Source organism: Acinonyx jubatus, chromosome X (assembly GCF_027475565.1).
Source record: "Acinonyx jubatus isolate Ajub_Pintada_27869175 chromosome X, VMU_Ajub_asm_v1.0, whole genome shotgun sequence".
NCBI classification, from domain to species: domain Eukaryota; kingdom Metazoa; phylum Chordata; class Mammalia; order Carnivora; family Felidae; genus Acinonyx; species Acinonyx jubatus.
In genome coordinates this window covers 109465842-109678470 of record NC_069389.1, presented here as the reverse complement: position 1 = coordinate 109678470, position 212629 = coordinate 109465842, and the positions used below count along the sequence as shown (strand labels likewise).

Below are 212629 nucleotides of genomic sequence, written 5' to 3'. Positions count from 1 at the left end.
TGAAAACAAGTTGCTGTGACCATTCTAATATTTAAGTCTGTACACAAGGAGATGGAAAACACTTCAATGTGGAATTGCTGGATGGTAGGGTAGATACTTCCTTTCATAGGGAATTGCCAGATGTTTTCCCAAACTTGTTTTACTTGCCGTCGACATTGCCCATATCCATATTTGGTGCCCCCTTTTTTAAGATTTTTTTTTAACATTTGTTTGTTTTTGAGAGAGCACGAGTGGGGAAGGGGCAGAGACAAAGGGAGACAAAGAATCCAAAGCAGGCTCCAGGCTCCAGAGCTGTCAGCACAGAGCTGGACACAGGGCTCAATCCCACGAACCGTGTGATCGTGACCTGAGTGGAAGTCGGACGCTGAACTGACTGAGCCACCCAGGCGCCCCTGTATTTGGTGCTTTTAAATGTAGCCATCCTGGTGGGTGCATTTCATCTTGCTTAAATTTGTATATCCCTGATGAAGGAGTACCGTTTGTATTTAAAAATCTATAATTAACAGTGAAATGCACACAGATCTTGTGTTCAGTCTTGAAAAAGACTGTTTACCCATTCATCAAGATGCAGTATTTTCCAGTCCAGGAAGTTTTTGCGTGTCCTTTACCAGTCAGTATCTCCTCTCCCATGCCCAGAGAAACCGCATTAATCTGGTTTCGATTGTACGATATATTTGCATATTTAGGACTGCATATAAGTTAAATCCTAACGCAGTGTACTTTTTGTGTCTAGTTGCTTTCAGCATGTTTTTGAGATTCCTCCATGTAGTTTGTATGAATTCCTTTTTGGTGCAGAGAACCCCATTGTATATGTAGTTTACCTGTTCTGTTGATGGACATCTGGAGTTCTAGCTTTGGACTGTTAGGAATAACGTTGCTGTGAGTAATGTGTAAGCCTTCAGCATATAGTTTCGTTTCTTTTGGATAAATTTTGGAGAGGGATTGATGAGTAATACAGTGGACTATATATGTTTAATTTTTAAACTGCTGAATAGTGTTCCCAGAGTACCATTTGATGCCCTCCTAGCAATTTATGAGCGTTCTCGTTGCTTTTCCAGCATTTGCCGCTGTTGGTCTATTTCCTCTTACCCATTTTAGTGGGTGGGCGAGGTGGTATAACATTGAGATTTTAATTTGCATTTCCCTGATGACTAATGCGGAGCGCTTTTTTAAAAAAATGAACTTTATTTTGGGATCTTTTTAAATTTACAGAAAAGTTGCAAAGATAGGGTTGAGCTCCTATATATCCGGCAGTCAGGCTGCCCTAATTTCAATATCTTACATCGTTTTGGTGCATTTGTGAAAACGAAGAGATGAACGTTGGTGCATATGTTTTACAGTCTGGTAGTTTTAACTTTGTTAGGTGTATAATTCATTTTGAGTTGGGTTTCTTTTTCCTTTGGGGAGGCAAGAGTTGAAATTGTTAAAAAATAGGAATACCATTTAATCTTGTATTATTTTTTTTAATATTTATTTTTGAGAGCGAGAGAGAGAGAGAGTGCGAGGGGGAGGGGCAGAATGAGAGGGAGACACAGAATCTGAAGCAGGCTCCAGGCTCTGAGCTGTCAGCACAGAGCCCCACGCGGGGCTCGAACTCACAAACCACAAGATTGTGACCTGAGCCGAAGTCCGATGCTTAACTGACTGAGCCACCCAGGCTCCCCAGGCATACTATTTATTCTAATGTGTGTTGAAAAGACTACTTTTCCATTGGATTACTGCCTCTGTCTTTGTAGGAACAGTGTATACACTGGCCCCATTACTATGTGTTTTTTAGTAACGTGTCTGATCTTAATTTTTGTCACTATGTATCATAAGCTGACTAAAGATAAATTCTTTTTTGTGTGTGTGTAGGACGTTTTTCTTCCTTGAAGTTATTGTTGCTGGGTTTTTGTTTTTGTTTTTTACTTCAAATCGTCTTATGTTAGAGGTTTTCTGTTATTTTTATTTTGCAAGAGCGAGCAAGGGAGGGGCAGAGAGAGGGAGAGAGAATCCCAAGCAGGCTCCACGCTCAGCCCAATGTGGGGCACAGTCTCAGGACGCTGAGATCATGACCTGAGCTGAAATCAAGAGTTGGAAGCTCAACTGACCGAGCCACCCAGGTGCCCCTGTTCGAGGCTTTCTTAAACAAATGGAGGTTTTTGGTTTTGTGCTCCTGACTATAAGGGGTAGGGGATGAAGTTGTAAGCTCCGGGGGCTTTTCAGCGCTGAACTGAGCTTCACTGTGGGGCTGTTCGTTGGGGAACCCCTGAGGCCAGCGCCTTTAGGGCTTTGCTCTTGGGCTAGTCAGATACCTCAAGGAAATCTTGGCCAAGTTCCTACCTTGAGAGCGTAGGGGGTATTTACTGGTTTAATACATAAGGTTGGGGTTTCGCCGTACGGGTGTGTGGTGATTGGCCCCGTGCTTGCACACGAGGTCTGCCCCCCACGGCAGCGGCTTCAGTGCCGCCTTGATGTAACCCATCTCCGGGTGGCTTGGAAGCGCTGTTCTTTGTCTTTCCATGGTGATGGGGAGGAGAATGATCTTTCCAGAGTAATGTTGGGGGAGAAGAAAGGCACAGTTAGAAATTTCTTCTCTGGCCTCTCTGTGGTGCCTGCCTCTGTTCTATTTTAGGCCACGCTCTCCTGACCTCCATCCCTGCTGGAGACTTCCCTTTTCCAGTCTCTAGGTGTTTCTCACTTTTATCTAGACTATCTAGAATTGGACTTGGAACTCCAGCATTACCGTTTGTGTGGCCTCAGGCAATTTATTGAACCTCTCTGTACTTGTTCTCTCACCTGTAAAGTGGAGCTCATAGTATCCGTCTCCTAGCGTGAGGATTAAATGAGTTAATAGTGCCGGGCACATAGAAAATGCCGCCTAAGTGGTAGACTTCATCATCATCTGTCAATTTTCTGTTGTGTGTCCTCATCCGGGCTGGATTTGGGGGAGGGAGCCCAGCACCTTATGGCAGAATCTTGTCAAGGACTGGAAGTCCCTATTATAAGCCAAGGTTCTTCCTTTTTTTTTCTGAGTCCTAGTCGTCTGTTTGTTTGGGGGACACTATGGTGATTAATCCATACAGGGCCCTTCTCATTTTATTTTCACATTTTATTCCCATTCCTACTCCCATTCACCATCTGCCCCTCCCCAGTGGGAAGCATCTAATGCATTTAATGGATATCGATGTTTTATATGCATGTATTTTTAATTGACTTAAACGCTACAGTATTTAAATATCCCTTCGTAACTTCTCATCACCGTGTTTTGGACATGTACCCAGCATCCATCGTGTCCGCTGCTTCTAAGTATAGTATTTAATGGTGTGCATCCCCCATAGTTTGTCTATCCACTTGCCAGTTTGGTGTGCAAGCTATTCCTTCCTGGGTTGTAGTGTATACCTGGCTGCCTAGAGCAGGCTGAGATTTGACCCTAGTTATGGAAGCTCTTTGATTCCCAGACTGACTTGAGCTGAGAGTTACCGGACTTGGGCTTGTAATTGCTTCTACGGAAGCTTTCATGTGAACTCCAAAGACTCCACCCAACGCTACGGTCTTTCTGGTCATCTTACTGGTATAAGGGTTAAGCAGCAAGCATTTGGGCACTCGGAGCACGTGGTTCGGTTGGCACTTCTTATTAGTTATCGTGATGCTCCTGCCTGCATGGGTTACTAGCATCCCATTTCCCTTGTGGCAGAAACTGCAATAAAGCCCAAAGGCATGAACAGACCAGTCCCCCAAATCCTGTTTTTGCCGGGTCCATTTCCAGTTGCCACTCCAGGGTCTGTCGCTAGGTTAATGCAGTATATGTTTAGCTCCAATCAGAAGCCACACAGTAGTTTGAACAGGGAAGGTTTATAGAAAGTTTAACATGGAGAGGAAAATAAGGGATTACTAAGAAAACCGCTCTTAAGAAAAGAATACTGGTATAATAGAACATGCAACAACATACAGTATACGTGATAACCGCTACTCCTAAGGCTGAGACGGAGTGAGTCCTGCAGGAACCTCTCCTCCCCCCCCCCCCCCCACTCCTGCCAAGAGCAGTGATCAAGGAAGAGCCCTGCCAGCACCCCAGGGCCAATCTCTACACCATGTTGGAGAGGCATGGCTGTGGCCTATGGAATGGGGGTCCCTCCCCCTGCCCCCAACCTACAGAACTTACTAGAACGGCTTTCCAGGGTACTGGAGAAGGTGGTTCTCCGGTCTCACCAGAGGTACCTGGCTCTAAAACTGCCTGGGAGGCTTTCTGGGGAAGCCACTGCGACTTGAATACTGCAGGACCCGGACCCGGACAGGCTCTGAGCACAGTTAAGGGCCTGAGGCTGGAGAAACCCACCCTCACTGCAGGAGCCAGACCTGAGGAGTTGCCCAAGCTGGAGAAGCACATCCTTCCTGTAAGAGCCTTCCAAGGAAGCATACCTGAACCGGGAAGCAAAAACCCTTTTTCTTCCTACAAGTGTCTCTTTAATGGCCTTTACCGACAAAACCTAATGTATTGTGATACATTAAGAAATACATCTTTTGGGGGTGCCTGGGTGGCTCGGTTGGTTGTGTCAGGACTTGGTTCATGATCTCGCGGTTCATGAGTTTGATCCCTGCTTCGGACCCTCTCCCTCTTTCTTTGCCCCTTCCCCACTTGCACCTTCTCTCTTTCAAAAGAAATAAATTTTGAAACAAACAAAAAAGGCCTCTTTTGGTCTTTCAACTCTGCAGTGATAAAGGTAGAGGTTCATCTTTTGTTCTATTTGGATTTTGTCCCCAGTTCCTGAAATAGCTCCATAGTGATAAAGGAGAAGAGAATGCCTTTTGTTTATTCCTAAAAAGCCCCTTTCAACCACACCCAAGTTTGTTAAGTTTACTTTTTTTTCTTTTTAAAGTTTATTTAGAGAGAGAGATTGAGCAGGGGAGGGGCACAGAAGGAGAATCCCAAGCAGGTTCCGCACCATCAGCATGGAGCCCGACACAGGGCTTGAACCCATGAACCATGAGATCATGACCTGAGCTAAAACCCAGCCAGGCCTTTAACCAAACTGAGCCACTTAGGCATTCCGTTAAATTTGCTTTTGGAAAGTCCCTAAGAGGGGTGGGGCTGGTTGTCTGAGGAACTGACCACGTGATTGTGGAGGTTTGGAACTTTCGGCTCCACCCCCTTGACCTTGGGAAGAGGATGAGCCAATGATTTTATCAGTCCTACCTACTTAAGGGAACCATCAATTCGGAGAGCTCCTGGCTGGTGAACCCACGCAGTTGCTAGGGAGGGGGCATGCCCTGCCAGAGGGCATGGATGTTTTTCAGTCCCTTCTTCGTCCCTGGCCCTAAGCGTCTCTCCAGTTTGGCTGTTCCTGAGTCGTATCCTTTATAACACATGAGTAGATAGTAAAGCTCTTCCTGAGTTCTGTGAGCCTGCTCTAGCAACTTCTCAATCTATAGACACACTTGTGATTGCCATCTAAAGTAGGGCAGCCTTGTGGGACTGAACCCTTCACTTGTAGAATCTGATGCTAACTCCAGATGAATTGTAGGCCACCCAGCTATTATCAGACAATGGGTCAATGTGGGGGAAAAACCCACATTTGGTGGCCAGAGTTATTGAGAGTAGTAAGTAACAGGAAACAAGTTTTTCTTGTACATAATGTTTCGCCAGCTGACAAAAGGAAAATATTTAAAGGGTTCAGATTCATTTTCACAGAGCAGGCAAAAAGTGAATTTGGAGCTGAGAGGCAATAAATCAATAATTGGTATGAAGGGTAATGCTCGCCTCATAAAATGAATTCAAAAATGCTTCCTCTGTTTTCTGAAAGAGCGTGTTTCGGATTGGTATTGTCTTTTTCTTAAATGTCTGATAGAAGTCACGAATGAAATCTTCTGGGCATGGAGTTCTCTCTGTGGGAAGAGTGTTTTTTTATTGCAAATTTATTTAAAAAATTTTTTATACTTTTTTTTTGATCTTTATTTGTTTTTGAGAGACAGCGTGTGAGCAGGGGAGGAGCAGAGAGAGAGGGAGACACAGAATGGGAAGCAGGCTCCCGGCTCCGAGCTATTAGCACAGAGCCCGATGCGGGGCTCGAACCCACAGACTGTGAGATCATGACCTGAGTTGAAGTCGGACGCTTAACTGACTAAGCCACCCAGGCGCCCCAAATTTTAAATTATTTTTAAAAATTACGTTTATTTGAGTGTAGTTGACCCACAGTGTTACATTAGTTTCAGGTGCATAACTTACTGGTTGGACAAGTTTATATATTATGCTATGTTTACCACAGGTGTAGGTATTGCTGTTACAGTATCATTGACTATATTCCTTATGCTGTGCCGTTTATTCCCATGAGTCATTCGTTCCATAACTGGAAGCCTGTACCTCCCACTCCCCTTCACCCATTTTGCCCAGCTTCTCACCCCCTCCCCTCGGGCAGCCATCAGTTCTCTGTATTTATAGGTCTGATTGTGCTTTTTGTTTATTAATTTTTGTTGTTTTAGATTTAATTTCTTGAGTAGATACAGGTCTTTTCAGGTTTTCTACTTCTTTTTGTGTCTCTGGTAGGCAGAATTCCAAAGTGGCTCCCCAGATTTCTCTCCCTAATCCTCGGGGCTGTGGATAGGATATGTCATAGTCATGATAGTATTATGTAGAAGATAAAAGGGAGGGGCACCTGGCTGGCTCAGTTGGAAGAGTATGCGACTCTCCATCTTGGGGTTATGAGTTCAAGTCCCACGTTAGGGATAGAGATTACTAAAAACAAAAACAAAAACAAAAAAAAAAAACAAATTAGAAAAAAGGTAAAGGGTTTTGCAGATATAATTAAGGTTACTAATCACTTGACTTTGAGTTAATCAGAAGGGAGAGTATCTGGGTAAGCCCATTGTAATTATGGGAGCTCTTTAAGAACAAGGATGGTCTCGGGTAGCAAAAGAGGAAGTCAGAGATTGTTTTCAAAATTCTTGTTTACATTTCTTTATTTTTGATGGGGCACAAGCAGGGGAGGGGTAGAGAGAAGGAGACACAGAATCGGAAGCAGGCTCCAGACTCTGAGCTGTCAGCACAGAGCCTGACATGGGCTCAAACTCCCAAACCGTGAGATCATGACTTGAGCCGAAGTCAGATCCTTAACCGACTGAGCCACCCAGGTTGCCCCAAGAGGAAGTCAGAGATTAGAGCATGAGAAAGATTTCTTGTGTTCTTGCTTGCTCACAAATGGAAAGAGGGCTGCGTGTCAAGGAATAAAGGTAGCCTCTAGAAACTGAGAGCAGCTCCAGGCTGTCAGCCAACAAAGGGAAGGAACTAAATTCTGCCATCAGCCTAAGTGAGCTTGAAAGCAGATTCTTCCCCCAGAAGCTCCAGAGAACATCCCAGCCCACACCTTGATTTTAGTCTTATGTGTTACCTTCCCCGCTCCCCCCCTCGCCCCGGGAGGGCCTGATTGGGCTTCTGACCCACTACTTATCCTAGGTGTTCATTTGACTCCCTCCTTCCCCTCCCTCAAGTCTGTGTTCACATCTCACCCATGCCCTCCATGAGGCCTACCTTGACTGTTCTATTTAATACTCCATCTGTCCATCCCGTCTCACCCCACTCCCAGCATGCCTGAACTCTTACCCTGCTCTCATCCCTCCCCCCAGTAATGCTTATTCCTTTCATACATACCATATAATTTACCTGTTTACTATATCCATTGTTTCTTTTCTGTCTTCCCCTGTTAGAATATAATCTCCATGAGATCAGAGAACTTCACCTGTTTGGTTTATTGATGTCTCCCCCAAAGCCTAAAAAAGTGCCTGGCACAGTAGGAGGTCAACAAATGTGTGTCGGATGAATGAATATACTTTACTCCTCAGACCAATTCTTCCAGAAATGTATCTGCCTACCACACTTTATTTCACATATATCCGCGAATGTACTGCTTCACGGCCACCCCAAAGAAAGACCCCAAAGTTTGTGAATAATTACATTCAGCTCCAAAGTGCAGAATCTCTGGGAACCGGTCTCATATTCTCTAATATATGTATTAAACGTGTTAAATTTATCTCCAAACATTCTTCCTTTTTAAAGATTTTATGTTTTATTTATTATTTTTAAGTTTTATTTATTTATTTTGAGAGAGGGAGAGAGAGAGTGAGCCTGAGTGGGGGAGGGGCAGAGAGCAGAGAGAGAGAATCCCAAGCAGACTCCGTGCTGTCAGCACAGAGCCCGATGCGGGGCTCGAACTCACAAACCATAAGATCATGGCCTGAACCAAAGTCAAGAGTTGGATGCTTAACTGACTGAGCCACCCTGGTGCCCCTTAAAGATTTTATTTTTAAATAATCTGTACATCCAACGTGGGGCTCAAACTCACAACCCCAAGATCCAGAGTCGCATGCTCCACCGACTGAGCCAGTCAGGCACCCCTATCTCCAAATATTCTATGTAAAGTACTGGGAGGAAACAAGAATGTTACAGAGCAGGGGGCAAAATTCGAATGTAATCTACAACACTTGCTTTGGTAACTGGTCACAGACCATATTGGTATGTATAATGTTCTTTCTAAAAGATCCATTTTGGGGCACCTGGGTGGCTCAGTCTGTCGAGCATCCAACTTCGGCTCAGGTCATGATCTCGCCGTTCATGAGTTCGAGCCCCTCATGGGGCCTTGTGCTGACAGCTCAGAGCCTGTGGCCTGCTTTGGACTCTGTGTCTCCCTCTGTCTCTGCCCCTCCCCTGCTCACTCTGTCTCTGTCTCTGTCTCTGTCTCTCTCTCTCTCTCTCTCTCTCAAAAATAAGTAAACATTAAACATTTTTTTTAAAAGATCCACTTTATATTCCCTTTTACCTCTGTTAAGGGTGCTATTTACTTGGTGGTATGACCTAAACCTTTATTTCTGAGGGGTAAGCCCCCTTTGTGGTTCTAGCTGTATGTTGTACTAATCTTCCTTTAACTTTTTAAAAACATTAATAACATTGAAATATAGCACACAGAAGAGTAAACTAAGCAACTTCCACTTGTGATGACGATGGAGTAATTGGTCCGAAACCTACTTTCCCACCGTAAACAATTGTACAACTGGACAAACGATAATGACACAACCAGGAAGATCCCTTTCCTTGCTCATTTGGCTTGTTGGCAGATTTTATTTCCTTGTGGGTTATAGAACTGACGTCCATGTTACTTGCAGGCTGTAAACTGAGGCAAGTTTCCAGCTTCTAGAGGCTACCCATTTTGTTTTTTGGTTTATATCCCCCTTCATCTTCAGAGTCAGTAAAGGGAGGTTGAGTCCTCATCGTCTTGCGTCCCTCTGACCTTTTCGGCCCCCCACTTCTACTTTTAAGGACTCATGTGGTTAGATTGGGCCTATGTGGATGATCTAGAATTCTCTCCCAATTTTATGTAAACTGATTAGGAACTTTAATTCCATCTGCAGCCTTAGCTTTTTTCCATGTAACATAACATATTCACAGGGGCTGAGGATCAAGGCATGGGCATCTTTGTGGGGAGCCATTGTTCTGCCTACCACATTGAGTATGTTCTCTAACTGTAATAGAGCCAAATTAGCAATCAGTAACAGAGGGGCGCCTGGGTGGCTTCGTCAGTTGAGCGTCTGACTCTTGGTTTCGACTCAGGTCATGATCTCACGGTTTGTGGGTTCAAGCCCCGCATCCGACTCCACACTGGCAGTGCGGAGTCTGCTTGGGGTTCTCGACTCTCTTCCTCTCTCTCTGCCCCTCCCCTACTTGCATGTGTTCTTTCTCTCTCTGTCTCAAAATAAATAAACTTAAAAAAAATCAACAGAAATGCAGCAGGGAAATCAATGAACATTTGGAAATAAAACTTTAGCCCTGTTATACAATCCGTGGATCAAAGAGACAGTCTCAAAGGAAATTTTTAAAATACATAGAATTAAATGAAAATGAAAATCCAACATATCAAAATATGTGGGACTCATGTAAAGCGGTGCTGGAGGGGAAATGTTTTTTATATAGTAGCCTCATTGAGATACAATTTATCCTTTACAGTTCCGTGGTTTCGAGTATATTCAGGGTTGTGCAACCATCACCACTAATTTATTTTCATCACCCCAAAAAGAAACCCTGTAGCTGTTTGCAGTTACTTCCCATTCCTTCTGTTCCTCCCTGCCCCTAGAAATAAATCATCTGCTTTCTGTTTCTATGGGTCTGCGTATCCTTGCATGTAAATGAAATCTTAACGATATGTGGCTTTTTGTGACTGGGTTCTTTCACTTAACATGTTTTCAAAGTTCATCCCTGTTGTAGCATGTGTTAGTGCTTCGTTCCTTTTGATTTTAGAGAAAGAGAGAGTGAGTGGGGGAGAGGGGCACAAAGTGCGGGAGAGAGAGGGTCTCAAGCACTCAGTGTGGAGCCGGACGTGGGACTCCATCCCATAACCCCGGGATCATGACCTGAGCCAAAATCAAGAGTCGGACCCTCAGCCAACTGAGCCACCCAGACGCCCCAGTGCTTCGTTCCTTTTATGAATCAAGTAATAATTATATTGTTTGGATATAACACATTTCGTTTATCCATTCAACAACTGGTGGACGTTTGAGTAGTTTGCGCCTTTTTTGGTTATCATGAATAATGCGGCTGTGAATATTCCTGCGCCGCTTTTTGTGTGAACATGTTTTTGGTTCTCCTGGGTATAGACACCCAGATCATGTAGTATCTGATCATATAGTAACTAGTTTTTTTACCATTTTGAGTTAATACAAAATTATTTTCCACAGTGGCTACAACCACTCTACAATCCCACGACAGGGAACTTTTTAACACCAAATGCTGTTTACGTTAGAAAAGAGGAAAGTTCCCAAATCCATAACCTCAGTTTCCTTCTTTAAGCAACCAGAAAACAGAAAGCAAAATGAAACCAAAGAAGAAGGAAGGAGCTAATAAAAATCTGAACAGAAATCACTGACACTGAAAAAGGGAAAACAGTAGAGAAATAAGTGATGTTAGGCGTGATTCTTCTAAAAAATCAATCACCTCGATAAACCTCTAACAAGTTTGATCACAAGAGAAGACACAACTACCAATATCGGGAGCCAAACAGGGAAATCACTACGGAATCTCCAGACCCTGAAAGGATACAAAAGGGAGTGTCAGGAGCAACCGGCCGCTCCTACGTTTGAGAACTTAGAAGGTACGTGCTAATTGCTCCAACCCACAGGGTACCTGTGATGGTTCATTTTATGTGTCAACTGGACGGGGCTAAGGGATGCCCAGGTAAAGACACACTTGTGGGGGTGTCTGTGAGGCCCGCTGGAGCTGCTTGGCTCGTGCACGCAGAGGGCTGATAGTGCGCGTGAGTTCACATTCACCCTTGCACACCCCTCTTCCTCCCCACCTGCATCAGGCAAGGCAGAGTTGACACTCAGAGCTCCCCTATTGGATCATGCCGAAGCGACAACCTTCCGCAAGATGCTGCCAGAAATTACCCACGGGTTTAGCTTCTTCCCCTTTCTTGTTCTGCTTCCTCCATTCTCGTATCAGGTTCTCCTGGGAGCACTTCTTTAAATTAATTGCATGTATGGGAATTCTCATCTCAGCATCTGCTGCTGGGAAACCCACCCTGGGACAAAGCGGGTCACGTATTCCCCCAGTTTTCAGGTTGAGGGACATCTACTGAGGTAACACTCCAGGCTTCTGTGCCCCTCACTTACTCCCCACGGGAGGAGGACCGACATGCTGAATTGTGAGTTGAGGACTAGAAATTTGGTGTATGTTGATAGATCAGATGTTCCGCGAACCCGTAGAAAGTGGTGCCAGCTGAAGCCTTCTTTGTGGGCAGGTAAGGCAAGTCCGTACTTGGCACACGGGTCAGTCTCTGTCGGAAGGAACCACTGACCTTTCCAACGGGATGGGGTCAAATATAATCATCTTGGGACCAAGCAACTCGTTGCTATCCTCAAGGGATGGTGCCATTTTGGGGACTTAGTGTTGGTCTCTGTTGCTGGAAGGTCACATATTTGGCCGCGGCCATGTGTAGATCAGCCCTGTAAGAGGAAGACGGTGCTGTTGGGCCCGTGCGTAGCCTCTGTCTCTACCAAGCGGCCAGGTCATCATGTCTCCCTGGCCATTTAGTGCTTCTTCTGCTCTCTGGTGGGTGTTAACGTGAAAAGACAAAACCCGTCACATTGTGCCCATTCCCCTAAGTCCACCCGTATGCCTCTTCCTCAGACCTCCCTGACCCCAATCTTCCCATCTTTCCCTTTGAAGCCCCCGACCAACCAAGCTAACCATTTCCTGTGGCCATGAACCAATACGTGTTGTAATCCGAGGACGCTTCTTCCGCACAAGGTGGATGACCAAGTATACCCCATACCAAGGATACCACCGAAAGCTCTGCTCGTGTCTTTCATAGAAATCCTCGAGTGTGGCCATGGGGAGGGGGGTGGGATGCACATCTTCAGCCTGTGCCCAAACTGAGCCTACCCAACCATGAGCCAAGTTTGAGCTCTTTCCTTTTTACGTCAGACGGTCCATATGCCTATCTATAGGTGTGAGTCGAGGGAGAGGTACCAGCACAACAGTGGCAGGTGACATAGGTGTCTGGACCACCTGTTCCTGCAGCTTGCTTGTGTCCCCTGGGCCTGCTTGAGCCTCATCCTGCTACATGTATCACTTTATCTTCCAATGGATTACTGTTGGGTCTGTCCAAACTGGGTAGATCTCACAGAACCCAGCTCGTGATGGGCAGTTCTGGGAACATGATGTCACTTGATGTCCCAAGGTCAGTGCTCAGATCTCTACCAGGGCCCTTGGCATGTCAGGAGCTCCTTTTCAAATGATACATAGTTCTTTGCTTCTGGATGGCCTGGCCTTGCTCCAGAACCCTGAGGATCTGCATTGCCCTGCTCCTTTTTGGGCTTGCCAGTATTTATCTATTTATTTATTTATTTTTAAGTGTTTTAAATGTTTTATTTATTTTTGAGACAGAGAGAGACCAAGCATGAGCAGGGGAGGGGCAGAGAGAGAGAATCCGAAGCAGGCTCCAGGCTCCGAGCTGTCCGCCCAGAGCCCGACACGGGGCTTGAACTCACGAACCGCGAGATCATGACCTGAGCTGAAGTGGGACGCTTAACCGACTCAGCCACCCAGGTGCCCCTGTCAGCATTTTTTTAAGCCACAGATACCTTTTGGGGCACCGGGCTGGCTCAGTCGGAAGAGCATGCAACTCTTGAGTTCAAGCCCCACGTTGGGTGTAGAGATTACTGAAAAAAATAAATACATAAACATAACCCCCACCCCCCCAGATACCTCAAGTATTATGGAACTTCTGGATCATATGACCAAAGTGGCAGGTTTGCATTTAGTACACCTTGAACTTGCTACAGAGCCCTTTCTTGCTCTGGGCCTTGTTCCAAACAAGTTGCCTTCTACGCCGCTCACTAAATGGACCGGTGCAGTGTTCCCAAGCATTGGAACGTGCTGCTTCCAGACACGAAGAGGTCCACTTTTATATTCTTTCTTAGAGGTAGGAGATTCAAAGTTCAAAATCACTTTGGAGCAAATGCCTCAGCCTTCCACAGACCCTAGATCTCTAAAAACTTCACTCATGTGGCTTATCCCTGCCTGAATCTTTGTGGGGTTTATCTCTGACTCTCTAGAGTGCATATGTCCTAGAGCATCCAGGGTACTTTTGCTTTTTTACTCATCAGATCGGATTAACATGATAACATCAATCTGAGGGATCATTATGGTGTTCTATGAAATATCCAGATGGCTTAAGTACCTTTGTGCTTTATTATGAGAGAGAACAGGAGAAATTACATAGCCCTGGGGTAAGATTGTGAATATATATTGGTGTCTGTTCCATGCAATTGGAAACTGTTTTTGATTTTTCTTCCTGGTGGGTATGAAAGAGTATATTTTCCCAAATCTGTAGCCACCTGCCACTTGCCAGAGGCTGTGTTAATCTGCTCTAGTAAAGATACCACATCCAGCTCAGTAAATGTAATTGGGAGTATTATTATTATTATTATTATTATTATTATTATTATTATTTTGAGAGAGAGGGAGAGAGAGAATCCTAAGCAGGCTCCACACTCAGCCCAGCACTGAGCCCTACACGGGGCTTGATCTCACAACCCTGAGGTCATGACCTGAGCCGAAATCAAGAGTTGGACACTCAACCACCTGAGCCCGCCAGGCGCTCCATTACTGGGACTGTTACTGGGCAGATGCCAGACTGATAAAATGGGGATGTGATGGGGACCGTGACTCTTGCATCATTGTATGTTTTGAGGGTGACACTAATTTTTGCCATTCCTGCCACCCGTGCCCAGGGATGTGATACTGGTTTTTATTTACTCTCTTGGTCATTGGGGGACTTTTTGTGAGGGGAAAGGTTTCGGGGGCTTCCACAGGACCTTTCCTATTATGATAGCTCTTACTCTGTAGATCAATGAGCTGATATATAAGGATTCTGGTAACTGCTCATATTCATCCATTATTCATCTGGGAGCCACGTAAATGACTACTGGACCTACTGTGAGACCTGAGCCAATACTCCTTATTCTCCTTATTATTACCTGACCACTGTAAACCCTCTCTCTACCCACTTTGGGCTCAGTATCAGTGTCTCCTTCACTTCCTGGTTCCAGGAGACCTCAAAAGTTCTGTGTATATTCCCCTTTCCCTGGCTATCTGAGTAAACGGTCACAGATGCTTTTGGAGAAGGACGGGGAAATCGCTACCGATGTATTTGTCATGTCGTACCGTGCTTCGTCATGGGAACCTGGCCTCTCCTTTACTTTATGGGTTCTGGGGTCTGCAAACTGGCTTAGTTCCGGAATGGGGGTGTGACTTCCCATTGGGGCAGTTGACTTCTGTTTTAGTCTGTTTGGGCGTCTGGAACAAAACACGAGAGACCGGGTGGCTTATAAACTAAACATTTATTTCTCATGGTTCTGGAGGCTGGGAAATCCAAGATCAAGGTGATGGCAGATTCATTGTCTGTTGTGAATCTGCTTCCTGGTTCACAGGCAGCCATCTTTTCACTCTAACTTCATATGACAGAAGGGGCGAAGGAGCTCTCTGGGCTTCTTTTATAAGGCCCCCCCCCTCCAAATACCCTCACATTGGGGATTAGGTTTCAACATACGGATTTTGAGGGGGACACAAACATTCAACTATAGCCACCTCAGATATCTGCTTATCTAATTTTTATTAAATAAATACATTTATATATATTTATACATGTATAAAGCAATACCCTTGTTGGCTGTTCTTATATCTTGCCCCTAGGACACAATGTTTTATGAGTCATCTCATTAGATACCTGTGGGTCAGGCCTACAGTCCTGGCTCACATCCCTCCCTCCCTCCCTTCCTTCCTTCCTTCTTCCCTGACTCCCTCCCTTCCTTCCTTCCTCCCTCCCTCCCTCCATTCCTTCCTTCCTTCTTCCCTGCCTCCCTCCCTTCCTTCCTTCCTGCCTCCCTTCTTCCCTCCCTCCCTCCCTCCCTCCCTTCTTTCTTTCCTTCCTCCTTCCCTTCCTTCCTCTTTCTGTTCCAGTAGCAGGTGGATCCGAAATCTTGTTTGCTTTTGCTTATGGGGGAGTCTGGGATTTATAACAAAGAATTCCTCAAGGGTTTTGAGACTCCCTACTGTTTTTTCTCATCATTGACAGGAAAACTTAGAGAAATTTGTGCCACTAGGAGGGATCAACGATTTTCAAAATGTAGATGGTTTGCTGGCAGCCTTAGAAGCCAAAGAACAATGGAAAACTGGTTGATGCATTGGCTTGGTTCTCCTTCTTTGCTTTACAAGGGCATAAGGCCTCACTAGACAAGTCTCAGTATTGCTTATCTGAGGTGGAATATTTAAGGCGTCTGTTGTCAGCCGTAAGCCACAGAGTGTGACAGTCTAGGAGGCCACCCATTTTGTAGCTCAAACAGCCTCCTAAAAGAAAAAAAACTCAGACAGTTTTGAGACCAGCACAATACCGTAGACAGTGGATTCCAGGCTTGGCAGAGTGTGTAAAACCTCGGATGAAACAATTGCATGATAATCCACCAGACCTTCTCGTGTGGTGCCTAGAATCTGAAGAGACTTCTGGGCAACTGAAGCTGCCAGCTCTCTCCCAGCTTTGAGGCGTCCAAATTTTGAAAACTCTGACCTGATTTATATGATGTTCTTGTTCCAAATGCAGATGTAATAGTATTTACCAATGGGTAAGGTGCTGTGGCTAAAAGCGGCCCGCTTAAGGCCTCCTCTGCTGCGATGACTTAACATACGGCCCCGGAAACTCATGTTTGGTCTGGAATTAAACCTGCGCAAGGCCGACAAGCTAATACCAGTTAGTTACACTACAGCTGCCATTTTTAGTTCTGGACTTAGAATCGACCTATAAAATCTACTAATACCAGATCTGTCTTTGGTGTCGGTCGTGCAACAGCGCGACTGAAAAAAACAATAGAGCATTTTACTTTGTTGAGCGAAAGCATATCTCACGGAAAACAATATCTCGTGGATAACTTCCTACAGTAAGAAACTTGTGTTGACTAAAAAAAAATGGGCAAAATAAATCATGTACTTCACCAAGGGAAAGGGGCAAACGGATTGAGAAAGAAGCTAAATTTGACTGGGCTATGGGAATTACCTGACAACACTTCTTTTAAAAATAATTTTGTTAAGGGGCGCCTGGGTGGCTCGGTCGGTTGATCGTCCGACGTCGGCTCAGGTCATGATCTCACGGCTCGTGAGTTCGAGCCCCACATCGGGCTCTGTGCTGACAGCTCGGGGCCTGGAGCCTGCTTCGGATTCTGTGTCTCCCTCTCTGTCTGCCCCTAACCCACTCGCATTCTGTCTCTGTCTCTCTCAAAAATAAATACATATTAAAAAGAAAAAGTAAAATAATTTTGTTAAATTTAATGTTTATTTATTTTGAGAGAGAGAGAGAGAGAGGGAGAGAGAGAGTGCAAGCAGGGGAGGGGCACAGAGAGCGGGAGACACAGAATCCGAAGCAGGCTCCAGGCTCCCAGCTGTCAGCACAGAGCCTGACGTGGGGCTCAAACTCAAGAGCTGTGAGATCATGACCTGAATCGAAACCAAGAGTCAGACACTTAACCGACTGAGCCACCCAGGCAGCCCTATCAGCAGAATTCTTTCCAGGCCACTCCCAAGCTAAGCCCAGAAAGATCTCCCTAACCAGATTTTACCAGGAGCCTGGTGGCAGTTGGATTTCATGGAACTAATGCTTGCAGAAGGTAAGAGATTTTGTCTCATTATGGTATGTATGGCCTTTAGGTGGCCTGAATTTTTTCCCACTTGAAAAGCTGATGTTGCAGACAGTGGGAAAGGCTCTTTTAATGCACGTAACTCCCACTTTGGGGATCCTGCAGCGTATTGAGTGGGACAGAGGACGTCATTTTATTTCCCTTGTTGTCCAGGAATTATGTTTGCTGACGTTTGCAGGTTCCTGTAAGCCTCAGTCCTCTGGATATGCACATCAAATGCATCAAACTCCTTGGCCAAGCTTCAGCAATCTACCAGGTTAAAATGACCTAGAGCCTTATTAAAAATTAAAGTGGCCCCTGGAAGCAAGCAGGGGCTCTCCCTTTGAACTTAGTTTTTTGGCGGGTCTGTGCATGGTCTTTTTCTTTTTTTTTTTATTTAATTTAATTTTTAAGTTTATTTATTTGTTTTGAGAGAGTGGGGGACAGAGACAGAGAGGGAATCCCAAGCAGGCTCCGCACTGTCAGCGCAGAGCCCGACGTGGAGCTCGCACTTCGAACTATGGGATTGTGACCTGAGCCGAAATCAAGAGTCAGACGCCGAAGCCACCCAGGCACCCCTAAGGTTTTATTTTTAAGTAATCTGTACACCCAGCGTGGGGCCTGAACCCTCGACCCCGAGCTCAAGAGTTGCATGCTCCTCTGACTGAGCCAGCCAGGCACCCCTGAAAGGGACACTTTCAAATGCTGCTGATCACCCATATAACATTTACTGGGGCGCCTGGGTGGCTTAGTTGGTTAAGCGTCTGACTTCGGCTCAGGTCATGATCTCACGGTCTGTGGGTTCGAGCCCCGCATCAGGTTCTGTGCTCACAGCTCAGAGCCTGGAGCCTGCTTCGGATTCTGTGTCTCTGTCTCTCTCTCTCTCTCTCTCAAAAAATAAATAAACGTTAAAAAAAATTTTTTTAAAAATCACATTTACTAAGAAGACGAGCGTTGTTACACTGCCTTTTCCTTCTGCGCTCTTGGTATGGACATGATCTGGGTTTATAAATCCAGCAATCTGATTATTGGCACAGTACAAACGGGGCCGTGTTTCTTAGTAATTCTTGATCATAGCAAAGTAGACGTGGCTGGTATGCGTCTACATACATACTCAAGCTCTAAATCTAACACAGGAATGTTTCGTTAACTGGTTTGATTGGAAGGTCGATGCAGAAAAGGCAAACATTGAATTAACAGACCAACAGAAAGCTGGCATCTACAGATACAAACTGCAGAAGTCAGATCTGATATCTGTAGATAATGCCCGAGGGTGCAATTGCCGGGTTGTATGGCAATAACCTGTTTAGTTCATTGAAAAACGGCAAACTACTTTCTGGAGCGGTTATAACACTTTTACCTTCCCGCCGGCAACGTATGAGTTAGGGTCTAGTTTCTCTGCATCCTCGGCAGCATTTGGTGTTGTCAATGTTTTTTATTCTAGCTCTTCTGATATGTGTGCAGTGATCTCTGACTGTGGTTTTAATTTTCATTGCCCAATGATACTGATCATCTTTCCATGCGTTTATTTATCATCTATGTATTCTATTTCATGGAGTATCTGTGTGTGTCTTTTGCCCATTTTCTAGTGGATTCTTTTTAACTGTTGAGTGTTGGGAGAGATTGGTTTTTTTTATTTTTAAATATCTATATATTTTTGAGGCAGACAGCGAGCAGGGGAGGGGCAGAGAGAGAGGGAGAGAGAGAGAATCGCGAGCAGGCTCTGGGCTGCCAGTGCAGAGACAGCACGGAGCCTGCCGTGGGGCTCGCACCCATGAACTGTGAGATCATGACGTGAGCCGAAATTTAAAACCTATATACCAAAAGGTCAATATTCTGACTATCTAAAGAGCCCTCGTAACAACAATGAACCGTATTGGGTCTCATTTGTCGCATGCTGTAGAAGGATAATTAAAAGACTTCGGGCACCGGGTGGCTCAGTCGGTTGAGCATCCGTCCTCAGCTCTGATCACGATCTCGCGGTTCGTGAGTTCGAGCCCCACGTCGGGGTCTGTGCTCAGCACAGACCCGGCTTTGGATCTTCTGTTCCCCTCCTTCTGTCCCTCCCCGACTTACGCTCTCTCAAAAATAAATACATATCGTAAAAAAAGTAGACTAAGGCAATGTCTGCTTCTACCCATAAAAGATTATGTGGTATGGACTTTTTCCCCTAACATAAACAACTAGTAAACTGGACAAAGTATACGAATGAGCTCTTTCCAAATACTGAGACAACAAGCAGTGCAGAACGTTGGTCCCCAAGAGAAGGGAAACAAAGGATGAAGACCCCGAGGGTCACTCAGATTGTTTTGCCTCAAAATGAATTCAGTACTACGACCCCAAAGAAGGGCAGATTGATTGGATGCTGCTTTGGGGAAAAAAAAATCTCGAAAAGACATTTTTAGGGACACGTGGAGAAATCTTAATATGGACTGAAAATTAGAAGGCATTCGTGAACTACTGTTAATTTTCTTAGTTGTGATAATAGATCTTTGGTTACATTGAAAATGCCCTTAATTTTAGGAGAGGCGTGCTGAAGTGATATGATGCCTTCGGTGTATTTGCACATAGTTTATTTTTAAAAATATAGCCACTGCACCTATGGAGGCAAGTGAAATATGGCAGAATGTTGCTAATTATTAAATTTGGATGCTGGGTACAAAGGAGGTCGTCATACTATTCTTTCAATTTTTCAGTATGTTATAAATTTTTCCTAGCAAATGGTGTGTGTGTGTGTGTGTGTGTGTGTATCGTTTTAATTTCCCCTTCTTTCTTCCTGGTGGCTGAAATGCAGACATGGTTGGAGTTCAAGCAGCCTATTTTTTTTTTTTTAACTCACAATTGCCTTTAAAAAAATAATAGCTTTGGGGCACCTGGGCGGCTCAGTTGGTTAAGCGTCCGATTTTTGGTTTCGGCTCAGGTCATGATCTCACGGTTTGTGAGACTGAGTCCTGAGTTGCTGTGAGCACAGAGGCTGCTTGGGATTCTTTCTCTCTCCCTCTCTCTCTCTGCCCCTCCCCTGCTCGCTCGTGTGTGTTCTCTCTTTCAAAATAAATAAGTAGACTTAAAAAAATAAAAAATAATGCTTTGGGGCCGCCTGGGTGGCTCAGTCGGTTGAGCATCTCACTCTTGATTTTGGCTCAGGTCATGATCTCACCGTTCATGAGTTCGAGCCCCACATCAGGCTCCACGCTGACAGCTTGGGATTCTCATTCTCTCTCTCTCTCTCTCTCTCTCTCTCTCTCTCTCTCTGCCCCTCCCCTGCTCGTGCTCTTTCTCTCTCTCAAAATGAATAAATAAACATTAAAGAATTTTAAAAAATAACAGCTTTATTGAGACATAATTCAGAAAGTATATAACTCACTTATTCTAAGCATACAGTTTAATGGCTTCCAGCATATTCAGAGTTGTGCAACCATCACCAAATCAAGTTTACAACATTAACATTTTCTTCACCTCTTCCCCAAAGAAACCCTCATATCCCTTAGCAGTCACTCCCAATTTCCCCTCCGCCCCCCACCCCAGTCCCGGGCAACTGCTGTCCTACTTTCTGTCCATTCGGACTTGCCTCTACTGACCATTCCGTATAAGTGGAATCACACAATGTGTGACCTTTTGTGTCTGACTCCTGGCAGTTAGTACAGTGTTCTCAGAGAGGAGTTGCTGGGTTATATTGTGACTGTGTCAACATTGTGAGGCACTGCAAAACTGTTTACCACAGCAGCTCAGCTATTTGACATTCCCACCGACAATGTATGAGGGTTCTAATTTCTCCACATCCTTACCAACACGAGTTATTGTCTGTCGATTCAGGTTTTTAAATTTTATTGTTCAGTTTTTTGAGTTTATTTATTCATTTCAAGAAAAAGAGAGAGAGCACAAGCAAGGGAGGGGCAGAGAGAGGGGGAGAGAGAGAACCCCAAGCAGGCTCCACACTGTCAGCACGGAGCCCGACGTGGGGCTTGATCTCATGAACCACGGGGTCATGACCTGAGCTGAAATCAAGAGTTGGACACTCAACCAACTGAGCCACTCAGGCACGCCTATCATTTCAGGTTTTTTGTTTGTTTTTTTTAATTAAAAAAAAAATTTTTTTTTAAACTTCACGTGTTTGGGGTTCCTTTTAAAACATTGTTTACGGTTATTCATTTATCATTGAGAGAGAGGGAGCATGAGTGGGGGAGGGGCAGAGAGAGAGAGACAGAGAGAATCAGAAGCAGGCTCCGTGCACTGCCAGCGTGGAGCCGGACGCGGGGCTGGATCCCATGAACCTCGAGATCGTGACCTGAGCTGAAATCAAGAGTCCGCAGCTTAACTGAACCACTCAGGTGCCCCCCAAATTTTTCTTTTTAGTAATCTTTATACCCAGCGTGGGTCTCGAACTTATGACCTCGAGATCAAGAGTCACATGCTCTTCTGACTGAGCCAGCCAGGTGCCCCACGATCTGTCTTTTTGATTATGGCTATCCTAATGGGTATGAAGTTCAATGTCATTGGGGGGTTTTAAAAATTAATTAATTAATTTATTTATGTATTTGTTTTTGAGAGAGAGAGGTCATGAGTGAGCGAGGGACAGAGAGAGAGGGAGTGAGAGAGAATCCTACCCAGGCACCAAGCTGTCAGCGAGGAGCCTGAAGCTGGGCTTGAGCTCACCCGAGGTGGGGCTGGAACTCAGGAACCGTGAGATCATGACCCGAGCCGAAACCAAGAGTCCGATGCTGAACCGACTGAGCCACCCAGGTGCCCCTCACTGCAGTTTTGATTTGCATTTCGCTGAATGCTAATGATTTTGAGCATCTTTTCTTTTTTTTTTTTAATTTTTTTTTTACATTTATTTATTTTTGAGACAGAGAGGGACAGAGCATGTATGGGGGAGGGTCAGAGAGAGAGGGAGACACAGAATCTGAAACAGGCTCCAGGCTCTGAGCTGTCAGCACAGAGCCTGATGCGGGGCTCGAACTCAAGGACCGTGAGATCATGACCTGAGCCGAAGTCGGTCGCCCAACCGACTGAGCCACCCAGGCGCCCCTTGAGCATCTTTTCTTGAGCTTATTAGCTGTTCGTGTATCTCTTTTGGAGAAACGTTTATTCAGATAATTTGCCTATTTTTAGTTATTTGTCTTTTTATTATTGAGTTATAAGTGTTCTTTATATATTCTGCATACAAGTCCCTAATGAGATATATGACTGCAAACGTTTTCTCTCATTCTGGAGTTGTCTTTTCACTTTCTTGATGGTGTCCTTTGAAGCGCGACATTTTCAATTTTGATGAAGACCAACTTATCTTTTCTTTTGTTGCTTGTGGCCTTGGTCTGATATCTAAGAAATCATTGCCCAGTCCACGTTCACATAAACAGTCGTTTTGAACGATGAGGTGGGAAGTTAAGGACGGTGAGGTAGTGAGAGAGCAGAGTCTTGGGTCTCTCGTGACTATGAAGCTGCATGCTGGCCTTGGGCTGCCCAATTCTGGATTTATTTCACCCGAGACTGAGATAAAGTATCTTATTTTTAAAAATCAAGAACTTCTGTTTCCTAAAATACACCACATCTTACACCACGAAGAAAGACAAGAGTACAGGAAGATATACACGGGGGCGCCTGGGTGGCTCAGTCGGTTGAGCGTCCGACTTCAGCTCAGGTCATGATCTCACGGTTCGTGGGTTCGAACCCCATGTCAGGCTCTGCGCTGATAGAACGGGGCCTCCTTGGGATTCCGTCTCCCTCTCTCTCTCTCTGCCCCTTCCCCACTATCTCTCTTTCTCTCTCAAAATAAATAAATAAACTTCAAAAAAAGAAGATGGGCCGCCTGGGCGGCTCAGTCAGTTAAGCATCCAATTCGGCTCAGGTCATGATCTCCCGGTTTGTGAGTATGAGCCCCACATCGGGGTCTCTGCTGTCAGCACGGAGCCTGCTTCCGATTCTCTGTCCCCCTCTCTGTCTGCCCCTCCCCCACTCATTCTCCCTCTCTCTCCCTCTCTCTCTCAAAAATAAATAAATAAACTTAAAAAAGAAGAAGCTATGTACAAACACATATAACTAGCATTGGTTTAGTATCCATTATGTATAACAAACTTTTACAAGACAGTAATAACAGACAACCCAGTAGAAAAGTGGATAATGGCAATGAGCAAGTATTTGACAGAAGAGGAAATATTATCAATCAACATATGATAAGATGCTTTCACCTTATTAGTAATCATAGAAAAGTAAATTTCACAGCCACGAACATAAAAAAATGTCGGAAATATCAAGTATTAGCTGTGATGTGGAGCAATGGGAAATCAGACCCTGATTATTGAAATGGTATAATCATTTTGGAAAACAGTGCTTTGAAGATTCCTACAAGGTTAGGGGCTAGTTGTAGTGGGAGAAACCAAACAAGCAGCTGGAAAGACGGTAGGTTGTGGTTAGAGACAGGTGATGTTTGAATTCACGATTTAGGAAGGGGAGAAATCTGTGATGACAAAGTACAAGCGGTTGGCTAACACGGAAGAGTGTTCATTGAAGATGAAGAGGCGTGTCAGTCTGGGTCCAATCAGGACAGAGAAACCACAGCAAGATTTGAACAGGACTGTGAACAGTAATAGGGGATTGGAGTAATGAGGGATTGGCTAGTAAGAAGTAAAGGGAACTCTAAAAAAATACGCAGCTGAAATCCAGGCCTTGTTATAGAAGCTGCCATGGGGCTGAGTCGATGGAACTTGCTGGACATCTGCCCTCTAGAACTTGCTGAAAATGTGCCCTTTATGGTGCTTGTTTCCTATTCATGGGGGAGGTGTCTCACCAAAGGCACCTTGCTTTAGAAACCGCCCCCCCCAATTGGCTGCCAGGAGAACCTGCTCCCCACTGTGCACTGGAGGGAGCCAGTGTCATAGAAGGGGAGCACTCGGATGCAGAGGGGGAGCACTCGGAAAGCTGGAAACCCGGCAAGAGCCTGTGGAGCGAGCACACAGGAAACAGGAAGTAAAACCCCTTCTTCTGCAATGTCTCTCTATCACCGGCTACCGCTACCGATAAAACTTCCTCTCGTGCCAGCTGGCAAAGTAAAAATGATGTAAAGGCCCAGGTCCGTTTTCACAGAAGGGCTGGAGGTAACCCATCAATCGCAAGTAGGGAAAGTCAAGGAACCGGGTGGTCGTGACCCAGGTGTTGGCGGAAATTGGGGTAGAGTGGAAGGTTATAAACCCACTTGTGTCTCCAAGTGTGACCTTGGTGTACCTGTGTCAGAATCAAGTGGGTGTTTAGTAATTTAGATTCCGGTGCCTTAGAACAGATCTTCTGAAGCAGGGTACTGGGGACTACGGCTCCCAACTCTGTTTTTGAAGTGCCCAGGTAGATCCAAAAATTTAAACATCAATTATGAACGTTTCAAACATGTAAAAGTAAACAGTATAACTAGTACCCAGCAGATGTTAACACTGACCTTACTTCCTGCAGATCTTTTTTTTATTAAAAAAAATTTTTTTTTAACGTTTATTCATTTTTGAGAGAGCACAAGTGGGGGAGAGGCAGAGAGAGAGAGAGAGGGAGACACAGAATCCGAAGCAGGCTCCGGGCTCTGAGATGTCAGCACAGAGCCCAATGCGGGGCTCGAACTCACGGACCGTGAGATCATGACCCAAGCCGATACCAAGGGTCAGACACTTAACCGACTGAGCCACCCAGGCACCCCGTCACTTAAAACTTTTGACTGACTGTACGTATTTTGTTTCTAAGTATAATTACATCAGATCAAACATTTGGAGGTCAAATCCTTCTTTTAAAACTATTATTAGACAAAACAACATGAATGAATCTGAAAATGATACTGCTGAGTGAAAGAAGCCAGGTAAAAGGAAGTACCACAGGGGTGCCTGGGTGGGTCAGCCGGTTGAGCGTCCAACTTCCGATTTCAGCCCAGGTCATGATCTAGTGGTTGTGGGATCAAGCCCCACATCAGGCTCTGTGTGCTGACAGCGTGGAGCCTGCTTGGGATTCTCTCTCTCCCTCTCTCTCTGCCCCTCCCTCACTCACACACTCTCTCTCACAAAATAAATAAATAAATATACTTAACAACAAAAAAAGGAAGTACCATACTGTATGCTTCCATTTATATGTGATTCCAGAAAATGCAAACTAATGTACAGGGACTGAAAGCAGATGGGAAGGGAAGGGGGGGGAAGAGGGGATTGAAAGGGCACAAGGACACATCTGGGGGTGATGGAAAGTTTTATCTGGATTGTGTGAGTGTGTATGTGTGTGGTTCTATCACAGGTATATACATATGTCAAAATTCATTATATCGTACATACATCTTAAATATGTGCGATTTATTACGTGTCAATTATATCTCAAAAGTAAAAATCATTGGCCAGGAAAAAAAACATGTTTGTCTTAAGACATATGTGCGCATTCATTCATTCATTCATTCATTCATTTTGGAACATCTACTGTGCCCCTGGTGCTGCTGAGAACGGTGTTAAACCAGACGGACAAGACCTCTCTCTGCTCTAGGGAGGTTGCGTTCTGGTGGGGGAGACGTATCAAAAAGTAATAATAGTAAAGCGTGGTTAAGTGTTAGGACAGGGCAAGAAGGGGAAGTTTTGAAGCTCATCTAAGCTGGTTATTTGGTGGTAGATGTCTAAAGCTGTGCTGAGAAGGATTCGGAAGCTTAGGAAGATCCTCTGTGTGAGGAGGGGTGGTGACTGATGGGGAGTACCGTGCATTGGCTAGTTTAAGGCTGTGCTAGATGGGGGGTGGGGGCGAGGGGAAGGTGGGTGATGGGCATGGAGGAGGGCACCCGTTGGGATGAGCACTGGGTGTTGTCTGGAAACCAATGTGATGATAAATTATGTTTAATATAAAAAAAAAAAAAAGACTATGCTCTTCACACTGGCCTTATCGTAAGTTTCCCAATTCTATGACTATTTCAACTGGGTGGTGACAATGTTTGAGGGTAACAAGGTCTGTTATAGACCAGTTTTTTTTTTCTCTTCTCAGAGCAGGATTTTTAACGCAAAGTGTTTCTTGTTGGGGGAAGCGTGCACTTTCCAGACTGTAGTATAGACAGAGGACAAGGGCTCTTTTGTTCTCCAAAGTTCTGTTTTCAAGTGTTTTGGACCCACTTATGGGACTGTGTCTGAGCCTTTGCTAAGGGTACTGCAGCTGGATTGTGTAGTGGAACCAGGTCCAGAAAAGGAATTGCTAAAGAATGCAAGTAAACAGGATGTCAGATGTTATCCTTAGCCTATTTCCCTAAACATAGCTTTTTTGGCTGCAAAGTAAAATGCCATTCTTCTAGCTTCTGCGTATACACCGTGATGGCTGACAGCAGGCACAATCTTCATTCACTTGGCACGTTTTCTCAGCCTACCTTCCCCACGAGGCTCAGATCTGTCTGACCTAAGAGCCAGTTGGCATCTTCCTCCTGACAGAGGCCAGATTTTCACTGGGGCTAGACTATTTATTGACAGTGTTCTCCCAGACTGGCCCTTGGGTGTCTCATCTCCAAGGTCCTTTCTGTTTTCCGAGAGCACTTGCTTCCTACTCTCTCCTTCACTTCCTTCCCTTACAGCTTCTTGCACTGTGGGGTTTTTTTTGGGGGGGGGGAGGGGCGGTGTTTGCGTGTGTTTCTTCTTTTTAATCCTAGTGAATTTGTTTTGCAGGTTTTGAAGAAGAAGCCCAGCGTTCTCCAGGATTTTTATGCATTCGATTTCTACATCTTTTACGTGTGATCTCTGTGGCTTTAAGATCCCATAAGTTGAGTGGGCTCCCCCGTTATCTAAGAAAAGTTGTTTAAATGCTTTGCTCTGCAAGCACCAGCAGAGAACTCATAAAAACGGAAGACAGTAGCAGATGCAATCGCGGATGTGGCTTTAGTCTTTGCAGCTGCCCCAGAGAGCTGTTCAGAGCAGACAGTCCTCAGCAATGAATCCAGAAGAGCGAATCGTGACATGGCTTATATCCTTGGGGGTTTTAGATTCCCCCAAAAAGACCATCTGTGATCCGGAGGAGTTCTTGAAGTCTTCGCTGAAAAATGGGGTAGTGCTGTGCAAACTGATCAACAGACTTAGGCCTGGCTCTCTAGAAAAGGTAAGAGAAAGGCTCTTTGGCATTGCTTACCGCCAGAGAGCGGTAATAATGTAACTCTGGAGGTGTTCTATTGCCAGGGACTCTCCTACTTTTCATCGCTAAGAGTTTGGCATTCTGTCTTGTTGTTTTTCTACTTTGAAAAACTCTGAAAGTGAAATATTCTCCTTTAACGATTGGCCCCCAAATATAATACAACTGATACACCTTTGGTGCCAGGGGACAAGGAAGAAATACTGCTATCATTTGCTCTGTCATAGAGATCCATGTGGTACCTCCCTGTGTATCAAAGGTATCTGTTGAACTTGGGGTCTATGTGAGTCTGTGTAATCATGGCATGATTTAGAGCAGATACTAATGGTGTTTATTGACAGTCTGACTAAAATCCATGGCGATTTTCTTCTCAAAGAAAGAAAATATCCATTGGAACAGAGGCTATTTAGCAACCAGGAGAAATAACCCAAAATGTCAGGAAAGCTTTGGTAAAACAATAGAAACCAAATATAGGTTTTGAATGCAACGTGCGTTCAAAGCGAAACTAACTTTACTCTCTTCTAGACTCCAAAAGTGTTAATGTTGGGAACCCATGATCACGAGGATGGCTAATTTCTAAAGTAGGCACTTTACGTGAGTTTAGAGGTCAAGTCCTCCTGTCACTTTCTTTAGGTTGGCAGGGAACATGACCGTGAGCGTAACGTGACTTCTTTTGCCTCCTTGAACCAGTTTGCATTTTTAGTGAGCCAACTGATTGACTCAGAAGTTTTCTGAAACTTGAAAACCACTGCTGACATGGTGGTGAAACACACAGAACTATGACCAAATGTTGCAAACGGCCAAGGGGAAAGTATAATTTTAGATTAAATGCAAGAACCAAGCTCAAAAAACAGCCTGGATCTAATTCGCTATCGCCACACTTTGGCAGAAGGCGAAGAAAAAGTTTGCACGCAGAGATAGATGGTTTGGGACTAGAGGTTTAGTGACATTTGAAACGGGACCGACCGTTTAGACTTTTACATCACTTCCTCCGGTGGTTATTTCTCTTCCTGGATTGACAGCGGTGTTGCCCCTGCCTTAAAAGGCCTACCTCTCGGATTATCAGCAAATGAGGAATGTGGCATGCTTGGCATGGGATGACAGCATCCAAGTGACATTTGACTGTGTTTCTCTAGTTCTGTTTGGAGCCGCAAACCGAAGCCGACTGCCTCAACAACATCAGTGACTTCCTGAACGGATGTGCAACCCTTCAGGTGGAGGTAAGCCCGCCCAGGCCCTGCTAAGGAAGATGCTGTTGTACTAAAAGCGCTTGGTTGATTTTGACTCTTGAACAGAGGTAGCGCTTTAGGGAAACCGTGGTTAAGATTGGTGGTCTGCAGTGGTGGCTCGTCAGTCTGTCTTTTCCAGAAACCAGTTCTGAAGCAAAAGAAAACAAAATCTACAACTCACAATGTGATATATATATATATATATATATATATATATATATATATATATATATATATATATATATATTTTAAATAGGGTGTTTTTTTTTCAAGTTTATTTATTTATTCTGAGAGAGAGGAGGGGAGGGGCAGAGAGAGGGACAGGGAATCCCAAGCAGGCTCTGTGCTGACAGCGCGGGGCTCGAACTCACGAGCCGAGCGCGAGATCATGCCTGGAGCCGAAATCAAGAGTAGGACGCTCAGCCGACTGAGCCACCCTGGCACCCCGGAATATGAATATCTTTTACTACAGCATCCAAGCCTTGACCATAATCCCCCTGAGCTGGGAAGAGAGGAAAGTATATTGTCACTTTTTCCCATTAACACTTTAAGGGCATTTAAAAAAAATGTTTATTTATTTTGAGAGAGGGAGAAAGAGTGTGAGTGGGGGAGGGACAGAGAGAAAGGGAGAGAGAGAATCCCAAAGCAGGCTTCCTGCTCAGCACAGAGCCCAGCTCGGGGCTTGATCCCATGAACCGTGAGATCATGACCTGAGACGAAATCAAAAGTCGGACCCTTAAACTGACCGAGCCCCCCGGGCGCCCCTCCCATTAACCCTTTAGAACAGAAGCCTTGGAAAGCTGAGAAAACGTGGGCCTGTGGTAGAAATTGTATATGAACTTACATCGCATTATGTTATGTTATATGGATCCTTACAGTACATATGGGGGCGTTGCTGGAAAGGAGGTGATACTTTGCCTGAGTGTTGAATTACTTAACTTTGCTGTTCCTCAACGTGTGTGTGTGTGTGTGTGTGTGTGCGTGCGCGTGTGTGTATCACTTCTTTATGTGCAGAAGCAAAAACCAGGGAAACAACGTCAGTATCTAGCAATAGGGGAGTAGTCAAATAAATAAAGTATAGTACATTCAAATGATGCTGAAGTCTTATACATTCCTTTAAAAAAGATTGTAGTTTTGAAAATGGAAGTACAGTTGCCATATCATATTGTATTTGTTTCAGGCGTACAGCATGGTGATTTGCCAATTCTGTGTATTACATACACAGCGCTCATCATTATAAGTATAGCTACTGTTCGACACCATACAACGTTACTATCTCATTATTGACTATATTCCCCATGCTGTACTTTCCATCCTCGTGACTTACTTATTTTATAACTGGAAGTTTGTGCCTCTGGACTGCCTTCACCTATTTTACCCAGCCCCCCAGTTCCCTTCCTTCTGGCAACCACTGGTTTGTTCTCTGTATTTGTCGGTTTCTGCTTTGTTTTGTTTCTTAGATTCCACGTTATCACTGAAATAACATGATAATGGTCTTTCTTTGTCTTGACTTATTTCACTTAGCATAATGCCCTCTGGGTCCATCCGTGTTGTCACAAATGGCGAGATTTCGTTCTTTTTTTTTTTTTTAATAAAATGTTTATTTTTTTATTTTGAGAGAGAGAGAGAGAGAGCACGAGCAGGGGAGGGGCAGAGAGAGAGGGAGAGACTCCCAAGCAGCCGATGTGGGGCTTGAACTCACGAACCCTGAGATCATTACCTGAGCCAAAAATCAAGAGTCGAGCATTTAACTGACTGAGCCACTGAGCCACCCAGGCACCCCCATTCTTTTTTTAATGGTTTATATACACATCTGTGTCCATTCTTCTATCAGTGGACACTTGGGTGGCTTCCATATCTTAACTATTGTAAATAATGCTGCAATAAACATATGGGTGCATATCTTTTTGAATTTGTGCTTTTCCCCCCTTTGGGTATGTGCCTCGGTATTTTGATCTGTACAACCGACACAAGAATTACTACTTCATGGGGCTGTTTTAAGGATTAAATGAGATACTACATAATAATTTAGCACTAAGAGCTCCAACCTGAAAAAGATCTGTGAGATAATGTATGTACAGTCCTCAGCAGAGAACCAGGGACATAAGAAGTATAGACATGTATTAGCAGTGTTATTTGTGGAGAATTATTAGTAGTGGGTTGATCATGCCCTCCGATGCTGGATTGCTTGGGTCCAAATCTCAGTTCTCTTCTTACTAGTAGCTTTGTGGCTTTGGGCATGTTACTTGACTACGCCTTAGTCTCCCCACCTGTAAAATGGGAAGGATAGCAGCACACATCTCATAGGATCAGTGTAAGATGCCAATGAATTCATGTCCCCAGAAGAGTGCCTCGTACATAGTAACTATCCTCCAAGTGTTAGCTATCATTATTAGTAGTAATGCAAGTCGCTTTGCCCCAGATAAAACTTGGTTTGCTTCAGGATTTTTTCCTAAAGCTAGCCACAGCATCAGGCTACGCTTGTCTCAGAATATCGTGTTCCAGGTGTCCCTGTTGCCCAATTTTAGCTGCGTGTGTATGCACGGGCACGTGTGTGTGTATGCTTTTTGAGGTAAGTGGAGCCTGGGACGACTGTATGTATCTTATAGAATAATGTCTTCTACGGAACAGATCATGGTATTTTCTTTTTTATTTGACAAATAAAAACATGGTGATTTTTCTGATAAATAAAGCTTACTCCTGTAAGTAGCAATGCTTAAAATATTTTCACCCACTTCGGATACAAATCTTTCTTTTTTTTTTAAATGCTTATTTATTTTATTTTGAGAGACAGATCGGGGGTGGGGGGGGCAGACAGAGAGAGAAAGAATCCGAAGCAGGCTCCAGGCTCCGAGCGGTCGGCACAGAGCCCGACGCGGGGCTCGAACCCACGAACCGGGAGACCATGACCTGAGCTGAAGTCGGACGCTTAACCGACCGAGCCCCCCAGGCGCCCCAAGTTCGTGCCTTAAACCATATCGCTTTTCATTCCCCCACCTCCCCATCCCGTGGTAACTACCATCTTACTCCCAGTTTTTCGAGTTTGACTTTTTTAGATTCCACATGTAAGTGAGGTCACACACTACTTGTCTTTCTGTGACTTCTCTAACTTAGCGTAATGTGCCCAGGGGCCATCCGTGTTGTCACAGGTGGCAAGATACGCTCCTTTGTCGTGGCTGAATAATACTTGATTGTGTATACATACCACATCTTTTTTATCCGTCCATCCATCCATGGACATTTAAGTTGTTTCCATCTCTCGTCGCTTCAGCTACAGTATCTCTCAGGCCTACCTTACCTAGCAACAGTGCCTAGTATAGGACATACTTAATAGATTTTGATTAATGCCATAAAGCTGTTAACGTACAAAACGCAAGGAGAGTAGGGCTTGACCGTTGCCCAGAACACATTATTATTTATCGAAAGAGAGAGTGCCAGTTTGAAACGGTCAGCTGGGAAATGCAGAAAAATGAAGCCAGAGATACAGCAGAATGACAGCTCGAGTGCTGGCTGTGGGGCATGGTGGCCCCATTAAAGAGTTGCTGCCTTCTGAATCTCTAGGGGTCCAGCGGGCCTCTCCAAAGGACCTCCGTCTTTGTGTGCTCATATGGTGGTAGTGTCTGAGGGTGTCTAGAAGATCGCACAGCTAGTAAGTGGTCAGGGAGGTTTGCTGAGACATCTAAAATACAAAGCACTCGCTGAAGCACCTCCTAACTTTGATAGTATCTGTTTTTTCAAGTTTTGTTTATTTAAGGACTCTCCATCCCCAACGTGGGGCTTAAACTCATGACCCTGAGATCCAGGCTTGCAGGGTCTTCCAACTGAGCCAGCCAGGCACCCCGATGGTATCTTTTGAAACACACAAGTTTTTTAAGTTTGATGAAGTCAGGGGCGCCTGGATGGGCTCAGTCAGTTAAGTGTCTGACTCTTGATTTTTGCTCAGGTCATGACGTCATGGTTTTTGAGTTCAGGCCTGCACAGAACCTGCTTGGGATTCTCTCTCCCTCTCTCTCTGGCCCTCCCTCCCCGCCCCTCAAAATAAATAAATAAACATTAAAGAAAAGATTCTCTAAAAAATTCGATGAAGTCAAATTGATCTATTTTGTTGTTGTTGCTTGCATTTTGGGTGTCGTATCTAAAAAATCATTGCCTGATGCAAGGTCGTAAAGATTTACCCTTATGTTTTCTTCTAAGAGTGTTATAGTTTAAGCTCTTACCTTTAGGTCTTCGATTCGTTTTGAGTTACTTTTTGTATATGGTGTGAGGTAGGGGTCCAACCGTATTCTCTGAAACACTATTTGTTGAAAAGACCATTCCTTCCCCCACTCGATTAATGTAGCTGTGTAGTAAGTTTTCAAATCAGAAAGCATGAGCCTTCCAAATTTGTTCTCCATTTTCCAAATCATTTTGGCTATTCTGGATCCCTTGTGTGCCCATATGGATTTTAGGATCAGCCTGTCCATTTGTGAAAAACAAAATAAAACATAACAAAAAAAACCCAAAAAAAACCCAACAACCCAGCTGGCATTTTGATAGGGATTGTGTACAATCTGTAGATGGCTTTGGGAGTATTGCCACATTAACAATATTAAGTCTTGCGATCCATGGACACAGGATGTCTTTCCACTTATTTGGGCCTTTTAACATGTCACTCAACATTGTTCTGTAGTTTCTAGTGTGCACGTGTTGTACCTCCGTGGTCCAATCTATTCCAAAGTATTCGATTCCTTTCGATGCTGTTGTAAATGGAATTGTTTTCTTAATTTCATAGTTGGATTGCTCACTGCAAGCGTGTAGAAATGCAATTGGCTTTTGCATATCGATCTTGTATCCTTCAACTTTGTGTAACTTATTTATTAGTTTGAATAGTTTTTTGGATTCCTTGTGGTTTTCCTGTACAAGATTATGTCATCTGTGCACACAGATAGTTTTACTTCCTCCTTTACCAATCTGGATGCCTTTTACTTCATTTTCTTGCCTAATTTGCCTGGTTAGAACCTTCAGAACAATGTTGAATAGAAGTGATTAAAGTGGACAGCCTGGTGTTGTTCTTAATCTTAGGGGGAAGCTTTCAGTCTTTCATCATTAAGTAGGATGTTAGCTGTGGGTTTTTCATCGATGCCCTGTATCAGGTTGAAGGAGTTCCCCTTCTATTCTTAGTTTTTTGAGTTTTTTTGAATTTTGTTTTTTGTTTTGTCTTTTGTTTTGTCATGAGACGGTGCCGGATTTTGTCAAATGCTTTTTCTGTATCTGTTAAGGTGACCGTTGGTTTATTATATTGATATGGTGTATTACTCTGATTGATTTTCATATGTTAGTTCCATCTTGCACTGCTGGGATAAATCCCAGTGGGTCATGTTGTAGTATGTGCACATAGAGATAGATTTGTGTACATCTGTGATTATTCTTGAAACGTCTTTCTTCATAGAAATGGAATTACTGTGTCAAATTTGGTAGCTGTTCTCAAATCCCTATAAAAACGCCCTGTGAAGTTATACCCCCACCAGTAGAGTAGGAAGTGCCTTCTTCCTCATGTCCCTGGCAGCACTGGGTATTATTTAGCTTCAATGTTTACTCAAATGTTGGGTGAAAATGGTATTTGATTTACTGCTGTAATTTGAATTTCATGATTCCTGGTGAGTTTGGGCATCTTCTGACCCTTTTATGGTCCATTTGTATTTCCTTTCCTGTGAACCAACTAGATCTTTTTTTTTTTTTTAAATTTTTTTTTTCAACGTTTATTTATTTTTGGGACAGAGAGAGACAGAGCATGAACGGGGGAGGGGCAGAGAGAGAGGGAGACACAGAATCGGAAACAGGCTCCAGGCTCTGAGCCATCAGCCCAGAGCCTGACGCGGGGCTCGAATTCCCGGACCGCGAGATCGTGACCTGGCTGAAGTCGGACGCTTAACCGACTGCGCCACCCAGGCGCCCCTAGATCTTTTTTATAGAAATGGAGAAGGCAGGGAGGACACTCAGGCCTCAAGAGAAAATGTTCTAGAGCGCATGGAAAAACCCTGATGTCTAGGTAGAGTGCCACTAATGCGACCAGGAAGTCCTTTGACAACACTATTCTAGCGATGGTAGTTTTATTTTCATTCTGCCTTTGAACTTGGGAGGTGTAGGGACAGATACAGTTGTTCCGATCATTTGAGAGTGGCCTGAGTGATTGATACCTCTCTGGGCTGTTCTGGCTACGGCCTCTGTGATTTCCTCCTGGCCTCATCCCCCCGCCCCCCGTACTCCTGCTTTGTCCCCTGCCCACCTTACTACCAACCCATCACCAGGTTTACCCTGCTATCTCCTATTTTGCTCCTGGGCCAACTCTACTTTTAGTTATTTTTTATTTTTTTAAGTAGGCTCCACACCCAACGTGGGGCTGGAGCTCACGACCCTGCGATCAAGAGTTGCACGCTCCACTGAGTGAGCCAGCCAGGCGCCCCCAAGCCTACTTCTATAAAGAGATGTTTTGTTCATGAGGGATTTCATTGAATGTACATGTGGCTCACTTAGTGCGTCTTTCTCTCTCTCTTTCTCTCTCCCTCCCTTCTTTCTTCTCTCTCTCCTTCTCTTTCCAGTACCAGCTGGTATCAGTATGGTTTTTCTTTGCCCCCACCCCCTCACTGCCTCCTGTCTCCCTGAGTCACTCCATCTGCCTTGTCCCTGGAACAGCCTGGGTGCCGTCCCCAAAGTGGGGCCTGTGGGATGGACGATTTGCCATTTCCCAGGGGCTGCTCTGCAGGGAGGCAGTTCTGGAAGGAAGGCAGGTCCACTGATGACCAAGAGTCAAGGCTGGCTCTCCCCTAAGAGCGCTCCAGCTCTAGGAGAGCAAAACCATCTTGGAGGAGTGAGGCATGAGGTCACGCGACTAACCAATAGCTGTAATGGGTATCAGACCCTCCCTCAAGCCCCAGTCTGCCACCGCTGTGAAGTCAGAGTCCCCTCCCCTAGGCCTCGGTTGACTCATCTGTGAAAGAGGAGACTAGAGTAGGGACTGGTAACGTCTAACTGTTGGACACTCTGTTTTTAACTGGCCCAATTCCAGGAGTTTCTGCCCGGCAAAGCTTTGTATATTTAGCTGCTCAGTTTGTGCCAGTGGGAAGACTAAGGAGGATTTTGGTAAGTTTTTCTTTTTTGGTCTGTTGAGCAAATCTGACACTCCTAATGGAATTTCCATGAGTTACAGGAACTGACAGGGCTCTCGCCAGCCTCATCTTTTACCGACTGCATTGTCTTTCTGTAAAAAGACTTCGAGGAAGGCGGTAAATACCCCCCCCACCCCCCCACGAACGTGGTGAGGCTCTCCCGGAGGGACCATTCGACTTGGGTCCTGTTATCAGAGAGCCCGGGAAGGGCATCCAGGAGAGTTGGGGAAGGGACGGATGCCGAGGGCCGCCGGAGAGCGCTTCCTTTCTGGCGGTCTCAGCGGCTCCGCACGGCGCTGGGGGGTGGGGGTGGGGGGTTCCTGGTCGGGTCCGGTGGTGCAGGAGGAAGCAAGGCCACCGGGAAGGGCGCGTCCGGGAGGCCGGGACTCCCGCCCGAGGCCCCGGCGGTGGCCCGCGGCAGGCCGGGCGCCAGCGGGCCCCGGGCTCGGCCGGAGCAGGCGGCGGCCACACTGCGCATGCTGCTGCCGCTTCGCCGTGGCTTCTGCCGCTGCCACGGCTACCCGGGCGGCGGCGGCGGCGGCGGCGGCTGCTGCTGCTGCTCTGCCCTGCCGCTGTCACTTCCAGTTCCTACTTCGGCGATCCAGGTCCGGGTCACCGCTTCCCCGCCGCCGGCCCGGTCCCTCCAGGCCGCTCTCCCTGCCCGGCTCCGGCTCCGGCTCCGGGCCGGAGGGGCCAGCGCGCGGCGGCCGAGCGGGGTCCCCGGGAAGCCGCTCCCGCCCGCCCCGCCGCCCCGCGCGCCCCGGCCCGGCTCGCCGCCAGCGCACCCGGCGGGAGCGTCTCCCGCACCCCGCTCGGCGCCGCGCTCCTCCGCCCGCCGAGCCACACGGCCCTGGAAGCAAGAACTTGAGGGCGAGAATCTGGCTTCCCTTTAGATCTTAAAAAAAAAAAAAAAAAAAAAAAAAAAGGCATAAAGAAAATCCTTCGGCTGGAGAGGTGGCGGGCGCGGCACGGAGTTTGGAGACGGGCGCCCCCTCCTCGCCCGCGTTCGGGAGCAAAGTTGCAGCCGCCCCTCCCCGCCCGGGCGAGCCGAGCCCCAGCTCTCCAGTTTCGCCCGGGTGGCGGCCGCGCTCAGCGCAGGGTCCCAGCTCCGGCCGGGGCGCGCGGTTCCCGCAGCCTTGGCACGGGCTCGCCCGCCCGCTTGCCGGCCCCGTGACTCGCGAGGGCGAGCCGCTTCCAGGAGGCGGCGGCGGCGGCGGCGCGGCCGGAGCGAGCGAGCGAGCAGCGGGAGGAGCAGCGGGCAGCGGCCGAGCCAGGTGACCTGCCTGGGGGCTAGGGGTCAGGGGAAGGGGAGAGCGCGAGGGCCGGGGTGGTGCCGCAGGACCGGGGTTGCAGAGGAGCCGCCCTTCCTCCCCCTGCCGTGGCTCGCAGCCCCAGCCGCGGGGTCGGTGCTGGGCCAGGGCCTGGCGGTGCCCTGGGATCCCAGGGGCCGGGAGCGGGGGGCGGGGGGCCGAGGGCGCGGAGCGAGGACGCGCCAAACTTAGGGGCGAGTTGTCCGGCCCTGGCCGCCGGGTTTGCGGCGGACGGGAGTCCTTCTTTCCCCGCCCCCCCCCCCCCCCCAACCAGGGCGGGAGTCAACAGCACTATTTTCGATACTAATTTGATGCCTCCCCCCTCCCCACCCCCTCAGTCCCGGGCATCCGCACGTTTGGGGATATCTTTGGCGTCGAGTACACAGGTCTGTCGCAGGAAGGGTTTGTGGCTGTACTCTACAAGGTGTGCCAACGTGCCCGTAGTGAATTTCGAGTTTTCATTTTCCAGTCATTTAGGAACCCAACAGGTATTTGAGCTATTTCGTTTCTTAGCTCTCGAGTGGAGAGCCCTCAAGTTTATCTCTGTCTCTTCAAAAACCTTGTTTTCATTTCTTGGTTTGTTATTGTTTGGGGCTATAGGGGTGACTCACATGATTTGTTTTTCTTTTCCTAACGTGTAGCGGGAATAAAAATAGAATACGGGAATATATTTGTCTATGCGGCTACTTAGCTTTTTGTGAATAAAAAGCTTTATATAACCTAAAAACCATCACCGAAACGGGTAGATCTCGGTTGAGGTTCTGCAAAGTATTAACAGTTTAAACTGCAAGATCCTAAGGTGCAAACTGCCTTTCTAACTTCTATTTGCCTGGAAAGCCCACAATTTGTCCTTGAACTTCCTATCTTAATTTTGACATTGACCACGGTAAGGGGAGCTGGGATGACATCATTTGCTCCAGCCAGGTCCTGGTGTTCTGTGACTGAGGGCACCTCTCTCCAAAACGTAAGGCCAGGGCCTGCCCTTGTACTTCAGCTGAGGCATTTCCAAGGATTTCTCTGAAGCAAAGTATTATGCTACATGCCAGGCGGTACCGCAGTTCACTCTTACATAAGCCGGCTCCAGGCTCTGGGTGTGTGCTTGGAGCAGTTCATATCAGAGAGTTCTCAGTCTCCGGGGGTGGTGGTGGTTGGTGATTGGAGTTTGGAACAAAGTGAAATTTGCAGCTTGGATTCTCAGCTTGGGTTTCTTTGCTGCTTAATTTTTCAGAATGTCTTGTACTTAACCTTATCTGAAACTCGCCGTGCCCTTGTAGAAGCGTGTAGGAGAGGTGGCATTACTTTTCATTTGCCGGAGAAACGGAAAAGTTAGTTCACCGAAGTCATACAGACAGCTTACCCGTGGTAGCGTTAAAGCTCCAATATAGATCTTCTGCTCTCTACCCAGGATTTTGTTTGGTTTGTTTTTACTAATAGAGGACATTTTAAAGCTAAAAAAAATTTTTTTTAAAGTTTATTTATTTTGAGAGGCAGAGAGAGCAGAAGAGGAGCAGCGAGAGAGAGAGAGAGAGAGAGGGAGAGAGAGAGAATCTCAGGCAGGCTCCGGGCTGTCAGCGCAGAGCCTGATGCGGGGCTCGAACCCACGAACCGTGAGATCATGACCTGAGCCGAAACCAAGAGTCAGATGCTTAACCGACTGAGCCACCCAGGCACCCCTAAAACACTCTTATACAAAAGTGTTTCATTTGGCACATTTCATGGATGGTACGTCTTCTGAGCTACTCATTTTTTCGATTCTTTCTGCCAACTCACATCTTGGCCTTGTCTTTGCTCGCACAGGGCTGGTGCTGTGCTTAAGGGTGAGGACAGGAGTAAAGCTTTCCAAAGGAGGGTCTGTGGTTGTTGTATGTATCTGCTGTCTTTGTCCTCCCCATGCATCTTTGGGGACAGCAGGTGCTGAATAGAGTCAGCAAACCAGGGCCCGGAAATGTCCGATATTGGTTTGACATCATCAGTCCAAGTATAATATTACTTCAGTCTTTACAAAGAAACTCATTCAGGAGGAGAAATTGGAGAGTGCAAATGTGGTTCCTTTACACGGCCTGCTCATCACCGTGCTTAGGAACTTAAGATGCAAAGGAGGAAAAGGAGTGGAGTGCCTACCGCTTCTCAAGCACCTACTGTGTTCTAGGTACTGTGCTAGGTACTTTAGGCATATTACCTTGTTTAATCCTCCCGACAGTCCTGGCAGGGAGGTGGTGTTGTGCCCATTACACAGTGGAGGAAACTGAGGTTTGGGGATGATCCGGGCAAATGCGCCAATCAGAACGGCGCTGCTGATGGGCCTTACTCCAGGGCTCATTCCCTTTGCCATGTGCCAGGCTGTCCCCACAAAGGAGCTATTGATAAATATAGGAACACCAAGCTGCTTGGCTTTCAGATATGGCCGGACATCAGAGCCACCTGGGTGCTTCTACAAAATACAGACATTGTGGTCCCCCCAACCCCCCCGCTGAGCTTAATTGGCCTGCGGTGAGGCCCAGGCCTAGGTATTTCTTCTTTTTTTTTTTTTAACGTTTAAATAAATTTGGTATTGAAATATTACATGAGTTCAGGAAACCACACAAATCCTAACTATACCGTTTGACGAATCTTTACGAATTGAACACATCCGTATAATCAGCACACCAATTAAGAAACACAACATTGGGGCGCCTGGGTGGCTCAGTGGGTTAGGCATCCGACTTCAGCTCACATCGTGATCTCACAGTCCATGGGTTCGAGCCCCACCTCGGGGCTCTGTGCTGGCAGCTCGGAGCCTGGAGCCTGCTTCGGATTCAGTGTCCCCCTCTCTCTCTGCCCCTCCCCCCACTCACCTTCTGACTCTCTCTCTCTCTCGAAAATAAATAAACATAAAAAAAATTAAAAAAAAAAAGAAACACAACATTATCAGCACCCAGAAACCACCTTCAGTGCCCCTTCCCAGTCACCACCCCTCACCAGCGGGCCCCACGGCCCTGACTTCTAAGACAATAGATACATTTTTTTTTTCTGCTTTGGCACATTATATGAGTGGAATTATACAGCGTGCACTCGTTTATATAAGGTTTCTTTCACTCAGGGTAACATTTGTACAAGTCACCCACGTTACGGATACTAGTGGCTCGTTCTTTTCATTGCTGGTACTGTCCCATCATGTGGACGTCCCATGGTTGGTTTATCCGTTCACCTGTTGATGGACATCTGGGTGGCTTCCAGGTTTTGGTTGCTGTGACAGTGCTGGCCTCGGGCATGTCTTCTGGTACGCGTTTCTGTGGGGTTTGTACCTACGGATGGCACAGCTGGGTCATCGGGTAGGTATATGTACAGCTTGAGTAGGTACCGCCCGACAGTTTCCCAAAGGCACCGTGTCTTGTAATTATTTTGTTTCGAGAGGTCCCCCCAGTCGTTCCAATGTGCAGCCAGATTTGAGAACCATTTCCGTGGTGTGTCTAGAGTTCAGCAGTCTAGCAACCTCCAGGGTCCATCACCCAGCTGAGAACCGTAAAGAAAGACATGCCAAGCTTCTTCCGCAGCTTGAGAGCTTCTGGAAAATCTTCTCTGCTGGATTGGGGAACTATCATTCCCGTTCTCGTAATCCTTTGTGCCAAGCTATCTTTTTTTTAACTCAAAAAAAATGTTTACTTATTTGACAGAGAGAGGAGCACGAATGGGTGAGGGGAAGAGAGAGAGGGAGAGGGAGACAGAGAATCGCAAGCAGGCTCTGCCCTGACAGCTCAGAACCCGACCTGGGGCTCGAACTCACCCACTGTGAGATCACAGCCTGAGCTGAAACCAAGAGTCAGATGCTTAACAGACTGAGCCACCCAGGCGCCCTTGGGCCAAGCTGTCTTAATGCTGATGGGCCATTCTCACTATGGGGAACTGTGGACACGTTGATCTCTCTCCTAGTCTTGGTTCTGCTCGAAGGCAGGAACCTGGGTTTGATCATTCTTATAATCCCAGCCCTCCGTTTAACAGGTACGCATAGCAGGTACTCAGGAACTGTTTATGAAGTGAGTGATCAATAGAATGACTGAACTGTGAGGGAAAGTCTGGGCTGCAAAGAGATACCGCATCGTTGCCTTAAGGCTTACGCACTCTATTCCTGGGAGACTGCTTCAGGATCTCACTCGGAGCCTGATGACTTTTACTTATCTAACTGAGCTCGTTGGCATTATGGGTCATCTGGTTGCTCATCCCTAAACGGATTGGAAATAGAAAATTAGATTAGATGAGATAAGGTTTGTGGAAGCACTTTGTAAACTGGGGAACAGCATCTGGATAGAAGGTCGTGATAAAGGGGGGGGGGGGCTGCTGGGGACTAGACGTACCGGCAGGGGTAGAGAGAGTTCATGTCCATGTACCACATGGAGGCAATGAAGTCAACAGCGCATCAGGGAAGGAGCCAGGAAAACTCTAAAAAGAGCAGACCCCCAAATACATAACCACCCGGGGCCTTTTGGCGTGGGGTCAGGCAACCCCCCCCCAGTAGACGATTATTTGTAAATGATAACATCGCGTTATCAAAAGAAAAAAAAGTTTGCTTAAGTCTTTAGCTGTGTTAAGCAAAGTCTATTAAGAAGTGAGTCATGCTTTAGAGAGAAGATCTTCTTTTGAAATCTTAACATTAAAAACAACTCGGATATAGGGGCGCCCGGGTGGCTCAGTCGGTTAAGCTTCCGAATCTCGATTTCAGCTCAGGTTATGATCTCACAGTTCTTGGTATCAAACCCCGCGTTGGGCTCTGTGCTGACATCATGGAAACTTCTTGGGATTCTTTCTCTCCCTCTCTCTCTCTCTCTCTCTGCCCCTTCCCTGCTCATGCTGTCTCTCTCTCTCTCTCTCTCTCTCTCTCTCAAAATAAATAAACTTAAAAAAAAAGTAAAAACAAACAAACAAAAAACCCAACTGGGACACAGGCAGGGGTAGACTGTGGCCTCTGTAAAATGATAGCTTCTCCCAGGTTTCTGAGCTTTTACACCAGTTACTTTGAGAATTTAAACAGGGAGGAAGCTTAAAACAGGAAAACAAAATCCAGCCATCTTGTTCCTTCGTTCCATGATTTATTGGACAGAGACCGCGTGATTTTGGGAAAAAAACCCTTTTTAAAGGTTTTTGTTTAAATTTATTTTGAGAGAGAGGGAGAGAGAGAGGGAGAGAGAGAGAGTACCAAGCAGGCTCTGCACTGTCAGCACAGAGCATGATGTGGGGCTCCAACCCACAAACTACAAGATTCTGACCGGAGCCCAAACCAAAAGTCAGATGCTTAACTGACTGAACCAGCCAGACGCCCCTGGAAAAGAACATTTTTTAAAAGTAAAGTTGATGGTAAAATCTCCACATATTTTCTAATACCTAACAGCCCTCTTCTGAAGGCAAAACAAAGTTGAGCATTTTCTGGAAACTTTGGATGAATAGTGGCAGCCCTCCTTGTCTTTACCAGCAGACATCAGTCCTTTGACCGTATTAATATCGTTCATTCACTAATTGAAATGCTTCTTCTTTTCACTTGTACTTGAAATTCTCTGTGCCTCACATCACAGAAAACAATTTGAATTTAGATGAGAGTGTGTTGAAGTGTGTTTAAAATTATTCCTATGTCCTATTTAATTTGTTTACGTATTTTATTCGGAAGGCTACATGAAGGCGGTTGAAATTTCTGTGATATCGTGGCTCAGTGATGTCCCCGGAGCAGAGGTTGGAAACGTTAACTGTCATTTCTGTCAATTTATGTGCAATCTTAAGAGTTTTATGAACTGGTTATGAAAGTTCACGTTAAGGTCTCTGGCTGGTTGTCTTACTGTTGTTCTCGATGCTTAGTGTGGCCAAGTTTTAACTGCTGAAGACAATTCGTATATGGTTTCCTTTGTAAGAACTCAGGACTAGAAATGTGTGTGGGGCTCTCATTCCAAGGAGGACCTGGAGAAGACAAAACCACCGAATTCTTCAGAGACTACGAATTATTCAGTTGTTGACCACAGGAACTTCCTCAGCCGCCATTTTGTGTGTGAGGAATAGAAACCGTTTGGATGGATTCCTCTTGGAATCGAAAAATCAGGAACGCTTTTCACTCTTCTCTAGTCTAGGCATGAGCTAGAAGAATGTGAAAAAGGAATATTTTCAGTTTCTCGCGTTGATTACCTGGAGGAGATAGTTTAACTTTTGTGTCTTTTAAGACCAACATATTCATTTCTTAATTACAGTAGCTTGAAACTTAAAAATACACTCCAGGGGCGCTGGGGTGGCTCAGTTGGTTAAGCGTCTGACTTCAGCTCAGGTCCTGATCTCACAGTCTGTGAGTTCGAGCCCCGCGTCGGGCTCCGTGCCGACAGCTCGGAGCCTGGAGCCTGCTTCGGATTCTGTGTCTCCCTCTCTCTCTCTGCCCCTCCCCTGCTTCTGCTCTGTCTCTCTCTGTCTCAAAAATAAAATAAAATATAATAATTTTAAAAAAAGGTTTAAAAAAATAAAAATACACTCCAGAGCAAGATGCTTGTTTTGTTTTTGTTTTTTGCTTGTTGTTTTTAAACAATTCGACAAATGGCTTTCTATGTTTAGTGACGACTGACAAAAAACATTTTCCCTTGCCCCTGGGAAATAAGTAATAAAGCTGATGAATTAGCATAGTTGAGGGGGGAAATCAAAACCAATTGCCTCTATACAAAAACCACGGTAGGCAGTACTTAAAAAGGAAGCATGTCATTTCTGAATTGGGTTGAATATATATATTTAAAAAAAAATTTTTTTTAAATGTTTATTTTTGAGAGACAGAGACATGGCATGAGTGGGAGGGGGCAGAGAGAGAGGGAGACAGTATCCAAAGCAGGCTCCAGGCTCTGAGCTGTCAGCACAGAGCCCGATGCGGGGCTTGAACTCCAGCTGTGAGATCATGACCTGAGCCGAAGTCCGATGCTCAGCCGACTGAGCCACCCAGGCGCCCCTGGGTTGAATATATATTGAAAATACCAAAAGGAATGTGTTTTGTTAGAAAATTTGATCAATTGGATCTTTCTGATGGGAGATATACAAGTTATCTTGTTTTAAATCTCACTCAAATTAAAAAAAAATTTTTTTATTTTAGAAAGAGAGAGAGAGCACAAGTAGGGGAGGGGCAGAGGGAGAGAGCGAGAGCGAGAGCGAGAGCGAGAGAGAGAGAGAGAGAGAGAGAGAGAGAATCTCAAGCAGGCTTCACGCTGAGACCCTGTGGAGGGGAAGGGCTTGATCCCACACCCTGGAATCATGAGTTGAGCCAAAATCAAGAGTCGGACACTCAACCGACTGAGCCGCCCAGGCGCCCCTCTAATTTGGTTTTAACGTTGATTCTAATCCAGGCCGTTTCGGGGGGCAACAGAGCACAATATAGCTCTTTACTAAAACCACACAATGTAGGCCAGCTATCCCCTACTCCAGCCCCCTCCTAATCTGGTCATATGCTATCCCGGAGCGGGAGCCCCCAGGGATCAGTGTGAGGGGTGATGACTTTGAAGTTCCTACGTAAAAGATGCACAAGGTCTGGCCTTTGAATTGCAAATGAAGGGTGAGGGCGCTTGCTAGTTTTCCAGGGCCTCTGCTTACCCACTTTTTAGAGGGGATAGATGTCCACCCGGTTCAGAAGCTGCTCCATATCTGCATTTCATCTGGAAGAAAGATTTAGGGCGCCAGACATCTGTCTGCTTAGCTCCGGGCTCAGGCAGACCCCGGCGGACTGGACCCCACCGCACAGAGGGGTGTGTGGGTTCAGAGAGCTGGCTCATCCGAGAGAACATAGAGCCACCCATCATTTCTATTTGCCTTCTGGCAGAAGATCTACCTTCCTAATTAAGTTCTGCTTAGACAAATAGAGTCAAATCCCAGCTTTATACTTTCTTGGGAACTTGAATATTATTACAGAGATCAGCCGTATCAGTTGAGGGATTGAAAAGGGCAACAGGGAAAACGAAGGATTAAATTAAGGGAAAGGTGGAAACAGCACTTTGCAAAGCAGTGAGTGACACGGTTATTAAGGGCTTGTCTCACCCTGGACAATAGCAGACACGTTTCTCTACCCTTGGAAGTGAGGACATCATTTTACAAGGCATGTTTAAGGCGTTAAGCTCTTAGCATCTTTTATGAAGAGCCCAGCCTGGGAAGCAGGCCTGAACATTTCATCTTGTAATTCGTCTATTTTTAAAAAATGTTTATTTATTTTTGAGAGAGAGAGAGAGAGACAGAGCGTGAGCAGGAAAGGGGCAGAGAGAGAGGGAGCCACAGAATCCGAAGCAGGCTCCAGGGTCTGAGCTGTCAGCACAGAGCCCGACGCGGGGCTCGAACTCACAGACCGGGAGATCATGACCTGAGCCCAAGGCGGACGTTTAACTGACTGAGCCACACAGGTGCCCCTTCGTCTATTGTTCATGGCTAGGTCTCCAGCAAACAGGATATTTACCAATAATTTGTGAGAAGCGTCTGCCAGCCAGTATTTTACCAACAAAAGAAATGTAACCACTTCTTTGGGGGCACAAATGTTGTGATAGCATTCCTTGAAGACATGCTGATGTTTGGGAATGTGTTATGGATTGGGGAAAATCTTGATTTGGGATCGAAAAATGACTTTTCAGGAAAGACAACAGGATGGAAAACCATGCTTTCGTGGTTGGTGAGCCCATGCATGGGTGGCTTCTTTATTTGCTACATTTTACATACTATCCTTTTTGTTTTCATCCTACAACAAATGTCTCTCTTAGTGCCTGGCGTCTCCCAGGGGCTCAGTAAGTATTTGTCCAATGGAGAATGACCGGATGCGTGTTTTTAAAGTTTGTTTTAGATAGCTTGTGTATCTAAGAGTCTGTATGTAAAATTTCAGGAGTTGACTTTTATTCAGAGAAATGACTCTTTGGTGAGTGTAAGTAAGGGTAAGGAGAAAGCTGAGTCTCTTCTAATACAGTACCTACTCAACTTCTTTCTGCCAAGCTGGACCACCTGTTTCGTGGTTTTCAAAAATTAAAAAGAAACAAAGAAAAGACAGTTGTTAATGGTAGGCGAGTTAGGTCCCATCATGTCGAAGGGAAGACCTTTTCTGCTTTTCCAGTCCTCCGCTCACCTCTTATTTCTTACGTTACCCAAACTCTCTTGATTTCGTTGGGTTTTCAAGGCGTGACGCTTGCACGCATTAGGACTCGGTAACTTTGATTCTCGAATGTGATCCCAGGCGGTACCTTCGCTTCCTTCAACGTTCTTCCCTTCTCTGAATCACCGTCTTCAAGGAGAAGAATCTGTTTTACCAAGCGATGGAAAATAAATAAGCCCCGATTTATCAAGTTCTGCCAGAAAAAAAAAAAAAAAGACCTTTTCTCTGTCTTTCCTTCGGGGGAAGGCATACCAAAAGGGCAGGCGTTTCTGGTGGAAGAAATACCTGTTTAGCTTTTAGGTGGAAAAGCAAAGACTAATGATGAGCAAGTACTCGTTCACTGTCTCTAGGGTGGGTGCTATGCCTGGCATTGTGGGAACTCGCCGCTTGTCCAGCGTAGTGATTCCAGGGTCTAGAACATAATACAGAGTTCAGAAGAAGCAGCCCATTGTAGCCTGAGGTGCTGCGTTTGGGGCAGACCCTGTGGAGGGGAGTGATGTTGTTCAGGCCCCAAAGGACAAGGGGGATTCAAATGGTTGAGGAGGGGCGCCTGGGTGGCTCAGTCAGTTCAGCGTCCGCCTTTGACTCAGGTCTTGAAATAGCGGGTCACTTGCTGTCTCTCTCTCTCTCTCTCTCTCAAAATGAATAAACTAAAAAGAAAACCAAACCAAATGGGTGAGGGAAGTTTTCCATCAGGAGACGTGCACCTGTCAGAGAGAGACACGGTGAAGAACGTGAAGAATTCTGGGGCAAACGAGGAGACCACGGTGAGAAATGATGGGCTTGAGATGAAATGGCACTTGCAGGCGGGGTTCCGTCAGGCTGAGAGACCTGGGTGTTCGTGGAAAGCACCATTGCATCATGTGTCTGCTATGAGAGCTCGCAAACACCCACCTTGCCGTGCGTGGATTGTATCCCACGTGGACATCTTGCTTGGGATCGGGTGGAGGAAAATGAACTGATTGACGTCTGTTAGGGCATTGATGGGGCATCTCTGAAAAGGAGCTACTTTTGAAAATGTGACTCGCATGTGGCCGTGAGCGGGGGGTGCCAAAAGTCTTTGCCAAGGATGTTGTGGAGGGTGATCTCTCAACGAAGACGGTAACCTCTTTGGCACAACATCCTTCCTACCCTGATGAGCTGGTGGAAGGGGGTCTTCGGGCGTGTGGATCGGAGGCTTTCAATCTGTCACCCCTTCTTGCTTCTCCTGAGTTCCTTCGGCAGAGCCCGTTTTAGAGCGAGGTGTGAAACAGGTGAGTGTGGCTTATGGTGTTTGTCATTTAAGCCATTGACAATGAAGCAGTTCAAACGATAGAGCCAACCGCCGGCAAAGCGGTAAAACCCCTCAGCTCTTTGGTGCTTCCCTGCTGTGTGATTCGTAGGTCCTGGTGCTTTGTGGGGAGACCAAAAGGCACCGGTACTGGGACAGGCCAGCCATTGCCGACTCTGCCCAGACTGGGCACAGAAACTCAGTGAAATCCACAAGCATGGAATTTGAAGTACGTAGGTCACCTCACAGTCGCAGGGCTTAATTTTGCAGACAGATACGGGTGTATGTTATTTTAGCCGATAGGTGTTTCCTGGTGAGTCACGTGGGAGTTAAGTTTTTCTTCCTTAATCATCTTTTTATTTTTTTTTATTTTTTTTCAATATATGAAATTTATTGTCAAATTGGTTTCCATACAACACCCAGTGCTCATCCCAAAAGGTGCCCTCCTCAATACAATCATCTGTCTTTAAAAAAAAAAAAAAATTTGTTAACGTTTATACATTTTTGAGCCGCAGAGAGAGACAGTGTGCAAGCAAGGGTGGTGTAGAGAGAGAGGGAGACACAGAATCCGAAGTAGGCTCCTGGCTCCGAGCTGTCAGCACAGAGCCCGACACGGGGCTCGAACCCACGAACCGTGAGATCGTGACCTGAGCTGAAGTCGGACGCTTAACCGACTGAGTCCCCCTTGGTGCCCCCTGACTTTTTATATTTAATCGTATGCTTTCTTTTTTTTTAACTTTACCGTAATTTCGGCAATGCTGTTTCTTCAGTTAGGATTAATCATCGATTGGCAAGAGCTTCTCAACCCTTGTGAATTCATCAAATACGTATTAAGCACCTGCTGAGTGACAGGCACTCTTCTAGACCCCGAGGATACAGAAGTGAAAACGTTTTTTTAAGCCCTGGCTTCATGGGGCTCACATTCGAGGCATCGTTTGTGTTTAAGTGTCTCTGCCAGCACTCCCTGTCGATCGGCCGATGAATGATCCCTTATCGAGCGTCTCACATGCGTTGGATACCGGGCTGCGTCTGTGGGGCAGTTTGGACTCCCAAGAGCCCGCCTTCTAGTTGGAAACGCAGACCTGTTCTTAACGCCCACCGAATAAACAGAGAATGTTACAGCGGTAGCTGGTTGAGGGCTGAACTGTACAGCGTCTGTACGGACCGGAAGGCTGTGGCAGTTCAGAAGACGGAAGCCCGAGGGTAAGCGGACGTGGGACTTTGGGGGAAGGCAGCGGATGAGCAGGCCAGGGCGTGTAAAGCCACCGCACCGTGGTTCCTTTCTCCGCGGTGCTCCTCCCTGCCTAATCTCCATGTGGGGTGCATCTGACGCCAGTGTCTCCGGTGCCTGGGACTCGTGGTGAAGCCGTTGATTCTGCTGGGCTGCAGGGCTCCCACCCTGAACCCGAGCGGACTCCTAGGCCAGCTGGGGCTGCAGAAGCCCTGTCTTCACATGTGCGTCTCCTCCTCAACTGCCTGGCCCGCCGAACAGCCAGGACTGGTCGACCGTTAGACTTTCTGAGGCTAGTCTCACCTTCCTGTTGTATCCCTCGATTCTCTCGTTACGGGCAGCGCGGAAACAGGTATAGTGCTCGGGGTGTCTAGAGTCATCGTTCATCCTTGACGTGCGAGGACAAGGAGAAAGTATGAAGGATGTGGACACTCGTCTGGGACCGCACGTCCAGGCATTCTTCACCGTAAAGGGGGCTCTTTTCCGAAGGTTGATTTGCAAGTTATTGTTAGGAACCCGGAAGACATTTTTTTCCCCCCTAGAAACCAGGTTCTACGCAGGGATTATTTTTTCTGGCTGGCCCGCAACAGCCTGTTTAATAAGTGCGGCCGAACTATAGAATTCACCCTGTGTCTCTGGGAAAATGTGTTCCGCATTCCAATTTGGAACGCTAGGAAATAAGTCCCCTTCTCCGGAGGGGTGGGGGTGAGGAGCTTGGGGAGGACACCCCCAGGTCTGGCACCCAGATGCTTCTAGCAGCTGAGGAATCACCCGTCCGCCCCGCCCCTCAGAAGCGGCAGCCAGTGCAGCTCCTGCAAAGGCTCTGGTGACGGGTGTGCAGGAGGGGTGGCGGGGCGGGCCGTGATGGCGTCTGGCTGAACAGCAGCTGGTTCTGGGTGCCCTGCTTCCTGTCCTTGGCTTGGCAAGCCCTGTTAACAAGAGAGATTTCATCTTTCCCTTCCGCTGATGCCTACTCTCTTCTTGGGGCAATTATCCAAAGCCCTTTATTGTCTCTTTCCCTTCTTAATCCTGTGACCATCCTGGCCAAGATGCCTAGATCATTCCTCAGTCATCCCCCTCCTTCCCCAACACTTAGTCGTCGATTGATGATAACTCCCTGTTGGGGAGCAAAAGGGTCTTTTCCCCTGGAGGAGTGCTAACAAGGAAGATTGGAGGCCATGAGGTGTTGGCGATTCTGAAGCGGCCATCAGGATTTGGTGATGTTGTGACGAGACGTGAGCAACGAGGGGGTCGCACTCAGGTCTTCGCTCCTGTCACAGGAGCTCTATGCAGCGGAACTTCCTGGCTCTGAACTCTCTAAGGTCCAGGCAATCGAGAAGCCCATATTAGTTCCGGAGAACGACGCCACACAAATCCACAGAGACGCAAGGACGTAGATGGTCAAAGCTAGAGCCAGAATTTATAAGTAGGGCGTCTTTTGTTTTGTATTTTTTAACAGTTTTAGTTTTATTTATTTTGAGAGAGAGACAGAGAGTGAGCCGGAGAGGGGCAGAGAGAGAGGGAGACACAGAATCCGAAGCAGGCAGCACAGAGGCTGACACGGGATTCGAGCCTATCAACCGTGAGATCATGACCCAAGCCCAAATCAAGAGTTGGACGCTGAACCGACTGAGCCACCCAGGTGCCCCAAATCGGTCATTTCTTTTTTTAATGACAGTTTGAACAAGTCCACTTGTAAACAGGTAGTAGTGACATTAGCCTGTAATCTCCCAGAACCCCTCTGCTTAGATGCTGTACTACCCAACAAATTTCTATTTCTGATTTGGCTTATCACGCGGATTTCTCTCTCTCGGGAGAGAGTGATACGCTGGCCATAAAATGGCAGTATCCAATCTTCTTAATGGTTTATTTCTTTTAGCAGAACTATGCAAGTTGGCCTTTTGGGGTTATGCATTGGCCTTGGGCGAACTTGGTTCGCGTGAGTCCATTCTCCAGAGTCATGAGAATTGAAGAGCAGATTCTGGACCTTGGGGACACGGCCGAGGTGCTGCCTCTGAGAGTCCCCTATTGAGATCATGGGCCGGCGAGCCTTTCGCTGTGCTGGTTTGGTGAAAGACGTCGCTCACGTCCCTCGTGGGAAACAGAGCCGCAGAAAAGTGGCATTGTTGCTGACTTCGTGAGTGCTTTCAGGAGGAGCCGTGCGGAAGCATCCCGGGCTCACAGAGCCAGGAGCAGTGCCACCCCGTGAGATATGACTAAGCAGCTCGGATTTGCTTTGCTCTGTTGCACCACGTAATGACATTTCCTCCAAAGTTCAGGGGTCAACAGAGGCAGCGCGCTCAGCTGTGAGAACTGGAGGCTGTGATTCAAGATGGGCTAAGTGCATTTCAGATTTTACGCAGTAGGAACAAGGGAGAGATGGGATGTTCTTAAAACATTTGGAGTCTTTTTTTTTTTTAACGGGCCCGAAACAGAAGCTGTGTCCATGTGGTTCCACTGAATCACTTGCTTTTTAATTGATTAGGTTTTAACAGTTGAGTGACGGAGCCTATTGGGATCACTCCAGACCCTAAATGAACTTCATTTTTTTTTTAAGTTTATTTCTTTATTTTGAGAGAGAGAGCACGTGAGCATGAGTGGGGGGGGGGGGTGCAGAGAGGGAGAGAGAGAGAATCCCAAGCAGGTTCTGCACTGACGGTTGTGGGGCTCAAACCCCCAAACCGTGAGATCGTGACCTGAGCCGAAACCAAGAGTCAGACGCTCCACCGACTGAGCCGCCCAGGCGCCCCCTAAATTAACTTTAAATGGAAGTTGATTGAAGGGTACTGAAGCCTCATGACATTGGAGACGTTACCCTGTTCCGACACCCTGTTCTATGGTGTGGCTTCTTCTCTTAACGAAGACGTGGCCGGAGCTGTCACTGGTTATGTCAGGTGGTTAGAGCGAGGTGCCAAGGAGTAGTTTAGGTTTGCCCTGTAACCCCGGGCGGAACCCCCGCCCAAGCAACACCTCACAAATATGGACAGCGGCTCGTAAGGTGGAACCAGATGAACACATAGCGAGTGGCTCAGTGCAGCCCTTCCCTGCTTCCGGCAAACATGAGCCGGTGCCTACCGGGTCGGGGCTTGAAAGGAGAAGGCCAGCACGGGAATGTGGCACAGCCCCTGCGGAGACAGTCTGGTCCTGTGGGACATTTTCTCCTTGCCACGATTAGTTGAATTAGTCATCGTGGCAGTTGTAACGAACTTGTGTTGACAGCAGGCAGGGATTTCTTTTTGGGTACAAACCCACAGATTTCTTCCTCTTCTTTCTAGGGCCTCGTGACAGTGGGAAGTATGCAGACAGGGCTCAGGTGTCCCCCAGAGCTCTCTCTCGTGTATCTGCATTGGTTCCATCACTCTGTTGCTCGGTGACGCAACCGCTCTGAGTCTCAGTCTGCTCATCTGTAAAATGGGGGAAATAAACGTGCCCACATTACGGGCTTGCTGGGAGAATCGTGTGCAGTGAATGGAGACATATAAATATCTCCAGGCACGGTGTTGGCGTGTCGCAAGGGCTCAGTAAATCAGTACAGTGTACCTGTAAGATTAGTGAGGGAATAGAGCGGGGGGGGGGGGGGGGGGGGCTTGGAGATTTTCTTCTCATGTGCTTCCTTGCGCTGGTCAATTTAGGGAAAACGTCATCGAACGGCGTGCAGATTGAAAGTGAAAAGTGTCCCCAAAGGGTCTACTTGTAAAACCATGAAAATATTACATGTCTGCGTGGTTTATACTGCCAGATGCCCAACAGTCCAGAATGAACACCTGGTGTTTAGTGGACGGAAAAGAAATTGTGCGGTCATTGTGGATATCCGAAATGGAAAAATGCGAGGAAACATTTAAAAATTAAATGCCTTGTCTGATTTCAGCCGCTGATGTCGTGTTGGGCCTTATGTAAATTGACCTTATGTACATTGACCCGAAGCCTTACTGATAACATCAGCAGCCCATTAACACACAGCTTGCATGTTAGATGTATTATATACTGCATTCTTACAATGAAGTAAGCTAGAGAATGTTGTTACCAAGTCATAAAGAAGAGGGGCGTGTGGGTGGCTCAGCGGTGGAGCCTCCGACTTCGCCTCAGGTCATGATCTCACGATTCATGAATTCAAGCCCCGCATCCGGCTAGGTGCTTGCTGCGCAGAGCCCACTTCAGATCCTCGGTCTCCTTCCCTCTCTGCCCCTCCCCCGCCTGCTCTCTCTCGGTCTCTTTCAAAAATAAAGAAACATTAAAAAAAAAAGAACTCATAAGGAAGAGCAGATACTTTTACAGTACTGTACCGTATCGAAAAAAGCCCACGTGTAAGTGGACCCGCACAGTTCAAACCTGTGTTGTTCAAGGGTCAACGGCACTTAAAAAAACATCTTTCATGAGGTTTAATCTCGGTCTCGCCTGTTGCTTACCCAGAGTAGAGTAAACTCTACTCGTTGTTGTCCTTGAACCTCGCCTCCCCCCCCTCCCCGTTGCAGGAGGCGGGACCTTGAAAGCATCTGTAGTAGTTCCAGAAGCTGCCCTTTCTTGTCTGCATCACAGTCGTGGTAGATGGAGGGAAGGAATCCTGCCGTTCATCCGACCTTCACAGACCCAACTGCGACTAACCAGCCAACTTCTGGACCCAAATGGTATAAGAGCAAGTTCAGCTAATCCGGGACTCGGGCTCACGCGGAGTAGCAGACGGGGAGTAGTAACATCACGGCTTCCCGTCGGAAAAGCACCAACGCTGTAAATGTGCAAATGTGCGTTTCCTTTAACAAGCCCCGGGGCTCTGCGGACAGAAAAGGGGAATTGGCTCTCCATTTTGTGTGTGTAAATGGTTGGGATCGCTCCCAGGCAAACGGCCCCGTACTGCAGTCCAGTTCTCCTCGTTCTCCCCTCCCCTCCCCACGTCGTCCGGCCTCGCTTTTTCCCAAGTTGCGCGCTAATGTCTTTACGTTTTCCACACCATCAGCTCTAAACTTGGTCTCATGCCTGTCATTTCCATTAAGGTCTACAAGACCGCTAACAGCTGAAAGCGTTAGGCTCCCTCCCAGTGTTTCCATTTTAGTAAGGGACCCATCTCGGTGCGCGGAAGAAAAGTCTGGGGCGGAATTTTTAATAGCATGCAGTTTGAGGTTTGGAAGGGTGTGGTGCGGTGGAGGGTGTTCCTGGCTATATTTAATCTTCCAACTGCTCTGAAATCATAACTCTTAGGCTCCGCTGTCTCTGCTACTCCCTAGAGGCCTCTTCCAGCTCCTTCCTGTGTAGTTGCTGCTGCTACAGAATAGGCTTGCAGGGAGAAAAACAGTGTCCGTGGGTAAACTCTAGCATATGGGGGTTTTCTAAAAAGGAAACCCTGTATAGTCCCGGCAGCTTCCCACAAGCACAGGCGGTGACTCTTGTGGATGCGTGTTTCATTTTCTGATCGGGTTATTTGTCTTAATCTCAGTCAAGTGCCCTTGTACGGTATGGGCCCCTGATGTGGGCCAGTATCTGCCCCACGTAGGCAGTCAATTCACCTGGACCAGGGAGCAACAGAAAAGGAAAGGGGGGACGTTTTTCTCACAGCCGTTGCTCTCATGTCTCATCCTACTAATATTTACTCGTGGTTTTTATTTTAGGCTGCTCATCCCCACCACACCTCCCCAGCACCCGCATCCACACGCGCACACGTATTCACGCTCCCGTTAGGAATTAGAGGCTAAAAACAAATGACCTTTTGGCTTGGTTACCATCATGGCACCCGTGCCCTTAAGACTTCCCCACCGATGTGCTCTAAGGGAGATTCAGTGAATCTGGAATCCTCTGGGATACTAGATACGCTCTCCAGGGTCTGTTGTATCTTGTTCACCCAGGCTTTGGCAGACTAAAACAGAGTGCCTACCCCTTTATTCCTGGACAACTTTGAATTTCATATTGTGGGATTCAGAGACATATTTGGATCGTACTGTCATTTGACTCTTTAGTAATATTGGGATTACCCCTTTACTAAAAGTAGAATGAGTGTGTCATTTTTTTTTTTTTTTTTTTTTAGAGAGAGAGCATGAGCAGGGGAGGGGCAGAGAGAGAGGGAGAGAGAGAAACTCAAGCAGGATCCACAGCCACCACGGAGCCTGACCTCACGAACCGTGAGATCACGACCTGAGCCGAAATCAAGAGTCAGACACTCAACCAACTGAGCCACCCAGGCGCCCCTAGTGCGTCATTTTTAGATGTGATTGGGCTTTTCAGGCATATTAAGTTTGAATGCAAAACATCCATTGATTAAATGAACAGTATCATCGTCAATCCCAGAATACACAGATTTTATAGGTTCACATTTGCATATATTATCTATATTGACGCCCCCCCCCCCCGAAAAAAATGGATACTATGTACCTTCATTCTAGAGACAGAGTTTAGGTCTTGGAGAATAGGTACACAAAGAAGGTAAAATTTTGCCTTGACATGGCTTTCAGAAAACACGCAGATTAGGAATGAAACATATGGCTCCATCTAATGGGACGGCCCACATGAAAAGGTACATTTTATTCCTGTCACTGTATCTGGGAAAAGAAGATTCAGACTTCTAGCCCTCCTGGAATGAAATGATTTTATTTATTTTATTTTTAATTTTTTTAATGTTTATTTTTTGAGAGAATGAGAGAGAGAGAGACAGGGTGCAAGCAGGGGAGGGGCAGAGAGAGGGGGAGACACAGAACCTGAAGCGGGCTCCAGGCTCTGAGCTGTCAGCACAGAGCCGGATGCAGGGCTCGAACTCATGAGCTGTGAGATCGTGACCTGAGCCGAAGTCGGAGGCTTAACCGACTGAGTCACCCAGGCGCCCCAAAGAATGAAATGCTTTTAGAAGGTGAACTTGCGTCCAGAACCTGGGCATCTGGTTACCTATAGATATGTATATCTATATTGTGGGCTGGCTGGCAGATGAATAGATTGTGCCTGTGTTTGAGAATATTGCTAGCTTCAAATATTCATATATGAGACTAGAAGAATTCTATGTGCATTTTAATACATTGAAGACATTTACAAATCAATAATTAATTTGTATTTAAGACAACAACCGATAGGAGTCTTCACCAGGGACAGTGGCATACCAGAACGAAGGCGAAGTGAAATATCATATCTATTTCATGTTTTGTTGCTGACACTTGTGGAGTACTAGGAAGGCCGGAGGTCACGTCTGGAAAAGTCACCTGAGGCCAGGAAGAGCCGGCACAGGTTCAAATCCACGGCGATGAGCTGAGAAGGGCGAGGTCAAACGGCAGAAACCAGGAACCAAGGCTGGGAGCAAAAGACCCACCTGGAAAAGTTTGAGTGACCACGGAGCTGGGATCCCAGGCCGTTGGGACCCCAGGCCGTTGGGACCCAGTGGGTGGCAACAGGGAGGACAGCAGAGGAAGAGACAGCATGCCCCAGTGGCCCTCCTGAGCCCAGCGATTGAACTGTGCAGGTGGCAACGTGTCAGAAGGGCTCCAGCACCTTCTTCGTGGGCTGGAAGGGCGTTGTGTAGGTGGCAGGCACGAACTGTAACAGGTGCCTACGGGGCTCTGGTAACGGGGCCGAGCATTGACACGCTCAGGGCCAGAGCGCGCGTCTGCTGATGGGCTCAGCTTCTCGGCTCGGCTCTCATTTCCCAGCACTGCTTTGCTCTGACTCACCGAGGGCCCTGCCACATGTCATTAGGCGGCTCAGCTGCCGCTTTCACTTCTCACAAGGCTCTACGGAGGTTTGGCTCTTGGCTTTTACATCGTTTTCTCCTGAGAGCTGGAGGGAGTGGCCTTTTCGATAGGTTGGTTTGCTGAGTTGAACCCTTAACGGCGTCTGACAGTTTCAATTTCCTTTCTCATAGGTGTTTGATCCTGATGACCTTTATGCAGGGGTCAATTTCTCCAAGGTTCTGAGCACGCTATTAGCTGTCAACAAAGCAACAGAAGGTGAGCTGGGTTTGCGAGTCGTGCGTGACACGTTTGGATCCACGGGCGTCTCATTCCCCTAGGAGCCAACTTTGGCCACGATTGTTCGATCGGTGCACATCTCTCCCCTCCCTGCAAGTCAACCCCAGTGGGTGTCAAATGCTTTTTTTTTTTTTTAAATGTTTACTTATTTATTTTGAGGTGGGGTGGATAGAGAGTGAGCAGGGTAGGGGCAGAGAGAGAGGGAGAGAGAGAGAAAGAGAGAGAATCCCAAGCAGGCTCTGCACTGCCAGCACTGAGCCCCATGCAGGGCTTGAACCCATGAACCGTGAGATCATGACCTGAGCTGAAACCAAGAGTCGGACGCTTAACCGACTGCACCGCCCAGGCGCCCCTTTTAATTGTTCAGAGTTTAGGATTTAAACACATCTATCACAGATGTTATTGTAATGGCCTTCATATAATGATAAGAACCAAGGAACTATTTCGTCCAAAGCTACAGAATACGCAACTGAGAACAACAAGACAGAAAATGAAAAGGAAAAGATGAGTTCCCCTTTTCATAAAGTTTACAGAAGATAGCAGTTACTTCCCTATTAGAGCCATGTTTTTCTCATAGATTTTTGTATGTGTCTGTCCACGTAAAAGAAGTTGTCAGTGGGGCGCCTGGGTGGCTCAGTCGGTTGAGCGCCCGACTTCAGCTCAGGTCATGATCTCACAGTTCATGGGTTCGAGCCCTGCATTGGGCTCTGTGCTGATAGCTCAGAGCCTGGAGCCTGTTTCGGATTCTGTGTCTTCCTCTGTCTCTCTGCCTCTCCCCTGCTCACACTCTGTCAATCTCTCTCTCAAAAAATAAATCAAATAAACATTAAAAAAAAAAAAGAAATCCACATACTTAAAAAAAGAACTTGTCAGTAACCTTGCAATGGAAACGAAACCTCAGGGTCATAGTGAGTGAAAAGAATATTTTTTATTTAAATGTTTAATACCCACCACATTGGAGGCATTAACTATAAATCCTAGCAAATGTGAAGAAAACGCCCCATAGCCTTGGAGTATAACCTTACTCCTGTGAGACAACATCTTTCGTACAGCTGGGTGGGAATAAGCATAGTTGAGATGCACTGAGCCCTCACCATGGGTCTAAGCAATTCTAAGAATCATCGGTGGTCTCCTCTTTGAAATGACCCTGGGGGTAGGTATTATTATTAGGTCCGTATTACAGATAAGGGAAGTCCAGCCCACAGTTGCCCAACCGGGAAGTAAGTGGCAGAGCTGGGGTTCAAACCCACATCGGACTGACCGCCCCCCAAACATAGGTCTTGGTGCTCAGACTGTTGGAGAGTCCACAGGCTGTGTGCCCAGCACCGCCAGGTGCTACAAAGGAAGTGTAAGATATGGTCCCTGCCCCTGAGAAAATTACCATCTATTTAGGGAGACTCAACTTACCCACGTGAAACAATTAGCGCACGAGAGCAGACGATATAGTCGAGTGCCAAATAGAATGGAGCATCTAGGAAGCTATCAAGTAATTATAGTTTTAGTCAAAAGAGCTGTACATAATAGCAATAAATGTAAAAATACTTCTCTAGAGTTGTTCTTTTGCTATTTGGGAAAAAAAAAAAGGAGGCTTTTGAGCTATTGCAAAGGCGTATAGCAGAAGTACAGCTAATTCGAGTAACTATATTTAAGACATACGACAACTAGCCAGTGCTAGGCAGGGAGGATCGTATCATTCTAGCATTATGCCATCCAAATTATACGTTCCTTTGCCAAACTCTGCTAGCAAGTTTTATAGTCTCTTCCCTTGCCGCGGATATTTATAAAATACAAGGAGGTGAAAGTTAAAACCCACAGCATCAAGGAAATTACTTGGATACTGAGCTTGTCGCCTAGGGAATGTTTGGGCTTTAGACTTTTGCAGTTTATGTCTTTTAAAAATAAACGGAGAGGAAAAAAGCCCTCATTTGAATTTGTCGAGAAGCCAGCATACGGAAATCACCCAGCTCAGCGCTGGTCTGATCGAATTTCACAAGGTTTCAAGGAAGAGAAGATTCTCGAGTGTAATTTTTGAAGATCGCATCTTTCCCAGACACACTCTGTCTCTGATTCTCCTTCGCCTCGCCCACCGCCCCCCCCACCGCCGCCCCCCCAGTTTCTGTGAGAATTTACATTACATACGCTACACACGTTACTGCATATGAGGAAGACAAGAACCACCCAGTTAAGGGCCAAAACACAAAGAGAGAAGTTTGAAATATTTCAAAGTAATAAGAGCCACAAACAGCTGTTTGGTACCCAATATAGTTCTGCCTTGGATAACAGGGCGTACTGTCTCAACCGGTTCAAGAGGGGAGAGTCGTAGGGAAATGGGTTAAGAGAAAATGTGGCTCTGTCGCTGTTTTTCATTCTACTGGACAGCGATGGCCAGTAAGGCTATGAAGAAGTTGGCCACCAAAATGGGAGGCGGGGGGAGGAAATTCACTTGGCACGTTCCGAATGGTAACCGTGAGGATTACGGCCAGGGCGCCCGTGCTAATGTCCCGTGAAAGATTGTGTTATGTTCTAGACGTGCTTCTGACATGAGTGGCTCCCTTTATCTTGCCTTTTCCTCTTTTCACAGATCAGCTATCAGAAAGACCATGTGGACGTTCCTCTTCTCTTAGTGCTAATAGTTCTCAGACAAGCCCACAGGGAGCAGTTGTTAGCACAGCTCCAGGGCTGCAGAGGCAGTCAAAGGCAGTGGTAAGTAGAGAAGCCAATTCCCCTTGCCTGTTTCACAGTCTGTCAAATGAAATCGATATCCTGGTTTCATCTCCCCGTGTGGCGAGATAGCCGTCCTGTGCGTTTGGGGCGTCGCCGGTGAAACTACTTTAAACATCAAAGGCATGTGGGGCAGAGGGTCAGAAAATCGGGGCTGAAGTCCCAGAGTTCTTTCCCTTCCTGGGACCGAGTGACTCGTTTAGCGGGGAATGCGGTGCAAATGGAAGTCGTTAGAACGGCTTCCTGATGGCAGCTTGCTGGCATTTCCTCTACGTCTGGCTTATTAGGAGAACTAGATAGTGCCTGGCACATAACAGACAATCAATATGCATTACTTGCCATCATCATCGTTACTGTCATTTGCTTTTTCTCTGTGCCTTCCTATTGAGCCTGTGATGATGAACTCCCCTCGTGGGGTAGCCCAGTTAGCTCTGCATTTGGTCTTAATAGGAACTTTTATTTGGGAGGAACCGCCTCATCCTCGGCTGGCTCTTTGGAGACCTTTATTCCTTGTCAAAAGCCACCCACTTGCTTTAAGCCATCAGGAGCTGTAACTTCCAAAGACTTTAATTACTTCCAAAGCGCTTAACCTTTTGAGATCACGGCTCCCGGCTCCCGTTGGGGAGCTGATGAACACTACGGTTCCGCGCCCCCTTGGACCCTCTCAAATTGTGTGCAAACCTCCTGTGCAGGAACTTATGGGTGGTTTAGGTAAAGATCCCTGTGCGCATCAGCTTCTCAAAGGGGCCCGTGACAGGTTAACAACTCCACCTTAGGTATCTACGGGATATTTGATGTTTGCATATGACTAAATCAGCCAATTTAAGATATTCTTAGCCATTGAGAGGTGGGAGGCAGATTTTATGTGTAGATTAGTACTTAATCTTGGCCCTATAATTATGTAAGACCGTGTCTGGGTGTTGGGGAGAGGCAGGGTGGAATAGTTTATCACTCTGTTTCCTGGCGCATTTAGCAAGTATCTTTAGGCAATTGGTGAGGGGCGAGGGGAATGAAAGCTATGGCCCCCTTCAAAATACACATTCTCGTAAACACAAAAGGTCGCATGCACTTCTGCGCCGTTTATTACCCTCCCCCACCCCAGCCCCACTCCTAAGTTAAAGACTCAAGACGGCTGTGGACCTGGGGTTCCGTCCTTGCACACCCCACGTTATTTGCCTCAATTTATGTCATTTGTGCCCCTGCCCCATGTAGATGGGTGCTTAATCTGGTGTGGCTTTTATTTCCCTAGGAGATGATGGAAAATGGAGGCCACCAGTTGATAGTAAAGGCAAGATTCAACTTTAAGCAGACTAATGAAGATGAACTGTCAGTTTGTAAAGGGGACATCATTTATGTCACCAGAGTTGAAGAAGGAGGCTGGTGGGAAGGCACATTAAATGGCAGAACAGGCTGGTTCCCTAGTAATTATGTCCGAGAAATTAAGTCCAGTGGTAAGTGGATCTCTCAAAAGCCTTTTGGAATGTGACTCATGTACTCTCTTGTATTCCTACTGACAATCTTTTTTTTTTTTTAATTTTTTTTTTTTTTTACCGTTTATTCAGTTTTGAGAGAGAGAGAGAGAGAGAGACAGAACGTGAGCGGGGTAGGGGCAGAGAGAGAGGGAGACACAGAATCCAAAGCAGGCTCCGGGCTCGGAGCTGTCAGCACAGAGCCTGATGTGGGGCTCGAACTCACAAACCATGAGATCATGACTGGAGCCGAAGTAGGATGCTTAACCGACTGAGCCATCCAGGCGCCCCTCTATTGACAATCTTGTAGTTTTAATTGGTCAACAGAAAATGTTTGTATTTGCATTTATAAGCCGACAATTAGGGTAGGAGGGAACTGGGAAAAATCGGTGATTAGATATTTTGAAACGAAGTTGCATTTCGATTACATCAAGACAGCAAAAACCTAAAAAAGCTAAAGAATTCAAAGCTCAGACAGCTGTTCCACCTTAACTATGTCCCCTTCCTGCCACTGTAAGAATCACCATGGTAGAAAAGAATAATAAGAGAGGCCATGTGCTAACTTCCTTTTTTTAGCCCTAAGCTCTTTAAGCAGACCTAAGTCTAAATGCCTCAGACATGTGTTCGAGAAATAACAATCATAGGGCTGCAGGAAGCCGTCTGGCTGCTTTGATTCTGAATAAAATTGCCCTTAACTCTTACGTACTGCTAACTGCTTATCCTCTTTTGTAATAATATCGGGAGAATGAAATCTAAGAATTCTTCAGTAGTCTTTCTAGAACTTTCTTAGGTCACTTCCTTGCCTTTTGTTATTTAAGCAAGGAGGCCCTGCCTATATCACCAAAAAAACCCTGATATATAAAAATATGTCACAATACAGATAAAGTAGTGTTCGCTTATTCACATTGTTATATCTCTTCACTTCCCCAAAATATTTACCCAAGGGCTCCTTTGAGTGGTTAGCTGCTCAGTGCGCTTTTTCTTTTGTAGACGTCTTCATTGCTTTTTTAATGACTCAAAATTAATACTATCGGCTAATATAATCATAGGCTCATCGTAAAAAAACTAAAAAATTACAAAGATGTATAATATAGGCGATACAAATTCCTCTCTCCTTTGCATCCTCCCCCAGATAACCCCTCTTAGGAGCTTTTCCCGAACGCATTTAAGAGAAAGTTTGGTTTGCACGCTTTCCTGTGTCGTGTGTTGGTTTAAGGCAGGGGGCACCTCCCTTAATGGAATAAATGTTTACTAAAAGATTTATAGTTATATATGTATGTGTAGACTTCTTAGCATTTTTTAGAAGATTTTATTTTTGAGTAACGTCTACACCCAACATTGGGCACGAACTTACAACCCCAAGGTCAAGACTTGCATGCTCTACCGACAGAGCCAACCAGGTGCCCCTTAGCTTTTTTTTTTATTACTGGGAATTGAGATGTTTCTGTTGATCCCTGAAATATTTTCACAGGCCTTCTTGGAATTTCCTTGGTTTTGATGGTTCTCACAGCTGATTTTTACCCCTCGCTACATCTTTCAGTTGCTTTGGTCTGGTTGTTACGGTCTCTGTCTTTCCAGATTCACTCTAGCTTTGTTCATTGATTCAGTGTCTTCATCCCCCAGATTGAAAGCCACAGGTCTTGCCGCCTTGCCTGGGGATTCCCCAAGGCATTGTCCAAGCATTGTTGCGAGGACACCGGAAGTGGACAGACAGCATGCCTTCATCATCATGTCCCTCGCTGAGATGCCTTGTAGCACAGTCTGGCTGCTGCATTGTGGACTGCTCTGGGCTGTTTGTTCTGGGCTTTGGACCCTTCCCTTAAGGTTTCTTCTATACTCTCTTTGGTTTGGAGCTCAGTTAAGGACTCACGTGGCAATCTCTGGCTCTGATTTGAGCACCTAGGTAACCCTTTGAAGCGTCTTACCCAGCCATCAAGGATAGGTCTAGACAGCTGGGGCCAGGAAGCCTGCTACTTAAATTAAACCGAATTTAAACTCAGCAGCCAGACTGATTCTTTCAAAATGGAACTTGGGTAATGGCTCCCCATCTCAAAAAGAGTAAAAGCCAAGGTCATCTCACTAGCCTACAAGGTCCTTCAGGATTCAGCTTCCCGTTGCCCCTCTGACCTCCTCTCTGACCTTTCTCCCCCTCACTCATTCCACTTCAGCCACACTGGCTCCTGGTTTCCTGTGCCAAATGGGCACCTACCTCACTTACTGATCCTCTGCCTAGGACGCTCCCTGGATGTCTACATGCCTGGTTCCCTCACCTCCTTCAGGTCTCTGCTTACTTGTCCGCTTTGCAGTAGGGCCTTCCCTGGTCACCCAAGAAAATTGAACCCTATCCCCATTGCCCCTCTCCCCCTTCCCTGCTCTGTTTTTTGTTAACCATTTCTCTCCACCTAACATAGTGTACGTGTGCTTATTTACTTCACTTACCATCTGTATATTCCCATGAGAATGTAAGCACCATGAGGGCAGAGATGTTCTGTTTTGTTTAGGCTCTCTAAGTATCTGTAAAATGAATGGATACCGTGGGGCAGGTCATTATATTCTGTTCAGCTTGTTCACTGAGCATCAGTTAGATACTTGGTAGTAGTGGTGGTGGGGCTATATTAGTCTGTCCTCGGGGACCCTGCCTCTAATGACCTTACAGTCTAGTGGTCAAGATAGGTGTGTACATAGACAACTGTAACAGGGTAGCACGGGATAAGTAACGCAGACAAAGCTCTAAGTCTAGACAAGATGCTATTGGTGCAGGCAAAAAAAAAAAAAAAAGATTCTATGAACAATAACCTCGGCGGGAGGGGGAAGCACTTGAATCGGGCCTTGAAGGATGAAAAGACGCTTCTGACAGGTAGAAGGTTAGAGGGCATTAGTAAGTTAAAGCATGGAGGTAGGAAGGTGTGGAGTGGGTGGTAGGGTGATTTGGGTTGAGGGTAAGGCACGTAAAGAGGAGTGGGGCTTCGGCTGGAGCTATATAAAGAAGGGTGTCAACACAAAGCAGGGGATAGTAGGGGACAGTATGTGGTTTCGAAAGCTGTTTCTAGTGGTCACGTGGGGGCTGGATGGCAGAGAAGTGGTAGGGGTAACCAACGAGGATGTGGGGAAGCCAGTAGAGACTCTTGCTGAGATCTTGGCAATCCAGAGAGCCGTGCGGGCTGCTTTTGTGATAGTGGAGCGGAAAAAGTGGGCGGATGCAGTAGATACTGTTAAAAAACAATCAGGAAAATTTGCTGATGATTTGTGATGAGCAGAAGGGAGGAGGTGAAGATAATTCCAAGTCTAGAGGTCCAGCTTGAGGGTGAGCTCCTTAAGGGCATGTGGCGTCATGCACCCAGCCAGCCAGCAAAGGTTTCTTTGCCATGACTGGGATATCAGGCTCTGTCCCGGCACTGGTGAGGCAGAGAAACCTAAGACATGAGTTTTGTCCTCATGTTTATAGTCTAGTGACGGGGAGATCTCACTGAAGATGATGAGTTGCTTTGGACATGTTGAGTGGAGGCACCAGAGAGTCATCGTTTTGAAGATTTCCAGCAGGTAGCTGTCATTATTGATTTGGAGTCCGGGGCAGAGCTAACAGCCGGAGATGAAACTGACAACTGACGCCGTAAAGTCGTAGATGATAAAGCATAAAAATACATAGCAGATTGTCAGCGGACAGAGAGTGTGCTGTGGCTGGAGAGGTTGGAAGTGGCTTCGTGGAGGAGGTAGGGCTTGAGACATGTAGGCTGTGGATGGGTCCAGATGAGAGGGGAGGACAATCCAAGCCATAGTGATTGGTCAGGGAGGACCAAAGCCACAGAGGATCCGTGGTAGGACTGAGCAGAGGGAGCTTGGGGTGATGGAGGAGATCAGCTCGGTGTAATGAAAATGTCTTGTTGGGAAGGAGGTGATGAGTCTTTGTTGACCCGAATTCTTGCCCATACCACCTCTCGCTGCCTCCACAGGGTGGCAAGTTGTCCGGAACCTATTTAGGATGCTGCCGAGGGACACGTTAAGTTCAGTGTTGTGCTATTTTATGTTTGGTGTAGAAAATATACCTGTCAACATTTTCTTTCTTTAAAAAAAATTTTTTTTTAATGTTTACTTATTGAGAGACAGAGAGACAGAGCATGAGCATGGGAGGGGCAGATTCTGAGGGGAGACACAGAATCTGAGGCAGGCTCCGGGCTCCGAGCTGTCAACACAGAGCCTGACGAGGGGCTCGAACTCACGAACCGCGAGATCATGACCTGAGCCGAAGTCGGATGCTTACCCGACTGAGCCACCCAGGCGCCCCGCAATGTTTTATTTCTTTTCATGAAGTTCATACTGATGTGTATGCTTAGGGAAGATTTGTGTGGAAGGAGTTTTAAAAAAAATGACTCCTAGATTAAGGGCGTCTTTCGTTGAAACGAAACCATCCATTTAGAGTTTTAAACCCCACGGCCACACAAACTCTTGGGTCGTTTGGGAGGTTGAATCAGGCATGGAAGTCAAGAACTCCTGTGATCTCCATTTACTCTTGGGTCAAGCGGGTAACGCTGAGGTCACTTGAATAGTCAGGGATTCTGACCTTCATTCGTGGTAGCCTGGGGTACTTTTCATTCGGGCCGGTATTCCACGTGCCTTTGTATTGTCTTCAAAATGGAACAAAGCAACCCTGGCCCTGTGCAAACCCCCACCCTGCAGATTTCAGTGCCATGGGAGTACTGTGCCCACTTTTCTTCCCTTGAGCCTGCTATGGACAGGAGCACTTTGTGCTCTGGTAAAGTCGCCCTTGGGGAGTGGCATGTTAAGTTTGAGATTCCAGTGTAACTTTTGTCTAGAAGATGATTATGGTCAAGGCCCTGGGGACAGCTTCTTCCCTCCCATCAGGAGGAGACTGGTTTCAGAGGACCTGTGAAGCCACCAGTCTACTACCGTAGGAAGTGAGGAAGTAGAATATTTGAGTATCTCGTGCATGCACACGCACGCACGAGACTCCTTTCAACATGAGCTTGAGGCTAAAGGTAGGGTAGGATTTGGTGACCGTGATAATAAAAGCCTCTCACCAAGAATGATGGGACCTGGACGGTGGTGACATTATGGAGCCATTGTTCCCAGTCCTGCTTGCGTACCTCTCGTTTTCTTGTTGCACAAGAAAAATAAACCCTTTTGAACAAAAACATTTTCTCAAAGATTTTATTTCATGAAAAATATATGTATGAATCAATTAGGCGTTATATAAGCGTCAGAGGATATATTAAGGGCCTTTGCTCCTTTGTTTGAGTCAGATACATTATAAATAAGAAAATTAGCCATTGGTAACAATTTTCAGTCCTTTATTTAAAAATCAGTGGTGACCTGTAAATTAACGTGTTATTTATGCATGAAAAAAAAATTCCTGCCAATACATCAGTAACACCATAAATTGTATCTTTTTTTCCGTTTTTGTCTTAGAGAAAAGCTAAGGACTTTGCATTAAAATTTTCCTGGCAAAATGTCCATGCCAAGGAAGTATTGAAGCACGTATGATCAGAACAGATATTTTAAGCAAATTCTGTTTTCTACAACTGGTTCCGTTAAAGGGTCATTAAATCTAAGACTTTTTATTAGCAGGTAAATATAGTTATCAGATGAGGAGATTAGGTAGCTGGCTAATTAAATTTGTATTAAGGCAGCTTAAGAAATGACTCTTCCTGCTGATTGTAAACCAAAACTAAGATTGAGCTTTATATTTAGACTTCCTGTTGTAATCCCCTGGGTATGTCACATAGATGTTTCATATCCAGAGAAACCCATTGTCACTAGATTTCTTTTTGTCCCATCACCACCAACAGGCAATAGGAATCTGTACAGCAGCAGGGGAGGGGAAAGAACCAAACGTTAATTGGAAAAGGCTCTTTATATCAGGATTAGGAGGGTTTCTTATGGCTTTATCTGTGGGATAGTGCTGTTGTTGGAGTTATCTTATGCCAGGTAACCCATTTGAATTCTTCATGACGTTGGTTGATGTCAGCGATTGAGTTGAATTGAATTGAATTGAATTGAGCTGAACTGAATTGAATAAGAGGTGGTGACAGAGACCACCTTGCCTTGTTCCTGATCTCAGGGGGACCACGCTCAGCCTTACATCTTGTGCCATGTATGTCTACGCCAGCTGCAGGTGTTTGGTAGATACTCTTTATTGAGTTGAAGGAGTTCCACTTTATTCCTATTTCAGGGGGGACAGGAGGTGGGAGTTTCTTCCCCTTGAGGGATTGTTGAGTTTTCTCAGGTGCTTTTTCTGCACTGATGGGTATTATCATGCGATTTTTCTTTGTAGACTGTTAATATTGTGGGTTGCATTGATTGATTTTGGAATGTTTAACCAACCTGGCGTCCATCGGGCTGGATTCCATGGTCTACAATGCTTTAAAAATGTTGCGGAATTTTATTTGCTAATATTTTGTTAAGGTTTTTTGCATCTATATTCATGAGGGCTATTGGTCTGCAGTTGTCATTTTTTTATACTATCTTTGTCTGGCTTTGGTGTCTGTGTGATAGTGACTTCATAAAATGAGTTGGAAGGTTATCCCTCCTCTTATTTTCTCTAAGAGATTGTGAAGAGTTGGTATTGCCTCTTCCTTAAACGTGTGATAGCGTGCTCCAGTGAAACCATATAGGCCTGGAGATTTCTTTTTCTGGAGTTTCAAGTTTAGAAATTCAATTTCCCTAATAGTTCTAAGTCTGTTCAAATGGTCTAGTTCATACTGGGTGAGTTGTGGTAGTTTTTGTTTTCCGAAGAGTTGGTTCGTTTCACATCTAATTATCAAGTTAATATGTGTAGAGTTGCTCAAAGTATTGCTTTATCATCTTTTTTTTTGTTTAAAGAGAGTGCGAGTAGGGGAGAGGGGCAGAGAGAGAGAGAGAGAGAGAAGGAGAATCTTAAGCAGGCTCCACGAGCAGCCTAGAGCCCGCCGGGGCTCGATCCCATGACTCAGGGATCATGCCCTGAGCTGAAATCAAGAGTCAGATCATAAACCGACTGAACCACCCAGGTGCCCCTGTCATCTTTATGATAGGTAGTGACAGCCCCTGTTTCACTCCTGATATTGGTAATTCGTGTCTTCTTTTGGCCTCTGTCAATCCTGCTAGAGGTTTGACAATGGTATTGATCTTATTAAAGCACCAGCTGTTTTTTTGCATCCTGTTCAGCCACCCAGGAACCTCCATGCAGCCAGTCCTTTCTTTTCGGTTCATGTTTCTCTGTCCTACTCTGCATAGGTAACATTTTGTTTCCATTGCAATCACCCATTCCTGTGGCCTTTCCTTCCTGCTTCTCCATCTTGGCAGGCTCTCCATTACTGTTTACCCTCTCGTTCAGCCTGGCTTTTGAAAGCTGACCCTATCTTGCCGGTACCTCTAGAAAGTTTCGTTTTTATCAAGACTGGCTTACGTTACAGTCGCACAAAACGATTGTGCGTTCTTTTAGAAAAAAATGTTTTTAGGTTTGTTTGTTTGTTTGTTTGTTTGTTTATTTATTTATTTATTTATTTTGAGAGCGAGCGAGCAGGGGAGGGGCAGAGACAGAGGGAGAGAGAGGGGATCCAGGTAGGTTCCGCACCATTAGCACGGAGACCAGTGTGGAGCTCGAACTGATGAACTGGGAGATCATGACCTGAGCTGAAACCAAGAGTCAGGTGCTGAACCGACTGAGCCACCCAGGTGCTCTCGGCTATGAGTTCTAAGTAGAACCATTATCACTACGTTATAGGAAACTGGCCTCCTAAACACTGAAAGAATTTGGTAACTGTCAATTTCAAATAAGTCTAAGAGTCCAACAGTGGTGCCTGGGAAGCACAGCCGGCTTGGTACAATACTTGATTTCAAGTCCTGGCTCTGCCACTTACAATCTTGTGAAGCCACCAGGTAGATCCAGGAGGATCTTGAAATGGCATGAAGCTTCCAGCAACTGGCTGTACCCCACTTGTCATCACTCGGACGTGACACAGTTGGCCCAGAGGGCTGCCTTTTTGCCTTGTTTTCACCCTACCCAGCAAGGCCCAGCTGGACAATTGATTGGCACAGGAACAGTTCTGCCTTGAGCATTGCCATGTCTACAACTGTGCTTCTGGAATCTTCCCTGCCCAGAAAGTTCTCTACTGTTTTCTCTCCTGGTTTGAATTCTCACCACCCTCCAGGACTAGATCGAGTGCCTCCTGCCCAGCAAGGTCTTCTCTGAGCATCCCAGCTCAAACTGATGGCCTCTCTGAACGCCAGTAGGAATCACTGCAAATGCCATTGACCAAGCCCTTCTCGGTAGATTTACCTCTGGACATCATATTGGTTAGGAGCACAGGCTCTTGTCAAGGCACACCTGAGCTTCAGTCTTGGCCCTGCCATGTCCTAGATACATGCCCTTAGGTAACTAACTTCACCTCCCTGGACCTGAGTGACCTTCTCTGCAAAATGCAATCATCTCTGCCTGCTAGGGTCGTGAGGCTCAAATAAAATGTCTGAAAAGCTATTAAGTGCCAAATAAATAAAAGGATTATTTTAATATAATAATATTTTAAATATAATAATAATTAAAAGTCAAGGTTAAATGAGAAAATATTCATGCGATAATGTGATAGAATTACAGAGGAGCGCCTGGCTGGCTCAGTCAGTAGGGCATGTGACTCTTGACCTTGGGGTCATGAGTTGGAGCCCCACACTGGGGTTCGAGCTTACATAAAAACATAAGATTAAAGGGGTACCTGGGTGGGTCGGTCGGTTAAGCGTCCGACTCTTGAATTCAGCTCAGGTCATGATCTCACAGTTGGTGGGATCAAGCCCCACATCGGGCTCTGCGCTGATGGCACGGAGCCTGCTTGGGGCTCTCTCTTTCTCTCTCTCTGTCAAAATAAATAGAAAACACTTAAAAATAAGTAAGTAAATAAAAAATTTTTAAAAAGGTTGTTAGGAGAATTACAAAACCATAAGTAAAGTAAGAAAGATCCCTCTGTGTGTATGTGTGTGTGTGTGTGTGTGTGTGTGTGTGTGTTCACAAATACATATATAAAAAGAATGAGAAGACATGCTTTATAATGTTACTCTGATGATGGTTAACTCTGACTAATCATTGGTTTTTATGTTTTCTCTATAATTTGCATTTTTTAGGGTTGGGATGTAATAGATTTAAAACTAGAAAATATTTTTTAAAAAGAAAAATCAAGTGTGATGATATCTTATGAATTGGTTACTTATATGTACTCGACTATACTTCAGAAAGAGTTTAAAGCAGCATATAATATAGCAAGATAAAAATGGAATGTAAAACAAAATGAAGCAAAGGAGAAAATGAGGGGAGGAACGATAGTGTTAGTGACACTGTTAAACATTTATGATCGCCATCTTGTATTTTCCTGAGGTGTGTTTTTTTTTTTTAAAGAAAGAATGCGTTAGGATGTCTCTTAGTCATGAGTTTAATAGGTAAGATTAACTTGGTAAAAGAAAGGCAGCATTTTGTAGCACGATGTCATGATACTCAAACGATACATAAAAGAAAGAAGAATTTTCTGCTCGTTTTCAGTGTGTTAGAGATTCTGATTATTTTATTTTTGGCACAGTAGAGAGCCCCAAGAAATGATGGCTGCTATTACCTATGTTATAATATATATCTATACTATACTTGTATAGTAACTTACAAGTTACAAATATGTGTATTTGGTTAGCATTAATTTGGCTTATCTGTTTTGAATGAGGTGAGTGGAGAGGCAGACTGGAGTAAAGAAACGAGCCCAAATGGAGTGAAGTTCTTGGTCTGGCCCTGCCGTTCATTAGCTAGGCCTTAACTTCTCGGAAATTGAAGGGGTCTGGACAAGAACCCTAGCTTGGACCATCTAGAGTTTAGTAAAATTAGAGTGTCACTTGTCGGGGAATGTACATTTCCACTGATCCTTCCATTTGACAACATTTATAGTATGTGAGTCGACTTCAGTTATAAAATGTTCATCTTAGATCTGTGTGATCTTAACATAATTTAAATGTCTATTCCACAGAGAGACCCCTCTCCCCCAAGGCTGGCAAAGGATTCGAAACTACTCCACTTACCAAGAACTATTATACTGTGGTGAGTGTTCAGATCAGAACTAACAAAATTTCTTGACTCTCTGTATGGAACCTTTTCACTTGCTGAGCCACTGATGCGTTGAGGTGACGCTCATAGGAGACTGGGTAAAGTATCGCAAGGGTCTAATGTCAGCTGTGCTACCGTGGAGCTCTTCTGCTGGTAGGCCTCTTACAGATGTCTAGAAGTTTTACATCCACTGTACTGAAAAATTCCAAGGTAGCCCAAAGAGAAATTGGTTCATAAGTAGGCGTGATGGGGAAACCCAGCAGTTAGATATAGCCTTACCAGATATTAAGAAGGTGAGTTCCCACGTTCCTCTAATGCTATTAGTTTTAAGTGATCGCATACTGTGATTTTATTTTCGAATCAATCAATCCATTATGGTGTCCTCCAAAATATTATGAACCTTGTATTTGAGGAGAGCCCGGAGGGAAGACTGCCCTCTGGCACAGCGGGAGGCATGGAATGACTCTGGCTTGAACACAGACATGTCAAAATATATTAGCTATAAATAGGACAGATACAGTACTCAAAATAAGTTCCCATTTGAGAAAAAAAAAATTGTATTATTCTCCTTAATCTTCCCTCTGCTTTCCTTCACGTCTCCTTTCCAGACTCGGCCCAATCACTAATGAAAAGGACTAATCATTGTAAGCTCTAAGTTTTCTTGTCTGAAATAGTGTCACTTTTGAGAGAGAGAGAGAGAGAGAGGGAGAGAGAGAGAGAGAGAGAGAGACAATCTCGAGCAGGCTCTGTGCCATCAGCACAGCTCTCACGAACCGTGGGATCGTGACCTGAACCGAGATCAAGAGTCGGACGCTTAACCGATTGAGCCACCCAGGCGCTCCTTAGTGTCACTTTTCACCCGATATTGGATGTGCATTTGGACTGCATACTCCTTTCATTTTGCACATGGATAATCTTGTTCAACATCTCTATACGTAGCGTTCCAAAAGTCAGAATTGCACCCTTCCACGAGTTTGCTCCATAATGATGACATGAGTGGTCGTGGGTATGAAAACTCAAGAAGAAGCTTCATAGGGGACATGGGCAATAATCATAGGGGACAATCTTGTCACTATTTTTCTTCTTACATTTCTTTTTTTTTATTTAAAAAAACTTTTTTTTAATGTTTACTGATTTTTGAGAGGGAGAGTCAGAGCATGAGCGGCAGAAGGGCAGAGAGAGGGGGAGACACAGAATCCAAAGCAGGCTCCAGGCTCCGAGCCATCAGCACAGAGCCTGATGCAGGGCCCGAGCTCACGAACCGTGAGATCATGAACTGAGCCGAGGTTGGACACTCGACCAACTGAGCCAGCCAGGCGCCCCTCTTCTTACATTTCTGAGGTTAAAATGTATTACCCAACAGAGCTAGGCTCCCTTCTTCCTTCCTCCATGACCATTTCTTCCAGTTTCTAGATGACCCCCCCCGTGATTTAATTTTTGTTTTAATTTTTAAAATGTTTGTTTATTTTTGAGAGAGAGAGAGACACAGCACGAGCAGGGGAGGGGCAGACAGAGACACAGAATCCGAAGCAGGCTCCAGGCTCCGGGCTGTCAGCACAGAGTCCGACATGGGGCTCGAACCCATGAACCATGAGATTATGACCCGAGCCCTAGTCTGGCGCTTAACCGACTGAGCCACCTAGGCTCCCCCTCCCCACCGTGATTTAATTTTTAAAGAAAGTATGCAGTCAAATGGTGGATGAAAACGTTGCAGTAGCTTCTTCTCTCTTTGCATCTGGAGTATGCCATCACACGGCTTTGGAGCTGTCTCTGCCTCTGCTGATTCTATTTATTTTTTTAAGTTTGTATTTAAAATCCCGTTACGTAACATACAGTGTTATATTAGTTTCAGGTGTGCACTATAGTGGTTCTACACTTTCATAAAATACGCCGTGCTCATCACAACAAGTGCCCTCCTATCACCTATTTAACTGTGCACGTCCATCACCTATTTAACTGTTCCCCCCCACCTCCCCTCTGGTAACCGTCAGTTTGTTCTCTATGGTTGAGAGTCTGTTTCTTGGTTTTCCTCTCTTTTATTTTGTTCCCCTTTGCTCGTTTGTTTTGTTTCTTGATGAATACAATTGTATGCCATTTGTCTCTCTCTGACTGACTTGTTTCTCTCAGCATTATGCTCTCTAGCTCCATCCGTGTCATTGCAAATGGCTCGATTTCATTCTTTTCATTCTTTTTTATGGCCGAATAATATTCCAATGGTGTGTGTGTGTGTGTGTGTGTGTGTGTGTGTGTGTTTAACTCAAAGAGTTAAAAATAGAACTACTTTACAATCCAGCAGTTGTACTACTGGGTATTTACCCAGAGAATACAAGAACTAATCCGAAGGGATACACGTACCCTTATGTTTAATTGCAGCATTATTTACAATAGTTGAGATATGAGAGTCATGTGCATAGCTTCTCGTACCTTACTACTCTAAACAATTCTGCAGTGAACATCTTCTACGTAGGACTTTGGCAAGGCATATAAAGAGCTGTAGCTGGATTCCTGGAAGTTCAGTTATCCAAAGGCCTGAGGGCCAGGAGAGCCAATGGTGTAAATTCTAGTCTGAGGGAGGAAAAGACTGATATTTTTAGCTCAAGAAGTCAGGCAGAGGGAGCAAATTCTCCTTTCTTCTCCCTTTTTGTTCTTTCCAGGCCCTCAAAAGATTGGATGATGCCCAGCCACGCTGGGGTGAGCAGTCTGCTTTCCTCAACCTACCAAAGCCATCTGCAGACACCCTCCCAGACATACCCAAATAATGTCTAAGCTCGGTACCTTGTGACCTAGTCAAGTTGACATGTAAAATGAACCAATCGCATCCGATAAATTTGGGCAGGATAGAGACTCCTTGAATTTGCAAGTCTGTAGATTTGTCTCCCCCTTTTCAAGTTTCCAGGGGACCGGGTGCTGATTTCTGCCCCACCTGGGCCTTGATGCAAGTTCTCCAGTGTGACCAAAGTGGCTTTGGGTACCCAGCCCAGACCTGCATGTGCCATGAGCCACGTTCAGTGTGTCTAACTGAGGCTTGCCCACTCCTGGCCTGGTGCTTGGAATAGGTGCTCAGGATCCTTTAGGGCCGTGGCAGCCCAGAGGAGGCTTTTGCTGCCCCTGACCGTGGTTCCTTCCGCGTTCTCAAAATTCACTGCCGTTTGTTAAACTTCTCTCACTACTGAGAAACAGCATGCCATTTTTCTATCCATTGTTTTTCTAATAATCTTATGCTGCTTGTTGGCTTTCTCTGCCCTTCATAACTTGCTGTGACGTGCCAGGAGGCATTTAAAAATAAAGAACAACAACAACAAAGGAAAATGGTAACGATGTGAGGCGCTGGTGTTAATTAGCTTGACTGTGGCGATCTCTGCACACTGCGTACCTATATCAAAAGCCCAAGTTATAGGGGCCCCTGGCTGGCTCAGTCGGAGCAGCGTGTGACTCTTGATCTCGGGGTTGTGGGTTCGAGCCCCCTGTCGGGTGTAGAGATCACTGAAAAATAAAATCTTTCAAAAATATATCAAGTTATACACCTCAAGCATAGACACTTTTTATTTGTCAATCATACCTCAGTAAAACTGAGAAAACAAAGAACAGGAAAAGGGATCTATGTGGCTTAGCGATCAGGCTGAATCTGTGCACAGCGCTTAGCTCTTCGCGCCCATGGTCTGTCTCACTGGGAACGTAGGACAGACGTGATAGGAAGCCACGTGGCAGAGAATGATGCAGTTATAAAGTGTCCTAAGATGGGCTTCTCAAAACGTGGTTGGGGGATCCTGCCTCAGAAGGCCCCGGGGAGCTTGTTAAAAGTGCACACGTCCGGGCCCCATACCGGACTTGCTGTATATCAGAATCTCTGGCCATAGATCTCAGGAAACAGTACTTTTTTTTCATGTTTATTTATTTTTGAGAGAGAGACAGACAGAGACAGAGCATGAGTGGGGGAGGGGCAGAGGGAGAGGGAGACCCAGAATCCGAAGCAGGCTCCGAGCTGTCGGCACAGAGCCCGACGCCGGGCTCGAACCCACGAACCGTGAGATCATGACCTGAGCCGAAGTCGGGTGCCCAACCCATTGAGCCACCCAGGCGCCCCAGGCAACGGCTGATTCTGCTGCTCACTAAACTGAAGTTGGAGAACCAGTAAAGGGAAAGGTTCAGTGGAAGACGGGATTCAAGCGTGTCGAGACTTAGCTAAGCAGAGAAGAGCTGGAAGGGAATTCAGGCAGGGGGGCTACATGGGCGCATCCCCCTGGGCAAGAGTGGGCGCGCCCGCGATCCCTCCCTGCTGGTCATAGAGTGGACTGCACTGTCTTCTTTGCCCGTCAAAATGCCCCCCGGGAAGGTGGAGTGCTGTATTCACACGCAGTGATCCGAATATTCGATTCTGGGCGCGAGCATCTATCCGTCTGCAGAGGGAGAGATGATCTCTCCCTACCTCCAAACAGGAAGGTACAATCAGTAGCGGCCAGCACAATTTATTTTTCTCCTAACTTTCTTCTACTTCATTGTAACTTGTGGCAGACGCCTAGAGGGTATGCCTTGGAGAACCCGTACGCAGTGGGAAAGGTGGGGAGTGTGTAACATGTGACCTCACATAAAAATCCCAGGAAGCCTCCTGCAATTTCTGCTTTTACCACCCACCTTCTGCTTACCCCATTTTCCCTCTTACTCATCTCTCTACCCACCTGCTCCCACCCGGAGTTTTCTCTACCTTTTTAGCGCTTATCCGCCCCCCCCCTCTTTTTTAAGACTTTATTTTACAGAGCGGTTTGGGGTTCACAGCAAAATCGAGCGGAAGGAACAGAGATTTCTCACGTACCCCTCCCACCCGCACACACGCACAGCCTCACCTGCTACCAGCGTCTCCCACCAGAATCGGTGACAACTTGTGACAAGCGAAGGATCTACACTGACACGTCACGATCTCCCAAAGTCCATCGTTTACATTGGGGTTCCTTCTTGGTGTTGTACGTTCTGTGGGTCTGGACGAATGTATAATGGCCTGTATCCATCATTATAGTGTCACACAGAGTATTTTCACTGCCCTCAAAATCCTCTGTGCACCTTCCCCTTTTAAATCCACCAGCCTGAACTACTCCCTACATCTGCCCATTTATTCCTTCTCCACATTCCCTGTACTTTTTTTTTTTTTTTTACCTACCCATTTCCTGTCTTACTCATCCATATACGGTTGACCCTTGAACAGCTCGGGAGTTAGGGGCGCTGACCCCCTGCACGGTCGAAGATCCATGTAGAACTCTTGACTCCCCAAGAGCTTAACCAGAAGCCTTACCACTAACATGAACAGTTGATTAACACATATTTTGTATGTCATATGTATTACATCCTGTCTTCTTACAGTGAAGTTAGCTAGAGAAAAGAAAATGCTATTTAAAATATCATAAGGAACAAGGGGGTTCCCGGGTGGCTCAGTCGGTTAAGCGTCCGACTTCAGCTCAGGTCACGATCTCACGGTGCGGGAGTCCGAGCCCCGCGTCGGGCTCTGGGCCGACAGCTTGGAGCCTGGAGCCTGCTTGGGATTCTGTGTCTCCCTCTCTCTCTCTGCCCTTCCCCTGCTCACACTCCGTCTCTCCCTCTCCCTAAAAAATAAATAAACTTAAAAAAAATGTAAATATCATAAGGAACAGAAAAGACATTTACAGTAAGCGGACCCGCAGTTCAAAGCTGTGTCGTTCAAGGGTCGGCTGTTTATGCATTTTAGCCTCTTAAAATAATTTCTTCATATTCTATGACTCTTTCCCTTTGGAAAAAAAAAAAAAAAAGAAGAGTTATAAAAACGAACTCACTCTAAAGCCTTTCCAGGAAATGTGGGAAATATATTTTACTGGAAAATCAATAGCCCAGGATAGAGGCATAAAAGGCTGCCACCTGTTTTTCTATGGCTTCTTACCATCTGTCTCGCTCTGAATTTAGTCAAAGGTTAATTGAGCAAAAGAATACTCCGTTGCCCTTGTGAAGACAGAGTCAGGGAGGCAAAGGCAATGTCTGGATGCAGTCTATTTTAGTAAGTTTGAATGGATTTCATCTCGATCAAACTGTGCTGCTGTTTGGCTTGCCAAACCCCTTGCTTTCTGACTCACCACTGAGGCCTTCTGTTTGGGAACACATAGCCTCCTCTGTCTGCTTCCCTTTTTATCCCTTTACAGTACATGCCCTGTGGCCTGAAAAATAAAGAACCAGTCTCAGAAGTTCATCAGTTGGTCTTTTGAGATTGAGGAAAGCAATAAAAGCTCAAATGAATTTGAGAAAGAATCCTAAGTGTCCACCCTGATGAGCATTTCTGCTCGTCAGACCGCAGCCAGGGCAGCGCTATTTAACATGTTACCGTTCAATTGGGTTGTTGTTGTTGTTGTTGTTGTTGTTGTTGTTGTTTGCATTATTAAGTGAAGGAATCGTGGATCATCTCTGTCAGTTTAGTTTTGTAAAGTTGGCATTCAGCCACCCTCAAAACTTTCAACAATAGGAGTTAAAATATGTTTTCTCTTTAGCTCTGAAGGAGGAAATGTTTAGCTATGAAATTTGTTTCAGTTTTGCTCACTGAAAGGCGGCGGGAGATATCCGCCTGCTTCCCTCACCTTTGCCTTCTGCGTGTCCCAGGCTGGTGGGTCCAGCGAGAGTGGGACTTCTAGAAAGTGCGCCGCCTCACCTGGCAAATAAAGCCACTGGAGCAGGACAGTTGTCACCTTTCTTGCAAAATCCTACTGATTTCTTGTGAAGGAGCCCCAGATGATAGCGTTTTGAAGGGCGTTGAAACAATAACGCTGTTTCAGTGGTGAGAGGGAGGTCGGTTTCAAACAATGCTGTGTAATTGTGTCAAGAATCACATCTTATGGGGCGCCTGTGGAGCACCGTCAATTGAGCATCCGACTCTTGACTGGGGCTCAGGTCATGATCCCAGGGTCATGGGATTGAGCCCCACATTGGGCTCCGCTCCGAGCGTAGAGCCTGCTTAAGATTCTCTCTCTCTCTCTCTCTCTCTCTCTCTCTCTCTCTCTCTCTCTCACTCTTCCCGTCTCCCCCAGGCACATGAGTGCACGCTGTCTCTAAAATAAGATCAAAAAAGTAAAAAAAGCAAATGAAAACCTCATTTTACGAGGTAGATAACGCCTGCAGTTTCTAATTTAAAAAGTTCCTTCGGGCAATGGGTGAGCGGATTCGGTTTGATTTTTTTTTTTCTTTTGTTTTTCTTATTTTCAACAGACGTGATGATTTGGGTAGTGTCACAGCTCTAGGCAACAGTGCTTGAAAGGAGGGTGAGGATGTGAGATGGCTCGTATCCAGACCCGGTCTTTTTAGAAAAATGTGAACAAAAGGAGATGATTAGATGATTTCATCCCTTCCTGAACATTAGCAGGAAGGCACGCTACCAGCCTTTTCCCACCCTTGATACAAATGCTGTAGACGAATAAATCTTGTTAGTGAAGCAGTCTGCGTATGTTTTCCCTCTTACTTACTAAAAGACGGTGCTGCTGAATTCTGGTGTAGTTCTCCCCATTTCTAAGAATACAAAATGAATATGAGTGCAGCGCATTTATGTAAGCGATTAGCTGAGGTACCACAGGCGACCCCAGCCCAGCTGGGCAGGCAGTTTCACTGATGGACAAACTAGAGTTTGGAAGGACCATCCTGGGTAAGGACGTGGGGTCAGGGAGAAAAAAACGTATAAAGAGTTTCTATTAACAGATGAGAAATATGTGCTTTGAGTCTTTAAAATCGCTTTTTTGGCCATATAATTTCTACACCACAAGACTCACCGTCTTAAACTTGCACGGGGGCGCCTGGGTGGCTCAGTGGGGGAAGCGTCCGACGCTTGATTTTGGCTCGGGTCGTGATCTCACGGTTTGTGAGTTCAAGTCCCGCATGGGGTCTGTGCTGACAATATTTGTTGCTTTGTGTCTAGCTTCTTTCACTTAGAATAATATTTTCATGGTTCATCCATGTTGTAGAATATATCAGTGCTTCTTTCCTTTTTGCGGCTAATATTCCATTGTATAGACACACGAGGTTTTGTGTAGACATTCACCAGTTTATGGACCTTCGGATTATTGCCACTTTTTGGGTGCTATTAATGATGCTGTGTGAAAATTCATGTGCAAATTTTTGTGTGGACATAGGTTTTCATTTCTCCAGTGATTGAACTGCTGCGTCATATGGTAACTCTAGGGCTATTCAAATCCTCAGCCAACTTTTTTTTTTAATGTTTGTTTATTTTTTTAGGAGATAGAGAGACCGAGTGCAAGCGGGGTAAGGGCAGAGAGAGAGGGAGACACAGAATCTGAAGCAGGTTCCAGAATCTGAGCTGTCAGCACAGAACCCAACGCGGGGCTCGAACTCACGAACCGTGAGATCATGACCCGAGTCGAAGTCGGAAGCTTAACCGACTAAGCCACCCAGGCGCCCCCTTAGCCAACTTTTAATTAATTATTTTTACTGTTGAGTTGTAAGAGTTCTTTATATATTCTGGATACTGGATCCTTATCAGATATACGACTTGTAAATATTTCTCCCATTCTGTGGGTTGTCTTCTCACGTCCTCGATAATGCCCTTTGACACACATAAGTTTTTAATTTTTATGAATTCCAATTTATGTATTTTTTTTTCTCTTGTTGCTTGTGCTTTTGGTGTCAAATCTGAAGTCGTGAAGATTTTCTCCTCTGTTTTCTTCTAAGAGTTTGGTAGTTTTAACTCTTGAGTCCATTTTGACTTAATTTTTGTATTATGTTATAAAGTTGGAGTGCAGATTCTTTGGCATGTAGACACCCAGTGGTCCCAGCACCATTTGCTGAAAAGATTCTTCTTTCCCTATTGAAAGGTCTCGTACACTTGTCAAAAATCAGTTGACCAGGGGTTCATTTCTGGACTACTCCGTTGATATATGTACCTATCTTGTTACTGTAGTTTTGGAGTGTGTTTTGGAATTGGGAAATGTACCCTGTACTTTGTTCTTTTCTGAGATTATAAGAATTTGTGAAGGATTGATATGAATTCTTTCAACTTTTGGTAGAACCGACCAGTAAGGCCATCTCATCCTGGGCTTTAAATTATGGGAATTGTTTCGAATGCTTTATTCAATGGCTTTACTTGTTATAGATGTATTCAGATTTTCTATTTCTTTTTTTTTTTCTTGAGGCGGGGGAGGGGCAGAGGAAGAAGGAGACAGAATCTTTAAAAAACATTTTTTTTTAACGCTTATTTATTTTTGAGACAGAGAGAGACAGAGCATGAATGGGGGAGGGGCAGAGAGAGAGGGAGGCACAGAATCAGAAGCAGGCTCCAGGCTCTGAGCCATCAGCCCAGAGCCTGACGCGGGGCTCGAACTCGCGGACCGCGAGATCGTGACCTGAGCTGAAGTCGGACGCTTAACCGACTGAGCCACCCAGGCACCCCAGAAGGAGACAGAATCTTAAGCGTGCCTCATGCCTAGCACGGAGCTCCATGTGGGGCTTAATCTCATGACTGTGAGATCATGGCCTGAGCCTAAATCGAGAGTCGGGCGCTGAACCGACCGAGCCACCCAGGCGCTCCTGGATTTTCTATTTCTTTTGTGAGTCGGTTTTGGTAGTTTGTATCTTTGTAGATTTTTTTTTTTTTTTTTTTTACTTTTTTGGGTGGTCGACCTAGAGTTTGCAATATATATTTAGAAGGAATCCGGGTCCATTGTCACAGAGCACTATACCGCTTCACAGGTAGCACAAGCACCTTATAATAACAAGAGTATACCTAATTCTTCCTTCCCACCCCTGGCATCATTACTGTCATTCATTTCATTTATACATAAACATACGTAGGCATCATATATATGCTTGTAGATAAGCATATATAATTGAATACATTGTTCCTGTTACTATTTTGAACAAACTGTTATCTGTTAGATCAATTAAGAATACAAAAAAAGTAGATGGGGCTCGGTCGGGTGGCTCGGTCGGTTAAGCGACCCACTCTTGGTTTCAGCTCAGGTCATGATCTCGTGGTTTGTGGGTTCGAGTCCCACAGAGGGCTGTGTGATGGCTGCACAGAGCCTGCTTGGGCTTCTCTCTCTCCCTCTCTCCCGTCCCCTCCTCCCCCTCAAAATAAATAAATAAATAAACATTAAAAAAAAGAATACAAAAAATTCGAGTTTTTATTTTATTTCATTTTTTTTTTTATTTTAGAGAGAGAGAGAGAGCGTGCAAGCGAGAGAGATGGGGAGAAGGGCAGAGGGAGAGAGAATCCCAGGCAAGTTCCACACTCAGCGCCTGACTGACGCGGGGCTTGATCCCATGACCCTGGGATCGTGACCTGAGCTGAAATAGTCAGATGCTTCACTTACTACTTCTCTCGTACTTTCTTTCTTTATGTAGATCTGGGTCTCTGACCTATATAGCATTTTCCTTCTTCCTGAAGAACCTTTTGGGAAACATTTCTTGCAAGGCAGGTCTACCGGCAACAAATTCCCTCAATTTTTATACGCCTGAGTTCTGAAGGAAAATTTCACAAGGTACAGAATGCCAAGTTGGGGAGATTTTTTTTTTCTCAACACTTTAAACATTTCTCTCCACTCCTCTCTTACTTGCATAGTTTTTGAGGATAAGTTGAATATAATTCTTATCTTAGTTCCTCTCTAGGTAAGCTGTTCCCAACCCTCCCCACCCTTCCCCCTGGCTTCTTTCAGGACTTTTTCTTTATCATTGTTTTTTTCTGCAGTTTAAATATGATCTGCCTGCTTGGTGTTTACGGAGCTTCCTGGATCTGTTGTTTGGTGTTTGACATGAATGTGGAAAAATTCTCAGTCATTGTTGTTTCAAGTATTTCTTCTGTCCCTTTCTCTTTGTCTTCTCCTGGTAGCCTCATTAAATATATGTCATCTTTGGTATCTTGTTCCATTTTCTTTAGTCTTTTTTTCTTTCCTGTTTGCTTTTCAGTTTTGAAATCTTGTATTGACATATCCACAAGTTCAGAGACTCTTTTTTTAATTAAAAATTTTTTTTTTTTTAATTTTTGAGAGACAGAGAGAGACAGACCATGAGCAGGGAGGAGCAGAGAGAGAGGGAGACACAGAATCGGAAGCAGGCTCCAGGCTCCGAGCTGTCAGCACAGAGCCCGACACGGGGCTTGAACCGTGAGATCATGACCTGAGCCTAAGTCAGAAGCTTAACCGACTGAGCCCCTCAGAGATTGTTTTTTTAGTGGGCCAGTGTACTAAGGAGCCCACCAAAGGCATTCTTCATTTCTATTAGAGTGTTTTGGACCTCTACCGTTTCATTTTTATTCTAAGTATTTCTCTCATTCTGCTTACAGTTCCCATCTGTTCTTGTATGTTGTCTACTTTCAGTAGAGCATGTTACATAGTTATATTAAAATCCTAGTCTCATTAATTCCAACATTCCTGCCATATCTGACCATGGTTCTAATGTTTTCTCTGTGTCTTCAAACTGCGTTTTTTGCCTTGTAGTACGCCTTGTTGCTTTTTGTTGAGAGCCAAACATGATGTACTAGTTGAAAGGAACTGCAGTAAATAGGTCTTTAGTAATATGGTGGCATGGCATGGGGGGGCAGGGGCAGTATTCTGGAGCCCAGTGATTAAGTCTCAGTCTTTTGGTGAGTTTATGTCTCTGGATTACGAACTTCACCAGTGCTTCTCAAGCAGCTTTCCTCCCTTAGGTGGGACAGGAAGGCTAGAGGGACTGGGATAGGGTATTTCCTTTCCCCTAGGTGGGTTAGGCTCTGACGAAAAACCCGATAGATCAAGCTCTGGTCAAATAGTTTCTCTCTTGAGGGCAGACCTTGTTAGGATGAACAGAATGCTGTGGCGTATTTCAAGATGGCTCCCCTTCCTTTCCCCCTTCTGAAGTGGGACGGAGATTTTCCTCCTACTTCACTGAGACAACCTGGTGGCTAGCGGAGGTAAAACAAAAGATGGGCGGGCTGTCCCGTGACTGGGCCCCCTGGGGTTTTCAACTCTCAGACTGGGCCACGCTGAGCCCCCCAGCAATTCGGTCACAGTTCGGATTCTCCTGCCCTGCTGCTGAGTTCCGCAGAGGCCTCTGCTCATGGGTTTCTGCTCCAGCAAGTTTGATTTTCAGTGTCTGCTTGTCTGTCTCTCCAGTTCTGGGGGTAGCATTGTCCCCTGTGACCTCAATTCCCTGAGAAGAAGAGTTAGTTGTTGTTTTTTTTTTTTTTCCCAGTTAGTTCAGCTAGTCTGCTGATTGTTAGGCTGGAGTAATGACTTTCAAGCTCCTTAAATGCTGGCCCAGAAACCAGAAGTCCTGTTGCTTATTTTTCGATAGAGACATTTATAGCTACATATCGTCTGCCTTAAGGGCATCCCGTGAGTGTTTTTACGTTGTGTTTTCTTTTTTTGTTCATCTCAGGGCAGTTGCTGACTTCCTTTGGGGTGCCTAAACTTTCTATGGGGGGGAGGAAAGCATCGCCAGCCCGGCACTGGATTAATTTCAGGGAGCAGTGGAACCTCCAGGCCCCAGGATTTGTTTCCACTAACACCTTTCGACAGTGGTTTCTGAGGAAGACAGGAACTGAAAGGAGACAGAAGTGGCTGAGGAGAAGGCTGTGTGACCTCAGTCCTCGCTTCAGAAGCCACCCTGTGGGCGGCTTCCCTCTAAAGCAGGGATTCTGACCTAGGGCCAGTATTGTCCCTCGGTGACACTGAACAATGCCGGGACACGTGTGTCATCACCAGGCTGGAGCAGGGGTTGGCTAGTGGCGTCTAGCATCTCTCGGGTAGAGGCCAGGGATGCTGCTAGGCATGCTGTAATGCACAGGGCGCCCCCTCAGAGCGGACAGTTATCTGGTCTGAAATGTCAATAGCGCTGCCGTGGAGAAACCTTTTCTTGCCCCCTTACGTTGGTGGGACTGTCTCCTGCTCACTTAGCACCTACCTGTCCAGTGTCTCAGTGCCTCTTCACAATGGTCCCTGAGGTAGGTGAAATGTCACAATCTGAGGTGAGGCGGGTGAAGCCTTAAAACTGTAGCCAGGCTGTCAGTCGGGAGCAGAGCCCGGACGACCACCCTCCAGTCCGGTTGTGTCCCCCCAAACGCCCACAGTCGCCCGGGCCTCCGCTCGCCTTGCTCACTCCACCTTTCGAAGGCAGATCGTCATGGACTGTCCTGTGAGTACACGTCCCAGCTAAGAACGCCTCACGCTGTCTGGCCCTGCGAACGGAGTGGAAGCTCCCGGCAGGCCGCGCGGCATTCGGCCCAGAGTAGGCGTTCGGTACATGTTTGTTGAATGAATTAGGAGGTAGGAGAGAAAAGGTACGAAAATGTTAGCTTGCGTGTCTCGAGGAGCTTGAAGGGAAGGTTGGAGCTGCCCCCGGAAGAGGCTGGGGGACGGACCGGGCCCCTAGCACTGGTGGGGCAAGAGAGACTGTGGACCGTACGTGGGTTGTTTTGCCCAGAGGATTTTAATTTGGTTTTAATTCATAACACCGGTAGGCTTTGTTTCCCTTGCCAAATTCCTCACACTCCTGCTTCCTCTTCCCTTTGAATCGTTCATCCCAGCACCTTTTACCTTTTTTGAAAGACTAGGTTTAACTCTACTTAAAAATTCACCGTGGCCTCAGATTTTTGTCCCCTAAAGGTCTTACCAAAAACATAAAGACATTTGACGGCATTTGACGTCCATTTTCATTAAATTATCCTGACATTGAATCTGCGCATTCTAAGGTGGCTGGTCTCCACGTTCTCCTCCATAAAATGGGAATAATGATCCTTTGTTAGCTAACTGAGCCCTTTCCCGAGGATCAATGATTTAAGCACACAAAAGCATTCTCTCTCTCTCTCTCTCTTTTTTTATTAAATATATTTTACTGTCAAATTGGTACCCAAACAAAAGCATTCTCAACAGTACTGTGTAAATGGCCAGGCCCCTCCGGTTATGGGTGACTTTGAAAAATTGTATTCATATGACTTATGCAATATAACCATAATCATTAAAGTAGTTTGCTAGAATGAAACAAAGGGCATTCAGATTTTGTGCTTCTCACTTACAGTGCTAGCCTCATAATTTGGTTAAAAGCTCTTTCTTACCTGGGACTGTCCTGACAAATACAAGACCCTGACCTTTGTTTCTCCATAGGTGTTACAGAACATTTTGGACACGGAAAAGGATTATGCTAAAGAACTTCAGTCTCTACTTGTCACTTACTTAAGACCCCTGCAGGCCAATAACAAGTAAGATTTACGTTTTAAACCCGTTGCTAAATAAAGCAAGATAATGTCAGCATCGAGTCATTACTCTTATGTCACTGAATAATTGATTTTGCCCTTTAGAAGAATTTCCACAGATCACAGGTTGCCAAGAAACACGGTCAAGGCAACGGAAATTACGCAAGACGTTGCTGCTGGAGAGCTTGGCTTTCTGTCTCTTTGGGCTGTGGAAGGAATGAGCGGATCCGCATTTCTGTCTGTCACAATTTTTATCTTGTACATCCTAAAAGCGACACATGCGGTTTTACCTCGCCCCAAGAGGGCCTGCTGGTGTTTCTATGCAGCAAACATGTAAACTGGAAAGTTTCGTGCTCCCCGTAACCTTTTCTGGCTAGGGCAGAAACTCTTTCCCGCGGTCTGAGAGCGGAAAGAGTGTGGCATTTTGTGAATGCTCATAAGGGCACTTCAAGCCTGTATTTCAGCCAGGCAAAAAGAGAATGATAGAGATGTTAAAATGTTTTTGTTTTTGTTTTTGTTTTAAACAAAACATTCAAACCTTATTCTGGTCTTCGAAGTGACTGTCTGAGGCTGGAATTGAAAACTTAGTCTTCGTGAAAGAAAAATATCGACCGCTCATTTTGGGTGTGTGTGTGTGTGTGTGTGTGTGCTTCTAGAATAGCATATTAAACAGTGGCTAACTGCATTTGTTTGTGTTTATATCTTACTTGATTACCCTTTTCCTTGGGAAGAGTTTACTTTTGCTGGACAGCTGCCTAAAGTATTGGGCTTCAGTCAGGGAAATATGTTTCATATATTTCACGATTTTTCTCCCTTTTTTCCACATCATGTTTGCTAAGGCGTAAAGCCTGGCTGAATTTCCCAATTGGGAATTTTCCACGGCACTATGGGAATATTACTCCAGCGTGAAAGGATTTTATAGTCCTATGTTTTGTAAGAGCTTAAACGCGATCAACAACAAAGTGTCCTTTGTTATTATTATGTAAAGCACGAAGTGAATTCTGTGAATCATGCTTCTTTGAGCTGAATGGAAGGAACCCCAGTGAATCACTGGGTCCAGCGCCCGGGAAGAAATCACCATCCCCATTGAACACATAAGAAAACTCAAGTCCAGAAGGGCTTACTGCCGTACCCATCACACAGCCAGGAAGTGGCCACGCTCGACCCACTGTGCCTCCTGCCACCAGTGACATGTGCCTTCCGTTTCGCGGAGGTGACAGGCAGAGGCAGGACACGGAGGCGGTGACCCTGGGAGGGGAGATGGTGAGATTTCAAATGAAGGAGTGACTGATTAGCAAGCTGGAAACAGTAAGAGGAAAGGGAAGCTGGCTGGCTGAAGGTTTTGCTTTTGACTCCCCATCATAGGGGTTTTCCAGTGTGTGGTTCAGGAGGGCGATGGGGCAGAGAAGCTGGCAGCTTTTTATGCCCGAGGGGTTTCGGGTAACGTTTGTTTGGGTGTTCCTTTTCTTTGTCAGCAAAAATGACTCTCTGGGAAACACGCCCCTGGTATTAATACATGAAGAAGAAAGGCCTTTTAAGTCTTCAGAGAAGCCTCCTCCCCGAAACGGTCTAAGAGTATGGACTCTGGAGCTAGAACGTTTTGATTGGCATCCTGGCTTCACCCTTCACTGGCTTTGTGACTCCGGGCGATTTGCTGGACCTCTCTGTGCCTGGGTTTCCTGACCTGTAAAACGGAAGCAACAGGGGCGCCTGGGCGGCTCAGTCCGTGAAGCGTCCGGCTTCGGCTCAGGTCATGATCTCACAGTCCGTGAGTTCGAGCCCCACCTCGGGCTCTGGGCTGACAGCTCCGAGCCTGGAGCCTGCTTCCGATTCTGGGTCTCCCTCTCTCTCTGCCCCTCCCCTGCTCATGCTCTGTCTCTCTCTGTCTCAGAAATAAACTTAAAAAAACAATTAAAAAATTAATTAAAAACGGAGGCAACAGTCCCTACCTCATAAAGTTGTGGGCAGGTTACGATGCGTTATGTGTGAAACGCCCGCCTCCGTGTTAAGTGCCGGGTGAGTGTGGTTGGCGCTTCTTGTTACCACGTACTGTCTGGTAGGGGGGGAATGGACAGAAGTCACAGCGCGGAAGCTCTGGATAAAACTGTTCCGTTTGCCTTTATCTGCTCCGTTCCACTCCACAGACAAATCAGTACTAGTTTCTTATCCTGGACCTCCTCTCCTAAACATTTCCTTTCGTTGATTTATGAGCATTGCAAATTGGGAGAAACTGGGTTTTGTGATTTTTCCCCTGTGCATTCTGCGAGCATATATACTATCCTTTGATTGCTCTCCCAGTGGCGCTAGAAGACTCAAAATGCTTTACGTTTATCCCCCGTTATGATGCATTTTGCCTATTAAGATATTTAGATAGTGTGCAGTTGTAATTCGTTCACTCGTTGCACTGTAAAATGCCTAAATGGCTTTTATAAACCCTCGTTTGCTTGACGATCATTATTCTTACTGCAGGATAAGAAAATCAAGGAAAGACCCTTTCACTTTTATTTTTTTTAAGTTGATTTACTTATTTTGAGAGAGACAGAGACAGCATCGGGGGGCGGGGCACAGAACGAGAGGGAGAGAGAGAATCCCAAGCAGGCTCCATGCTGCCAGTGCAGAGCCCGATGCTGGGCTTGAACTCACGAAACCGCGGGATCACGACCTGGGCCGAAACCAAGAGTCGAACGCTTAACCAACTGAGCCACCCAGGCACCCCAAGTAAAGATGCTTTTACAAGTTGTTTAAGAACACGGACTTGGTGTAAATTAAAAAGCCAAAGTTAAAATCTAGGGGTTGCTTTCCTTGTCCCCTTTGCCAGTTATTAGCAAATCATCAGCTCACTAGACCAGAGATAGATAACTAGAATCATCCTTAAATTCTAGCCACTGAAACTATGTATGTTTTTTTTTTTTTTTCCAGTCTGAGTACTGTGGAGTTTACATCTTTATTGGGGAACTTTGAAGAAGTATGCTCATTTCAACAGACGCTCTGCCAAGCCTTGGAAGAATGTTCAAAGTAAGTGTCACATATTGCCATCAAGATAGCCAGCAACATCGCTTCCTTGGCGTGTTTTGTTTTCCTTTTAACTGTTGTCTTAGATTAAGGGCATTTTATGTTTACTCATTTGTTACAACTCTGATAAACGGTCCCGGTACAGAGAAAATACACTACGTGGTGGCATTCACAGGGCCAAACCATTAGTTGTATATATCAGGGCTCTACGTGCAGTAAATTGTTCCTGACTTTACTGAAAAATTGTATTGCTTTTACTGCTCCTGGGCAGTGTAAGAGCCAAATAAGGTCTCGATTGACCGCGGATGATGCCTTTGACATTGATTAGATATTTTCTTTTGTACATTGCAAATGGAAAATTAGTCAGGTGACTCATTTGGTTGCACAAGCTGCTGCTTCTCTTTAAATCACACCCAGGATCTTATCTGTTATATTAACAGTTGAAACTTGAAGAAGTGGGGAAAGGAAAGTATATCTTTGTGTGAACCACAATACATATTTGATGGCTAGCTCGATAGTTGAAGTGTTCAACAATGGAATGGGCTGTAATGATCATCAGGCAGTATATTTCTGTAGCAAGATTCATTTTCCAAGCAGTGTATCTTGGAGAAGTTGGCAACTTTCATCGTCTATAGCGAAACTGGAGGGATTGCCTGTTTCTTGAGCTTTCTGGGACACGGGTGGTCATCCAGGAAGGAAGATGGTAAGAGCCCACACCAAAGAGACCTGTGGAGCCATCCTCAATGCGCATAGGGATCCCACTTGTTGATGAGGGAAGAGAAGTCACCAGGTGAGAAGAGCAGATCACAAACTAGATTTGTAATCTTCGTTTTCCATTTTATAGAGAAAGAGGTAGGAGGAAGTCCAAGGAAAATGCCAAAATTATTATAATAGCTTTCCCTGAATGGTGGGGTTCTGGGTAATATTTTTTCTTTCTTGCACGTTTCTGATTTTTCTACAAATAAAAACAGGTGGCTTGTAACTTAAAAAAAATTAATTAAAAAAATCTTGAGGCCATCCTGCCTAGGGACCAGCAGGTCACTAAGACTACATAATACTCTTTTGTGATATGTCATTTTTGGAGTTGATTAGTTGTGTCTGTACTTGAACTTCATATAAATTAGCCGACAGTATTTTTGTGTGTGCCTGGCCAAAAATTTGAATATTATAATTCGAATAAATACCTTTTTTGAGAAAGAGAGAGAGGCACAAGTGAGGGAGAAGCAGAGAAGGAGAGAATCCCAGGAGAGGCAGAGATAGAGAGGCAGGCTCACCCGAAGCAGAGCTTGAGCTCACCCGATGTGGTCCTCGAACTCACGAACCATGAGATCACGACCTGAGCCAAGTCAGATGCTTAACGACTGAGCCAGCCAGGCGCCCTTGAATACATATCTTAAAAAAAAACCCCAAAACACCCTACTTCGTAATTCCAGGTAAGTACCTGACCTTATGTATCGGTGCTGTGTTTGGTGGTCAAGAACTTCCATTTCATGGAGGAAGTGATTATAATGGAGTTTCTCTTTTAATTTTGGCAAAAGAATTCCAAAGGTTTGCACGTTGCCAGGTTTGATTGGAGCCATCTTCCTTTATTGCGTTTATTATTTTACATTCTGTGTTTCATCTGTTTTTACTTACAGGTTTCCAGAAAACCAACACAAAGTAGGAGGCTGTCTACTGAGCCTCATGCCTCATTTTAAATCTATGTATCTGGCTTACTGCGCAAACCACCCTTCAGCTGTCAATGTACTCACACAGCACAGGTAAATTGTTACCATTTCCCCAACTAGGCTGCTTTACAGCAAGATCCTTTCCTAGGACTGCTTCGTTTGGACGTCCAAGGTCGCCAGCTGAACTTGTGATGACTGAGCAGCTGCTATGTGCAAGGTCCTGTACTGGCTGGTGGGGATACAGCAGTAAGCAAGGAAGAGGAAGTCCCTCCCCTCAGAGCATAGACTCTTGAGAGCAATGCAGACGTGAAATCAAACACCATAAACATGTTGTAGGACAAAAGGGTAATGAAAAGGATGGGGTGAGACTGTGAAACATGGTATCAGCTTAGTGTGGGGGCAAGGGAGGCTCAGGGAAGGCCTTCCTGAAGCGAAACTCTATTTGGATCCTCTGGTGTAGTCTTCCGGTGCCCCCATGAATGGTTTTTCTGAGTTGCTGACAAATAGCTCAAGTGCCAGGGGTCATCTCGTTTTCACTTTCTCTGTCTGGTGGGGGACGTCTCAAGCAGTGCTGTGACTGGAAGGCAGATATTTACTAACATGGAGGGCGGAAAGACACGAGCGGTGTGAACTACCTGGCAGGTACTTTATGCAGTGGGTTGTGATGACAATTGTACAGGATTAGAAATTGTTTCAGATTCGTGGGGAATAACAGTACAGTGTCTCCTTTCAGAGTCCTTGCAAGGGACCTTGATAAATGCTTCTCTCTCCTACCCCTCCTGACCCTCGGGCTCCCTGTCCCTGACACATTTACTGATGCATTCATCTGGGCCAGCACGCTGTATAGTGGGTTTCTTTTTTGTAAGTTTATTTATTTATTTTGGGGGAGAGAGAGAGAGAGAGAGAGCGCGCACGAGCGAGGAGGGGAGGGGCAGAAAGAGAGGGAGAGGAAGAATCCCAAGCAGGCTCCGCACTATCAGCACAGAACCCAGCATGGGGCTCGATCCCATGAACCATGAGATCATGACCTGAGCCGAGATCAAGAGTCAGGTGCTTGACCAAGTGAGCCCCTCAGGTGCCCCTGTACGATAGGTTTAAAGATGCCGCTCGAACTTTGAAATCATGTGCTAGAAATCTGACGTGGTGGGGACAGTAGCAAGTACAACACACAGGGTCTCTCAGGACTTAACCTGGAGACTAGATTCAGAATGGATAGGAGTTGTAGAGACTGCTCATGGCCAAAAGGAATATTCTTCTCTCAATCTGGCTCAGACTTGAACTCCCAGAGCCGGACTGGAACACTAGTCAACACCAACCCTCGGAGGTGGCGGAATTTTGGGTTTTGTCCTGCTCTGTTAGGAGCGTTATTGACTTCATAGAGCCGTTAAGTAAGGGCATTTTTAAGGTAGAATTCAGTGGGTCCTACTCGAAGGTCAGTTTTTATTTCCCTGACCAACATCGTGAATTCTTGTAGAATAGCAAACCCGGAAGTTGGAGTTTAAAGAAAGTGGAGCCGTGAATCTGAGTTATTTAGGCAAGTGGCTCAACTCCTTAGAGCTAATATTAGCTAATAATAGCACTGATAGTGTGCCAGGCACATGATGTAAGAGCCTATGAGGGAATTACTATTATTACCGTCTCTGCTTTACAGATAAGACGTTGGAAGGTCAAGGAATCTGCCCGAGAACCCATAGCCGTTAAGCGGTTGAGCCAGAATTAGAACCCGGGTCTGCCAGACTTCTAAACAGATATGTTTGTTAAGATATATATTTTACCTACAAAGAATAACTTAAATGCAAATTTAAGGAATTGCAATAAAGTGAATACCCATGGTACACACCACCCAGCTTAAGAAATAAAACATTACCACTTCCTTTTTTTATACACCAGGCTTACTGGGTTCGAATTCACATACAGTTAAATTATTCTTAGCATATTCAGAGTTGTGCAACCATCCCCACAATCAATTGGAGACCATTTTTATCACTCCCGAAACAAACCCATCCTAATTGCCAGGCACTCGCTGGCACTCTGGACATTTCATTTAAGTGGAATCACACAGCACAGGGCCGTTTGGGTCTGGCTTTTTTCCCTTCTCGTAATGTTTTCCAGGTTCATCCGTGTTGTAGCACTTATTAGCACCTTGGTCTTTATTAATTTTTATTTTTTTTTAAGTTTATTTATTTTTGAGAGAGAGAGAGAGAGAGAGAGCATGCAAGTGGGGGGTGCAGAGAGAGAGAGAGGGAGAGAATCCCAAGTCGCCTCCACCCTGTTGGAGCCCAATGACACGGGGCTCGATCTCAGGATCCGTGAGATCATGACCTGAGCCAAAATCAAGAGTCAGGCACTCAACCGAGTGAGCCACCCAGGTGCCCCTAAGTACCTTGTTTTTTAAATCACCAAAAAAAAAAAAAAGATTCCATTGTTTAGATACACAATATACAGCATACAATATACAATATACTATATGCAATATACAGCATAATATTCTTCCATTCAAGGTGGTGGACATATGGATTGTGAATAATGCCTCTATGAACATTAGCTACAAGTCTTTGTGTGGACATGTTTTCATTTCTCTGGGGTGGACACCCAGGCGTGAAATCGCTAGGTCATATGAAAACTTATGTTTCACCTTTAGAGGAGCTGACAGACTGGTTTCCAAGTTGGCTGCACCAATTTATATTCATTCCCGCCATTTTTTATCATCAGCGTTTGTGATTGTAGCCATCCTGACGGGTGTGAAGTAATATCTCATTGTGATTTGCTTTGCATTTCCCTGATGAAGGATGCTGTTAAATATCTTTCATGGGCTTTTTGGCCATTTGTATAGCTTCTTTGGGGGAAATGTCTATTCAGATCTTTGCCTATTTTATTTGTTTTTAATGTTTACTTATTTTTGAGGAGAGAGAGAGAGCGCGCAAGTGAGTGGGGGAGGGGCAGAGAGAGAGGGAGACAGAGGATCTGAAGTGGGTTCTGCGCTGACAGCAGAGAGCCCAATGCGGGTCTCAAACTCATGAACGCTGAGATCATGACCTGAGATGAAGTCGGATGCTTAACCGATTGAGCCACCCAGGTACCTCCATCCTTTGCCTATTTTGGGGGCGCCTAGGTGGCTCAGTCGGTTAAGCTTCCGACTTCGGCTCAGGTCGTGATCTCACAGTTCGTGAGTTCAAGCCCCGCATTGGGCTCTGCGCTGACAGCTCGGAGCCTGGAGCCTCCTTTTCTCCCTCTCTCTCTGCGCCTCCCCTGCTTGCACTCTGTCTCTCTCTCTTAAAAATAAATAAACATTAAAAAAATTTTTTTTAAATCCTTTGTCCATTTTTCAGTTGGGTTATTCCTCTTTTCATTGTTGACTTGCAATACTTTATATATTCTTCTTTATATCCTCTTATTAGATACATGATTTGCAGAAATTCTCTCCCACTTTGTGGATTTTCTATTCACTTTCTTGACGGGGTCCTTTTTTGTTTGTTTTTTGATGGTGTCTTTTGAATCACAAAAGTTTTAATTTCGAATTTGTCTTCTGTTGCTTGCACTTTTGGTGTTCTATCTAAAAAAACTATTGCCTAATCCAAGTCATGAGGATTTATGCCTGATTACGAATTTTATAGTGTTATCTCTTACCTTTAGCTCTTCAATCTATTTTTAAAAGATGTTTATTTATTTATTTTGAGAAAGAGAGAAGCGGGGGAGGGGCCGAGAGAGAAAGAGAGACAGAGAATCCCAAGCAGGCTCCACAGCTGTCAGCGCAGAGCCCGATGTGGGGATTGAACTCATGAACCTTGAAGTCATGACCTCAGCTGAAACCAAGAGTCAGATGCTTAACCGACTGAGCCACCTATGTGCCCCTGTTTAATCTATTTTTGAGTTAATTTTTCATATGGTATGAGGTAGGGGTCCAACTTCATTCTTTTGTGTGTGTATGTCTAATGTCCCAGCACCTTTTGTTGATTTCTATTCTTATAAATTTGTTATACTGTGTCTTATGTCTCAGAATTGGGTCTATCTTGGTGAATGTTCCATGTGAGGTTGAGAAGAATTTATATTTTGCTGTGATTAGATAAAGTATTCTATAAATGTCAACTAGATCACTAGATTGATGGTGCTGTTCAATTCAACTATATCCTTACTAATTTTCTATCTGCTGGATCTGTTTATTGGTAGAGAGATGTTGAGGTTTCTAACCATAATAATGGATTTATCTATTTCTCCTGTCCGTTCTATCAATGTTTGCCTTGTGTATTTTGATGTTCCCTTCTTAGGTGTATTCATGTTAAGGATGATTTTGTCTTATTGGGGATTGGCCCTTTTATCTCTATGTAATGCTTCCTCTTTATCCCTGACAATTTTCCTTATTCTGATATCAGCTTTTTCTGAAATTAATATAGCTAATCCAGCATTTTTAAAAAAATTTTTAACGTTTATTTATTATTGAGAAACAGAGAGAGACAGAGCATGAGCAAGGGAGGGACAGAGAGGAGGAGACACAGAATCAGAAGCAGGCTCCAGGCTCCGAGTTGTCAGCACAGAGCCCGACGTGGGGCTCGAACTCAGAAACCCAGAGATCATGACCTGAGCCGAAGTCGGATGCTCAACTGACTGAGCCACCCAGGTGCCCTGAAGCCAGCTATTTTTTTGATTACCGTTAATATGATATATCTCTTGCATCCTTTTCCTTGTATTCTGTCTGTGTCTTGTAGACAATATGCAGTTGAGTCTTGTTGTTTAACCCACCCTGACAGTCTCTGTCTTTTAATTGGTGTATTTAGACCATTTACATTTAAAGTGCTTATTGATATAGTCAGATTCATGTTTACCATGTTTATAACTTTTCTATTCATTGCACTTGTTCTTTGTTTCTTTACTATCCGCCCCCCCTCCCCGCTTTTACTGACTTCTCTGATTTTAGTTAAATGTTTTATATGATTTCAGTTTATCTTCTCTCCTAGCATATTATACTTCTAAAAAAACTTTAGTGCTTTAGAGTTTATAATATCCATTTATAACTAATCTAACAGCACTTTCACATAACACTTTACCATTTCATAGGTAGTGTAGGTACTTTATAAAAGAGTATTCTCAATTCTCCCTCATCTCTTATAACATTGTGCTCATTCATTTTATTTTTCCGTAAGGTAAAACCACCTAATATATTGTCACTATTACTACTTTTAAAAGTTATCTATTAGATCCACGAAGAATCAGAAGAAGAAAAGGTTTTCTTTTACCTGCATTTATTATTCTCTAACACTCTTCCTTTTTTAAAATTTATTTATTTTGAGAGATAAAGAGAGTGTTCCCACAAGCCAGGGGGGAGCAGAGACAGAGCGGGGAGAATCCCAAGTAGGCTCCACATTGTCGGCACAGAGCCCGATGTGGGACCCGATCCCACAATCTGTGAGATCATGACCTGAGCCAAAATCAAGAGTTGGACGCTTAACCAACTGAGCCACCCAGGCACCCCAACACTCTTCCTTTGGTATGTAGATCCAAGTTTCCTTCTCTCCGAAGAACTTGTTTTAATAATTTTTGCAAAGGTGGTCTATTGGCGATAACTGCCCTCAGTTTTTGTGTGCCTGGGGAAGTTTTATTTCTCCTCTACTTAATTTTTTTCTCTTTTATTTTTATGGTGACCAAAAAAAAAAAAAAAAAAAAAAAAAACCATGTAGCATGAGATCTGTCCTCTTAACAAACTTTTAAGTGTAAAGGTAAAGAACAGCATACGAGAGGATTTTCCCCTGATCTTTACCGTGAGAACTTGCTTGGGCTCTTGGATGCAAAACCCACAAAAATATTTGGATCCTGAGACTGAGTTGCTGGGGTTTTTTTTTTAACTGTCCAGGTCGTCCACACTTAGACTCTTTAAAAAAATTTTTTTTTAATATTTATTTTTGAGATGCAGAGCGAGACAGAGCACGGGCAGGGGAGAGGCAGAGAGAGTGCTGGGGTTGGGGGAGGACACAGAATCCAAAGCAGGCTCCAGGCCCCAACAGACTCTTAAAATTAGCATTTGAATGTTTCTGCCAGTTACTGGAGCCAGTGGTTTGTCCTTCAGGGAAACATATCTCTGTTTTAAGTCTCTATATTTACCTGTCTTTCCAGATTTGGGGGTGGTGGTTTCCCTGTGATCCCAATTCCTAGTAGATCTAAGAAAAGTCATTGATTTCTCAATTAGTTTTTTACTTGGGAGAATAGTAATGATGCCTTCTGAACTCTACATGTCAGAGCTGAAACCAGAAGTCCTCCAGTGATTTGGTTTTTTGTTTTTGTTTTTTTTTTTTTGAATTCTGTCTTTGGTAGTTGCTCTGATGCTTTCCATATATATCTTATCAGAATCTCCTTTATAAGTCACACTAAGTTAATTCTAGTGAGATATACGAATGTGACTCCTGGTATAATTCTGTTTCCTCTTCCCTTTTTGGGCTACAATTGTTATACATATTACATCTGTAAGTTACAAGCCCAATAGTATATTGCTACAAATATTATTTTATGTGTAATAATGAAAATGAGAGAAGAAAAGAGGGCAAGGATGTATTTATAGCATCAGTTACATTAACATTCTCGTTGACTATGTGTTTATTTCTTCCTGTGGATTTGAGTTACTGTGCTCTGGTTGTAAAATACATTACATTTCTATATGTTGCAGGCTTTATGCAATTGTTTTTACATTAGTTAAGAGAAGAAGGAGACATATGTATTTTTACTGTCTTTTATGATAGGTCGGTTTACATCTCTCTTCTTCTTACAGGTAAATTTGAGTTTACATCTGGATTTACTTGATTTTCTCACGTAACTTTAGTATTTCTTGTAAGGTGGGTCTTCCAGCAAAGAGTTCTTTCAGTTTTTGTTTATTGGGGGATATTTTCATTCCACCTAAATTTTGTTTTAAGTTTATTTATTTATTTTGAGAGAGAGAGAGAGAGAGAATCCTGAGCAGGCACTGTGCTGTCAGCATGGAGTCTGACTCAGGGCTCTATGTGGGGCTCGAACCCACAAACTGAGAGATCATGACCTGAGCTGAAATCAAGAGCCAGATGCTTAAACAACTGAGCCACCCAGGTGGCCCTTTTCCACCTAAATTTTTGAAAGATAGTTTGGATGGATATGGAATTCTTGGTGGGCAGTTTTGTTTCTTTACTTTGAGTATATCATTTCGCTGCCTCCTTGCCCTTATTAATTCTGGTGAGAAATTAGCAGTTAATCTTATTCAGGTTCCCTAGCGCACCATGAATTGTTTTTCTCTTTCTCTTTTTAAGATTTTCTCTTTGCTTTTGTCTCTCAGCATTTTTACGATAATTTATATATGGATCTCTTTGCATTTTTTCTACTTGGAATTCATTGAATTTCTTGGATGTGTAGATTAATATTTTCCTCAAGTTTGGGAAAGTTTTCAGTCATTATTTCTTCAAATATTTTTCTGCTTCATTCTCTCTTTTGGGACCCTCATGATGCACGTGTTGTTGTGCTTAAAGATGTCCCACATTTCTCTGAGACTTGTTCATTTTTCTTTTTTTCTTTTAAATGTTTATTTATTTTTGAGAAAGAGAGCAGGGGAGGGGCAGAGAGAGAGGGAGACAGAATCCGAAGCAGGTTCCAGGTTCTGAGCTGTCACCACAGAGCCAGATGTGGGGCTTGAACTCATGAACTACGAAATCGTGACCTGAGCCAAAGTCAGAGGCTTAACTGACTGAGCCATCCAGGTGCCCTTCATCTTAATTTTTTAGAAAAAAATGTGTATTTATTTTTGAGAGAGAGGGAGAGAGAGAGGGAGAGAACGCGCACGCACACACACACGTACACACACATGCACAAGCGGGGGAGGGGCAGAGAGAGAGACGGAGGCACAGAATGTGAAGCAGGCTCCAGGCTCTGAGCCGTCGGCACAGAGCCCAGTGTGGGGCTCAAACTCGCAAACTGAGAGATCGTGACCTGAGCTGAAGTCGGATGCTTCACCGACTGAACCACCCAGGCGCCCCACAATGATTGTACTTTATAGCCTGAATTTCCATTTGGTTCTTTTTTTTTTTTATAATTTCTATCTCTTTACTGATACTCTCTGTTTGATGAGACATTGTCATTATAGCTTCTCGTAATTCTTTAAGCATGGTTTCCTTTTGTTCTTAGAACACATTTATTATGGCTACTTTGAAGTCTTTGTTAAATCTGACATTTTGTCACTCTCACAATTTCTGTTGTCTCTTTTTATCTCCTGTGTATGGGTCACACACTCCTTTTTCTTTGTGTGTTACATTAAAAAAAAATTTTTTTTGTTAACGTTTATTCATTTTTTGAGAGACAGAGCACGAGTAGGGGAGGGGCAGAGAGAGATGGAGACAGGATCCGAAGCAGGCTCCAGGCTCCGAGCTGTCACCACAGAGCCCGGCGCGGGGCTTGAACCCACGAACCACGAGATCGTGACCTGAGCTGAAGTCAGACACTGAACTAACTGAGTCCCCCAGGTGCCCCAGTGTCGTACATATTTTTTTTTTTTTTTAAAACTAGGCACTTTATGTAATTTTAGATTTAGCAACTCTGGATACGGATTCTTTTCTCCCCTCTTGGAGGGGGATGTTTTTGTTGTTGTTGTTGTTTGCCTATTTGTTTGTATAGTGACTTGACTGGACTGTCTTAGTGAGGTCTGTTTTGCCCACAGCGTGCATCCGCTGAGGTCACGCCTCAGAGGGCACAGCCTTGGTCATGCGCACACAGTCACCCCGAAATGACAGTGGTTTTAGCGGGGTTCTCTTTGACCGTCTCTCCCTGATTTTCCTGTTAAGCTGTTTACCCCTGGGGGCATAAATTGATCTGTCATCTGAGCCAATTAAGTTCGCGCAGGGGTTGTTTTTGAGACCAGTCTTTGAAGTTTGTTCTGACCGTTCTTAGCTGTCTCTTTCCTTGGTTCTGTCTAGTGACCTCAGTGGCCTATGGTTTACATTCTTGCTCTTAATTAAGAAAAGCTGCCAGCGCCCTCTCATTTGCTCACCACCAAAATCTTCATTGTTTTTGCAAGAGCCTTTAGGCTTGGATTTCTCCTCTCTCTCTCCTTTTCTTTTCTTTTCTTTTCTTTCTTTCTTTCTTTCTTTCTTTCTTTCTTTCTTTCTTTCTTTTCTTTTCTTTTCTTTTCTTTCTTTCTTTCTTTCTTCTTTTTAAAGTAGGCTCTGTGTCCAATGTGGGGCTCAAACTCATGCCAGAGATCAAGAGTCTCTGGGTGTCTTCTTTCTTTCTTTCTTCTTTCTTTCTTTCTTTCTTCTTCTTTCTCCTTCCTTCCTTCCTTCCTTCCTTCCTTCCTTCCTTCTTTCTTTCTTTCTTTCTTTCTTCTTTTTAAAGTAGGCTCTGTGTCCAATGTGGGGCTCAAACTCATGCCAGAGATCAAGAGTCTCTGGGTGTCTTTCTTTCTTTCTTTCTTTCTTTCTTTCTTTCTTTCTTCTTTCTTTCTTTCTTTCTTTCTTTCTTTCTTTCTTCTTTTTAAAGTAGGCTCTGTGTCCAATGTGGGGCTCAAACTCATGCCAGAGATCAAGAGTCTCTGGGTGTCTGTCTTTCTTCTTTCTTCTTCTTCTTCTTCCTTCCTTTCTTTCTTTCTTTCTTCTTTCTTTCTTTCTTTCTTTCTTTCTTTCTTTCTTCTTTTTAAGTAGCTCTGTGTCCATGTGGGCTCAACTATGCGAGATCAGAGTCTCTGGTGTCTTTCTTTCTTTCTTTCTTTCTTTCTTTCTTTCTTTCTTTCTTTCTTCTTTCTTCCTTCCTTCTTCCTTCTTCTTTCTTTCTTTCTTTCTTTCTTTCTTTCTTTCTTTCTTTCTTTCTTTCTTTCTTTCTTTCTTCTTTTTAAAGTAGGCTCTGTGTCCAATGTGGGGCTCATACTCATGACCCAGAGATCAAGAGTCTTATGCTCTACCGACGGAGCCAGCCCCGTGCCCCTCCCCACGCTCTTTTTCAACTAAAACCAGTTCCTTTGGGGAGAGCTCCAGAGCCCTCTGTTCTTGTAGGCTGCCCTCCTCCCCTGGCAGAATCTTTGTGCCAGTGGTCTGGGCAGGGCACTAGCCTCTGCCCTTCTCTGCTTGCCTCACCCCGCACAGAACTTGTGCCCAACAGTGAGTGGGGGTGAGGGTGCGGGGCCCCGGTATTTTCAGCCTGCCACTCCTGGGGTAGAGCCCCCTCCCTATGTCTGTGGGGGTGCTGAGCACAGAAGGAAGCCTCCGGCCTCTCAGCCACCCTTGCCAGGAATTAGCTTTTTCAGTTCAACGTTGAAGCACATGAGATATGCTAGCGAGATATGGTGTCCTTGGATTGGAAGCGAAGGGGAGAGGGACACCTGTCTTCTTGGCCACTAGGGTCTCTGTCAGGCTGAGCTGGGAAGGAAGGAGAGGCGAGGGGAGCAGGTCCTGGCTCAGAGGCCATGAACTCTCCCCGTTCTGTGTGAGTATAAGAATGTTTTCTCGAATACATATTTTTTCACTTATCGTTATGCCATTAGGACAGTTTCTAGAGGCCTTAAATGGTTGCTTTTATGGTTTCCACCAGCTTGCAGGTTTGTGGGTTAAATGAAGTAACGTATACCAAAGTCTCTGGCTTCGGGCCCCCCCTGGCTGGCCCAGTCCGTCGAGCGTCCGACTCTTGATTTCGGCTCAGGTCATGATCTCTCGCCCCCGCCACTCGCTTTCTCTGCCTCCCACCTCTCTCTGTCTCAAAATAAACAAATTTAAAGCAAAACCAAGGTAGTCGTCACCACCCCTTATTTCGACTTTATTCATCTGCTGCGAGCTGCTAGTTCCTTTTTAGAAAAAAGGTGTGTAATATTTCCAGCACACAAAAACCAGACATAAAATAAATCCCATCCAGGTAGCCACCATTCAGCTTATAAAACAAAATATAGCTGCAGCTGGAGTTCTGTGTGTGTGCTCCCTCGTATTTCCTGCTTCTCCCTCCCTCACCGGAGGGGACCGCAGTCCTGGATTTGTTTCTGTCATTTCCAGGAACGCTCTCATACTTTACCACCCATCTTCAATAAAGAAAAAAAAATGGTTCAGAGACATTTTTCTTGTGGCGGATACATAAACATCCTGTGTGTAAAAGGGCAAATTTCTTTTTTTTTTTTTTTAAATTTTATATGTTTGTTTATTTTTGAGAGAGAGAGGGAGAGTGTGAGCAAGGGAGGGGCAGAGAAAGGGGGGCAGAGGATCCAAAGCAGGCTCTGCGCTGACAGAAGAGAGCCCGACGTTGGGCTTGAACTCATGAACTGTGAGATCATGACCTGAGCCCAAACCAAGAATTGGACGCTTAACCAGCTGAGCCACCCAGGTGCCCAAAGGGCAATTTTTTTAATACCAATAAAAAGAGATCCCTCTGGGGCGCCTGGGTGGCTCAGTTGGTTAAGCGTCTGACTTCGGCTCAGGTCATGATCTCCCATTTCGTGAGTTCGAGCCCCGTGTCAGGCTCTGTGCTGACAGCTTGGAGCCTGGAGCCTGGTTCGGATTCTGTATCTTCCTCTCTCTCTGCCCCCTACCTGCTTGCTTTCTCTCTCTCTCTCTCTGTCTCTCTTTCTCAAATATAAACTAAACATGGAAAAAAGAGATCCCCCTCATGTTCGCTTACCATTTTTATGAGCACATATTCTTTTCCTTTTAACCTGAGAGTAGCAATTCCAGAAACAGCCTCAAGTAACAGAGCTTCTGTAGTGTTCAGAGAAGTTTCTGTTGTAACTGTGTGTTAAAATGTTACTGACTGCATTTCCCCATATTCGGAATTTAGTTTTATGAATAACCGTAGAAACTCCTTCAAACATGATGATTTAAAGTTTGTCACGTAGTTAATTTAGAGGTTCTCAACTTTGGGGGGGGGGATTATATCCGGTTTGCTTCCTTTGGGTTGGTGATGTTTTTTGAGAATTTTATACTATCCCTTGAAATGATGGAGGACTCGTTGGAGTCCCATAGAATGGAATTTTTATCGAACCTTTGATTTGCATGTAAGGAGTGAAAATTAAATTGAAATACTCGGGGGGTTTCCCCAGACGTGGTTCTAACATAATCTCAGCTGTTTTGCAGGCATTTTGTGGCGATTTATGCTGACACAGTAAAGGCGAGGCGTAGTTGAATGAAACTTCCAGAAATTTCAGTCTAAAATCCCGTTTTAGACGAAGCTGTCAGCTGAAATAAGGACTCTGGTGGGTTTCTGTTCTTTGCCTGCCGAATCTGTGGATGGTCAGACGCTGGAAAATCACTGGAGCCTGGGCAGGCCAGTCAGTCGAACTTCTCCCTTTCAGCCTGCAGGTGGCAGTATCATACCAGAAATGCGCCTGACAATGGGCCATGAGGTCTAAGGCTTTAAAATTCATGGCGTGTTAGCACCTGGTGAAAAATGCAGTAATGTATTATCTGAATTTGGATATAGAGGCAGACCCCCACCTTGATGTGTCCCCATATTTACATATATTTGAATGGCTGCCCCAGTCTTTTGTTATCCCCTGGTTGAGGTCTTTTGGGATTTCCCCTCTCTCTCCCCTTCAGGCTTATTACTGAAGCTCTTCCTTCTTCCTGGGATTAACCTCTCCCTTACAAAAATACCCACTTCTCTCCCGCGCTCTGGTGTGGCTCCCATCCTTTTGACGAGAGAGAGGGGCCCGGATTTAAAGAGAGAGCAAGGAGATGGGAGAATGAGCGCTAAGACAGGTCTGAACCCTACCTACTTCTGTCTCCATTGCAGCGACAAACACCGCTGGGCCCTTTCCCTCTTGTGAGTTTTCACCCTCTGTTCACCATGTTGTCAGCAACAGAAGACTTTGAGAAAAACCCAAAGAACTGTGTTGTGTATTTGCTTCGGGACAAGGAGCGTTGGGAACATTCTGAAAGTGGCTTCTGTTCCGTTTGTGTCTTTGAGGAACCGGGGAAGGAGTCAAGTGAGACTGGTCAGAAAAAAAAAAGTGGTGGGAACAAAAAAAGAAGCAGACAGCCTGGTCTGTGGGACGAGGTGCATGAAAAAGGAATAATAGGGATCCACCCAGCCCAGTTGAGTGGCATCCCTGGGATCTTCCACTGGCCAGACTCCCCACCCCCACCCCGGGGCCTCCAACAGAGTGATTTCCATGAAAGGGGAGTGGGAAGGAGGGGGCTGTGGAGGGGAGATCTCTGATCCTTTTCCAGCTGCTCTAGGTAGACCTCTCATCATTCAAAGTAGAAATCTCTGGGGCGCCTGGGTGGCTCAGTCGGTGAAGCATCCGACTTCAGCTCAGGTCATGTTCTCACGGTTCATGGGTTCCAGCCCCGCGTCGGGCTCTGTGCTGACAGCTGAGATCCTGGAGGCTGCTTCCATTCTGTGTCTCCCTCTCTATCTCTGCCCCTCCCCTGCTCACACTCTGTCTCTGTCTCAAAAATAAATAAATGTTAAAAAAAAACAAACAAAGTAGAAATCTCTGCAAAAGTTCCACAGAAACACTCTTATATGATGTGGTTAAGCTCTGTATAGGTACTATAAGGTAAGATAGTTTTCTGGAGCTTTCCAGCCCAACCCAGAACGTCCCAGAGCCCCATCCACCATGCATTCTGTGACGTACACTATATGTTGAGTCTAAAACAGCATCCATACCTTGACAACTGCTTGTGTTTTATAATATCACGTGTACAGAACATGTTAAGCTTGAAAAACAAGTCAGCCCGTTGACATTTCCAATAGGCTGCATAAAGTTAAAAACTGCATTTTCAAGACAGCTTGTTCTTTGGTATCACAACATATATTTGAGTGTTTCATTTTTGTATAACGATATTAATTTGTGCATTAAATTTATCGGGCTAAGTAAAATGTGTCTTTTAGGACCTATTAATTGTAATGGGCAGTGGCTTTATTAAGTCCATTTTGTTCTTCCGTTGCACTCGTCAAGTGTTCATTTCTTCCTGATAGCCGATGATCTCATGTTAAATGGAAAAAAAATTTTAATTCTCTTATAATATTAAGCAAGCCTAGAAGTTGGAATGCTGCACGGAAAGTAATAAGAAAGTACACGCTAACATTTGCTTTTAATTGTTGTAACCCCTGTATCAATTAGAGTTAGAATATTGAGGATGCGGGCAATTCTGTAGTCACAGAAAGACTTGTTTACCCAATTGAAAAGAAATTAGGAAAGTGATTTTCTCTAAATTACATTTCTTCTCAGATGCGTTCTCCAAATTCAAGTTATTTTCCTAATTATATTTTTTATGTGATGAATTTTTAAACCTCCTTGTGCTCTTGGTTGGAAACTTAACATCAATTGAGTTTCCATTAAGCTGGAAATCACAGCTTAATGGTAGTTTTTAAAGATGTGATTTTAGCAAAAGGTATTTGCCTTGGCATAGTAATAATAGTAATAAAGATGCATTTTCAGGCTGAAGTTTACAAAATACTTTTCTGTACAGAGGCAGCTACTTACTCAGGAGTACTCTCTCTTCCTGAATCTCAGGTTTCTCATCTGTAAAATGAGGATAACATCTGTTTTGAAGTGTTGGCATCCATATTAAATAAGAATGAATGTGTGCAAAGATCTTAGCATGAAACAGTAGCCTTCTAAACCCCAATACCGAATCTTCAGAATTTTAGTAGGGAGTAGGTTTTTTTTTGTTTGTTTTTATCTTTTTTTTTAAGTTTATTTCTTTATTTTGAGAGAGAGCGTGAGCGGGAGTTGGGAGGGGCGGAGGGAGAGAGGGCGAGAGAGAATCCCAAGCCCGTTCCTCACTGCCAGCGCAGAGCCCGACTGCGGGGCTCAAACTCACGAACTGTGCGATCATGACCTGAGCTGACACTGAAAGTTGGACGCTGAACTGACTGAGCCACCCAGGCCCCCTTGGTTTTTTGTTGAAAGTGTTTATTTATTTTTGAGAGAGAGAGAGAGAGAGAGAGAGAGAGAGAGAGAGCGAGCCCGGGCTAGCGGGGGAGGGGCAGAGAGAGAGGGGGGACAGAGGATCCAAAGGGGGCTCTGTGCTGACAGCAGCGAGCCTGATGCGGGGCTCCAACTCATAAACCGAACCGTTACTCACGAACCAAACCATGAGATCATGACCTGAGCCTAAGTCGGGCACTTAACCGCCTGAGCCATCCAGGCGCCCCTAGGAAGTGGGTTTTATCTCTGTTGTACGGATGAGTCAGCTGAGGCTAGGTAAGCGATCCAGGGTGACCAGACCTGTTTTATGACTGCAGGTCAGGGTACTTCTCTCCTCTCAGGGGCTTCGGGGGCCAGACTGCAACAACCGATGACAGTACTCGGTGTGGATTGTCCGGTGTGACCTCTCCCATGCGATCCAGCTTCCGTTAAGGCAGTGACTCCCAGCCCGTTTTCCCTGCACGGCATGTTCCTGGGACATCAGCTGAAACGCCATCCTTTTCTCTCTCACTCACAAAAGCCCCAGGAGGGAGCGTGTCTATTAATAGCGGTGACCTGCCATGCACCCCCTCCCCAAGTTTCCTTGAACACAAGGAAGTAGGTCATTTTGTAGGAGAAGGTTCCTGATCGAGGGTGATGAGAAAGATTGGTGGGACCAGTAGCAGAGGTTCTTGAGTGAGAAAGGAAGGGGCTTAGAGCCGTGGTCTGCAGGACGGCTTGGAAGCAAAAAGGCCCGGAAGCCAGGAGACCAGTTGGGCTCTTGGAGTGAACCAGATGGGATGAAAGAAAGGTCCGAAGCAAGGCAGTGGCAGCAGGAATGCAAAGGAATAAACGCGAGACTGATTGGATACGCCCGGGCAAGCAAAGAGGTCAAAGGGGCCAAGTAATAAGCAGAAGTTCCAGAATAGGCTGGCAGGTAGGCAGTGGGTGTCCTTCTTTAATTTTATTTTGCATAAATGAATATTAAAATGATCTTTCAGCCCCAGGCCTCAATATCACGCCGGGGGAAAGGAGACAACCCAGACGGTGCAAAACGGCAGAAGAAGCTTCCTGGGCACAGTTCACAATATATGAATAGCCTTTTGCTTTTAACCGAGTTGTTGCCTTATGGGAATTGTCTGTGTCGCCTGCTGCACTGGTTTCACATCCTAGGCTCCGTGACTTTGTGGTTAGTCACACAAACACGCAGCTATCCGAATTTTCAACTTGATTCTGAACATTATGAGTGGGTGCCCGGTGATAGGGAGCATGTGGTGAGTCGCTACCCTGCGCCTTTGACCAGCCAATAACTTGAATGTTTGCGGCAACTGAGAAAATACTTTTTAAAACCATATGTTGGGGCGCCTGGGTGGCTCAGTCGGTTGAATGTCCAACTTCGGCTCCGGTCATGATCTCACGGTCCGTGAGTTCGAGCCCCGCGTCGGGCCCTGTGCTCACAGCTCGGAGCCTGGAGCCTGCTTCGGACTCTGTGTCTCCCTCTGTCCGCCCCTCCGCCGCTTGCACTGACGTGAATGGGGCAGCATTTGGATTAGCGCGACTAACTTCTATTTGGTTCTATGTTGTACGAAATATAGGAAAATGATGCTTGGTTGATAATTCTTTGCATAGAACATGAAGCAATAGCAAAGCCATGTTCGTTCTTTTTCTAGCGATGATCTGGAACAATTTATGGAAAGTCAAGGTGCGTCCAGCCCAGGTATCCTCATTTTAACAACCAGCCTCAGCAAACCGTTCATGCGACTGGAAAAGTATGTTACTCTCTTGCAAGAGCTGGAACGCCATATGGAGGTAAGGGAAGGCCACGCATGGGCCTGTGCTCTGGAAGAAGCAGCCAGTCTCCTTCCAGACTAAGCTTGCCGAGGAATTCAGAAAAGGCCTGGGTTTCAAATTTTACCTGATTCAATCTTCCCGCTTCCCTGGGCTTCTAGTTTTCCTCATTATGCAGCAAAATAAGGGGGGGGAAGCATTCCTTTATTTCCCCCTTCTGGAGATCTTTTTTTAAAGTTTTACTTAGTTTATTTAATCTTCCCACTTTTACTGGGGTCTGATTGACAAATAAAAATTGTGTATATTTAGGTTGTACATTGTGAGTTTTAAAGTGTTACAATATGATGGTTTAATATATGTATACATTGTAAAATGATTCCCAGAGCAAGTGAATTCACACCTCCATCACCTCACAGAGAGGATGAGAACACTTAGGATAGACTCTCAGTAAATTTCAAGTATACAACACAGTGGTATAAACTGTGACCAGCACGCTGCACATTAGATCCCCAGAATTTATTCATCTTATAACCAAAGGTCCCACCTCCTTCACTACTCAGTATTCATGATCGTTCCCCTTCTCGGTCCAGCTGCTTCTCTCAAGCCCATGCTAACCGGTTGACTTAGGTTTTCTTCATCTGTAGACGGCAGTTCAATCAAAATCGACCAAGATCTTCCGTTGTTCCGGTATATGAACCAACCTGACTGTGGGAGACAAACAGAGCAAAACGTCAGAAAATAGAAATACCGCTTTCACTATAGACAGGGGTCGATATCTCTACAGCCCTGTGATCACTCAGCTTTCTGACCCTGGATGACACTGGAAGATTCTGGTATTTCCTTAAAGATTCATAGACGGGTCCAATATTAGTTTATCTGTCTACGCATCACAGATCTACACCAAAGTTACCTCACATTTTTGTTTATAAACTTCTAGTTGGCTTGCCCCAGCCGTGGCATAGCTATAATCTTCTCTGAATATTAAGGTTTGCACCGAGGCCTGATAACTGAATATTATTTCATTGAGAGGCCCAATCCTTTTCTTAAAAACCAATCAACAGGGATAGCTTCTAGAATTGTCCTTGTGCCATCGAGCATGGGCGCCGGAGGTGGTGTGGGTGGGAGAGGAGGGCCCTCTGGGGGAGGTTGCTCTTCCTGTGTCTGGGGAAAGGTTTTGAGGTTTTCAAGGGCTTGATTATCTTTAAAGAAAAAGGTTGCACACTGCCCGTCTCGTCAGCATTTGTAAGGATTGAAAGCATGTACTCTGAGCAAAACCACATTCTCAGGTTATTTGACCTGCCGGAAAGCTGGAGGCAGTGGGGAGCCCGTGAGTGAGTAAAGCCTGTCGGGGTGAAATTTCAGTTAGGGCTTGGGAAGGTGTTGACCTCTGGATGCCTTTCCAAAAGCTCAACCAGTTTGCCGAACCGTTTGAGGTTTGCCCCTCCTTGCTTATCACAAAAATCCAGAAAGCAGCAGCATCAGTTTCTGTTACTGCTCAGGGCTTAGGTACTAATATGCACTCCGTTTGAGGAGAAGACTCCCCAGATGCCCCCGCTGCCGGGATCCTCTCTCTTGACCTTCCTTGAAGTGGAACCCGTGTTCCCTCCTGTCTCCCTTTTCTGTTGCTTCCAGTTCTTGGCTTGGGGCAGACCCCTGGTCTGTTCAGGTGCGTTTTGTGACCCAAGGCTGGCTGAACAGCGGATTTTCTCCTTCCATTTATTCCAGCTGAATTCCAAAGGTTAGGTGTACATATACCCCCAAGGTGGGGTACGCAGCTGCACCCCATGTGCCCCCCACGTTAGGTATACAGCTTCCCCAAGCATCACCCCTTTCCCTTCGTGGACAGTTACGGAGATGTGGATCCCTCCAAGCAGTTTTTGAAGCTGTCCACTCTTCGGGGTTGTAAGTACCGTGGAATTGTGGACCATACGTAAGAACCTCGCTTGCAAAAGAACACACGGTATGAAGCTTGGAATTGTTTTCCCCGTCTGCCACGTTGAACCCGCCAAAACAAAATGGAGGCATTTTAGCAAATGAGATTGGATTGATTTTTCTCCGACCACTCCTCTGTTTCCGCAACTCCCTGCCTCTGGTCACTTATTAACAACATGGCCTGACGATGCCCCCCGCCAACTAATGGTTATTTCTTATCTCAAGTATACCAGCAAAAGGGGAAACGAGAGCTCTTGCCCCAATAACCGCACCTAGTATGTTGTTGCCAAACCCATGATGTGTTACCGGCTGTCTTAATTTCTTGCTCGCCTGATAATCGGAGGTGCTGAGATTCCAAAGGCTCAAGTGCTGTTGTATTATGTAATCTTTAAACTTGTGTTACCACCGCCACAACGGGGATCCAGAACGGTTCCATCATCCCCTCGGATTTCCTCTCTCTTTGCAGCCGCAACCCTCCTCCCACCCCTAACCCCTGGTGACCGCTGATCTGTTCTCCTTTAACATTGTTTTACAATGTATTCCTTTACTAGGATACGCATCCAGACCATCAGGATATTCTGAAAGCAATCGTAGCATTCAAAACTCTCATGGTAGGTGATGCTCTCAAATTATAATTCTCCGTTGTGTATGCGTTGTTCCTAAAAGAGTGATTTGTGTGTAACGTCTCTTTCCCAATGCAAAGGTCTTTAGAGTGGAAACAATAAGCTTTAGCGACAGTATCGCAGTGATTGTTTCATTTAATTTTGTCTTCCAAAAATCATGCTTACCTATGAAAGGTTGCCAGGCTGAGGGTATAAAGCACTCACATTTGAAGTCTCTGCCACATTAAGCATTGTTGTGTAGGTGGGGGGTTTCCTTTTGTCTCTTTGTCTTTACCCCCGTGTCGTTCACCTTGTGTCTGCGCAACTTGTCACTCACTGATTGCCATCGATGCTGGATTCATCTATTTATGCCAAAGGGTGTGAGTTTGACTTTTTGCATATGAAAAAGAAATCCTTCATCAAATCTAAAAGGAAAAAAACGTACCAAAATGCAATTGTTTTGTAATCTTGTATCTTGAGCATGATTGTTAATGTCTTCTTGAACCCACTGATGTAAAAGCACTTGGTGGCCTTTTAGGAGAAAACAAAGCATCACTTTGGGTGATTGATTTAGTTTAGCTTCATTCTAGACATTTCTTTTTTTTTTAATGTCTATGTATTTATTTTGAGAGAGAGAGCAAGCAAGCAGGGGAGGTGCAGAGAGAGGGAGAGAGAGAGAGAGAGAGAGAGAGAGAGGAGAGAGAGAGAGAGAGAGAGAGAGAGAGAGAGAGAGAGAGAGAATATCAAGCAGGCTGTCAGTGTGGGCTCGAACCCATGAACGGTGAGATCATGACCTGAGCTGAAACCAAGAGGCAGACGCTTACCCTAGTGAGCCACCCAGGTGCCCCCATTCTAGACATTAATGTAGCATTCCAAGGGATTGGGATCCATGGTTAGTTGTCGGTTCTTGCTATAAGGTTGTGATGCAACATTCGCCATCACCTCATTTTTATTGCTGTTGAAAGATCAGTACCTGATGCGTCCACAGGTAAACAGCAAGTTGAAGTCCAGAGTAAGGTATTACATTAAATACCTTTTGTTGTCATAGGTCACAAACAGTTTAATCTTGGCAGTTTTACATGGCATTTATTACTATTTGGGTCCCTTTTATTTTATCCTACGTAAATTGAATATAAAATTCCTTTTGAAAACAATATTTCTTTCTGACCATAGTACATGTTGTGAAGCTTGCTTTGATGGTTCTAGTATATTTATTCCCACTTTAGATGCTTCAGAAACATGTGTCCAGTGAACTGATTTCTTCAAGTTTCCATTTAGCCGAAAGGGGCAGCAGAGATTTTATAGAAAACACGGCCCCCAAGGAACTGTGACATTTATTTGGAAACAGTAACATAACTAACCATATGCTTATTTTCATATTCAATTTGGAGTAAATGCTGTTACATTTTTTAACAAATGTGTAAATACTGTTAAAAATTATTCTAAGATGACTTCACACTTTCTGAAACAGTGATGTATATCTATCTATATGTAGATAGATAGATAGATATAGTATTCATACCCCACATTTTGTTTCCTGGTTTGTATTTTCACTTTGTATTCATAAAATTCAGTTGTATCTCTTTCTTGCAATTCTTTTAGGAACAGAATTAATGTAGTATTTTTTTCTCCATACCAACCTACTCCCAGTCCCTAAACAAAGTATAGGGCAGTGCCTCTGTTTCGTTGTAAGGTCTATTTGATTCACTGCGGCGGGAGAAATTTAGTTTTCCCATTTTCTAGAGCCCCTGGAGTCATTTTGTGTTTGTTTGCTTTACTAAGCTGTCGCTTGGTTGGAAACTGAGCATGTGTTAGGAAAATAAAACGGCTTGGTGACGAGCTGGAAAGGAGCTAGAGCAGGGACCCCAGCCAGCCACTCATCTCCTCATACACCTGTGGTGATGGAGAAGCAAGCCCGTTCTGCCATTTTGTCTTGCCGTTTTGGCACAGCGAAAGGTGGCTCTTCCTCGCAAAACCTCTGGGGGCCCCAGGCTAGAGCTTCAGGGCCGTGGGTCTCTCTGTCCGTGAGGAACGGATCTGGTGATGGGATTCGTGGTAAGGAATCAGGACACTGTGGAAATCTGAGAGCCCAAAGCTTCCTCTAACTCTGCTCTTGTTTTGGGTCTGTTTCGCAAGAATTCCTCTTCCAGTATGTTCTGCTTTGGTTCCATAGGGGCAGTGCCAAGATCTAAGGAAGAGAAAACAGCTGGAGTTGCAGATACTTTCTGAACCTATTCAGGCGTGGGAAGGAGAGAGTATTAAAACCTTGGGGAATGTTCTGTTTATGTCACAAGTAATGGTGCAGTATGGAACATGTGAGGTAAGAGGTTTCACAGCTCAACGCCATTGCTGCCATCTTTCTTGTTGTTCTTCTTTGATTCGTTCGTCCGTCCAGGCCAGGTTGCTCGAACGTGCCAGGAAACCGAGTGCCTCTTCTTTGCCCCACACTCTGCTAGGTGCTGTGGGAGAGAGGAGGAGAGACCACGCGATGAGCCGTGCCTTAAAAACAGATGAAAACACAGGCTGCGGCCAGAAAACGAACCCAGCCAGTCAGTGTAGATGGTGCGCCTCAACAGTGGGTTGCACAGAAGCTCAGAGAAGGGAGAGAGCAAGGAGGCTGTGGAGAGGGGACTCGAGGAGGAGGGCCACGAAGGGAAAAGGCGAGCATGTCGTAAGGTAGAGGTCATTCTTATCTCAGGAGAGAACAGGAGCGTGGGCTTTTGCTGCAGGAAGGCGAGGAAGCCGGTCTCTCGGGAGCAGAGGAAGTGTGTTGGGAGAGGGAAAGCCGTGGAGCGAGACAGAGTCAGGTTATGAGAACGCTGGGCGTCAGGCAAGAGTCGTTCAGATCCACCCAGCAGGCAACAAGGAACTGTTAGAGGCTCGAGTAGTAGAGAAACGGAAGCAAAGGGGTGTTTATGATACTTAACCTGACTGCCACGTACGTCAGGTAAACAGAAGGACTGGCTGGGTTGGCAAGTGAGCAGTACCCCCCCCGCTTCCCCACGAAGCTGGTGGGGGCAGGAAATGAAACTTCAGGGCCAAATCTGAGCCCCATTTAGGAGGGGGCAGTCCAGCGAGGGGGGGAAGGTTGGTTATGTCACCTGGCCTGATTTATCGGCTGTTAGAATTGCCTTCCCCGTCCCCAGACATCTTCCTATACTCCCTGGCAGGTCTCTGTCAGAGATTCATTACTTTGGGTTAATAAGCAATCTCATTTAAGACGCAGATACCCTGGGGAAGGTTGGTGGGTGCTGCAGAAGGTTCAAAGGTCAAGCAGTATGGAGACCAAGAAGAAGCCATTGGATTTTGCTAGAAGGCAGTTATTGATGGCTCGGAGACAGCGGTGGGGCTGCAGTTAGGGAGGAATCAATGAGGAGAAAAATGAAGGCAGCAAGCCATTTGGCCATAAAATACCGAGAAACAGGGTAATGACATACCTCGGGAGATCCTGGGGGTTTGGTTCCAGAGCGGTCTCTCGGTGTGTATAAAAGTTATCTCTACGCTACGCAGTGGTTTATTAAGTGTGCAGTGCCATGTAGTCTACCAAACGGGCCTACCTTAATCAAAAATCCTTTATTGCTACAAAATGCTAAGCATCGTCTGAGCTTTCCGTGGGTCATAATCACTGATCTCAGATCCCCATAACAAATACAGTAATAATGAAAAAGCTTGAAATATGGCAACAGTTACCCTAACGCGACAGACATGAAGCGAGCAAATGCTGCCGGAAGCATGGCACTTGCACACCTGCTCCACGCAGGGATGCCACAGGCCTTCAGTCTGTTAAAGAACACGACTACCTGTGACGCGCAATGAAGTGAACCGCAAGAAAACAAGGCAGGCCTGTATTATATCGAAGGCGCCACAGGGGCCCGGGAAGGCCTGTTAGGACAGGAGATGTGCGTATGTTAAAGGCAAAAGAGGAAAAGCTCATTAAGCAGGCGACGCTGCTGGAAAGAGGAAGAAGAGATTAAGTGTCTGTAGAAGGGCATGGAGATAATTGGAGCTAACATGGCTGGACATGTAAGCCGAATGTAATTTAAAAAAATTTTTTTAAATGTTTATTTATTTTTGAAAGAGAGAGAGACAGACAGAGACAGGGAGACAGACACGGGGAGACACAGAATCCGAAGGAGGCTCCAGGCTCTGAGCTGTCAGCACAGAGTCCGACGCGGGGCTCGAACTCACGAACCGTGAGATCGTGACCTGAGCCACCCAGGCACCCCTGGATGTAATTTTTTTCGCATCTACTACCTGTGCATCCGTTTGTAGAGTTTAGAGAAGCCCTCACGTGTAAAATCTCCCTTGGTGCCAAGGCATTAACTGTGTGACTGCTCAGGCATACATACGTGGGAAACAGGCACGTCATTTGTATTTAACCGTTATGTATAGGAAAAAGAGGGATAAACTGTGGCTTTATATTCACTTATATTCACTTCGATGTCGAATTCAACGTCTTGTGCTTTTAAGTTGGGTATCTTTTTTAAAAGGTCACCGTTCATGTTCCGTTGCCTTCGTGACTCCAGAAATTCTTAACGAACAAAATGGCCACTTTCTGTCCTCCACTTAATATTTTCCATTTCACTTTAGGAAAAAGAGGAGCGGTACCTCATGTTGTTTTCAAGTGTCTTGATAATGTTATCCGCAAGTCCTCGGATGAGTGGCTTTATCTATCAGGTCAGTAGATTTCATATAAAACCAACAGCAGGACCCAGAATGCAAACAGGTTTGCATCCCGTTGCAATATCTGTTCTATGGCACTAAAAGCTCCAGCCAGAAAATGCAGAATGTTCTGACCCTTTGTTGTAATTATACAGCTTATAAGAGCAGATGTTCCTTAGATGGAAAACCTTTGTATTGCTGTAATGAGTTTATCTTGAACGTCCATCGTGCTGGCTGTGAGCTAGCTTACGAATGTTCCGACAGAAGTCCTTCCACTCATTGGGAAATTAAACTTCCTTCAGTCCGCTCCCCAAATATGGAGTGCTATAAGTTACTGTTGCCTATTATAGCTGGCCTAGCAATGACTAATGTTCATGAAACTGGAAAAAAAAATTTTTTTTGAATCTTTACTCTGTTGACTGATTCTTCGGAAAATGTGTTAGAAAACAAGTAAGCCTGTTTGTAAATCCTGACCGTATGGTTTAGGATGTGTTAGCAAAACACAAGCCACATTGCCCCCTTGCTTTCTTGTCTGATCACATTTGAAAGCAGGGAAGCATGCAGGCCAGAGAAATATGTCAAGCCCTGAATCAGCAGTGATTTCCGAGAGGGTCAGAAAATCTAATAAACATAAGCCGGGGCACATCTAACCGCAGAACTGATGGGAGTGTTCTTTTTCTGATAGGGAAAAATACCAGTCGCGGGAATCGTGGTGACCAGATTAGATGAAATCGAAGGAAATGACTACACATTTGAAATCACAGGTAGGCACTCTTGTCTTTTTCAAGTAGCTACTTTCCTTTTTGGAATGAAGTGGGGTTCGAGTAAGTAAAAGCTATTATTTTCTGCTCTAAGTCCGTGAGCAAGTTTTACCTGGCCACAGCAAGGTGTCTTCCATTTTCTGGGATAATTAGGGTCTGGCGACAGAACCAAGTCTCCTGGCCACTCAAAAGCCTCAGCGTGGCCATTGGTTTCAATCTTTTCTTGCGTCGGAGCTACTTGTTAGAACTAACAGAATGGACTGATGTAGAGGCACAAATTGAGCAGGCCTGGTAAGGCCTGACCTTTTGGCCTATGGTCCCTTTTGCCAGGCCCGTGTGATTTCCATATGACGGTTGCACTCTGCACCGAGAGGGGGCAGCAGCTCACGCTGAGATGGTGGCCCCGGGCCTTACCCCCTTCGTTCCCCAGTAGGGAGCCCGAGATCGAATGTTGGCCTTGCTTCAGCAGGGGTTTCAACAGGGGTTATCTCATCGGTGTGGACACTCATGGAAACAGACACCCCAGCCTTAGTTGCTCGACGTGTGTTTATGAATGAGGTGAACTCAAGGCCCTCCGTGTCTTTTGTCTCCAAATGCTCCCAATGGGGCAATGCAGGTAACCTAGTAGAGAGGACTGTGGTCCATTGCAACAACAGCCAGGACTTCCAGGAATGGCTGGAGCAGCTGTGCAGACTGATCAGGGGACCTGCCTCTTGCAGCTCATTATCCAAAACATCGTCGTCCTCTTCTGGTGCTCATTCCGTAAGTTGTCCACTTGTGCGGTCCGGGGACTACTGAGTCTCTCGTCACACCTGCCTGCAGAGGACTCACAAGAAGCAGTGAGCATGCCCTTAGTCTTTGGGTTGTCTATATTCGTAGGTCTTGAAGTACAGTTAAACCTCACTAATTCTGATTACTTGTGGAGGGAGGTCCATCCAAATTAATGAAAGGTTTTACGTAGAGGCGTGCGGCTTTGTCGGACGGCGCTGAGGAGCTCCCGCCAACTGCCCGCAAAGTTTTGTCTAATCAGAAGTCCCACTGAGATGTTTTAGCGGTAAACGAGATTTATTTTTTTTCACTTTTTTTTATTACATATAGTTTATTGTCAAATCGGTTTCCATACAGCACCCAGTGCTCATCCCAACGGGTTAATTAGCAGCTGTTATTCTCCTATTCATTGTGTGCTGAGTCAAAAAACAGATAGTTTACCTGCCCAAGTACTTCACCATCTCCACGTAATCTCATTTAGGCTACCACATTCACCGGGCAACCTTCAAGGGTAAACTTGCAGCCGCTGCCTTCTTCCAAGTCATCACGAATTTGGAATTCCTGGACTTGGAATTGATGAGATTTTACTGTACTTGTTGAGTGAGAGCGAAGATTGCAGTGCTGTTAATACTCCAACCGGTGATGCCAAAATTCCAGTCTCAGGCACTGTGCGATGTGGTGGGAAGAACAAGGGCTCCGGCATCAGATCTGAGGTCAAATCTTGGCTTTGTCAATTGCCAGCTAGTTAGTTATTTCACTTCACTAAGGTTTGTCGTAGGCAGTTCTGCTGAGATAACCTATTTCAGCACCTGATAGAGTGCCAAGCGCCCGACTGAAGCCATCCAGTGCTGACTCCACTCTCCTCTCTTATGAAGGAAAGCCACCCCTGACTTTAGTGAATCAAATTCCAGAAGAGAGAGGGAAGACAGGCCCGTAGGATGTTGAGTCGATTTTGTGCCGTTCCTTAGAGACCCCATCATCTGGACTTTTGTTTTCCCACCTTTCCTTTCCTGTGGTTGGCTTTGCTGATCCAATGAAACTATTGTTCTCTTGCCGTGTGGCACAAGGTCGGGTTCAGGTGGCAGATCGCCAGCATCTCATCAGACATTTTCCCAGTCTTTTAGCTCTACCGGACAGCCCCGAGGACCCTTGGAGCCTCCTCAAATTATAAAACCGTGGAGTTTAAGTTGTCTACGACCCGCACCTCCACTTAGACCATCAGCAGCACTAGGTTATAAAGAGGTAATTTTGCTACATATGGTATAAAATGTGTCTGTCAAGCTAATGTCACAGCTTATTCCGAAGAGTTCTGTGGGGATGTGCTAGAATTTATGCTAGGTGATACATGTCAGTCAGTCGTGAATCGTTAGACTCGGGGATGTTTTTATTTCTTAATTTTCCATTTCCCCATTGTCCCTGTGCAAATATTTATCCAGAAGGGTTTATGTGCACTGCCTGGGTTCCCCGGTCCCTTCCTGATAATTGTATATAATGTCCACACATCTTAAACAGAAGCCACTTCCTTGGAGTTCAGTTTGCGACCAAGCAGACCCAGTTCTGCATTTTGGATCATTTTGATCTATTAAAGCCAAATCAGGAAAGTCTTATGGGACCAAGCCATAAGTCTGAACTATGAGAGTCTGGACCTTCTGCTGCAGTTGGAAAGGGAAAAGAATTTAATGAAAAGAATGTCTTTTCAAGTGAGGCTTCTAAGCAACGTTGGATATTTGGGTAGTGTGGGGACTTCAAGGTTCTTTCTATTTTTTTCCTCAAAGTCGCAGTCAGGAAATGTCAGTCACTGGCTTCTGTAACTGTGTGGAGTGTTAGTTTTTCCATCCAAATGGTGTTTTGTTTTGTTTTGTTTTGTTTTGTTTTGTTTTGTTTCCCTAAGATGTTAATCATCATTTCAGCTTTCAGTAAAGAGCCTCATTTATAAGTAACTGTTCTTTAACTAGGTCTTCCTGAGTGAAGGTTTAAGATCGTGGCGGTTATGAGACGCATCTTAGAATTAGGGAGCAAAGACAGCATATATTGCCATATCGACTGTGTGTTTTGATGCGCGACACAGATTTAGCTCAATCTCAAGTTTGTTTTGATTTCAAACAGTGTGCTACTGTCTCGATTAATTGTTGCCTCCGAGTGCGGTAAAAATAGAGTGGTATTGACACCGGAGGAATTTTTGATTGTTTCAACTGGGCATGACAGGAGAAATAATGCTTGAGCTGAATCCTTATTATGTACCTCTGTTCAGAATTGGGCCAGGAAACAGTCCCACAGGTTTGCTGTGGAAATCGACCCGGGAAAATCGTAGTTATCTGGGTTCCCTTTTTAACGATCGCTATTTTGTAATTGTCAGTTCCTAAGTTCGAATTCAGGTGAGCCTTGAAGGGTCCAGTTAACTTAATCCTTCGCAGAACTAATCCATTAAAACTAAGGCATGATCACGTTGTTTCTGCTGGGAGAAGAGAGCTATTAATATACTCTTACCGTATAGTGTGTATTTCAGTTATTTTCAGTATTTGTTATTCTGCACAGAACTGTATTCCTTGGGCTTTCGCATGACAATATTGCATCTGAGACTAATGCGGGAAACATGATGATGTTCTGTGTAATTGATGATGACACTAACATTTGACTGTTGTTTTAGAATTACTGATAAATGGATTTGATCATTATAACCATCGACCTCTCACGCTCATTTTCTCTTTCTTTACATATTCACTTTAGAGGATGTCTTATATCTTAAAGGTAAGGGTAGAACAATATCTTTGGCTTACAGTGGCCTCATAATGCTGTGCTGTCACCTCTGATGAATGAAGCTTTTCCTTTATGCTTGTTTTGTCCCTTGTTCTCATTGGTGGCTAAAGTACGAAGATGCAGTTCTGACATGTAAGTACTTTCTTCAGAAAGCAGCCTCTTGTGAAATCCACATGAAAATGTTGTCTTAGACGCCTTGAAAATGCCTGTTTTCCTTGTGTCTTTTTGGTAAACGCTCTTTTTCCGATCCTTTTTGTCACATGTGAGTTTTCCATGTCCGTTTTCAAGTCTAAGTGGGTCGCTGTGGCTAAGCGGAAGAAATTAAATTCTTTTGTCCCATATATTTTAAGGTACTAATTATGACCCACACATCACGTATATACCTTGCATGGAACATTGGGATAAGACGGTCACTAGGGTCTGAGGTTCTCATCTCTTTATTTGGATACCTGATAATGAGCACCCGTTACTTATCCGGCAAAAGCAAATTCAGTAATCCATGGCTCTTTTATCTGCTAATTAAAAATACGGCTTTCTGTATGTACATTTAAGCTTCGGTCTACACCCATCGCTCCTGACGCCAAATTATTTATCAGGACATCCCTCATTTGGCTCTTCTCTCTGAGTTCAGGGAAATTATTTGGTCCCTTAATTTTCCCATCTGACAAATGGAAATTAATATTCTTCTTTGTGGGACTGTCGCTAAGGAAAATGTATTTAAAAAGCTTTGAAGCTCCTTGAAAAGCAGTATGTACCATATTAGTATTTACAACTGTTACTTGATTCCCTGGAAACTGTATCAGCGAGGACTATAAACCAAGTTAGGAATGCGGTTGTTTCCCTAGGATCTACACCCACTATTTTCTCTGCACACGGCACCCGTCCCTATGGCGATTGAGAGGCCAGTGTCACTGCCTCTGTTTTATGGAAGCTTTTAGAGTTTCTTGGAGCCATTTTTTATTGTGTACATTATTAAACTTTGATGCCCTTTTGGGACTGTCAAAATAAGAGACAGCCATTCGGTTTCATTTCATTTGCTCTTTTTAATTTGTCTTGGGGGGAGAATTTTAATTCCTAAACAAACCTCTGTCCTTACAGGAGTCTAGTAAAAGCCCCAAAACGATGAAGAAGTTTCTTCATAAAAGAAAGACGGAAAGAAAGCCATCGGAGGAGGAGTATGTGATTCGGAAAAGTATGTGTTTTGTACTTTTGGAAGGTCGGTTATGGATGAACTAGCAGAAGGATTTTTTTGAAAGCAGATGATTAGAGCAGTTTGTCCTCCGTACCCCCTGTTTCATGAAGAAAAAATGCATGCATTCAAGGGTTTGGTCACCTCTAAGATTTTTGAGTCAGCTGCCGCCTGTATGATTTCGTTTCGAATATTTTGCCCCGCCTGGTTGAGAACCACTAAAGGGACCTGTTTGCTACGGATACATTTTTTCCCTTAGTTTCTGATGCCCAAGATATTTTCCTCTACCAGGATACACTGAATAGACCTGAAGGCTGAAATCCTTCTGGAAGGTTAATGCTCAGTGACGTTCTCTGAGTTAGCCGAGGAATCGGGCAGCTGCTGCGTAGAAGCAGCTGGATTCAGAGTCAGGCTGCAGAGTCGGTCAGCCAGTGGATATGTATGTATTTGCCTCTATGGCTGGGAACGAGGTCCTTTGGGACACACATGAAGGAGTAAGTGATGTATCACCAAGGGGTGACGGATCTGTGCGTCCCGGCCAAAAATACAGTCTGGAAAGATCTGCTGGACTCCAGCTTCTGCATCTACCCCACCCCACCCCCCACCGGGATGTGTGCATCCGCGGCGGCTAGCTAGCAGGGTTTCGCCCTCCAGTCATTTCAAGAATGAGTTGGAGGAGGAGAGACAGGAGGGGGAATCAGTGACTCTGCTGGCTGGTTGGAAAAACGGGTGAGGTCTATGGGGGAAAGCTTCCTAGAGAAGGGAAGCCTTGAAGTTTGAGGGAGAGGCAGGTTGTGGTATATATCGGATGAGAACTGAGGCTAGGGCTGTCATTGCGGCCTCTAAGAGTCTAGTACAAGCCCCAGGGCCGCCTGGGTGGCTCAGTCAGTTAAGCGTCCGACTTCAGCTCAGGTTGTGATCTTGAGGTTCATGAGTTCGAGCCCCGCGTCGGACTCTGTGCTGACAATGTGGAGGGGACTCTGTCTTCCTCTCTCTCTCTCTCTGCCCCTTCCCCGCTCTCGCTCTTGCTCTCTCTCTCTCTCTCTCTCACACACACACACACTCTCTCTCTCTCTAAAAATAAACTTAAAACCAAAAGCCCCAAAGTGATGAGGACATTTCTTCAGGAAAGAACTCTGGAAAGAAAGCCACTGGGGGAGGAAGCTTTCCGGTCAGGGAGGCCAGTCCCTAGCAGTTGAGTGCAGTGCATGATCCTGAGGGTCCAGGGGCGTAGATGTCTCTGCAAACTCATTGGTAATTAAATCTCACAGGTACGGCTGCTCTGGAAGAAGATGCTCAGATCCTGAAAGTGATCGAAGCCTACTGCACCAGCGCAAACTTTCAACAAGGCCATGGCTCAAGTAGGTTCCCCCAAACCACTTTCTCTAATGAGCCCTGTTTCTTCTTTACTGCTCGGCGCCTCTTTGAAGAAGAGAAAAGCAGCCCAGCTGGGTTGCAGGGCGCGGAGAGCAGGTGACTTCGTGCCGAGGAGCAGCGAGCAGAAGAGCAGAACTGCATCTTTCCGATAAGGGGCTTTTAGCTGCCCGGCGGTTTGTTTACGCAGTGTTTTCTTTTCGCCCGGAGAGAAAGAGACACGCAAGAGTAAAAAAGCTGGAGGTGATAGAAATGAAAACAAAAGAAGTTTTTTAAAAAGTCATTCTCCTTTGAAGTACGCAGATGCCTTCACCAGCACTAGTTAGGAATTAAAGAACCCAGAGAGTTCCTGTGCCTGTGAACTGATGCTAATCTCTTCTCATGGGCAGATTTGGAAAGGAAGTCACAATACTATCTCCGATCAGCTGCATATTTAAGCGAACAGTGCTTCACCAAGCTCAAGTTTCAAAGTTGCTCTGAAATTCTGGAAATGTAGCTGCTTAGCCGGGGCTGTTTGGAATGTGTGCAATTTACAGGGAGCTATTGGGGGAGGGTAATCCCCCCCTCCCCGCACCCCTCCCCCCAGCAACTTTCAGGCACCAAAGGAAAGCAAGCGGATGTTTTCTGATTGATCCTTGAGCTTTTTTTTTTTTTTTTTTTCCAAACCGAGTCACATAGACACGAGTCTTCCGTGACTATAGGCGTTCAGGGGACCACAAGTGAGGTGTCTGCTGTCTGCATTTGCCTAAGACACTCGATGCCTTCGGAGTAACTTGTCCCTAAGGCTGGCGGGAGGAAGAGGTTTGATGTCGAACTTGACACGTTTGGTGGTGAAGGGAGGACTGTCACACCATCTAGTTCACAGACAAATCCTGGCTGTGGCCTTGGGCATGGCCAGCTCTGAGGACAAGTTTCGAGGAGTAAAGAAAGGAAAGGGAGAGCAATGTGTGTCATGAAAACTAGGAAAGCGAAGGGGACAGGGAGGCCCCAGAAGAAGCCTCCCTCGTGCAAAACCTGACCTCACCCGCTCCCCGAACCTGCTCTCTTCATGTCGACAGTGTCTGTCGATGTGTCACAGGGGCAGGCAGGTGTTGTGGCCTAAAGAGTCACGTTTCCGCCCCTCCTGCCCAGACTGCCCCTGACACGTGGCAAGCGTCTAGCATCATGGTGACCTCCCATCCTCTGTCCCTGTCTGGCCAGAAGTGCTTCCCTGGAAACGACTGCTGTTGTTTCCTGCTGCATTTAACCGATCAGTCAGTCGGTCCGCTGTCTCCTTATTAGGCACCTACCAAGTGCTGGGCCCCGTGGAAGGCAGACACAGGGCCACCTCAGCAAAGGGGAGGCAGTGAGCACTCACAACTTGAAGGAATTAGGCTTCGAAGAGAGGACGCCAGTGGCTCAGGGAGACTGAAGTTTAAGGGCTTGAGCTCTGAAAGGAAGGATCCAGAAGTGAGGGGGAGGTTGGACATAAGGAGAGCTGTTTGGCCAGGTCCCTTGTCTGTTCCGTCACCTCTTCTGTCCCAGAGCCTCGAGGCAGTCTGAGCAGAGCCCTAAGGATGCCCACATCTTTGAGCTGATGTGATAATCCCCAACCCCCACCCTACCCTTGACCAAAATGGCCTTGACTGACTGAACGCACCCCACCCCGGCCCCCCGCTTCGAGACTGAATCGGTGTATTTGGCCGTTTCCTCAGTCGGGAAGGTGTAGTCACCAGATGTTGGGTGACTGCTCTCTGGGGTGCAAGGCAGCAGCATGCCATCCACAAAGACCCCTCGATGACAACAGTGGAAGGGGCCAACACCTAGAATAGTCTCCAGTAACTGTCCCCTTTCCGCCCTCTCTCAATCCTTCTTTGTAGGTGCTCGCAAAGATTCGCTTCCACAGGTCTTACTCCCCGAGGAAGAGAAGCTCATCATTGAAGAAACCAGGAGCAACGGCCAGACCATCATTGAAGAGAAGTGAGTAGAGCAGGCTGCTGTTTCTGATCTGTCTGGGGGCCAGAAAGAAGGTTCTGGCAGGGCAGTGGGTCTCTTGCGAAGCCTGCACTGAAGGATAGTCCGTCCTTCTCCGGGAATATACCCCTCTTTGCTCTCATGCAGTTGGAAGCAGTGGGAGGGCTGCCTCCCCCCCCCCCCAACAAAGGGAAGGGGGAAAGGGAGGCCAAGCGGGCAGAACTCTCTGCTTGGTGGCTGCCCCTGGGATCAGCTCCCTCATATGGTACGGTGCTTCAGGGCACACAAGAATAGCACTCTAGATGAATCTAGATGGTGCTGGGGAAGGCCACAGCACCAATTTCCCTGCCCAGATGGATGCTTCTCATGCATACTGAGTCAAACACCGGACTTTCACATACTTGACCTATTTAGAATCCTACAGAAACCCAGTGAGATAAGCTTTATGTTCATCACTTCTATAGGCGAGGAAGCTGGGGTTCAGGGAGATGATGTCCCTGGTCTACTTTTGCACAGTAGTGACGGTGACCTAATGGGCGAGAATCAGGTTAAGTACCCATGGGCTCATAAAATAAACACAAAGTGGCCAGCCAAATGGTTTGTTTAAACTTGAGTCATTTCTGAAGTCAGGCCTAAATTTGCCTAGGACAGCATATTTCAAAGTGCTTGACATCGTTGATGTGTTTTTCCATCTGGTACATGAAGTGATGTGGCAAAATGGTAAAGCACTTGGGCTCAAGGGGACAGCCCTGGTTCAAGTCCAAATTCTGCATCATGTTAGCTGTATGGCCTAGGTGCAAACCTCTTTACCTCTCTGTGCCTCAGTTTCCTCATCTGTAAATGGGTATGATAGTACTACTGTAAGGTTTGTTGTGAGGTTCAATGGAAAAATAAATACAAAGGCTAGCACATGGTAATCACTTAATAGATGATAATCATTGTCATTATAATTGTCGTAGCTATATTAATCCCCATGATGACTTTGTGAGGTTTTGGGGGAATGTACTCAGCCAGGGCACTTCAATTCTCTTTGGGAATAGATGGAATCTTCCAGAAATAATGCCTCTGACTTTGTGTCATGTAGGGTCAGAGAGGTGAAAAGCGCAATGCCATGGCACAGATCTTGTAGGATAGGCAGGACCTCATGACGGCCCTCATTGTATGTTAGGTGATGTTCATTCCTGCCCCAGAGAAAGAATCGAAACCTTTTGATGAGCCCTAGTCTCTTCTTGTGTGTTCACCCAGCTGGGAAGCAAGTGGCCAAAGAGGAGGGCAGTGTAGAAAAGGTGTAATGACATCGTGTTTGAATGACCACGTGTGCTGATGGTTGTTCACCCACAAAAATAGGGCCCCACGAGGACCGTTCTTGGCGGTTATGTCTCCCGACCAGCTGGAAAGCCCACTGCTTTTCAGGATCTGTATTTCTAGAAAGCTGCTTTTATTGTTACGTTTTGCTTAACAGTGTTTCAGTGCCAGCTGTTAAACTCCGAACTTTATGTTCTAGGAGTCTTGTGGATACTGTTTATGCCTTGAAGGATGAGGTCAAAGAACTGAAACAGGTAATGAAATATAAAAGTCATTTTCTCAGCTCAGAGAACAGGACCACGCACTGGTAGGTGTTCTCAGGAGAGGTCCAGGGACAAGGTGATGAGGTGGGGATTTTTATTTTCCTTGTGTCTTCAAGGTGGGTCTTGTTGGTTTTCCCATGTGGTCTTGGGTTTAAATTTCTCAGGATTACTCATATACCTATTTAGCAGTTTACAAAAGGGTCCCCAACTTAGTTATAACTTTCACGCCCTCAGACATTTGTAAACAGAATTTTTTTTGCAAAGCTAAGTCATCCGTGAGTGGATAAGTGTAAAGAGAACCATAAATCTTGAGTTGTGGGCTCCTCTAGAGATGTGATCCGCTGTTTCATGATGCACACTCTTCCCAGTGTTTGGGGACTGGCTGTGCCTGGTGACGGGGTAAAGGATGGACTGGAGGGGGGAGAACAGAGACTGGAAGAACACTCGGGAGGTTGTCACAAAACTCAGGGTGAGACAGAGGAGCACGAGAAAGGAAAGTACAGTCAGTGGTGACGGCTGCTAACAGGATAAGCAGGAGGAGCCCTGAGAAGGGGCCACTTGGTTTGGGAATTGACAAGTCTTTTCCCATTACAGGAAAATAAAAGAATGAAGCAATGCCTGGAAGAAGAATTGAAATCAAGGAGGGACCTAGAAAAGCTGGTCCGGAGGCTGTTGAAGCAAACTGATGAGTGTATTCGGGCCGAGTCCAGTAGCAAGATCTCCATCCTTCCATAACCATCACTGTGCAGCTGGGCAGATATTGCCTTCGGGACATCTTGAAATGTCCAGCTTCAAACGCTCTGTTTGCTCACTTCTTCGGTTTTCATTTTGTATCGGAGTCAGTCTCTCTTTCTCTCTCTCTCTCTCTCTCTCTCTCTCTCTCTCTCTCTCTCCTTCGCTTTCTCTCTCTGTCTCCCTGTTTGCTTGAGTGTTGGTTGGTTGGTTATTGGTTGGTTGTTTTCCTTCTGACAGATCCTTCTGACAGGTGGTAGAAATCTCCCCAGAGTCTTTTCCATCCGATGCGAAAAGGGAAACCTAGTGTAGGCAAGTGACTTAAATGGTCTTCAGATGGCCTTCAATTCATAGTGCCTCTTTACCAGCCATTACCCCTGGGTCACTCTTTTGCGGCTGGCTACCAGAGCAAAGTGGCTGGCCATGGCTTAGTAAATGTGAACTTGACTTTTTCTCGAACGCTTTCTTGTATCTGGAAGCCCCTCAGTACCCAATTTAATGAAGGCGAAGCTCCCCGAGCTGTGACTAGGGTAGGGTGAGTAGAAGACTAGCACATTTGCCCAATGACCCAGCCACCCTTCCCCGGGTGATCATGTGCCACCCCTCAATGCACACTTTTTATTATTATTATTATTATCATTATTATTATTATTATTATTGTTACCGCCCTGTGTTGTCTGTAGGGCCAAGAAGACAGTAGCACCCTTATTTCTTTCGTGCGGGTTGACATTTTCACTCTACGGGGCAGAAGCCCCACGCATCCATGCCAACACCAGACCCATTAGCAAATTGCACTAGACAATCTTCCCCTTCAGCAGCAGAGCTGGCCATCTTTCCCCAGCGCATGATAGGTTTCCTCCCCTAACCTTCTCCCTCCCGTGTAAGGTTTATGTCTCCCCAGTGCTTTAAGCCAACCATACCAAGTGGTGCGTAAACTAGTAAGTGTGCGCTTTGCTTACTTTTAAAAAATACGGACTGTGAGCCGTTCCTTCATCCACACTGCGTATTCGCCTCGCCACTTCTCATCCTTCAAAACGATCTGCATTGAGGAGATATTGTGCCCTAGTAGACAGCTTTAATTCCCCGTATTGCTCTCCCAGATACGCTGTGAGAAGCTGTATGTTCATCAGCCTCTTCGAGTAGGGCTCGAAGCATCATTTGCAGAGATGTGCTATTGGTCCGGTTTGTATATCCAGAAAGAAAGGACCCCTCCAGTGGTTGTGCGCTGGTTACTAGTGAAGCTGAGTATTTGGAACCGGTTTGCCAAAGTTGCCCTTCGAATCAAGTGATCGCCTCTGTAAGTGTCTCAAAAATGAGCACCACGTAAACCCGGTTTAGAAGAGGGTCACAGAAGAGCAGCATCCATCCGAATTCGACACAGTCGAACGTTGGCACGAGGCTCCGGGACAGAGCAGCACAACCCGCCCCTCTCTCTCCCAAAGACAGGTGCCCTTGGGCAGGCAGGGACGATCACTGGAAAGAGAGGCAAAGGGCCAATGGACCGGTCAAGGTTGTCTTCCAGATACGTTTGACGGGTGCCTATAAATGTGGGTTTTGCAAGTGTTGTCTAGAAACCAAACTTGAAGCTTGAACACCCCCAGCCTGCTAAGCCCGTTTTCCTTTTTTGGTACCGGGGGTCTCAAGTTCCCACAGCTACACAGTACGAGGCTGTTGACTGCTTGCCGCCCGGCAGAAATGACACCATCCACGGGAAACGGACTATGCCCGCCGCCCACCATCAGCCAACCCCAGGCGGCCATCTTTGGAAGCTGTGTGGAAGCCCAGCAGTCTAGATGTGCCGTCCTTCACCTAAAACTTAACAACAGCCACACAGATCTTAGCGTCCGCCCCGTCTGGGGTTAACCAATGGCTTGCAGTGAATGGCACAAACTATACCCCTAGGGAACATTGTTGCGATTGCGAAATCCTTTAGTTGATAAGGTGTAGGATTGCTTTGCATAGCGAAAGGTCTTTATTTTAAAGTGACGTGTACCTATGCATGTGTCTGGAACCCGGCCCTTCTCAGGAAAGGCCCTCGGTACGCTGGGTACTGAAGCTTGCGCCGAGTGATGTCCGCACTCGCACGTTAAACAATAATATAAAGGAAACGAAGCCATGTTAGCCCGAGAGCAGTGTCTCCGTAGTTGTGTCGTTGACAATACTCTATAAGTGGGTTCCTGTCACCCTGTAATTAAACCGCTGCCCTTAGAGGCTTTGTAGCTCCTCTTCCGTCGCGTCCCTTCTGACACAAGCTCAGATTTTCTAACTTGTTTTTATTTTGAAGACTTTTCCAACGGACATTTTCAATAAACAAGAATAACAGTGCTTTATAAACTAAGTCCTGTGTTTCTTTCCTTTTCTCCCCCCGCCCCCACCAGCTGGTGGCAGTTTCCCCCCGCGTGTCTCCACTCAGGGCAGGGGACGTTTGCTCCCCACTTTACAGAGATACTTCATGCCATGAGACGGGACCTTCCTTAACCTCTCCGCCCCTCTCCTTCTGGCCCCAGCCTACGACCTGTCTACACCATTTTCCGCCCGGTATAGGGCTTTTGTCAACCAGTGGTAGCCTCTATCTTGCCCACAGTTGGAATGCTGGTGTCAGCAGTCACGATGAAAATATTTGCTCCCCCTCGAGACAGATGCATCTGGTCCTGCCCCCTTAAAAAAATTTTTTTTTTCATTTTATTTAAGTCCAAGCTAGTGAACATACGGCGTGGCATTGGTTTCGGGAGTAGAACCCAGGGATTCATCGCTTACGTATAACGCCCAGTGCTCATCCCGACAAGTGCCCTCCTTCATGCCCATCTCCCCACCCAATACCCCTCCAGCAACCCTCAGTTTCTTCTCTGTATTTAAGAGTCTCTTATGGCTTGCCTCCCTTCCTGTTTTTATCTTATTTTTCCTTCCCTTCCCCTATGTTCATCTGTTGTGTTTCTCAAATTCCACATATGAGTGAAATCATATGGTACTGGTCTTCCTCTGACGGACTTATTTCACTTAGCAGAATACCCTCTAGTTCCATCCACGTTGTTGCACGTGGCAAGCGTTCGTTCTTTTTGCTCGCCAAGTAATAGTCCACCGTGTATACATACCACGTCTTCTTCATCTATTCGTCAGTCGATGGACATCTGGCTGTTGTCAATAGCGCTGCTATAAACATTGGGGCGCCTGTGCCCCCTCTGAATCATCATTTTTTGTATCCTTTGGCGAAATACCTAGTGGTGTGACTGCTGGGTCGGAGGGAAGTCCTACTTTTAATTTTTTGAGGAGCCTCCATACTGTTTTCCAGAGCAGCTGCACCCGTTTGCATTCCCACCAGCAGCGCACGGGGGTTCCCCTTTCTCCGCATCCTCGTCAACACCTGTTTCCTGAGTTGTGCCCCCTCTTATGTTTCTCCCCAGAAGCCTTAAAAAAAAAGACCTATCCCAGGCTCCCTTGCAGCTAAGGCTCCGTATACAATGTGGGTGGTTCCAGGGACGTGTTGGTGGTTTCTGTACCCCAGCTTCCAGAGGGTGCAGTTTTGTGCATGAGAGACCGTAGCAGCAGCAACCATGACCTTGAATCCATCCGTCCAGTGGAGGCCCCCCGACTTTCACTTCCGTAGCCAGTGACTTTGCAGGCACCTAGTATTACCTTTCTGCTCACCATGCCTTTGGCAGTTTACGTTTCCTACTCTGAAGTCGTAGCTACGACGCAGCACCTCCCGGGTGCTAGGCTCTATCCTAAGTGTTTTACATGGCTAAGCTCACAAAACCCTCCCAGCGACCCTATGGGGTATTGGTTATCCCCATCTTACAAATGGACAGAGGCGCAGATGTTGAACAAGATAGCGGGGTGTGTGGAGCCGGGACGTGAAACCCTGGTCTGTCTGCCTCTTGGATCCGTGCTGTCTCTACCATGTTTCCTCCTCTATACTTGGCACCTGCTAAGTAAGCTTCTGCCTCAGCCATCTACTCTCCTGAAGTCACTACTGAACTTTTTTTTTTTTAATATATGAAATTTATTGTCAAATTGGTTTCCATACAACACCCAGTGCTCATCCCAAAAGATGCCCTCTTCAATGCCCATCACCCACCCTCCCCTCCCTCCCACCCCCCATCAACCCTCAGACTACTGAGCTCTTAATTGGAAAATCCAGGGAAGCCTTTTCAACTCTTATCTTGATCTCTCCACAGTGTTTGACCCTCGCCTCCTTGATAGATCTTCCTTGGCTTGCATGAGCCCAACTTTTCTGGCATTCATCCAACCTGACCAACCCCATCTCCTTTGCTGGCTCTGCCTCCTTTGCCTGTCCCTTGAACATTGGCTGATCCTCGACACTTTTCTTCTCCTCTTCCTTTCTATAGCCTCTTCCTGGACAGTCTTGTCTACTCCTGTAACTTCATTTATCACAACGCAGGTGACTCCCGCGTCCGTATTTTCCCATCGCGATCTTTCTCCTGAGTTCCAGACCCATGGATGCAGCTTTTTGCCGGACGGTCTCAGCTTGGGTGTCCTTCAGCACCTCAAACTCAACATATCCAAAGCTGGACTCCTCATTTGCATTCCCGGGTCTGTTCATCCAGTGTTTCCCATCCCAGTGAACAGCACCCCTGGCCACCTCGTTGCCCCAGCCAGGAAAATGGGCATTCTCCTCCACTCTGCCTTCTCCCTCAACCGTGTATAAGTTTATACATCAATGCTTTATAAGTCTAGCCATCCATCTTACCAGTTTTAACTCTCTCGTATCCTCTGAATTCCTCTCCATCCTCCTGACCATCGCCTATTTTTAGCACTTGTCACCTCCTTCCCTCTTGTGTCACCTTCTCCGGTCTGTCCTCTTTCGTGCCAGGTGAGTGATTACCTGCAAGATATATGTCACTCCTCTGCTTCAAAATTTAATCTCTCGCTATTCTCCAGCACACAGCAAAATTTAGTCTCCATGAATTTCCCCTAAGTCCTGTAATATGCCTTTTGTCCTTCCTAAAATCCCTTTCCCATACCTGTCCATTGAGCAAATTCTTCCCTTTCCATTAGGGGGCAGCTCAAGTATCTATGTGAACTCACAATTTCTAAAACGCGTGCATATAGGCGTGTCTCTGCATGTGAATGTGTGTCTGTATGTATTACGATTGCCAGACAAAATACAAGGTGCTCAGTTAAATTTGAATTTCAGATGGGGCACCTGGCTGGCCCAGTCCGTAAAGCATGTGACTCTTGATCTTGCGGTCTCGAGTTCAAGCCCCACGAAGGGCGTAGAGCTCACTCACTTTTTAAAAATTTGAGTTTCAGCTGTACAACAAATAATGTTGGTAGAGATCATGTCCCAAACATCGCACGGGATGTACGTATACTAAGGTTTTCAGTGTTTACCTGAAATTCAAATATAAGTGGGTCTCCTGAATTTCTATTTGCTAACTCTGACAGCTTTTGTATGTGTGCGTGTATATAAAATATATATTTATATTTCTTAGTTTATTCTTATATATATTTAGTCTCTCACTATATAATTAGTGTATATATATGTTTCCTGGGAGCAGTAAGCACTTCTACTCTGTGCTGAAAGTCAGCAGAGCTCCTTGGAGAAATGGCTGAGTCTATGGCTAAAGCAGGGAAGGTACTAGATGAGCGTGGAACATCTTGTTGTGCCAGAAAGTAACAGAACGCTAAAAAAAGAACCCGATGGAGCCATGTTTCAAAGACGCAGGGGCCAACTTGAAGAGGCTCCCACTGGCCACATAAGGGAAAGTTTGGGCACCAAAATAAGGACAGTAATGAATTAGAGAGCATTGAAAACAGTAGAAGTCTGTGAGTCCATACTAATCAATAAGTGGGGAGAAACAGCAAGCTCTTGTGTACAGACCCTGGTTAGTGTTGACTCGTAAACGCGCAAGGGACACGGGAGCGGGAAAGCCATCACGTCGCCACCAGCGTACTAAAGGCTGATTCAGGCAAAAATGACTGTCAGATGCTGAATCAAGGGGGAGATGATGATGCGAGAGATACTTGCGAGTGATCAAAATTCACATCAGCGACGAGAGGCTGATGGCCATTGTGTGCGTCCAGATGTGGTAGGAACCCTGAGAAGCACACAACATCGTGTATGTAGTTTTCCATCCAGGAAGGCATAACTGGAATTTAAGCATGAAGAAACATCAGACAAAATAAGGAACATTCTTTTTTTTTTAATGTTTATTTGAGAGAGAGAGAGAGAGAGAGAGAGAGAGAGAGAGAGAGAATGAGTGGGGCAGAGAGAGAGGGAGACACAGAATCGGAAGCAGGCTCCAGGCTCTGAGCCATCAGCCCAGAGCCCGACGCGGGGCTCGAACTCCCGGACCGCGAGATCGTGACCTGAGCCGAAGTCGGTCACTTAACTGACTGAGCCACCCGGGCGCCCCTGGAACATTCTTTTTTTGTTTTAAAGGGGAGAGACTGTTATTTAGAAATGTCAATGTCATTAAATACAAAGAAAGGCTGTGGAAATGTTCCAGATTAAAGGTGACTAAAGAGACATAACAACTAGATTCAATACCTGACCCCAGACTGGATCCTACTGGAAGGGGAAAATGATATTAAAGGACATTATTGTATCACTTAACAGAATTTTCAGGAATACAAATGGCAGATCAGTATCAGCGTTAAATTTACGGAAGTTGATTAAGTGTAGAGTTGACTCTTGAACGGCATGGGGGGCAAGGTCGCCAACTGCCCTGCACAAAAATCCACGTATAATTTTGACTGTCCCCAAACGAAACCAACAGCCTACTATTGACTAGAAGCCTTATTGATAACATACAGTCAACACATATTTTGTATGTTGTATGTACCATACACTATATTCTTACAACCAAGTAAGCTAGAGAAAAGGAAATTTATTAAGAAAATCTTAAGGAAAAGAAAATACGTTTGTAGTACTGTACCCTATTTCCTGCATGTAAGTGTGCCCACATACTTAAAACCTGTGTTATCTGAGGCTCACCTGGGCTGTGGTTATAAACAAGAATATCTTTCTTCTTAGAAAATACATGCCGAAATATTCAGGGGCGAGGCCATGATGTACAAAACCTCAGATGGTTCAGAAAAAAGATACACTTGGTATTTATATTAGTATTTTTGCAACTTTTCCGTAACTTTGAAATAATTTCTAAAAAAAAAAAAAAAAGCTCAAGTATTGGTTGCGTCCTCAGGGAATCCAGATTCCAACACCCCTTTTCCGTGTCCCTGCATTGCACTTCATTTGCTTGTGTCTTTTTCCACACCAAACGTGACGTACCTTAAGAGGAGGGCTTGTCTCCTTTCCTGTTTGTAAATTCAGAGCCCGATACAGGGTCAAGTCCGTAGTACCTACGCCGTATGTGTTGAGTGAGTAAGTGTTCCAAATAATTGGGGTGGGAAAGCTGTCTGCGTCCTCCAAGCCTGCAGGGTCCGGTCAGTGACCCAGCCTCCTGGCCGCTTCCTCACAACTTGCCCCGCCGGCCACCTGAGCCACGCTGTCGCGCAGGATGCCGTGGGAAGTCAGCCCAGACACCAAGACTGCCCTGCACACGATGCCTGCGGTGAGCTGACTCCTGCCCGCGCCCCCGGACCCTTTATCCACGCGCACACCTCTGCGGTCTTGTGTGCTCCGTGCTCTCCCCCGGGGGCTCCTTTCCTCCACCCCAACATCCTTTAGGACCCAGTCTGTGCCACCGCTCCCGGAGCTTGCACAGGTGTCGTGCAGAAGACTGCACGTACCGTCGATCAGTGTTGGATGGGTGGCTGGATGGGTAACAACAACAACAAAAAGAAGCAGTAACCAGAAATGGGCATCAGATCTGAGTTAAAGGCTGTGCGTTCGAGACATTCACAGCAGAGAGGTGCAGGAGAGAGGAGTAGGGTTTGTGACGGATTATTGGACTCAAGTGGGGCTCAAGTCCACAGGAAAGCGTGCAGAATTCAGAGGAGCTCCAGGAGCGGGCCGTGGGAAGTTCCCTGTGTATTTCACTGGCGTTCTTGAGAGTTGCCGAATTGCCTGCTGGGGTTACTCAGAGGAGTGTGGTCTGGAGGGGGTACATTTGCGTGCTGATGTCCTTTAGATTGGAAATCAAGGGTCGCAGACTTTTTAATTCATTTTTTGAGAGAGAGTGTGTGTGAGCGGGGCAAGGGGAGAGAGACAGGGAGGCAGAGGGTCGCGCTGACAGCAGCGAGCCCGAGGCGGGACTCGAACTCACAAGGAGATCGTGACCTGAGCCGAAGCCAGGTGCTCAGCCGACAGAGGCACCCGGGCGCCCCAGATTACAGTCTTTTTAAAAAGAAACCTTCCTAGGGGCGCCCGGGTGGCTCTGTTGGTTGAGAGTGTCCGACTTCGGCTCAGGTCGTGATCTTGTGGTCCGTGAGTTCGAGCCCCGCGTCGGGCTCTGTGCTGACCGCTCGGAGCCTGGAGCCTGCTTCGGATTCTGGGTCTCCCTCTCTCTCTGCCCCTCCCCTGCTCATGCTCTGTCTTTCTCTGTCTCAAAAATAAATAAAAACATTCACAAAAAAAATTAAAAAAAAAAAAAAAGAAACCTTCCTAAATACCCTCAATGTGGGTGTGGTCTTTGGTCTACTGCCTGGGCAAGGCCTATTTTCCTTGGTCTCCTACATCTCAACCATTTTAAGATGCCTTCCTGTGCACTTGCACCGCTGGATGCAGGCAGGTGTTCTGGGGGCCGCGTGGAAACCCACCTGAGCGCTGCTGTCTATGACGGTCCGTTCCGGACTCCAGGTTCTGCTGGGCGCTCTCGGGGAACGACCTCATTAAATCCTCACCAACCCTGTCAAGCAGGTATTACCATCCCCACTTTCCAGACGTGGACACTGAGGCCCACAGGAGAAGTGATTTGCCCTGGTTATAAAGTTAGTGAAATAGCAGAGCCTAGATCAAGACTGTATCTGTCTGACTCCAGACACAATCATTACACGGCAGTGAGTATTTCTGCTTTAAAACATTTTTTTTTAATTAGAGAGAGAGAGAGAGAGAGAGAAAGAGAGAGAGTGTGTGTGTGTGAGAGAGAGAGTCGGGGAGAGGGGAAGAGGGAGAGAGAGAATCCCAAGCAGGTGCTACGCTCCGCATGGAGCCCGATGTGGGGCTCGATCCCACAACCCTGGGGTCATGACCTGAGCCAAAAATCAAGTCTGCGCTACTCAGGCTCCCCTCCTATTTTTTCTTTTTTAACTGGAGGTTTCACAGAGAAAAAAATTGTACTTCGTTTCATGTTCTGCGTTTCTGTTGCCTTCGTTTAACTGCGATTTCCCCGTACGAGGAGCACACTGCGTTTTGTAGACATTTGCTTCCTACCAGGTAACAGAGATCGTTAATATTTCATACTAGGCTCATTTTCTCTTTCTTTGGAAATAAAAAGCATTGGTCATTTCAAGCCTTCCCTCCCCCAACCCTTAGAGGGAATGTAAAAGTAACATGTTTGTTAAAAAAAAAAAAATGGAATGAAGTTAGATAATTTATAATCAGAACGTTATAGGTAGACCAGAAACGTCCTCAGGTCCTCCTCATTTAGTAGAACAACTCTGAAAATGTTCAAGTTTGGAACAACTGCATGTACCGTTTTGCGACCTACCATGAACTAAATAATAAAAACAGATTCTTTATTTTTTTATTTTTATTTATTTTTAATTTTTTTTAACATTTATTTATTTTCGGGGCAGAGAGAGACAGAGCATGAACAGGGGAGGGTCAGAGAGAGAGGGAGACACAGAATCGGAAACAGGCTCCAGGCTCTGAGCGGTGAGCACGGAGCCCGACGCGGGGCTCGATCTCACGGACCGTGAGATTATGATCTGAGCCGAAGTCGGACGCTTAACCGACTGAGCCCCCCAGGCGCCCCATAGAAATAGATTATTTATTTTTATCTACACTATAATTCTCATTCTCTACTCCCCGAGTATGTTTTTATCATAGAAATGTTGTCGACAAACTATTTTTACAGTATTGCAAATTTTTTTTTTTTTGCTTTACCCAACCCCCAGAATTATTTCATGAGCTACTTCACCGAGTGATAAGCAGCTGCATTTATTCATTTTTCCTTCATGCGATAAATAAAGAACCAATTCTATGTCAGGCCCTGTGGTAGACACTGAAGTCACCATGAACAGGTGAATAGGACACAGTCTTGGTCCTCAAAAAGCTCACAGAATAGTAGGAACGTCTTCCACTTGGCTAAGAGCTGCGGGCGCGGTGGGGGAGGGGGAGGAGGAGGGGTGTTCCAAGCAGAGTAAACCACATGCGGTACCGAGGGTTGGAACTTAAGACGCTGAGAGGCATATTGGCAGGAGATGCTGAAGCAGGGAAGTGGAGAAATCAGACTTGTGTTTAAGAATTCACCTTGGGGGTGCCTGGGTGGCTCAGTCGGCTGAGTGGCCGACTTCGGCTCAGGTCACGATGTCACGGCTCGTGAGTTCAAGCCCCGCGTCGGGCTCCGTGCTGACGGCTCAGAGCCCGGAGCCCGCTTCGGATTCCGTGTCTCCCTCTCTCTCTGCCCCTAACCCACTCGCCTTCTGTCTCGGTCTGTCTCAAAAGTAAATAAACATTAAAAACAAAAAAAACACACAAGAAGTCACCTTGGCTGTGTGTGGAGGTCAAATGACAGGGAGCAAGAGTGGAGGCGGGGAGGCTGGGAGCCTGGTGTAGCATTCCGGAAGCGAGGTGACAGTGACGCGGACTTAGGATAGTGGCAGCCGAGGTAGAAAGAAGTAGATCAACGTAGGAACTGTTTCAGAAAGAGAGCTGATTGTGTTCATGCCGGTGTGGACGTGGAGTGAGCACAGTGGGAAGGAGTCGAGCCAGGTTTCTGGCTTGGGGAGCACATATCTCGTTGTGTTGGGGGAGGGGTCAACAGTTCCCTTTGGACCCATTGGGCTGGGGGGCCTGGGTCCACCATTTGGAGATGCAGGCAGTTGGGGACAGACTCCAGGGGGGCAGGTCAGGACTACAGGCATGAAGGTGGTGCTCGAACCCATGAGCTGGCAAAGCGGGGGAGATGGCCTGCTGCGAGCATGTGGGACAGGAAGAGAAGAGGGTAACGGGTGGGACCTGGAGTTCTTGGAAAGGACAGGGTGACCTCATGAGGAAGTACTCTGAGGGGGTGAAGGCAGTTGGCTTGGTGAGGCTGACGCTCAGGGGAAAGAAGGTTGTGGGCCGGAGCTACGGGAGGTGTCCTTTAGGGAGCAGTAGGAGGTATGAGAGCAGGAGAAATAGAGTAGAAAATGTAGTCTTTGTATCTAGAGCATTCCTTCTGGTAACAGATGTGGTCAGCAACTTGGTCGCCAGAGGCCAAGATAACGGGGAGATACCATTCCCAAAGAAGAAGAAGGCGGGGTGACGTGCAGGGGCGATGTTTAAACCCGGGGAGGTGAGGATACGAAGACTAAAAGTTTCGTCCAGGCTGGACGTAGGTTCCCTTTGGAGGAAGCCTACCAAAGGGGTGATGCCTCTCGCCCTCCCCCGCCCCCATGACCCCGCCAGGCAAGTGTGGCTGTGCACAAAGTGGCACTGAGCTACCGCGAGGCAGGGAGAGTCATGGCCCGGTGTATGGTCTCTTTTCTCTGGACCAGGCCAAGCCCTCTTTTCAGCTGGACCTGGGGTCCTGGCCTTCTTACGGGAGCCTGACGTCTATAAGAACCTCACGAGCAATGTCTCCTTGCTGTCATGGCCGCTGCCCCACCTCCTTCAAGCGTCCCATGTGGAGGACAATGTGGAAGCAGGATATTCCGCTCCGGAGGGCAAGACGGCACTGTGGACGTATCGGTACGTGGGTCCCCGAGTCAACACATGTCACCTCTGCTCACACCAAAGTTCTCTTGTGGAAGTGCGCAGCCGAGCAAGTACAGCCACTCTGGGTCTCTTACGCGAAAAATCCCTCTATCGCAAGGGACAAAGAATGGCCCTGTCGGCCTCGGTGGAAGGATGGAGGGCCAGTTTCCCAGCTCCAGGCCCTCTTGCCTAAGGTAGAACCACCTAGGCAGCTATTAAAAAGGTAAAGCAGGGGCGCCTGGGTGGCTCAGTCGGTTAAACGTCTGACCTTAGCCCAGGTCATGATCTCACGGCTTGTGAGTTCGAGCCCTGCATCAGGCTCTGTGCTGACAGCTCAGAGCCCGGAGCCTGCTTCGGATTCTGTGTCCCTCTCTCGCTCTGCCCCTCCCCTGCTCATGCTCGCTCTCTCTCTCTTTCTCTCTCTCTCTCAAGAATAAATAAGCATTAGAAAAAAAATTTAAAAATAAAAAGATAAGGCAACTGCTTCTCATCTAAGCACCCCCCCTCACCTCCAGCGTCGCTAAACTGTGATTAATCAAGGGAAAAACAAAGTCTCTTTTTAATCCCCGGCAGCCTTTCCAGAGCAGGCTGGAGATAAAGACCCCGATCGCTTTTCCCTGAACGGGCTTCACATCATTCATCAAAGGCTATCGCAGACCTCCGGGGACTGTGCTGTCACCGAGATACTTTGTGGTGCAACCGAGTTTGAGAACTGAGTTTGCAAAAACATCACCAAGGTCGGAAAGAGACCCCCTCGGAAAGATCCCCCCCCCACCCCCGCCCCCAACCCGGCGGCGGCGGCGGGCTCGAGGGGCTGGATCACAGCAGTAATGTTAAGGGCTCTTTTATTATTCAAAAAATAAATAACAAGATAATCACAAGTTCACTCTGGAAACAATGGAGACTGCAGGTAGATACGAGAGATTTCCTTTAAATACAGTCATTTCGGGAGGAGGAGTGGGCAGGCTGAGAGCGGCTGCCTCTGCTCTCTTCCTCCCACCTACAGTGGTGGAGACGCGACAGGGTTGAAATAAGAGAACCGAGTAGTAACAGCCTGACTGTGTGCGGATGAGGGGGGCGGAGGAGGGAGAGAATGAGTGTGGGGCGGGGGGGGCAGGGTTTTTCAGTTCTCCGCTGCAGCAGACTTTCTAGAGCCTGCCCCCTCCATCGTAGGGGCCGCAGGAACCCGGAACCAACGTCTTCAGTAATCAAAGACATCACCCACGGAAAGACACTGCACGCAAAGACACAAAACTAAACTTGACGAATTTTCGGCCGTTTACTCTGAACTCAATCTGTGCATAATGGTCTCGTCTTTTCATGGGACTCTCCGGACGTCTGCCTCGGGTGGGGGGTGGGGGGGGGCTTGTCGCTTCAGGCTATAGACTCTGACGGACGGGGCCTGCTTGGGCTGCTCGGCCCCGCGATTGGCGAGTCGCAGCCCTCCAGGCCTGGGGGTGTATAATAAATAGTTCTCCGCGAGGAGGATCCTAGGGTTATAAATAGGCAGTTCAACAGGGGGTGGGCTTAACTGCTTTGCTGTACTAGAAGACCACCAGCGTGAGCTCAGCCGCGGCCTGCGAGGTGCCAGTGTTCAGAGTTTGAGCAAGCCGAAAGACGTGAAGCCCGTCCCGTGGCTCACTTGGCTCGGATCAGTCACGTTCACGAACACCGAAGCACCCGGATGCAGTTCGAAGACTCCTCCCAAGTGAATGGATTGCTGCCCACAGGGTTTGGAGGAACTGCGGGCATTTGCAGCTCTGAGTAAGACTCTCTCGGATCCACTCGGGGAATGCAGGCAGAGGCTGGCTATAAACGGAGCTTGACTGGAAGCTTCCCGATTGGAACAGAAGGTGACTTGGGCGTAGATATAATAGAGTCCTTGTCTTTTAACGGCCAGCTGCTTCCCATTCTCGAGGGTTACCAAGTTGCTGCTTATGGTGTAGTAGCCCTTGGGGGCCCATTGGAGGACTGCAATGGAGAGGGGAGATTCATGGTGAGACGACGCGTACGTGGTTCGCATTCTAACACAACACGGAGTCTCATGTGGGACCCTGGCTTCCTCTACGAATGAGAGTTTGGGGGGAGAGGGGCTCCTGAGGACCCTTCCGGACCTCCGTCCACGGAGCAGCTACTGACAACTCGGCAGCGGCTTCCGACGGAGCTGGGTTCCAATCCGGGCATCGCGCGAGCCCGCACAGGTCACTTAACCTCTCTGAGCCTTTTAGTTCCTCCTCTGTAACACGGGGCTGGTAGCACAGCGTCTTTCAGAAACTTGTTCTGAGGATTAAGTACAGCCACCGAACGCGGTGAGTTTCCTTCTTCCTTTAGAGCTTTGGAAGCCGATTTGCCCGTGAACTTTAAGGTGTGAGTGATGTCAAAACTCCACGTCATAAGTCACGCACGCTAACCCGGTCACACAAAGCCCTTGCCAACAGGAACACTGGCATCTTGCTCTCCTGGGATTTCACAAAGTCCGAGAGCTGCCCGTTCCACGTAGCTCAGCCTTAGCCCACAAGGGGAGAGACCCCATTTCTTCCTCCCTGATCATGCTGTCGCAAGCCCGACCTGCCTCCCACAGCAAGGACTAAAATTAGGCAAGGAAGTATGAAAATAAACCTGTCATTTCACTGTGTGTTTTGATCTTCCATTGTAGTGGGGCGTCACCAACTTGAAAGTACCTGTGTTCTTGTGGCGAAACCTGAGTACCCACCAACAGTGTGCCATTTTCTCGGCTGAGATGTTGAGTGGGTTCAAAGTAGTGTGTGCGCCCGATTTCAAATCTCAGCTCCCACAGAGAGCTAGACTGCCGGCTGTGGGGGTTGGGGAGAAGTGAAAGTATCGATCGTTTGCTTCCTTGAGCTCTTTTTTTTTTTTCTTTTTAATTTCCTATTTGGTGGTCTATCGGGGTGTCAGATTCAACCTGTCAAGACTCATCCTTCGGTAACAGGAAAGGCGTCCTGAAATGTCTGACATTTCTTGGCCCTCCAGACCACTCCAGAAAGGACGCTTCATTACGGGGTTTTCACTTTGGGACCGTTTGACAAAACAAGGGCGCGGGTTCTCTATCTTTTAGTCCACCAACATTATTTTCCTAAGCCCTTTTACCTAATCTTTGTCCTTGCTGTGGGATCCAGGTCAAGTTTGTGGCAGCATGAGCGGGCAGGAGTGAGGGCTTTGGGACTGGGGTGGGGTGAGGGATGTTACTGTCTTGGCATCTGATCGCCTGTGGGCCTCCTGGGATGCAGATGGGGAAATACGCTAGGACCAATATCGATCATGGGGCTTTGGGCAGAATCTGAGCACCGTGGAATATATCCAAGGGCCAGGGTCTAGGTACAGGTGGACAAAGACCAGTGGGAAGCTACTCTTCTAGGTGGTGGCTCTGTTGCTGTCGTGCGATCTGGATGTGCCAGTGTCAGGCGAACAGCCACCCCGGACATGCCCATCGACTTGTGATGTTTTCCCATGAGTGTATTTGCTGAGAATGGCTACTTGGTGGAATTATTAAATGTTGTAGGAACAAGGGGTGGGAACGAAGGGCTTTACGCGGCGCTTCCGCCATCTAAAGTACAGAAAAGTAAGCTCAGGAACGACACCTTACATTTGTAGAGCACATGACAGTGTAGCCTTCTTCCACATTGGCTGATGTGATGCTGAGAGCCACCCCGTGAGTCAACGAGGCAGGAAACAGCGGTGAAGGCACTGGCCCGAGCTCATCTAGCAAGTGGTAGTCACGGTCCTGGAATCTCAGGGTTCAAAAACTTCCTATCCGGTGCTCTTCCTTCCATATCATGATCTCCGACAATCATTTATGGGTTACACCCACTGAGACGCCCAAGCTGCCTCAGATATGAGGTGGTGTCTCCTCTCCTCTCTCTCTGTCTTCTATTTCTATCTCTGTCTCTTTCTCATTGTGGGTGTGTGTGTGTGTCTCTCTCTCTCTCTCTCTCACACACACACACACACACACACACACATACACATGCTGTGTCGAACTCCGTTCTGGAGCACTGTGCTGCATGTTTTCCCGAGGCGGTTTCACGCTCGTGTGCACATTTCCACCCATTTGTCAGATGCAACGCACTCTCTGGCACTGGCTATCCCAAGGCACACGTTTGGTTGAAAAAGATCTCAGAGCCAGGATGATGGCAGCACACATATGGAAATAAAATCATTCAGAGTTGCAAAGATTACGGCGTGTCGTCTGTTGTTACTTCATCGGAAAAGCTGACGTCCTGGCAACGATCGATCTTTGCAGAATGATTTTACCTTTAATTTCCCCGGGGTTGGCCCCAGCGAGCCTGGGGTTAATCATACAGGGATTGACAGATGGCGGGAAATACCTCCGGAGGCCCATTTACGCACAGTGAAGAGGGGTTAGCATGAGGGATGCTCCCAGTCGGGAGGTCACTCACTCCCTGCCATGTCTTCTATGCTGTCAGAATAATGGTCCCTCCACCCAGCAATTCATCATTTGGAATCGGCCATTGAACAAGAACATAATGAGGACATCGGGACTGCTTCCCACCTCCTTTTGTCCCTTCAAGGCCCATCTGTCCGTCGGAGCTCACTTTGAAGACAAAGGAGGGCGGACGAGAGGTGTATGGGTGGGTTGGTAGACTGGGCCCCAGAGGAAGAGAGGAACCTGCCCAGTAGGCCGTGTCGCTTCAGCATCCCCGCCCTCCCGCCCGGGTGCCCGACTCAGATGCTTTGGACTTACCAGACGCTGTGCTACTGCTGGCCTCACTTATGACATGTGCTGCAACTCGAGGATCCTGATCGCCTGAAATTGAAACCAAGAGCCAACTGTCAGGCCAAGAGCAATGCAAAACTGCCCGCAGAGCCATTGGATCTAGTTCTCAGCCACGTAAGAGAGGCCGGGCTTAAACCGGTTACGCAAAAGGAAAGGTAAAGTGGTCTGAAGTCCCTGCCACAGGGACAGGTTGGTTTCTAGAATCTGAACGCCTGAACCGGCTCTTGGCACCGAGGCTGTTCCCCTCATGGCTCTTCGATACCCGACTCCTCTCTACCTACGTGGACTCCGGCTAAACTCCTGGTCTCCATGAAACATATTTGGAAGCTTTGCTTTTGGAAACAGCTCCCATCCGCTGGGGATCTCACTGGGCGCCCAGGCCGTGTCTGATGTGGTCAGGCAACAGGCCAAACTATTGTGCCTATCTCGAGTTGTTTCTCGTGTAGAAAGCTTGCTTTTTAATCAGATGTGCTGATCTCCTGAGTGCAGAGACTATGAGGAAGTTTCTTCCCCCCCCCCCCCCCCCAGTAATGGGCCTGATGTCAGACACCTTGGAGGTGCCCTATAAATATTGAATCAAATTGCATGACCTAGATAAGCAGTTTCGTCAAGTTGATCCTTTCCCTGAAGACCGCTAGACAGCATCCATGTGAACTGGTTCCTCAAATTTCATTCTGAGGACAAAAACCTTCGTGGAAATCAGATGACCCGTTGCGAGTGTCCAGAAAAGGAGGTGGGCGGGAGAGGAAAGGCCCTAGAAAGCATCATAGGAGGAACAGTGGAAGACACTGGGGGTGTTTAGCCTGGAGAAGACAAGGCTCAAGGGCCACGACTGCCATTTTCAACATCTGGACAGTTGCTGCATAAGAAGAAGAATTCTGCTTTGCTCAGTACGGCCCCCAAGAGCAGAACTGGGTCCAGTGGGTGGGAGATTACAGGAGCGACTTTCATTCAACTCCAGAGGAGAAAAGATTTCTCTCGAGTGGTATAGCAATCTTATTATCATTATTAGAGCCACTTAAAAATGGACCCAGATGATTAATGAGACAGAAGGTGCCTAGGCATGTTGGATCAGAGGACAGATGGTCAGTGCCGTTGTGAAGGAGATGCGTATCGTGTGGGTGGTGCTACATTTGAGAACCCTTCCAGTCGAGACCCTTTCCGCCCCTGAGATGTTTGAGATGTTCTGACATCAAGAACAGGGCGAAGAGTAGAACGTCGTCACACGGTATTGTTCCTCGATCCCAGATGCTCCACTGGCCACGGTCCCGCATGAAAACCTGTTATCGCTGAGCGGTGAACGCCTCTGCTCCCAAATGATGACTTCCCCATAGAAACATATAAACAAAGCCTTCCCAAATCGCAGGCATTAGAGAAGGTGTCGATTTGGCCATCGTATTCCTGTTTTATTTCTAGGGCTAAAAGTTCCCTCATTCATCAACCGGGCTGTTCAGTGTCATCAGCCCAAGGCTTCCTTTTAGTTTTTAAGTATTCATAAAAATGAGTAGAGAGCAACCTACCTTTTTGCATTGCAACATTTTTTTCTTTCTTCGTTTCTTTGTTTAGCATTATCTCCTAAAATAAGAATCATTGCAAAAGGTCATTTTGACAGGAAATCGGGCGTGGGGGTTTTAGAGGTATCATTCATTGGGCGTCTGTCATTGCTTTATCGCCTGTTCCTGGTGAGGATTATCACACGGACTTAGATCCTGTCATTAATTCCATCATCCTGATTGGGAGCCCATGGCTCTGACAGATGAGCTGACAGCCCAGAAAGCCCAGGGGCGAACCTGGAAGCAGAATCTGGGCCTTATTAATCTCCACTGTGGTGCTCTCTCCAGACCAGAGGCTGTGGTGCTGACCCTTCCTATGACCCCAGCCTCCCTGCCTCTGACAGGTATTGACAAATAATGCTGAATGGGGAGACGTTTCTACCCTGGGAACTAGTATATAGAATAATATTAAACACGAAGCATGGTGTGTGTCTATTGGAATAAAATTGGTCTGAAATCTCTTAGGAAATGGTAAGAGTAAGTTCGACCTTGGGAAGAAATTCCAGACGATGAAAAGACCCTCAGACATTTTTTTTTTTATCCCTGTCAAGGGGATGAGGAAATTCTCTGGTTGCTGGTCGCCTTGCGTGGCCTGTATTTATTTAGAGTAATCAGCAGATGGGAAACACAGATAATCTCCCAGCATTCAAAGGCAAATGTAACACTTGTTAAGGGGTTTCTTTTCACTTAGCAACTGGGGAAAGCTGGAGGTACTCAAAGAAGTTAACAGGGACAGCCCTCAACTCAAGCAGGAAGGTAATAATGGCTACAGCTGCCATTTTAAAGATCCTGAATACAAGGCCTAGAGGGCTTAACTGGCTGGCATGAGGTCACCCAAGGGGTCTGGGGTGGAAGCCAAGAGCAGAAACCATGAGATCACATTCAGAGGCCGACTGAGCCCACACCATCACTCTGGACTCTAAATACAAGGGAGGAACAAGGTAGTATTTTCACATCTGATCATCGAAGTCCCATCACCGGACTCCATTTTCTATAGGGCCCTTCCTTTTCCGTTCTTCCCCAGAAGGAATCCGTGGCGGTACTGTTGAGGGTCTCGTTGTAGGCTCAGCTCGGTTGCCAGATGTGAGGGTGTAAGCCACAGAGCCCTAGCGGGGAATCTGAGCCTCGAAACGCTCACAGGGGCCCGCAGGGCTTTAACTTTCCACTTGAGCTAGATTGTGGCGCTGAGAAAGTGCGGTGACAGGAAAATGTTTGTGAGACAGCAAGTAAACAAATGAGTATTTAGTGTCTTTTCAAAAATGGAGTGTGATGATCGAGGGTGAGATACTTTTAGGCTACGTGAAAACGTGAAGTCAGCAAAGTTTGTCTTTTATGTGCCCAGCCTTGCCTTTCTGTGAACTTTCCCTCAGCCGCACTCCCCAGAGCCTTTTTTCCCCCTTGCTTCACTCCCCACCTCGACTGAAAGACTTCTTAAAGTTGACTTTCAGAAAATCTGGGACTGGTTATTTCTCTCTTAGTGGGAGGTCTATGTGGCAGGGATGGACAGGCGGACCTTTACCTTGAAGAGGAAATGCTTTGACACCTCAAAGACGTCTCAGGCCTCAGTGGGCAGACGACCCTGGAACTGATCAGCCTAGCGGGGTGGGGTGGGTAGTATGTTTTAGTGTGAAATTACACTATTCAACATGCTGCCTCCACTTACCCTAGCATAAACCCTGAATCCCATCCTGTCCAAGTGACAGGTAGGTGTTCCCTGCCTCAGGAGATAATGAGTTGCCTGTTACTAGAGGTGTCCAGAGTTTGGTGACCTCTGGGTAGGGACTACTGGGGAGAAAACTGAAGTCCTGGGTTGATAATTGCATCTGGTGATTTCTTTCTTTCTTTTTTTTTTTTTTTAAAGTAGGTTTTATGCTCAGCGTGGAGCCCAGTGCAAAGCTTGAACTCACGACCCTGAGATCAAGACCTGAGCTGAAGTCAAGAGACAGACACCGACTGAGCCACCCAGGCACCCTTAGATCCGGTGATTTCTAGGACCCCTTCAAGTCCTATGATTTGGAGCCCCCAAAATCAAACCTTAGGTTGCCCTGGACCAGTCAGACCGTGAACCCCAGAAAGAAAGCCTGTTAACGCTCACTAAGAATATTAAAATCCAGTTTGGGGTTACTATGCGGTTGGCCTGTTGGATTTTTTTTAAGATTCCAAAATATTGTTTAGAATGAGAAATTTGGGAGAACGGATATTGGAAAGGGGGTCGGTCTTGGAAAAGGACTCGTTGTCTAACCACTGCGTGTATCATAGGTACACAGGGCGCTGCCTTGGATCCCGCCCCTGTAGCAGGAGAGGCAAGGGGCTTCCTCTGTTACACGCAAGGAGCCCTGGGTGGCATGTTGAGAAGGTCTGCCTTTCTAGCATGTGAGACTTTGGAGCTGTCACTATTTTTAGGCAAGCAGCTGGAGGGGCCAAGCCGGCTGTGCTCCTTGCTCCTATCCTGGGAGGCTGCCTTGGGAAGTTTTACACATCTGACCTAAAATAGAGCCGTTAGCAATGGGCAGTGGAACTGTAAAACTCTCAGTAAGAAAGAGGGAGGAGAAAACCCAACAGCCACTCGCACTGCCTTGGAGGGAACGCAAGGCTGATCGTATAATTACAGCACGGCAGAGCAGATAATCTCAGCCCTCTCACTTACAGACGAGAAAACAGGCCCAGGGAGGTGAAGTCACTTGCCCAAGGTCACACGGCCGAGCGCATTAAGTAGGCCAGTTGGATGACTGACTGTTGTTCTGAAAGTGGCTTTAATTTTGCAACACCTCCCAATGCGCCGTGGTTCTGGCGAGAGTCCTTGAAGAACCAGAGAAACTCAAGTCATGAGAAACTCAAGTCATTTCCAAGCCTGGCAGAGAAAGAGGAGTCTCCATCTAAACCCTAGGTTGGCGTAAAGAACGCAAAAGCCAGCAGCAGATTCGGGCTGCGTTCTGATTCCTGTAGGTGGCACCTTCATAGGCTTCGGAGTCTTCGCTATTGGATTAAACTCCACCTCAGGGACAGTGCAGGAGGACAGGCGTAAGCTCAGGTTGCATCGTAAGCCCTGTACTCCCGGGTTGAATTGCAGAGCATGTATGTATGTATGTATGTATGTATTTATTTATTTATGTTTATTTATTTTGAGACACAGAGTGAGTGCGAGCAGGGGAGGAGCAGAGAGAGAGAGGGAGAGAGAGAGAGAGAGAGAGAGAGAGAGAGAGAACCCCAAGCAGGCTCCACGCTGTCAGCACAGAGCCCGATGCGGGGCTCGAACTCACGAACCGTGAGATGGTGACCTGAGCTGAAATCAAGAGTCGGATGCTTCACCCACTGAGCCACCCAGGAGTCCCTAAACTATACATCATTTATACGTGAGAACCAACTCCTGTTGGCTTATCTAGATACCGCCCCCCCCCCGATTGGCACAAAACTGCCTTCAACGTGGGGAGCTGCTTCCTATTCACGGCCCCAAAGCGAGCTGAGGGCCAAGGGTACTTAGTGCTCTGAGAGCAGAACAGGCAGAAAGACTTTTTGATGCTCTGCCTCAGGAGAAGGAGCTTCTAGACTCCTTGTCTGTGATGATGGAGTCCATGTTGTAAATGACATTCTGAAACTTCTTGTTTGGGGTACCCTTTAGAAGCCCCAGTGACTACAGTGATTTCCTGCTGGGTCCTCTGTCTGTCTCAGGTGTCGCCCGGCCCTAGGGTGGACTGGCTTCACCAGCAAGTGATGTTATGTAGGGTCTGGTGTGAGCGGCACCGAGAAGGTCCGTCCCCCTTTCCCCACACCTCTCCCCACGAGCAAAGGAAAAGACCTCCCTTTGGTGGCGCCTGAAATTCTGTCACTGGAGAAACATTCCTTCCAGTGTGAGAGCATCAGCCTTGCGAAGTCCCTGGTACCCACCGTAGCCACCTAGCGTGGTGAAGGCAGGACCGTAACATGGCCACAGGTCCCCAGTGAGAAGGCATCGAGGTTTGGATGGAAAGACAAGAAAATACCGGAGGACAAAGTCGGTGTCCTTCGTCATGTCCACAGAGGCGGCTGCATGTGTGAGCCCATGATGTGTGCGAATGCGGCCGTGAGAGCGTGTAATGTCCCCGGGAGAGGCCTTTTTGTTCTTCTCAAGAACATTTTTATGAACACGCGCCCCTCCCATTCTCCTTTCCCTTTTAACATGGGATCTCGGCTTCATTTTTCCTTTCCTTTTTTGGGGGGGGAGGGGGGAGAGGGGGATACCTTTACCCACATGTATGTATGCACCTACGTATGTTGGTATATGAAACAAATGTCTACACTTTTACATTGCCAGGTTTCCGTCTCCCGACCTAGCAAAAGCAGTAAAGCGTTTCGATGACACTTTAACGAACAACTGGGCTCCTTACCTTGAGAAAGGCTTCAAACCGGCTTTTAATTTCCTCACAGTTCAGTAAGGATAAGGCCCCCTCTCCTTTGTTGCATTTCTGTAATGTTTTCATGAACACAAAATCTTCATAAAGGTTCCTTTCATCTTCTATCTGTGAAGGGACAGGGACATGAGAAACATAATTCTGGAACATGCAGCTAATGACGTCTGTCAGTGTAATCACCAAAGGCAGCAATTAAAACGCCATATTATCTGAAAGTCCAGGTAGAAATCACAGCCATTCTAATAAACTTCCATCACGAAGTGTGCATTTTGTCCACGTATGATAAGCAGCAATATTCTAGAATGATCTATCCCTCATTGGTTCAGTAATGATCGGTCACTGTGAGCCCAGTCTATAAAACAGTTTTCTGCTGAGCTCGTTTGCCTACTTCATTTTAGTTTGTGCATTTGACTGAAAGAGCCCACCAGGCCAAACACAAACAAACAGACCCAGAACCCCCCCTCTTTTCGCAGCTGTGAAAGCTAAAACTTGACTAACCCAGTGGATGGCCTCGACCATCCCTGCCCCTCCTTATCCTGATGGTAACCTTCACGGCCTTAGTTCTAGGCTGGCCTCCCAACAGAGGGCATTCAAACATCCCTGGGAACATGCAGCCTCCGGAGGCCGAACGCCCACCATTCCTACACCCGGACTTTTCGGACCAGCCAGATAATTGATCAAATTTCTCCTCTTCATATAGGATCGATGTTTTGTTGGCCCGGCCGGCAATGCCCCGCGGGGGAAGTGGAAAGACACACGGAGACAGGATAAATCCTAACGGTTATTTTTCCCTCGGGATGCAAAACCGCCTGCTAAGTTGCTCCACTGTTCTGTTCCTGGAAGTCCAGCCGCTTAAGAAGGTAAAACCCCTCAGAGGGAGACTGAGGGGCTTGCAGCTACCATCAGTGTTTGAGGAATTACAGAGAGAACGCCACGTTTGCCGTAAATGTGCAAATTCTGGGACTTAGCCGTGTCTGCGCTGCTCTGGAGCACTAGGACGTTTCAGATCAAATTCACACTCTCCTCTAGTCGGCAATTAAAAAACAAAAGTTGTCTCTAGCAGAAGAAAAGTGTAGTTTTTAAGCAAAACTTGAGCAAATAACCACAGCTAGTGTCCACATAGGACAAAGCCTGTTCGAAGCTTGCTACAAAGGCCAAATTCACTTAACCTGCGGGGTGGACACTACTCTCGTCCCCATTTCTCGAATGTGGAAACTGAGGCCTAGAAATAAAAAATGACTTGCCCGGGATCACGGGGCCAATAGGGAGCCGAGTCGCGGTTTGAACCCAAGCAGTCTGACTCCAGAGCCCAGGCTCTCGCCCAGAGACCAGAAGAGGACACCTTGTCCTCCAGGACGAGGTGCCGAACGTGATGCCACAAGACCATGTCTCTAGTTGGGTTCCTACCATTGCCCATCGGGGCAGAACAGACCCCAACTGACCCGCCCGGTGGTAAGGACCCCCACACGTAATTAATAAGGGCTTGTGGTTCGTCTTACCTTGTCCAGTCTTCTGTGAAGATACACAGCAAAGAGTGCTGACCCAATCATCTGGGTGATGAGAAACACAGTAAGTAAATACATAAAAATTTTCATACTGACGGGTGGTCCAGGGGCCACGGAGCGGGGAGCAGTTTGGCTATATGTTTCGATCATGCTGTGTTAGAGTTGGAACGAGATCTTCAGACCGAGGAGGTGGCAGCAGCAGCATGAGAACACTGTCAAAGTGGCCACCTTACTCAGGATTAGTTAAGAGCGCACAATCGTTGCAGCCCACACTTCCTGGAAATTGTGTTTCGCAGTCTTCTCTCCCAGCAAAAAAAAAAAAAGTTACGTAAAGGTTTTTCTTTTCTTTCCTTTTTTTTTTTTTTTTAATTCTACCCATATCATTCCCTTCCAGGCTTTCCCTTTTGTTAGTAAAGAAGAAACAAGTTTCTTCTTCCATACATTCATTCTTGCCTTGAAATGTCATAGGCTTCTTAACAGACAATGGCAGTGTTTTTCCTATCGCTAACTTTCTGGGTTCACCAGTTTCAAGGAAAGTGACAAATTCATCCACCAGCAACCGACTTATTTCAATTTCAATCTTACTAATACCACCCAGGAACCTGGCGTATGGGGAAAGAAACAAACGTCAACAAAAGTTTGGATTGATTTTGTGGCTGCTGGGCCACTGGCGAATTGCTCCTCGAGACTCCTTTCATCTTTAAAACCCAACGAAATCCCAGAAGCTTGTCAAGTCGGGTCTGCATGGCATAAAGCACAAAGGAGGGCTGACAATTATTAAATAGAATTTAGCTGGAAAGGTAATTCGAGAAAAATAAATTTCTCCAAGGCCAAGAGGAGTAGGGTCTTGAAAGAAATCAGTCCCAAACTCTGGGATCGAGGTTAAAGTGGGAATCTTGGCTTGACTTAGCCGGATTGCTTGTCTACGCTGTTCTAATCTGTCAGATAATGGCTCGGAATAGAGACAATAGGCTCCAGTTAAGAGACCTGAATTCTAGTCCTTGCTCCACAAACAAATCGCTATGGACCTCAGACAAATCACTTGACCTCTCCAGGTCTCAGTTTCCCCATCTCCAAAGAGCTGCCTTGCCTAGCCTACAGGCTGTTGTGAAGATCAAATAAAAACGTGCACAGGGGCGCCCGGGTGGCTCCGTCGGTTAAGCGTCCGACTTCGGCTCAGGTCATGATCTCACAGCTCGTGGGTTCGAGCCCCGCGTCGGGCTCTGCGCTGACAGCTCGGAGCCTGGAGCCTGTTTCGGATTCTGTGTCTCCCTCTCTCTCTGCCCCTCCCCCGTTCATGCTCTGTCTGGCTCTGTCTCAAAAATAAATAAACGTTAAAAAAAAAAACTTCAAAAAATGTGCACAAAAGATCTTTGAGACGTGTTAAGCAATAGACAAACAAGTCGCCCTGAATTTGGGGGAATTGGTTTAGCCAAAGAGAGTGAGTTTTCGAAATAATTGTTACCTCCTTACACGCTAGTAAAAACCAAGAGAACAACAACGTCAAAAACACCCAAAGTTTTGACAACACATTGAATCATTGAGGGGTGTAGGATTATGCATTTCTCAACGGTTTTTGCGTCGTCTTATCAGATTGCCTTCAAAATAAAAGCAGCTGTGGAAATCCCTACCCCACATCCCAACCTGGTCAAGAAACCATGATGAGATCACTTTGGTGATTCCTATAAAATTGTTTTGAGAGACAAATAGGAAATGTAACAAAGTGCTCTGGCAGGCACACTCTCTGTATAGTTAGCACCTGCTCTCTTCCCCTCCCACGCGTCAGCATCCTGTCCCGGGCCCAGATCTGTGCAGCTCCTCACTGCATCTGCCAAGTAGGTGGCTTCGATGCACATGATAAACTTCCATCCGTCAGGTCAGAGGCTTCAGTTCTTAGACAAGTAACCTCCGTTCCACTGAAGGAAAACGATCACGGGGGCCAAGAGAGGGGCTCGGGGACTTCTCCAAAGCCAGTTTCGTATGGTAACCAGATCACAGGATGCCAGAACGGCGAGGGCCCTGCCAAGATCAGCTCGGCCAACCGCCCAGGGACAGGACGCCGAAGGGACCCCAGAGATGGGGGCAACGGCAGGCTTCATTTCACGTGACCGCCTTTAAGAAAAAGTTGTCCGATCTCCCTGCTTCCCGCTTTCTCAACTTCAGCCCCCTGCAGTCTGACTTCCACCCCCAACATTCCCCGGGAACTACCCACACCACTATTAGCCCAACCGTTTGGGCCGAATCCTTTCTTAGAGTGCATTTTGCGTGACCTTTTCTATTAGTCTGTTGACCTACGATTCTGTAGTCACCCTTCTAGCGTTGCCCACTTGCCTCTCAGAATACTTCTTTGTGTGATCCCCTTTTTTTCTTTGTTCCCCTTAAAACTTTGGTATTCCCGGGGCGCCTGGGTGGCTCAGTCGGTTAGGCATCCGGCTTCGGCTCAGGTCACGATCTCACGGTCCGTGAGTTCGAGCCCCGCGTCGGGCTCTGGGCTGACAGCTCAGAGCCTGGAGCCTGTTTCAGATTCTGTGTCTCCCTCTCTCTGCCCCTCCCCCGTTCATGCTCTGTCTCTCTCTGTCTCAGAAATAAATAAACATTAAAAAAAATAAAAAAAAAACAAACAAAAAAACTTTGGTATTCCCTATCCTTACCCTCCTCTCCTCCCTGCGCCTCCCCTCTGCACCTCTCACTCTACACGTTTTCCTTGGGCGATTCCCATCCACCCTCAGGGTTTTCACTATGACCCTCACTGTGATAAATCGCAAGTCTATAACCATGGCCTTGAATCTCAGATTTGTAAGTATAGCTACCGCTCAACGTCTCCACTTGGGCATCCCAAAGCCACCTCACATTTGCACACCCCTACCCTTGACTCCACTTCCTGCCCAGCCCCGTTCTCCCTCAAGGTTCTTCCCGTCTTGGGGAAGAGTGCTGCTACACCCACCTAACTGCCTGGGTCAGAGACCTGGATGCCAGCCACGACTCTTCCCTACCTCTTGCCCAGATTCCTCCCCAATCCCAGTGGCTTCTTCTTCCCCAAAGCTTCTCGATTGCCATTACTCTTTTCCTGTCAACATCTGAGTCTAGTCCCACATCCCCTCTCTCCTAGATTACTGACTTGCATTCTCCTAATGTATCTCCTTGCTTCCCTTCCTGCCCTGCCCCACCCACCCTTCGTACTGCCAGCAGAACGTTAATTCTGAATCTTGTAACTGACCATCTCATCTAACCTGACCTGACTCCCTCAGACTCTGCCCCAGACCCAGGGAAACAGATTGGCAGTGCCCTGGCATGTTCAACATGGATGGGATTAGCTCCAGAATAGCTTGCTTGCCCTTCAATCCTGGAAGCCTCCTCTTTCTTTCGTCCTTCTTCTGCCTGGTCCTCTACAACAATTGGCTGCCTTTCCGACTTCCAAACTTGAGCTCTAGTTTCTGATTTCTGATTCTGTATCAATTTGTCCTTTGTGTCAGGACATCCCACACCCGTCTCTCCTCCCAAAAAGAGTGGCCTTGCCCTGGTGTTGGCCCCCTTTAAAAATCTTCGGCTGCCTAGGGACGCCTGGGTGGCTCAGTCAGTTAAGCGTCCGACTCTCGATTTCAGCTCAGGTCATGATCTCCCGGTTCATGGGTTCAAGCCCCGCGTCAGGCTCCGCGTTGACAGCGTGGAGCCTGCTTGGGATTCTCTCTCTCCCTCCCTCTCTCTCAGAATAAGTACACATTAAAAAAATTCTCCAGCCGCCTAATGCATCCAGAAGTGATTCTTAAACTTAGTTTCCAAGAGATCCGTAGATCTCTGGAGCGCCCAAAAGTGCCTACAACCAAGGTCAAATAATAGCCATCTTTTTCTGAATTCACAGAGAGCATTAAGTTAATAGGTTGGGTCACTTTTCAGTTTTTCTTATGCAAATTTTTCTTAAATCTCTGTCCCCTTGTTTTACTGCTGCTCTCCTGCTAACTAGTGACTGCATTGCCGCGAATAAGTACCAAGGGAAAAATTCAGAAAACAATGGATCATACCTCAACAGTTTGTCTTGGGTGTGAGTATGCTTGTGGTTGTGATTTTATATTGATAACCTAGAACACCGTCATAGTTTCTGCTAGGAAAATTATTTCCAGTACATATGAAAGAGTTAAATGTATCAGCATTTTGTTTGTTCTACAAAGGGCCTCACACGGACTCTTTGCCCTGAACATGTCTGGAAAACCCTAGCCTAGGGCACGGCATCTCAATTCTTAGCCCAAAACACGACCTGCCCCCTGCCATGTCAAGCCAGGTTTATCCCCCTGAACGTGCTGTTCCTGCTCAAGCTGTTCCCTGCGCTCATGCTGACTCCCTCTGCCCTTATCCATTAAGGTCGAGGAAGAGACACCCCTTCTGAAATATCCCCTCCCAGCAGACAATGTGGAAAGTTTACTCCGTCTTAATCTATCTTCTGTGCTTAATCTATCATTGCATGTGCCATGTTGCCTCATAACTGACTCATTTGATTTCCCTACCATTGGCTCCTAGAGCAAAGAGACCGTTAAAAACTCAAAGCTCAGAACCCTTGCTTCCTGACCCATGGCAAGGAATTAGTGAATCTCTGCCAATCTACTAACTTTTTTTTTCAAGGGCATAGAAAGGGGAGTTGTTCAACATTCTATCTAATCTGATAGAATAGCACTGGCGAGCTTCTCTGGCGATAGAAGTCACAATATATTTAAGTTTTCTTCTATTCCTTTAGTTATCTTTCTTTCTTCTGGGGTCAGTTCCACTCGTTTATTTTTGGTTCTTCTCTTTCATGTTGGTAGTTCTCCTCAAATGCCTGATGACCCTTAGTTGTCTGGTCATATTTATGAATGAAAAACTATGTTCATTTTTATGGGCAGACGGCATGGGTTTCCTCTGCAAATTGCATTGATCTGTTTCCCCCCACAAACCCTTCTCCGGAATGGGACGGCTGGCTGCGGGTTCTGTTTCAGTGGGTGGAGCCTGTCAACAGGCAGGCTTCCCTTTAGGTTATGTGGGTGGAGAGGCAGGAAGGCCAGGGACCCCCACAACCGATGAAACCGGGAGGGCTTTTCTCTGGGGTGAAGCCCTGTAGAGGGTTTCACTCTTGACTGATGCTGGTTTTTCTTTTGTTTTCTTTTTCCTGTCTTTCGTGGAGGTCTTAGCACCCTCCCCAGAGCCCTCCTGGGGCAACTTTAGCCTGAGGGCAAAGGCCAAATGCTGCTGCTAAGGGTTCATGGGGGACGAGGGAGAAGGGGGAAAGAGCCCACCTGTCCCAGCTGTTTCTGCCGCAGCTCTTTAATGAGGTACCATGATGGTTACCTCTCGGCCTACCCCTGCTCTTTGCATTTACTGTCTCTGAGCTTGATGTTTCCTTGGGAAAACCCACTCTCGCCTCCAAGTTCTTGCATTGCAGTGCAATGCTCTCATCTGTCTGCTAGGCCAAAGTCATTGCCTTTCTTACTTGTTCGGATTTCTCAAAATTTATTTCACTTTTTCTTGTTCCCCATGGTTGCTGTGATTTCGTTCTTTTTACATTTATTTTTGGACACGTAATACATTCACATGGTTACAAAGGTAAATGGCGTAAGAGAACGAATGTGCAACGTAAAGTCTCCCGTCCACTGCTTTCTCCCAGTCCTCCATTGTCACCCAGTGTCGTCAGTCTCTTAGATCTCTTGCAGAGATGCCTTTACGTGCATTCAAGCAAGTACATAGATATTCTCCTCCACCCTTATTTTACACACAGTAGTATACAATACATTGTTCTACATCTTTGTTTTTTCATTTAACAATATATTTTGGAGATCATTCCATGTCAGCAAATGCTTCTTTATTCTTTCTTTCTTTCTTTTTTTTTTTACAACTGCATAGTATTCCACTGTATGATGATATACCATAACTTATTTAACTAGTTCCCTATTGACGAACATTTAGGTTGTTTCCAGTCATATGATATTAGACAATGCTGCAACAACAACAACGACAAAAAACCCGTACGTATTCATTTTTTAAAGTTTCCTTTCAGACATTTCTGCGAGATCTGGAAGGCAAAAAGAAATCACACTTTTTAAAACATTAAACAATCAACATGTTGACCTAAACACATCACACTAAAAGGAAGATAATTTAAAAGTCATTGTTTATTTTCTATTAGCCGATGGAAAATGAAAATTTCCATTATCAACGCATAGCAAATTATTTGCGGTATACATCTTCTTCAAAGCCAGACATTGCATTTTCAAGCTTCCAATGCAAAGCCCTACCTGGCCTTGAGAATCTTTGTTGCCCCATGTGTGATTCTCCATGTAGATCTGCAGCAAAAAGCCAGAGATGATGTGTTCTCTGGTGCCTCCATCCACAATGCTGCCGTTGTTGGCTAGATTGGTAAGAAGCAATTACAGGAGACATTTCTTTCTATTAGTTCGTTTGCTCAAATCAACATTCACTGAGTGTCTGCTGCGGGCCAGGTGCTGAACTGGATGCTGGGGAGACAAGGATAGAGATGATAGTGCCAGGGCGCCTGGGTGGCTCAGTCAGTTGAGCGTCTGACTCTTGATTTCAGCTCAGATCGTGATCCCAGCATCGTGGGATTGAGCCCTGCATCGGGCTCTGCCCGGAGCATGGAGCCTGCTTAAGATTCTCTCTCTCTCTCCCTCTGCTCCTCTCCCCGCCTCGTGCTCTCTCTCTCTCTAAAATAAAATAAAATAAAATAAAATAAAATAAAATAAAATAATGGTGGTCCCTACCTTGCCAGGAGGTCCCTGTTCAGAGAAGCCAACCAGTACAGGAACAGACAAACATAAAACAAAGTGAGAAGTGCCACAGTAGAGGGGAACACAGACTGCTGTGGGAACATTAAGGAGGAGTACCTACCCAGCCAGGGGGCTGGAAGAGAAAGAATATCAGAGAAGCTTCCCTAGGAGGAGAGATCCCTGCCATCACTTTGTATCCTGGCTTCTAGCGCTCCACTGACGAATCCCAGCGTTCAGCATCCGTCTACTGTCCTTGGCTTTTCTAATCCAGAACCTCCTATCCTTTTTCATTGTGCAGCCATCTTCTAGTTGACTATATTGACTCTGACACTCCAAAGGCTCAGGAGGAGTAAGGTAGGAGGGGCTTCGGGATAATCAGCATTGACAAATGATGTTGGGGACAAGGATACTTGGAAGGTTGGCCTGGTTGTAGGTATTAGTTTTGCCAGCGTGACCGTAATCCTCAATCTCTCTTCTTACCAGCTGCCTATCTCCATCCCAGATCCCCAAAGTGAATTTTGTTGGCAAATGCTTGCTCCTTGTTTCTGACTTGGGAGGCACTTTACCTCCGTGCCCCATTTGTGTAAGAGAAATAAAGCTATATTTATCTATATGCCTAGATGGAAAAGGAACACAGGTAACACCGATTGCCGCTGGGGAGTAGAACTGGAGGCTGGCATGATGTTTACAATGAACGTATTTTGCTTTTGTAATAACTTACTTTAAAAAAATTTTTTTTTATTAAAAAAATTTTATTTTTTTATTAAAAAAAATTTTTTTTTACATTTGTTTGTTTTTGAGAGACAGAGATAGAGCACAGGTGTGGAAGGGGCAGACAGAGAGGGAGACACAGACTCCGAAGCAGGCTCCAGGCTCCGAGCCATCAGCACAGAGCCCGACGCGGGGCTCGAACCCACAAGCTGGGAGATGATGACCTGAGCCGAAGTCGGACGCCTGACCGACTGAGCCACCCAGGTGCCCCTGTAATAATTTACTTTTCCATAAACTTTTTACTTAAATAAACCTTTACAGACAGAAAAGCACACAACTCATAAGCTTAATGAATTTTCATGAAGTGAACACGCCCGTCGGAATCATCACCCAGATGTAGACCTTTACCTCTGAAACCCCCCTTTTCAGTCACCTCTACTTCTCACAAAGGTAACCGCTGTGCTGCCTTCTGTCACCAAAGATAGCTCTGGCCGGGAGTTCTAGTTGCTTCTTATCCTTGCTAGCACTTGGTACCATCTGTATTATTTAATAGGTCTGTAATATTATCTCATTAGAATTTTGATTTGTATTTCCCTGATGGCTAATGACGCTGAACATCTTTGTATGTGCTCATTTGCCACCCATATGTCCTCTTTGTTGCTAGCATCTTTCAAAAACATAGAACGTGATCGTTTAAAACAACAAAAATATAGAACGTGGTCATTTAAAACAATTGCTTGAAAATACTAATGCCACTAACCTGACTAGGGGTCTTTAAGTGTAACAATCCTTCTGAGGGGCGGATATGGGGGGTGGGAGTAGCCAGAATTCGGTAGCAGACGTTACAGACTACTCTGCTTGCTGTGGGATCTTGGGTAAACTAACCTTTCGGTTCCTTAGGTCGCTTTGTCTATAAAGCAGAGGTAACAATAGTTCCTGCTTCAGAGGGTGGTCCTGAGAATTAGATGAGAAAATTATATAAGGCAATCTGCTCCATGCCTGACACGGTAAATGTTCGTCCATGTGCTCTCTACCTATCTGGCCAAGCCTGGAAAGACAAGGGAGAGAAGTTCATCCTTGAGGCAGTCAGCAGCTTAGTATCTGACGGAGAATGGGTGAGTGATCCCTCTTTTTCTGGCTCTAAGGAAAAAAAAAAACCCTTCAGAGTTGTGTTCTGGATGCAGGATTCTGTCCCCTCACTCCCTGCTGTGCTCCCCACCCCCAACCAGCACAAGGAAAATTCTAGAAGAAATTTCCAGTCACAACTGGGCTGTTGGAAGCTGCCGCGTCCCTCCTATGAGTTTAACACCTCCTGCTGTGCGTCTAACAGAAAGACACAAGTCCCATGGACTCTTTCTGTATAATTCACAAAGGTCTTCCCATTGATGTCTCCATGTAGCAAATATTGGCTCAGCCCTTAGCAAGCGCTGGGCTCTCTGATAGGTCTGGGGAACTAAAACGAAGAAGAAAGAGCTACTAGTTAAGGAGATAGGAAAGCAAGGAGTGAACCACAGTGCACTGGGGAAGCATCAGAACAAGGCAAGTAGATGGGGTTGTGGGAGCACGCAGCAGCGGGGTGAAGTGTGACAGGGCCAGGGAAGGTTCCTGGAGGAGGTAATGTTAGAACCCTGAGGGAATTTTCTGGGTGCCCTCCAGGTACAGGAAATAACACACGCAAAGACCCGGAGACCGAGCATCTTTCTTCTCGTGAGGCTGCATGCTTGGGACCAAAGCCTTGCTCCGGGCTCTGCAGAGCACCCCAGCTTCTTCCAATGGGCCCTTAAGGTGGAGCACAGGCTATTGGGGCTTTATAGGTAGACAAAATCCCCTCTGCTCCAGAGTGAAGATCAGGGATCAAGTACGCCCTAGGTGGGTATATTATTGGCACCCGTTTTCCTTTAGAAATCAGCCTGATACGAACATATAAGGCTTGTCTGTGTGGTTGAAGCCCACTTTTAACCTCCTTCCTTCTGGTCTCAGCTTGCCTTCTGTACCTCCCTTAGAGCTCCAGAGCCCTGGTAGGCTGGCCCCAAGCTCCTATGCACCGAGACCCCCCACCGCACAGCCTTTCCTTGGGTCCCTCTTAATTTACCCCTACCCAATCCTTCTTCTTGACTTCACAGGTTCAGGGTTCTCTCCTGCCTTTCTCATTCTGTCTCTCCCCAACTTCTAACCACTACCCTCCAGGCTGCCCTCGTTGGTCCCGACCCTGGGCTCCAGCAGTCCCTCTGCCCCGTCCTGTGGTTCACTCCTGGGGCTCTTTCTGAAACAGCACTCCTGCTCCCCACTCATTTCCTAATATCCTCACAGGAGACTGTCTTCTTGGTGGGGACCTCACTCAGAGAACCTCTGGTGCTCCCACAGGGTCTCCTGGGGCCGGCCCCATGGTTTCATAAATGGGGAAATTGAGGCTCGGAGAGAGGGGACAACTTACCAAAGTCATGCAGCAAGTTAGTGGCAGAGCAGAGACTAGCCCAGGCCTCCCGACTTCCAGCCAATGCTCTTCCCCGGGAATCAGGCCGCCCCTTCACAAGGCTCAGGTTTTCTAGCCGACATTTGCTCCCACCCACTGACTGCACGGTACACCATCTCTGTAAGCACCTCCTTCCTGAGTCAGTTCATTAAGACTGCAGCTGGCCCGTCCAGGCTTCTGACTCAGAAGCCTCGCAAAGAACATCCAACCATGTCTGCATACAATTAAGGAAATGCCAGGGGCAGGAAGCATTTCTTTTTCCTGGCAGAGTGGAGGGTACAGAAGGAGATGAAGAGATTCAATTAAATGGTAAGATGTCAGGGACCACGGTAGGGGTGGGGTGAGGAGGAGAAGGGCTCTATCAAAGGATTTGGGATTAGTAGTTAAATACATTTTGGTACCAAAGTAGAGTTACTGGTGTAGAGGGACCCCTGTGATACACTGTTAGTACAAATGTCGTGGCAAAAATAGAATGTTTCCATAGTTCCACTTAAGGCTGCAAGGTAAAAGGAAGATGACAGTGTCCCCAAAGTGCCTATGAGTACTAATTAGAAATGAGCTGTATGTTCCTCTCCATTCTCTGCACCCATGTTAATTTTTATCTACAGGTTGGTAGCTGGAAACAATTACCACAACCTTTGAGATCTGCTGGGGCTCAAGCATTCACCTGCCAATAAATGGAGTTGAGAACTTTTCTCCTTCACAATGTCCCACAGTGAATGGTGCCATCTTGCTAAGTGTAGACTTAGAATAGCTTCCACCAGAGTACATCTATATCTCATCCAACATCTAATCCTCGAGGATTTTTTTTAAAGTAATCTCTATGCCCGACGTGGGGCTTGAACTCACAACCTTGTTATCAAGAGTTGCACGCTCCACCGACTGAGCCAACCAGGTGCCCCTCCAACCAAGGATCTTGACGTCAAGATGCCTTCTGACCCAGAGGGGCAGGAAGCCCTGACACCCCCTATTGTGATAAGGTCATGGATGCCTGGATACCTCTCTCCCAAATTGGGAGAACCAATCATATCTGAAGCATGTTCCAGTAAATAATGGGGGGTGACACTTGTACACGGTCAAATAGCATCCACCCAAAATTCTTGTCCACGGGAACCTGTGAATGTGACTTTATCTGGAAATAGAATCTTTGCAGATATTAGTTAAATCCAGATGAGGCTATACTGAATTAGGGTGGGCTCCAATCCAATGACTGGTGTCCTTATAAGAAGAGGACACTTTGGCCACAGACATACACTGATGCTGCCAGAAGCCAAGTGACATTAAGGATTGTTGGCAACCGCCAGAGGCTGGGAGAGGCAAGGAAAGATTGATTCTTCCTTAGAGCCTTCAGAGGTACTGTGGCCCTGCTGACACCTTGATCTTGAACTTCTGGCCTCCAGAACTGTGTGAGAATAACCTTCTGTTGTTTCAAGCTACCTGGTTTGTGGTAGCATATGTGTGGAGTGTGTAAGCTTGCTGTAGGGTTATGGAAGCCACTGGAAACAAATACAACACTTATATGGAAAAAGTTGGCCCCATCTTATGAAAGGCTGCGCCAGTTGTGACATGAAAAGAAAGATGCTCCTCCCCAGAGGACGCGCCCTCAAGCATAAGGACTGGGCGGCCCCTCTGATTATGCTGTACACTGCTCTAGAGAAATAAGCCTGGAAGGTACCAGAAGACTTATCTCTGAGTGATAAATTCTGGAACATTTCTCTCTGTTTGCTTCAACGTGTCTGTATTTTCTAAGTTTCCTACAATGGGTATGTGTGACTTTTGTAAAATATATGTGTCTCAGGGCACCTGGGTGGCTCAGTCGGTTCAGCGTGTCTGACTTGATTTGAGCTCATGTCATGATCTCACGGTTCTTGAGATCTCTGTGCCCCCCTTCTCTCTCTCTCTCTCCCTCTCTCTCAAGATAAACTTAAAGAATCTGTGTCTCTGTCTACCTTTCATCATTTATCCATCTACCTATCTTTGATTACTAGTACTCTCATGCACTCACAGAATCCTTCTAAGTGAAAGAGTCCCAGGGTGCCTTCATTTCTTGTAGGCCCATGGTGAGGAACTACTCTCTAAAAACCCTGGAAGGAGTGAGGGTAGACAAAAACAAAACCATATATTTATATGGTATTTGACACTCTTCAAAGAGCACACTTCCGTATCCATCGACCCATTCAAACTTATACCCTTCTGATTGATAAGAATTCTCAGGCTCGAAGAGTTGTTAAAGAACTCCTCTGGGGTCTCATCGCTAAGAATTCATGGGGCTGTGACTAGCACTCATGGTCCTGACACCTGGCCCAGTAGAAGTTTCTAGAATGTAAGATCCATAAGGATAGCACTTTCTGTCTGTCATGTTCCCCAAGCACTTATATCTCCAGCATTTAGAATGGTGCCTGGCATACAGTAGGTCATCGGTACGTTTTATTGAATGAATGTGACAAATGCAAGCTTCTCCCTAGAAGAATTTTCTGCTATTAGGGATGTTTTTATCCAAGCCAAGCTGTTGTGCTCTGCAAAAAGCAGCAGGACTGCTGAAGGGGTTCCTCTCTCTTCTCAGTCTCTGTCCTTCTACAGCCTTCTCCTCCACCTCCCACTCCCCAGGCAAAGGATAGCTAATTTCTGCAGATGACCTCTCATATCGCCTACAAGGAGGCTCCTATGTGGTACAATTCAAGGTGAGTCTGAAAAGTCAGTTTCCACAGTGCAGTGGTTATAACGTTCACCTCACACAAGGTGAGTCTATAAAGAGCTCCTTATGGGGCATCGGGGTGGCTCAGTTCAAGTGTCTGGCTCTTGATTCTGGCTCAGGTCCTGATCTCATGGTTTATGGGATTGAGGCCCACATCGGGCTCTGCGCTGATGGCACAGATCGTGCTTGGGATTCTCTCTCTGTTTCTCTGCCCCTCCCCTTCACGTTCTCTCTCTCTTTCAAAATAAATAAATAAACTTCAAAAAACCTTTTTAAATAAAAAGAGCTCCTTGGGCACCCGGCTGGCTCAGTCAGTAGTGCGTATGACTCTTGATCTTGGGGTTGCGGGTTCAAGCTCCACGCTGGGTATAGAGATTACTGAAAAAGAAAATCTTTTAAATACATACATACTAAATAGGGCTCCTTGTCCAAAAATAGCACCACCCAGGAAAAACAGATCCAGGGTCAAGGGGAGGGCAGGCTCTGCAGGTTGGTGGGCTTATCAACAGCAGAATGATTTATTTGGTTCTGGGACGGGGGCAGGACACATCAAGAGACACAGAGACAGACAGAGAGAGAAAATGGCAGCAAAGTGGTTGGAGAAAGGTCTCAGGTCAGGAACAGAACATGAGAAGTACAGAAAATGTCTAAAAGTCAAAAAGGAAGACTTGTTGAAACAAATAGGAAAAAGGAAGTGGGGTGGGGCAGGCAGAAGGTACCTCCATCCCTGGCTGTCACCCTAGCCCAACCTCCAGTTCTCACGCCTTCTCCTAAGAATATCCCCCCATCCCCCATGCAGGTGACACCTTCCCACCATTCCCACCGGGCCCTCTTGCGGGGGTGGGGAGGTTCTCCCAAAGGGCAAGCTTTGTACCCAGGTCTTCCTTTCAAGTCCAATTTCCCAGGAAGCTTTAAAGTTACCTCATGCCCTGCGTGGGGGGTGCTGGGGGCCGTGTGGCTACTCTCGGTGCCAAGGATTGGGTCTCTGGAAGTTGGGAAGCCAGCCAAGAGATTGGAGAAAAGGAGGGAGGGTCAGGGGCCTCTGAGCACTGGGGTGAGGAGCAGAGCTCTGGGGACCCCGTAGGATTTCATAATTCTTCCCTTTCCTGGCCTTTTCCACACCCCCCGGGACAGGAAGGGCAAGCTTAAGGAGGGTTTTGGGCCAATTAATTGTAGGGAAGGAAGTTGCCTTAAAAAGGAAAGCTCACACCACTATCTTAATTAAGGACCATTACTGGCTAATTTGCTAGACAAGGAGAGGGTGCAGTTTTGATAGCAAAAGATTTTGAGAGAGGCCACATTTCTGTGTCCAGGTAGAGCCACATGCATTCTGGGAAAGGACGTCTTCCAGGCCTTTGCGCTACCTGGACACAGAAATGTGAGCTTTCCTTTTTAAGGCAACTTCCTGGCTACATGTGGGCTGCACCTGGGAATTCATACATCTTGCCAATGACTGATGTTCCTATTTTCATAATTCTTCGCAAAGACCTATCTCAAAATCTACTCCCACCTCAGAGCAAAATGTTCATTTGCAGCTTAGGGCTCCAGAGAATTTTCTATCAGTGAGGTGGGTTTGGGGGGTATCCTTCACAAGGTCGGTGAACAATGAAAATGACTGCATCTTCGGAGTTCGCCCCTCTGAAACCGGAAATGTGTGCAGAGCTGACTTAGTACTAATACTTTCTCTTACTCCTGTAAGAAAGAGGAAAGACTGTGCTCAAGGTAGCAGTGATGTGCGAAAACCACAGTAGAGGTTTTGTAAAGGAGAGCAATTGTGGCTTTTGCACAAATGATTCCTAAACCGAGGCTGGGGACGGCATATGACGCTTTTCAAATGAGGTAGCTTCTGGACTGGTATTTCACTGAAATGAAGACGATCTTTGAGCAAGACCGGAAAGCCAAAACTCTACATTTCATGACCTCTGCAGGAAAGTAATCGTTGCATTATGGAACATTCTAGACTGGCAGGCTCAAACCATGGCCTGGAAGAAATGTAGGCCTTTTGGGGTAGGAGGGGGGAGGCAGGGAAAATCTAATTCCCAATGAAAGTTTTTGATCGTTTTCCACTCTCTTTAGTCTCCTCCCCTAGCACAGGGGATCTGATTCAATAAATGGGGAAAAGGAAGTTGAGGAAACAGCAGAAAAATTGATGTCAGTCTCAGGAGGTCCAGAACATTCTTAACTCAAAAGTTGCCTGCAAATGCTAGCAGAAAGGAGGAAATCACACAGATTAGAGAAGAAATAAATGAAATGGAAAATCGATTAAAAAAAATCAACAACCCTAAGTTAACTTTTTGAAAAGGTAAACAAAATTGATGAACCTTAGCTAGACTAACTAAAAAAAGAGAGAGAGGGAGAAGACTCAAATAAAATCAGAAATGAAAGAAGGGACAATACAACTGATGCCACAGAGATAAAAAAGATCACACAAGACTAATATGAAGAAGTACACACCAACACACTCAACAAACTAAAAGAAATGGATACATCCCTAGAAGCATACAAGCTACTAAGAATGAATCATGAAGAAATCGAAAATCTGAACAGGCCAATATGAGTAAGGAGATGGAATCAATAATGAAAAACCTCCCAAGAAAGAAAAGCCCAGAACTGGATGGCTTGAAAATTGTACCAAACATTAAAGAAGAATCAATACTATTCATTCTCAAACTTTCCCAAAAACAAAAGGAAGAGAAAGGAACACTTGCAAACTCATTCTGGGACGTCTGCACAATGATACCTGATACCAAAGCCAGACAAAGACACCACAAGGAGACTGTAGGTCAGTATCCCCAGTGAATATAGAAGCAAAAATCCTCAACAAAATACTAGCGAACTGGTTTCAACAGCTCATTAAAAGGCTCAAACACCACGACCGAGTGAGATTTATCCTTAGGATGCAAAAATGGTTGAATATACACAAATCAACCAATGTGATACTCCACATTCACAGAATAAAGGGTAAAAATCACATGATCATCTCAATGGATGCAGAAAAAGCATTTCACAAAATCCAACACCTTTTCAGGATAAAAACTCTCAGCAAACTGGGAATAGAAGGAAAGTACCTCAACATAATAAAGGCCATGCACAACAAGCCCGGAGCTCCTGTCATGCTCAATGGTGGAAAATGGAATGGTTTTCTCCTAAGATCAGGAGCAAGGCAACGATGTCCACTCTTGCCCCTTCTATTCGCCATTGAACTGGATGTTCTAGCCAGAGTAATCAGGCAAGAAAAAGAAAGAAAAGGCATCCAAATCAGAAAAGAAGTAAAACTGTCCCTGTTTACAGATGACATGATTTTATATACAGGAAACCCTAAAGAGTCCTTTTCAAAACCTGCTAATACTAATAAACGAATTCAGTAAAGTTGTAGGACACAAAATCAATGTACAAAAATCAGTTGCGTTCCTATACACTAATGACAAACTCTCTGAAAAGGAAATCAGGAAAACAATTCCATTCATAAATAGCACCCAAAAGAATAAGATACTCGGGAACCAATTCAAATAAGAAGGTATAAGTCTTGTCTACTGAAAACTACAAAACACTGATGAAAAAATTAAGCAAGATAAAAGCAAATGGAAAGACATTGCATGTTCATAGATCAAAAGACTTAATAATGTAAAAATGCCCATAGTGCCCAACGCAATCTACAGATTCAATGCAGCGCTAACAAAATTCCAATGGTACTATTTACAGAAATAGAAAAAAAAATCCTAAATATCATGTGAAACAACGAAGGATTGTGGATAGCCAGAACTACCTTGAGAAAGAAGAACAAAGCTGGAAGCCTCATCCTTCGTGACTCGAAAATATATTACAAAGCTACAATAATCGCAACAGTAAGACACTGGCATAAAGACACCAACTAGACCTTTGGAAATGAATAAGGACCCCGGAAGGAAGTCCACATGTATACTGTCAACTGAGTCACAAGAGTGCCAAGAATTCACAGCAGGAATGGGACAGTCTCTCTAACAAATGCTATTAGGCAAACTGGACATCCACACACAAAAGGAATGAAATGGGACCCTTATCTTCTACCATACACAAAAATCAACTCAAAATGAATTTAAGACTTAGACAATAGACGTGAAACCATAAAATTCCTAGAAGAACATTTAGGGGAAAGTCTCATGGTATTGGTCCTGGTAACGATTTCATGGATATGACACCAAAAGCGTAGGCAACAAAACCAAAAATAAACAAACGAGACTACATCAAACTAAAAGCTTCTGCACGGCAAGGGAAACATTCAACAGAATGAAAAGGCAACCTACAGAAAGGGAGAAAATATATGCAAACCATACATCTGATTAGGGGTTAGTCTCTGAAATATATAAGGAACTTGTACAACTCATAGTTAAAAAAAAAAACAACTAACAACCCAATTTAAAAATGGACCAAGGACTCAAATAGACACTTCTCCAAAGAAGACATAGAAATAAATGGCCAACAGATATATAAAAAAATGTTCAATGTCGCTAATCATCAGGGAAATGCAAATCAAAACCACAATGAGACATCACCTCACACCTGTCATGACTGCTACTATATATATAAAAAAAGGCGGCAAGTGTTGATGAGAACATTGAGAGATTAGAACCCTTGCACATGTTGATAGGAATTCGAAATGGTGCAGCCACTGTGGAAAACAGTATGGAAATTCCTCAAAAAATTAAAAATAGAACTATTACGTGATCCAGCAATCCCACGTCTGGGTATTTATCCAAAAGAATTGAAATCAGTATCTTAAAGAGACAGGACCACTGCTGTGTTCATTGCAGCAATAGCCTAGATGTGGAAACAACTCAAACATCTATCACCAGAAGATTGGATCGAGAAAATGTAGTATATACATCGAATGGAATACTATTCAGCCTTTAAAAAGAAGGGTGGGTGAACCTTGGGGAGAGTATGCTAAATGAACTGAGTCAGTCATGAAAACACAGACAACCCCTGCATGATTCCACTTGGGTAAGGTATCTAAAATAGTCAAATTCATAGAAGCAAAAGACTGCAATGGTGTTTGCCAAGGGCTGGGATGGGGGAAATGGGGAACCCTAATCAACAGGTGCAAATTCCCAGTTTGAGCAAGATGAATAAGGTTGAGAGATCGGCCGTACAGCATCGTACCTACATCCACAATAGTGCATTGTGCACTGAAAACTTTGTTAAGTGACTGGATCTCAGGTGTTCTTACGATGATAAAATAAAATGTAAAAACCCGAAAAAGAGCATAAAAAATTAAACTGCCTATCATCAGTCTCATGTGGAGTACACCAAGGACAAGGATGTACCACCATTTTTCTTTTTTCCTGATTTGTAAAATTTGCACCGGTGGCTGTAGGATGTTCTTCCTGCTGCTCTAGCTTGTGTTGACTCATGCATGGTCTCGTCAGCAAGGCAACAGTGCACACCCCTCCGTGCTTACTCCTTAGACCCCCTTAAAGGAAGACTGTATTCATTGGCTTTATTGGCATTAACCCAATGGTTCCCAGTCCTGGCTACACACGACAATCACCTGAGCAGCTTTCTCATGTGCTTCTGCTGGGTAGCTGGAATTGCAAACTGGCGCAGTAGCCATTTCTCTCCGAGTACTTTCTCTCCGTTTTACACAAATTGACATGCATGCCATTTGATTCTGAAATTAGTTGTGATTCATTACTGACGCTTGATCGAACAACTCCCTAATACCCTAAAAGATCACCCATTAGAGTAAGTGCACTTTCAGAAAGGAGGAGGCAGAGAGGAAGTAGCCAGACCTTGGGAGAGTCTCAAATTGAAAGAGGGCAGAGAGGAAGTAGCCAGACCTTGGGAGAGTCTCAAAATGAGGTAAAAGGGAAAAGAGAAGCAAGGAGGGGTCAAAAGAACAGAGAATCGGGACTGGGTGATAGCATAGAAACCAAAGAGGGGGAAAGATGCAAAAGAACTAAGCCCATCCTTCTGGTTTCCCCTGGAGCACTGCCCGCCTCCCCACCCAAGGAAGGCTTTTTCTGTGCTAATCAGCTAGGACTGGCCGTCAGCATCAGAACCACACTGCCCAGCTTCCCAATTTCACCATTCTCCAAGCCCACAACATCACAGAAGTCAGTAAACTTGCCGCATCTCTAGCTCATCAGCTACAAAACAGGACAATGGCCTCTGCTCCTAGGACTATAGTGAGCCCTAAACAGGCACCCAGAACAGCACCCGGAGTTGGGGCACCTGGGTGGCTTGGTCGGTTGAGCGTCCGACTCTTGATTTCAGCTCCGGTCATGATCCCAGGGTCGTGGGATCGAGCCCCACGTCAAGCCCCTGTGGCGGGCTCCACGATGAGTGTGGAGCCTGCTTAAGATTCTCTCTCTCTCTCTCTCTCTCTCTCTCTCTCTCTCTCTCTTGCCCCTCCCCCCTCACACTTTCTCTCTCTAAAATAAATAAATAATAAAATAAATTTTAAAATAAAAGATAAACTTAAAAAAACAGCACCTGGAAAATAGGACATATTATGTTGAATGTTAGCTATTGTCGTATATATATACAAACGTATGTATATATATAGTTAAATATCCCCTTTGCAGACCTTCTTAGCACCCTACATTCCCTTTCTGTAATGTTTGTGCCAATGGTCATCTCCCACTTTTTTTTTTTTTTTTTTTGCTTTTTAAGTCTGCTCCACCGGCAGAATCTCCCTTTTGAGTAACTCAAAGCCAACTGATTTGGGACCTTAAGCACATCTGCAGGGTCCCCTCCCCTTGGCCATACTATGTAACCGAATCACAGGAGTAATATCCCCATCATACTCATGGGTTCTGCCCACCTGCCAAGGGAGGGGACCGTACAAGGCATGCACATCAGGGTGTAGGAATCTCGGGAACCATCTTAGAATTCTGCCTACCACAGTGCCTATTTGATTACCCTCTCTCGCACTGGATCACGACGTCCACAAGGGCACGGGCCATTCCTGTTTTGTGGCATGAATGAAGGGGAAGCAGTTGTGGATATGTGTGTTTCGATTCATCGAAAGCCTGACCATTGTGTTCAAGAAGTCGAGGGACCCCTTACAGCTTCACAAAAGGTTCTGGAAAGCCGTGGAGCATACAAACGAGGTAGGCATCAAAGCCGCACCCCTCTTTGGTGCTTGTCATGTTACCAGAGGCAGTGGGGACGCTGCCTGGGGCCTCTGCTGGCCCGAGCACTTCCCAAACCACAGGTCTCCACGCACCCACCCAGCTAGCTCTTTGCCAGCACCCGGAACCTAACAGTTGGCACTTCTAACACAAGGGGCACCGTGTGAGCTCAACGGTTCATGACTGCCGCTCACCTGCCCCGCTCCTCTCCTGACACCTGGGCCCCTGATCTGGGCCAGGACCCAGGATGGGCCCTGGGGCCCTCGGTACTTTTTACAACACTTTTATCAACACGTAAATCCCATAATTCTTCCGTTTAAAGTATACGTTTCAATGGCTTTTTAGCATATTCACAGAGTTGTGCCAACATCACCACGATCCACTTCTGGAGCATCCCCTTTTGCGGTCGTGCCCTCCTCCCCGCCCTCCCATCCCCACTCAACTCTGACAAAGGCAGGACCCTGCCCCCAAGGCTCTCCCAGTCTTGTGCCACATCGCTGCGCTCTGGGCGGGCAGAAGACCGAGTTCCCAGCCCTGGCTGTGCTGTTGAACAGCTGTGTGACTATGTGGCCTTCCCCTTCTGGGTCTCGGTTTTTTTAGATGTAAAATGAGGGGATCGGACCGTAAAACGTTCCCTGAGGGACCTTGCTGTTCTGCTCACAAACTACTGATGCCAGCACGGTATGAGTTTAGGTCAACAGCCCAGCATTACTGCGTCCATTATGCCTCCCCTTCCATTCACCTTCCCTGCAACCCCTTCCACTCCTTTGTACCTCCCCACACCCGTCTCTCCAAGACTCAACTGCAGCTGTACCTTCTCCAGGAAGCCCCACAGGAGTCTCTCTTTTATCTAAGCTCCTGCGGCAACCGAACCATCTACCACGCAACGCGGCCCTTCCTTCTAGAGAGAAAGTCTGTACTTCTTCTGGGTGGCTAGGAATGGTACGAAATGTTTGCACTGCCTCCCACATCACCACCCCCTTTTGTCCACCCAGTGCCTTGTATGGCTGTTTCTGTGGTTCTTTCCTGCTCGACACCTGGCAAGATACCACCATACTTCAGAACTTGAGGTGACGTTGGGAAGGGCACAGGATGGGACCAGCATCGTTTGGGCACTTACGATATGCCCGGTCCCTGCCAAAGATTTCGTGCGCTTTAACTGCCCGGAGGCTCCCAACGGTAGCCTGTGAGGTAGAACGGAAGGTAAGGGACGCTGGAGGGGGCATGGGCAGATGAAATCCAAATTTCTCTCGTAGCTAATGGGGGCTGAGCTCACTCACAACGGAGAGGAGAGATCCCTGCAACCCCATCACACCCGGTGCAATGCTGGCCATACCGTAGGCCCTCAGCTCCCTCTTGCTCGGGCCCTGGGTGATAGGGCAAGATGCTGAGATATTAGGGCAAGTTTGTGTATGTGTGTGTGGGGGGGGGGGGGGATGGCTGCCGCATTAGATCTCAGCAGAAAAAAAAGTTTACCTCGAAGAGGACTTAATTTCTGCGAAGAATTCATTTTCACTTAGCCAAAGATTTCTCTAAAATCATTCTTAAACCCATTTTATTATTGTCACATAGGGCCCTGTGTTTTAGAATGCTTCACCCACCAATGCCTGCTGGAGCTCTGGTTTTCTGATGAGAAAAGTGATAAGTGCTCGTTGTGGGAAACTTTAAAATGCAGAAAAATATAAAGAAGGAAACAAAAAGCACCCACAACCCAAAGATAAACACTGATAACATTTTGGAGTATTTCCTTCTAGGCTCACTGCCTTGCATGCACTCTCTCTCAATAAAGAAATAAATATACATACCTTTTGCATCACTGGATTCATACCAGCCATACAACTTCATACTCACTCTCCCCTGAACACTGGGTGGAGTGAGCATTTTTCTACTTAAGTCCCCCCCTCATTCATCCCTATTGGGAACTGGTTTCGTAAACGAATAAGACGATTTTAGCGCTGGTTCTCAGAAGCACGTTCCATCACTATTAAATAGCAAATCCTAATAAAGGCAAACAGCTCCGGAGCCCAGAAGGTGGCAGAGTAACTTGGAGTTTGTTCTAGTAGCCTCGGAGTGGTCTTCCATTCACTTTGTACTTACTTATGTAGCACCAGACGCTGGCACTGAACTGTTTTTTGTCTCCTCAACAAACACTACGTATTAAGCTTCACTCCCCATTTTCAAAAAAAAAAAAAAAAAAATTGCGGGATTGATTCAAATGTGGTTTTGATAGAGTGTGTGTGTGTGTGTGTGTGTGTGTGTGTGTGTGTCAAGGCAGTAAGCAGCCATCCCCCCAAATATTTCGGTGAACCTGGTGATTCACTTGATGATCTGTGGGGACAGGGAAAGTTCTTCAGTGGCAAACTTAGCCACAAAGGTCATCTTCCTTCCAAGGGAGAGGAGGCCCCATCTTGTACCCAGCATGCTCCATTTCCCTTTCCCAAGTTCCGGGCCCGTCCACACTGAGCCAAAATCACGGCTTTCCAGCTGCCCTTGATCCACCTTGAGACTCAGCTTTCTGAAACCACTCTGGTAGGCACGCATAAGAATGGGCTACGTGATGGCCTCGATTTGAAAGGACGGTCAGAAATGAGGCTGCTGGCTCTTTTTCTGGGATGACTCAGAGTTTCTCTGGGCTTACTTACTGAAGCGAAGAGCCCAGTGGAGCCCCTCTCCTGGTCAATCTTTTTAGGATGAAGAATGGCTCACCCCATCGAGTCTCAGTTTCTGGAAGATTGGGTTAGGCAAGGGGGAAAAAAAATCAATTCATGCTTTCAACTTGGAAACTTGTAACTGAACAGAAAGCCCTCTTTGAAATACAATTCTGGAAAAGTGTTGTTTAATGATGTTGCCAAACAGAGAGAAAAGCAACAAAATTACCCGTAAACTTACCTTTCTAGCATAACCATCGTTGTTATATCTCTTTCTGGTCTTTCCCTCACATAAACCTTTTCATAGTTGTGATTATAGGATCGAGGTAATGATTGTATCATGCTTTTTTTTTTCTCGCTTAGCTTTCCTTCAGCTTTATCGAGGTATCATTAACAAATAAAACGGTAAGGTATTTAAAGCGTACATCGTGGTGATTTGATGTACATACGTGCCGTGGAAAGATGCCCCCATTGAGTTAATTACCACAGTTATCTCCATTTAGCCTTTTCTACTAAGCATCTGACATTGCTCTACGTTCTAGTAACCACTGTTTTAAAAGGCAACATAACAGAATTTTTTAAGTGTTTATGTATTTATTTTGAGGTGGGGAGGCGCGGAGAGAGGGAGAGAATCTCAAGCAGGCTCTGAGCCATCAGCACAGAGCCTGATGCGGGGCTGGATCCCACGAACCGTGAGATCATGACTTGAGCCGAAATCAGTAGCTGGGTGCTTAACCCACTGAGCCCCCCGGGTGCCCCTAGAAATGCTTTCTTTTTAACAACTTTGCATCACTGTCATATTGTGGTTTTTCTCCTGCTTGTCTGCAAAAGGCACAAGGTTAAGAGGTTGGAGATGTGGCTGGTGCCCCCAAAGAGCTCTTATTCTATTTGGGGAAGACAGTCATTTCTTCAAAGACCCTTAAGTTGGAGCCACCAAGCATGAGTAGCATCAAACTGAGGACTGTCCAGAAATTTTTTTTAATGTTTATTTATTTTTCAGACAGAGAGAGACAGAGCATGAACGGAATGGGGGGAGCAGAGAGAGAGGGAGACACAGGATCCGAAGCAGGCTCCAGGCTCCGAGCTGTCAGCCCAGAGCCCGACGCGGGGCTCGAACTCACAGACCGCGAGATCGTGACCCGAGCCGAAGCCAGACGCTCAACCGACTGAACCACCCAGGCGCCTCCAACTGAGGACTGTCTAAACAGATACCCCTCCGTGAGCAATGGAGCACGTATGGGAGCAATCGGATGAGTCATTTTCAGCGGCTCAAGTTTACCACCCTCAAACTCAGATTCTGTATTGGCACCTGTCTCACCTACTGCTAGCTAATGTCATGTTTCAGTGGCCTTGATGTGGAGGCTGCACATGTGGAGGCCTCTCCCACACCCTTTTAATCTGGTTGGTTGGTTTGATGGAGAGTGTACCCTGATGGGTTTACACCTTACCTCCGTGGTAACCAAGTGAGAAGATTCTAGCATCTTGGAAGGCATCAGATGAAATCCTAAGGTAATAAGCAGAATCTTTCTGGTTCTAAGTGGCTCAGCTGACGGAGGTGTTGCCCAGACTCTAGAGTCCGGATGGGGGTTCCTTGCATCTTGTCACACTGCTGAAAAGTTCTAACCCTGAGCTTTACTTAGGGCCCCGTGAATGTTTGGAAATGTTTACAATCCATAATTTGTCTTTGTTGATTTGCACAAGCATTATCAATCCAAATCGTTTGCACTGTGAGCTTCTTTTATAAGTATAGACTCTCTTTATTATCCCGGATTCCATTAGAAGAAAGCATGATTTTGATACAAGAAAATCTTCATCATTGACTGCCAATGCTCAGGAAATAAAGCTACCAGGGCCAGTGTATTCTCAAGTGAAAAGAGCCATTTGAACATTTGGTGGCTTTACCTATCCTGACTTCTATATAGGGTGCCGCTCCTTTAGCCAATACTCAGCTTTTCTAAAAATGACTTTTCCAACCATTTCCACGGTACGTGTTTATGCTCAACCCAAGATCATGTGTGTCTGTGAACTTCCCATTGACTTTGATTAAAAGTACCTGGGACTAGTTGAAACAAGGCTTTCCTTGAGACACCAACCCAGATCATCTGGAAATAAAGGTGGAAGCCCTGAGTTACAGGAAGATTGTGAAAACAGATGTCAGAGAAAAGCCCAGGAAGTCATCCTTCAATGCCATTCCCTATAGCCTGTGGGAGAGAGTCTCAAATATTCATATTGTCTCCTCTCTTTTCAAAAGTTTATTTATTTATTGAGAAAGAGAGAGAGCAGGGGAGGGGCAGAGAGAGAGAGAGAGAGAGAGAGAGAGAATCCTAAGCAGGCTCTGCACTGTCAGCACAGAGCCCCTGCAGGGCTCATCCCACGAACTCTGAGATCATGACCTGAGCTGAAATCAAGAGTCGGACGCCTAACCAGTGGAGCCACCTAGGCGCCCCTCTCCTCTTCTTTAAGAATATCTTCTGGGCATTTCTCTGCTAAGAGGTGGCAGATTGTACCTCACCATTGTAAAAAGACATTTTCTCAATGTAATTATCTAGTTGGCTTCCTCAATAAAATATTTCAGTAGTTTTGTCCACAGACATTAATCTTCCTCTAATGGCTCTGACTCAAATGCAGACCAACTTTGTGGTTGGAAATGTTGTGACATTACCAAGAAAGCTCAGTCAGTACCAGGACTCTTGTCAAACTCCTGTTTGCAAACCCAAGGAAAGACCTTTAGCAGGAAAGGCCAAAACGGTGATATGCAAAACCATTATGCTTTGTTTGGTAGAACTCAAGTGATTAGTGAACCCTTCTCTCCGCCGTTGTTTTTTTGTTGGTTGGTTGCTTGCTTGGTCAAAGGAACCAGTTCAAGGAAATTTTCAGTGAGGTTACCCACTGAGTATTTGTGTCCATGAGAGACAAACAAATTCTGGAAGATCAAAAGCAACACAGTATCAAAAGTTTATATTAAACTAGTAGTTTCAAACTTAATTCCCACCAAACTGTTAGTTTTACTTTTCTCCTCACTTAAAAGTACAAATAGGGCTTCTATAGCTGATAGCACTTGAGGACATCACCAGCTGCACTAAGGATCAAACCAGCAGCTAAGAGTAGCAAGGGGTCCAAGCAAGAAAGTGATCCTAGTTCTAAACAGATGCCAGGGAGAAGCAGAGTGGACAAAAGGTCATAGGCTCATGAGATGTTGAGTTGGAAGAGAGCTTGGAGCAACAAAGTTTCTTGAAATGCAGATTCCAAGGCCCTGAGGTAGGAGATTCTGATTTAGTGGGTCTGGGGGAGGGCCCAGGATTTCATGGGCGACAAGTATCCCAGATGATTGTGTTATAGGTGGTTCATGTTGATCCCACCTTGAGAACCTCTGTCTCAGCAGGAAAGGGGTGCAACTCATTCATTTTACAGGTATAAAAAAGACCTTGAGAGGCTAAGTAACTTAGAATCCTTGAGACTCAGATCAAGAAGCCAGGTTTTGCAACCCAGGGCCTTTCCCCTTCTGCTATGGTTCAAGACTGAGCTCTTTTTCCTTCTTCTGTGCTCACCACCTGAGCCTATGCCAATGACCAAGGCAGTCAGCCCTATTGTTTCAAGTTGGGGCTGGTAGTTCTTTTCACGACGGGCCTCAGACTGCGTGGGCTGTGATCTTAGCGGAGGGGCATCCACAAAGTGGATCTGGCCCCCTTAGCTTGGTTGTTCCCCCATAAACAGAGCGAACTGTGACACAGGCTCTCCTGCTGCCATAGTGCCAGACTGTAAGGACAAAGTGCTGAGGTCTATAGTCACTGTTGGTTAAGCCAGCCAGCTATTTCACATCGGTGACCCTGAGCTCTGGAATATATCTGTCCTGTTGAAGACTTGCCCCAGGATACATGGCCCTTTGGCATATGCAGGTTATTAAAGATTTGCATGCTTGATCACCTTAAGTATGCAGAAAGAGTAGTATTAATTGCCTGTGCAATACAGTGTATTCGTTTGCTAACACTGATGTCACAAAATACCACGTAGTGGGTGGCTTAAACAATAGAAATTTAAGGTCTAACAGTTCTGAAGGTTAGAGGTCCAAGGGGTGGTTTCATCTGAGGCCTTTCTCCTTGGCTCATAGATGCCTACTTTCTCCCTGTGTCTTCACTCCATCTTCCCTCTGTTTGTCTCTGTGTTCTGATCTCCTCTTCTTGTAAGGACACCAGTCGTATTGGATTAAGACCCACCTCTATGACCTCTTCTAGCTTAATCACCTCTTTGAAGACTCAATCTCCAAATACAGTCATATTCTGAGGCACTGGGGGTTGGGGTTTCAACATTTGAATTTTTACTTTTTTATCATTATTTGTTTTAATCTTATTAATTCCTTAAACTGTGTAAACTCTACACCACACATGGGACTCGAACTCGGGACCCTGCGATCAAGAGTCGCATGCTCCAATGACCGAGCCAGCCAGGTGCCCCTCAACAGTTGGATTTTGAAGGACACAACTCAACCCATAACGTGTTGTCTTTGTTCATTTCTGTAATAAATAGAGATGGGGTGGGATGGGTAGGGAGGAAGGGGTGGAGAGGAGCAGAAAAGCGGAAAGAAACCTAAGCATAGGACTGCCGAATGAAGGGAAAAGCGTTTGTTCAGTAAGAGAAGTCAGATATCAGGGAGGCATTGCCATCAACTCATTGCCAAAGTCATGTACCATATACTTCCATTTGCATAAAATCCAACATTTCATGAGGACGGATGAGTGTTTCATGAAAACTCTCTGCATGCATGAATTGATCTTATATTTTACTGATAAAATGTGCTCTTCTGAATAAAAAAAAAAAGGGGCAATCATGCCTTTAATCTTTTGGAGATTTCTCTAAGTATAAAGTTGCCCAAATCGCTTAACTCTCAGAGGAAAATAGTTAATAGATGACCTCAGAAATTTTAAAAGAGATACAAAGTCATCCAACATTTTCCTACCGAGGACATAAGTAGAGATGCTATAGACCTATTCTGATGCTCCCAAGATGTGGTTTGCTATGGCCGACTTTGAAAAAAGGAGAGGGCCTAGCTATCAAGGGTGGCCTGGCAAGAGGAGGGAGGACATCCTGAGGTGGATGGAAACACCAAGCCACCTTGGATCAGTCCTGCAGATCACTAATAAAGATTAGGGAGCTATTACGGATGGAGTGTATCTGTTTTGCGAATGAGGGCTTAGGCCATTTGAATCCAGCTAGCTACTCGGGTGTAGGCTGTACTCAATCGGAATCCCGTATGGGGAAGGACTGGAGCCCCAGGCCAATAACCTGTGGGATGTCTCTGCGAGAAGTCCTGCCCGGCCAGGGCTCCTACTAAAGGCCCAGAGTGCCTGGGAGATTGGAGGAGGGAGACTCCGAAGGAAGGAGCGAGAGGGGCCGCCCAATGTATACTGACAATATCATTAGCTGTTGTGGTTCGGGCTCGCCTCGGGCTTCAGTGCTAAGGGGGAATTAGAAAGTGAGTGCTGAGTCACCTACGCAGAATTGCTAGAAGACAGAGGTGGGCAATTCTGAGTGTCAGTGGTCACAGAGTGTGGCTTCTGGCGGGCCACGGTCTAACTACCCTGGAGCCCAACAACAAACAGCGGGAAGAGGACAGAAGTCCTTGGTGCACGGAAGTTTTACCTTCCAGGCTTCGCCTTCAACTGGCTGCTTGTACTTTGTCTATTTGGTGGCCTGTCCACGAGCCAGTTTGTCATCACGCGGTCATTTCTTACTTGAAGCAGCACGGCAGCTCATGCAGTGTTTACGCCGGGTTCCGTTTTAAGTGCCTTACAAATAATAACGCATTTAATGAGTGACAGGTGAGGAAATGGGGGCACAAAGACGAAGTGACTTGCCTGAGATCATAGTGCTAACAAGTGACGGAGCCAAGATTAGAACCCCAGCGGTCTGACTTCAGAGCCTGTGCTCCCAATCGCCGCAGCTGACTGCCACGTCGTCGCTGCGTGGGAAGGGAGGACAGTGGGGGCAGGCAAGCCCAGCTACCCAGAACCGACGGGGGCAAGACTCTTCCAGAGAAGCCCATTTCCCATGTAACTGAGGGCCGGCCCTTTACGGGTGGGCGCTTACACATTACAGTGTTGTCGGAGAGAAATCTTTCTAAAAGAGAGATTCTACACACGCGGTGCCCCTTCCTGAAAGATGCAATGGCTTCGTTACCAACATGACCGGTGCATTCGCTGTACCCTCACTGAGAGCCTGTGCCATTATGTCGCTCTAGATGCCAGTGGTGATTGCATGGGGCTCTGGCTGCATGAGCTTTCTACTGTGTGTGGGATGACAGATCCCCAGTGCTCTGTTCCGGTGCTGGTAGGTACGTCTTCTGCTGGAAGGACAAATGCCTTGCGGTTGACCCCATGGCGAGGTGGACCCAGGTGACTCGTGTTCAAGTGGCTCTGCCGCTTATTAGCTGCGTGACCTTGGGCAGGTCAGGGGGCTTCAGTTTCCTCATCTATAAAAGGGGGATAAAGAGACTTCCTACCTGGAGGGTTATGAGAACACAGTGAGATAACACAAGGGAAGCACAGTGCCTGGCCCCAGACTGAGCCTTGTGATCGCGAGCCAATCGGAAGGCCCCTTTCGTTCTCTACAGGAAACCCAGCGCTCTTAAGCACTGTCACCACAGAGGCTCTGGTCCTCCCAGCCCAGTTCATTTGTGACTGTGTGCTCAGGGCCGGCATCCAGGCCATCGGAGAAGACTCCCAGTCCCGAGCTAAGCAAAGCCGGGCCTACGTGAGTGACAAAACTAACGTGGGCTATTGGTTGGCATGGCTTGAAAACGAGGCCGATCGAGACCAGGCACTCGGTGAGTGGCGCCTTGAACGGAATACACAATAGGTCACGTCGTCGGTTCACCTCACCCACCTTTACCGTGTCTCACTTTCTCCACCTGCATGGAAGCCTATTAATACTTGCCACCCACACACCTTCCTGCTGTTGTCGGGGAGCAAAGACTCCTATCCCCTTCAAGGGTCCTTCTAGCCGGACTAAGAAGCCATTGGCAGGAGACAGATGAACAGGAGAAAGCCGAATTTAATACCATACGTACAGGGACTCCTTGCGGACGTGGAAATTCCAAAGACAGGCAAAGGGAGATGTATGTGTCACCCCGAACTAAGGACAAGGGGGTAGGGGTCTGGGACTTCAGAGGGAAGAAAAGTACCTCACAGGGCGATAAGAAGAGCAGATGTTGGTAGTTAGATGTGTGCCTGCCGTACAGATGGGTCACTCGGATAAAATGTACCTCCGCTAATAGCCCTTGTTCTGGAAAGACCCTCCAATTTAGATTCTTCTACGCAGTTAAGGGAGGCGCAAGAGTTTCTCTTGAGCCCACAGGGTCTCGATTTGCCTTCAGCTCAAAAGAATCCGCATGCCAGAGTGGCACATCCTGGGGACGCCGGGGTGGGGGGGCCTGTCCCAGACCCCTTCACTGTCGTGAGGGTTATCGTAGGCAAATGCCATGGAGAGCGAGGAGTCATTGGAAGATGTACATCTAACGAAGTAGAAACCTTTGAACTTTCGGGGCTGTGGGGTTATCGCCTGGAGACCTGTTCTCTTCGCCTTTCAATCTCCTCTTCAGCGCTTCAATTAAGATGAAGGGTTCCCATCTTGCCCCAGGCTGGTGTAAACATCCCGAGGAGAGCGTTCTGGCCTCTGGCAGCCTGAATTCCACCTTACCCCTTGCCCAACATCCTTTGAGGGACAACATGACCGATGCCTCCTAACACTGCCACAGCCCCGTGCTATCTCGTGCAAAAACAAAAACAAAAACAAATCACTTCAGTTCATTACTCCTTCATTCACTTCACAAGTATTTATTGAGCACCTATTTATTATGTGACAGACACTGTGTTTGGCCCTAAAAGATACAGGAGTGAATGAACCAGACACAGCCCCGGTCCTAATGTACATTACATTCTCAGGAGGGTGGGCCGACAATCATCAGATAAATAGAGAAACTGACAAGACCATTCCAGATCGTGATAAGGCTTATAAAGAAAACCAAAGGGGGTCATTGGTGAGAGACTGACCAGTGGGGGAGAAGTGGTTTAGTTGGGATACTTGAGAAAAGTCTCATCCGGACCAGTTCATCTTATTCTGGGGCTTGGGGCCTAGAAGTCACAGGGCTGGGATGTCCGCCACTTAGAGATTTGTTACCCTACCTGGGACTCCCTTCACAGTTGCACCTACTACCTAGAAATACTACCTAGAGGGGTCACACTCACGACTGCTAACACCTTGATGTGAATTCGGTGTCAGACCCTTTCCTCCCCATCCTGAGTGATGAAACACCTGTGGGCCGCGGGACGGAGTGGAGCATAGGATGAGGTGGGGTGGAGAGGGAGACCTTTGCACTTTCTGTGTCATCGTTTCCGCCTTCACATCAAGGTGCTTTACCCCTCAGGAAAAATCTTTAGATGACGAGTGACTAGAAATTGGTTTGCGAGGTTTCCAAAGCTGTAGCTTTTGTGATCGCTGTTGCCATATCTGCGTTCTTCCCTTCCTATCAACAAACACTGGAAAAGCTCTGATTCATGGCGTCGGGCTTGCCATGCGGGCCTCTTGTTCTGAGTCAGAGTGGAAGGGCTCAGAGGCCTTCGGTTGGTAGGGCTTAGTAATGAGGAAGGAAACGGTTACTAGGAAATGAAGAGTTGCACTCATCAAAGTGCTGGGTAACCAAAGAACGGTGACTTGGTTCTTTGTTACATGGTGGAATAGAAAAGAGTAGGTGTGTGACAGAACCAGGCCCAGATGACCGCGCACGGCTCAAAGGGCCAATGCCAGCTTCCTATGAAGTCGCCTAGGAAGTAGGTGGGGACGGCCCCCATTGTATCGCCATAGTGTTTGCTTTTGCTTTTCCCGAAATAAGCAATTTCAATCTTTCATGTCCATGTGGAAACGCTCCCACTTTCCCCTGCCCCCCGCAAAGGTGGGTGTGTAAAAGGACTAGACTTTGCGGGAGGTAGTCGATGACCTGAACTTGGAAGTTTTCCTCATAGCCGCTGTCCTCTCACCCACCTTTGAATTGCCCCGTCCTTAACGGCTGCTCACCAAACTGGCATGGCAGCTGAGGTTGGTAGAACATTCTAGAAACATTTAGAACTCAGAAACGATAATATAGAGCACTTGGCATGTGCTTAGGCGTGCTGTTATAATTGTCTATTTAACAACACATATACTGTCGCACGAAGCCCCTGAGGTAGCTAGCCTGCTATTATCTCCTTTTTATAGATTAGGAGACTGAGGCCCAAGGAGGTTAATTAACTCACCCAGCTATGGAATGGCATGGCAGGTTTAAGTCTAGGCAGCCCACTTCCTCTGTCTGTCTCTTAATCCTTATGCTATTCCTGGGGCACCTGGGTGGCTCAGTGGTTAAGCGTCCGACTTTGCTCGGGTCATGATCTCGAGGTATGTGAGTTCGAGCCCCACGTCTCTGTGCTGACAGCTTGGGGCCTGCTTCAGATTCTGGGTCTCCCTCTCTCTCTGCCCCTCCTCTGCTCATGCTCTTTCTCTCTCTGTCTCTCAAAAATAAAGAAACGTTAAAAAAAAATCATTATGCTATTCCTGTTCTGTCCACTGTCTGTGACAAGTGGTACCCAGCTCTCAGTGTTTTTGGCTGCTGTGTGTGTTTCCTTAATCTCTGCCCCTGCTGTTCATTCCATGGATTATCTCCTCCCCACTGCTTCCAGAAAAGATGGGAGGTAGTGACTTAGCCCCTGAGGGTTCAACCCATAAGTGGGTTCTAAGGAACACTGGTTCACCGGGAGACTGGGCAGCTCAGTCGGATGAACTGATTTTGGACTCTTGATTTCGGCTCAGATCATGATCCCAGGGTCATGGGATCAAACCCTGTGTTGGGCTCCATGTTGAGCGTGGATCCTCCTTGGGATTCTTTCTCTCTCTCCCTCTTTGCCTCTCCCCCCTGCTCACTCTCTCTCTAAAACAAATAAAAGAAAGAAAAAAAATCTTTAAAAGAAGGACAGTAGGTCACCAAACGTTCACCAGCTGGCTTATAACTAGTTACCCACACACATTTCCCCCAAGTGTTTTTCGTACCTGTGCTTTCCTCAGAGAATCAGGGCTGTGAACTTCTAAAGCCCAAATGAGCACCATGGTATTATCTGGAAACTATGAGTTGGGGGGCCCCATGCCCAGAGATGGCCCTGGCGGATATTCGACTTCAGAGATGACTGATTTCATTTTCAGACCCAGAGCCAGGCTGAATATCGGGATGGGGGACCAGAGTTTGGTTATTATATACGGCGAGAAATCCTGTCTGGGGCCCTTGTGGAGAGCGGTTGTGTTGATTGCTTACTTGGCTTAGTTGTGCCTAGTTGGCTGGTTGAAGCAGTGTGCTTATAGCAAGAGGAGTTTGCTGTGGTGGTTGGCTATGGTTTGCGTCTTGCCCCTCGGGACACATGCTGAGGGGGACAACCTGAAATCTTCAAACCAAAGATCCATGCATGTTCCCAGAGGAATGAGACAAAATGGTGTCAGGAAGCTAGGTGCCAGATTTGTACTTATGTCCCGTAATTCATGGCTCAATTTCAAGATGGCTCCCATAAAAGACAACCGTGCAGCCTCAGATTCTTTTCCCTCTTCCTCCACAGAGATCTCTCACCACTCAGGTCATCCGGCGGTTTTGTCTCCCCTCTCGACTACACTTTTCTTCTCAAACCCCTTCGTTTCTTCCTTTAAAAAATTGTTTTAATGTTTATTTATTTTGAGAGAGAGAGCATGAGCAAGTGGGGGGAGGGGCAGAGAGAGGGGGAGAGAGAGAATCCCAACAGCACAGAGCCCGACCCCACGAACCGGGAGATCATGACCCGAGCTGAAACCAAGAGTCAGACGCTTAACCAACTGAGCCACCCAGGCGCCCCTTCTCAAGCCCCTTTTTAAAATTCACTGATCCCATGCTAATAACCCATTAAAAGGGTTGCTTTTGCCTAGGGGGGGATTAAAAGCTTGCTTTCTTTTCCACAGAGAGAATAAGAGGACATAAGCTGACAGTTAAGAAAAGGGGATTTGTTTGATTACCACAGATTCACTCCCAACATCCTCTCCGCTCATTCATTAGGTCTCACTTTAGCACTTGAATCGTTAACTTCCAGCGTGCTCCTTGGCACATGGCCATCCACTGCTTCAAGATGGCAGTGCCTGACTTTTCAAAGTTTTTTTTTTAATTTATTTTGAGAGAGAGAGCATGTTCCTCCACCAGTGGGGGAGGGGCGGAGACAGAGGGAGAGAGAAAATCCCAAGCAGTCTCCACGCTGGCAGCGTGCATTCCATTCGGAGGCAGGGCTCGATCTCACTAATCCATCCACTGTGAGATCATGACCTGAGGCAGAATCCAGAGTCAGCCTTCTAACCGACTGAGCCACCCAGGCACCCGGCAGCATCTGATTTTTGTTTGCTTGAGTGTTTGCTTTTCCTAACGGGGTCTTTCCGGGCTTCCCGCAAACCCGGGTCAGGTTTGAGATATTCAAAAAAGTTGAGCGACGTGAAACAAAAACCTAGACGTGGTTTTCCAGTCTCAGTTAGCAAATGTTACCCATTCCCAGCTGCCACAAAGTTGTGCCCGGTTTGCGGTGGCCAGGGTTCTCCGGGCAAATGGCGGCCTTGCAGTGGGCCTTTAGGCCGCTGTGTGCTCTAAAGCACTGAGAAGAGTCTAGAAAGCTTGAGCCAGCTGAGGGCTGGTGCCGTCCAAAGGTGCTAGTCTTCACTGCATAAGCACCACCCCCTTCACTAACCGCCGAGGGGAAGGCCCTTCATCGGAGCACTCCCGGAAGTCAAACGAGAGATGAAAATGGTCTGGGGAGAGTGAGATTGGACTGTGGGTACTGTTTCACCACCCGTTGGATTTCCTCGATTCTAAAATAGCACTGGGGATCTAAGGCACACCGTTGGTTTAGAGATAGCTTCGGGAGAGAACACTAATCCCAGGGTTCTGGCAAACTGGATGCCAGGGTCATGGTTAGGGTCACGACTCGGCACGCCTCTGCCTCTTAATAGGTGCGCATATGTGACACCTTGCAAGACGTACTTCACCTTTTTTGTGCTTCGGTTTCCTCAGCTCTCAAAGAGGGGATCATCCCTGTACCTAATTCATAGGGTTATGAACAAGTTGTTACAGATAAGGGACTTAGAGGGACACCTGGCTAGCTCTATTATATTATATTGTTATTATTCTCCTCATCGCCTCCACCATAATTATACACCCTGATTTCAGCAATAATCAAGTGTGAAGAATGTTCTTTTTTAAGAAGTCTATTTATTTTGCGAGGGAGAGAGTGTGCACGCATGTGTGTGGGTGGGGGAGGAGCAGAAAGGAAAGGAGAGAATCACAAGCAGACTCCATGCTGTCACCACGGAGCCTGACTTGGGGCTCGATCTCACGAACCGTGAGACCATGACCTGAGCCGAGATCTAGAGTCACATGCCTAACTGACTGAGCCAACCGGGCGCCCCCCAACACGTGCCTTTTTTAAAGTGAAGAAACACAGTAAAGATAGCGATCCAATTCCATGACTGCTGGTATGGATTCTGTGGGTTGTTTTATAATTTCGTCATCCATGTGACCTAAGCATTAGCATCGTTGATGTGACCTAAACGTTAGCCACTTCTGCCACCCCAAGGGTCTTTCTAGGGTCTTTCTTTCTCTAAAATCCTGGGGAAAAGAGGTTTTGCCCCCTCGTATTTTACCTCTCGGTCAGGTGTTCCGGGGCAGCCACTTCTCTGGGTTGGATTCCCTCCAGGCCATTCTCTGAGATTCTTCTATACAGGCCCCCGCTCATGGCCGACCCTGTCACCACATGGAGCTCCTGCACAATGGTCCTTCCCAGGGTGCTGCTGCATCTCTGCGTAGGCATCAGCTCCAAGCTGGGCAGTCGTCTCAAACTCCAGCACGCAGAGTCTTATAGGAGTTTCAGACTTTATTGGAGGGGTGGGGTAAGGGTAACTGGAGAGAATTTCAATGAAGGACAGAGGATGCAAACCATACATTAAATGTGGCCCTGGGTGGCTCAGTCAGTGAAACGTCCGACTTCAGCTCAGGTCATGATCTCCCGGTTCGTGGGTTCGAGCCCCACGCCGGGCTCTGTGCTGGCAGCTCGGAGCCTGGAGCCTGCTTGGGATTCAGTGTCTCCCTCTCTCTCTCTGCCCTTCCCCCGCTCACACTCTGTCTCTCCCTCTCCTTAAAAATAAACATTAAAAAAAAAATTTTTTTTAAATAAATGTGGCTTTGCCTTTATGCTGTGCAACAGAAAAGCATGAAAGAATTAACTCGTACACAAGGGTCTTCTGTGGACACATCGGGTTCCTGGCCTTACTCTCTCCTATTGAAGGCTGTGGACTTCTCTTCTCAGTAAGGTCTCCATTTTCAAGGTGGGGACGACTACCTTCCTTTCGGGAAAGCCTACCTCAAAATAGCAAACTTTAAGCATTCACTATATGTCGTGCATTGCTCTAAGTGCCGTATCAATATTAACTACTGCATTTCATTGATTAGGAAATGTGCACATTTAGTAGTTTAACATTTCTGAAGCCAGGATGTGTCAACATCAAGATGTATAGAGCTCAAGGGGTAACTTGTCTTTTCTTTTTGAGAGGTACATAAAATAATGGTCTATCCTACACTCGATGATGTCTTAGATCATCTTAGATTCAATGAGATATGGCAATTTAATCCTCACAACTCCATCATCGAGAGACTTTTTTTTTTTTTTTTAGGATGTGATTTTGAAGTAATCTCTACACCCGATATGGGGCTCAAACTTACAACCCCAAGACCAAGAGTCACATGCGGGCTGCCTGGGTGGCTCAGTTGGTTAAGCGTCCAACTTCGGCTCGGGTCATGATCTCACAGTTCATGGGTTCGAGCCCGGCATTGGGCTCTGGGCTGACAGCTCAGAGCCTGGAGCCTGCTTCACATTCTGTGTCTCCCTCTCTCTCTGACCCTCCCCGGCTCGTGCTTTGTCTCGCTCTATCTCTCAGAAATAAATAAATTTAAAAAAAAAATTTTTTTTAAAGAGTCACATGCTCCACCAACTGAGCCAGCCAGGTGCCCATGGAGGGACTATTTTTATCAGTAGTTTTACAGATGATGTATTTGAGGCTCTGAGGGGTTACCCAGCTAGTGATGTTAAGGTTGCTCAAAGTCCCACAGATAGAAAATGGTAAATGTGAACCTAAGCAGGCTGACTCAGGGACCTATACCTTCAGGACATGATCTGATCCTCGGGGATCAACACGTCTCCCATGGGGACCCATTAATTATTAAGGACTGTCTGGTCCAATCCAAAGCGAGGAATAGAAAGACTTCCCAAAGGGTCACAACACCTGCCAGGCTGGCCCTGCCAAGTTGTACTGTTACGGCAAAAATGAGTGACAGTGTTTTGTTTCTCCTGTTTTCCCACTGTGTTCCAGAGGCATACGAATAAACCGATCACAGAGCCAGGTTCTGCCCCAGGAGCTCGCAGAAGCTTTGAAGTAAAAAATTTCTTGCTTTATTTTGGAGGCTAGGTCAACTTCTAGTGCAGGGCCACCCCCTGCAATCTCCGAAAAGGGAGACTGGGTAAGGATTTACTAATTCTGTGCTTAGCACCGTCTCTGGGGTGAAAAGGCGAGGAAACGGGCAACGGTTGTCTTTCTGGTTCCACAGACTTGGGATTATTATTTATCATATCTTGTCTATTTCATGTGTATATTTCATCCGCTCATTTCCTATGAGCTTGTGACAGAAAGGAAGAAGTTTGACACCAGAAACACAGATTTGGGTCTTCAAACTGAGTCTGCATCAAGCAAGCAAGAAGCCAGACTACTTCAAAGTGAAGATGGCCTAGCCCAACCCCATTTCTAGAAATCGGAGGAAGACAGCTGTAGAATATCAAATAATTCATGAGTTTTAGAGTCTCCAAACACTGCCAACCGTGCACTGTGTCTTTTTCCTTTTGCAACACAGACCCTTGTAAAACAGGATTTTCGTATCACCAGGTAAGAAAAAGCAAGTTAAGAAATAAACGTAAGGGGTGCCTGGGTGGCTCGGTTAAGCGTCCAACTTTTGATTTTGGCTCAGGTCATGATCCCAGGGTTTGGAGCCTGCTTGGGATTCTCTCTCTCCCTCTCTCCGCCCCCCCCACCCCCCACCTGTCCTGTGCACACACTCTTTCTCTCAAAATAAATAAACTTTAAAAAAAAAGAAATTTTAAAAAAAGAGATAAACTTAATACTACCTCTGGCATAGAGATCAGGAAACTTCATTCCTAATATAAAGTGAGTGTCGTAGGGGAGCTATTTATTTATTTATTTATTTTAATTTAAAAAAAGTTTTTTAAGTTTATTTATTTATTTTGATAGAGAGAGAGAGAACCAGCGGGGGAGGGGAAGAGAGAGGGGGACAGAAGATCTGAAGCGGGCTCTGTGCTGACAGCAGAGAGCCCAATGCAGGGCTCGAACTCACGAACCTTGAGATCATGACCTGAGCCAAAGTCAGAGTCAACTATTTTATTTTTTATTTTTAGAGAGAGAAAGTGTAAGTGAGGGAGAGGGGCAGAGGGAGAGAGAGAGACAGAGACAGAGACAGAGACAGAGAGAGAGAGAGAGAGAATCTTAAGCAGGCTCCACACCCAGCAAGGAGCCCGATGCAGGGCTCAATCCCACGTCCCTGGGATCATGACCTGAGCCGAAATCAGGAGTCAGATGCTCAACTGACTGAGCCACCCAGGTGCCCCTAAAGGGAAGTTTTTTTTTTTTTTTAGAAAGAACACCTCACTGTTCTCATTCTTAAATGTTTTGTGATACATATCATATTTTATACAAAAATGTAAATATGAATTGCTTTACCTTGCTCTGTGTTGTACTTTTTAGTGTCAATTAAAGTGAGTTAATTCCCTATTTTAAAATTCTGTAATGAAGGCTGAATAAGCAAATGAATCATAGCTTGGCCGTTTTTTTGTTTTTTTTTTTGTTTTGTTTTGTTTTTTAGCACCACCTAATTGTGAAAACCACGTTTTGCTTTTTGCTATTTGAATGAGCTCTTGGTGAGCCCACGTCGGTGTGCTAGCAATCGGCTATAATTTCTTAAATACTTAGCAGTTAAACACATTTAAAAACGTCTAACAGGGACACTGAACTTCTAAACTGAGAGCTAAGTAACATAAGTTAGCTTCTCTGAAGGTCAGACTTGAAAAAGTTTACTCCACGGTTGGTTCTTTCCTCTGTGACACACCCTGTCTGCCCTGGTCTATTCGCCTATATTTCTTCCCTGTTATTAGTTTTGGAAACACACACTGCTCTGCGTACCTTTAAAACTACCTTGAGATGGGGGCGCCTGGGTGGCTCAGTCCGGTAAGCGTCCGACTTCGGCTCAGGTCATGATCTCGCACTCCGTGAGTTCGAGCCCCGCGTGGGGCTCGGTGCTGACCGCTCGGAGCCCGGAGCCTGCTTCGGATTCTGTGGCTCCCTCTCTCTCTGCCCCTCCCCCACTCGTGCTCTGTCTCTCTCTGTCTCTCAAAAATAAATAAAAACATAAAAAATTTTTAAAAAAATAAATGCAACACTTCCCACAAGTGGAAGCAATTGCTCTGTTAGCTGTTAACGACTCCTTGCAAAAGTCTAATACCATCACCCACACATGCATCCCCTCATGCTGTTATCCTTAAAACGAGTGTGGGAGAATCGTGCGCCCTGGGTTGGAATTTCACTGCCACACTTGACCACCTTTGTTGGGGTTTGTATCTCTGCGTGTGCCATGACTCATCTCACGATGAGGCAAAATTAATTGGAAGTTAGAGTGTCTCGTATTTTTCCTCCACTTGAATGGTTTTTCACTAGTCTGAGACAAAGGATTTTTGCATTTCTGCCATTTTGAGTTTCTGAGAGACGTGGATTTTAGGATATTCGCAGATATATGCAACGATCGCCACAGGTTTCTTCATTCTTTTCTTTTCTTTTTTTTACCGGAGTTAGTTTTCGAAATTGAGAATTCTCATAACCTGAAAAAGAAACTCTGTACCCTTTAGTCATCACTTCCCTACCCCGTCCCCACCTCCAGTCTTAAGCAGCCACTAATCTTCTTTCTGTCTCTATAGATGTCTCTATTCTGGACATACATATGAACGAAATCATATAGTATGTGGTCTTTCGTGACTGGCTTCTTCCCCTTAACATGTTTCCAAGGTTCCTCTGTGTTTAGCATGTTCGAGTACGTCATTCCTTTGCATGGCTGAGTGACATTCCATATTATGAATACACCACATTTCGTTTCAATGAAGGGACTTAAATACCGGCAGTGGGGACCAGGGAGCAGGGACCAGGACAGGTGTTAGTAGGCTGAATGAACCTGAAGACCTGAAAATTCTGGGAGTCTCTGTGAATAGACGAGACACATGAATATCATGTAGGATTTGTAAGTCCTTATAGGTAGACAGAGCCCTTTGGTCTGGGTTTTTAATCAGACCACAGTTTCCGGGCCTGCCGTACCAGAGATGCTTATAATTTGCCTGTGCTTCCACAGGGATCTGCACGTGGCTTCCGTGATCCGAAACGTCCCTGAGACCCCAACCCTTCCCAGTGGTGTCTGATGGCAGCATTTAGGCGTTTGACCAACGGTGGCTGTTTCATAGGGAGGTTCGTGCTCTTTGGAGAACTCCTGTGGCCTGGCTTAAGAAGGTAAACTTGAGCAATCAGATTCCTCTCTTGGGAATATGGTATAAGGAAGCCGAGGGTCTGAGCCACAATCTGAGATGAGAGTGAAAGGCTATAAGACAGATTGGGGTTGGGTCAAATATGAGGGACCATCTATGAGCAAAAGTTAAGAGGAAACCAGCCAACAGAGAGAGGAGGATGGGGCAGATATGCAGAGCCGATCAGAGATACGGAGCGAGATCCCGGGCCTTTGGGAGGAGTGCCAGAAATTGTAGCTGCCACACTGCCCGTTCCGGGTCCCGCTGCTGTGGCTCTCTTGGGAACGCCATAAGACCTCCATCTCCTTACAACGGCCAGTGCCCCACTCTCCTGTCCCCTTACACACTTTGTTGTTGAACCAGCTTGAGCGGGTCTCTGTTCCTTGCATAATGGAGCTTTGACTGACATACACGCAGGGTCGGTAGAGAGTTGGGAGCCGGGAGTGAAAACGTAGGAGTGTTGGGGAAGCAGATGCCCAGCAGGATGGTGGACGTGGGCCAGGCCGCACCCGTCAATGGGTGGGGAGCAGCACGGGTGGGGTGAAGGAAGAGGCACCTGGTGACAGGGTGAAATACAGAGGGCCCAGAGGGGTCTCGTGAGCTTCCTGTCCGGAGCTGGATGTGTGTGCGTGTGCATGCATGCACGTGTACACACGCGTACGTTTGCGTGTGGCAGGTGCGGGCAGGGGCACTAACAGCAAAATCATAACCCAAAGGTGAGATACGCACATAGATCCTAGAGGCCAAGTGGCACAAGGGATGGTCACGCTCAGCTGGCTGCCCCTTCCGTCAATCACTGGTTTATGTGGGCAAGGACAAAAGAATCCTGCTTCAAAATGCCCCTGGTGAGAGCAGCTGCTATAAAGCAGAAAAAAGCTTGGGGAGCTGGGGAAGGGAAAAGTGTCGGATGAAAATTCTTTTTCTAGAATTTTCTTTGACTCTGTACCTATAGAGATGTCGTTTTATAGAGACGGCAGTTGTGAACCTTTTAAAGCCTCGACACGGGAACGCCAAACTCCTCCGCTGGGAAACTCTCGGCCACCTGAGGCAGAGGTGATTCCACAATCTACGGACGCTGGTAAGTTTGCCCAGTTTATTGTCCCATAGTTAGCTGGCGGCATTTCCTTGGGGCTCTGGAGGGCAGAGAAATGCTATAGAAGCCTTCTACAATCTGGAGCCGGGGCAGCCTCCTGCTTGGGGACGCAAGACTTGACACCTTTAAACATTTTCGTTTTAAAAGATGAAATGCTCCTCTTTCCCCCTATTCCACGAGTACTACGTGTTCATCATGGAAAAAAAAAATCAAACTATACACAAAAGTGCAAGGGAGATTAAAAAAAAATATCTGCCGTAACCTCACTGCCAGATATAGTCACTGGTCACATCACGCTGTGTGTTAATTGCAGCTTTTTTTTTTTTCCGTATTCACACCACTCTCCCTGGCATTGTGCCAGCACCAGGCCACATGCCTGTGGGCTCTGATGTTCACCAGCCTGGCAGAGAGAAGAATTTGAAACAACCCTGCCACCTGCTGCCCAACCTGATCTCCTAAGCGGTTTTTTTGGCTCTGTACAGCTCGTTTTCTTTTTAAAACCACTATTGTTTCTATTTTTCTAATTACATGTGTAATGCGTGCTTGATTGCTATAAAAATTCAAACAACAGGGAAGCTGATGTACAAAATGTAAGTCCCCTTTCCATAACCCCACTCCCCAGAGGTACCACTATGCCAGTTTAGTGTGTATCTATCCTCATTCATGCGTTTACATGCCTATATATGGTTCACTCATTCATTCATTCATTTGTTCAAAAAAATGTTCCCTTAGAGCCTCCTGTGGGCCAGGCTAGACACCAGGGCTGGGCTGTGAAGAAACAACAACAAAATCTCTTCCTTGTTGGAGCTTACATCTTAGTGCAGGGAGACAGGCAAGAAACAAACCAACAATGGATCTACAATATGCTAGGTGATGATAGGGAGAAAATAAGACAGGGTTAGAGAGCTGGGGAGTGCCTCGAAGGGTGTAGAGGGAGTGACTATTTTACACAGAAAGAAGGACTCTTAGGGAAGGTGACATTTGGGTAGGGCCCTTAAAAAAGTGAGCAAGTAACCGATATGGTTATCTGGGTCAAAAATGAAGGGCGGAGGCAGAAACAGACCTGAGAAGCATCAAGGAGGCTTGCTGGCTGGAATAGAGTGATCCAAGGGGGAGGGCGATAAGAGACAAGGTCACAGAGATCACAGGGATGAGGTAGTGGCAGGTGATTCCTAGGCCTGAAGCTATAAGGAAAGAAAGCAACATTACAGGAGCCCCACGCGAACTGGAGCTATGGAGGAGGGACCCTGTGACTCCAGCCATGAGAGAGTTTTGAGGAGAGGAGAAGAAGGCATGATCTAACTTAAAAGTGTTAAGGGATCACTCTGGCTGCTGTGTTGAGAATAGACTATAAAAAATGAGAATAATAGCAGGGAAATAAGTAAAGGTAGAAAGCAGAGGTTGAGGCTGGGGCACTCCAATGCAAAAAAAGACAAAGGGAATCAAAGGGGCCCAGAAGTCTGTAATTTTTAAAGAAATATCACGGGTAATTCTGATGCAGGTGCCATTCCTGCCACTTTTATTCAACATAGTACTGGAAGTCCTAGCCAGAGCAATAAGGCAAGAAAAAGAAATTGAAGGCATCCAAAGAAGTAGTAAGAAGTAAAATGAAAAGTAAAGAAGTAAAATTGTCTCTATTTGTAGAAGACGTGATATTATACATGGAAAAACCTAAAGATTACAGTCAAAAAAAACCTGTTGGAACTAATAAAGACACTTAGTAAAGTAGCAGAATACAAAATCAATACACAAATACGTCAGTCAGAGATAGACAAGTATCATCTGATTTCACTCATATGTGGAGTTTAACAAACACAACAGATGAACACAGGGAAAGGGAAGGAAAATTAAGATAAAAACAGAGAGGGAGGCAAACCATAAGAGACTCTTAAATACAGAGAACAAACTGAGGGGTGGTTGGTGGAGGGATGGGTTAAATGGGTGATGAGCATTAAGGAGGGCACCTTTCAAGGTGAGCACTAGGTGTTATAGGTAAGTGATGAATCACTAGATTCTACCCCTAAAACCAATACTATACTGTATGTTAACTAACTTGAATTTTAAAAAATAAATTTTTAAAAATCAATATAAAAAAATCAGTTGTGTTTCTATACACCAACAACAAACTGTCAGAGAATGAAATTAAGAAAACAATATCATTTATAATACCTTCAAAAAGATTAAAATACCTAGGAATAAATTTAGCCCAGGAGGTGAAAGATCTGTACACTGAAAATTATAAGACACCAATGAAAGAAATTGAGGAGGACACAAATAAATGGAAAGACATTCCATGCTCATGGACTGGGAGAATTAATATTGCAATAATGTCCGTACTATCCAAAGCAATCTATAGAGTCAATGCAATTCCTGTCAAAATTCCAATGGTATTTTTCATAGAGCTAGAACAAATAATCCTCAAATTTGTATGAAACCACAAAAGACTCTGATTAGCTAACTCGACTTTTAGAAAAAAGAAGAAAGCTGGAGGCATCAGACATCCCGATTTCAAACTGTATTACAAAGCTGTCATAATCAAAGCCATATGATACTGGCATCTTTGGTCAATTCATTTTTGACAAAGGAGTTAAGACGATACAATGGGGAAATGACAGGTTCCTCAGTAAATGGTGTTGGGAAAACTGGACAGCTACATGCAAAAGAATGGAACTGGACCCCTGTCTTACACCACACACAAAATCAACTCAAAATGGATTAAAGACTTGAACCTAAGACCTGAAACATAGAACCCCTAGAAGAAAACATAGAATAAGCTCCTTGACATTGGTCTAGGGAATGATTTTTTTTTTTATTTGACAGCAAAAACAAAAACAAACAAGTGAGACAACATCAAACTAAAAAGCTTTTGCACAGCAAAGGTAACAGTCAACAGAAAAGGCAACCTAGAGAATTGGAGATAATATTTGCACACCCCATGCCTGATCAAGGGTTAATATCCAAAATATACAGGGAACTCTGACCACCTAACGGCGAAAAAACCCAAATAACCCAATTTAAAAGTGGGCAAAGGACCCTTCCAAAGAAGACGTACAAATGGCCAACAAGGACACGCAAAGATACTCAACATCACTGCTCATCAGGAAAATGCAAGTCAAACCCACGATGAGATATCACCTCATACTTGTTAAGATGACTATTATCAAAGAGACAAAAAATAAATAAATACATAAATACATAAATAAATACATAAACAAACAAACAAACAACAAATGCCGGTGAGGCTCCTGGTGAGTACCCTTGCGCACTGTTGGTGAGAATGCAAATTGGTGTAACCACTATGGGAAACAGTATGGAGACCTTTCAAAAAATTAAAAATAGAATTACCAGGTGATCCAGCAACCCTACTTTTCAAGTGTATGTCCCAAGGAAATGAATCCATTATCTAGAAGAGTTATCTGCACACCCGTGTTCGTTGCAGCATTATTTACAATAGCCAAGGTATGGAAACAACTTAAGTACCTGAGTGGTACTTAATGGATGAACGGATAAAGAAAACACTGCATATATACAGATATAAGGGAATATTATTCACTCTTTAAAAAGAAGGAAATCCTGGGGCGCCTGGGTGGCTCAGCCAGCTAAGCATCCGACTCTTGATTTCAGTTCAGGTCATGATCTCACGGTCGTGAGATCGAGCCCCGCAATCTCTTGGTATTCTCTCTCTCTCTCTCTCTCTCTCTCTCTCCTTTTCTGCCCTTCCCCCTTGCATGCTCACACATGCTCTCGCTCTCTCTCTCTCTTTCTCTCTCTCTGAAAAATAAATAAACTTAAAAAAATAATAAGATAAAAAGAAGGAAACCCTGTAAATACTACTTGGTATCACTCATACGTGGAATCTAAACAGAAGAAAAAAAGAAAAAAGTCAGACTCCTAGAAACAGAGATTAGAGTTGGTGGTTGCCAGGAGCTGGGAAGTGGGGGAAATTGGGAAGGGCTGGCAAGAGGGTACAAACTTTCAGTTATAAGATGAATAAGTTCTGAAGATGGTGACTATAGCTGATAACACTGCATTGAAATTTGCTAAGGGTAATACTTAAGTGTTATTGCAAAAAAAATCACTATGTGAGGTGATGAATGCGTTGATTGATTTGATGGTGAAACTCCTTTCACAATGTATATCGAATCACCATGTTGTACACTTTAATCTTTTTTAATGTTTACTTATTTTTGAGAGAGGGAGAAAGAGAGCACGAGCAGGGGAGAGGCAGAGGGAGGGGAGGACAAAGGATTTGAAGCACACTCTGCGCTGACAGCAGGGAGCCTGGTGCGGGGCTTGAACCCACGAACTTCGAGATCATGGCCTGAGCTGAAGTCGGATGCCTAACCGGCTGAGCCACCCAGGCGACCCTGTACACTTTAAATATGCTACAATGTAATTGTCCATTATGAAAAAAAAGCAAGCAAGCAAACACACACACACACACACACACACACACACACACACATTAGACATTTGTGCTGTTTTGCAAGCTTACATTTTGTAGCAAAAAGTGCTGCATGAAGTTATATTCCGCACCCCCCCCCCCCACAGCAAATGACAGGGAAAAAAAATTGCCCCAAATGGAAGGGTAGTAAAAACATAAATGTTTATTTAAAGACCAACGAAAAGGGATGGAATGAGCCATATTCCCTCCCTTGACTTCATCAGCATGTTTATTATGTATATCTGAATTTGGGGGACATGCTAGGTCACTCTGAGTGGTGCTCGGGGCTTATTTTTGAGTTCTACTAGTTGTTTGAGGGGACACAGGCAAGGTTGGGTGATTCAGAGTGGGGATACTCAGATTCGTGTCACAGCAAAAAAATAAATCGTTTCAGTCAATGAAATAAACAATCACAAACCACCAAATACAAATGATTTTCTGTTTTCTCGCCTGGCGTATTTTTGTACGAACCCTAATCTGTCTGGTGACAGGGAAGAAATAGGTTTGAAATAATTGTCGGTACAAAACTTTGCCCAGGAATTACTTGTAAGCTCGTTCCTTATTTGGTGAAGTGATTTATCTGATTGGTAAATTTGGGAAGAACAAACTGGACGTGCTTAGGTTTTGTTTTTGTTTTGTTTTGTTTTTTTTAATTACTGATAATAGAATTTTCCCTGCACACCAGAACTTGAGCAGACAGAAGGGTTTCAACACTTGCCTGAATGTCTCCCAGCCTTCTCCTTGGGATATGGTGACAGATTTTTTTTTGTTATCACGAGGCAAACGAAACAGATAATCCTGAACAGAAAGAAGTTCTCCAGATGAGCTAAGGGGCCCACGTTTTCATCATCAGAATATGATTTTAAACTCCCATCACCCGTACTTTACCCAAGATGGGGGCCTTTGGTATATTTCCTACCACAAACAGCTGTCTCTTTCTCGAGGTTTCCATGTCAAAGATGAAAGCAATGGTAAGAAGGCTTTGCTCCTTCGGTAGCAGAGCTGTGCAATCTTCACCTGGCCTCATGGACTTTCAAGGAGCCACAGGACGGGGCAGGCTTGGAATCGGTAGCCTATTCAGAGAACCCCACATCAGCTGGTCTCAGCCTGCAGGATTCATAACAGTCCTAACCAATGACCATGCAAATAAGATGGGCACTGGAATTGTGTGAATAATTGGTAATTACTATGATTATTCGATTCATTGATTGAGTTGTGCCATGGTATTTGCTTCCCAGAGTCTTCTCCCCAGTTGATGAGATCAGCTACGTTTCCCTTGAAATGACGATGATTCCCAGGCTGATGTTGCCGGAAGCCGGCTGGTATGTTACTATGTGGTTTGGTAGAAAGGCAAAAGGTGGGGAGGGGGCAACCCCGAAATGTCTCGAGAATCGACTAGTTGACTCCAGGAAGAATCACTAACAAGATCTCCTAATGGGAAGCTGTCAACACATTCCCCACTTTGGTCAGGGTATGTGCAGAAGTAATTCGTTAAAATAAGATGAGGTCATTCTGGATTAGGGTGGGGCCCTGGATCTCAGGAGTGGTGTCCCCTGAGAAGAAGCTCATGTGAGGACACAGACGCACACAGGGAAGATGACGCGTGATGCAGGCACAAGCCAAGGAAGGCCAAGAGTTGCCAGCCAGCACTGGAAGCTGAGAGACAGGCACGGGCCTGATTTCTCCCTCAGCACCTCCAAAACAAGCCCCCCTGCTGGGACGCCTGGGTGGCTCATTCGGTTAAGCGCCCTACTCTTGATTTCAGCTCAGGTCACGATCCCAGGGTTCAGGAGGTTGTGCCCCACGTCAGGCTCTGTGCTGACAGTATGGAGCCTGCTTGGGATCCTCTCTCTCTCCCTCTCACTGTCCCTCCCCCACTCACCCTGCCTCTAAACAAACAAACAAACAAATAAAAACTTAACAACAACAACAACAACAAAAGAAGGCTCCCTGCTAACTGTGATATCAGACTTGTGGCCTCTGGAACTGTAAGAGAATCCATTTCTGTCGTTTCAAGCCACCCATTTCGTGGTAATTTATTGTGAAAACCCTAGGAAACTAATGCATATCGTTGGGGGAGGTGTTGGGGGGGGAATACTAATGCCTGATGAACAAGCCACTTCAACCTTACCCTGATCTCATTTCTGCACTCATCTGATGTTCTGCTGGGTTTTTTTTAAGTGAGTACATCTTTATTCAATTTACAAATGAGGGCAAAGACCCAGGCAGCGTGCTTTGCATTGGGACTTATTTATATATATATATATATATATATATATATATATATATATACAACTTATTGTCAAGTTAGCTAACATACAGTGTATACATTGTGCTCTTGGTTTGGGGGGTAGATTCCTGTGATTGATTGCTTACATACGACACCCAGTGCTCATCCCAACAAGTCCCTTCCTTGGGGCGCCTGGGTGGCTCAGTCTGTTAAGAGTCCAACTTCGGCTCAGGTCATGATCTCGTGGTCCGTGAGTTTGAGCCCGGCGTCAGGCTCTGTGCTGACAGCTCAGAGCCTGGAGCCTGCTTTGGATTCTCTGTCTCCCTCTCTCTCTGCCCTTCCTCTGCTCGTGCTCTGTCTCGCTCTGTCTCTCAAAAATAAATAAATGTTAAAAAAATTTTTTAATAAAAAATAAACAAGTGCCCTCCTCAGTGCCCATCCCCCGTTTCCCCCCTCCCCATCAACCTTCAGTTTGTTCTCTGTATTTAAGAGTCTCTTATGGTTTGCCTTCCTCCCTCTCTGTTTGAAACTATTTTCCCCCTTCCCTTCCCCCATGGTCTTCTGTTCAGTTTCTCAAGATCCACATATGAGTGAAAACATATGGTATCTGTCTTTCTCTGACTGACTTATTTCACTCAGCACCACACTCTCCAGTTCCATCCACGTTGCTGCAAATGGCAGGATTTCATTCTTTCTCATCGCCAAGTAGTATTCCATTGTGTATATAACCCACGTCTTCTTTATCCAATCATCAGTTGATGCACATTTGGGCTCTTTCCATAATATGGCTATTGTTGAAAGTGCCGCTATCAACATTGGGGTACAAGTGCCCCTATGCATCAGCACTCCTGGATCCCTTGGGTCAATTCCTAGTAGTGCTGTTGCACTGGGCATGCATTCTCCACCTGGACCCTCCCATTTAGGCAACTCGATTTTTGAATTTCTGTTGAGCTTAGAGTTGTTCAGGGTTTCACGGGGATTCTGCTGTCAAAGATTCCGAGGGGAGGGCCACACTCCCTTGACGTTTGTGATCATCCCACAGACACAGGACAAACACGTAGAATAATGTCAGGAAGCCCCGCATTCCTGTTGTGCATGAATCTGGGTGAACAAAAACATGTGTGCCACGGGACCTTCAGTGTCACCTTCCACTCTGTGTTCACCCTGCCGGGATTGGAGCCACCCCTCACACAATTTACCATGTGCCTCCGCCAAAAATAAAGCAAAACTACAGGCTTTCTGCAGGAGGAGGGCTACTCAATTGCTGTTGTGTTTTTCTTCTACTTGATTACATTTTGAAAAAGGCAGGAGGAAAGACTGGCACTCAAGCAAAAAAAAAAAAAATAAATAAAGTGACGGGGACTAAACTTAAGAAGTAGCAATGGGGTAGCACCTGGGTGGCTCAGTTAGTTAAGCGTCCAACTTCAGCTCAGGTCATGATCTCACGGTTCGTGGGTTTGAGTCCCGCGTCCGGCTCTATGCTGACGGCTCGGAGCCTGGTGCCGGCTTTGGATTCTGTGTCTCCCTCTCTTTCTGTCTCTAAATAAATAAATAAATAAATTTAAAAATTAAAAAATAAGGAAGTAACCATAGGGGGTGTGATGTTGGATTTCAGAGATGCGCTTGTAGCACTATGAGGCTTTGTTGATTAATTGCTTTGTGGATATTATCAAAAGGTGAAGGGGGAAGAGTTAAAAAAGAAAAGACTTTGAGGTTCCTTAGCCAGGGGGACCTGAGAATATCGTGATATATCATCAGACATAAGCTGTACAAGAGGGACATCAAGTTGTAGGGAAGGAGCAGGGATGTGATTAGAATATCCTGCTGTTTTAAATTTTTTTTTAAAAAAATGTTGAAATGTTTAAATCTCTAAACCATTTTGGGGAGGTGCTTTAAGTCACTAAGCTGTTAGAAGATTAAATCTGGTGCTTTTAAAGAAAATACGGCAACAACTGTTGACTTTTTTAAAGCACAATATAAAATGTGGTGAAAAGTTTTCCAATTGAGAAATAGAATTCACTAAGAAATCGAACAGAAAACAGATCTGTTCTGGATCTATTATGCTACCCAATGGACTATTCCACTGTATTTTTTCTTTTTTTCTTTCTTTCTTTCTTTCTTTCTTTCTTTCTTTCTTTTTCTTTCTCTCTTGGGACAGGACAAGTTCCTAAACCCACATTGATGGTGATCAGATGTTAGGATGATAGGGTGGAGGGAGGAGGGAGGCCAAGGAAGGACAAGGCCCTATCGATCCCCTCCCACCCCTAGGACAACCATCTGTACAAACTGGTTTAAAAAGAATGTCAAGGGGCACCTGGGTGGCTCAGTCAGTGAAGCGTCCAACTCCGGATTTTGGCTCAGGTCATGACCTCACGGTTTGTGAAATCAGGCTCTGTGCTGACAGTGTGGAGCCTGCTTGGAATTCTGTCTCTGCCTTTCTCTCTGCCCCTTCCCTGCTCGTGCTCTCTCCCTCTCTCTCAAAAATAAATTTTAAAAAAACATTTAAAAAGAAAGAAAGAAAAAGAATGTCAAGGTCAGCTTCGATGGCGAGAAGACCTCACAAAAGACCAGCATAGTCTGAGGGATGGAGAAAGGGCGGCGTCCAAGGGCTTGAGTGCACAGTGCATATGTTGATTTGGTGTGTTTATATGTCTCAGGTTTTTGTTTTATTTTGTTGTTTAACTGTAGCTAGAGCCTTCTTCTCCATCCCACTGAGAAGTGGCTCGGGATAACTTGCCCATTGGTTGAGCCAAGAGCTCTTGATCTCAGGGAACGTGTCCCTAACCACCGTCATTACAGAGCCAAGCGCGGCAATCCCCTTTCTTTTGCGACATTTACAGGTGGCAACGTGGCCTAGTTTGGTGAATGCGACAAAGGAGAAGTCCGATGGTGGGGGGAGCTTCGGGGAAGGGTTTTCCTCTCTGATCGAAGAGAGAGGCTTATGTTGAGAGAAAGTCTCCTCCCTGCACCCACTTCCTGCTTCTGGAAGTTGTCGGGTGATGACGTGATGCCAGGAGCTGGTGAGAACGCTGCTGAGCGGGAGACTTTGCTTACCCACTTGCCCACTGAAGGTGGCGGGGTGGAAAGAGAGAGCGAACTGGGGGCTTGAGCTGCAGTCCCTTTTCTCCAACTATCTATCTCCAAAGTTTTTATTATGTGGGAAAATGAAATTTGTTGTTTAAACTGACGTTAGTTACGCTACTGCATGAAAGCCAAAAGCAGCTTAAGCGACAAGACACAGATAAACCAAAATGACACAGGTCACAGGGGGCAACACAAAGGGTCAGATCTGGAACAAACATGGAGTTTGGAAGTAAACAGACCCAGGTTTGGATCACTGATTCGCTGTGTGCTCTAGAACAAGGCACTTCGTGTTGCTGGGCCTGTCTTCTCCTCTGTAAAATGGGGGTAAATAACATAAGGGTCCACCTCATGGGGCTGTTGTAGGATTAAGTGCGATCATGTGATGTGGCCGATAGTCCATGAATGTTTTCTCTCTTCGGCTTCCTGCCTGACGCTGCAGCCCGTGCAATCTTTGTTTTTTGACTTAATTAATTAACTTTTTACATTTACCTCCAAATTAGTTAGCCTATAGTGCCACAATGATTTCAGGAGTAGATTCCTTCGTGTCCCTGACCCATTTAGCCCATACCCCCTCCCACCACCCCTCCAGCGACCCTCTGTTTGTTCTCCATATTTCAGAGTCTCTTCTGTTTTGTCCAGTGCAATCTTTTTGCTTTGTTTTAAAAAATGCGTTTCCTTTAGAAAATCAACTCTAAGAGTTTTAATGCAGTAAAAACGTTTAACTTGTTTTTTTTTTTTGTTTTTACAAAATGCATTTGAAACGGCACAATCTGTTGACTGTCTTATCTTTCCTTTAGAACTATTTTAGCGGCTGGATTTGCATGATATTCGTTATACGCAATGGCAGAGTACCTAAAAGATTAATTTTACTTCATTGTAAACATTTTTGTACATTTACAGTGTGCCTCTTCTCTGCAAGTACCCCAAACAGGAGATGACTTAATTACATTAGTATCTAGAAAAGTTTCTGCTGAAGATCTGTTATCTCTCGCTCTGAAAAATAATAGACTTCTGGAACTCTGATGTGTCATCTTGAAATCTTTAAGTGCTTTTTAAAAGTAATCCTTAAGTCTCTGTATGTCGATGTTATTTTCAGCCCTTATGACAAAAGCAGAGGAAAATAAGGAGTGGGGTCAGTTGTTCCTGTGAAAGAAAATGTCATCTAAATAACAGTGACTTAAAAAGCGGTCACAGTGTCTCTACAGCACAGATGTGGACAACCTCACCGATGAGCGAACGCACTGTGCTAAATTCGTCCCAGCTGGTATCACCTTAAATTGTCCCCCAAACCCTACCTGGTAGATATAATGGCTATAATAATAATAATAATATTTCTTTGTTATAACAAATATCAATATCAATTACTGCTAATTATTAATGTTAGTATTAATTATTAACAATATTGATTACTAATATTCACATTAATTAATGACGCTGATGTTGAGTACTAACTGACAGTGTGAATTTTAACTCTCACTTAAAATGCTGGTGTTATTTATTAATTGTGTTATTAATACATGTATTGCTGATTAAAAAATTTTTTTACATCTATTCATTTTTGAGAGACAGAGACAGAGTGTGAGCAGGGGAGGGCAGAGAGAGAGGGAGATACAGAATCCGAAGCAGGCTCCGGGCTCCGAGCCGTCAGCACAGAGCCCGACGCTGGGCTCGAACTGCGAGATCATGACCTGAGCCGAAGTCGGACGTTTAACCGACTGAGCCACCAAGGTGCCCCTTCCATGTATGGTTTATTATAATAACTTTACAGATGAATAGAGTGAGGGGCAGCGGTCGGCTGTAACGTCTCCAGGTTTGCACAATTAGTAAAGTTCATTTAATTCCACTACTGCCTGATTCCGGAGCCCAGGCTCTTTCCAGCCTTCATGTGGCTTCCTAGTGTCAGGAGAGCAAACCGCCATGGGAAAGCTGCTGAGCATTTCAGATGGAAAATGCATCTGGAGCAATATATTTTAAGTGTCTCAAGGGCCTTACTTGTTTTGTTCCCCAACTAGAGCAGTGCTAGGTACCTCCTAGACACCAAATGATTGATTGATCAATCAACCAAGTGATCCATAGCCAGCAATATCTTACTTGTGCACATTTCCCTCCGAAGAAATATTTAAGGGCCAGACAATGATGTGAATCTCTTCATCATTTCCAAAATAGCTATTATATTTTCTCCGTGGCTGCGGGATCATTTCACAGCAATGACAGTGCCATCAGTTTGTGAAAGTCTTGAGGACACAATTACCAAAACGAGAGCTGGCTCCATCATTTTTTTAAAAGGCCAAATATAGCAAGTAGTTTTATACGAGGAAAAATAAAAAGACGAAGGACCTGATCCCTTCATTAGGCTTTCATGCCCAAGTTGAGAATTGGATATTAACCAACGTAGTTTGTAGAACTAACATTGCGAGCGTCGTGGCCATAACTTTCGAGCAGATACAGAGCTTGAAATTCTTGACATTTTACATAGTCGTTAACTTGAAGGGATAGAATGAATGGGACCGGAAGTTGATGCGTACATCGCTAATTTACTGTGTGACTTTGGGAGCATCATCTGTCTTTCCCTCTCTGGAGCCCCATTTCCCCAACTGTATGAGGAAGGTTTGACCACATGATCTGCAAAGCCCCTTTCGTGTGCCAGTCAGCTCCTTCTCTTTCCTTTTATCCCCCAGGTTATTGCCATAGGAGGAGGAGTGGATGTTCTTGAGAAAAGTCTCTTTGATAGTAAATACAGCGTCTCATGAACCTGGAGGACATTATGTAAAGTGAAATAAGCCAGACACACAGAAGGACAAATGGTCCCACTTGAATGACGAATGTAAAATAGTCAAACTCATAGAAGCAGAGAGTAGAATGTTGGTTGCTGGGGGCGGAGGGGGGGCGGTGAAACAGGGAGGTATTAGTCAAAGGCACTAAGTTTCAGTTGTAAGATGAATAAGTCTTAGAGATCTATGGTTCAGCACAGTGACTGTAGTTAACAATACCATATTGTATACTGAAATTTTTGCTAAGAGGGTGATCTTATGTTTAAGTGTCCTTACCACAAAATATAATAATAATGACAATAATCATAAAGAAGGTAGGAGGAAACTTTGAAGGTGATGGATATGTTTATGGCAAAAATTATGGGGGGGCGCCCGGCCGGCTCAGTTGGAGAAGCATGTGACTCTTGATCCTGGAGTCACGAATTGGAGCCCCACAGTGGGTGTAGGGATTACTTAAATAAATAAGCTTTTAAAAAGAAAGATTATGATGATCGTTTCATGGGGGTGTACTTATCTCCAAACTCATCAAGTTTTATATGTTGATATTTAATGGACAGCTCTTCATATGTGAATCATATCTCAATAAAGTGGTTTGAAAAAGAAAAAAAAAGTACCTCATCTTGGGCTGAAAGTCTTTGGCGACTGTGAGGTTCCTCACTCATTTCCAGAGCCGCTAGCCCGTCCATGTGGATATTACTCAGGATTCTTATGGTGATCGGTGACTTAACCCCAGCTGCCATTTTGCTTCTGGGAAAAAGAGAGACTTACTGGCTCATGTCACCGAGCCATGGGAAGGGCAGGGACAACTGGAACAAAGGACTCGCAAAACTGACAGGATTCTCTGTTTCCCTTCTCCTCTCCCTTTCTTTTTCCAACTCCCATCTCTGCCTCTCCGGCAGCTTCGTTCTCTCAGACATTTCTTCCACACGGCTGGATGCATGGCGGCTGGTCAGTTCTGTGCTCACACCTCCCAGAGTTCCTGCCACAGAGGAATTTCTACTTACTCTTTCTAATGCCGAGTATTAAGAGATCCCAGGAAGGCTTGGCCCCCCTTAGATCCCGTGCCCGTGTCTATGCCAATCGCTGTGTACAGGTAACAGAGTTCTCTAAGAACATAGCGGTGGTCCTTCAAATGGGTCGTTGGAGTGGAGAAGGGAGCATTTCCCAGAAAGGGGAGTGCTGCTCTGAGTAGACAGAACACTGGACAACCACGGCAGTGAGGCTCCATGGCCTTTGGTGGAGGTCTGCTGAGCACGACCCACCATGACACCGAAAGGTTCTATGGCATTTTTATAATCAGGAGATGCTATGGACTGAATGTTTGTGTCCCCCTCAAAATTCTTATCTTGAAATCCCACCCCTTGATGTGATGGTATTAGAAGGTGGGGCCTTTGGGAGGGGTTTAGGTCATCAGCATGTAGCCCTCATGAATGGGATCAGAGCTCTCATCAGAGACCCCAGAGACATCTCCCACCCTTTAGCCATGGGAGGACACAGCAAGAAGACGGCCATTTATGAGCCAGGAAGTGGGCTCTCACCAGATTCCAAATCTTCCAGGGCCTTAATTTTGGACTTCCCAGTCCCTGGAACTGTGAGAAATAAGTTTCTATTGGTTATAAGTCACCCAGTCTATGGTAATTTGTTAGAGCACATGGAATGCACTAAGACAGGAGACTCTTAGAAATTGAATTCAAAGGGCTACATTGAATTCAAAGGGCTGAAGGACTGAATATGCTTTACCAGCCTCTTTTCTCCAATGCAGATAATGACTTGTAATTTTGAAAGAGACATCCATTTTTTTTTATAGTGCCACTCAGGGAGTAAGCAATAGAAACTTCATCCATTTTTTATTATTCATAACACGACTTGATACTTACATAGTATGGCATTTTCATCAAAGGATTTCAGAACATACAATTAGCAAGTATTAGTCAGTTTTCAGATGGGAAGTCAGAGGTGCTGAGAAGGCAAAGCCCGGCACTGTGGGTCTGCCTGGGATGGTGAACTTCTGGAAAGTACCTTTTCTAACCCTAGCCTAGTAAGTCGGTTCAAAGGTGCATGCCATCCAGTTCAGCAGCCCCATTCCAGCCAAGAAGGAAACTAAAGATGAAAGTCAAGCTTTCATAGAATCAGAAACTCTTCAGATTTGGAAGAGGACTCTGTGGCCAGATGCAGGCCAGCCTCCCACCTGTGCAAATCCTCTTTCTAGAATATCACTCATAATGAGTGGCCATGCAGCATCTAGAGACTAAACACTATTTAGTTCACTAAGCAACCCATTTTATTGTTGGAGTGAGCAACTCATCCTTTAAGTTGGAACCTGTCTTCCTCAGGTCAGCCATTCTTTTTTTTTTTAGCTCACCCTTGAGGGCCTGGTCTGTGAATGCCAGTCATCTAGCATAGGGGGATTCGGAGGTAAGACACGGTCCTCATTCTCCAGGACATCAGCGTCCAATGGAAGACACAGACATATCTGTCTATGGTGTGTTCTGTAGTGAAGGTGTGAACAAGGGAGCCCCAAAGTAGAAATGCTTACCTCTCTCCAGAGAGGTCAAACAAGTTGTCCTAGAGGAGCTAACCCTAGAAGTGATTTTTAAAAAGATGATTAAGAATCTGCCAGATGAACTATGCATATACAAAGGCTCAGCAAGAGAATGGCTCCTGAAGGGAAGCACAGATCGTTTAGCGCGACCGGAGACCGCGTGTTGGAGGTTTAAAAGCTCAGGCTGCAGAGCTAGGTAGCGTCATAGGATGAAGGGCTGCTGTATCGTAGCAAAGGAGCAGCGTTTACGCTATAAACTAGTGAGTCTTAGCACTTGTAGGGCCACAAATTACTGAGAATCTGATGGAAGGCTAGGAGCCCACTCTCCAAAGAAACGTAGGGACGCAGATGCACATGTGCACGTGCACGCGTGCACACACACACACACACACACACACACCATGTTTCTTACCATTGTGCAGATGCTTAAAAATCCATCCACGGATTCATTCATTTGTTCATTCAGTATTCATAGGGGGAGTTGGAGACCCAGAGCCAAGGACTGTGCAGGGTGTTAGAGATAGAGCTGTGTTATGCGTTGAACCGTGTCCCCCTTATGGAAGATACACTGAGCAATACTCCTACTACCCCTACTATTTCAGAATGTGGCCTTAATTGGAAGTTGGGTCTTTAAAGAGATGACAGGTAAGATTAAGTCATTAGGATGGGTCCTAATCTAACATGACAAATGCTCTTATAAAAAGGGGAATTGGGACACAGAGATACGCTCACAAGGAGAACACCATGTGAGCATGGAGGCAGAGATCTGTATGATGCATGTACAAGCCAAGGAATGCCAAAGATTGCCCGCAAGCTTCCAGAAGCTGGGGAGAGACCTGGAGCAGACTCTTCCTCCCAGCCCTCAGAAGGATCAACACTGCCCACACCTTGATCTGAGACTTCTAGTCGCCAGAACTGTGAGACAATGACCTTTGGTTGTTTAAGTCACCCAGTGTGTGGTACCTAGTAACAGTAGCCTTAGCAAAGTAATACAAGTAATGAACAAAGAAAATTTAGATTCTGCCTCATGGAGCTTATACTTTAGTGAGGGAGAGAGATAATCGGACAGATACAAAAATGTATGCCATACATTGTGAGAGCAAGAGCCCAGGGGTTTATGGGAATACATAGAGAGGGGCCTAATTTAATATAGGTGGGCAGAGAAGGCCACCTAGAAAAAATGTCCTAAGGAATGAGTAGAAGTGAGGCATGTCACTAGGGGGATGAGGTGAGAAGTGAATTGGGAGAAGAGAGAATATCCATGTGCAAAGGTGCAGAGGTGAGAAAGAGCATGGCGATGAATTCCAGGAACAGAAAGAAAGTCACTATGACTGCAATCTAATGTGTAAGGGTCAGGGATGAGGATATAAACTTAGGATCAGATCTTGGAGAGTCTTACAGGCCAAGTTAAGGAGTGCAGACTACATTGTAAGAGCAATGGGGAATCACTGAATGGCTTTCAGGAGGGGCATGAAGATCAGATTAACCGTTTAGGAAGATCACTCTGGCTTCAGGCTAAGGAATGGATTTGAGAACAGCGAGAGTGGCCGCAGAGAGACCAGATTACGAGGTTTTTACGAGAGTCTAGGGAGCGATGCTGATGGCTTGGGCCAAGGTGGTAGCGTGGAGGTGGAGAGAAATGAATGCATGTGGGATAAAATTTTGAGTTACAGCCAGTAGGACCTCCAGGTGGAGCTATCCTGCAGGTAGTTGGAAATATCTATGGAGATTCCCTCTTCAATGCATCACCAGTCTCTCCCTTTCTACTGCTTCAAGGCCTTGAACAAACATACTCTAATAGTTCCTTTCTCTTTTGATCCTATATGTCCCACTTGCGGTTCCCCCTCAAAGCAAAACTTTTGCAAAGAATGTTTGCAAACAATTGTCTATACTCTTTCATTTTCCATTCACTCTTTTTTTGAATATTTTATTATTTTTGAGAGAGTGTGTGAGCATGGGAGGGGCCGAGAGAGAGAGAGAGAGAGAGAGAGGATCCAAAGCGGGCTCTGCGCTGACATCAGTGAACCCATTGTGGGGCTTGAACTCACAAACGGTGAGATCATGACCTGAGCCAAAATCAGACACTCACCAACTGAGCCACCCAGGCGCCCCTCAGTCTTTTTAAAAAAACAGCTTTATTAAAGATATAATTCACATATCGTACAACTTACCCATTTTAAATGTACAGTACAATAGTTTTTAGTATAGTCTTGGAGTTGGAACATTTCAGCTTCAGAAAGAATTCTATACCCTTTCCTATCACACTCTAAACCCCTCTCATCTTACCAAGCCCTAAGTAACCTCTCATCTGCTTTCTGTCTCTGTAGAATTGCCTATTCTGGACACTTCACATAAATGGAATCATATAATATGGGGTCTCTTGTGCCTGGTTACTTTCATTTAGCATCATGTTTCGAGATTCATCCATGTTGTAGCATGGATTAGTATTTCATGGCTGAATAACTCTCCATTTTACAGATATTCCACATTTTGCTTATCCATTCATCAACTGACCCATCTATTCTTCAATATTGTCTAGCTGGGCTTTCATTTCCTCCACTTCTCTGAAAATACATTTGTCAAAGTCATTAACGACTTCTACGTTACTTAATTCAACAGTCACTTTGCTATTCTCGTATTATTCAAACTCTTAAGCATTCAACATGATTGAACACTCCTTCTTTTTTGAAATAACTGCTTCTTCTGATTTCAGTGACACCATATTTTCCAACCTAAAATGCTTGTTTCCTTCAATTTTGTTGCCGGGCTTTCCCTTTAATCCCATCTATAAGTGTTGGAGTGTTCTAGAGTTTGACCTTGAACTCTTTCATCTACCTATGATTTCTAAATGATTTCATCCAGTCCCATGGCTTTATATATTATCTATGTATGTTGATGACTCCAGAGTTTTTATCTTCAGTCAAGACCTCCTCTCTGAGCTCCACATTCATATACACTACCTCCTGCTTAACCAGTTCTTTTAGATGTATAACAGACATCTCAAATTTAACATGGCCAAAGGACACCTGATTCTCTATCTCTCCCCCCCCCCCATCCTCACAAACATGATCCTCTCACATCCTTCCCTATCTCAGTTAATGGCACAATAGTCCGATAGTCATTCAAGCAAAAACCCAAGAGTCATTCTTGATTCTTCAGTTTCTCTTCATCCCTTACATTCAAACCCTCAAAAATTCCAGTAGACTGTATCTAAAAAGTATATCAAAATTTCACCACTCTTCATCATCTCCACCATTACCCACCCCCCTAGTTCAAGTGTGGTCCAGAGAAGCTGGTCATCCTCGTTTGGGCCACTGTAATAGCATCCTCATTGCTCTCCCTGACTCAGTTCTTGGCTACATCCCAATTCATTCTGTACATCACATCCAGAATGATCATTCTAAAATGTAAATCAGATCATGTCTTTCAAAATCTTTTTGAAGTTCTCCAGTGCCTTGCTACCTAGCTGCGTGGACTCCCTTATAATGAAATCCAAAGTCCCAATTATGGCCTGTAGGGCCCTCTAGTACCATCTCCTTGTATTCTCTTGGATCTCATCTCTTATTACTTGTCTCCTTGTTCATGCGGCTGCAGACACACTGATTTCTTTGTTGTTCCTCAAACACCCTTATCTTGTTCCCATCTCAGAGCCTTGGCACTTCTGTTTTCTTTGCCTTAGAGGCTATTCTCCCAAGTGTTTACATAGCTCTCTTCTCATTGTATCGTCTCAGTTCAAAATGTTACCTTCTTTAGAGATGGCCTTCTTTGACTGTCCTGTGTAAAATTGCACCCACCATTTTGCTTATGATGGAGAACAAAGTAATTTTTAAAAATGAGAGTATGGAAAAGTTATATAGTATTGCTCCTCTTACTCCATCAGAAAGATGATCCTTGAACATTTTTGAGGTTAAGATGTATTTGTTTACAATAGATATTCAAGATGAACTACCATCATTTCATGAAGTTGACAGAGGGATAACTGTTTCAGAGCAAATTCTGCAAGAAAATCTCTTAGTAGGGAAAAAGTATACACATGACATGTAGGAAGGTATACTTTTCAGCATAGACCAACTTTAAGTAGAATGGACAAAAATATCACAATTAATGTGAGAAAATCCTCTTTTGTTAACATTATTTACTGAAATATTGGCAGCTATAGCATCAGAAAAGTGGGTTTTGAGCTATATCTCTATGGTCTTAGAAAATTCTAGTCGAATAGAAACCCCTTGGACTTCATAGAAGCTTGGAAGACTAATCAGTTTTCTTCAGGAGTTTCTATTTTTTTTTTTAATTTTTTTAACGTTTATTTATTTTTGAGACAGAGAGAGACAGACCATGAACGGGGCAGGGTCAGAGAGAGGGAGACACAGAATCTGAAACAGGCTCCAGTCTCTGAGCTGTCAGCACAGAGCCCGACGCGGGGCTCGAACCCACAGACCGCGAGATCATGACCTGAGCTGAAGTCGGCCGCTTAACCAACTGAGCCACACAGGCGCCCCACTTCAGGAGTTTCTAAAATCTTGAGAGATGGCCTAAACCCAGAACAGATGCCTACAGGATGATGGCTTCCAAAGGTTTAGGAAACTTACTTTTTATTGGCACTGGAGCCCACATAGGTAAGCCAGAACCTACACGTAAACTAAGCAGGGTAATACACGATAAAATAGAAGACTTAAATAAAATTAAGAGTGTCCTAGCATAATAGTCAAAATGTACAGGATGCAATAAAAAAAAATCACCTGTCATACCAAATCCAAGAAAACTAAAATCTGAGTGAAAAAAAAACTCTACAGTCAACCGATACCAATACTGAGACGGATTGTACGTTGGAATTATCTGATAAGAATTTTAAAGCAGATGTCATAAAAATGCTTCAACAATCTATTAAAAATTCTCTTGAATGCACAAATTATCTTGAAACACATAAAAAACATTCATATTGTATGAGTCCCAGAAAGAGAAGACAGAGAGAGTGGGACTGAAAAACCATTCAAAGTAATAATAGATGAAAACTCCTCCAAACTGACAAAAGACAAACCTACAGATTCAGGAAGTAGAGAAAACTTTAGTTAGGATACCAACCCCCCCCCCCATCCCCCACAAATTCACACCAGGACACGGCATCAGGAAAACTTCTGAAAAGTGAAGACAAAGAAAAAGTCTTGAAAGCAGCCAAAGAGAACCACAAAATTGTAAGAATTCTATAGGGAACATTCTATAGGGAACATCCTATTTGAATTATGGTAGGTTTCTCAGATGACATCATGGAGGCCAAAAGGAAGTGTCATAACAGCTTTCAAGTACTGAAAGAAAAGACCTGGGAGCCACAAATCCTCTATCCATTGAAGCTATCCTTGAGGAATGAAGGGGAAATCAAGACATTCTCAGATAATGGAGAACTAAGAGAACTTGCCACTTGTACACTTACCCTGATAGTATAGCTGAAGAAAGTTCTCTAAAGAGAAAAAAATGATAACAGAAGAAGGCTGGAAACTTCAGAAAGGAAAGCAGAACATGGAATGGGTAAAAATAGAAGTAAACATTATAGACTATCCTTCACTTCATGAGTTTCTTTAATAATATTTTATTGCTGAAAAATGATACAACACCATCTGATATGGAGCTCGATGCATGTAGAGAAAGTATTTAAGACAATGATATTTGAAAATCAGGGAGGGTAAAAGGATCCAAATGGAATTAAGGTTTCCATACTTCACTCAAAGTAGTAAAATATCAACATTAGTAATCTGTGATAATGTGTATATGTGTGTGGTAATGCTCAGAGCAACTACTAAGAAAACTATACAAAGCAAATTACTCAAAAGCATTGTAAATAAATAATATGAAACTCTAAAAATGTTAAGCAACTCACATGAAAGAAAGAAGAAAAGAAAAAGGGGAGCAAGAAATAGGGAAAAACATAAAACAAATATTAAAATGACGGACTTAAACCCTAACAATTTAATAATTACTTTAAATGTAAATTGTCTAAATTCACCAATTAAAAGAGATTGGGTGGGGGGTGCCTGGGTGGCTCAGTCGGTAGAGCATGCAACTCTTGATTGTGGGGTTGTGAGTCAGAGCGCCTTGTGGGGTGTAGAGATTACTTAAAAACAAATAAATAAACAAAAATTAAAAAATAAATTAGGGGTGTCCAGCTGTCGCACTTGGTAGAGTGTACAACTCTTGACCTCAGGGTCATGAGTTCAAACCCCACACTGGGCGTGGAGCCTACTTTAAAAAAAAAAAAAAAAGCAGAACAGCGATAACATCAGATAAAGTAAACTTCAGACAAAGTAAATTGCTAGAGACAAAGAGGGATATTATATAATGATAAAAGGGTCAACCCATTGAGAAGACCACCAAATAACACAGCTGCAAAATATGTGAGTAAAACCCATAGATATGAAGAAGAAAGAGACAAATCCACAATAAAAGTTGGAGACATCAATACCCCACTCTTAACAACTGATAGAACTGTGAGATAATCAGCAAGGATATTGAAGGTTTTATTTATTTATTTATTTATTTATTTATTTATTGAGAGAGCAAGCAGGGCGGGGGGGAGAGAGAGAGAGAGAGAGAGAGAGAGAGAGAGAGAGAGAGAGAGAATCTTAAGCAGGCTCCATGCTGAGCATGGCACTAGACACAGGGCTCAATCTCATGACCATGAGATCATGACATGAACCGAAATCAAGAGTCAGACGCTCAACTGACTGACCCACCAAGGTGCCCCAGGTATCAAAGATTTTAACACAATTAATCAACAAGATCTAAATGACATATATAAAACATCACAACTATCTACAACAGAATACACATTCTTTTTCAAGCACTCATGGGACATACACCAAGATAACTATATCCATCCAGCATCATTAAAAAAACCTTAACAAATTTAAAAGAATTTAAATCATGTAGAGTTTGTTCTTTGACCAAAGTCAAACTAGAAAGCAATAACAGAAAGATAAAAAGAAAATCTCCAAACACTTGGAAACTAAGCAACATACTTAACAATCCATGAGTCAAAGAGGCGGTCTCAAAAGAAATTTTAAAATTAACAGAACTGACTAAACATATCAACATGTATGAGATGCATTTAAAGCAGTGCTGAAAGGGAAATTCAAAGCATTAAATGTTTATAATTAAAAAAGGACAAAAGTCTCAGGGGCTCCTGGGTCGCTCAGTCAGTTAAGCGCCCAACTTGGGCTTTGGTCATAATCTCGCGATCTGTGAGTTCTAGCCCCATATCAGGCTCTGTGCTGACAGTTCAGAGCCTGGAGTCTGCTTTGAATTCTGTGTCTCCCTCTCTCTCTCCCCCTCCCCCACTCATGGTCTGGTTCTCTCTGTCTCTGTCTCTGTCTCTCTCTCTCTCAAAAATAAATAAACATTAAAAAAATTTTAAAGAAAAGGACAAAACTCTCAAATCAATAATCTAATCCTCTTAAGAACCTAGAAAAAGAAGAGCAAGATAAACCCAAAGAAAGCAGAAGGAAGGAAATAATGGTGACACGAACAGAAATCTATGACATTGAAAACAGGGAATCAGTAGAGAAAATTAATGAAACAAACAGCTGATTCTTCCAAAAAAAAAAAACTCAATAAAATTGATAAACCACTAGCAAGTTTGAAAAGGTAAAAAGAGAAGGGATACAAATCACCAACATCAGTGGGACTCCTGGGTGGCTCAGTTGGTTAAGCCTCCAGCTCTTGGTTTCGGCTCCGTTACATGATCTCAAGGTTCGTGAGTTTGAGCCCCACATTGGGCTCCATGCAGACAGTACAGAGCCTGCTTGCAATTCTCTCTCTCCCTCTCTCTCTGCCTCTCCTCCACTCATGCTCTCTCTCAAAGTAAAGAAAAAGAAAAACAATAAAACACACAAA

At 45.7% G+C, this 212629-nt stretch overlaps 2 protein-coding genes and 1 long non-coding RNA gene across 9 annotated transcripts; 1 reads left to right on the top strand and 2 right to left on the bottom strand.

The window, feature by feature from the left end:
- The first annotated feature begins 10847 nt into the window (after positions 1-10847).
- Positions 10848-126872, top strand: ARHGEF6 (Rac/Cdc42 guanine nucleotide exchange factor 6). 7 transcript variants are annotated; one of them, XM_053201743.1, is made up of 23 exons: positions 10848-11111; positions 26832-27258; positions 28425-28508; positions 56405-56489; positions 59092-59213; positions 60481-60682; positions 70690-70760; positions 84854-84948; positions 87862-87957; positions 89592-89714; positions 106119-106257; positions 108720-108779; positions 110944-111090; positions 113361-113447; positions 114118-114196; positions 114810-114955; positions 116078-116203; positions 117689-117709; positions 118817-118910; positions 120179-120268; positions 122141-122240; positions 123739-123793; positions 124397-126872. In XM_053201743.1, exons 2-23 carry the CDS (start codon positions 27094-27096, stop codon positions 124535-124537), a joined length of 2328 nt encoding a protein of 775 aa, XP_053057718.1. In that variant the 5' UTR covers positions 10848-11111; positions 26832-27093; the 3' UTR covers positions 124538-126872. The 7 variants fall into 7 exon arrangements, with proteins under 7 accessions (XP_053057718.1, XP_053057719.1, XP_026910617.1 ...); XM_027054816.2 differs by lacking the exon at positions 10848-11111 and adding an exon at positions 26736-26751; XM_053201744.1 differs by lacking the exons at positions 10848-11111; positions 116078-116203 and adding an exon at positions 26735-26751.
- Positions 126873-137875: 11003 nt separating this feature from the next.
- On the bottom strand, positions 137876-148768 carry CD40LG (CD40 ligand). Its single transcript, XM_015083688.3, has 5 exons — positions 148495-148768; positions 146972-147103; positions 142575-142629; positions 141022-141084; positions 137876-138269 (listed from the first exon to the last, which is right to left on the bottom strand). The coding sequence occupies exons 1-5, from the start codon at positions 148648-148650 to the stop codon at positions 137893-137895; spliced, it is 783 nt and encodes a 260-aa protein (XP_014939174.2). The 5' UTR covers positions 148651-148768; the 3' UTR covers positions 137876-137892.
- A 4692-nt stretch (positions 148769-153460) lies between these two features.
- LOC106985494 (uncharacterized) lies at positions 153461-158632 on the bottom strand. The gene is made up of 4 exons (XR_001431914.3): positions 158392-158632; positions 156843-157097; positions 154758-154976; positions 153461-154534 (listed from the first exon to the last, which is right to left on the bottom strand). It is a non-coding gene; the product is annotated as an uncharacterized LOC106985494 (long non-coding RNA).
- Positions 158633-212629: the final 53997 nt, after the last annotated feature.

Excerpts from the sequence above, each read along its gene's own strand:
- ARHGEF6 (XM_053201743.1), top strand. The coding sequence starts at position 27,094 with ATGAATCCAGAAGAGCGAATCGTGACATGGCTTATATCCTTGGGGGTT. Across the intron at positions 113,448-114,117 it reads TGAGTGGCTTTATCTATCAG|GGAAAAATACCAGTCGCGGG; the intron begins GTCAGTAGATTT and ends TTTTTCTGATAG. Across the intron at positions 114,956-116,077 it reads CCTCTTCTGGTGCTCATTCC|TCTTTTAGCTCTACCGGACA; the intron begins GTAAGTTGTCCA and ends ACATTTTCCCAG.
- CD40LG (XM_015083688.3), bottom strand. The coding sequence starts at position 148,650 with ATGATCGAAACATATAGCCAAACTGCTCCCCGCTCCGTGGCCCCTGGA. Across the intron at positions 141,085-142,574 it reads AAATGTTGCAATGCAAAAAG|GCGATCAGGATCCTCGAGTT; the intron begins GTAGGTTGCTCT and ends TTTCAATTTCAG. Across the intron at positions 138,270-141,021 it reads CAGCAGTAGCACAGCGTCTG|TCCTCCAATGGGCCCCCAAG; the intron begins GTAAGTCCAAAG and ends TCTCCATTGCAG.